The 288,358-nt window shown below is 40.5% G+C and overlaps 3 protein-coding genes across 8 annotated transcripts; 1 reads left to right on the top strand and 2 right to left on the bottom strand.

The window, feature by feature from the left end:
* Positions 1 to 49,435: 49,435 nt before the first annotated feature.
* Positions 49,436 to 102,467, bottom strand: QRSL1 (glutaminyl-tRNA amidotransferase subunit QRSL1). Of its 4 annotated transcripts, none has more exons than XM_042986903.1 (11): positions 102,343 to 102,467; positions 93,463 to 93,622; positions 93,043 to 93,141; positions 91,927 to 92,023; positions 89,024 to 89,200; positions 85,143 to 85,318; positions 84,940 to 85,052; positions 82,733 to 82,925; positions 82,084 to 82,201; positions 75,204 to 75,409; positions 49,436 to 49,488 (listed from the first exon to the last, which is right to left on the bottom strand). In XM_042986903.1, exons 1-11 carry the CDS (start codon positions 102,364 to 102,366, stop codon positions 49,478 to 49,480), a joined length of 1,374 nt encoding a protein of 457 aa, XP_042842837.1. In that variant the 5' UTR covers positions 102,367 to 102,467; the 3' UTR covers positions 49,436 to 49,477. The 4 variants fall into 4 exon arrangements, with proteins under 4 accessions (XP_042842837.1, XP_042842835.1, XP_042842836.1 ...); XM_042986901.1 differs by lacking the exon at positions 49,436 to 49,488 and adding an exon at positions 55,653 to 55,933; XM_042986902.1 differs by lacking the exon at positions 49,436 to 49,488 and adding an exon at positions 55,920 to 55,990.
* Positions 102,468 to 102,529: 62 nt separating this feature from the next.
* On the top strand, positions 102,530 to 151,242 carry RTN4IP1 (reticulon 4 interacting protein 1). 2 transcript variants are annotated; one of them, XM_042986900.1, is made up of 10 exons: positions 102,530 to 103,267; positions 113,290 to 113,441; positions 114,459 to 114,527; positions 115,415 to 115,539; positions 123,317 to 123,367; positions 126,212 to 126,260; positions 134,703 to 134,839; positions 138,524 to 138,707; positions 142,666 to 142,758; positions 151,115 to 151,242. In XM_042986900.1, the coding sequence occupies exons 1-10, from the start codon at positions 102,991 to 102,993 to the stop codon at positions 151,220 to 151,222; spliced, it is 1,245 nt and encodes a 414-aa protein (XP_042842834.1). In that variant the 5' UTR covers positions 102,530 to 102,990; the 3' UTR covers positions 151,223 to 151,242. The 2 variants fall into 2 exon arrangements, with proteins under 2 accessions (XP_042842834.1, XP_007085553.1); XM_007085491.2 differs by lacking the exon at positions 123,317 to 123,367 and having other exon boundaries at positions 102,532 to 103,267.
* Positions 151,243 to 152,519: 1,277 nt separating this feature from the next.
* Positions 152,520 to 207,231, bottom strand: CRYBG1 (crystallin beta-gamma domain containing 1). Of its 2 annotated transcripts, XM_015539014.2 has the most exons (20): positions 206,528 to 207,231; positions 198,883 to 201,214; positions 195,781 to 195,828; positions 195,577 to 195,695; positions 193,727 to 193,892; positions 190,580 to 190,719; positions 183,117 to 183,243; positions 179,131 to 179,166; positions 177,980 to 178,134; positions 176,938 to 177,064; positions 176,703 to 176,848; positions 166,935 to 167,061; positions 166,695 to 166,727; positions 165,554 to 165,666; positions 163,800 to 163,929; positions 161,320 to 161,459; positions 158,947 to 159,070; positions 158,355 to 158,513; positions 156,699 to 156,861; positions 152,520 to 154,296 (listed from the first exon to the last, which is right to left on the bottom strand). In XM_015539014.2, the coding sequence occupies exons 1-20, from the start codon at positions 207,214 to 207,216 to the stop codon at positions 154,208 to 154,210; spliced, it is 5,163 nt and encodes a 1,720-aa protein (XP_015394500.2). In that variant the 5' UTR covers positions 207,217 to 207,231; the 3' UTR covers positions 152,520 to 154,207. The 2 variants fall into 2 exon arrangements, 1 of the variants encoding a protein (XP_015394500.2); XR_006217775.1 differs by lacking the exons at positions 152,520 to 154,296; positions 156,699 to 156,861; positions 158,355 to 158,513; positions 158,947 to 159,070 and adding an exon at positions 161,918 to 162,022 and having other exon boundaries at positions 161,411 to 161,459.
* Between the last annotated feature and the right edge of the window lie 81,127 nt (positions 207,232 to 288,358).

The raw sequence follows: 288,358 nt of genomic DNA, 5'->3' as shown, positions 1-288,358 counted from the left end.
ACTCTCCATTCTCCCGGGTGAGTAGCTGGACGCATAGGAAATGGAAGGCAGTGCATTGTTTCCCACACCCTGCCTTCCTCTGCCCCTCAGCAAAAGTGATCTATCCCTTCTTCCTTTCTGTCCCCGACATCAGTGGAAAACTTGATCTGGTTGCCATGGAGACCAGCCACTGACTTCAGAGCGCCTGTTTATTAAAGATGAAAGTAATGTATGCCTGGCTGATCTGAACAGCTGTCAGAGATTCGGCTGTTAGCAAAGGAAGTCACTAATTTCGAGGTATAATCACTCATCTAAGAGAGAGACGGCCCGCCTTCATCTTCCCAGTGGAGCTGGGCTGTGCGGGTAAGGTCGGCCCGAGCAGGCATTTCCGGTTCTTTTTTTTTTTTTTTTTTTTTTTGGCTGTTTGTTTTATGACTAATATGGTAACTCTACTTCTTTTCTCCCTTATTTCCTACTGAAAATACATGGTCTTTCAGTCGTGTGATAGATTAATTCAGTTTCGTGGGCAGGCCCAGGAAACCCAAACCCTCTTATGACGTCGTTTCCTTTGGAAAATGTATTCTGGATTCCAAGCCACCTACTTACAGATGAGGTTGTCTGTTTATCCGTTCAACAGCCTCCACCAGGTGTGCAAGAGGAAAAGAGGCGGTGTTGAGCCACACAGAGAGCGGACTTGGTGTATCTTGGGTGTGCTTCGACAGGTGGGAGAAGCAGGCACCTTCCGAGGGAGGCAATATATTAGAAGAGAGGTGGGGTCTTCATCTTTCAGCCCAACGAGCTGTGTGATCTTCAGGAAATTAGCCCCTTTCTTTTTTCTTTTTGCTCTTTCCATTCTTTCAATGATAAACCCTGAGTGTTCTCCAAAACCGACTGAGAAAATGGGTTAATCCCTGCTGGGTTGTAAGGAGTGGCAGTGCCCACTGCAGCACTCCGGGAAGACCCAGCGAGCAGGGGGCCTGTGGTGCAGGGAAGAGGCTGCTGGTAGCTGATGCCTGCTGTCTCGTCACAGCGCAGATGACTCTCCATTCTTTTCTGCTCCCTTTCCTCATCTGAAAGAGAAGTGATGAGTAAGCTGATTCTTTCCAACCGTAACTTTTCTTTTGTTCCATAGAGACTTAAGTGTGGGTTTCCACGAACAGAGAGGCCTCCCAACAATGGACAGCTAAACAAGGGTTAACCCTGAGTCTAGGTCACCATTAACCAAGTACAACCTGTACCTCTGGTCCAAGTTGTCTCTGGCCAAGGCAGGGGCTTGTTTCCGTCTCTTGGCCTCAATGTGCAGGTACTTACGTAGTGGTCTGGGCAGGAGCTCCTGTCCTATTTCTCCTGAGCTGCCCGGTGTTTGGGAACAAAGATGAAATATGAAGTGGGGATCATTAGTGCCTTTAGAACATGGTGCACCCAGAGCCCAGATTAGCCTGGACTCCAGAAAGGCAGCTTCTGGACAGGCAAACCTCAGAACTGCCACCATCTATCCCCTGGGAGCTTTTATTTCTCATCAGCTCCATACCTAAGGTAGGCAAAACAGCCGTCTCCTTGTCACCATAATGCTTCCTCCTTTCCGAGTTCATCCTGAACCCATTTTTCTCCACAGGATGTGCACCTGTCTTAGGTTTACATGTTTCACTGAAGGAAATTCAAATCCCATTCATGGGATGCCAACGTAGGTCATAACACTTGTTATAAGCACATCTATTTGATTATTTTTTTTTAATTTTTATTTTGAGAGAGAGAGAGAGAGAGCACGTGTGCACAGGGGAGGGGCAGAGGGAGAGAGAGAGAATCTTAAGCAGGCTCCATGCCCCACATGGAGCCTGACTCACAACTGTGGGATCATGACCTGAGTAGAAATCAAGAGTTGGATGCTTGATCGACTAAGCCATCCAGGTGCCCCAGTACATCTATTTAAAAAATTTTTTATGCTAATTGTATAAAACAGTAGAGGAAAGGAAGAATACTCATTCATCCATCCATCCATTTAATAATTACTTATTGTAGGCACTTACTATGGGTCAGGTAGATTTATAAGGTAAATCTGGTCTCAAGGAATGTGCATTTATTTTTCTTAAAACCTGCCTTATTGAGGGACACCCGGGTGGCTCAGTTGGTTAACCATCTGACTTTGGCTCAGGTCAGAGCTCACAGTTTGTGAGTTTGAGCCCAAGTCAGACTCTGTGCTGACAGCGCAGAGCCTGCTTGGGATTCTTTCTCCCTCTCTCTCTGCCCCTCCCTGCTTCCCTCTCTCAAAAATAAATAAATAAGCATTAAAAAAAAACAAAAACAAAAACGGCTCAATAAACCAATTCTACAAGCAGATTGCACTGTCAAAGGAAAACCTTTTCTTTTCCAAACTTCTTTCCTTTTTCAAACTGAGAGTGATTAAGGAAACTCATTTCAATTTCTTGTTTGTTTTGTTTTGTTTTGCCTTGCTTTGTTAAAGGAAGACCGGAGGAACCTAATCCTAGGTACTGCTATTGTATGGGGGCTGGGAAACAAACACAGCACTATTTAGTGTGGGGCAGAGCCTATATGGAGGCAAAACCATTTTGTCCCTGTCTGAGGCCAAGGGAAGCCATGATCTTTTCAGAAACTCATAGAAATTCCACCTGAGAGAAAATTAGTATGGCGTTCTGTATGCAATTTCCTTACTTTCACAGAATTTACAATCTAAAATGCAAAAACCCTGGGGCCCCTGGCTGGCTCCGTTGATGGAGCCTGTGATTCTTGATCTCAGGGTTGTGGGTTTGAGCCCCATATTGGGTATAGAGATTACTTAAAAATAAAATCTTAAGGGGCACATGGGTGTCTGTCAGTTAAACCTCTGACTTGAGCTCAGGTCATGATCTAGGGGTTCGCGAGTTCCAGCCCCACATCAGGCACTGTGCTGACAGCTCAGAACCTGGAGCCTGCTTTGGATTCTTTGTCTCCCTCTCTCTCTGCCCCTTCCCTGCTCACAGTCTGTCTCTCTCTGTCAAAAATAAATAAACATTAAAAAAAATTAATAGAACATAAAATAAATCTTAAAAAAATAAAATAAAATGTAAAAGCCCATTCTTTGGCAGTTCTCACAGAGGTTTGGTGTGAGTGAGCTATAGATCCATAGCAGGCAGGCCAGGCTTGTCCTGGGGCCCTTTTCTTGCTGCAGAGGGAAGTGAATCATAGATCCACCACTCTCAAATGCAGATACTGTTTTCTCTCATCCCAAAAAGAATTCAGGCAACCGTGATTTCATCCACATATGTCATGAGTCAGCTTATCAAAGTCTGAAGTGGGACTACCCTTAAATGATCTGTGTTTAAAAACTACCTCCCCCCATCCCCATAAACAAGAAGATGTAAAGGACCACTCAATCACCTACATAAAAATCATGAATCATGAGCACTCATCTTGCCTGCCTGAGAACTCTGGCATCTTATACATTTGATTCTTTTTTTCTCTGTTCTCCTTTGGGTTGACACTCAGAGCCAGGCCTTATGGTTGTTTATCAGCTGTCTAAGGCTATTTTAAAAGATTTTTGCTTTCATTTATAACATACGTCACATTCTTCTTGCATCCGCTACTGTATTTTCCAAAGGGGTTATGTTAAAGGAAATTCAACACCCACTTTTCTCATTATTTGCTCCTCAGTTTGCTCACTCATCAAAAGGCCAGTGCTATTTGATACTTCAGAAGATTATTTTCCCTGTTAGGTGATGTGTCAAGGCCAGGGGAGCTGGCCCCAGTGTCAGGTGACTGAGTTTTGTTCCCATTTCTACTGTTGACTCAATAAATGTCCTTGGGCAAGTCATTGAGCCTTTTTGTGCTGCAGTCTCTGGGGATTAAATCTGCCAACTGTATCATATGGATTTGAACCATAATGTCCTCCGGGATAAAAATAGGAGGGGGCCAGGTGTCCATGGGGCCCCAAACTGATGGGAGGAGGGTGACCATGGGAGCTCAAAAATGTCCTTGAGCTGCAAACCCTGTAACAGCTTCAGGTCACACCAGTGCCCTTGGGCATTTGTCCAGTTGCCTGTAAGGTCGATTCCAGCACTTGAATTTTTCCAGAAAAAAGAAGGTACTGCATTAATCACCCAGACTTGTATATTCTGTCTGCTCCATATCCCTATGCCTTTATACTTCCTTCCCCTGCTATGATACTTACCACTGATTGCTATTACTTGTTTGATTGCTTGCCTCCTGGGCTGGAAGCTTCTTAGCAGGGGATGGAGGGGAATCATGTCTGCCTCATGCAACATTGTACCCACAGTGTGGACCATGTGCCTGGCAAATAGAAATTATACTAGAAATATTTGCCAAATGGATGAATGAATGAGTGCTGCCTAGCCTCAATAACATCCCATTTTGTTATCACTGAGGTTGCCTATTCCTGGCCAAGAATGTCATGGGATCTGATTATCCCCATCTCCCCACAGCCCCACTACAGTATGACAACGAAAGCAGGTCTCAGACCAAATGGCTGTCATGCACACACATTTATTAGTAAGAAGATCCAAAAACATTCAAAAGCAGTTGGTTCCATAAGCTCAGCAAAGTCCCAGCCTTCTGAACTTTTAGGTGTTCTGTCCACATTTCACATGAAAAATTATATTGACAATGATAGGACAATATCCTAAAGACCAGATTTAGTTAACATTAGGCATCCAGAATTGTCCCTCTTCATGGCCGAACACAGGACAAGTTCCAAATCATGCCTTTGATTTCTGAAAGGTGACCATTGAAGAGCTGGTTACAGTGTGATACTCAGCATTCATAAAAGTGGGGAACGCCCCTAATGTTTTAGCCAACCCACCTGTCTTGAATACCACTTGGTTCAAAAGCCCAGCGCTAGCCTCCTTTATATTAATTAACAGATTGCTAATTTTGCCAACAGAAGTCACTTCTATCCATTTTGCTAATTAGTCAAATTTCTGCTGTTGACTCCAGATAAAGATGGTTAAAGCACTCGGAGTAACCACCTGAATAGTTTTGTCAAGATGAACTAATGGAAGCAATAGAAGCCACTCAGACTTTTAAAAAGCAATTAAAAAGGCCTATGAGGCCCCGCTCTTGGAAAATGAAGAGTTGCTTAGCTCCCCAGGGCTATCCTCCTCCAGTGTTCTTACTAACCATCCGGGGGGGTTTTGTCTACTGGTTGCCTTCCCCAGGTGGACCTCAACCTGTGCATTGTAATGGAGTATAATATATTCCAGGCTTGGCTGTGCACATAATTGTGGGTCCAAAGGAAAGTTGTCTGATGGGCCCCAGAACCTTTTGGTTCTACTGACCAAGGAAGTTTTCCTCACTTTCCTCTTGTTTCTGATAAATATTTATATCAAGGTCAGCTGAAAGGTCACCCTCACAAACTCCTCTTGGCTCCCAGCTTCTCCAGTCTCTCAGATCTGACATGGATGCCCTGCACTACTGACCCACTCCATAATGGTCAGGAGCCTAAGCCATGTCACAGAGAGAGGTCTCTGGGCTCCTGGGTGGCTTGGTTAAGCGTCTGACTTCGGCTCCGGTCATGATCTCGCTGTCCATGAGTTCAAGCCTTGCATCAGGCTCTGTGCTAACAGCTCAGAGCCTGGAGCCTGTTTCAGATTCTGTGTCTCCCTCTCTCTCTGCCCCTCCCCTGCTCTCTCTCAAAAATAAACGTTAAAAAAATAAAGAAAAACAAACAAAGAGGTCTCAAGCTATTTGTGCCACACTGACCCTTTGTGCTATTGTGGCTGATATGTTTCCCAGAGTTGTATCAATGTTCTCCCCTTACACACACACACACACACACACCTCATTCTATAGAGTGAAACTCTGTCTTGGGAGTCTGCTCTGAACCTCAGACAACGTGGAGATTCTGCCTAGCTTCTGTTGCTCTTCCCTGTAGAATTAGAATATACCCCAGGCAAGGTACAGGCAATCACGGGCTCTCAGGGCAACCATGGCCCAGAACCATGCCATCCTGCCACACTGGCTGTCAGGAACCCCTTGGAATACAATACACAGCCTGAAGCTGCTAACCCCATTGGATATTTTATCCTCCTGGCTACCCCTGGGATAACGAATCCTGCTGCCCTAATTCTACCTAGTTATAGGTTCTTTTCTATCCCACCATGTGTGATGCCAAACTTGCACAGTGTATTTGACTCATAGTGTTATCACAGCAATAGGGTTAATTTTATATGTGTCTCTCTCCATGGGAAACAAGTTACTCACATTATCTGTCATTCCCACTTACCCTGCTGGGGGCGGGGAGGGGCGGGAAAACCTAAAAGAGCAGCTTTAAGTGGTTGTGCTTTGCCCCTTATGACCCCGCTCCTAGAACTGATTGGTCCAGCGGGTGGGGGCGAGGGAGGGAGACACTAACCAACAGGCAGCTAATCAAAAGGCTGGTCAGCAATTCATTTCATAACCTGGAGCACACGCAGAAAAACTGGGTTAATCTCCGTTTCTCTGAAATTTAAATAGAAAAATGTCAAGAAAAAAAGATGCGGTAGGATGCTTAGAAACAGGAAGAGTGAGGCCCCAATGGGATCACAATGAGCCCAAAGTACAAAATATTGAAACTATGGGTGAGTGGTAGCAGTGGAAGAGAGGAGTTTCAAGCCAAGGGGAAGAAGCAGCTCAGAGGAAATTGAGCCAGGGCAATGGGTGTGACCCTCTAGCTCCTGCCAGGAAGCCCAGAAGTTTCCCGAAACTAGAGTAGCTCCCCAGTCCCAACGCTGTGAGCCTGCCCCGTCCAATGTCTGTTCCTGGCTGTCTGTGGAAGACCAACTCCGGTAATGTTCTGCATTTAGTTTTACAAAAAAATAAAAAATACCCCCCCCTCGCCCCCGCCAGGCTAGTCTGCCTGAATCTGCTCCTACGGCCAAGAAAATCGTCCATCTTTCTGGACGATTCTCAGTGTGTGCAAAGATGGTTGGCATGTATCTTTGTAGCTTTTGATCCCTAATACAACACATGGTAAGCAATAGGTTCTCTGTAATTGAAGCCTGAAGAAAAGAATATTTGAAAGCCCAGTGAACAGTCAAGTTCATGCAATTACTATCTTATGTTGCAATGTCTTCAGTTTGGCTCTCAAAGTTGAACAAAGGATGGTCACATTTCCTAGCTCCCACCCCTCAAGCCTTTCCTGCTCCATGAGATTCTAGACACACGGCTAATTTTTAAAAATATAATCCTTAATCGGATTCAAAATCTCCCTTGAGAAAGTAAATTGTCCTATTCCTGTTCTCATTCCAGTTTGTTGAACTAATCAACACACACACACACACACACACACACACACATCATTTTGATTTTGGACTGTCCTCACTATTTTTAGTACCCAAGTTTGTGGTTCTAATCAATTTATCTAAAAATTAACCAGAACTGGTTTGAGTTCCTCTTCCTGTTTGAAAGGTATTTATCAATTCACTCTTCTGTAACTTTGAAGATAAGTTAATTTATTACAGGAAAGCAGTAACTTTTTCTCCCAAAGGTATATAAACATCAGCTTGGTTATGAAGGGAAATTTTTAACTTGGGACTATTGAAAATTACCAGAGGAGGCATACGTATTGATCCCCTAACACAATGATGAAAGTCACGGTCCCCTCTCTGGTGGCTGTCCATCTAGAGGTGGAAGTTGGTCCATCTGTTTTCCCCCACTGTTCTAAGAGCAGTGGTGGCTTTTGCTACCTCAGCTGGCCCTGGCTGGACATCAGGATGGGGAGGGAGAGGGAGGTTCATGCTAGACCAGGGTCAGCAAATATTTACAGTAAAGGGCCAGATGGTAAATATTTTAGATTTTGTGGGCCTTACAGTCTCTATCACAACTACTCAAATATGCTGTTGGAGCACAAAAGCCACAGACAATATGTAAATGAGTGAGTATAGCTGTCTTCTAATAAAACTTTATGGTTACTGAAATTTAAATTTTGTTTTGAGAGAGAGAGAGAGAGAAAGCATGCACATGAGTGAGCAGGGGAAGGGCAGAGGGAGAGGCAGAGGAAGAGCAAGAGAGAGAATCTTCAGCAGTTTCCATGCCCACTGTGGAGCCTGATGCAAGGCTCGATCCCATGACCTGAGTGAAAATCAAGAGTCGAGCGTTTAACCAACTGAGCCACCCAGGCACCCCTGAAATTTGCATTTTATGTAATTTTGTATGTCACAAAATATTACTCTTTTGATTTATTTTCAGCCATTTAGAAATGTAAGAGCTATCTTTGCCTAGTGGGCTGTACCAAAACAGGATAAAAACATGGATGTAGGTATGAGGTCCCTGCTTCCTGCCCTACTTGAGCGCTGGGGGTTCAGGATATAGAATAGATGCCTCAGATAAATGTGGCGACTCCCAGGGTGGAAAGATTTGGGTCTCCCACCTAGGGTGAGTCCTGGGGAGACTTGAGCCTCCTATAGAAATTTCATGTCCCTCATGGTATAGGAGCATCAGAGCGACAGTGGTCAAGGGAGGAACCTAGAGAGAAAGGCCTGGAGCTGGCTCTGTGACAAGCACCCAGAATCATGAGGGCAAAGTAGTCAAAATTCCTGAGACCCTATTTGAAGGGAGTGTAGGGGAGGTTGACCGGCATACAGCAGATTGAGAGAAGAGGCTTGCTGGGAAGAGACACCGTCTGGACCTACGACCAGTGGCCCCTCAGCAGGGACAGCAGAGACAATGGCTGATGCCCAAAGATCTCATGGGATGTGGTTCTCTTCAGAGGAGAAGCAGCCTTCCCCCACTCCTTCAGGTTTCCTAGAGCGGATGAGAGGCTCCTCACCTGCCTGAACTAGAGGTCCCAGAGGACTGTGCAGAACATGCTCTGAGCTCTGCCAATGCCAGAGCCGAAAAGCAGAGTACCTTCTTAGTGGCCTTTCCTTAGAGAATATTGCTATCCACAAATGCGGAAGATCTGGACTCCCTGTGCCCCCCACCCCTTCTCCCTGGAGTTCTAAGGCAGATGGAGAGAAAGTGCTGCAGCACCTAGGCAATGTCGAGAGGAGTTTCAGCCTCACTACTACTCTCTGCCCTCCACTGGCATCTTCTTAGCCAGAAGCTGTCGCATCTTGTCCTCACAGTCACGGGCTGGCATCTACTATCCATGCCCCCAGTCTCACCATGGTCTCCAGTCAGCAAGTGCACGTGTTTGCATTCTTTTGATGTCAGTCTCACTTTCCTTTGGCTCCGCAAGCTTGTGATACTTGGAGAGTTAGGCACACCTGGCTGCTTTCTCTTCCCCTCACTAGAGAGTAGGCATCTTTGAGACACTCCCTCCACCTCTCACTCAGTCATTGCTGGTGCCATGCCAGGCAGGGCCAGCTCTCATATGCTTGCAGAGCTCCTGGTCCACATTCAGGGAAGTGAAACATAGCCCCCTCTGCTCCTGCTTCATCTTTGACCAACATGGTGTTTTTATTGCCCCACCTCCCAGACTCGAGTAAGGAGGCCGATGGTAAGGACAGTCAGGGGCCCTCTCAAAGACATGTATTCATATCTATCTAAAATTTATTCTCATAATTCTTTCACCTCAGACATATTAGGTCTTGGTCTGGATGACTTAAATTATAAAGATGTCAAATATCTCCAAATTGATGTATCAATTCAATGGCATCCCAATCAAAATCCTAGTTTTAATTTTTTTTTGAAACTTGATAGACTTATTCTAAAATGTTTGGGGAAAAAAAGAAGTTCCATAGACAGCTAAACCAATCTTGAAACAGAAGAATAAAGAGGGGGAAATTGCCTAACAGATATCGAGACACTTACGAAGTTGTTTTTAATGTGCCAGTGAAGCGGAATGTAGAGCTCATAGGTAGCCCTATGTTTACCTATGAACTTCACCTAACACAGAGTTGGCATCACAGACCAATAGGGAGAGAGGATGGATTGTTTAGTAGATGATGGTGGTGAAATAGGTAGCAAAAGGAAAATAAATTTGGATCCCCATCTAACCCCATATACAGAGATTTCCAATGGATTAGAGACCTAAATACGACAGGTGGAACTATAAAGTTAACAGGAAAAAAGTGTCGTAACCTGGAATGGGTAAAAATTTCTTAAACCAGACTTCAAAAGTGCAAACCATAAAGCAAAATGATAGATCTGATTACATCAAAATTAAGGGTTTCTTTTAACAAGTGACACCACACTTGAGCTGAATTTAAGAGATAGATGACAGATGGGGAGAAGAGATTTATGATGTCTAAAAGTGACAAAGGAAAGGCATCTAAAATACACAAAGCCCTGCGATTGAACAAGAAAAGAAAGTGGGCCAAAAGAAAAATACATTAATTATGCAAACAGATAACTTACAAAAGAGGAAACCCCAAAGCTTTAAAAGGATAGGAAAGAAACTGCTCATTAGTAATCAGAGAAATGCAAATTAAAGCAATGATAGAGATCACTTTACATTCTGAGGGTGTGTTAAATTGTAAGGTTAACAGCTATTAGATTGGCAAAGTTAGCTGGATAATGCCAAGTGCTGGCAGGGGTGTGGAAATAGAGAGTCCTCTTGCTGCTGGTAGGACCACAAGTTGGAGAATTATCTGGCACTAGCTAATCAAATTAAGTATGGATACTTAATGACCCAGCAATTCCACCAATGACATAGACCTTGAGAAATTCTCACACACACACACATTAAAGGGGCATGTGGAAGTAGGGGTCAATCCAAGATTTCTGGGGCTCGATGTTTATATTATTTGGGGAAGCCTGGCTACAAAAAAAATGAATATAAAATTAGGTACAGAGCTTTGGAAAACCCTTTGGGAAATGAGACCTTCAAAGCTTAGGCTTTATCAGCCTCTCTATGAACCTGTCTCTGTATCACTGTCATGTGTGCAGACTGGGGAGTTGAAAGCTTCTAAGCCAGTTTTGTTACTACACCTATTGGGCTCCTTGGGGGTAAATAATGGGTGGTATTAGCTCAGCATTCTCTTTAATAGTAAGATATCCACCTAAACTTAAAAAAAAATGTAATCTTCCAGTAGTGGAGATCCAGATCCCCAAACTGGCTCAATCCCTATCACTATAGCTGAGGACCACTGGGTATAAATATGCAAGAGGGCCCAGAGAGATATAGTCAGGAAATTCCCATGACTCTGGCTTGGCAGGAACACTCAGATGTACTTATGAGAGAGATAATATTTTGCAATACTTCCCAGTTTATTTATTTTTGGGAATGCCTTTCAACCAAGGAGAGTGCTTAGAAGAGGCACCATGCGAGTCCCTGGGGTATGCTGGCTTGTTCTATTCTGCATGCTGAGAGTCCAGGACATGGCCCTGGGCAGTGTGCTGAGTTCATCTGCCCCAGCCAGCATTTTTGGAAGGGCAGCAGAAGCTGGAAACACTGGGCTCTTCTGTGAAGCACAGTAGCCAGAGAAAAGGAAGAGGCTAGAGGAACGTGAGCCTCTCCTATGTGGAGCTAGATCTACAGATAGCTGGTGTGAGGCCTCTGGGAGGTGATGAGGTCATAAGGCTGAAGCTCTCATGAATGGGATTAGTGCCCTTATAAAAGAGGCCTGAGAAATCTACCTTGCCCCTTTTGTCACATGAAGATACAATGACAAGACAGCCATCTGCAACCCAGAAGAGGGCTCTCACCAGAATCTGACCATGTGGACACCCTGATTTTGGACTTGCAGCCCAAGCGGCAATAAATTTCTGCTATTTATAAGCTACCCAGTCTATGGTACTTTGCCATAGCAGTGCAAATGGACTAAGACACCTCTATAGAAAGGATCATTTGCAAAGGTTGCACGTGGTGGATCCATGACCTGAGGCTGATAGGGTTTGTGACAGAGCATGTAACAGAGCACCAAGGAGGCACTGCTGGACATACTAGATGGGGTTCAGGACAGAAGCCCAGTGACATGGAGGAATGGAGTGGTTGGCCGATGCTTAGGGCAGATTGGTCATCCTTTTTAAAGGGCCATCATGGTGTGTTGAGAGTCAGTGAGGTGTGTGTGTGTGTGTGTGTGTGTGTGTGTATTACAGAGAGAGAGAGAGAGAGAGAGAGAGAGGGAGGGAGAGATGTGTTGGGGAGTAACCACTGCTGCTTCAGCTCCCTAGGCTCACCTCAGGCTCAGAGCACAAGGTCAAAGACAACTCAACAAATTCCAGCTGCCACCTGCTGGTGCAGCTGAGGCTTCTAGTCAGGAGCTCAGCCTGCAATGATAGAGCAGCTGAGCAGAATGGGATTGAGGGAATTAACTGGTAACATTTCACCTACGATTTGCCTAGCAGTTATGGAGGAGGAAACCCCATGAGCCAAGGTAGAGGAGAGACATTTCATGGGCCCTCTGGGGCATCCCTGGCTGTGGCATGGACTATATGGCTTAAAATGGTGGAAGAAGACTGTAGAAGAGAAATTTGGGGTCCAAATGGCAAGGGCCTTGAATGATTGTGGCCTCAGAGTTCAGGCAATGATGAGCAACAGAAGATTTTTAGAGAGAAGAAAGGAGGAATTAAATGTTTTTAGACAGAACTCTGGAAGCGGGAAGGAGAGGAACGGGGGGGGGGAGGGAGGGGCTTGGACCTACTGTGCAAGACCTACTATGAAGGTGCCTGCAGAAGTCTCTGGAAAAGATAACAAGGACCTGAGCCAGGGGCACAAGGATGCAAGGCCCAGATCTCCACTAAACCTAGCATGGGAAAGATGAGAAAATGGATCAATACAATGTCAGACACAGCCCGTGAGGACTATGGCAAGGCATAGACAAGCACCTCATTGTGCATGGTGGCAGGAATATCATAAAGAGATGACGGTCAACTGTGTTCTGGAGGATGATCCAGAATGAGCCAGGCAGAAAAGCTGAGCAGAAGGTATTCCAGGCAGGAGGAACAGTACGTGTGAAGGCCCAGAGGCCCAAGAGAGCATGGGGCCTTTGGGGAAGTGCAAGGGATTTGCTGTGTGTAGCTGGTGTCTGGGGTGTGAGTAGGGGATTTCAAAGAGATTTACCTCCCCCGCCCCCCCCCCCCCCACATCAGGCTCATGGAAGGCAATTAAGAGCTACTGAAGGTCAGGGTTGAAATGCAGATCAGGAGCTGACAAGCCAGGTTAGTGCAAAAGACACAGATTAGAAGATCATTTTACACAAATACTGATTTAGAATAGCTGAAGGAAAACTCCCAGATTTCTTTTCTCTGTGCTCCGTTCTTAAATGTGGCAATCAGTTTAACTGGTACTTTTCTCCCAGTCTAGATAATTACCAAGCATATGGATTTTTCCAGTATGAAATTAATCTGCTCTGTGGAGTAAATTGCTTGGGCAGAGCTACCTTCATACTTTTTTTCTGCCCTGGCAGTCCCCACTCCCAGAGGGTCTCAGGATGTGCTGAATTTGACCATGGACTAAGTCCCAGGTGGGCTATTGAGCCAAGGCTGAGGTGAGAAGGTTCCAGCAGGAGGTACAGGCAGTGCAGCTCCTACTTGGGCCTCAAAGGACAAAGGCTTCCGCTGGGGACAAATGGTGGGGAAGCAGACAAGAGAGAGGAAGAGTAGAATGAGGCTCCTTTCCAGCTCGTCCTGCAGTGATGGTGTTACGTTTAGGAGTCAACAATTTTTCTAGCCAATAAGAAATTCAAATTTCCTGAAAGGGAAAACACCCTGGCATTGATGTAGCAAATTTCAAGTGGACTCCACATTCCACGGGAACAATCTAGAATGCATGTACTAGTTTCGTCTGTTATTGCAGGTTGCATTCCCTGGCAGGCCAGCTTCACTTGGCAATATCACATTTAAAGAGAAATGGACTTATCTCCAGGTTCTGTGTCCCAGGCTTACCAAAAAGAAGAATAAAATTAGAATCTGAAATTTTAAAAACACTAAAATTGGTGTCTCGGTTCAGATTGGCTTTTCTTAAAACACTGCTCTCTACTCACAGTTTCGCTGCTGAGGAACCCATAATAACTGTCTACAGCCTTTGGATTTGGTTATAACTTTCTTTGGTCTTTAAGGCTCTCCATAAGGAGCAATCTCTTCAGTTTTGTCTCCCACTCCTGTGAACTTCTATCATATATCCTAGTTCAGCCTATAATCTTACTGATCCCCCTGGACACCAGTCCCCAAGCTTGTTTCTATTTTTGCATTCTATTTTGCCTTCTGGTTTATACAGCTTTCCCTAACTGTCTCCTTCTTTTTCTACCTGCCCAAATATGTCAAGATTCAGATTTGGACCCAGTGCTTCCATAGCTGACCATATTTGGTGGCCTCTGCATATATCCATGTTTCCCTTGTCTCAGACCTGTTTAGGGGTCCAGCTGTCCCCCACTCAGAGGATGGTGACCTGACTGCAGCTCAGGGTAAGTTCTAATTGACTAAATCAATCATTATGGTCTCTTCCACGACTAGCTGGGGTGGACCATGAGTTGTAGGGGAAGAGGTCTGCCCAGACACCTCTGAAAAGTCTTCTTTCACTAATGGACGTGGCCATGTTTGGATGCTCCAACTGGACACTGTGTAGCCATCTTGTGCTCAGGCAGGAAACTACCACCTACACTGAAAATGGCTGAGTGGAAAGATGGAAAACTCCAGCGTTGAGATTCTAACACCTGCCCTGTCTCTATACTTGCCATTGAGTGAGATAATGCATTTCCATATTGTTTAAGCCTCTTTGAGTTAGAGTTTTTGGGGCAATGACAGCCAACAGCTTCCTAAGTGACCCAGGCCTTCTTAACCTGAGGTACACAGACTCCCAAGAGGTCTGAGGATAGAATTCAAGGGTCCATGAAAACTGTACGTTTAACATTAAAATATTTCCTTCCGTTATGAATGTAGGCAACAAGCTTCAGCAATATTAGTAGAACCTGTGACTTGGTCCTAAGAGAAATCATGGTTATTTTCATATCATATTTTGGTTGTTGGAAATATCTTGAACAGCACTTCATAATGATTTTCATAGGCCCTAGGCACCTTTGCCTTTGTGGATCTCTTGCTCCATGAAAACTATATTTTGCTACTGCAGTATAAATACAAATGTATAAGTATATATTAAAGCATTTTCTTTGGCCTCAAATTTACATTTTCTCTGGACTTTAAAAATGAAAACATTTTTAGGGCCCCTGTGGTCGCTTAGGCACTGTACCTACAGTGACTAATGAATAAGTCAGGTCTGATCTCAAATATCATTAATGTTTATCACTACTTCAAAATTTTGGTAGTTACCTGACCCATTGCTAGAGCTTCAATGCATTAACTCAGAAGTGCGTATTTATTACATTACAAATTAGGGTTTTTAAAAAAAAACTATTTTAATAGTTTTATCTCAACAAAACTGATATGTGATACATAACCATATATATTTATGATTATATTCTACATTTTAAAGTATTATTCTGGAAAAAAAAATTCTGTGAGGGCTCCACAGGCTTAACCAGACTGTCAAAGGGTCCATGGCATGAGATTGGTAAAGAATGACTATGATAGCATTCCCCATGATTGGAGGTGGCTTTGGCTTCTTTCCATCAAGACTCATAGTAGTGCCAGTCGTTTTAAGAAATGATTCTATTGAACTCAGGATTTTAAAGTATTTGCTTTCACCATGAGTGATGCTTCATGTTTTATTGTTTCTGTAAAGTATATCTCCTCCTCCTGTAAGCTCTTTGAGGGCAGACAATTTGCCATCCATTTCCTTCTACCAAATAGTACTGGCCCAGCCCCAGTCATCCAGTAGATGCTCAGTTAATGCTTGCTGACTCTCCCTGGCCTGAGAGCCACCTGAGAGAGGTGATGTGGAAGGTTGTGGTTGTCTTTTATAACATCAACCAGCAAAGTCCACAAACATTCTAGTTTCCCTTAATCTGAGCTGCAGGCTCAAAGCCCTTATAAATTTCCCCAGAGCAAAATGAATTCTAAATTGAACAAAAGTCCAGTGTTCAGGATTATAAATGTAGAAACACAGGGATGTGGGGGGGGGAGTAAGAAATCTCATTTCAGGGAGGCACAGAGAAAGAGGTCTTCCTTAGAGCTTATTTTCATACAGGTGTGTATGGGGATTTAGGGACCTCCAGGCCAAGTCCAGAGTCCAGCTCTATGCACTTTCAAATGCCAGCTTCCAGCTAGAAAAGTAGGGGGGTGCCTAGAAACCCTGGAAGAGGAGGCTGAACGCAAAATAAGAGGCTGAAAATGAAACTCTCTCTGCTTGTCCTCCATTTATCACCAGTAAAGGCCCCAGGAAGAGTGATGCACACTTCTGACTTGCACACACTGTCCTCAATTTAATCCTTACCACAAACCCTGTGAAGTAGATATTATAGTCCCTGCTCTGCAGACCAAGGAAATGAGCCCAGAGAGGTTGAAAGTTATAGACCTCCCAAAACTAAACTCTTGCTTTTTTTCAGTGTGTATCTCCTAAGAGATCCATGCTCCATATACTCCTATGTAACAATGGTACAATCAGTACTGTGTTAACTCAGAAAGGTCAGCATTGGTGAAATTCTATTATTTAATATACAGTTCAAGTTCAAATTTCCCCAATCATCTTAATAATGTCCTTTTTATCTTTTTTTCCCCTTGACCCAGTATCCAATGATTACACGTGGCATTTAGCTGTCACATCTCTCTTCTTTAATCCAGAACAGTTACCCAGACTTATTATTATTGTCTGTCTTAACAATGACATTTTTGAGGATTTCAAGCCAGTTGTTTTGTGGGACATCCTTCAATTTGGATCTGCCTGTTTTCTTTGTGATTAGATTCAAGTTAAACAATTTTTGGCAGGAATATGGATAATTTCTTCTTGATTAACTGGTGTTTATTGCCTGCTGGACCCTTTAAAGTGTGAGGGGGAGGCAAAGAATCCATATTCTTGGGATATCTTGTTTACAAGCAAGTTTCCCAGGTACATAGCAGTTTTGAAGACACTGTTATCTTTGTGTTTCTTGTCCAAATTAATGAAGCTTCTTCTGTCAAGACAGGCCTTTATTTCTCCAGACCCCTGGCCATCCTGCCCATCCAGACAGTGCCCGAGCCTGGGGCCCAGGGGCTCAGCTAAAATGGTTGTCAGGAGATCAGGTAGGTGAAAGAAGCAAGGGGCTGACAAATGCCTGCTGTTTCCACAACCTCCCTTCCAAGTTTCCCCAGGGATTCGGCAAAGGTTCAGCTTACAACCTCAAGGACTCTCTGGCTCTGTCTTCTTTCTGCCTGGTGGCTCCCAGCTCCAGCCCTAAAAGGCTGAATAGGGAAGGGAATGGGGCCAGGCACCATTATAACAGGTGCAGGATAAATGGCCTAAAAGTCAAGACTATGTAGAAACAGCCAGAAACCTGTAGATGGGAAAGAGTTTCAGCTGCTTTTCAGATCACTGCTGTGAGCCAATATAAACAATGAGTAAATTCAGTTGCTCAAACTTTATTTTGCTTACCAACGTTCGGAGGCTTTATGCAAAATTGCAAAGGAGCTATTTTATTCTTTAATATCTTCCAATCTCCCCTTTCCCATCCCTCACAGTTGTCCTCTCTCTGACCCCAAGGGCTCAATTACTCCTATCAGAACTTAGTTTCCCTATTTTTGTTCATGCGAAAATATAAGTGACTAACAATAACACTTTAAAGTATTATTTCTATGACAATATTGGCATTTTGCCAGGCTCAATGGCCAGTGGAAGAGATGGAGCTTAAAGTTTCGTGCATCTGGCGAGCCTGTGAGCCAGCTGCACCAAGGGCCTGAGGCTCGGGCAGGTGAAGCTGGTCAAGGATGGAAGAGGCCGAGGACCGGAAGCAGAACTTCACAGGAAGCCCAGAAGCAGGGAGCTGGGAAGGCCTGGGAGAGCATGGGCAGCTGCACGCAGCTCTGAGGGTGGCTATCATGATCGTGCAGCCCAGGTAAAAGCAGTGAGCTTGGGGCATGGACAGTGAAAGGTGAGAGTCGAGGGGGATACTGAGTCCTGTCAGCTTTACCAGAAGTCGCTTCCAGGGTCTTCTCAGCCGTCTCCCAATCTCCAAGGATTTTACAGAGAGGAAACAAGTTGAGTGTGAGCTGTGGCTGTGAACCTGAAGCAGGAAACAGGTAAGGGCCAGGAAACTAGAGCTGGCTGGGGCCGTGGAAGGTGAAGGGTCATTGCAAGAGCCAGACGTTTGGAGCACAAAGAGTGGGTTCATGGGAATCTGAGGACATGAGGACACTACAGTTCTGACAGTTGTAAGGAACGGGATTGGCCCCAAGCTTGGTTTTGGAAGCTCATGGCCTTGTGTGTGTTTTACTAAAATTCTGCCAGAACTTGTAGAAGACTAGGAATCTGGTAGAGATAGGGTGTGGTGGCTTCCAAAGTACCGAAAGGTTGCAGAACAGGCTTTGGAGGCAGGAGGAGTGGTTATCTGGAAAAGGATGGAGAGCCCTAGGGTGCATTAGATAAAGGTCGGCTATATGGAGCCAGCTTCCCGGTGAGTTTAGCAGAATCACAACATACTTTGACCACGTATTCTTGGTAAAAGCGATTTCACTTTTCTTTCAGCGAGTGGCTCATATCTGCTAAGATAAAGATATTTACCAAGCACTTGATGATTTTGTAATGTGGACTGTGGGTGATTTTGATCAAGCCTACTCAGATTCAAGGAAAAAAGACAAAAAGAAAACAAATTTTCTTGCATCTGCCATGTGGGGAAAGTATGAATTTGTGTGTGGAATACCCCTAAAATTATTATTTTTTGGTTCAATAAATATTTATTAATGCCTATTACAGTAAAATCTTAGGGAAATATAGGGATGAATATACAAGTGCACAGGAAAGAATTCATACAAATGGGAAAATGTGGCATGGAAAGTTAAGTAAATGTCTTGCCTGAGATTACCAAATTTACTTCTGCCAATCAATACATAAATCACTCAGATGTTTATTGATTATTTCAAGATGTACCTTTCTTGATACAAGAACTATCGGGGAATATTGGAGAAATGTAACTGAGTCTGTGACCTGAATTTACAATCTAGTTTGAGTTGCAAAAATAATATGCATGAAGCAATTAGCCAGTGAGGCAAAATAATGAGTAATTAGTTATTAAACTGTGTGGCATAAAAAAATAAGGGTGTTAGCAGAGAGGAAAAATAGGCTTCAGTATGGACATCCTTACCATCTCTGCTCACATATCACATGTTGGCTTGTTTTTGTGTTTTGAGGAGGGTGAATATTTTTTAAATTCTAGAAAGTACAAAGAATAATGTAACAAGCACCTGTGTTCCCTTTTCCCGGAATTAAAAAATGCTGGAATTTTTCACTTTTGTTTCAGACATGGTTTTATATAAAATGAAGAAAATTTCTTAGAGTTGATGTTCTTTGTTCCACTCCTCATCCTCTCACCTAAAGGCTTCTTTCGTTGAGCATTATACTTGTGGGATTTGTCAGTGGTTAATGTCATTTGTTCATTTTCAGTGCTGAATAATGTTCTATTGTGTGAATAGAACAACTTTATTCATTCTACTATTCATGGCCATGTGAGTTGTTTTCATTTTGTACACCTTTTTGGTGAGCAAATGCACTAATTTCTCTTGCTTGTATACCTTGGAGTGAAATTGCTGTATCACGGTGTAGGTGTCTCTTCAGCTTTAGTAGTTATTGCCAAACAATTTTCTAAAGCAGTTGTACCTATTGTTCCATATTGTCCATATTTTACATCTTTTTAAACTTTAGCTTTTTGGTTGGTTTAATAATATCTTATTTAATAATATCTTTTTTGTACTTCCCTGATGACTAATGAGGTTCAGCTCCTTTTCACGTATTTTCAGATATTTTCTCTTTTGTGAAGTGCTTGTTCAAGTGTTTTGCCCATTTTTTTTCTGTTGTCAGTTTTTACTTATGGATTTGTAGGTCTTTATATAGCTTGGATACAAGATCTTTTTATGTATTACAAATAATTTTTCCCTCTCTGTGATTTGTTCTCTTACTGGTATCTGGAGGAACAGACATTCCTAATTTTATTTATTTTTCAATATGAAATTTATTGTCAAATTTTTTCCATACAACACCCAGTGCTCATCCCAACAGGTGCCCTCCTCAATACATTCCTAATTTTAGATTGTCCATTTTTTTATTAAAAAAAATTTTTTTATAGTTAGTGCTTTACAATTCCTGATTTGGAAATCTTTGCCTACCCCCAAGGATATAAAATTATTCTTTTATACTAGCATATTGAATCTTATGTTGTTTTACCTGTCTACAATCCACTTGGAATTGATTTCTGAGTATGGTGTGACACAGGAGTCAAATTTTGCTTTTTCCCATCTGAATATCTTACTGTCCTGCATTTATTGAAATTACCATTCTTTTCTTACTCTTCAGTGCCATCTTTGTCACAATCAAGTATCCATTCAACTGTGTATTTGTTTCTGGACTTCCTCCTTTCTGTTCCTTTGGTCTATTTGTCCTTGGACTTTGACTACATATTCCAGACATCTCTTATCAAGGGCTGAGGAAGCTGGGATACTTGTTGACCAATTCCTATTATTCATTCGTTAAAGGTTGCTCCTGGAGCCATTAACTCCCTAGTATTTCTGTCCTCCTCTATGGGAAATCCAAGAATAGTTTTGCAACTAGGAAAAGCCTTGAGATCTACTTTCCTACTCACTTGGTTGTTGGCAGCATATAGTTCCTTGTGGTTGTGGGACTGAGAGTTTCAGTTTTTGGTTGGCTGCTGGTCAGAGGCCATTCTCATTTCCTAGAGGATGCCTAAATTATTCACTACTTTGGATTGCCCAACATGGTCACTTACTTTTTCATAAGGAATAAAGGCTTTAGCAAGATGGGCACTGCAATTTTATGAAACTGCATAATCATGTACACATAATCATATATCCTGCCACCTTTTCCTTATTCTATTCAAGTGATAGGTCTCACATTTACAGGGAAGGCATCCAACAAGAGCGAGAACACAGAGGAGCAGGAATCATGGGGGCTACTTTAGGAGTCTGTCTGCCACAGCAGGTATGGGAACTATCTACCAAGCTGAAGGTGACTGCCGAAGTGTGCCAAATAGATATTGGCAAGATATTGCCAGGGTCTCTTATATATCTCCATCCTAAACCTCTCTTGAATTTCAGACTTACAAATACAATGGGCTCCTTAATATCTCCTCTTGCACATCCAGTAGGCATCTTGTCCTTCACATGTCCCAAGCTAAACTTAATTCTCCTCTTCCACACCACCAATAACAAATAGAAAAAAATATTGCATTCTTCCAATTGTGAAAATCTTGGAGATATCTTTGATTATTCTCTTTCTTTTGTAACTTTGTTGGTTCTGTCCTTAAGTTATATCCAGAACCTGACCACTTTTTACCACCTCTATAGCTATCAAACTGGTCTGTTTCTAGACTTTGACCCCTGGAGTCAGCAGCTGAAGAGATCCTATTTCAATATAAGTTAGAAGTTGGCAGTTCTCAAATCAAAAATCTTCCAGTGGTTGCCCAAGTTCCACAGAGTACAAGCCAGAGATCTAGCGTGCCTACAAGCCCTACGTGCCCCCTAACCTGAGCCCCCTAATCCGTCCCCCACCATTCTCCTCTCTTCAATCTGTTCCAGTGACGCTGGCTACCTTGCTGTTCCTTGATTGTGTTCAGCACATTCCTGCCTTAGGGGCTTTGAACTTACTGTTGTCTCTACTAGAATACTTCTCACCCTGATAAACATATGGTTTATTCTCTCAGTTCCTTCTGGTCTCTGCTTAAATGCCCCTCTCACTAGGGAGGCATTCCCTTACCATTTGACATAAAACAACACCCTATCCTCCTTACCCCATTGCATTTCCCTCCATAGCAGTTTCACATAGTCTGATGTACTGTGTCACATTTCCTTATCTATTTATTATTTCTTGTCCCCCACTAAAATATAGATCCCGTTAGGTTAAGAACTTTGTCTTTATTCTCTATCATATCCTCTAGATATAGCCTAGAATAAGGCTTCACATGTGGGAGAAGCTCAATAAATTATTGTTAAAGGAATGAATGCTGTATCCCACAAGAGACCATAGATGTCACTTGGTCTGGTCTCAGTTCAGAGACAAGACCAGGCTACCACACATTTAGTGAGTGGTGGAGCTGGGGCAAGAGCCTAAGTGTCTTTTTTTCTGGTTTGTTGTTCTTCCCATTCCACTACTTTCTACTCATTGATGGAAGCCCAATCCTGATAACTGGTAATTAGGGAAAGTAATAGGGAATAGTACTGAACATGTTCCTAAATGTTTTGCCAAATAAAACTATGCTGTTCTTTCAGTCTACTAACTTAGCATCCAAAGCAAATATCAATGGTGAGTAGAAGGGGGCAAGACATGTTAAAACTGCTTTAGACTTATAGTTATATTTACTGATCAAGTGAGTCATTGTCCTGTCCAGGGAACAATGGTCTAAGTTGTCTGCAAAGATAAATGACTCTGGTAAAGAACTCAGTTTTCTCCTTTGATGAATAGGCAAGGAAAGGGTCTGTCTGCTCAATTCCCCCCTTTCACTCTGTTCTGTACCTGAGCAGTGCCTCCATAAACCACATCCAACAAGCTCAATGTCTACCTCACAAAGCTCAGAAAGGGAATCCCTCCTGTAGGAAGTAGTTTGGGCTTTTTGCAGAGAAGATTCATGTGGAGAAGAATACCTCCTCCCCCATCTTCCTCCCACTCTTTCCCCTGTCCCATCTGTCTCCACTTTTGTGAGCAAACGTTGTTGTTAAAACAACTTAATTAAGCTAAAACAACTTCCTAAGCCCCCAAGTTATTTCTTTCCCCACCTTTTCCCAGGTGCCTTTCTTTCTCTGTACTTTATTCAAATACCTTTTCTGTAATGGCTGGACGTGGAGCTGGGATGCAAACTCAAAAAGAATGGTATTATTTCATTTGCATATTTCCATAATTCCTCCAGCAATATGATGGATGGAAGTGGTGGAGGGATTTTAGATGTCAAATTTGCAGGTAGGATATGTCAGAAAGTTGTCTTTTTGCTAATTTAAAATAATTCATCATAAATACAATGATGCACATATGTGTAAATTAACTCTAATATTCACTCTGGGGGTCATGGATAACACGTGAAGAAAAGTAATCAGGAAGCCACCATCTAGAAGTGTTTATGTAAGCATTATAAATATTGTTATAGAAATATATTCCGGAGAGTGTGCCAATTAGCATAAATGATGTAAGGAAGACTTTCTATTTGACTAAATGAATAGTCTTTTTGAGCTATGAGCTTACATAGAAAACTATATTGGGTCTCTTTATCCTTGTGTGGGAATAATGTACCTTTCCAGCAACCCCATGAGCCTTACACCTTGGGGCAATGCTCCAGGTCCAGAAATCCATCTTGCCCTGCCTCTTCCACTGCATGTGAGGCAGGTTCTGCTGCTTGATCCTACCAGAAGCCCAACTTAGCTGCTGTCAGCATATTGGGGTGTCTGCCTGCTTCTTTGGTAAAATGCCCATTGGTATCTGAGTGTGGGGACTTGGCCAAGATTAAAGGAAGGGTTCAATGATGTGTTTTGTGCCTGCTTGCTAATGAAGTTTTGCATGTGTGGCAGAAATTGGCCGAAGACTAGCTTTCATCATAACAAACTGCCTGGGGGAAAGAGGGTAAGGTGGTGGGAGAAAGGGATGTAGAGGCTTTGCCCTCCTCTCATCCCAGGTATTTATTAGTATTTACCACAGGAACCCAATAATTACTGAATGGTTAAATTGGCTTAGGTCAATTTGCAGCCCACATCTTCAGCCATATTTTACAGTTGTTCTTGATGAAGATACAAAGTAAATAGGCCTAAGTGGCTAGTGGAGGATGACAAGAGGTAAGATTTTTCCTCAAAGTTGTCCATTGATCTCCTTAAAGATTCTGACGTTCTAGACTTCTTGGTACCTTTTATTTCCTTCATCTGGGAATATGGTGGACACAAAATGGTAGGGCTTACTTGGGTTTTCCAAGGTAAAAACTGTTATTGAAAAGGAGAATTCTCTTAATGGTAAGTGAAAGTCAGACCTGAGGAGTCCAGGGCAAAGTATCAAAATATCATATACAAAAATAATTTTTGGCATAAAGGCCATTGGTACCTAAGGCCAGGTACCTAAGGCGACAGAAGTAAGATAACAAGATGAATTTTCAAACTACAGCATCATCATAGAAAATGTTCCTCCTGGTCAAAATACCTCCTGAGTAGAGTGGCTGAAGTGTCCTCCTGTGCAATGGTTTGGGCTGATGAAGGGTGATTCTCAGAAAATAAGTAATGACCCTTTAGGAGAGATCAGGTTTCTAAGGGCCATATGTAGGAGGGCACTCTTAGTTATGGGACTAAGGAAGGTGTAGACTATGCAGAATGATTGACATATTTTTACTGATCCAGATGACTGTAGTCACAGAGAGATATTATCTCTGCCCTTATTTTATTGGGGGAGGGACCTTCCTCAAAACAGACACTCAGAGTCCAGTGGGGGCCTATGCCCCAGCAATTGTGCCTTCTGGCCTGGCAACTGTATGGAAGGAGAGGCAGCTACTTTGTTTTTCTCTTTTGCAGCTTGAAACATTTGAGGGCAGATGAGTTGGCATAAAGCAAACATAATTACATGTTAACTTCAAAGATGGAAAATACTATGTACATTAAATTCCATAACCTGCCAGGAAGGAAATTATTCATGTTGACCTAATTTTATTTGTGATCATCCTACCATTGTTTAGAATAAAAATATTGGTGGTTGACTTTATAATTCAATGCTTTTATTGGAAAACAATTTTTAAAATGGCAATATACTGCAGAATAGAATGTGCCTTGTCCCAATTACATATTTTACAAGAAACTGAAAATTATGGATAGTGGGTGGCCACCTAGTAGAGAATTTAGGATCTTTATTGAAAGAAAAACTATAGAATCAGCCATTTTGTCTTTATTTGATTTAGTGATCTTTTACCTTATCATGATTATTAATTTATCATTATTAATCATTATTTCTTTTACTTTCTTATTTTTATGCATCAACTCAACATAATTTGTGTTTAAATTTTTGCTTAGACACAACATTATTTCACAAAAACATTCTGGTTCATTTTATCTTAAGTACCAGGGAAGAAAAAAGTAGAGATCAAAGGAATATTAGTAATCACTCAATCCAATCCCCTCACTTTATTTTTATTTTATTTTATTATTTTTTTAATGTTTATTTATTTTTGAGAGAGAGAGAGCGTGAACAGGGGAGGAGCAGAGAAAGAGGGAGACACAGAATCCAAAGCAGGATCCAGGCTCTGAGCTGTCAGCATAGAGCCTGACATGGGCCTCGAATTCACAAACTGTGAGATCATGACCTGAGCCGAAGTCGGATGCTTAACCAACTGAGCCACCCAGGTGCCCCTTTTATTATTATTTTTTAAAGTAGGCTCCATGTCCAGCCCAACAGAGGGCTTAAACTCAAGACCCTGAGATCAAGAGTCACATACTCTACTGACTGAGCCAGCCAATAACCCCAATGCCCTCACCTGAAAGAAGAAGAAATTGGTATCAAGAAAAATTGTACTGCTTACCCAAGGTTGCATAGCTGGTTAGTGGCAAAGATGGATTCAGAACCCAAATCTCATGACTCATGGGCTAGGGATCCTTCCCCCACACCATACTGTTCCCAATTTCCCTGGCCATGCCATACTTTTAAATTCTGGTTCTTCCCCTTTGAGTGAATATAGACCTTTTAAATTTTTTTTTGTGTTAAGATGGAATTTTTCTGGTCTCTACCCCTTCCCCTTTTCCCTCTCCACATACCTTGTGGGATCTTTGGGAGGAATTAAAAGGAGATTTCGGGGAGAGTGGGGAGTAACATCTAATAGAAGTCAGGGGAAGGAGATAGTCGACACAAACAAGATTTGTTTGTCTTGTAGATGCTGCAGTTTGAGGAATCTGAAAGACACAAAGGTTTTAAGATCAGGTATAGGCTCCCAGGCTGGAGGACAGGGCAGAGAATAATAACAGCAATATAATGATGACAAGAGGATTCAAGAGGTGGAGTCAAGGAAGAGAAACTAGAGAGAAAGAAGGGAACCGGCGATGCACCCAAGGAGGACCCTATGTGGACTGATAGAAGGCTCGGCACCATCCCTTAGACTCCGTGTGGTTGAATGATTGGCTCTTGATAGGAGTCTCTCTTTTGATGATAGGTTATGGGCCTATTAAAGGTTACATTGAAAATTTGGGCATACTGGCAGGTTTGGGTTTTAATACAACCACTCTGCTATTTGGAATCGTGTTTCACGCCAGCTACTCTGGGCAATCCTAAAACAGCTCTTATTATTGATATGTCAAGTGGTCCCACAGGGCATCTGCTTAATAAGGGTTCAGAGGGCTGTACAGGATACATAACTGGAGTGATGCTTGGGGCGCTTCATTTCTCCAACAGCTGAATTCTAGACCAATTCACCTTATGTGAGCATATTGCAGTATAATGGTTATAGGCTTTAGCATTAGATCCAAATTCTAACCTCCCTTCCTAGTTGAGGACAAAATTTCTTTAACTGCCCAAGTCTCAAATTTCTTATAATAATATATACTTTGTAGTGTTGTTGTGAGAATTAAGTAATATGGATAACACACTTGGGGCTATGCTTGGCACAATTGTCAAAAAATGGTGACCTTTATTTTTCTGGCACTACTGAGAAGAGGAGGGAGAGAGATAAATGTCTGAGGAAAAAAGGGCAGGAGTTTCTTTATCCTTGGATGGAGGAGGTTTTGGAGTTGGTAGAGATGCCTGGTAGGAATAATGAGTTGGCTAAGAAGAAAGATGGATGGAGGGAGGAAAAGAAAGATAAGGTGGAGAAACCAGGCAAGGTCCCCAGAAAGAAAAGTAAGAAATGGCTGTGAGCAGTAATAGAAGGTGTTTTATAACCCCTCTCTACTGAAAATGTGGTCCTTGTACCAACAGCATTGGCCTCACCTAGGAATTTGTTAGAAATGCAAAGTCTCAGGCTCCTCCCCAGACCTTTTAAATCAGAATTCACAGTTTAACATGATCGCCAGGTCATTCCTATCTATATTCACTAAATCTGTCGATGTTGTTTTTATGAGCTAGGGGTTGGGGAGATTCAAATCGGCAGGAAAGCCCCCTGGGGCCTTGTTATCTCTGAATTTATCAGGACAGTTTCTCAACTAAATGGGTCCAGGATCCAATATGTATCACTTCCTTTGGCACTCTGACCTGGACAGGAGGTTTTCCAACCCAGTTAGGCTGAAGACTCTGAGGGATTCTTAGAACTTCTCACCTGGATCCAAAGTAACAGGCTTGGAGGAACTGAAAAGTGGAGTGATTAGCATTCTTTATCTATTGAGGAAACAAAAGGAGAGTTAGGGTTGTCCCTTAGACACACCTGGTAACCCAAGGATCCACCCTGCCTGACAGGCATTCTGCCACCTGCCCCTTCAGCTCCTGGTACCCTTCCTTGCCTCTGAACAACAGAAGCACCTTTGTGCCCAGCATTTAAGAAACCACAGGTGCTTTCTTCTTAGCCAATTCAACAGGACTATTGTCCTCAGGCAAGCCACATCACTTCCCTGTTCCCAGTTCCTGTTCCCTGTTCTATTTAGAAAGACTCCTGGGGTTTCCCAGTGCACTGAGGACAAGAACCATGATTCTGGTGGCTCTTCGTACTGAATTATACTCCTAAGTAAGCAGCCAAGCAGGTGATGAAAATGAGAGAAGTTGCTAGATATAATACAAGAAAGTGTTGGGTCTGGGGCCAACAAGACAGCATTTGCACCATCAAAAAAGGGTAGTCTCCATTCAATCCTGCCAGTTGTCAGGGCCCATGGTAGCCAATCTTTTTTCAAAGAAAAGCTAGAAGTCCAGGCTTTTATGTGAAGTTTTCTGATTTTAAAAGCTGACAATGAATTCATTTTTTTTAAAAACCCTGCTGCTCATACAAACCATATCTGAGGGCTAGATGCATCCCACGGACTGCCAGTGTGTGACCTCCTTCCTAAGTCTTTTAAAAGAGGAGGATTGAGGGGTACTTGGGTAGCTCAGTCGGTTAAGCACAGAATTCGGCTCAGGTCATGATCTCATCGTTCACGGGTTCAAGCCCCATGTCGAGATCTGTGCTGACAGCTCAGAGCCTGGAGCTTGCTTTGCAATCTGTTCTCCCTCTCTCTCTCTGCCCCTCCCCCACTTGCACTCTCAAAAATAAATAAACATTAAAAAAATTTAAAATAAATAAATAAAAGAAGAGGATTGAAATTTTCATCAGACTTCAAATAGACAAATGAGACAAAGACTCTTGAATTGGTGTTTGCTCAGCATGGTAGGCCCTGGGGATGGCTGCCCAAGGAAAACAAAGATGCTGACTTACTCTTCTAGCTGGACACAGTTTGAATGAAATATTGCTGTCATACCTTTCCATTGCAACTAAATACAAAAATACAAAAACATTCAATAACTCACATATTCTGGGATGAAAAGAGCCTATCATAATTAGTTGATTAATCATTGTCAGCCTCTTGTCATGTGCTGATACATGAGTAACGTATGTTCAGAGTATTGATTGCATTCAAGCTAGGATTCCTTTGAGGCTGTCACCTGAAGGACACTGTGACCACAGAGGTCCACCTCAGGTTACTGCCTTTTGCAAAGTGATAATGGGGTGCACAGCCAGGTGTAATTTAAGCACAGCTTCCTACAGGCAGTGGGCTGTTATGGCTGCACTGCTGTCGCTGTATTGCTTTCAGCTTTAATGGGAATCTTTATTGAAACAGAAACCTAATTCCATTTGGGTTAATAATATGCCCACTCAATCTTCCTTTCCAGAACCACCCTGATCTTTAAACTTTCTGAGGGGAGACTGGCAGTGATTTCTCATTGCAGGTGGATATCTCATCAGATAAAGCAGGGTCAGTAAAGACTTATGCAGAATCGTTTTGATTCCTTTTTTCATAGTGAAACTGCAGTAACTCTCTCTTATCTCTGAATATAGTGGTGCTAAAACTGTGGTGGAGGACCACAGGAGTTGGTATTTGTCTCCCAGATATATCAGCTTGAAATTCAGGAATGGGATGAGCTTGTATTCAGGTGCCAAACCAGGACTAGAGCTATTCATTCCAACTCTGCTCTTTTAATCCAGGCTTTCCCTGTGTGATTAATGGCTATGGAAATAATTTATGAGAACCAAATGGGGGTTCTGGGACTATGACAACCCAGATGCAATTTCCATCTTTCCTGCCGCCAAACCCCAAATTTCTTCTTCTCTGGAGCCAAACACCTGCTAACTCCCATGGGTGCTTGGGTGCAGGTGAGGCCTTCAGCTTTGGTGGGTTCCAAGCAGAGAGAATTGTGAGGCTCCTTCTTCAAGTGAGCTGGGCAAATGTTTAGAGAATAATGTCAAAGGCAGTAAAGAATGGAGGGCAGTAAATCCTGGGAAGGGTTGCATTGTCAGGTCTAAATTCACCAAAGGCCCAGTGTGACTGCACTGAGTTTTCCAACCCCAAGAGTCCATGGAGGAGTTGAATGGGGACTGAATCCTCTCCCCTTCAGCTGGGACAGTGTAGGAAGACTTGAGGAAGGAGGGTTTCCTACAGGTGCCTAATGGAGTGCAGGCAGCTTCTATAATTCAGCATGTGGGGCCTGAGATTTCTTCACCATCTTTGGGAGTCCCACCACTTGGAACATATAAGCCACCATACCCTAAGACCTAAAGATAAAATACCATACTATTTAAACGGGGCCAGGCAGCCAGAGAGAGGATAATCAGAAAAAGCAAAATACATTCCCAGCAAAATGAAGCTGGGAGAGGAGTGTCTGGGTGTGGGAGGGGCAGGGATAGGAACCTGAATGAAAAAATAGCAACTGTTGGTGAAAAGAGAGGGAGAAATAAACAAGATTCCAAAGGTTTATAGAAGGGAGGAGAGAAAGTAAAAGGATTCTAAAGCTCTTATCATATCAGAGTAAGTGAGCACCAGGAAGGAGCTAAAGCATCTCTGTGGGGAAACAATGCATACTGCTGAGGATAATAGTATCTTGTTTTTTTTCTGGGAAAAAAAATATATACAATATATATATATATATATATATATATATGTATATATATATATATATATATATATATATATATATATATATACACATACATATGCTATATAAGAAGCAGTTAGGCTCCCAGGTCACCTCTCTTGCTTTACACAGGATGAGTGGCACTCTACTGCCTCCTGGCAGGACTGTCTGAGAGGTTGAACCAGAGGGATTTGAGGCAAGGATATCACTGAAAATGGGGATGAGGAGGAAGATTAGTTACAGAAAGTTGGGATCCTCGTCTTCTTCTGTGCCTTACCTCCTAGAATACTAGCTACCTATGCTTAATCCTCCCACTAAGGGAATTAGAGATTTCCTCTTTGGGGACGTGACCAGCTCAGGAGAGACGACTTAAAGATACTGACAGTTAGAACCCCTCAGTGAAGCAGACAGTGCTGGAGAGAAGCCCACCAATCAACAGATTCCACTCACACCCTCTGAACTCTGGTTCAGTTAGCACATCACTCTTAAATATGAGCAGACAACCAAGGATTACAGACATGTAAGAAAATCTAACATGAAAGGCAGAGACCAAATAAAATAAAATAACAGAATAAAAAGTATTCTGGAAAAAAAGAAAAAAGGAAGAAGCTTGAAGAGCCCTCAATATCTCCAATGAGAAAAGAGAAGATATCATATGCAAGAAATGAAAAGAAGTGATTAAAAAGGAGAAATGAGAGAACAATTGAAAGAGATCTTGGAGATTAAAAACAGGATAGCCAAACGGAACAAGTCAAGAGATGAAAAAGTGTTGTCAAAGTTACCAAATAAAAATACAGGACTCCAGTTTAATTTGAATTTCAGATAAACAAGAAATGTTTAGTGTAAGTATGTCCCATGCAATGCTTAGTTTATCTGAAATTAACATTTACCCGGGTATCTTCTATTTTATCTAGTAACCCTAGACTGAAGACAAAATTGATGAAATCTCCAAGAAAATATAACCAAAGAAAGTGAGCGAGAGAGAGAGAGAAAGATGGATAGATAGGTAAAGTGAGGGAGAGGCACACAGAGAGAAACAGAGAGGATAAAATTCAAGGATTTGTTAAGTCTAGTATTTGAATGATAAGGAGTTCTAAAAAGGAGAACAAACAGAGAAAATACACTGTAAAAGAAATTTCCCACAACTGATAGAGTCTACCCAGAGTCAAGCACAGAGGACAAAAAATCCCTGACAAAGCACATCATTACAAACTTGCATAGCACCAATGACAAAACAATGAAAGATCAACCCATATACAGAGGATCAGGAATGAGAATGGCAAATCTTTCTGTAGAAAAAAGTAGAGCAATGCCTTCTGAATTGTCAGAGAAAATTTATTTTCAGTCTAGAATTCTATACCCAGCTAAATAGACCTTCAAATCTGAAGGCAGAATAAAATTTTTTTCCCAGAACCTTCAAGATATTAAAAAACTTACCCTCCAATACCCTTGCTTAGAAAGCTATTGGAGTATGTGCTGCATCAAAATGGGAGAGCTAACCAAGAAACAAGATAAGGACCCCCAGGAGAGAGGCACAAAATCTATGAGATGATAAAAAAGGGAGATTTTACGATGACAGCTATACAGCAAATCTGAAGAATGATCAGGCCTCATTGGAACAGAACAGAAGGCTCCAGATGGGCTATTTGAAAAAAAGATAAATTTTATAGAATATCTGATGTTTGGAAGTATTGAGATGAGATTTTAATTCTGTCAGAGAGTTTGATTAATTTAGACACAAGAAAATTAAAAAAGTGAAAAATTATGAACTCTAAAGAAAACCAAAAATTGTACAATAAGGAAATTTAATTATACTTCATTTCATGACTTAATGGGGAATATTATTTCATTATTATTTTAATATTAATAGCCATAATAATATAAACTCAATATTAATCAACAAGACTATGATATAACTACATGTAAGGAGAAAAGTATGCTTGTATGCATTAGCATGCCTGGGTGTGTGTGTGTCTGTGTGTGTGTGTGTAAAGTTTGTGAGGGTAAAGAAGCCAAGTCCTATAATATAGTAGTCAGGAGTCTCTACATGATAATCCAAAACTGAAATAACAAGAAATAGCTGTATAAGGGGCTCCTGGGTGGCTCAGTCAGTTGAGCGTCTGACTTCGGCTCAGGTCATGATCTTGCGGTCCATGAGTTCGAGCCCTGTGTCGGGCTCTGTGCTGACAGCTCAGAGCCTGGAGCCTGCTTTGGATTCTGTGTCTCCCTCTCTCTCTCGGCCTCTCCCCCACTCATGCTCTGTCTCTCTCTCTCTGTCAAAAATAAATAAATGTTAAAAAAATTTTTTTAATAAAAAAAAAAGAAATAGCCATATAAGCATGCCATTTGGAAATACAGAAGCAAATACCAGAAGATATAGATATAAAAGTTGTGGGTAGTTGTCTTCTAGATCATGGAAATTAACAGGTGGTGGGGGCAAAAGTGTAGACTACTATTTTGTATTATAAGTGTTATATAACTATTGACTCTAAAACGATTTACCTTAATAAAAATAAAGGTAAAGTTTTAAAGATTTAACACATTTTTATTTTATCTGGAATCCAGTAATCCATTCAAAGAACAGCATTCTCGACCACGTAAGAGTTAGTCTAGGAATTCAGTATCAGAAATTCAATATCAGAATTCTGGAAGTAATACCAGAAAATCTATCAAAACCTTCAAATATGAACAATATGAACAAACTGAAGTTTTTCACATGATCCTATCCATAAAAATTGTTTTTATAAAATTTAGCAGACACTCCTCAAAAGTTTCTAAATAATTAGAAATACAGAAGAATAGTTTATAAAAATGATAAGATGTGTTAAAGTCTACAAAGATAAAAGGATTAAATATCATCCTAAATGGCAGAAGGAAAATGGTAGGGGATTGTTCTTGAGAGGTAGCAGCCCCTACAGCATAAAGAACCTCTTTTCCTGTGATGTGAAGGCATTTAAACTGTATCTTTCTTGTAGTCCTTAAAATTTGAATGATCACCTGCATTAGAAACACTTGCTCCAGGCACCCCAGAGTCTACATATAAATAAGAGCCCCAGATAATTCTCTTTTGGATTAACTTTGGGAATGGCATCTTAGGCCAACAGAATTTACCACCAGAGGCTTCAAACTGAGAAGCAACAGAAACAGATTTTCAAAGACCTCCTTCTTCCTTTTCTTCCCCCAACCCACCCACCCATTCCTGCATCATTACAATAGAGGACTAATGGCTTGTTACTCAAAGTCAACCACACCATTTCCTATGGAAAAGTTGGGTCACATTGCCATTCGATGCTGGAAAAGTTACTGGAAGTGGCCTTGGTTCCCGGAGCATCCCTACTTCATCAGATTGTCGGCAAACAGCAAGATAGCATCTTCTTGGGGGGCAGGGAGAGAAATGCTGTGATGCTGTGTGTTGTCAGCAAATCTGAAGCTGGCCTGTCTTGGTTTTGAAGGTTTTGTTGTTTTTTTTGTTAATTCCATCATAATGAAACTTGAAATAGTTCTCTGGTCATTGCCACTTTTGCAAGTGCTGGAGGAAGTAACCGGGGCAGAAGAAATCCTCTGGGTAGGCCTCAGAGTCCAGCTGGAGCCATTTTCACTCAGAATTTGGTGACATCAAGGGCACCTGGGTGGTGCAGTTGGTTAAGTGTCCGGCTCTTGGTTTTGGTTCAGGTCATGATCTCATGGTTTGTGAGTTCAAGCCCCATATCAGACTCCACACTGACAGTGCAGAGCCTGCTTGGGATTCTCTCTCTCCCTCTCTCTCTGCCCCTCCCCCACTTTTCTTGTTTTCTCTCTCTCTAGCGCAAAAAAAAAAAAAAGAAAAGAAAAGAAAAAGAAAAGCATTTAGTGACATCAGACTACGAAGGCAGATGAGCTTGCTTTGGAGACCTGGAGAGTAGCAGCCATAGAGAGCCATGGGGATCTCAGGCAGTTTACACAACAGTGACAAGAACAAACTGTCTATGAGAGGTGGCTCCAGGGAGGAAATGACTGGAGCGACCTAGTGAAGCCTTCTCACCCGGGCGATCTGTTGAACAGAAACTCTAGGCAGCGGCTCTGGAGCTTTAGCATGCATCAGAATTACCTGGAGGGCCTGGGAAAACCACCAACCGCTGAGCCCCAGCCCACCATTTGTGATTCTGTGTATCTGGGTGCAGCTTGAGATCTGGCATTTCTAACACATTCCTGCTGCTGCTGCTGCTGTGGGGCCACTTAGAGAACTACTGCCTTGTGGTTGGCAAGGGAAATCTGCTCAGCGACATTTTTTTTTTTCTGGGGCAATGGCCTTGTGACTCGACTGAGGGAGAAAAGCTAGCGAGGCTGATGGCATGCACACTGGGGCCACTTCAAGGTCTGCGGGGCTGTAATTAAATGCTCCTCTTGAGGCCAAGAAAGAGACTTGGGCACCGTTGGCGAAATAAGTACTGCACCTGTTTACATTCATCAACCCACAAGCGTCTGATGACTGGCTATCATAGTTATAGCTATCATTTATTTATTCAAATTTTTTTTTAAATGTTTACTTCTTTTTGAGCAAGAGAGAGCGAGCGAGAGAGCGTGAGCAGGGGAGGGGCAGAGACAGAGACACAGAATCTGAAGCATCTCCAGGCTCTGAGCTGCCAGCACGGAGTCCCATGCGGGGCTCAAACCCACAAATCATGAGATCATGACCTGAGCTAAAGTCCTATGCTTAACTGACTGGGCCACCCAGGTGCCCCTATAGCTACAATTTATTAAGTGCTGTTTGTATGCCAGGCACTTCATAGACATTCAGACTTTATGGCAACCCCTGTGACCCCCTCCAGACTTGCCAAGCGTATCCCGCCCCAGGGACTTGGCACTGGCTGGACCCTTGGCCTAGAATGTGTTCCCCTCTTCACGCCCCCAGCTCTCCCCTACTCTCGGGTTTTGCACCAATACCATCTTGTCCAAGCAGCCTTCCCTGGCCACCCCCTAGAATCTCAACCCCCACCCCAGGGGAACCTCCATTCCCACCTTCAGGCTTCACTCTTCTCTCTTGAGCACTTAACCACTGACATTCTGTATATTTTGTTTATTATCTGCTGCCTGCATTAGCATGTAAGCACAGGGCAGGGCTTATGTCACCATTGTTTCCTTAGAGTCTAGAACTGTCTGGTACACAGTTAATAGTCCATACTTATGGGTAAAATGAACAAATGAAACCTTTGGAGAGCCAAGCCTTCCTTTGCAGGGATGTGCAGAATTTGGTAGCGTGATGATTAGAGCCTATCAACTAAAAAAGTATTCGTATCCGGCTTATTTCATTGGAACTGTTTACATGTGAAGAAATGGAAATTAAAACAAAGAGAAGATGGCTACAGGGGCTAGGAGGAGGGAGCAGGTAGTGACACCACGCATGTGGACCCTGGGGATAGTTAGTTGTCCCTCAAATCTCCTGGCAAGAGTAGCTCTAAGTGGGTGGGTGTGTCCCCTGGACTCTTACTGGGGGCAGAAAACGGCTGCCACAGTCAGCAAACACGGAAAACCTTGCCCAGCCCAGCTGCTGGGAAGCAGGTTTTCTGAAACCACAAGGAAGGGTTAGTTAGAAAGAGGAGCTGCCAGATAGCCAAACCAGCTGACCCTGGAGGGAACCAGAACTAGGCCGTCACCCAGAAGGAGCAGCAGGCACAGCAGCATGGCAGCACTGAAGATTCAGGGTCAAAGAGAGCCGGCCACAAGCCAGCCACCGGACAGACTCCCGAGGCAAAAGGAAGAACCTAGGCCTCTGATTTAACTGTATAAACAGACTCCGTCTGATTGGAAACACTGTCTGATAGAGTCCATGCCACATGGAAAATATTAAACATTTCCTCCCTTGGCACCTGTTGCTAACGGACAGGCTGCAGTGTTGATGATTTTGCAACAATATATAAATTCAGTCCATTAATGAACCCCAGGGAGAGTCTACATGCCCTGGCTTATCTCATATTTGAACATAAAAAAAAGAGAGTGCCTGAACGGTTGAGTTCACAGCGTTGTGCAAACAGGCAGGTGCTTCGGTCACGCTTCATAGCACAGCACCCAAGTGAAGAAAGAGGAAAAAGAACATAAATGTTAAAGCCAACAAACAGACTTCACCCACAGTGATCAAGTGACCAGCAACGAGATTCAATTCAATTTAATTCTATAAACAGTAATTATAGGAGTCAGCCTGGGGTGAAAAATCCTCTAAGCAGAAGCTGAAGTGTGGTCATCGTGACTGGTCCCCGACATTAAAAGCCCTCTAACGGAGAGTAATTCAGTGATTTGGCAAACCGTACTTCCTATCGCCATCAGGGGAGCATTGAAGACCTACCATGGGCTGTGTGTGTGTGTGACGACAATCACCATGCCAGGTTGCAGTGAGCCCAGTATAGTCAAAGGGAGTGGCCATAAGGCTAAGCTTGGTCTAGGGTAGTGGAACTGTTAATAGAGGTTAGTTAACAATAGGCCCCAGGGTCAATATGTGTGGGATCTATCCGGTTAAGCAGAGGTTAACCTTTAATGTATTCTTGTATAGGCTAATATGCAATGGAAATCTATGAGAGGACTATGGTAGAGTGTTTCTCAAATATCTGACTATAGAAGACTTTTTGCAAAGAAACCCACATTAGAAAAATCTAAGCCCATTTCTCTCTCTGCACCTATGTTGAGAAGACGGTTATGGGCTAAGTGTGACTGTTTATTTATTTATTTTGAGAGAGAGAGAGAGAGAGAGAGAGAGAGCGAGCAGGGGAGAAGCAGAGAGCGAGGGAGACAGAATTCCAGGCAGGCTCTGCACTGTCAGCACAGAGCCCAGTGTGGGGCTCGAACTCACTAACCGTGAGATCCTGTCCTGAGCTGAAATGAAGAGTCAGACGCTTAACTGACTGAGCCCTGCAGGTGCCCCAAAGTGTGACTGTTTATAAGCAGATTTTGTTATATTGGTAGGGAAAGATTTGGTCACTACTAAATTAGTGAGTTCTTGAAATGGATGTTAAACTTCCTCGAGCCTCTAAACCTGCCTGTGACAGTGACCTGGAGAGGATGCCTCTCTCCAGTAATGGGAACTCAAGGTGTCCTTTACTGGATATGATCTCACACTGCAAAGCTTCAGACGACACCTGCCATCAGAGTCAAGTGCTTTTTTTTTTTTTTTTAAAGTGGTGTTTACAGCTTACCAAATTGATTTTATTAATCTCCAAAAAGTTGGAAATTGCAGTTTGAAAAACACAAGTTGTATCCAAATGGAAGCCTATTAAAATTCTTATGCCTCTTCCCTCAAAGAATTCTGTGTTCATTGTCTCATGTGGCAAAAGAAAAGGCTGGGGACCAGGTGTCTCCTCCAGGAAAGGTGGTATTTAGCACCTTCTTCACGTGCTACAAACTCTTGACTAGGCCCCTGATTTGGAAAAGAACAGGGCAAGCTGTGGTTAAAACTGTTTTTAAAACAACACTTTCAAATTTTAAATGTTATTCGTATTTTAATCTTATTCTGTAAACAGTCCATGGCTATTGCCAATATTTGTTCTAATTGAGATCCCAGGTGAGCGCACAGATAACAAAATGATATGGCTCCAGCTGCCCCATGTCGGGAGGCTCCCAGGTAATCACGGGTTAGGAGCATTACCTACAATGCTCTTTCTTTCCCTTCGCCTCACCGTGTCTGCATGCCACATCAGGCCGGGCTTATCCTCTGAGGGTCAGTGGACCCAAAGTCTCCTGGTGCCCTGAGAAAGGTGAGAAAGATTAGTGACTTAAAAAAAAAAAAAAAAACGATTCTAGACCAGGGTGGCTCCGTCGGTTCAGCGTCCAACTTCGGCTCAGGTCATGATCTCACAGCTGGTGAGTTCGAGCCCCACGTCGGGCTCTGTGTTGACCACTTGAGCCTGGAGCCTACTTCGGATTCTGTGTCTTCCTCTCTCTCTGCTCCTCCCCTGCTCACACGCTGTCTCTGTCTCAAAAATAAATTTTAAAAATTAAAGAAAAAAAAAGATTCTTTAATACTTTCTACTCTAGCAAAAAGGCCTGAGCCTCAAGGCCCTGGCCTCAACCCCCGCCGTGTGGTTCCTGGGGCCAGCACGTACCGCTTCCCTACCTTTCAGGGCACCAAGGGTGCTTCCAGCATTTTTTTAAAAAACTAACAATTGAATGCGGTATTTTGCAATACACCGTGGTTTTTCAAGCTTTAATATTGAGGGTTCTAAAAAAATGTTTGTATTCTTAATTTTCTTTTCTCACTCTCTTTCTTCCCTTCTTGATTTCTTGATGTTTTTCTGAGCATTTTGGCTGTGGCGTTCTTCCACTATTGTCCCCTGGAGTAATATCTTAAATATAAAATACAATCTTGTTGCTTGGAAAATTAAAGAAAAATAGAAGTGCAGGTCATGGGGCCTGGGGCTCAGTAGGAGAGAACAGAGGTGGTGGTGGGGGCAGGGAAGGATTGTAGTTCAGTCCGAATGCCACATGATTCACTGTAATGTCAAGATTGAAAAAAAAAATGGATTTTACCGTGCTAACTCAATTTAACTGTTTAAATGATTATTGTTCCCCTGCTGTTTGCAAAAACATATGAGATGAAAGGAAACGGACTCATAAGGACTTGAAGAGTTTTCAGGAACCATTATGCCCACAAAATCTGTTTTGATTTTGCCAACATTATGTATCCTGACCTATCCATTTTAGTGTCTGTAGAACCAAGACAGTAGAGCATGGAGGTCAAGAGGGACCTCTGTCGCTGATTCACTGTGTGACCTTGGGCAAGTCACTTCACTCTTTTAAATGGGGATTATTCACAATCGTGCTTACCATTCAGGGTTGTTGGCAGGATTTAATGAAATAATGTGCGATAAGCACTTAACTGAAAGCTGTCATGGGATGCCCTATTGGCTCAACTGGTTAAGCATCTGATTCTTGATTTTGGCTCAGGTCATGAAGTCACGGGTCAGGAGTTCAAGCTCCACATCGGGCTCTGCGTTGACGGTGTGGAGTCTGCTTGGGATTCTCTCTCTCTCTCCCTCTCTCTCTGCCCCTCTCCTAAGCACATGATTTTTCTCTCTCTCTCTCTCTCTCTCAAAATAAATAAATAAACTTAAAAAAATGTCTGTCATATGGCGAGTGCTCAATAAATTTTATTATGAAACTCTGCATGCATAGGAGACCAGGGTTCCATCTTTGGCAGAGTTCCACAAAAGCCACCCAAGAGAAGTCTTGGAGGCCTTTTGCACCGGATATTAAGCACAACAGATTTCAATGGCAAGTGATTTGCCCTTCAGGGGGCATTTGCAATGCCTGGAGATATTTTTGGTTGTCATAGATGTGTGCATATGGGAATGCTACTGGCAAACAGTGGGTGGAAGCCAGGGATGCTACTTAACATTTACTTTGCACAGGGTAGCCCCACTACCAAGAATTATTTGGCCTCAAATGCCAATTGTGCCAAGGTTTAAAAAAAAAACGGTTGGGGCGCCTGGGTGGCTCAGTCGGTTGGGCTCCGACTTCGGCTCAGGTCATGGTCTCGCGGTCCGTGAGTTGGAGCCCTGCGTTGGGCTCTGTGCTGACAGCTCAGAGCCTGGAGCCCGTTTCGGATTCTGTGTCTCCCTCTCTCTCTGCCCCTCCCCTGTTCATGCTCTGTCTCTCTCTGTCTCAAAAATGAATAAACATTAAAAAAAAAAAATTAAAAAAAAAAAACAAAACAGGCTTAGCACAGCCCCTTTAACATCTTAGGTCCAAAGATTATACTTTTCTTCATGGCTATGAAAGGAGTTGTATTAATCTGTATGTGTACAGTTTTGTGATTTTTCTTTTTTTTTTTTTTTTGTGATCTGACTTTCAGAAGCTTGTGTGGAGACGAGATGGTGAATGACAAGAGTGTTCTGAAGTTGGCTATTTTTGTATAATTTTTATTTTTTAAAGTAAGCTCCACACCCAACATAGGGCTTGATCTCATCACTCTAAGATCAATTAAAAAGAGTTATAAATAAAGTCTTAAGAGAACAAAAGAAAAGTCTCAATTTCCTAAGGGTCAACCCATTGACAAAGAGTTTGGGGCAGAACTGGGAAATGCAGTTAATGCTGGAGACAGAACCCTGGTATTTATTCACCACTGTTCCAGACTTTCAATGTTGAGGTGAACTTGTGGGAGCACAGAGACCCACAGGGAGAGTTAGACAAATGAGAACATGGACTTATTTTAAAGAATTTACCTTGATGGCAAGAGAAAATTTTGATGTTAACCTAGGTCTTGAGATGAAAGCACAGATAAGCTGAATTCTTCACAGAGCTAGAACAAACAATTCTAAAATTTGTGTGGAACCAGAAAAAACCCCAAATAGCCAAAGTAATCTTGAAAAAGAAAACCAAACCTGGAGGCATCACAATTCCGGACTTCAAGCTGTACTGCAAAGCTGTAATCATCAAGACAGTATGGTACCGGCACAAAAACAGACCCGCAGATGGATGGAGCAGAACAGAGAACGCAGAACTGGACCCACAAATGTATGGCCGACTAATCTTTGACAGAGCAGGAAAGAATTTCCAAAGGAAAAAAAGACAGTCTCTTCACCAGATAACATTGGGAAAACTGGATGGCAACATACAAAAGAATGAACCTGGACCACTTTCTTAAACCATACACAAAATAAACTCAAAATGGATGAAAGACTTAAACATAACACAGGAAGACATAAAAATCCTAGAGGAGAAAACAGGCAAAAACTTCTCTGACCTCGGCCACAGCAACTTCTTACTTGACGTGTCTCCAGAGGCAAGGGAAACAAAAGCAAAAATGAACTATTGGGACCTCATCAAGATAAAAAGCTTCTGCACAGTGAAGGAAACAATCGGTAAACCTAAAAGGCAACCAATGGAATGGGAGAAGATATTTGCAAATGACATACCAAATAAAGGGTTAGTATCCATAGGAATGCAAGCTGGTGCAGCCACTCTGGAAAACAGTATGGAGGTTCCTCAAAAAACTAAAAATAGAACTACCCTACGACCCAGCAATTGCACTATTAGGCATTTATCCACAGGATACAGGTGTGCTGTTTCGAAGGGACACGTGCACTCCCATGTTTATAGCAACACTATCAACAATAGCCAAAGTATGGAAAGAGCCCAAATGTCCATCGATGGATGAATGGATAAAGAAGATGTGGTATACACACACACACACACACACACACACACACACACACACACACACACACTGGAGTATTACTCGGCCATCAAAAAGAATGAAATCTTGCCATTTGCAACTATGTGGTTGGAACTGGAGGGTTTTATGCTAAGTGAAATTAGTCAGAGAAAGACAAATATCATGACTTCACTTATATGAGGACTTTAAGAGACAAAACAGATGAACATAATGGAAGGGAAACAAAAATAATATAAAAACAGGACATAACATAAGAGACTCATAAATATGGAGAACAAACAGAGGGTTACTTAAGGGGGTATGGGAGGGGGGATGGGCTAAATGGGTAAGGGGCACTAAGGAATATACTCCTGAAATCATTGTTGCACTATATGCTAACTAATTTAGATGTAAATTTAAAAAATTAAATTAAAAGAAATAAAAGTAAAAAAAAAAATAAAAATAAAGGGTTAGTATCCAAAACCTATAAAGAACTTATAAAACTCAACATCCCAAAAAACAAATAATCCAGTGAAGAAATGGGCAAAAGACATGAATAGACATTTTTCCAGACAAGACATCCAGATGGCTAACAGACACATGAAAAGATGCTCTCAACATCACTCATCATCAGGGAAATACAAATGAAAACCATACGATTTACCATCTCACACCTGTCAGAAAGGCTAAAATTAACAACGCAGGAAACAACAGATGCTGGCGAGGATGTGGAGAAAGAGGAACGCTTTTGCACTGCTGGTGGGAATGCAAACTGGTGCAGCCACTCTGGAAAACAGTATGGAGTTTCCTCAAAAAATTAAAAGCACCTGTGGGGTGCTGGGGTGGCTCAGTCAGTTGAACCTGACAGCTTTGGGCTCTATGCTGACAGCTCAGAGACTAGAGCCTGCTTTGGATTCTGTGTCTCCCTCTTTCCCTCTCTGCCCCTCCCCTGCTTGCACCTGTCTCTCTCTCTCTCTGTCTCAAAAATAAACATGAAAAAAAAAAAAAGAACTACTGTATGACCCAGCAATTGCACTAGTAGGTATTTATCCAAAGGTTGCGGGAATGCTGATTCAAAGGGGTACATGCACCCCAATGTTCACAGCACCACTCTTGACAATAGCCAAAGTATGGAAAGAGCCCAAATGTCAATTGACTGGTGAATGGATAAAGAAGTTGTGGTATATATATACAATGGAAAATTTTTAAAACTTTTTAAATGTTTATTTTTGAGAGAGAGAGAGAGAGAGAGAGACAGAGCATGAGTAGGGGAGGGGCAGAGAGCAAGGGACACAGAATCTGAAGTAGGCTCCAGGCTCTGAGCTGTCAACACAGAGCCTGATGCAGGGCTCGAACCCACAAACTGTGAGATTGTGACCTGAGCTGAAGTCTGACGTTTAACTGACTGAGCCACCCAGGCGCCCCTATATACAATGAAATATTACTCAGTGATCAAAAAGAATGAAATCTTGCCATTTGCAAGAACACAGATGGAACTAGAGTGTATTATGCTAAGCGAAATAAGTCAGTCAGAGAAAGACAAATATATGATTTCACTCATATGTGAAATTTAAGAAACAAAACATATGAACATAAGGGAAAGGAAGCAAAAATAAGATAAAAACAGAGAGGGAGACAAACCATAAGAGGCTTTTAAATACAGAGAACAAACAGAGTTGCTGGTGGGGTGTTTCGTGGGGGGAATGGGCTAAATGGGTGATGGGCATTAAGGAGGATTTGTTGGGATGAACACTGGGTGTGTATGTAAGTGATGAATCACTACACCCTATTCCTGAAATCATTATTACACTATATATTAACTAACTTGGATTTGAATTAAAAAAAAAAAGCACAAAGAAGTTGAATCTAAGGGGAATATCTTTTTTTTTTTAATGTTTGTTTATTTTTGAGAAAGAGAGTGTGAGCAGGGGCCGGGCAGAGAGAGGGAGACACAGAATCTGAAGCAGGCTCCAGGCTCTGAGCTGTCAGCACAGAGCTCGAAGTGGGACTTGAACCCATGAACTGCGAGATCATGACCTAATCCAAAGTCAGATGCCGACTGAGCCACCCAGGTGCCCCTAAGGGGAGTATCTGAACGGATAATTCTTTAGACCTATTTAAAAGTAAATATTAAATCAGATTGGATCTTCCTTATAGGAAGGCTTTTTTCAATTCAAATAAATATACTAACGTGTGGATAATTCTCCCAAGTGTGCACAAATCAGATCTAAAGACTTTTTAGAATGTTGTTGACCATAGCCCCAAAGAAGAAAGTGTACCTTTATGTTTTGACAACATGCTACCTTCAATTTGTGATCAAACATAATAAGACAAATCAGAGAAAGAGGCTGAGAAATCAGCTGGCATCACGTGGTGTCACAGACTATCAGGTGTGGCCGTCTTTCCTGTCATCTCTCAAGGAGCAAGTTCAATGGAAAGTAGACAGTTCTGTCCTCATGAGATGCAAATCTATGTACTTCCGAGCCACTCCTTGCATGTATCTGGCAGAGAGAAGACCACACAGCAAGAGAACCTCTAGGATGCAGGTTGGCAGGCCCGGTGAGCCCAGCAGCCCTTCAGGCCACAGCCGCTTTGGCATTTGCCTGAGTTTTGTAGGCTCCAGTCGTGGGGATAGTGAAAGGTAGGTGGAAGGATGGCAGGCCTGACTGGAAGAAGCAGAGTTGGAAAAATCCCTGCAAAATGGCCATGACCTTCCCATGTTAAACTTGGAAGGTCAGTGCACCACTTGAACTGCCATTATGGCTCATTCCTCTTGAAATGTTCTCACATTCAAATTTCTATTGGAGCTGAACCAAGCGTACAAGTTCTCCAAAGGCAATTTAAAGTTGAAAACATTTCAAAGGAATGCAAAAATTGAATAAACCTCTTGGTTTTGTGAGGGGATGATGGCCCACTGACCTTGCCACTCTATGAGCAGAAGGCAGGTGTGACAGCTTACAAATTTATGTTCCAGAATGTCCACAGGAAGTGAATAAAGATTACCCTGTTGTCCCATTTGAATGCCGTGCCACTGTTAGCAGTGCCAAAAAGCTTGATTGTATGGTCACCTTTGTTGCAAGAACAGAAGTTCAAGTGATCTTCATAATATGGATAGAAGCAGTTCCAATAAAATATTTCAAAAGCAGAATGTTCCTCGGAGCCTGAAACTTTTGGTCATAGAAGGGAACATCTGCAAGTAAATGACTTTGTGATAAGCTTATATTTAAAGAGTTCCCTAACTGACCATGATATAATAACGACCTCTTACAAAACACTCAGCTCTGGAGAGGCTCTAATGGAACCTGGGGATCTGTATGGTTGGAAAGAAGTCTCCTTAATGCCTACATGAATGAAAAAGGCAGCATGGAAAAGTTCGCGGTGGTAAAAGAGCACTGGACCAGGAACCTGAAGACCAGGCCAGCTTCTTACTTCCTGCCCTTGTGATCTCAGACGTTGTCCAATCCTGTAGAGTTCAGCCCCATCAGTAAAATGAGTATGGATGCTGGCATCTGCTGTGTACCCTACTGGGCTATGAACATTTGAGAAAGCTTCATGAATTGTTTACCAAATAACCAGTGTCTTACTGTTCTTGTCCAAAGGTAATGAGAGTTAGAATCAAATTGTATCTTATTAAGGAAATATGTTTATAACCAAATTACTTCCTGAGAACTTCGTTTCCTGGCATGGTCTTGCATTTCTCTCCTAATATAAAATCGTCAGGAAACCTATGTTTCACTGAGTAGAAAATCGCATCGCCAATAAATAATATTTTCAGATGTCTTATTTTATGGCCATCTCCTTTGGTCATCTAGATGTGGTTTTTTGGAGGGGGTCTCAGCCAGAGACCTTCTCATTACGGAGGACAGAAACCCATCCAAGTTAGTTCAAATGAGAGGAAGCTTGTTACAGAAACAAAAGTGAAAAACAGCAGTCCAGCTCATGTGCATCCCAATCCAAATAGAATCACCCCTCATTCAACTGGGTTTGGGAAACATCCACAATCAAAGTAATGTTTTTTTTTTCTTCGACGGTTTCATGGCTTATTTTTCTCTTAAACACACCACAAACCCACATACCACAAAACTGGCCCAGTCAGTATCCCCAAGTCTATAAGACTGTGTTGGTGTAATGCCAAGTACCATAGTTTCTGTGTTTCTTAGTTTACTGTCCTACTGTTCTTCCTTCCTTTTGCCTAGAATGTAGGCGCAACACTATTCTCTCCACACCAGCTTCCTTTACAGCAGTTAAAGCTCAGAGTGCACATCACCAGAGCTATAAAATGACAAGCAAATCTGGAAGTATACTTTTACAAGACCACCTTTGGGCAAGTGATTTAACTTCTTTGTGTCTCAGTTTCTTCATCTGTAAAATGGGGACAATATTATTCCCAACCATAGTGCCTGGTTCATGATGCCCAGCATTAGCCATTATCATTATTAATTTTCAGGAGAAGCTAATTTATAAAACTGACCAAAAGCAGGCATAGGACTGTATAATCTAAACACTATATCAAGTTCCAAAATAAGAGGACTTAAACCCTGCATTGAATTTGTCCTGTAAGTTTCCAGAGAAGATGACTTGGCCTAGGTCCTAAAGGAACTGACTGAAATGACTTGGTGAAGAGAGATGGTTTGGTTTTCATCAGTGACTATAACAAACCACCCCCAAAACTTAGTGGTTTAAACAACAACAATTATTTATTTACTCACAGTTCTGCAATTTGGGCAGGGCTTGGCAGAAGCAGCCCATCACTGTTCCACATCTACTGGCTGGACCATCCAAGATGGCCTCTTTGCTTATGTGCCTGACACATCAGGTGGGGCTGGCCAGGCATCCTCTTTCGATGTGGCTTCTTCATGTGGTTAGCCTGATTTCCTCTCATCACGAAGGTCTCAAAGTAGTCAGACTCCTTACAGTGTGGCCAGCTTCCCTGAAATGCAAAAGCAGAAGCTTCCAGACCTTCTTCGTGCCTGGGCTCAGAAGTCCCAGAATGTCATTTCCATCATATTTTATTAGTCCAGGCAGTCACAGGACCAGCCCAGCTTCAAGGGGAGAGGATTTAAGAGGGCATGAATATCGGGAAGCTTGGTTCACTGGGACCACAGATGAAAGGGACTGCCAAGAGATTCAGGGTTCAAAGGTTCAAACTAGGAAGTAACAGAACAGCCCTCCACCCCACAAGGATCCCTGGAAGCTGTCATCTTTGGGGAATTTGATTCATGTCTTTCTTCCCACTCCAGGTCAAATCCATTGAACTTGTATCAAGCTTTCAAACCGGCATGCACACTAGCAGAACCCAACAGTGACAAAGGCTCTGGGTCAGACCTCTGATAAGTTTATTTCCATGGTCACTCTTCATCACTTACTATTAGCATTTTTTCCTCTCAATTTTTCCATCTATTTCTGTTTCCTGAAGCAGTAAAAACCTTTAATTTTCTGTGGGCTGATTATTTTCCATGCGGGTAGATCTGGAAAATTTCCCAAAGAACCAGTTTTTGGTTTGGTTGACCCTGGGTATTGTTTGGGGGATCTGCTTTCTGTCCCCATGGGTGGGGGTGGGGCGGGTTGCTACAAGGAAAGTCTGAGGTTAGTGTAGGGCGACTGCTAAGGCCTTCACCGTGGTTGCTCAGGTGGGGCTTGCAATTTTTACACCAGTGTTTCCCTCTCCTGCCCCAGAAATGGAGAGCTCAGGCCTTCCTTCTGGATACCTCTCTTCCCTTAGAGGGCTAGAGGAGCCCGTGAACAGCAAGGCATTCTCCCGTGGCAGAGGCATCAGCGTTTGTAGGGAGCTGGGGCCGGTCTTGAGGTTATAGCTGAGGGAATGTCAGGGCCCCTTCCATTCACAGAGGCTGCCTCTTCCTTAGCCCCCATCTGCCACCGCCTCTGCCTCTTCACCCTGCACCTGCTGCATAGGTCTCTGGAGATTAGAGCCCCTCTTCCCCTTTCTTCATTCTTATCTCCAGTGTTCTCTAGGGTACCTTCAGAAGGTAAGATTGTTAAGAAATGTACACAACTTCACTTGAAAGCAGCATTAGTCTCAGGGTTCATTAATTAAGACATCACACTTAACGAGAATGTTAATTCATTCTTGGAACAGCCCTCAGTGCTTGGCACAGAACACGGTGCAGAGTAGGAACTCAAACCATAGCTGCTGAATGATGCATGAATACCACCCTGCAAGGAATCACACCCAGCTTGGAATTTTCTATTTTGTTTCCTAAGTTTGTCCCTTTGGACTCTGCTTCCATCGCAGGCTGTATCAAGGGAAAACAAGAGATGAGTTTCTTAGAAACAGCTTGTGTCAACCGTCCATTTCCCTCCCTCCCCCTCCCCTGCCCAAAGTGGTGAGGCTGTAAACAGCTTTCATCAGAAAACTGGTACTTGGAAAGCAGAAACCAATTAGGGAGCTGCAGAATGACTCAGGAGAGTATTATCAGAGAACCAGGAGGGAGAACACACATGTATCGGACACCAACCTTTAAGATGTAACCTTTTGGAAGACAGCATTGATTGTAAATAGTCAGGCTCTAAGTTTAATCATTCAGCAGTTACTCAACTTCTCTAGATATATCTTGTTGGGCTTTGTAAGATTGCTGAACTGAGGGGATTTATCAAGGGGAAAGCCTGGATCGTTCTTCAGGGAAATGTTTTATGTGATATTCTTTTGCCTTGTATATTAATCTGCTGGGGCTGCCATAACAAAATACCACAGACTGAGTTGCTTCAACAACAGAAATGTCTTCTCTCACAGTGCTGGAGGCTGGAAGTCCAAGATCAGGGGGCTTGCAAGGTTGGGTCCTTCTGTGGCATCTCTCCTGGGCTTGTGGGTGACTGCCTTCTTGCCGTGTCCTCACATTGTTGTCGCTCTGTGTATGCTTGCCTGGTATCTCTTCCTTTTTATGAGGACACCAATCATATGGACTAGGGTTCACCCACATGATGTCATTTAGCCTTAATTAAATGACGCTATCTCCAAATACAGTTGGATTCAAGGAGGGGGGTGGGAAGGGAACACAGTTCAGTCCACAGCACCTTATATGCTTGTGGAGGTGAAGAGTACCAGGGTGTGCTACCCTAAAATATACCACCTTGGCATAAGGATTATTTTGAGGTAAGGGCACTTGAAAAACAACATATGTGAAAAGGATATTCCAACCTCTCCTTCTCTTCCTAAAAACATGAATGTACTCCCTATACCAGGAAGAAAGAAACATTCTTATCGCCAGAGATGGGAAGGAGAGGCTGAGAGAAATCTGTTCAAAACAGACCTTGTTAAAATAACCCTTATCTTCCTCTAGTCCCTCCATGCATTTTAGTTACTTTTTCACAACTACTTTTTGTTCACCTAGTACATACACACTTAGGCTAATTGCTTTTGGGGTCTTCGCTTTCCTGTGAAGGCTCCTATGTCCATGTAAAAATATTAAGTTGTATGCTTTTTCTCCTTTTACTCTGCCCTGTATCAACTTAATACTCAGGCCTGTAAGAGACTGGAGTCTGTAAGAGGATGGAGGAAAAGTTTTGCTTCCCCTTCAGGGGTTTGCTAAATACTTTGTGTTGGATGAATAATGACATCCTTTCTCCCCCTCACCCACTCTTTCTTCTAGTTCCTGGGATTATTGAAATACGAATAGGCTATAAACAGGTAAGGGGATTGTGCAGGGAGCTCCAAGAGGCACGTGTGAATATGGATGACTTACCAGGGGGCCTTGGCCCTACCTGCTTTGCCTCTGTTTCCCTTGAGATCATTTGACTCTTGCCTTGTTCTGTTTGTTACAGCAAAAGAAATTAGATTGCAGACTCATTGGATGGGGGGTGGGGGAGACAGCGCAAGAAAACAGTGACTGAACTACTAACAGTCTTTTCAGAAGTCCTGTAGATTTACCTCTGTGGAAATCCCATGGGGGGTCGCATTTCAGTATTTTCATTCACCTGTAGGGCAAGGAATCAGCTTGCTAGCTACAGTTTCTCCACAAGTCTTGGGATGCGTAACACTTCTCGTCTTTTGTCTTGAGAGGTGTCTTGTGTGGTCTTAGAAGTCAAAGCCGTGAATGTAGGAGAGACTACAGCAAGTTGTCATGTGATGCTGCTAACCTACTGCCATGGCTTTGCTGCTCATGAGTTCCCTCCCAGGACGACGTTCGGCAGAAAGGCTCCTCTTCCTGACATGCAGAAACCGGAAGACAGGCTTTGCTCTTCGATGATGCCATAGATTAGAATTTAATGATGTGTCTCAGATGGGACTCACTGAGAGGGATGACTTTGGCATAACCCTGGAAAGATGGAATTTTGGTGTGGTTGCAGTATGGCGGCTCTGGATTTCACTTCCAGGTTACAGCTACACTTGTTCATTTTTCAAAAGGGAGATGTTTCCTGATAGTTTGAAGACTGATCACGTCTTAGCCAACCAATGTCCTTGATTTGAAATGCTGTTGTTTTCACTTTCTTCCTGTATGAGAGTGGAAAATGGCATCAGAGAGAAATGATACAGATTTGCCTTCACTTGTATGTCAAGAACTACTAAAATAATTTATTTTAGAATCATTTATCTATAATGAACACTATGATGACCGAGTCTTACAATTCCTTTTCAGGCCACATAATCCCTCTCTTTTCAAATAATAGCAAATGGAATTATTTGCACAACCGAAGCAATTATTTACTATTGAGTATACAAATTTATGAAGGTTTACTTACTGAAATATTTGTCTTGTGTTTTTGAGAACCATGGAAAAGGACACATCCAGAAATGTCAGGGGATTGTGTGTATGATTGTCAACCCCAAACTTAACTTTTAAAAAGGGCAATTTTGATTAAGTCTTTAAAAACACTTAACTAAAAATAAGAAAAAGCTTAAATTATCGTTAAAAAAATATTTTAGAGAACAAATTTACAAACTGCTCCTTAACTCACTTTAACTTATATTTTATACATTTAATTCTATGAAAACTCATGAAGCTTACCTTGCAGAGGTGTGCAAAATTCATTCTTGTTACCACATTGTTTGAGTTTTTTACTTAACTTGATTTTTTTTTCCTTATAAGAATGTATTAATTTCCCAAAGTCCATTGGAAAAGTAACAATGATAAATCTATGTGTTTTTTAAAGCTGTTTTCTAGTCCAGAGCAACTTCTAATTAGACTCTGCAAAATCAGTTTTGAGTCTATGTGGATAAATAAATGGGCTTATTAATGGGTCAGGGACTTCATGCAGATGAGATACCTTTAAAGGAGATATGGAAGAAAAGGCAAAAATACATTAATATGCCCCAAAGCTTCTGTTGACACAGAACTTTTAGAGAATAGTGGGTTCATCCCTGTTGTGGGAACACTCTCTGAGGACAAACTGGAATCTCCATCCTGTATCCTGCGACTTAGTTCCTGAAAATTGTCTTCACTGCTGGCTTTCTGGGCTCGTCTTAAGATACAGAGTAAATGCAGTTAGTCGTATGGAATCCAGCTTCAGTGTAAGCAAACTCTACTGACCAGAGCTACTGCTGACAAATGTCAATAGCTCCTAGAAAAGCATTGTAAGTTTGTTTGTTTGTTTGTTTATTTAAAGTTATTTTATTTATTTGTTTATTTTTATTTTAGGGCAAGAGTGTGCAAAAATGGGGGTGAGGGAGTGTGAGAGTGAGAGAGAGAGAGAGAGAAAGAGAGAGAGAGAGAGAGAGAGAGAGAGAGCGAGCATCTTAAGCAGGCTCCATGCTCGGCAGGGAGCCCGACACAGGGCTCCATCCCACAACCCTGGAATCATGACCTGAGCAAAATAAAGAGTTAGACACTTAACCAAGTGAGCCACCCAGGCACCCAAGCACTGTAAGTTTAATAATGTATGAGGTGTCAGGGAATGCTAAATGTCCTTTACAAAAATTCTGGTCAACCTCTGTGAAGATTAAAAAGTATTTATATATTTCAACTGATAATGTGCCATTATGGTTCACTACAGCTTTTGTTCATTTCTCTATTAAAAAGAGAAATGTTGTTCTGTTACCTTCAGAACAACTGTATGGAATGTTCCATGAGACCCAAAGTCCATTCCTAGCTGAATCCACGTGCATTCTGTTTCACTCTTTGGTTGACACATTCTTCCTAACACTTCAAAAATATTCAAAGCTTCAAAAACATTCATCTATGTCAACACTTGAGACAGAAATTGAAATATTTTCAACAAATATAAATTCAAGTTCCACCAAGTGATTTCTGGTTAAATGTTTCAATTAAGCAATTATGTTTATCACTCCTGCTGGAAACAACTCCACATAAAAATCATAAAAACATAAAAACCACAAAAACAAAAAGAATGAAGGAAAAAATGAAGTAGCATCAAAAAACTAGAAGCTGGCAGTATTTGTACTAAACGATTTAGGACGGGGTTTTTCAACCTCAGTACTGTTGACCTTTGGGGCCAACTAATATTTTGTTGTGGGGGGCTGTCCTGTGCGTTGTAGGATATTTAGCAGCACTCCTGGCCTCTATCCACTAGATTCTAGTAATACCCCCTCCCCAGTTGTGAAAACCAAAAATGTTTCTACTTATTGTCAAATGCCTCCAGGGACAAAATTGCCACTGTTGAGAACCACTGACTTAGAGAGTGAGAAAAATGTAAAAGTGTCTCTAGGGAGAGTCCAAAAGCAGGCTCATTCTGGCCAGAGAACCTCCAAAAGACTTGGGGGTCTAGGGGCAGCAGGCAGAAAACAGGATTGGCTGACAATCTGTGTAAGAGGTAGATTAGCCACTCAATATCCTTTCTGCTAGAGATTCCTTCTTTGAAGAGGCTGAGTCTGGGGAGACTCCAGGCTTGGGACATCAGGCACAGCTGAAGATGAAGGTTCCATACTGAATGTGGGTATTGTGTATAAACCTAATAAAGTCAGTGCAATTCTAGCTCCTTTCTCAACTCAGTTCAAAGAACACTGGCGTCCAGGTATGTATTTTCCAGGTAGGAGACTGGAGCATTCTTCTGATGAAAAACTAATCATGCCACAAAAAGAAAAGAAAAATCTGTTGTTTTTCAGATTAGTAAATGGACCTGGTCAGACCACCCTCAACTCTAAAGTCTCCTGGTCAGTTACCTACCCCCAGCCCCCACTCCCATCGTTTCTACTCATAGGTTTTCAGTGCCCTGTTCACATGAAACAGCCAGCCAAGAAAAGCTAGGCATTTTAAGAAAACTTCAGTGTGAAAGAAAAAAAAAAAAAAAAGAAAAGAAGAAGAAGAAAGAAGGGACTTGGAGAAAACAGTAATATTGTGAGGAGCACATAAAAGCTTCAAAAACATCATATGTGAAGCTTCCCTTTCCAGATCTTGGTTTCTAAATACCATTCTCCACTGGGCTAGATGCAGAACAACATCCTCTTGTGCCAGAAAATAAAGAAATGCTTAAAGCATGCTGAGGTCTTGGAAAAGAAAACAGGAGCCAGCTTGAATGGGTGTCTTCTAGCCCAGTTGGGGGCAGTTTGAGCATAAAAATAATAAAAGTATAGGATTATGACCCTCAGTTAAAATAGGAATCCATGGGGGCACCTGGGTGGCTGAGTCGGTTAAGCATCAGACTTTGGCTCAGGTCATGATCTCACGGTTTGTGAGTTTGAGCCCCACATTGGGCTCTGTGCTGTCAGTGCAGAGCCTCCTTGGGATTCTCTTCCCTCCCTCTCTGCCCCTCCCTTGCTCATGCTTTCTCTCTCTCTCAGAAATAAATAAACTTAAAAAATAGCAATCCATGAATCCATACTGATACAGGCAAAAGAAGGAGAAGGGAAAGTTCTTCCTTCCAGTAGAATATTGGCTAATAATTGTAGAGGGAACAACAGCAACAGATAATCACCAGTTGGCCACCCAGTCAGTGGTAGCTGATACAGAGGAGGTCGTCAATGAATGCTAAGGCTGGCAGCAGAGCAGGATTGGCATACTCAGAATATCCCTGCATGAAACACCAGTCAAATACAGAGAGGGAACTGGCGACTTTACAGTGAGGAAAACTGGCAGACACCAAATGACAGGTGACCAGGGTTACTATCATCAGTAATAGAATGAGTTGGTATCCTATGTCTGATGTAAGGCTCCAAGAAAGAGCACAGCATCCTTTTCGGAGTATGTGTAAGTCTGTCTGTATGCATGTAGCAAGCCTGGTCATGGGGAAACATTGGACACACCCAGGGTGATGATCATCCTGCAAAATGGAAGGCCAGTCCTCTTGATGCAAGAAAGACTTGATGCAGGCGTGTTTTAGACGGTCATATAAATTCAGTATATGGTTCCATGGGGAGTCTAGACCCTAAAAGAAAAAGAGAGATTGTTTGGACTGTTGGCGACATTCAAATGGGGTCTAGCAAAGATACCACATCTGGTGCAGTAGCTGTAATTAGGGCCACTTCTTGTCTACATCGTCCACTGTTTCCCTTAAAATTCTGTTTCTATTTTTTTGCAAGAGACAGACTGGTGAATTAAATGGAAATATTGTAAGGTCCACTTACTACCCCTGCATTCTTTTAAGTTTTTCAGAGTGGCACTAATTTCTGTTAGACCCCCTGTGATGCAATATCGTTTTTGATTTACTATCTTGGCTGTGTGTGTGTGTGTGTGGTTGTGTGTGTGTGGTTGTGTGTGTGTGGGGGGCGGCAGAATGGCACATTCAGAGCTCCCTCCATCTGGCCATCTTCACTAGGATAGCTCTTACCCCACAGACCAAAGAGGCGGTGTGGGATTGTGTCAATTCCTGGGAATATCTATCCCAAGTGTATATTGGGAGAGCAGGAAAATACTACAGGTGGGTCTACAGGTTCAAAAGATACACTGTAAGCCACACCAGAGCCAGAACTTCATTTAGTATCAGGACACTCCTATTCCCCACACAGGCCAACCCAGCACAAACTGAAAGAAAAGACCCCTTGTTCAAAAAATTATTAATAATTTTAAAAGGGTACCACCCAGGCATTAAACCAAGAATTAAAGCAATCACAATTAGAACGTGTTGGGTTATTTGTTTTTCCCACAGTTAGAACTTTTTAAATGTAAAATCCTGTGTGACTGCACAGGTCACACACGTGTCTGTGACACTGGCCCTGGCCCTACTGTAACAGGGTACTGTGATGATATTCCAGGGCTCTGGGTATCAATGTCAACCTGGACCCTGTGTCCAACAGTCTTTGTGATGTTTGGATCTTCCCCTTTCCCCAGTGGACACTTACCCAAGTAAATGGCCATGGACCCCTCTGGGGAAGGACCAGTTAATCATTACTGTGAATATTTGTGTCTTCCTGGCCACCTAGCCTCTTTCAATTGATGGGTTCTGGGTCCCAAAACTGGCTCAGTCCTGGAAGATGGGCAGGGCATCCTGGCTTGACTGGGATAAATGCCTTCACCCTCCATCCTTGATTTCTTTTGTTTGTAAAGTTAACTAATAGCTTTTGTTTGTGAGGTTACCTAGTAGCTTTTTTGTTTTTGTTTTTGTTTTTTACCTACTCACGTCTTTGCCTCTAGGAACACTACATTTATTAACCATCTCCATAACTCTGTGTAGGTCAGGCCACTGCAAACCTACCATTCATTACAATAATTACATCCATCTGACTGATGGCCAAGTCCTACCAACTGGCCTCTTACAGGGGATGGGAAGTTGGGGGAGTGATGGAGGAAAGGGGTGAGTTGTCCTATCATTCTCATTGCTGTCACTGAGCCCAGGCGTGGAAAGACAGAGCTTAATCCCTGATGTCCAGAGGAGAGCTACCACTGAACTCTTGGAGCTCCCTAGCACATGCCTTATTGCCTTGGTCAATCATATATCCCCTGGATCTTCCCATGGAGCACAGTCATTTGGCTTCATATAGTATGTCCACCCTAGAATGCCCACTTTTCTGAGGCCTTTTACCCCCTCTTCCACCATCTGCAGGGCAATGCTGGCATTTCAACCTCCCTTAATGGGGACCATTGCTTTCTCCTTGCTTGTTGGGACCATCCTGTCATCATGCCTACACCATCTCGTGGTGTTCTTGTCAGAGTGTTGAATCCTATATTCCAGGACAGTGCTCCAAATAAACACTTCTTATCCAATGTAATGTATTGCCTGCTTTGATTCAACACCCCCTGAGTGCTGTCCCACGGATTTTCTCCTAGCTCCTGCTGGTTCCTGTTAGCTCAGTCCCACCACTCCTTTGGTGTGTAGCCGCTTTCCTCCTCAAGCTGAGTTATGTTTTGACTTCAAGCTAGTTATTGGCCTAGTGGCCAGCTAAAAACGTTGGGGCAGATCTGAGGGGGGTGCATGCTGTTTCTTAGGGGAATGGTCTTGTGTTGTCTTCAAGAAGAGGGAGTACTCGTCCGTGATGGGGAGGGATGGACCAGTTCTGTAGCTTTTTCAAAGCAGATGTCCCCATCCTACTGTTCTTTCTCAACCAGGTCCCTGACCTTGGCATAGCACACCTGCTGAGTCTGAGAACTTAACTGTTTTGGAGATCTGCTACCCTGTAATTAAATCCCGAGCTTGGTCCTTGGCTTTCTCTGCTGCAGAAGAGAGATTCTTTATATGCTACCAAGGAGGCCTTTTTGCTTTCACGCTCTCACACTTTTTAAAGTCCGTCAGTCACTCTCTCTCATTATCTTTCTCCAAAGCATGGTCTGAGTTTAGTAATAGCCAACTTTATTGTGCTTTTAGTTGCTATTTTTGCCATGTTGCTCAAATGCCTGATACAGCGCACGAGCTGGTGCATTTGCCACCACCAGTGAACGGTGAACAGCTGCATTGTTACCTTGTGCTGTGTGGGCCCCCCCTCCCACCAACAATGGGGCTCTGCCAACCAGATGGCAGGTGACCCCTCTCCAGAATCTCCTCTTGGCATCTGCTTTCTCAGACCATTTCTGGTATCAACTGTGGCAGGTTTGGTTCCTTGGAAGGCGACCCTGAAACAGAGATTGGCCAGCAGAAGCCTTATTGGGGAGAACTTTTGGGATCCATACCTGTGGGAAGGAAGAAAAGAGAGGAAGCAGGATTGCACAGAGGGAGAATCTGGCCGTGACAAAGACCCCATAGGGAGCTCTGAAGCTGGGCTGGCCCTTGAGAATTGTCCTAAGCTGCAGGGAGGGCCTTTTGCCACCATGTTGAACAGTCATTGAACGACAGCTGCTCAGGGAAGGGGTCGTAAGGCAACTCTCAGAAGTTGAACCACTTCCAAAGCAGGCTGCCAGTGGAAAGGTGTCTGCGAATAGCACTTCCAGCAGCTGGGGGCTAAATCCTTCCATCCTGAAGAAGGTGTCTCACCACAGCAACTTCTGCAGCTGTCTGGTAATCACGTGAAGTTATATCACTTTTGATGTAACTAAAAATTGTGCTATAATTGAGAAAAGAAACGCGTGTGGTTTTGTGTATGTGTGAGATTGAGGAATGCAAAAAAGAAAATCCTCTCTTTGCATGGTAGGAGGCCAACAGATTAGACCTCAAATCTTATTTAAAAAATAAGACAAAAAAAATCTATGAAATAGGCTTGCACAAGTTGCCTAATTTACTCAGGTATTTCCATCTTCTCTTGTTAAAGATGCTGTGCTGTCTACCCACCAGGATAGGTAATGGTATATTTCTAAAAAATTTTTCAATATTTTTCTAATGATAAAGGCCTTTTTGTGTCTAATCTTTAGATTTTCATTTTGCTGGACAGAAAACTAAATCACCAATTCAGAGGTAGACACACTGGGCAAACTTAGTGGCAGTGAAGACAGAACAGATTAAATCTGATATATTTGGAAAGGATTGGTCACCTCTTTCTTCTTTCTTAAAAAATTTTTTTAAACCGTTTATTTTTGAGAGAGACAGAGCGCAAGTTGAGGAGGGGCAGAGACAGAGAGAGAGATACACATAGAATTTGAAGCAAGTTCCAGGCTCCGAGCTGCCAGCACGAGCCTGATGCAGGGCTTGAACCCACCACAAACCATGAGATCATGACCCGAGCTGAAGTCGGACGCCTAACTGACTGAGCCACCCAGGTGCCCCGGTCACCTCTTAACAAAGAAAGATAATGGGCAATTTAAAGTTGTTTGACATCTTTCTTTTTTTTTTAATGTTTGTTTATTTTGAGAGAGAGAGAGCATGAATAGGGGAGGGGCAGAGAGAGAGGGAGAGAGAGAATTTCAAGCAGGCTCCACTTAGAGTCCGATGCAGGGCTCAATCTCACAAACTGTGAGATCATGACCTGAGCTGAAACCAAGAGTCAGACACATAACCAACTGAGCCACCCAGGTGCCCTGAAAAATTGTTTGACATTTTTCAGATTACTTTTACATCTTTAGTTCTTGCAGTAATCATCCAGTGTAAGTAGAGTAGATATTCTTGTCCCCATTTAACGGGTGAGGCAATTGAGGCTCAGAGGGACTTTGTTTTACCAATGAAATCTGTATATAAGTATTGGACAATAAATTTAATTAGAAATAGATTTACTTAGTTTCAATTGATTGTCTTGAATTTTAAAACAACTGCCGATAAAAAGAAATTGTTAAATGATAAACTATGTTCTACGGCTGATTTTTTTTCTGCCTATGGTTTTCTAGGGTAGTCTTCAACAGATAAACTTGTTCTAGAATAATTTCTTCGGGCTCGAAGAACATCATGTCAATACCCAGAAAAATTCACTCTGTCTTTTGAAAGATCTGAACTGTCTGAACTGTCAGACAGCAAATGGTGGGATTAGACAATTCCATTCCTAGTGGCAAATGATGTATCATTTGTGTTAAAGATTGCTGGGTGTAAGTGTAGACACTTTAGAGCGAGACAGAAGTGTTTGGGTAGGTGGAGGAGGGTAGGAGGTACAGTGGTAGTTGCATACAGTGGCATCCATGCCAGAGTGCTGGGGAGGGCGTTGGAAGATTGTAGCTCCACTCTATAAAGCATGGTTTTATTTAGGATGCTCTGAACTCATTCCGCTTCTCATCATTTAGCCCATTTGTATTTTTACATGGTGGAATGACTGCAGACTACTTTGGCTCTTCACTTTTGCTATAATTCAAAGTGCTCTCTCTCTTTATTTATTTATTTATTTATTTAAAAAATTTTTTATCTGGAGAGCAGAGTTGCGCAGCGGAAGCGTGCTGGGCCCATAAAAAATTTTTTATCTTTGTTTATTTTTGAGAGAGAGACAGAGCATGAGCGGGGGAGGGCAGAGAAAGAGGGAGACACAGAACCCAAAGCAGGCTCCAGGCTCTGAGCTGTCAGCACAGGGCCCAACGCGGGGCTCAAACTCACAAGCTATAAGATCATGACCTGAGCCAAAGTCAGACGCCTAACCGACTGAGCCACCCAGGCGCCCCTGTGCTCCCCTTTATAAAAAGTCTTCTTTAAATAATAGAAATTCCATCTGAACAAGTACCTACTGAGTGCATTGATAGGTCCTCATTGCTTACTAAATGCTTATGGAACAGCTTACTGAATTTTAACCTTCTAGACAAGAGTTCCTGCACTGAAGCCTAAAATCACTGCCCACAGACCTTTTGCAGCTCTTACATAAAAAATTGAAATAAATTTAGGACAAGGGTGGAAGCTACATAGGGGAGATGCAATACTTTTATACATCTTATGTTTGGGTTTTTATAATTATTTGATTTATTTTTAAAATAGTTAATTCATATATATTGTGCAAAATTCAGTAGTTCAAAAGAGGCATCAGTGAAAACAAAGTCTCTTCTTACCCCTGTCCTGAGCTCCCAGTTTCCCTGTCCAGAGGAAACCAATTTTCTTGTGTTCCCCTCCCAGAGATGCTCTCTACACACAAAAGTCTATACATAGATGCTACACAAATGGTAGCTTACTACATACTTTTTACACACACACTCTCTCTGCAGTCCACATCAAAACATAATAGGGGTGCCCGGGTGGCCAGTCGGATAAGCGCCAACTTCGGCTAAGGTCATGATCTTGCAGTTCGTGGGTTCGAGCCCCACATCGGGCTCCGTGCTGACAGCTCAGAGCCTGGAGCCTGCTTCGGATTCTGTGTCTCCCGCTCTCTCTGCCCCTCTTCCACTTGCACTCTGTCTGTCTCTCCAAATCAAAAATAAAAATAAACATAAAAAAATTTTTTTTTGAAAACATAATAGAGCTGCAGATTTTCTTTTCAAATGGTTAAATAGTATTAAATTGAGTACATACTATAATGTATTTAATCAGGTTGTTTCTGGTATTTTGCTATTATGAGCAATGCCGTAATATAGTTTTCTTTTAGGGGCGCCTGGGTGGCTTGGTTGGTTAAGCGTCTGACTTCGGCTCAGGTCACGATCTCACGGTCCGTGAGTTCAAGCCCCGCGTCGGGCTCTGTGCTGACCGCTCAGAGCCTGCAGCCTGTTTCAGATTCTGTGTCTCCCTCTCTCTCTGCCCCTCCCCTGTTCATGCTCTGTCTCTCTCTGTCTCAAAAATAAATATACATTAAAAAAAAATAAAAATAGGGGCGCCTGGGTGGCTCAGTTGGTTGAGCGGCCGACTTCGGCTCAGGTCACGATCTCGCAGTCCGTGAGTTCAAGCCCCGCGTCGGGCTCTGTGCTGACAGCTCAGAGCCTGAAGCCTGTTTCAGATTCTGTGTCTCCCTCTCTCTGACCCTCCCCCGTTCATGCTCTGTCTCTGTCTCAAAAATAAATAAACGTTAAAAAAAAAAAATTAAAAAAAAAAATAAAAAAAAAATAAATAAATAAAAATAAAAAATAATAAAAAAAATATATATATATAGTTTTCTTTTATGTTTACATTTTTACTAAATTTATTTTGGAGTAAGGGGTGAAGTAGGAATACAAATTTGTTTTTTTCTAGGTGGTTATCAAGTCCTAAAGCAATTTGCTGAATAATTCATGTTTACAATTGATTTGAAATGCCTCCTTTATCACATACAAACATTTTATAGGTGTTTGAGTAAGTTTCTGGAGTTTCTCTTCTGTTTTATGTATATCACTCTAGGGCTGTTCCTCTTATTATTATTTTTTTTCAGAGTTTTTGTGACCTTTATTTCTTGTTTATTTTTCATGTGGCCTATGGAAAAAAGTTCCAGATTGTCTGTTTCCCCCAAAGCTTCAAGTGACTATTGAAGACTTGGAGCATGGCTAATGTCACTAAAAAGCCAATTTAAATTTTTTTTTTATTTTAATTAAAACTTAGTTACATGTGACTAGTGGCTACTGTGTTGGACAGTGTGGTTCTAACAGATTCTTATTTGTATATAGAAAGATGACTGATTTCTGAACATTAATTCTGTACCCAGCCACCTTCCTTAATTCTTCTGTTCTTCTTTTTGTTATTGAAGTATAGTTAACACACAATGATTACATTAGTTTCAGATGTATAATAGTTCACCAAGTTTATATGTTATATCCTGCTCACCATAAGTGTGGCCACTGTCTGTCACCATAGAATGTTATTGCAATACCACTGACTGTATTCCCTACATTGTACCTTTCATCCTGTGGCTTATTCATTTCATAACTGGAAGCCTGTATCTCCCGCTTCCCTCCACCCATTCTCCTGACCCCCTCCCCTCCGGCAACAATCCACTCTCTGTATTTATGGGTCTGTTTCTGTTCTTTGTTTATTGCTGTACTCATTTTGTTTTTTTAGATTCCACATATAAGTGAAGCTACATGGTATTTGTCTTTCTCTGACTATTTCACTTAGCATAACACCTTCTCAGTCCATCTATGTTGCAGAAAACGGCAAGATTTCATCCTTTTTATGGCTGCGTAATATTCCATTGTATATATGTACTACATCTTTATCCATTTATCCATCGATGGACACGAGTTGCTTCCATATCTTGGCTATTGTAAGTAATGCTGCAATAAACATAGGGGTGCATATATCTTTTCAAATTAGTGTTTTCATTTTCTTGGGTAAATACCCAGTAGTGGGATTACTGGGTTGTATAGTATTTCTATTTTTAATTTTATGATGAACCTCCATATTGTTTCCCATGTTGGCTGCACTCAGTTATTCTATTATTTAGAATAATTTCTTGGTTGATTCTCTTGGGTTTTCCAAGCATGCAATTATGTAATCTGAAAGTGATAATTTTACCTCTTTCCTTCCAGTTATCTTGAGAAAGAGACCAAGCACAAGTGTGAGCAGGGGAGAGGCAGAGAGAGAGAGAGAGAGAGAGACAGAGACAGAGAGAGACAGAGAGAAACAGAGAGAGACAGAGAGAGGGAGAGAATCCCAGTCGGGCTCTGTGCTGTCAGCAGACGCTCAAACCCACGAACCGTGAGATCATGATTGAGCCAAAACCAAGAGTTGGATATTTACCTGACTGAGCCACCCAGGCACTCCATCTTTTAGTTTAAAGGAAACAGTGGTACACTGACAACTTCTTGGTATCAATTAATTCAGCAAACTTTAGTTGTCTTCTAAATGTTAGATACTGGAGAACACAAAATAATTAAGACGTATTCGTTGTCTTCAAGAATTTGTAGTATGGTGATAGGAATATCTCATAGAGAAGTATAATACAGTATAATAAAACCTATAATAGAGATCTACAAGATTTTTGACCAGTGCAATGGCATGAAAGTGCCTTAAGTGTGCGTGTGTTTATGTGTGTGTGCACAGGCACGAGCAAGGGAAGACTTTTGGAAAGAGCATGCTGAGGCCAAGTCTTAAAGAATTAGCTGGAATTAATCAGACGAAAGGTAGAAGAGGATCCAAAGAAGACATATAGATGGCAAACATACACATGAAAAGATGCTCAACATCGCTCATCTTCACTAATGCAAATCAAAACCACACTGAGGGATCACCTCACATCTGTTAGAATATGACAAGAAATAACAGGTGTTGGGGGGAATGTGGAGAAAAAGGAAGCCTCATACTCTTTTGACAGGAACGTAAGTTGGTTCAGCCACAGTAGAAAACAGTGTGAGGTTCCTCAAAAAATTAAAACTAGAAATATTGTACGATTCAGTAATTCCACTACTGGGTATTTACATAAAGAAAAAGAAAACACTAATTCGAAAAGATACATGCACCTCTGTTTATTGCAGCATTGTTTACAATAGCCAAGATATGGAAGCAACCTAAGTGTCCATCCATAAATGAATGGATAAAGAAGATACGGTGTATAGACACACACACACACACACACACACACACACACACACACACGAGGATATTACTCGGCCATAAAAAAGAATGAGATCTTGCCATTCACAACAACATGGATGGACTTAGAAGGTATTATGCTAAGTGAAATGAATCAGGTAGATAAAGACAAATACCACGTGATTTCACTTCATGTGGAATCTAAAACACAAGCAAAGAAAAAGCAGAACAGACCCATAAGTACAGAGAACAAACTGATGCCTACAAGAAGAGGGGAATGGGGGAACAGGCAAAATGAGTGAATGACAGTAGGAGATACAGGCTTTTAGTTATGAAATGAATAAGTCATGGGGTTGAATGCTACAACACAGGGAATATAGTCAATGCTATTGTAATAGTGTTATATGGTGACAGACAATAGCTACACTCGTGAGCAGAGCAAAACATATAAACTTCCTGAATTGCTGTGGTGGACACCTGAAACTAATGTAACATTGTGTGTCAACTATAATTAAAAAATATGGAAGAGGAGATATGAATTTCAGACAGAGAAGACAGTAACTTATCTATAAATATTTTAATATTGTTTTTCTTTTGACTTCTTAAAAACGTTTACTCTTTAGATATGGTTACAGGCGTTTGTTCACATATTTATACAACATATTAATCAAGCATATTTTGAAACTTCATTTATGTTTGGAAAGTGTGAGGGCTTTCATAAAAATAACACATGATAAAAGTTAAAATGTTACTTTCAACTAATGTTTAAGTTGCCTGCCTGTAATGGTAATAATACAATTTAGCTGTTAGACTAATTCCAAAGTTAATTCCAATTCCAAAGTTAATTCTATAGTAGTCTTAGTTTCTTTGCTAGTAAGTCTTTGATAGTGGCAGTTCATTAAGCCTCAAAATGTATAATCCTTTCCTAGTGGAAGTGCTCTTATACCAAGTGTTTTATGTCCCATACAGAGCCGGTGGGATAAGTTTAAATTCCCTTGGAAACTCTCGACTAAATTGTTTCTTCTAGAAATGTTGAAATTCTAATTAATCACTCACTGTCAAACAAAAAACAACAAACCAAAAATGGGTGTTGAAACTCTTTGATACATAATGGTACTTCCTTCTCTCCCCCAAACATTACCTGTATTATGATGACAAAATCTCCACTATTGTAAAGGTCTAAGTCAAGAGAGCAATTTGCCAAATGATCACTTTATCAAATTATATACACCCATTTTGTTTATACTAATTGCTCACAGTTTATACCAATTTATATTTTGCTGAGACCTCACTGTTTAATGCATTTAGAGAATGAGCACAACATCAGTGTCAAGCTTTGTAAACGTCCACTAAATAGAAGCACAAAAGGCCGTGGAATAGATTGAAAAATGGTAAATATGTATCAAATTTGGTGAGTTAATCTTATATTTCTTTATAGTGATCTTTCTGGGCGGCGTGGAAGGTTTTGCCTTTCCTGGGAACTAGTTTTTTTCCTCTGTAAATTATTACCTAATGTAACTTATATAAATGTTTCTTTTACTTTTTATGGAAATGCTAATTTAACAGGCATCTCATTTTTTGGACACTGGCACAGTTCTAGAACACTCAGCTTCCTTTTTTAGAAATGTTTATTTGCTTTTGGGGGGCAGGGGGAGAGAGAGAGACAGAGAGACAGAAAGAACAAGCTGGGGAGGGGCAGAGAGAGAGGGAGGCAGAGAATCTGAAGCAGGCTCCAGGCTCTGAGCTGTCAGCACAGAGCCCAACGTGGGGCTTGAACCCATGAACCACGAGATTATGACCTGAGCTGAAGTTGGACACTCAACCAACTGAGCCACCCAGGCGGTCCTAGAACACTCAGCTTACCCTAAGATGTAGCTGAAGTTGTTATGCATCTGAGAAGAGTGAATGAGGACACGAAATGTGAGAGCACTTCAGGCCCAATTGCTTCACGTACTGCCTGAAGCTCTTCCTTCAGCTCCCATTCAAAAAAGACCAGTGCACTAACAATATGTCAGTGACTGGTATATCCTGAAATAGGCTGCTATGCTCCATTAGCTTTCTACCCCAAATTTCAATGGCTTAAAACAACAAAAGTCTTAAAAGGTTTTTAATTTTTGCTCATGCTACCCGTCCACTGGGTTGACAGAGGAGCTCTACTAACCTTAGTCATTCAGGGACCCAGGCTGATAGAGCAGCCACCATTTTGGACATTGCTGGAGAGAAAAGAGAACTCTGGAGGGTACCAGGTGACAAACTCTGTCCCAGACACATGGTACTTCCAGTCACAGTGCATTTACTGAAACTAGGCATGTGGTCGCACTTAACCACAGGAGGGTCTGAGAGTAGAGAGAACTGGAAATATTTGGCAAACAACATTAATGATTACCACAATTGTATTGAAAAGGTATTGACTCGCTGGGTTGTGTACCTGAAGCTAGTATTGTACTGTATGTTGGCTAACTAGAATTAAAATAAAAACTTAAAAAAACAACAACAACAGAAAATGTGTTGAAGAGCAGTTTTGGCAAGAGCAGAGATGACCTCAGCAGAAATGGAAAAACAAGGTGAACAGTGCTGGGTCACAGTGTTGGCCATTCCATGATTATTGATACTTCTCTTTCCTAAAACTGTTTTCTAATTCAATTCGCTTCAACTCAGTTAGGTTCAATTCAATAAATATTTAATAAATGCCTTAGAGTGTGAGACACCTGGCTATACAAAGGTGGGCAGAAGCAAAACTGTAGGTATCACTATGTTTTTTGAACTCAGGCTATGTTGGGGGTTGCCTTAAGAGAAACTAACAAAGCTTTGACAACGAGGCTAAATCAGACCTAATTATATAGAGGCATTAGACTATAGTAATAGTGTGGACAGGTACTGAGTTAATTGGTATATTTTTAAAAGTTAGATGCCTTCTTCATACCATTTACTAAAATATATTACAGATACATTTGACATATGACACCAAAGGCAAAAGCCACAAAAGCAAAAATTGATAAATTAGACTTCATCAAAATAAAAAACTTCACTGCTTCTAAGAAAACCATCAAGAACATGAAAAGACAACTCACAGAATGGGAAAAGTTTTTTACAAGTCATATGATAAGGGATTTCTATCAAAAATATGTTTTAAAAAAACCCTCAAATTCAGCAATAAAAGGGCAACCTAATTTTAGAATGAGCAAAAGACAGGAACAGACTTTTGCAAACAACAAACAAATAAAATATATATAGTAAAACCTTGGACTGTGAGTAACTTGTTCTGTGAGTGTCCCACAAGACGAGCAAACATTTCTAATAAATTTTAACTTGATAAACGAGCGATGTCTTGCAATACAAGTAGTATGTGATGCCGAACGTCACATGATCACAAATGAGCAAATGGTCCTTGAAATTTGCCTTGATATCCAAGTGCTTTGGATTACAAACATGTTTCTGGAATGAATTATGCTCGCAAACCAAGGTTTCACTGTATATGAAATTGTCCAGTAAGCACATGAAAAGATACTCAATGTCATTAGTCATCAGAGAAATGCAAATCAAAACTACAGAGAGATACCAGTTCACACTCACTGGGTTGACTATGATAAAAAAGATAGACAATAACAAGCATTGACAAAGGCGTGGAGAAATTGGAACCCTTGTACATTGCTGGTGGGAATGTAAAATGATGCAGCCACTTTGGAAAACAGTTTGGCAGTTCCTCAAACTTACATACAGAGTTACCATATGACCCATCAATTCTACACTTAGGTATATATTCAAGCAAAACGAAAACACATTCACACAAATACTCATACATGAATGTTTATAGCAACATTCATCCCAAAAAATGGAAACAGTCCAAGTGTCCATCCAACTGATGAATAGACAAAATGTAATATGTTTTTACACATGGCATATTATTCAGCCATAAAAAGCAATGATAGTGATACATGTTTCAACACACATAAACCTTGAAAACATTATGTTAAATAAAAGCCTCACACAAAAGGTCACATATAGTACGATTCCATTGATACAAAATGTCTAGAAAAGACAAATCATAAAGACAGAAAATTAGTGGTTGCCAGGAGCTAGGGAGAGAATGGAATGGGATGTGACTACTTATGGGTGTGGGATTGATGAAACAGTTCTGGAACCTAGTGGTGATGGTGGCACAGCCATGTGAAATATGACACCAATTGTATTAATAAAATGCATATATCTACATCTGTATTTACATATACATACATCCTGATGGTGTAGATAACAAGTGATTTTTTACTCTTTTTGTGTCTTTTTCTGTTTTCTCTCTCGCCACCACCACGGAGAACATACATTACCTTCGTAACTTAAAAATGAAAACCTCCTAAAATCAGTTCAAATCAAATTCAAAAGCTGAGATCCTGCATTCTCCTAATAATCTTTTAAGTAACCCATGGCAGATTACATTCATATGAAATTCTAGAATAAACAAAACTAGGTTGTGTTGGGAAAAAAAAATCTGAAGAACAGTTGTCTCTGGAGGGGTGGGAGCAGGGACTAAGTAAAGTCATAATTTTCTGAGGTGACAATAAGGGTCTATATGTAGATGGGGATTGGGTTACGCAGGTGTATGCATTTTTCAAAAGTCAGGGCATCTACACTTAAGATTTGTGCATGTCATTGTAGAGTTTTACATTTAAAAAACCAATAAGCAAATACTGAACTCAAGTTAATGTTAGGTATGCTTAAGTATTCAGGGCAAAATGCAATTTGAGATATACATTTTAAAAATAAGGTAGATTAACGGATGAATAGAGAGAATAGCAGGATGGACACATGACAAAGGAAATATAGTAAAATCTCAATGGTAGAATCTAGGTGGTGGATGTGTGGGTGTTTGCTTTTATATTTGAAAGTTTTCATAATAAAACATGGAGGAAGAAGAGACCCGATATAAAGACGTCACTATTTAATATCCTTTTGACTCCCCATACTCCATTTTACTTGTCTCTCTTCCCACTGTTAGGTATTTCCACTTGGTTGTGGAATTAATCTTCAGCCCCACAGGTCATTCTTCCTTTCCTTGTTTTTAATAAGAGTGACAGCATCTCTTCTAGTCGTGGGCATTTCTCAGGATAAAAATCACATTTCTTTCCCTCCTTTCTCTCATACCCTCTAATCCAGGCAAACCTTACATTATAATTTTCATTTTATGGTATTTCACTTCTTTTCCCATTAGCACCACCTTAATTCTGCACCAATTACCTGCCATTTCCATGGAGAAATAGACTGGTATAGATAAGAAAATAATTTGCATGTAATTTGATGCTCTACTTTTATATGCAGCCTATAAAATGGTTCTGATAGAATACTGTATTAGACTTGGTTATTGTAAGTCTTAAAACTCCCACATTCTAGCCTCACTTCCTTTTAGTTTATATTCTAATGACTTGAAACCGGTTGGGGATGATTTACACACACATGTAAATCACAGAAATCAGAAAAATAAGACTTCTGTACTACGTTTGGCTTCTATAGACAACTCGTCCTGCTAAATAAACTATGCTAAAGCCATCAGTTACCATCTTGTCAGATATCTTACACCAGTTCTATCATGTTATTCTGCAGGTCCATTTTGCAAAATACTTATCTTGGAAAACACTTATCATTACATGCCCCATGGGTACTTCATTAACTTTTTTCCCCCTGATGGCTATACTAGCAGGCCGTTGGCAACATCAACCTTAAATTTTTCCCATTTTAAAATAATTGCAGTGAAGATGTAGCAATTTGGGGCCTCACTTATCTGTATCTATATATTGAAATGGAACAGAGTTTTAGTAGGAAGACTGTGGCTCTGTCAGAAGCATTCCCTGCCCTCCAACTGGAATATGTAACAGCCATATTTTTGAGAGACTTCATTGTTTTTTGTTTGCTTATTTTGAGAGAGAGAAAGCGTGAGGGGGGCAGGGACAAAGAGAGGGGAAGAGAGAGAATCCCAAGCTGGCTCTGCTTGGGCTCGAACTCACAAACCCTGAGATCATGACCTAAGCAGAAATCAAGAGTTGGACTCTTAACTGACTGAACCCTGCAACATATTCTTTTAACATTAGAGCTTTTCTGGGAGCTTGGGTGGCTCAGTCAGTTAAGTGTCCAACTCCTGATTTTGGCTCAGGTCATGATCTCATGGTTCGTGGGTTCAAGCCCAGAGTTGGGCTCTGCGCTGACAGTGGGGGGCAGGAGGACCTGCTTGGGATTCTCTCTCCCTCTCTGCCCCTCACCCACTTTTCTCTCCCTCTCTTTCTCAAAAATCAATAAACATTAAAAAGAAAAGAGTATGTTGGTACTGTTCTTCATTTGATTGGCAGAGCACAGGGGCCTTTTGAAGACCTTCAGTTCTTTGAACGTTGTTGGCCAATTCTCTATAAAAAAAAAAAAAAGCTCATGGAAATTGCTTTAAAAATATGCAGGCCATTGGTTCTTCCTGATATTTTAAAGTCCATCCTTAGGGGAGCCAGATCATCAGGGAGCTATAGAACTGGTCTCTAGTATAAGTTTCCAGCAAATTGTTATTTGGTCATGTGCCGTTAGTTTACCATGCATGCATTGATGTGTTGGTATTATCTACATGTATTGATAGTATCTACAATTGACCCTTGCACAATGTGGGGCATCGGGCACTGACCCCATGTGTAACTTTTGACTCCCTCAAAACTACTTACAGCCTTACTGATAACACAAAGTTAACATGTATTTTTTTAATGTTATATGCACTATATACTATATTCTTAACAATGAAGCTAGACAAAATTTTATTAAGAAAATCACATGGAATAGAAAATACATTGTACAGTACAGAGCTGTATTGTACTTATACAGAAAAAAATTCACACGTAAGTGGACCCATGCAGTTCAAACCTGTGTTGTTCAAGGGTCAACTGTATAAGAAAATGACTTAAATTCCTAATTGTACGCATTTACTTATAGCTACAAATTATTGAGTGCTTAGTCTATCAAGGCATCATGCGTCATTTAAATTTAATCCTTCCAAACATCCCTTGGAGTAAACATCATCTCTATTTTACAAGTCAGGATACTGAAGCTCAGACAGGTTACACATCTTGTAAATGGCAATAATAGGGTTCAAACCCAAGTTTATTTGATTTTTAAATCGGTGGTCTTATCCATTAGGTAGCCTACAGGAAAATTCCCCACTATGTCATACTATATACCTTTAAGCATCTGTGTAAGTATCTTGAGGAGAACTTTTATTTTTGATTTTATTCCTGGTTTTATTCTTTTTCATTACTTTCATTGTCATACTTATTTCCTCAACTATTTACTTTTATGCCATTGTAATAATGTTTTTAATAAATTGCCTAAAATCCTTTTGGACTTATATCCCACTGAGGTGTGAAGAAAAAGAAATGAAAAAAATAACCTACTGAGATCCTCCAATAATTACTTTTATTTAATGTTGGCTGGGTTTTTCTCATGTTATTTGACTTTATTAAATTTTCAGGTTTATGTTTTAGTGTACATGCTGCTTGAGTTATGAAATAACTGAGGAAAACCTGCTTTAAACTGTTCTCTGGCGCTTCTTACCACAATGAACAAATTTTAGCCTAGGCTTGCACAGTCAGTACCTATTTAGCCTCGGTATAGATAATCAGATGTTTGCGGAAAGAGAGGGAGTTAAAAGTAGTTAATGAATGAAAGTTATGGTGGAAATTCCATTAGCTTGCTCCTGTCCTTGACTGGAACAGGGTATGACACAGTCTGCAGGATCCCTGAGCTATACCAGCTCTCTTCACTGTCTTTCAGTCTAAAATCCTAAAGGTATTTCTTCTCTCCACTAGAAGGTACAGGTGATTTCCTAATGGGAGTCACCATTCTTTTTTTCTTTTTTGTCATTCTTAGAAGCTCCTCTTCGAAACCATGCTCTTTTCTAGCTGGCTCAAGGTCCTCTGTGTTCCTGATGACCTGGTAGCAAATGGCCAAAGAGAACATTCTGCCTCCCTGGTTTCAAGTGATTTTCTTGGGAATGCGACCTTCCCACTTGCTCCCTGGGCTCTTGGTGGCGTTGGGGTGCCAGGTTTTGTGATCTCATCACATTTTTTCACTCTACCGATGCTTCTGTTGTTGAATCTAACTGTTCTTTGTTTTGCTGTGTTTGATCAGGGAACTCATCTTATACTTGTAGCCACCTTTGCCTTTCGGAATTGCTTTGCTGCTAACAATTTCAGGGTTTAATTAGCTGGGATACAGAAACCATTTCCCACTTAAATTCCCAGACAGTGATTTGGTAAAATGAGATCTCCTAGATTTAGGGTAAAGATGGAGGAGAAAGAAAAACAAATTAGGTATTATTTCATGCTAGTTGGGTATAATTATGTGCGAACACTCAACGTTTCACTTCCTTATTTCAGGATTCACATCATTAGTGCAGCTCAAGCAGAGATACACGAATAAGAGAGATAGGAATAGGAGAAACTGTATAAATATTCTTTGAAAAAAAAGTTATTTCAAATTATACACACATTGAAAAAAGACTAGGGCAAGGATTTATTATTTGCTTGCTTTTTACATCATATTAGCTCCTTCAGCTAAGATGGATTTCCCTCTTATAAAATAATGCAGTTGTCTCTCGTGAATTTCTTCCTCTTTCAGGGATTCAGAGTCAAGATTTGTAAGAAAACTAGTGGGCCTGGCACCAAAGGCTTTTATATAAAGTTTGTCCAATTGAGTATTTGGAAATGGAAGGATCCTGGGAGGAGAGAAAACTATTAATGAAAAGGTAACGGGCAGGTTAACTTTCTACCATGCCAACACTCTAGTGACTCTGCAGAAAGTTCTGCCACTTACATTTCCCCCTCATATAATTCATATTTAGAAAAGATTTCTTCCTTACTAAACAAAGTGAATGTATTAAAAAATAATTCAGCTTCTGACATATATGTATAGTAACATACAAATGACAAATTAGAAGACCTGATCAACACGAGATGACAATGGTGTTCTGGCAAAGACAAATCCAATGATGAAACTATACCAGGTAAATCTATGATTTTCATGAATATTTTCCCAATTTTTGAATACAGATTCTCATTAATGTCTCTTTGGGTTCAAGGGACTCAAAATAGAGAACACCTGTAAAGAAAGCCAAGAGGGCAAGGAAACCATAAGGAACAGAGAATCTGGGGTAAAGGAGGAGGCTATGGGCCTCCTCTCTTTGGCATCCTCACCAAATTATCCACAAGTTTTTCATATTGGGTATTTCTTGTGTATTTTGAAAGTTTCCCACTAAAGTCATGATCCACGACCAAGTTTCAAGTCCAAGATGGTCTCTCAAAGTTACAACAAATATTTCTGTGACACCAATGAGCTCATTTGTGATTGGTTAAATAGAAAAATGAAGTCAGTACAACGTGGAGTTGTTCTGGTTCCTTGGCATGGGGTTCTGGGAGAGCAGAAGTAAAATTTTCACCTTCAGCAAAAAAGGAGAAAGTTCTCAGTCATTGCAGCTCTATTTTTAGAGAAATAAAGAGTGTCTGCACCTGTGGTTTTCCCCAGAGAGGCATGCCCCCAGTCCTGCATGACTCTGGGCCCCAGCAGGTTGCACTTCCTCCAGTGCTCAGAGCTCCTCTTGTACCTCCTTTGTTCAGAATTCAGAAGCAAATACTCCCATTTTATTGTTTTGTGCATTTTTAACATCTCCTGGGACAGCCTCCACCACATGTTCAACTACCTGTCTGCCTGGCTGTTCAGGTTGTCTCTGGAGGTACAAATTACAGTTTTTATCAGCACTTTGGTTACAAAGATGTACAAGTTTTGAGAGGTTTATCCCTAAGCTTACTTTTACTCTAAGCTCTGTTCTTATTAATGAACATTTTTTCAGAATGCATCATTTTTCAGGAACATGTATCTTGTGTTAATGTAGAAATCCTGTACTTTACACTTAGTGGATACTTAATAAATGCTGACAGATGATTTATAATTAATTAACTATATCACAAGAATTTTAAGAAGTGAGTCCAAGGAATGACTGTTGACAATGAACCAAATTATAGGAATTTAGCAAGATCATCTGACTTCTCTAGACTACAAAATTTTCAAGTTATTTTAATTTGTATGCTATATGTATCACTACTGTTTTAGAGAAACAGAAGCTAACTTTTCAATTTCAAAGACTGATGAGCAATCATCCATTAGCTCTTGAAGATGAATAACAGGAAACTGTACTTGTTTTTCAAACCACTTGGCAACTGTAAGAAGCTGCTGGTCACAAAATGCACGTCCGATAAACTGTAGTCCTACTGGCAACCCTTGGTTTGAGAGCGCCACAGGGACACTCACCGCTGGCAATCCTGAAGAAAACAAGGAAACCCACGAATTGATTAATTCTTCATTGTAAGAAGTGGAGACTTCTGCTTCCCAGTGCTCGTAGGTACAAGACAGATGAGGTTAAAAAAATAACAAAAATTGTATGATATACGTGCTTCTGTACCTTCCTTTGCTCACTTAACAATATATCTCAGAGGGGCGCCTGAGTGGCTCAGTTGGTTAAGCATCTGACTTCAGCTTGGGTCATGATCTTCTGGTTCGTGAGTTTGAGCCCCACATCAGGTTCTCTGCTGTCAATGCAGAGCTGGCTTTGGATCCTCAGTCCCCCTCTCTCTCTGCCCTTCCCCTGCTCACACACATGTGCTCTCTCTCTCAAAAATACACATTTAAAAGAAATATATATATGTATATACGTGTGTGAGTGAGTGTGTGTGTGTGTGTGTGTGTGTGTATCTTGGAAATCACTGTGCATCAGGTCACAAAGACTTCCTTCATTCCTTTTTATAGCTGCATAGCACTCCATTATGTGGTTTGTGCCATAATTTATTCACCTATCTTCAATGATTGGGCATCTGGGTTGTTTTCAGTATTCAGCTATTTCATACCATGCCCTAGTGAATTACCTTGTGTACATGTTTTTTAGTATTCTTGAAAGTTTCTCAGATGAAAAGGGATTGTTTCATCAAATGATAAATGCATATGTAATTAGACATTGCCAAATTCCCCTCCAAAAAAGTTGTATTATTTTGAACTCCCATTGGCAAAATGCTTTTTCCCTGACAGCCTTACCGATCGAGTATGTTGTTGAACTTTTGAATTTTGGCCAATTTGTTATATGAGAAATGGTAGCTCAGGGTAGTTTTAATTCCAGGTTTGGGGCAGAGAAAGTAAAAGATCCTGGGATATCTTGTTATGCCATAAAATAAGGAAGTTTTTAGAAATTAATGGGGATAGGTCTAAAGGATATATCCAATTTGAAAGGGCTCTTGTTGGCCAAATTTGGGACAATTTGAACATCAAAACCCATAATGACAGTAACTGTTTACAATATATTGAATTGAAAAAAAGGGAAAGCTATTCCTTAGAGAAGACTGCCAGCTAATATATATAGAAACAGAAAAATCAACATTTTGTAATTCTCTAAGAAATAATTTAGGCAAGGATCATCAACAGATCTAAAACTGGGTTCAACATTATTGGGGCACCTGGGTGGCTCAGTCGGTTAAGTGCTGACTCTTAATTTTGGCTCAGGTCATGAGTGGTTGGTGAGATTGAGGCCCCCATGGGGCTCCGTGCATTGAGCCTGCTTGGGATTCTCTCTCTCTCTGCCCCTCCCCTGCTCATGCTTGCTCGCTCTCTCTCTCAAAATAAATAAACTTAAAAAAAAAAAAAAAAGATTGTTGGGGAATAGGATGTTCACACAATCTCAAAGTATCAGCTCCCCAATTGGTTATAATTGATAAAAGGAACAATGTACTTTACAAGGAAAACATCTGGCAATTTTCTCCTTAACCAAGGGATCAACTTAAAGTCTCTAAAAGTGGAACAAACTGACATGAACTGTTTCCTGACATGAAGAGTATATAGTATTTCTGCAACAGTTGTTTGACTCAACCGAATCATGAGGAAGCAATCTGACAAAACCAGATTATGGATGGGACATACTATAGGGCAAGTGCACTAGACTCTTCAAAAACAGTCAATGTCAATTAAAAAAAAAAATTAGAAGGTGGGGGATTTCTTATCAGAAACTATGCAGACCAGAAGAAAGTAGCATAACATTTTTTAAGTGCTAAAGAAATGTCAACCCCAAATCCTATATCCAGTGAACATAACCTTTAAACATGAAAGGAAACCAAGACATTCTTAGAAAGAAAGTGAAGAGAATTAGTTGCCAGCAGACCTACCCTAGAAGAGCTAAAGGAATTTAAACAAAAAGGATATGATAAAATAAAGACTCTGTATGCCAGTGAGAAATGAACATAGTAGATAAAAGTATGGGGAAATAGAACAGGCTTTCCTTTTCTTGAGTTTTCTACATTATGTTTGATGACTAAAACAAAAATTATAACACTGTCTGATGTAGCCCTAAAAAACAACAACAACAACAAAAAAAACCCACCAAAAACATAGAGAACTAGGGGATTGTTCTAGATTGTTTTAGATTACATTTGCTAGATAAGCAAATGTAATATATCAAGGGAAAAAACAATTTTATAAAAGACATTTTTGGTACAATTGAGAAAATGTAAATATGGACTGTTTGGAACATTATTATATTCATGTTAGTTTTCCTAGATATGATAACGAAATTGTGGTTATGCAGGAGAATGTTTGTATTTTTAGAAGATTTATGCTAAAGTATTTAGGGGTGAAGTATCATGATGTTGAAACTTTCAAATTATTCAGCTAAAAAAAAGTGTGTGTGTGTGTGTCTGTGTGTGTACAGAGAGAAAGAGAGGAAGGAGAAATTAAATGAGGCAAAATGAATGAATCCAGGCAAAGGACATATGGGTACTCATTATACCATTCTTTCAACTTTTCCGCAGGTTTGAAAATTTCCAAAGTAAAGTTAAAATTATGCTATTAAGGGGACTGATTCTGAATATGCGTGTGCATGGTGGGTGCAAGTGCATGCATGCCTAAACATTACACACACCACACACATACACACATACATGCACCCCTAAACATTCTAGAAGGACAAGCTGTTGCCTTCAGAGAACAATGTAGTTAGAATCTAAGTTAAAGACCAGATGCCAGTCTAAAAACTTAAAGAAAACCAGAACATTCCTAAAGGATCCTCACCTGCCATATTTACAGCCTGTGTAAAAATATCATCCTGGGCGCTTCGTGTCCTGTTGTCCTCTTTAATGAACTCCAGGTATGGCACCGCCTCACTCAAGGTGGTGGGGGTCAGCAAGACATCCACTCCAGAGTTAAAAACATTCACAAAATCATTAGCAATGAGCCGTCTCACTTTCTGTGCTTTGATGAAATAATTTGCATAGTTTCTGTGGAAAAAGAATAGATGATATTTTAAGGATTTTTTTTTTGTTATTTCTTTGAATCAATTTTCATGTATAAGGTTCGTTAAACAGTGACTGGATTCTTGACCTTTATAAGCAGGCACCACTGAGATCCCTAACAACACACAAAAATGATTTTTGTTCAAGTGTGCTGTTATTCTAAAAATCTGTATCAGGAGCTTAATCAGAATTCACTGCTAGATACAATTCTACACATCTAATCACAAAATATTAACACTTCCATGGACATCATTAAACCAGAACATTTATTTTCAGGTGAAAAAAAAAAAAAAATCAAGTGCATAGCAGTCAGATGACTTTTCCAAAGATCACATGGATTGGTGGTGGTAAAGGAAAGACCAGAACTTAGGTCTTTGGAGGCTTATTTGAATTTTCCCTTCATTAAAATGTCTTATTTCACCTGTAGTATAATGATAACTGATTATTATAAGAATTTGAAATTTTTCAAAATTCTAATATGCCATCATAATTAGACACAAGGAGACAGGCTCTGGAAAGATAAACTGGAGTGTCTACAATTCTGTATTTTATGGATAGGAACACCCCCCAGAATGGGAATCTGAAATTCATGAAAAGATGCTTACTCTACTGAAAAGATTAAGAATTAGCCAGCTACAAAAGTGACTATTAGTCAATCATGCAAAGAAAGGGAAAAATAAAGCACTCTTTAGATCCTCCTGAAGTGAATTAAGAAAGGCTGGCAAAAGTACCATTTTTAAACTTCAGTTTTCTCACCTGTAAAAATGTATACAACTACTCCAGTCTTACTGAGGACCAAATACAATAAAGACAAAAATGTGCTATAAGAATCCTATAGGGGCACCTGGGTGGCTCAGTCAGTTGAGCATGCGACTTCAGCTCAGGTCATAATCTCACAGTTGGTGGGTTTGAGCCCCACGTTGGGCTCTGTACTGACAGCTCATAGCCTGGAGCCTGCTTCAGATTCTATGTCTCTCTCTCTCTCTCTCTCTCTCTCTCTGCCCCTCCCCTGCTCACACTCTGTCTCTCAAAAATAAATAAAAATGTTAAAAAAATTTTTAAAAAACCAATCCTATAGAAATATCAAATGCCCTTACTATCATTGGACCACAGGGTCTATAGGGAGATAAATGCAAGTATCACCTATAATTTGTACAATAATAACACTTGATGGCTTAAATAATGTCATTAATAGCATCCCCCAAACCTCAATTTTATAAAACATTTTTTGTTTTCTATTAAACTTTTTCCTACTTTAAATATGGTTCAAAAGCAGAACTTCTGCTTCCATTAATGATAGAGTAACAGGGATACAATTTACCCTGCCATAATAAACAATTAGAAAACTAGGCAAGGGGCACCTGGGTGGCTCAGTTGGTCAGCATCTGACTTCAGCTCACGTCATGATCTCACGGTCCATGAGTTCTAGCCCCGCGTCGGGCTCTGTGCTGACAGCTCAGAGCCTGGAGCCTGCTTCGGATTCTGTGTCTCACTCTCTCTCTGCCCCTCCCCCACTCATGCTCTGTCTCTGTCTCTCTCTCTCTCTCAAAAATAAATAAACATTAAAAAAAACCACAAGTTTTTAAAAATTGAGGATCCCAACATTTGTGGGGGGGAGATTATATTTATAAATATTAGGGTCTAGAAATAGACCCTAATCCACTTTCAACTCAGGTCATGATCTCACAGCTCATGAGTTTGAACCCTGTGTGGGGTTCTGTGCTGACAGCTCAGAGCCTGGAGCTGGCTTCGGATTCTGTGTCTCCCTCTCTCTCTCTGCCCCTCCCCTGCTCATGCTCTGTGTCTATCAAAAAATGAATAAATGTTAAAAAAAAATTAAAAAAGAAAACTAGGCAAAATAAAGCAACCATTTTCAGATACTACACAACAGGCATTCAAGAGAGGGAGTTCAGAACTGCCTGGAGGCAGTTTCCAGGCTTCAGCTCAAACGGGAGGAACCTATGCAAGTTTCAGGGGGCAGTTGTCAGAAAGTTAAAGAGACCAAGATTGGAAGTTCAGGGAGGCCAAGACAACTGGAACGTGTAGGGAAGAGTACTGAATAGGAAAAGTAGCACACAGAGAGGGCTCAAGAGATCTGCAGTGAGCCCTCCAGTCTTTGGCTGAGTACTGATCTGTGCTTGTAGGAGATGAAATTCTCAAGCTGGGGAAAGAACCACTGAAAAATCAAACAATTCCAAGAGCTCATATAGGGCTAGAAATAGTGTGTGTTCCTAAGAGCCAAAGTGGAAAGACTTCATAATACATGAGGCATCTGGCAGAAGCTTCAAGGGTATTGCCTACAGTAGAGGTAAATTAACCTAAACTAAAGGCCATTTTGGACTCATCCTAGCAAAGCATTTTTAAAAGGAAGTCCTGAAAGGATCCAACAGATTCGAAATAACTACATCCCAGAACAAAGCCCAACACTGTTTAAAGGAATACAACAAAAATCCAGCAAATGACAAGGTAAAAGTCACAATGCCCAGTCATGCTAAAAAGCAGAAAATAAGACCCAAAAACTAGGGGGTAAAAAGCAATCAATATAAAGACATCCAGAAATGACAGAAATGTTGGAATTAGCAGATGAGAACATTAAAGCAGCTACTGTAAATATGTTCATATGTTCAAGAAGATAGAAGAAAACATGAAATGATGAAGGAATTGAAGAAATAAAACCTACTTGGAAGTTCTAGGAATGAAAAATACAAAATATAAAAACAACACTGGATGTGACAGCAGATGATCAGTGATTCTGAACATATGAATAGAAACTATACAAAAAGAAGCATGCTGGGGTGCCTGGGTGGCTCAGTTGGTTAAACATCAGACTTCGGTTCAGGTCATGATCTCAGGGTTCGTGAGTTCAAGCCCTGTGTCAGGCTCTCTGCTGTCAGTGCAGAGCCAGCTTCAGATCCTCTGTCTCTGTCCCCCACCTCTGCCCTTCCAACACACACTCTCTCTCAAAATAAACACTTTTTAAAAAATAAAAAAAAAAACAAAACAAAAAGAAGCGCAAAGACTAAAAAAGAGAGAAAGAAACTAGGATGGAGCCATTAGTGCTCTTGGATGACGTCAAACAAATTAACACACATATAAATGGAGTCCCAGAAAAGGGGGAGAGCAGAAAAAATATTTTAACATATAATGGCCAAAATTTTTCCAAGTTTGATTAAAACTATAAACCCAAGAAGCTGATCCAAGAAGCTAAACAAACCCCTAAACAAGAAGAAATATGCAGAAAACCACACCAAGGGACATCACAGTCAAATTCTTGAAAACTAATGATAAAGTCACCCACAGGTGGGAGGGGAAAAGGTTATACACAAAGGAATAAAGATAAGACTGACTACAGACTTCTGAGAAACTATGCAAGTCAAGAGACAACAGAACAAGATCTTTTAGGTACTGAAAGAAAAACTATCAATCTAGAATTTTATACTCAGAGAAAATATCTATCAAAATTAAAGGTAAAGTAAAGACTTTTACATATAAACAAAAGCTGAAAGAACTCCTTGCTAGCAGGATTGTACTACAAGAAATATTAAGGTTCTTTAGGCAGAAAGAAAATTACATCAGATGGATATTTGGATCCACACAAAGGAATAAAAAACACCAGAAATAGTAAATATTTGGCAAATATCAATGACTCTTTTTTTCCTTGTTTTAAATCTCTTTGAGAAAAAAGTTATTACTTAAAGAAAAATAAAAGAAGGCAGGAAAAGAGGTTAAAAGAACAGGACAATTTGAAGACAAATAGAAAAGAAAAGCAGATTTAAATGGGGTTCAAATGTAAATAATTATTTTCATTAAAAATAAACCATGGATTCCTAATTCAATAAATGTGTGATTTTGAACACAAGGTAGTAGAAGAATGACAAAACTGTAAACTGAGTTACCACATGAAAAAAAAAAAATGTTAGGAATTGTTATAGTTCCTGGCACATAAACTGACTTTTAAAGATTAAAAAAAGTACACCCAAATTCCATTTTTCCTATCACTCATGTCCATCTTTCCCTCACAAAACAAATGAACAAGCAAACAAAACCCCTCAAAACAAAAAAGGTGACTTAAATGCCTGAACTCAAAAGACAGGGATACCAGCAGAAATTCTCATGTCTTTTTGTCCCAACTGGTGACCATGGAAGAAGCTTTCAGACTCCTCTCCATCAGTTTCTTTTCATGCTGTTACAGTGATCTATACAGTCTATCAACTTGTGCCCTGAGATTTACAATTTGAGTCTCATCAGTTAGTGCCAAATGTAACATCTTCAGCTTCATAAAAGTCTTTGCTTAGAAAATTTCTCAGCAGTATTTCACTTTCTTTTCCTACTCCCAAATCATTACAATCATCTGGTCAATATGGAAAAGAATCTTTTATTTTTGTGTTTTTTTTAAGTTTTTATTTTAATTCCAGTTAATTACCATACAGTATTATATTAATTTCAGGTGTACAATACAGTGATTCAACACTTACATAAATCACCTGATGCTCATCATGACAAGTGCACTCTTTAATCCCCATCACCTAATTTATCCATCACTCCACTTACCTCCCTCTGGTAACCATCAGTTCATTTTCTATAGTTAAGAATCTGTTTCTTGGTTTGTCTATCTTTCCCCCCACCCTTGCTCATTTGTTTTGTTTCTTAAATTCCACATAAGAGTGAAATCATAGGGTATTTGGCTTTCTCTGACTGATTTTCACATAACATTATACTCTCTAACTCCATCTATCTTGTGGCAAATGGCAAGATTTCATTCTTTTTTATGATTAAATAATATTCCATGGTGTGTGTGTGTGTGTGTGTGTGTGTGTATCACATCTTCTTTATCCATTTATCAACTGATGGAAACTTGAGCTGCTTCCATATCTTGGCTATTGTAAATAGCACTGCTGTAAACATAGGGGGATGTGTATCCTTTTGAATTAGTGTTTCAGTATTCTTTGGGTAAATACCTAGTAGTACAATTGCTGGATAGTAGGGTAGTTCTGTTTTTAACTTTTTGAGCAAACTGCATCAGAGTTTGGAATATTCTCTGTTTTCCAGAGTAGCTGCATCAGTTTGCACTCCCAGCAATGGGGTAAGAGGGTTCTTTTTTCTCTACATCCTCACCAACACCTGTTGTCTCTTATTTTATCCATTCTGATAACTGTGAGGTAATATCACATTGTAGTTTTGATTTGCAGGAAAAAGGTCTTTTAACATGGAACATAATCAAACATCTTTAGTTTTTTTTTGTTTTCAGCTTTATTTGAGATGTAGTTGACATATTAAAATTATATATTTTTAAGGTGTACAATATGATAATTGGACATATGTATATATTGTGAAATGATTTCCACAATAAGGTTAGTTAACACATCTATCACCTTACATAATTACAACGTGTGTGTGTGTGTGTGTGTGTGTGTGTGTGTGTGTCTGTGTGGTAATAACATCTAAGATCTATTCTCTTAGCAATTTTCAAAGACATAATACAGTACTGTTAACTATAATAACTACGCTGTGTATTATATCCCCGGAACTTATTCATCTTATCACTGCAAGTTTGTACCCTTGACTAACATCTCCCCATTTCCCCTAGGCCCAGACCCAGGCAACCACCATTCTACTTTCTGTTTCTAGGAGTTTGGCTTTTTTTTTTAGATTCTATGTATATGTGAGATCATATAGTATTTGTCTTTCTCTGACTTGTTTCACTTAGGATAATGACCTCACCATACACCCATGTTGTCACAAATGGCAAGTTTTCCTTCTTTTTAATGGCTAAATAATACTCCATTGGATATAAACACACCACATATTTTTTTTGTCCATCCTTCTGATGATGGACACTTAGGTTAGTTCCATGTCTTAGCTCTTGTGAATAATGCTCTGAGGCATTTCATTTCCTCTGAGTGATTTCATTTCCTTTGGATTCACACTCAGAAGTAGGATTGCTGAATCATCTGGTAGTTCTATTTTTAATTTTTTGGGAGACTTCCATACTGTTTTTCATCATGGCTGTTCAAATAATATTTTTGGAAAAAGTAATCCTAAGCATAGGCCCTGAAGGGATACATAGACAACAAAATGCTTTCTGTTCTTAAGGGCATGTAGAAAAACTCTAGAAGTATTTATTACAACAATCATTCTTGTTTTTTCACAAGAAAGTGTCCTCTTATAGACAGACTTGGTGGTATGCAAGATGAATCCTATTTATGAGATGATGAATAAACTTATATTGAAGACAATCTCAGTAGGAGCCCCAGTAATTTAGAATTCTTTCCTGGAGCAAAGAGATACATAATGTAAGGGAAAACCAAGTTGACTTACTCAATTTTTCGAGATATACCAATGTAACTTCCTGTTTAAGTGTCTGACAACAATAAGCCAAGGTGGCAATAATAGTCAGGGGACATTTAATGAAGCTAAAATTCTTTAGGGCTTCCTACCTAGTTTTGTACTAATCATTTAGCTAAAGTGTCAATGTTTTTTTTTTGCGTTTGAATAACCAGGAACCAAAAGTACTATAAGCAGGCCTTTAACTGTGATTTCTAATTCAAAGCATAAGAATTTTGCTTCTTTAGCGCATATCTCAACTTGTAATACCTGATAGACATATTATGAGTTTACTCCTGAGTTTTCAAGAATGGAGGAAATTCTTAATTACTTACTCTTTTAGTAAGAAAAAGTTTCCTGCAAGAATCCTTCCTCTCACCACATCATTAAACCCTTCTCGCCTGGTTGCAGCATACATGGCTTCAGTAGACACATCAATGTCACACCTGTGACCTGAAAACAAAACAGAGGTAAACATCACTTGAAAAGGAAGTCAAGTTCTGGCTGAAAAGCAAGCGTAGATTCACATTTGTGACCAATACTAAACTTTTGGAAGACTGTCCTTGGTGGCTCCTCTTCTTTATCTGCCTTGTGCCTAACCAGTCAGGGATCAAGTCGAGAGGAGAAAATAACCAACAGGGAAACATCATTTGTTCACTCCCTCATCCATCCATCCATCCATCCATCCATCCAACTACTGAACTCCTGCCATGTGCCAGGCACTACATTTGACAGACTGAGAATACAAAGATAAGATACTGTTTCTTTAAAATATCCACAGTTCAGAGAGGGAAGCCAAACATACAGAGACATGTACAAGGAATACGGTAAGCAGAAGGTTAAATGACAAAGGCAAGAGGATTCACTGGTTTACTTGTCTAAATCATTAACATTATCTCGGGGAATAAGTTTCTTATCCCTACAAGTAAAACTGTCAAATATTTGAGGCAACTATTTTAAAAAACCCAGACACAGCCATCTTACCATATTCTAGCCCGTCAAATCTTGCCATATTTGATGCCACTTCTGATGTACACAATACATGGTAGCAGACAATTGAATAACTGGTGTGGGGCAGGGACACTTCAATTACTTTCGCCCCCTCAGACTCAAAGAGGTTAGCAGCTTTGGACCAAAAAGATCGCACTTCACTTGATAATTCTGGTACAATATATTCCTTATTGGAAAAAGTCAAGATACAGAAATTAGAACATCTGTATACATGGTTTTATAAAAATATGTTCTTCAGGACCTTTGGCAATACATTAGAAAATCTGATTGAATTCCTGATAGGTAGCTAGAAAGACTGAACTAATTTAGGGGTGTTTATGGCATGGCAAGCACTGTACTAGTTACTTATAAGCTGGATATGACATTAAAGATTAGAGAACTAGTTGGAGAAGCTATATTTGCTAAATGTTCATTATCAGATACTCTGCTAGATGCCTTTCAAAGGTTCTCTCATTTGGGGCACCTGGGTGGCCCAGTCAGTTAAGCGTCTGCCTTCAGTTCAGGTCAGGATCTCACGGTTCATGAGTTCGAGCCCTGTGTCAGGCTTTGCGTTGACAGTGTGAGGCCTGCTTGGGATTTTTCTCTCTCTCCCTTTCTCTTTCTCTCTGCCCCTCCCCTGCTTGTGCTCTTTTTCTGTCAAAATAAATAAACATTAATAAAAAGTAAGTGGAAAGGTTCTCCCATTTAATGCTTTTAACAATCCCATGATATAGGTTATTATCACCCTTCATTTTATTAATGAAAAATAGTGAGACAAAACAACTTTCCTAAAGTTACATAGTGGGTAAGTAGAGGATATACGATTCTAAAATAGTTCTGTACTCTTTTCTAAATCTTTAAAAGAAGGCATAGCTATGATCTTAACTGAAAATTTTAAAGAAAGTATTTCTCTCAACTTGGTGTCAACTTGGGGACAATTTTATCCCCTTTCTCTCAACCAGGGGACATTTGGTAATGTCTGCGGACATTTTTGTTTGTAGGGTTATGCTGTGGTGGGAGTGGTACCTCTAAGGGTAAAGGCCAATAATGTTGCTAAACGTCTTACAATGCATAAGACAGTGTCCCACAACAAAAAATTATCCAAAAAATTATTGGTAAGCTTAAAATTAAAATATTTTTAAAGGTCAATAATTTAATGTATTTACTTTCATATATGAATTACTCAATTGCTACTGTAATAAAATAGTAAAGGAATAAATGTTACCTTCTTTACTATCATTATTAGTATTATATTTATTAAGATTTTACTATGTAAGGAATGGTTCTGGGCTATGTCCTTTACATTAGGAATTAGCAGACTATGGCCTATGAGCCAGCTATAACTTGCTAGATATATTTTTTTATGTTTTTTTTAAATTTTATTTTTGAGAGAGAAAAATAAGAGGGAAGGGCGGAGAGAGAGGGGGAAAGGGTGCAAAGTGGGTTCTGTGCTGAGAGCCCAATGCAGAGCTTGAACTCACAAACCATGAGATCACACCCGACCCGAAGTCAGATGCTTAACTGACTGAACCACACGAGCACCCTGCCAGGTATTTTTGAAAATAAAGTTTTATTAGAGCACAGCCACACTCTTTCATTTACATATGGTCTATGGCTGCTTTCACACTACAGTGGCAGAGTTAAATAGTTACAATACAGACTGCATGGACCACAAAGCCTCAAATATTTACTAACTGACCTTTCACAGAAAAAGTTTATAGACCCCTGCTTAGCATCATTAGTTTTTTTTTATTGAGGTATAACTGATACACAACATTATGAGAGTTTTAATGTTTGATTCAATATTTGTATATGTTGAGAAATGATAACCACAATAAGTCTAAGTTAATACCTGTCACAGTACAGTTAAAGAATTTTTTTCCCTTGTGATAAGAACCTTAAGATCTATTCGCATAGTAATTTTCAAAGAAGCAGTATGGTATTACTAACTATAGTCACCATGCTGTATATTATATCCCAATGATGTTACCAAATTGAAACCTTACTATTCTCTGAGATCAAAAATGTTATCCCCATTTTGTAGATCAGGAAATTGAACTTAGATTAAGTCACGTGCTCAGGTTCCATAGCTAATAAAAGTGGCATAAGCAGGATTCAACCCCAACCAGTCTGTTGCCTAGGCCTGGGCTTTGTATTTGACCTGACAGGATTTCTGTGAACTAACGAAAGGGAAGAGATACCTTCGGAATTCCAATACATAGTTTGCTCACATCTGTCAAGCTGGAAAGCATAAATGGTTTACCAGGATCTTGTATTGTGGTAGAATCTTTGGGGTCATGCCCAGCCAGCACACCTGTGAGGAAAAATACTTAGGAATGATAGACATATTGTTTTTACAGTGAAATTTATAATGTTTTGAAATTCTATGGAATCATATAAATACCCAACACAGTTGCTGCATCATCCACACATCTGGTTAAGATTCCAGGCACATCCATGGAATTCACCAGGGGAATGAGACCATGACGAGAAACTAAGCCATAGCTTGGTTTGAAACCAACAATCCCACAGTGGGCAGCTGGATTTCTGGTCGATCCTCCTGTATCTGATCCTAAAGCCCTGGAATTTAAATGGAATTTTCTTTAGAAAAATGATGTATCTCTAATTATATCTGGAATCTGTTTTTAAGTGTATACTTTTCAACTTTACTTGCCCCTGGTTACACAAAAGTAAGACACGACTGTCTCAGAGAATTTCTAAAACGTAGAAAAATATGAAGAAGAAACAAAATATTCTACCACCTGAGGCAAACACTGTTAACATTTTGGCATATTAACTTCAAGACTTTTTAAAAATGCATTTTTCTTTCATAGTTCAGGTCATTCTGTAATTACAAGTTGCCATCTCTTTTTTGCTTATCAGGAGCCTTTTGCTACATCACTAAAATTACTGACAAGTTAAGATATATATAATGTTCTATCCTATCAATTGGAGATTCCCAGGATTTTAAAGCCCATTCTCCTATAAATATATATACATATCTTTTACCTTCCTTTCATGGCAGTTATCCAGTATGTTTTCACAAACTAAACACACCACTTCCAGAAATTCATATACAGAACCTTCCGCTACCTCATTTAGAATCATAGATAGAAATGTACTTTAATTTAAACATTTATGTTGTTGCCAATTACGATAATAACTGCATAATAAATTACTTCGTAATAAACACCTTTAAACATAAATCTTTGCCTATACGTCTGAATATGTTTTAGGCTGGCTTCCAAGAAGTAGAGTTAATGAGCCATAGGGCCTGTTATTATTCTAAGTTTTTAATCTATATCGTCAAATGACTTGTCAGAGGGCTTCTGCCAATTTATATTCCCAACTGCAGTGAATCAGATTCGGTCTCATGTTTCATCATCATCACTGAGTACCAGAAGTTCTTAAAATGTGGTTAATTTGGAAAACCAAAAAGCTTTGTTAATGTGCATTTTTAAATAATTTTTCATATTTGTATTTGCATTACTGAACTATGAAGGGTCCATTTCTTTGGCCAGTTAGCTCCAGAGTACATGTTTTTCTTATGAAAAACAAAAGCAAAAACTAATCTTGAGAACATTATGCTAAGTGAAACAGATCAGTTATGAAAGTGCAAATACTGAATAATTTGACTTACATCAGGTACCTAGAGTCTTCAAGTTCATAGAGACAGAAAGTAAAACAGTGATTGCCAGGGGCTGGGAGGACGGGCACATGGGAAGCTGTTGTTTAATGGGTACTAAGGTTCAGTTCTGCAAATTAAACAAGGTCTGGAGACTGGCTGCACAATAATCTGAATGTATTTAATGCTAAACTGTACACTTAAAAATGGTTAAGATGGGGGCTAGGAGGAGTGCCTGGACGGCTCAGTCTGTTAAGCAACTGACTCTTGATCTCAGCTCAGGTCTTAATCTCAGGGTCATGAGTTCAAGCCCTGCATTAGGCTCCATGCTGGGTATGGAGCCTACTTAAAAAAAGGTTAAGATGGTAAATTTTATTTTTTTTTAATTTATAAAATTTTTTTTTAATGTTTATTTGATGTATTTTTGATGTAATGTTTATTTTAATGTATATTTGAGAGAGAGACAGAGTGTAAGTAAGGGAGGGGCACAGAGAAAGGGAGACACAGAATCTGAAGCAGGCTCTAGGCTCTGAGCTATCAGCACAGAGCCCGATGTGGGGCTCGAACCCATGAACCGCGAAATCATGACCTGAGCTAAAGTCGGATGTTTAACTGACTGAGCCATCAGGTGCCCCAGGATGATAAATTTTAGGTTATGTATGTTTTACCCTAATTAAACATTTTTTAAAACTTTATTTCAGGGGAAAAAAGTTTTTTCTGATTAGAAAAGTGTATGCGCCAACTACAAAAATTAAGTATTATATAAGTATATTGTATATAAAGTATATAAAATTTCTCTTATAATCACTGCCTCCATAATAATCCTGTTATCAATTTTAATATAGTCATCCAGACACTTCCATGCACATAACATATATACATATGTAATGACTGCTTTTAACAGAAAGGTCATACTATATATACTATTTTGCAACTTGTTTTGCACTTAACAGTGTATCTTTGATATCTTTCCATGACACTCTAGCTTATTCCTTTTAGTGGCTGTGTAATACACCAAGAACTTTCCTGTTTTTAAAACTATTATAAAAGAAGCAAATCAAAAGGGGGAAAAACAAAGCAGAACACTTGATAGTTTGGGACCCATTCAGTCTGGAGTTACTTTGGGTCTGTGCTTCTGCTGAATATACCCAGAAAAAAGCTTTGAGCTGCACAAGACTACTAGGCCCTTGAGCTCTACAGAAAATGCAGATGAGACTGTCTTTCTTAACAAGTCCATATGAGCTACAAAATCAGGCTGTTGCTTTAACAATTTCTAAAAGGACACGTTTTCTTATTAGGATTCACTGACGGCGGTGTAAAAGTAAAACCTACATTTCCATAGGAATTATGTGTCAAAATGCCATCTTCTCAGAGCACATTCAGAAAGATGAACATTAAGTAGGGTGATGAAGATAGAAAAAAAAAGCACCTAATCTTCCAGTCCTAACTTGTCAGAACTCTCATTAATATTAATGCAGTGCTCTAAAATTCCACAGAGATAAAATGAAATGGTTTTACTTGTAAATAAGATTTCAGAGAAACTAAAAACAAAACAAAACAAAACAAAAAAACCCTGAAGACTCTAAATCTCCATAGCTCTAAAAAAATATAAATAATTTACTGGTTGCAATGTCTGTGAAAGAGCTTCATTTCAGTGGATAATTAAGGAGAAATAAAATACACATAGTACTACTAAAGAAACACATTCCATTTTATACTGAAACAGATAAATAACAGTGAAATCTATTTAGTCTTCTTTAGGTGGTTAAAAAATGCTTTACAAATGAGACTTAAAACATAGAGCATGATGGGTGGATTCTTCCCAAATACAAACTATGACAGTTGAACAAATCAGCTCCTAACAAACTTGAAAAAAACTTTACTCAGTGATGCACATTTTTAGTGGTAGATTTATGAAAACACTATTTTAAATATCCTATTGATACATATTAGGAGCATTTCCCCCACCCCCCCTTTTTTAAACAAAAGCCAGATTTAGCTGAAGGATAAACCATAATTAACAGCTCAGCACCACTCAGCCAAAGCCACAGTATATTAGTCCCTAAATATTTGTACAATCAGTGAGCAGACACCCAAATAAATTATTTTAGAAGTGAAATTTAATTACACTAACTGGTTTATTCTGCAAGATCCATAAAAGCATGTTTTTAAGAGAACCAGATACTATAGAGGAAGAGTTTATTTTTTTTAACATTTATTTATTTTTGAGACAGGGAGAGACAGAGCATGAACAGGGGAGGGTCAGAGAGAGGGAGACACAGAATCTGAAGCAGGCTCCAGGCTCTGAGCTGTCAGCACAGAGCCCGATGCGGGGCTAGAACTCACAGACCGTGAGATCATGACCTGAGCCGAAGTTGGCCGCTTAACTGACTGAGCCACCCAGGCGCCCCATAGAGGAAGAGTTTAAATACCTAAAATTCAAGTTATATGTATAAAATACATGTTAAGTATACTGTACAGTTGAACGCATTTATGAGATATAATGTTGATATATCGATCATAAATAAGTCGAGCATAAATAAGTCACTAAAAAGAAATGAAAACGGCACGGTATGAACTACTCTGTTGTTGGACTGTAAGTATGGTTTATGACTGTGTTTTGATGGGCTCTACAATACAGACAGAAAAAAGCATCTTACGCGAAACACGTGAAGGCTGATACTGCCGCCGCACTCCCACCCGAGCTTCCTCCAGTTATAAGCCAATTCGAATCCTCATTCTCACCATGGGACTTCTGCTTCCTCTTTTCTCTATATTGTTTCGAGTAACTCCAGGGGTTTTTAACTGGGCCAAATACACCATCTGTGCTTCCAGATCTGAGATGAAGTGAAGCAAGATATCTTAATGAAACTTTGGTTCTTTATACGAAGATTTCACCTCCTGATCATATTGTTTACTTCTAACACTGTATAATCCACTGGAACTTGAATTGGAAAAGGCAAGAAGCCTGCTTAGATGTAGCTTTCATTAATTAGATGGTTGAGGAGGTGGACGATGGGAAGTAAGAGCGTGTGGGAGAGAGAAAACTAGTCTGTTAAGAAGATTTTTATCCCAGTTGATTATCCAATTCAGCTTCTGATGATTTCCCTTGTAAATCCAGGTGTTCCAGGTGAAGAAGGTCACAAACATTCAAAGAGTTAAACAGGAAGTCCTCTGAAGGATTCCCTCTATAACCAGACGTGTTAAGACAAGCATAGTTGAAAATTAATAACTTATTTAAAAAGTTTTGAAATAATTTCAATCTTACGGGCAAACTGCAAAAATAGAAATTATATGAAAATAACTTTATACCCTTTACCCAGCTTCACTTATTGTTAAAAAGCCACCCAATTTGATTTGTGTGATTGACACACGTTGTGTGTAACATGTACAAATCATTTCTTCCCCCACAAACCACATAAGGCTAAATTATATATATCATGGCCCTTTACTCCTAAATATTTTAGTTATGTATTCAGTATGCATTTCCTAACACTAGGGGTGTTCCCTTATGCGGTCACAGTAGCCAATCTCAGTAAATTTAACATCCACACAGTGCTTTTTATCTAACGTACTGTATGTAATCCAGTTTGGTCAGCTGATCCAGTAATGTCCTCTGCAGCATTTCCCCCTCCTAGTAAGGGATGGAGTCTAACATCAGGTACTGCATTTAGGTATCATTGTCTCATTAGCCTCTTTTTGTACTTTTTAAATCATTTGCTAGCCAATGGGCATGGAGTTATTTCTAGTTTTTGGCAATGATGAATAAAGCCACAATAAATACTGTACTGAAAGACCCTGGCCATTGCTTTCATGTCAATATACCTCTTCATCTCTTGACTAAATAGCAGGACTGAGATTGTTGGATCCTATGCTGTTTAACTTTAGGAGAAACTGCCAGACTATTTTCCAAAATGGCTATACCATTTTCCATTTCCTACCAGGATTGCATGAGAAACCCAATTGCGCTGCATCCTCGTCAGCACTTGATATTGTCATTTTTAAACCATTCTAAAAGATGTATGTATCTCCTTGTGGTTTTAATTTGCATTTCCTTAATGACTAACCATGTTCAGTATTGTTTTCATGTGTTTATTGCCAACTATATATCTGGTTTGATGAAATGTCTGCTTACATATTTTTACCCCCCCCCCTTTTAAATTGGGTTGTTTTCTGATTTTTGAGTTGGGAAAGCTTCTGTTTATACTGGATACCAGTTCTTTCTCAGATATATGTTTTGCAAATATTTTCTCCCAGGCTGTGGCTTATTTTTTCATGTGTTAACAGTGTGTTTCAAAGTATAGAAGTTCCTAATTTTAGAGAAGTACAGTCTATCAGTTTTTTATTTTATGGATTGTACTTATGTGTCCCATCTAAGAAATTTTTGCCTAACTCATGGTCACAAAGATTTTTCTCCTGCATTTTCTTCTATAAGGTTTAGGTTTTACTTTCTTTAGGCTCTTTTAATCTGGAATATTTTCACAGCATTTCTTTGTCTTTTATGATATTCATATTTTTATAGAATGTTTCTCATTTCAGACTTATCTTCTGATTCCCTGTGATTAGTTTCAGGTTTAACATTCTCAGCTGGAATACTGCATAGGTGATGGTGTGTTCTTCTCAGGCAATCACATCTAGAGGTACAATGATGTCCACTTACTCTCACTGACGATGTTCATTTTGATCAGCTGTTCAAGGCAATGTCCTAATGACCTATGTTCAAGTTTACTCCCATGGATTAATTCATTCAATATATATTTACTGAGTGCCAAGAGATAACACCGTAAATAAGAGAGTCAAAGACTCTGCGTCTATGAAACAATGCTTTGGTGAAACACTGAATGTTTTCACTCCAAAATCAGGAACAAAGAAAGGATATCTGCTCTTATCACTTCTACTCAGTATTGTACTGAAGTCTTAACCAACACAAAAAAGAAAGAGAAATAAGAAGAAATAAAACTGTATTTGCAGATGACATGATCATCCACATAAAATATACCAAAGAATCTACAAAGATCAACTAGAACTAATAAGAGAACTTAGCAAGGCAGTGGGATACAAGCTCAATACAGAGAAATCAATTATATTTCTATATAATAACAATAAACAATTAGAAATGGAAAAAATACCATTTTTCTATAGCATTAAAAAAATGAAATACTTGGGAATGAAACAAACACATTATGTACAAGATTTATATGCAGAAAATCATAAGAACACTGCTGAGAAAAATTAAAAATCTAATAAAGGGATAGAAATAAAGTGTTCAAGGATCAGAAGACACATATTAAGATGTCAATTCTCCCCATCTGACCTGGAAATTCAACACAATCATGATCAAAATCCAATTAAGCTTTACAGAAATCAGCAAACTGATTCTAAAACTTATATGGAAATGCAAAGCACCTAGCATATGTAAAATGATTTTGAAAAAGTTAAAGGACTCTTATTACCTAATTTCAAGGTTTACTATAAAGCTATAGTATCAAGATAATGTGATATGAAAGTAAACCGAGACAAAGATGAAAGAAATACAAGAGAAGAAAATTTCAATTTTACTTACCCCATTGCAAACTCATCTAAATTAGTTTTTCCCATCAGGACAGCTCCCTGATCCAACAACCTCTGAACTACTGTAGCATTATAAGGTGGTACATAACCTGAAAAAAATCAGTTATTTTTGTTGTAGGAGAAAAAAACATGAACATGTAAATCACATGCAAGAAACAAGATTTTAAATTGCAACTAAGCTGTCCATATTGACATGTGTTAATTATTTCTAATTTGAGTTGTAGGTGGTACTTTCTTCCCGAGGTTAGTTAATTTTAATTTTTCTACTGCTAATTTCTACATTTTCCAAAGACAGTCGGCATATTCACTATTTTTATCGTCTAAAAACATAGACTATAACAGTTCGTACTACTAAATACTGAATAATAGAGATGTACCCAATTCATCTGAAACTAACAGCACATCATTATTTTGCTCATTGTACTTGAAATGCTACATCACACAGTAATTTTCATCTATTTCCAGTCACACATAGATCTCTATTCTCATTTAAATTTCATCTAGTGTGTATTCCAGAACAATTAACAATAATATAGCTCTTAGAGGAACCTGTGGCATATTCCCCAGAGACTTTCTTTTAGGGTATAGCACTGTGAATAAGCTTTTTCTAGTTCTTTTTCTTTCTAGGATCCCCAAATCTTGATAAACATGTTTCCTTTTGACCTACTAAACTGTAAAGAACAAAATTAAGCATCACTATATGCAGATAAGTATAGTGACATAAAAGATGGAAGACTCAGGAAACACAAAACAACTAGACAATAGGTGCTAATCCTCACAGAGAGGGGTAATGACAGGCCCTTATTCCCATATTATCAATGAGTGGGAGTCAGAGGTCACTTAGTGTGTATTTGGTGGTCAGTTATTGAGTCTTCCTAAGTGGGATTTCTAAAATTTCCTAAATAGGATACATCCAATAAGCTGGCCTACCTCTAAGGAATAGTTGTGCATTCTGAAAGAGCCGATAGTAAAAATACACCAGCATAAGTATTTCTTTTGCAAATATAACTGGTCTCAGAATACCTTGGTGCTTTAGTATCTTACCTTTTATTTAAACTGAAAAACTAGTTTTATAAAACTACTAATGCTCTGGTCAATTAAACTTTACCTTTCAGCATGTTTGATGCACATGTTGTCTCAATGCCTGATGTGCTAAAGTTGTCTTTTACTGCAACAGGAATTCCATCTAAAGCCCCGAGGGAGTGACCTGCATCAAAAAGCCAAAAGAACAGGAGCTATACATCGAGTTCAGGATATAAAGACACATTAATACTAGTTATTATGGTAACTATTAGTTTTTGGTAAAGATACTTCTTCATAAATCAAGTTTATGTTAGAAACTATTCCAGTTGGGCATTATAAAGCATCACATATCCATTAGCCTTATTTTTATTATACCTCATGGCGAGTTCTTTAAATAAGGGTATGTTTTATGTTAAAAGCCTCGCTTGCCAAATGGAGACTGCTACATCCAATTAAATTGTTTCTCTAGGGATATACCAATTAAGTATAATTCACAGTAATTTACCTTTCTTGTATCTTTTCTCTGATTCTTCAGCTTGCTTTAAGGCCACCTCTTCTGATATAGTAATGTAAGCATTTAGAAACTTGGTCTTCTTGATAAGGGAGAGACATTTTTGACAGAGCTCTACTGGAGTAATTTGGCCTTGTTTCAGCGCTGCAGAAACCTATAATGTATACAATTCAAAAACCCTTTACCGAGCCTGCAGAAGTTTCAAGTATTATACTGAGTAGGCAGATAGAATGGGGAAGTATACAATTTTGAAGTGAAGCTTGGATTCAAAACCAAGAGAACGCTATACCTAGGTGGTGTACTGAATGAGGGTAACACATTGGTTAGCTTGGGTACGGGTTGGGGGACACGACGTTCATTGCCCTAGTGGAGGGCTGTTTCCAAGTCAGATCTGTACCAACAAGAGCAGTGGTTTAGGTAAGCCATCCTGTCTAGTAGCAGTGGAGGCCTGGGATGGGTGGAGCATGGGTTAGGGTAGATCGTGCAGAGAGTAGTTTAGCTGCAACACACACAACCCAGAGTGAAAAAAAAGAAAGAAAGAAAGAAACTGACTGGACAAGGCCCTGCAGGGGCTTATGGCTCTAGGTAAGATCTTTATAACTATTGTAGAATTCAAGTCAGAGCTACTACAAATGGAGAGAATGTTTATAAAATATGGGTTCAAAAGCAAACTGAGAGGAAACTTCTCTGAAATCCTGGCTGGGGTGCATTAGGAAGGCTAGTAAAAGAAGTGTTAAAATAAACTGCATTACAAATGAGCAGAATGTAGATGTTTACAGTAAAGCCTGAAGTGATGACTATTTAATACTTCCTGTAGGAAGTAGTAAGTACTTACTAATTAGATAAAAGGAATGAATTATAAGTCAAAGAAGACACCGCAGCTTTGGAGATTATATGAAAAGAGTTGGGATGGGAGCTCAGAGAGAAGGAAGATGGGCAAAGGAGTAATATTTACTATTAACCAAGAGCCAGACATAGGTGCTTTACATGCATTATTACTTCACTTAACCCTATAACCACCACATAAGTTATGTATTATTAACCTCATTTCACAAATGAAGACTGAAGCTCAGAGAGGTTAGTGATTTGTCCAAAGCCACATAGTAGTATAGGGGAGAAGTAACTTCATAATACAAGCTCCTTCACCATCTCTCTCTACATGACTGCAAGCTTAGTTTGTCTTCCAAGTTGACTGTATTTTCAGGTGTCCTACATCCATCAAGCAACAGGAGTTTGCATTTGAGGGGAAAATCTGCAAATCATCTGCTCTCATCTGTTGAATAAATCATCAAAGCAGCGGTATTCTTAGGGCTGAGCTTAAGATTAGAAATGCAGTGGGAACAGGCCACTGAGAGGACCCCTAAGGCAGATGCACAAGAGGAGGAAAGCACTGCCGACAGGTGGCTGAGGCAGTGACTCAGGGAGGGGCGGGGGCAGGTGGGCCAAATTGTAAGAATGACAAAAATTGTCTCACTGTCTTTCCTTCTTTGCCTCCCCTCAAGTCTCCTAATGCCTACTATCCTCAGATGCTCTGTGACTTGCCAACTGGTACAAGAATACAAGAGAAACCCGTTTCGGTTGTGGTTACAAGGGCAAGAAATGAGATTGTCTAGGAGCACTCATTTGAAATGCTGCTCATCTTCATTAGGACCATTTTTAGGAAATCCAGATTTGAGAAAATGAAAAAGAGAATTGGAGAAGAGAAATGAAAACAAAGATGCTAATTAACTAGAATGACCTGAGCATAAGGAGTGTGAAAATATAAACAGTGCAGCTTCCCTGGGACAAAACTGAAGGTGTCATATCTGAATATGAGATAAAATCGACCATAAAAGTTTTTGTTAAAAAAACCAAATTTGTTTTCCCTGGCACTTCTTTTCTCTAATAGAAAATAGGTGTTTCCTTGAGGCCACTGCTTTTCCTGCAGCTTTCTCAAGAGATGACTGTTTTATTAATTTTTTTCTTAAAAAAAATTTTTTTTAATGTTTATTTTTGATAGATCGCGAGCAGGGGAGGGGCAGAGAGAGAGGGAGACACAGAATCCGAAGCAGGCTCCAGGCTCCCGAGCTGTCAGGACAGAGCCCAACGTGGGGCTCGAACTCATGGACTGCTGGCTCATGATGTGAGCTGAAGTCAGATGCTCAACCCACTGAGCCACCCAGGTGCCCCAAGAGATGACTGTTTTAGCTTCTACCTACCGTGGACCAGAGTCCAGAGGGGGAGGGGAGAGTGTGCAGGCAAGTATCCTCCTCATTCTTCAATGCCTTCCTCTTCCCTCTTCACTCAAAAATCCCAGCTCATCTGAAGTACAGGACTTGGAGGAGTTTATATCACTCTTCCTGGGGTGTGAACCTACTGTCTGCCTGGTACCCCTTTTCATTCATCAAAGATTTTAGCACTTAGCTCCCTTTAGTCTACTTTACAGTGGCTCCTGTTGTTATTCTTGTTGACTTCAGGCTTCAAGTAATGTACACTGAAACCCGGCCTCTCAGTTCAACCTCATTTCTGGCAAACTGTTCCTTCACCTCGCTCAGTCATCAACTCGTCCCAGACGACGTCATTACCAAGATATGTATAACCTCCAAAACCTCAATTCTAGTTATCCTCCAACTCCTGTCCGCCCAGCTCATTCGCCCAACCATCCACACGGTCAGCCAAAAAACGGGGACCTCAGTCCTACAGCTGCAAAGAAATCGAGTCTGCCAACAACCAATGAGGTTGAAGGAGGATCCTGAGCTTCAGATGAAACCACAGTCCTGGCCCACCCCTTGATTTCAGCCTTGTGAGACTCTCGTGAGCAGAGAACCCAGCTACTCCATTCCTGGACTCCTGACCCACAAAACTGTGAGATGATAAGATTATTTTAACCCAAAAAGTTTATACTAATTTGTTAGGCAGCAATAAAAAACAATACACCTTCGGGGCACCTGGGTGGCTCAGTCGGTTAAGCGTCCAACTTCAGCTCAGGTCATGATCTCACGGTCTGTGAGTTCAAGCCCCGCGTCAGGCTCTGTGCTGATGCTGGCTCAGAGCCTGGAGCCTGCTTCGATTCTGTGTCTCCCTCTCTCTCTGCCCCTCCCTCATTCGTGCTCTGTCTCTCTCTGTCTCAAAAATAAATAAAAAAACATTAAAAAAAAAAAAACAAAAAAAACCAATACACCTTCTTAGAAAAAATAAGAGATCTTCCTCAAGAGTCACTCTTCTTAGAAACTAGGGGGAGAGAGAATTCTAAATACATATAATTTAGCAAATTTGTCACTGTAACAAAATTAATGTTAACAATAGCACTTAGTGCTAGGCATCATCCTAGATGCTTTATAGATGCTTTATATTTCTTTCTTTTTTTTTTTTAAGGTTTATTCTTTTAGGGGCACCTGGGAGGCTCAGTCAGTTAAACATCCAACTCAATTTCAGCTCAGGTCATGACCTCATGGTTTGGGAGACTGAACACTATGAGTGTGGAGATTCTGCTCGGGATTCTCTCTCTCTCTCTCTCTCTCTCTGCCCCTCCCTCCGGTCATGCTTGCCCCTTTTTCTGTCTCAAATAAATAAACATTAAAAAATATTTACTTTTTAAATTTTAATTTAATTTTTTAATGTTTATTTTTTGAGAAAGAGAAAGAGAGAGAGACAGCACGCAAGCAGGGGAGGGGCAGGGAGAGAGGGAGAAACAGATTCTGAAGCAGGCTCCAGGCTCTGAGCTATCAGCACAGAGCCTGACGCGGGGCTCAAACTCACAAACTGTGGGATCATGACTGGAGCTGAAGTCAGATGCTTAATTGACTGAGCCACCCAGGTGCCCCAGTTTTAAGTTAATTTTAATTCCAGTATAGTTAACACAGCGTTATATTAGTTCAGGTGTAAAATATAATGACTCAACAATTCCATACATCAGCGGGTGCTCATCACAGCAAGAGCATCACCTATTTCCCACATCCTCCCACCCACCAATGATTTATATTTCATTTAATCTTTATATCCACTCTGAGGGGCTGATATTATTGCCCCCATTTTACAGATAAAAAACTAAAGTTCCTGCCTGAGGTCACAAAGCTGGAAAGTAGAGCGGGGATTCAACCAAGGCCTGCTGTTGTTTCCAAAGCCCACACTCTGTACCACTATGCTACTAACTTTACAGACAGCATCAGAAGTTCACTTAGAAAAAGAACTGTCTTTCAAAAATAATTGTCTTAATAAATGCTGAAGGTATAGGAGAGTCCTTGAGGCCGGAGTGTCCAGTTGACTGGTACCCATTAATACATTCCATTCATGTTTTTGTCTCCAATGTTCCAAGAAATTGTATCAAGATCACTAGCAACCTCCACATTCCTAAATCCAGCAGTCACTGCTCAGTCCTAATCGTATACAGTATTTCTCAGCAGCATTCAACTTAAGAGAGCACTCTCTTCTTGAAGCTTTTTCACTTGTGTTTCAGGACACCAAGACTTGGTTTCCCTCTTGCCTTACCTACCATTCTTTCACATCTCTTTTGCTGGCTCTGCTTCCTATTGCTGACCTCTAAATGTTGGAAAGTTTTAGGCCTTCTTCTACTTTTGTGCTCAGCTCCCTGGGTGTTCTTACCTGTCTACATACTTTAATTATCTTCTATACTCTGGCCAATTTATATCGTCATACCTAGCTGCTTTCCTGATCTCCAAAGCTCCTATATCCGCCTGCTTAACCAACATCTCCACTTGCATATCCAGCAGGCATCTCCAAATTAACATGCCCAGAAGTCTTGATAACTTTCTCCTTCCAAATATGCTTCCTAAGAGTCTTTTCTGTATGGGGGTCCTCAAAAAACTAAAAACAGAAGTACCATATGATCCAGCAATTCCACTTCTGGGTGTTTATCCAAAGAAACGAAAACACTAATTTGAAAAGATATATGCACCCTTATGTTCATTGCACATTATGCACAATAGCCAAAATATGGAAGCAACCAAGGTGTCCATTGATGGATGAATGGATAAAGGAGATGTGGTGTGTGTGTATGTGTATATACACACACACACGCATATATATATGTGTGTGTGTATATATATGTATATGTATATATATATATATATATACACACTTCATTTAATATATACCTAATATATGGTTACCTAATAGTCCATTATATATATTCCACACCTAAGTGAAATCCTACGGTATTTGTCTTTCTATTGTCACAAATGGTAAGATAAAAAGAACAAAATCTTGCCATTTGTGACAACAGAGAAAAACAAATACCGTATGACTTCACTTATATGTGGAATCTAAAAAACAAAACTTGTAGATGCAGAAAAGAGACTGATGGATGCCAGGAGGGAGGGGTTAGGGCATGGGCAAAATGGGAGAAAGGGGTCAAGAGGTAAACTTCCAGTCATAAAATAAATGTCATGGGGATATAATGTACAGCATGGTGACTAATCAACAATATTGTACTCATATTATGTAACTTTATATGATGACAGGGAAAAACTAGACTTATTGTGATCAATTTGCAGTGTATACAAATACCAAATTATGTTGTACACCTGCAACAAATATAACATGATATGTCAACTATACCTCAAAAAAAAAGTGGGAAAAAATCTTTCCCATTTTTTTTTTAATGTTTATTTATTTTTGAGAGGGAGACAGAGCATGAGGGGAGGAGGGGCAAAAAGAGAGGGAGACAGAATCTGAAGCAGGTTCCAGACTCTGAGCTGTCAGCACAGAGCCTGACACAGGGCTCAAACTCATCAACCGCAAAATCATGACCTGAGCCCAAGTTGGACGCTTAACTGACTGAGCCACCCAGGCGCCAAGTCTTTCCGATCTTGCTGTTAACATCTTCCCAACTGCCCAGGCCAAAACTTTAAGCATCCTCCTTCATTCTTCTCTTTCCCTCAAACTCTGTATCCAATCCATCAGCAACTAACTTAAAGAAAAACACCCGTTTCACATTACCTCTACAGCCACCTCATCTGTGCTGCCATTATCTCTTGCCAATGCAACAGCCTTCTAACTGGTCTTTCTGCTTCCTCACTTGCTTTCTTGTAGACCATATCTTTAGGAATAGCCTTTAGGAGCTTTTCCTTACCATGGCCTAAGAAGTTGTCCATGATCTGGCTCCTACTTATCTCTCTAACCTCATCTCCCACTATTCTCCTCTTCATTCACATCTCTCCAGGCACACTGGCCTTCTTGCAATTCCTGAACATGTCAAGCTTGCTCTTGCTGCAGACTCTTTGCACTTACTGTTCCATCTGGTTGGAGTACTATTCCTCCAGACCCTCCCAGGGCTCACCCTTCATATCCTTCAGGTCTCTTTAAAATATACCCAGGCAGTCAGAGAAACCTTTCCTAACCACTCCAAGCCATCTGGCTCCACCCCCACCCCTACTACTTCTCACACTGTAGCCTGCTTAATCTTTCTTCATATTACTGAAATTATATTATTTACTTAAAAAAATAGAAACTTATTTAATGCCTGTTTCCCCATAAAAATGCAGGCTTCATGAGTGCAGGAACTTCTGTTTGCCTTCAATGCTAATCCCCAACGACTGGAACACAGAGGTGTTCACTAAATGTTAATTGAATGAATAACTGAGTTGTTTAAAATTTGGAATCTGTTTTCCCATAGAACAATTAAGGGTTCTTAGGCAGACCCCCAAGAAGCCTCTTGAATATATAATTAATAACTTTAGGATTAGTAATATTAGCCTGGTGTCTGGCTCCTAGAAACAGTGGGATCATGCCACAAAGGGGAAAGGTAAAAGTGAGACTCCTCTTTCCTGAATGTACCTGCATAAAACTTACAAATAGTTTTATCTCCTGTTTGGCATGTTACCTCCTTTGAGTGCCTCCTCTCAGGGCTCCTGTTACTCTAAGCCTTACGTAGGTCCCCAACATTGCCTCAAAACTCTATTATAGTTCCCAGCTCCTCCCCCGAATTTCCTCCCCAGCAAATTTTCCCTTTCTTCAATTGATTATAGCAACTATGTGAGGGAGAGAAATTTTATTGAACTATTGTAATTCACAACAATGGGTGAATAAATCATTCGACCCTCCCAGGCGTCTTTACATATTTAAAAGAGAATGTGTGGGGCGCCTGGGTGGCGCAGTCGGTTGGGCGTCCGACTTCAGCCAGGTCACGATCTCGCAGTCCGTGAGTTCGAGCCCCGCGTCAGGCTCTGGGCTGATGGCTCAGAGCCTGGAGCCTGTTTCCGATTCTGTGTCTCCCTCTCTCTCTGCCCCTCCCCCGTTCATGCTCTGTCTCTCTCTGTCCCAAAAATAAATAAATGTTGAAAAAAAAAAAAATTTAAAAAATAAAAAAAAGAGAATGTGTACTAAATTAATTAATTTCTAATTGGTAGAATTTGGGACATCAGTACAATGATGTAGAAAAAACATGGAGTGGACAGAAGATACTTTTGGGGGTGGGAAAATAACTACCAAATAATGTTTTGTTTTTATAATTTTATTTTTTTAAATTTTTAAATGTTTATTTATTTTTGAGGGGGGGGGGAGGGGCAGAGAGAGGGAGACAAAGGATCCAAAGCAGGCTCTGCCCTGAGAGTGGAAGCCCTATGCGAGGCTTGAACTCATAAGCTGCAGGATCACGACCTGAGCCAAAGTCAGATGCTTAACTGATTAAGCCACGAAGGCACCTCTGTACAGAAATATATAGTAGAGACCACGTGTAATATAAGATGGTAAAACACTAATGCACTTTGGGTAAGGGCTATTTATTATTTAATGCCTGTCATTTTTGTTATTGTAATTTACAGCTTTCTAAAAGGCTACCACATGGACAGATAAAAAGATTTCCCAGGTGAAAATACAACAGGAAAATGGAAGGCAGGGTAGGTCCTAAATCCCTACTTATTAGCAGATTCACCTGGAGCCCTGGTTAAACCATATACTCTGGGCCGCAAATCACAGAGCTCCCAAAGTGGGACACAGCTGTGGTTCTAACAAGAGCCTGACAGGATTCTTATATGAGTGGGCCTGCAGACAGTTCCCAAGTTTGAGAGATACTGGGCCAGAAAGCAAGGAGATCTGAAGTCTTAGCAGAGAGGAAGCAAAGAAAACAGATTCCAGAGGTAAATTCAAAATAGAATTAACAGGGCTTAGTGATTTATTGGATATGACAGATGAGGAAGAATGTTAAGGGCAACTGGGATAACAGCTGTGCCATTAAAAAGAGAATATTAAGAATTCAGAAATCAGGTTTTGATTTGTTTTTTAAGGTGGAGGTTGAGAAGAAGTGGTCCTATTACAATGATGAAGTCAACTTTCCTTAAAGTAAGTTGAGGTTGTTATGGGGCATTTTGAAGAGATGTCCAGAAGGCATTTACAAACATAGCCTAGAGTATAAAACTGAGCTCCAGGAAATGGAAGACACGGGTGAGAGAATCATTGCTATCTTACTGATAGTTGAAGCCTAAAGAATCTATCAAGGAAGTGGGGACGGGGCGGGGGGGGGGGGGGGACTAAAAATTACTCGTTTGTATTTTGCAAAGTACAGATTTCACGGGCTTCTTAAGCGATAACTGCATTAGATGAGTGTAGGGAACCGAAGAGGGACTAAAGTGGACCAGCAAAGCCCACCCACTAGGGGCCTGACCCAAGCTTTTAGCAAACGTCTAGTTGAAAGAAGCCAGGGTACACTTCCACCGCACCGTTCCGTGCTGCGTAAGCCTCCCCTGCTGAGGTCGTAACTCCAGAACGGGTATAGAGAGTACAGCTGAATGGCCCAAAGGTCGGAAGCCCCCACCCAGTTCCAGGAAAGGAGACGGCCGAGGCTGACCAAGATGCGTGGTCAGACCCCGGGGCTCCTTGTCCACGGATTCCGCGAATCTTTTTGACCTCCCTGGGCCCTCAACAGCCAGTTCCACTCACTTCTTGGAGGGTCCGGCCCAGCATGGTCCTCGTGCCCAGCCTGCCACCACAGGGACAAGGTGACAAGGAGGAATAAAAAAGGTCAACACCCGCGCCCGTATTACATGGGCGCAGCCATCTTTGGCCGTCACTGACCGTTTCAACATCGAGTACTTAGATTGGTCGAATTGCAGCCCGGGGAAATTATCTTTGCACGTGATTGGTTGGCGCCGCAAAGCAACTCCTGCTGCGAAGGAGAGAGGGTCGTAAGGAGACTCGGGGCTAGGGTCGCGGAGGGAGTCGGGGAGTCTCAGGTTCTTGGTAGCGTGTGGTAATTGAGCGGGGTTTGCTTGTCCTGCCGGGGGCTTCCGGGACAGGGCTGGCTTCTAGGGGTTTTGTATTTGTTTTTCAAAGGGGAGAAGGTGTAAGGAGGGAAGAGAATGACAGAATACTGACTGGAACGCTAATTGGAGATTTTCAAATGGGAAGAGCAGAATAATTCCATATTCTTCCTTCAGTTGCTCTATTAGGCAGGCTGACTTCTATTTTGAATTCTCAACTTTGAAATCAGCCAGTGTGTTTGGCAGATATTGACCTAATTTAGGGGTTAGAGTTTGAGCCAATTTAAATGCATTTTACTTAGGGCCCACAATACAACCACTGTTTACGATGGAACTTCTGCTGAAAACCTGTGTACTTAGAAGAAATGCATGTACTGCGGTTTGCTTCTGGAGAAGCCATGCTGTACAAAAGCCTTCAGTTAAAAAGATTAGTACTACCTCTCCAAGGAGCACCGTCATGCCCGCTTGGGTGATAGATAAATACGGAAAGAACGAGGTGCTTCGATTTACTCAGAACATGATGATACCTGTCATACACTATCCAAATGAAGTTATTATCAAAGTTCACGCCGCGAGTGTAAATCCTATAGATGTTAATATGAGAAGTAAGTTTTCGGAAGACATTCCACCTTCCCTTTTTCTTTCTTTCTTTCTTTCTTTCTTTCTTTCTTTCTTTTTTCTTCAGAATTTCATCAGGGGTCAGTTTTAAAAGATGTTATTTGACTACAGCTCTTTGGTTAATACAAAGGAATTATTTGGGTTTTTGACAGTATCTCAGCACATATTATTTCTCAGGTTTTTGAACTTGCAGTGTTCATGGTATACTTCAGTCTTCTACAAAATATAAGCAAATATATGTTTGAAATTTTTCCATGCCTCTTTACAGTGAGGATTGGGATTTGAGCTAATTTGGGGTCCACAGCTAACTTTTTGGTATATCATCCGGGGAACTTTGTGTATTCTGAGGGCCACTGTGGGTTTTGGAGGTATGATTACGTTTTCACATCAGTTCAAAATTTGCATTTTTATAATAATTCTCTGCTCTCTCACTATTCTTGTCTGTCTTTATTGGTCCAGTGGACAAAACAGAACAGGTTGCCAGGATTTGGACACAGTACTTCATTTCTGCTGTTGGATTTTTGCTCTCGCCCTTTAAAATACCCTTTCCTGTATGCTTCATCCTAAATGGGAATGTTACCATCTTAATTTCAGCTGAGGCATATTGCCAAAGTTTGGAAAGCACTATATTCCTTAAAATTATGTACGCTTTGCAATTATTATAGTGCCAAAAAGATTGATTACCCTTTGTGAATTTAACTTTTGGAAAATAATGACAAAAATATTGCTTGCGGGAACTCCTCCATGTCTTGTGAAAACATAAAAATCTCTTGAGATGATTAGTTAACCTCCATGTTCTAAATAAGCTGCCATATGCAGTTTATTTTAACCGTGAGTCTGTGTTTTGAAGGCCTTGTGTGCAACATAGATTGCCTCATAACAGTTACTGTATGGGAACTGTGCGTGATTAGTTCAATTTCTTGGTTCATAGAAACCAATTACAAAGTCAGCATTAATGATAGAATGAATCATTTTGTGGAATTTATAGAGAAATATGAAAGTGTTGAGACTGACATCTTTTCATTTCTTCCTCCTATTTTCCAGGAGCTGTGTGATAGATTAGGATGGCCATTCTCAAGCTTTTTGGTCTTGAGATCTCTTTAGCCTATTAATAATTAAAATGGGCTTTTGTTTATGTGAGTTATAGCTGTCAGTATTTACCTTATTAGAAATTAGAGAAAATTTTAAATTTTCATTTAAAAATGCAGTGAACTTTTGTGTTGACATTACAAAATTTAAATCAGGGCAGAAATATAAAATGACATAAAATGAGAGACGAGTCCATATGTGAAGCATTGGAAAAGGTGGTGGTTGACAGAGTGTAGGGTCTACTTCAAAGTGTTTACAATGAAAAATAACTAGTTTCCAAAATAAGGAAAAAAATTGAGTAAGAAGGATAGCATTGTTTAACACATTTGCTTATCTCTGTGCCTTCTGGTTTAATAAGACAGGTGGATTTTCATATGAACGGCTGTATTCAATCTGTTGCAATACATCATTTGAAGTTAGTGAAGAAAATCCAGCCTCCTGCAGGTAGTTGAAAGGAAAGGACTTAGACTCCACAGATCTTGGGGGTGTGAAAACTGCTGGATTCGGGAAATAAAGCACACTTTCACAGTCTAGGTTTTTTTGTTGTTTTTTAAAGATTTTATTTTTAAGTAATCTCCACACCCAACATGAGATTCAAACTCACAACTCTGAGGTCAAGGGTCACATGCTCTACTGACTGAGCCAGCCTGGTGCCCTCTTGGTCTTTAGATCTTTTGACTCCAATTTTTAAAGTTGATATTTTTAACTCAATGAATATATTTAGACCTGTGCTGTCCAGTATAGTAACCACTAGTCACAGGCGGGTGGTGAGCAGCTGAGGTGTGGCTAATCTGAATTCAGATGTGCAGTTAGTGTAAAACGCACACTGGTATCAAAGACTTAGAAAAAAAAGAATGTTGGGGTGCCTGCGTGGCTCAGTCGGTTAAGCCTCCAAGTTCAGCTCAGGTCACGCTCTCCCAGTTTGTGAGGTCAAGCCCTGCATCAGGCTCTGTGCTGACAGTTCACAGCCTGGAGCCTGCCTCTGCGATTCTCTCTGCTCCTCCCCTCTCCCCCCTTGAGCGCGCGCTCTCTCTCTCTCTCTCTCTCTCTCTCTCTCTCTCTCTTTCTCTTTTTCTCTCAAAAATAAACATTAAAAATTTTTTAAAAAAGAATGTGAAATGTCTCAACAATTTTATATTGATTACATATTGACCTGATAATATTTTGACTATATTAAGTAAAATATGAAAATCAATTTTATTTGTTCATTTTTAGTGCCTACTAGGAAATTTTGAATTAATGTGACTTGCATTGTATTTCTATCGGACAGTACCAATCTAGACAATGTGAGGAATAGCTATTACACATTTCTTTGTGGGCAGGGGGTTTGAGGAAATACTTAGATTCAAAAAGTGTTTGTAGCTAGAAACTCTGTTATGGGAGAATTGAAATGTCTTTACTATGATTGTCCCATGAAATCCACATCAGTATTCTTTTTGTTTGTTCTGAAGAGTTGCTACTAGTTGGAAATAGTGTTTCACCTTATTCATTTACATAGGGTATAAAGATAATAGTTTTTATAGGCTATGCCTTTAAGTGGAAGGTTTATACCCAATGATCAGTATGTTTTGCCATCCCCTTTGATTATAAATCCTTTGAAGGTAGATCTCATGTTCTGTGTCAACTACTACCTGTTTTAGTGCTTCACATATGTAGTTGTCATTCAGTCATTATTTTTGTGTCATTTTATATTTTCATTTTAACTTAAGGTTGTACACTAAAATTAGTGGTGTTCTAACCTTGAGTACTTTGTACATTTTGTCTTCATTTCAACCTGTTAACTTTTCATTTCTTTGAATGCACACGCACAATTTGTATTGTGTATGTTTTGATTTCAGTAGGTTGGTTAGATCGGGACTTTCTTGGCTGCTATTTAATAATGTAATGTTGTGACACATTTTACTTGTATATAGTATTCTTGAGACACCTTAGTTTTGTATAACTTAACCAGGTAATATTATTTGTAAGTTACCATGTTTCCTGCTCATGAATCCTTTTTTTTTTTTTTTTTTTTTTTTTTTTGTAGGGGGCAGGGGGCGCGGAATGTGTGATTGTTGTTGCAGAAGATTGCTGAAATGGTAGCTTGGGGAAATAAAATAATGAGTACTAGATTATAAACTGTAGGAAGCACTTGTTTCCCTTGACAAGAATGCAAGGACCTGTCTATTTTGAAAGATGAAGGCAGGCTGTTTTTCTGGAGATAGCCACTTTTATTGGACATAAAATCATAAATCCTGTAAATGGCTAAATAAATGCAAAAATATATATAGCCAACAGAATCATCCCAACAAAGCTTGATTTCCTTAGATGGGATTAAAGTCACTGAAACTGATGACAGATTAGGATTTTCCACATCATCCCAATTCTTTTTTTTTAATTTATTTTTTATTTTTTTAATTTACATCCAAATTAGTTAGCATCTAGTGCAACAATATTTCAGGGGTAGATTCCTTAATGCCCCTTACCCATTTAGCCCATCCCCCCTCCCATAACCCCTCCAGTAACTGTTCGTTCTCCATATTTAAGAGTCTCTTCTGTTTTGTCCCCCTCCCTGTTTTTATATTATTTTTGTTTCCCTTCCCTATGTTCATCTGTTTTGTCTCTTAAAGTCCTCATATGAGTGAAGCCATATGATTTTGTCTTTCTCTGACTAATTTCGCTTAGCATAATACCCTCTAGTTCCATCCATGCAGTTGCAAATGGCAAGATTTCATTCTTTTTGATTGCTGAGTAATACTCCATTGTATATACCACATCTTCTTTATTCATCCATTGATGGACATTTGTGCTCTTTCCATGCTTTGGCTATTGTTGATAGTGATGGTATGAATATTGGGGTGCATGTGTTCCTTTGAAACAGCATACCTGTATCCCTTGGACAAATGCCTAGTAATGCAATTGCTGGGTCGTAGGGTAGTTCTATTTTTAATTTTTTCAGGAACCTCCATCCTGTTCTCCAGAGTGGCTGCACCAGCTTGCATTCCCACCAGCGATGCAAAAGGGATCCTTTCTCTGCATCCTCGCCAACATCTGTTGTTGCCTGAGTTGTTAATGTTAGCCAGTCTGACAGGTGTGAGGTGGTATCTCATTGTGGTTCTGAGATGCATCATTTCCCTGATAATGAGTGATGTTGAGCATTTTTTCATGTGTCAGCCACCTGGATGTCTTCCTTGTAGAAGTGTCTATTCATGTCTTTTGCCCATTTCTTCACTGGATTATTTGTTTTTTGGGTGTTGAGTTTCATAAGTTCTTTATAGATTTTAGATACTAGCCCTTTATCTGATATGTCATTTGCAAATTTCTTCTCCCATTCTGTCGTTGCCTTTTAGTTTTGCTGATTGTTTCCTTCACTGTGCAGAAGCTTTTTATCTTGATAAGGTCCCAATAGTTCATTTTTGCTTTTGTTTCCCTTGCCTCTGGAGATGTGTTGAGTAAGAAGTTGCTGTGGCCAAGGCCAAAGAGGTTTTTGCCTGCTTTCTCCTCAAGGATTTTGATGGCTTCCTGTCTTACATTTAGGTCTTTCATCCATTTTGAGTTTATTTTGTGTGTGGTGTAAGAAAGTGGCCCAGGTTCATTTTTCTGCATGTGGCTGTCCAGTTTTCCCAACACCATTTGCTGAAAAGACCCGTCTTTTTTCCATTGGATATTCTTTCCTGCTTTGTCAAAGCTTAGTTGGCCATACATCTGTGGGCCCATTTCTGGGTTCTCTATTCTGTTCCATTGATCTGAGTGTCTGTTTTTGTGCCAGTACCATACTGTCTTGATTACAGCTTTGTAATACAGCTTGAAGTCCGGGATTGTGATGCCTCCTGCTTTGGTTTTCTTTTTCAAGATTGCTTTGGCTATTAGGGGTCTTTTCTGGTTCCATACAAATTGTAGGATTGTTTCTTCTAGCACTGTGAAGAATGCTGGTGTTATTTTGATAGGAATTGCATTGAATATGTAGATTGCTTTTGGGTAGTATTGACATTTTAACAATATTTGTTCTTCCTATCTGGGAGCGTGGAGTCTTTTTTTTCCATTTTTTTTTGTGTCTTCAATTTCTTTCATAAGCTTTCTGTAGTTTTCCGTGTATAGATGTTTCACCTCTTTGGTTAGATTTATTCCTAGGTATTTTATCATTTTTGGTGCAACTGTAAATGGGATCGATTCCTTGATTTCTCTTTCTGTTGCTTCATAGTTGGTGTATAGGAATGCAATCGATTTCTGTACATTGATTTTTAGCTCATTGGTTTTTCCATATAGAGTACCATGTCATCTGCGAAGAGTGAAAGTTTGACCTCCTCCTGGCCAGTTTGGATGCCTTTTATTTCTTTGTGTTGTCTGATTGCAGAGGCTAAGGCTTGCAATACTATGTTGAATAATAGTGGCAAGAGTGGACATCCCTGTGATATCTTGACCTTAGGGAGAAAGCTCTCAGTTTTTCCCCACTGAGGATGATCTTAGTGTTGGGTCTTTCATATATGGCTTTTATGATCTCGAGTTATGATCCTTCTATCCCTACTTTCTTGAGGGTTTTTATCGAGAAAGGATGCTGTATTGTGTCAAATGCTTTCTCTGCATCTATTGAGAGGGTCATATGGTTCTTGTCCTTTCTTTTATTGATGTGATGAATCACATTGATTGTTTTGTGGATATTGAGCCAGCCCTGCACCCCAGGTATAAGTCCCACTTGGTCGTGGTGAATAATTTTTTTAATGTATTGTTGGAGCCAGTTGGCTAATATCTTGTTGAGGATTTTTGCATCCATGTTCATCGGGGAAATTGGTCTATAGTTCTCCTTTTTAGTGGGGTCTCTGTTTGGTTTTGAATCCAAGGTAATGCTGGCCTCATAGAAAGAGTTGGAAGTTTTCCTTCCATTTCGATTTTTTGGAACACCTTCAAGAGAATAGGTGCTAACTTTTAAATGTTTGGTAGAATTCCCTTGGAAAGCCATCTGGCCCTGGACTCTTATTTTTTGGGAGATTTTTTATTACTGATTTGATTTCTTTACGGGTTATGGGTCTGTTCAAATTTTCTATTTCTTCCTGTTTCAGTTTTGGTAGTGTATATGTTTCTAGGAATTTGTCCATTTCTTCCAGATTGCCCATTTTATTGGCGTATAATTGCTCATAATATTCTTAATGTTTTTATTTCTGCTGTGTTGGTTGTGATCTCTCCTCTTTCATTCTTGATTTTATTTATTTGGGTCCTTTCCTTTTTCTTTTTGATCAAACTGGCTAGTGGTTTGTCAATTTTGTTAATTCTTTCAAAGAACCAGTTTCTGGTTTCATTGATCTGTTTTGTTTTTTGGTTTCGATAGCATTAATTTCTGCCCTAATCTTTATTATTTCCTGTTTTCTGCTGGTTTGGGGTTTTATTTGCTGTTCTTTTTCCAGCTCCTTAAGGTGTAAGGTTAGGTTGTGTATCTGAGACCTTTCTTCCTTCTTTAGGAAGGCTTGGATTGCTATATACTTTCCTCTTATGACCACCTTTGCTGCATCCCAGAGGTTTTTGGTTGTGGTGTTATTATTTTCATTGGCTTCCATGAACTTTTTAATTTCCTCTGTAACTTCTTGGTTAGCCCATTCATTCTTTAGTAGGATGTTCTTTAGTCTCCAAGTATTTGTTACCTTTCCAAACTTTTTCTTGTGTTTTGATTTCGAGTTTCATAGCATTGTGGTCTGAAAATATGCACGGTATGATCTCAGTCTTTTTGTACTTGTTGAGGGCTGGTTTGTGTTCCAGTATGTGGTCTATTCTGGAGAATGTTCCATGTGCACTGGAGAAGAATGTATATTCTGATGCTTTAGGATGAAATGTCCTGAATATATCTGTTAAGTCCATCTGGTCCAGTGTGTCATTCAAAGCCATTGTTTCCTTGTTGATTTTTTGATTAGATGATCTGTCCATTGTTGTGAGTGGGGTGTTGAAGTCCCCTACTCTTATGGTGTTATTATCAATGAGTTTCTTTGTTTGTGATTAATTGATTTATATATTTGGGTGTTGCCACATTTGGCACATACATGTTTACAATTGTTAGGTCTTCTTGGTGGATAGACCCGTTAATTATGATGTAATGCCTTTTTGCATCTCTTGATACATCAGACAATCTAGACTTTAAAATAAAGACTGTAAGTATGGCTACTCCGTCTGTCTTTTGTTGACCATTAGCATGATAGATGGTTCTCCATACTCTTAATTTCAATCCGAAGGTGTCTTTAGGTCTAAAGTGGGTCTCTTGTAAACAGCATATAGATGGATCTTGTTTTCTTATCCATTCTGTTACCCTGTGTCTTTTGATTAGAACATTTAGTCTATTGACATTTAGAGTGAGTACTGAAAGATATGAATTTATTGCCGTGATGTTGCTTGTAGACTTGGAGTTTCTGGTGGTGTTCTTTGGTCCTTTCTAGTCTTTGTTGCTTTTGGTCTTTGTTTGTTTGTTTGTTTTCATCTTTTCTCCCCTCAGAGAGTCCCCCTTAAAATTTCTTGCAGGGCTGGTTTAGTGGTCACAAACTCCTTTAGTTTTTGTTTGGGAAACTTCTTATCTCTCCTATTTTGAATGAAATTGCCACATCATCCCAATTCCTGAGCCTTATTGACAATCTCTAACAATGGGCCTCCGAAGGGCCCCCATTCCTTTGTGTCACCTAGCAGGTTTTCACTTGCTACCGGCTGCATTCTGGATTTGGGGCTTGTTTAGCTAGTAGTAGCAGTGAGCCAGTGCTACTCAGCTGATGCATCAGCATGTCAGGGTGACCAAGAAACCTGAGCAGCCTTGTCCTGCAGCCTCTGTACCTCAGAAGGGACCGAAGAATTTTGGCAGCTTTGCAACAGCAGCTACACCCTGACATGGCTAAATACCCACTTTTGTTGCCCAGACCACATAGGACTTTCAGAGAATAATTGTTTAATTGTGTTTTAGGCATGGAAAAGGGATGTAAGACAGGAAAAGTGAAACATGACTTCCATAAATATTACATGTGAAGTTGCTTTTTTTTCCCCCCTGACAGCGTGCACCCCTAATTAGCCAGATGGCAAATGTGTAATATTGGCATGATCGCCATCAGCTTAGGTTTTCTGGGACTATCCCAACCTTGAAACACTCTCTCCCATAGTCTTGATTTTTTGTTCATTAGAAAAACAACTTCTACAGGCCACCCACCTGTCATCTCCCCCCTGGATCTTCTACCATCCCTCCCACTGTATGGATTAACTGTCATTGCTCTTATCTGATGCCAGTCTTCCTCTAGATTCCATCCCCTTTCATCATCTCAGGAGCACGGTTTCAAAAATTCGTAACTGTATCATCAGTCTTTGCCTTTCCATTGAATCATTCTGATTAGCACAGTCTTGCTGTTATGTCTCCCCTCTTAAAGAGGAAAAAAATACACACTCAAAAATCCTCTCTCCATCTCACTTGCATCCCTCCAACCACTGTTTCATTTCTAGCTCCCCTTAGAGCAAAACTATTTGAAAGAGTTGAATGGTCTCAGGTCTCTGGTTCTTCACCGCCCGTTCTCTTTTGAGCACTCCATGCCACAGCAACTGCTGTCAAGGTCACCAAAGACTGCTATGTTGTTGGATCCAGTTGTTTGGTTTTTTTGAAAAACCTCTTGGCAACTTTTTATTTGAAAAACCGTCTTCCCTGTCAGCATTTGACTTCTTGAAATGACCCTCTTCCCTTGTTCTTCAGGACCCCTCTTCACCAGTCAAGCCTTCTTAGTCTCTGTTGCTAGTTTCTTCTCATCCTTAGGATCTAATGTGCTACCACTGAGGGTGGGTGGATGGGGAAGAAAGAGGAGTCTTACGGAGAGGTTTAGTGGTTTGGGAGCGTAAATGTGGTACATGACACTGGAAAGGCAGAAAGAGTGCTTATCCTGAAGAAACTCACCTAGCAGAAATGTTCTCAGAAATGTCAAGCAATAGGGGCAATAACAGATACTTTCGTGTCTTAGAAAAGTCATTTTATATGTTGAAATTTTGTAATAAACTACTTTGGGTTATTATAGATAGAGTAGCCAATTTGTTTAAAACAAAAAAGTTACTAGAATGTTTTCAGCTCTAGTTAGCTGATATTTATGTCAATATTAAAAAAATAAATAAAACCATGTATAATAAAGCAGTTAACTTGACTCGTATCAGAATAGATGCAGTCAAATGGCTTTTTTCAACTCCTGAATCTATGTACTTATTTCAAAGATGTTCTGGAAACATTTTTTGGGACATGGGGAACATTACTCCTAGACAATGTCCGTATCAAATACTAGACCCATGCCTATTTGTTAACTTCAAACAGCTTTAACATTTATCTTCTTCACCAGACTTGGCACCAAATGACTTTGTTGTTTAAAAAGATCACGAATGATTTGGGGTGCCTGGGTGGCTCAGTCGGTTGAGCTTTGGCTTAGGTCATGGTCTTGGGCATCGTGGGTTTGAGCCCTGTGTTGGGCTCTGTGCTGACAGCTCAGAGCCTGGAGCCTGCTTCGGATTCTGTGTCTCCCTGTCTCTCTGCACCTCCCCCGCTCATGTGCGCACACGTGTGCATGCTCGCTCTCTCTCTCAAAAATAAGCATTAAAACCAATTTTTTTTAACTTAACGAATGAATAAAAGAAACCATCTTCAAAGAACAGAGTAAAAGTGTAAAAGAAAATTCCCTAAGTTCTGAAGACCACTTCAAAATTGGAATTTCAAAAACATTTTGAGCACTGGTACCTTTAACTTAACGAGTGGTTATAACTTTCCAAGTATATAATTTTCTTTGAAAAGATCATTCATTGTTTTTGTGCTTTTGCATGTGATGATAAAAAAATTGTAAGGTTGATTATTTTATAGTCTACATCTTGAGGATCTAGAATTGTATGTGGCCTGTAACCCTGTAGTAGTTTTTAAATCCTTCCATTCTTTTGGAGGCAACGGATACATTGTATTTCATAGGTGGTTATGGAGCTACGGCTTTAAATATGAAACGTGATCCTCTACATATTAAAACCAAAGGAGAAGAATTTCCCCTGACTCTGGGCCGGGACGTCTCTGGGGTGGTGATGGAATGCGGACTTGATGTGAGGTACTTCAAGCCTGGAGATGAGGTGAGATCTGCGTGGTCACTCTTCTTTTTCTAAATATAGTTCCAAAAGAAGCAAAATGAAATTCGCATATCTGTGTCCTTGACCTTTTTTCTTCTTTTCAACAAGTATACTGAACTTTGGCCAGAACCTTCATGTTCTTGGTTCTGTTGTTACATTTTTCACAAACAATTAAAAAATAGCTTGACTGATAGGTGTCTGGGTGGCTCAGCCAATAAGTGTCTGACTCTTGATTTTGGCTCAGGTCATGATCTCCAGGTTTGTGAGATCGAGCCCCACATTGGACTTCACACTGGGCATGGAGCCTCCTAGAGATTCTCCCTTTCCCTCTACTGCTCATGCTCTCTCTCTCTCTAAAAAAAAAAACTAAAAAAAGCCAAAAAATAGCTTGACTGTACCTGAACTTTCTAAATCTAGTGCTTAAGAATTACATACTTTAAAATATGTAGGATTGGGCTTTTTTTTTTTTTTTTTTTTTTTTTTTTTTTGCCCTGGAAGAAGTCTTTAAATGACAGTTTCTACCCTATGGGTTAGGTGGTTTTAAAATAGCTAAAGTTTGGTATAATAACCTGTCATTTGTCACTTTGAACTTTTATACCAAGAAGTTAACATGAGCTCATAATAATAGCTAACACTGTTCTAGTTGCTTTTCATAAAATAACACATTTAATCCTAATGAAGTAGGTAGTTAGGCACCATTTACACGATGGGGAAACCAAGCTATAAAGAGGCCCCACGGCTGGTAAGCACGGGAGCCAGAATTCAAGCCCCAGAGACTGTGCTCTTACTAGTACTCCAAGTAGTCAGTAAATACACTAGGATTTACTGGCGTCTGCTTCCAATGTGGTTGGACTTGATAAATCCAGAATCGTACTACATTTATATTATGTGAAAATAACTCTTTTGCTTGGTATATTGCTGATTTGTGCTTTTTTCACAGGATGGGGTCTGTTACTGGGGAAAACCCTCATGCTGAGCTCTGGTCAGAAAATATGTTTCTAATGAAGTTGTGTGTTTCAGGTCTGGGCTGCAGTTCCTCCCTGGAAACAAGGCACTCTGTCAGAGTTTGTTGTAGTCAGTGGGAATGAGGTAACTCACCAACTCTGTGCTGAAATGCCATTAGAAAGTATAAACAAAGACTGACAAATATCTCTGAAATAACTGGTTGTTTTTCAGATCAGGTTTTTGTTTTATGGGTAGTTTTGAAGATAGAGAAGAGGAACTTTTGAAAGAGTAAAAAAGAATTTCATGTCATTAGTAACACTGCCTGCCAAAGCGGTTCTTTGTCTCCCGTGGAGCAGGGATTTGGAGTGAGATTGAGAAGCCCTGCTGTGTTTCTCAGTTTTACCCAGTTTGAGCAGTTGAAACCAAATATACCAAATGGAGCATACCGATTAATCATCAACAGAAGCATGGGAGTATCAGGCTGTTTTAAATAACTTTAAAAACAGTCTAATAGAATACAGTCAGGTGAGCTTGATGATTTGAATAGAAAGGGGTTAACATTGAGCAAATTGGCTACAGAAGGCAGGGCAGGAAGGGAAAAGGGGGTATTACTGAGATCAGAGAAAGTCTGGAAAGATTATCTTCCACTAAATGGGAGTAAAGGAAACAGCTGATCTCAGAAACAAATTAGAATGTGTTTATGAGGGCTCAAGGTTTATTTGGATTTATTTCTGGGTATACTCAGGACTAATGGGATTATTGAATGTGGTCTCTTTATGAAGAATTAAGCTGCTTTATCTGATAATGTAGCCTATAAAATATTACTGAACCTCTGTGAGGTAGATTGAGTCATTAGGAGAATATTCCTTAGGGATAATCTTGGAGGAGGGCATGCAGTAAACACTGAACCTGGTAGAATGTTACAGACTTATCTATGAAAGTAGTTGGATTCCTACACAGGTAAATGTGTTTACTTGTGTTTATAGGTTTGCAAGTCATTGCTTATTTTTAACTGCTCTCTTCGAATTTAGGTCTCTCTGAAGCCCAAATCACTCACTCATACTCAAGCTGCCTCTTTGCCGTATGTGGCTCTCACAGCCTGGTCTGCCATACACAAGGTTGGCGGCCTGAATGACAAGAATTGCACAGGAAAACGGTAAGTATCAACTGTGACATCTAAACCTCCCTTCAACTCTATTTGTGTCAGGTTCCACTTTGTGTTGATTCTTAGCCCGAGCAAATGGGAATTAAAAATTTTTAAATGGAAACATGTAGGTGAACTTTAGTTGTGTGCATCGCCTAAATAGTGTGATTTCGTATGTGAATCTCTGCAAAGAAGATCCTAGCTTTTATTAGATTCCTTAAAAGTTTTAAGGATCATCTTATACATTTTCTGAAGAATGCTGTGAAGGTGCAGGTGTTTTTGTTTTGTTTTGTTTTCCTACCTCTACTAGGATTTACTCTCTCACTTGCATATTGTATTCCAAAGACCAGATATAAAGGGACTGCAAAACACTGTTGATTATTCTTAAGTTCTCTTAGGCTCAGTGCCTGGCATCCGTTAGGTCAATTCTTGTGCTTCAAAGTGTTTATTGTTTGAGTTAGCAACAGCAGTGAGTAGAAATGTCTTCGGTGTACTTGAGTCCGTATCCAGACCCTGCTACTTTCTAGCTGGGTGGCGCCCTCCGTCACTTCTCTTCTGTGAGTTTTGTTTTAATGGTTCAATGAGATAACACAAGTAAAACTAGTGGCCCAGATTGTGGCCCATGGAAGGCACTCAGTAAATAGTGGCTGCTGTTAGGAGCAATGAGATTGTATTTTTTTGTATTTTAGAAAGTTGGCCCGATAGGGGATACTGATTTTATTTTTTGGTGAGAAAAGGAGAGACTAAGAACCATTTAATGATGGTGATAAAGGAGAGAGCTATAGGTCAATTTTTAATAAGTTAAAATGAGTTTTTTGATTACTAAGAATTGTGCAGGTAAAATAACTATACTTTTCTGAAACCTTACCCTTTACATTTAATGTGTTGGGTTATAAAGGATTGAATTTAATGAAAGCTTAATAGCTGTATTTCTGAAAGCAGTGTGAAGATGATTCATCTAATGAAGTGCTACCCTTTGTTGTAGAATTCATGGCAGGTGTTTACTCTAAAGGTCAATCCTGTTTATTTTTTAAGCTTTTGAAGTTACCATTTAGGTCAACTACTTTGTTTAAAGTAAATTAGTCTGGCCACAAAGATTTTTCTAATGGTTTGTTTTCATTAATAACCTTGCAAAATTCAGGGTTTTTAGATCTTTATTATTACTGTAGGCTCTGCATTGACATTGATGCTTTATTATTTTGTTCTGTTCTTCCTTAAAAACATTAGACTTTCTGTGCCTGCGTGACCATAAGTGCACTATGGTTAGAGAGCTCTCATTCCTTTTGCCAGTTCAGGGTTCTCCACACATACTTGTTTTTAGTATCTTGAAGACAATTTAGAAACAACTCTAGTTGCCTCTTCTCAGGTACATGGATCTGTGCCCCATTTTATTACAAGCCTTGTGGGTAATTCCTTGGTACTGCGTTGCCTTGTGTTTAAGCAGTAATGGCTTGGAACTGGGGAAATAGAGCCCCAGGTCCTGTTCTCCAACTCTGCTGCCGACTAATGAGGTGACCATGTGCGTGCCATTTCCGGTCTTGCGCAGTTTCCTCCAACGCACTGGGTGTAGGACGGGGCAGGTTGTTAGGGAAGCTCTGAGAAGTGGGAAGTTTTATACCTTCTAAGGCCATTATATTGTATATTCAGTTGGGTGTGTTCGTTGATTTAGCCACATATTAACCACACTGGAGTGAAATCTGTAAAGAGCCTTCCTAGCTCATCTCCTGAATTTCCTGCATCCCCGCATACTTGGTGACCTGACCTGTAGCATGCCTTTGTTCCAAGTGATAATGAGACCTGGCCCCTGGGTGCTCTAGGAAAGTTGTCTACTGAAGTGGTCATAATGGCCCACTTCTTCCACTCCTTATTTGTGGGAATTGAATGAGTGATGTGAGCATCTTAAGGCACTATAAAAAATTTTATGTGAAGAAATTCTGACGAGAGTGGGATTTTACTGTACATCAATTCAGAGGTTCCAGTGTCCAGAGTGGCTTTTTTCAGTTTGACTATTCATTGTGAATGGGGGAGCATATTTTAGTGTCTCTAAGCCATAATTATTCTCTATTAGCTGTTGGCATTGAGGCATGTTTTAGTCTGCAGTAAAGCAGGTCAGTGTTTGTTAACGGGGTCTTAATAGTCTGTTTTTCTAACTGGTTAATTAAAAAAAAAAAAAAAAACACTCATCAGCACCCTGGAAGATTTTATAGGATTTCTTTATAACAAACAGCTTTTTGAAATTAAGACCAAGCTTTCTAAGAGTTCAATGTGTTTACTTTTTCCTTTTTTGTTATATAATTGTATTTCTGCAACAACTGAGCATCAGTTAACCAAGGTAATAGTTTAATATTGATGTCACAAAATGTCATTTATGCCTACACTTTGATAGCACTAGAAAATGTCAGGTGAAGTGATTTTTTTGTTACCAGCCCATCCATAGTTTCTTCATGATTTATTAAGTTGGAAAACATAGATAACCTAGGGCTCTCAAGATGATAGACAGGTTTTAAAAAGTGGTTACACCAGGTATATTTTGAAAGCAGTTCAGTCTGATGTTCTATTTATTGGTAGTGTCATGGTACATCTTGCGTATTTCATGCTCTACCTGAAATTCATCTTTTACAGGGAAAGTTGTACTTCACTCTGTTTGACAGAAGTATTAGAAAGTCTTAGAAATTGAACCATTCCTCTTCTACAAAATAAATTTCACTTTTAAATTGTGTATACAATGCAATGAATTTAGGAATGCTTTTCGCTGTTTCTTACCTGATTAGGCTTTTTGACAGTAAAATTTTGTCCTATGATTGTAAATTGTGTGTCTGATTAGTTCTGTTACAGAATTACAAAGGTGCAACTTGAAAAACATCGGGTTTATCCCCCACCATCACTACCACCACTGTGCTTATATCGGTAATAACACAGTTTCCTTCTTTCAGAAGCCTTCTGCCTGTTCTTCACTGGACCACCCACCTATTTCTCCCCGTCTCCGCTCCCGCCACCCCTGTGGAGTTCGGGTTTTCATTTGCACTTGACTGGGTGGTAGGGTTAGAGGGGTAGGGGGAAGAAGAAAGAAACCCCGGCCCTTTACTTGCTCCTTTGTGAAGAAATCTTGGGGCTGGGAGGAAGAGGAGAGGGAGGGTGGAGACTCTGGCTGGTGTGATGCAAATGGATCTTGCCTCTGCTTCTGGACCCCCTGGAGCCCCTGGAGGGCTCAATTAAAGAAATAGTAGAAAATTCTCTCCTGGCAATTTGTGTTTTGCAGACGAGTTTTCTGGGTGACTAGGATAATATCTTGGGAAGTTGAGAAGTCATTTGCTCCTCAGTGACCGTAATTTAGCTTCCAGCATTGCCATTCAGCTGCAGCTGTTCTCACCGGGGTCATAGCTGACTAAGTGGCCAACCAGGTGATCTTTCTCAGTTCTTCTTATCATTTGATCTTCGTGAAGTATATGGCACTGTTAACCACTTCCTTAATACTCACTTTTTTCATGGTTTCAGGACACTGGACTCCTTTAGTTTTCTTGCCTTTTTGACCATTTCTTGTAATTTTTAGAGGACCCTTTCTTTCTCCAGTCCTTAACTGTTACTGTGTTCCCAGTGTCCACTCCATCATTACTCTCTGTCTCTCGGAGATCTCTCACCTACTCCCAGCTTCTGTGTATATTATGGAAGCTTGCAGATCTGTTTCTAATCCCAAACTCTCTGCTGAGTTTCAGTTAGATGGCTTCTTCATATTTGAAGCTCACCTGGTACAAAACAAGACCTCCTGACCGCCATCCTGGCTCTTCTCTACATTCCTAATGTCCATTAACTGGCATTTCCCTTAAGCCAAAACCTGATACTGTTTCTGAACTCTGCTGTCTCCCCGTCCACGGCACAACTCATTGTTCATGTCCTGTAAAATTTAGGATGGTTATCAAACTGGGAAAAATGTCTTCCGAGTTTCGTTAATGTGGGAGCTGTAAGATTTCTAGGGAGTCCAAGTTTTCTCATGCAGTGAGTAAGCCTCAAATGCTTTTGCATTTTAATTGACAGCCCTCACTTGTTAGTTTGGTGTTGATGTCTTCCTGGTACCAGTGTTAAATGACAAAAATAATACAGTGTGCTAGTGCGTTTATCCTGTGTTCAAGGGGAAACAAGCCATAGATTGGGGAGCACAGTGCCTCTCAAGCAGGGGAGCATTCTTCCTGAAGGATTTTGGGCAAGAGCGAGTTTCATAGAGCATTGGAAGAGGCAGCACGGAAATGGCATGGTTGGCCAGGAGGTCAGTGATTTCCTGATAAAGCTAGCAGGGCCTATTTCTTAGTAAGGTCAGCTAGCTAAAGCTGAGTTGGAGGATTGTGATCAGTGTTTGGTTTCCTTGACAGTGATGCATTCTTTTTAAGGGCAGACTTACTTAGGTTTAGATTTGACGTGGACCAGGCCTTGGGGGAGCCTCCATTTTGTGGGTCCTGATCTAAGAATTAATGTATTAGTGGTGTGTTGTAAGTTTTTACATGTCTTTTAATTGGAGGAACTTTCTACAGACTAGCTTCTGGTTCTGCACATCTCAAACCTTCTTTAACCATTTTTCTCCTTCACTACTTGCATAATCCAGTGCCAGCTACTGTGATACGTCCCTCTTATCATAATAAGACAACAGGTTCTTGATGCTTTGTTGTGCTAAATTGGTGGGAAGTAGGAGTATTCCTGGAAGGCATTCCTTAAGCAGGAAACAGCCTGCCATAACTTAACTCTACTCAGAAAGGACTTTAAACTGCATCGCAAAATGTATTTCCAAATGCACTTCCCTTCCCTTTGGGCTAGCATGTCCTGAACCCTGTTAGTTCCCTGGTTCCCTTCAGCCAAATCTCGTGTTACCGGTCAAGAGGGGAAGTGTAAAGGAGGGTGTAGAAATGGAAAGAGACAGAAATTTTAACGTATTGTAGTTAATACAGGAGGAAAAATCATTTCCCTCTACCTGAGTTCTCTGCTGAGACCTCTGTAATAAAACATTAACAAGAGAAACACAGTTTATTAATGTGTATACCACATATTAATGAGGTATAATTAGAGGAAAATGAGGAACTCAAATGGGTAGCTTAGAATTCAGACTAAAAAAACCTCTTCAGCTAAAGACGGAAGAGAGAAACGTGGGGGAAGGCCGTTGTGAGGAGGTTACCAGGAAAAGCAAGGTAAAATTTGTTGTACAGATTGAAGTTGGTGCCTCCTCCGTGGTTAAGAGTCTAAAGTTATCTCTAGGGATTAACCTGTGTCCTTCCTGGTAGCTAGAAGAGGAGGTATGCCTTTGTAAATTTATGTCCTTAGGAAAACAGAGGAAGGGCAGAGAGCTTTCTTGGATCTGCTGTTTCTTAACTGCCTTCAGCTCAAAACAATCCTTATGCCAAAGGTGGTATATTTGGGGGCAACATATTCTGCCTCTTCGTTAGCATATATCGTTTGCAAATTTTACAAAAATCTGTGTCCACGCAGATATTTTGCTAGGGATTCATCTCAGGGCCTTTGTAAGGAAAGGGCCTGGAGCTAAAGCTTCATTGGTTCTGCTAAGAAGGAAAATAGGGTTTTCTTCTAGTCTAAGTTCTTGCCTGGGGCCCCCTGTAAACAAAAGACAGATTAAAAAGGGAAAAAGCACACACATTTGAGCTTTACATGACCTGAGACCTTCATAAGGAAATGAAGATCTCAAGAAATTGTTAAACCTGAGTGTTTTTATGCTACATTTGATGAGGAGTGAAGAGTCTTTTAAAAAAAAAAAAAAAAAGTGACAGGACAAATGGTATGAGCTAAGCATAATCAACTTGGAAATTTTAGCAAGGCCTACCCGTTGGGATTCCTCTCTGTACCTTTCTGTCTTGGAGATAAGGATGTCCCTTTCCTCCAGGTATAGGAGCACACCTCTCAAATGAGGGTCTTGTGACCTGCTTCAGGGAAGAAGGTCAGGGAGTCCTTCCTGTATATGCTATTTCTCAACTTCCATTAACTTAAAATATTCAACATGCCAACGTGCCATTTTTGGGGGTGATGTATCCTGAACCCTGTCAGCTCTGTGGTAAATTTTTCTCTGACCAACCATGCTCCTTTTGTCTCTTATCCGTCGTATTGTTGCCATCATAAACATTCCTTCATCCCATCTTCCTTTTTTCTCTCTGTTCTACACCAGATTGAAGGAACCAGTGATTTGGGATGGTTTCCACTGCCTGTCCCATTTGGGGAGATGTGTTCCTGGTACCTCTGGTTGAACTTCTGAATTTCATTACCCACAGAATCATTGTTATAATATCGTATGAGGTTCTTGGTCCATTATGGGTTAGCTAAGCCTTAATAAATGGCTACCCTTGGCACCTTGCTAACATATATAAATAGCTTTGTTTTCATGGGAAAATGTGTTTAAAGTTCCAAACAACTAATTCACACATGAACTCTTCTGCAAATTGGGGAATGTCTACATGAATTACAGAGGCTTAGAAGGGGACACAAAAATCTAGGCTATCTTGGCTGAGTGTGGTTAATTTGTTTTGTAGTTCTACTTATTTAAATTAAGTTTCTCACTTTAGGAAGTAAATTTAGCATGTTTTGCTATATAACCCTTTTTCCCCTAGATTTAAAAGCATGAGAAATAAATGAGATTATAACCTTTTTAGCATCATCCCTAGTTTTTATATTAATTTAATCAAAAAGTTTTTTAATGTTTATTTATTTTTGAGACACAGAGGGACAGACTGCGAGTGGGGGAGGGTAGAAAGAAGGAGACACAGAATTGAAGCAGGCTCCAGGCTCCAAGCTGTCAGCACAGAGCCTGACACAGGGCTCGAACTCACAAACTGCAAGATCATGACCTGAACCAAAGTTGGACACTTAACCAACTGAGCCACCCAGGCGCCCCTATATTAATTTAATTTTATCTGATTTGATTTAATTTAATTTTAGAGTGCGAGTCGGGAAGAGGGGCAGAGGGAGAAAGAGAATCTCAAGCTGAGCTTGAAACCTGATGTTGGACTCAGTCCCACAACCCTGAGATCATGAGCTGAACTGAAATCAAGAGTCAGACATTCAACTGACTGAGCCACCCAGGCGCCCCATCATCATCCTTAGTTTTTAAAGACCATTTGTTTCTGCTTATGGAAGAGTTAGACATATTTAAGTCATCTTTGTTCCTGAGCCATTAGGACTTTAAATAGAGGGCACTGTAATCTTGCAGCGTGGCTTCTCCCCCCCACAAGCACATTGTCTAGGGAGAATCATGAAGGTCCTATACTTCTATGTTAGAAAAATGGGGAAAGTAAATATAAGCTTAAATAAGATGGAAAAAGCCAGTTTTTCTTTTTTGTGGACTCCTAGGGTGATCATCATTTCCCAGATGAATCTGAGGCATGCAGGTTCAATTAGTGAGAATTAGGACTAGAACCCAGGTCTCTAGATCCCCAGTCCTGGCCTTTTGATTTCTGGGGCTAAGCCAGGATATAGAAATTTGAAAGCTTATTCCTTGTTTCTGGATCTCTGACTGTTTTGTTTCATATATTTTTTATTTGCAAGGCAGTTTGGGTGTTGATGCCTTACCTCATCAGGCTGTAATACTGAAAATGTGATTGTAGATGACTTAGATGCCCAAATACAGTAAAAAGTGACTCAGTCATGGAAAAGAAGCCAACATTGACTTAGTACCTTAATGTATGTTTAGGCGGAATTCAGAAATTAGGCAGAGGTGACAGGGAAAATCAGGTTGTAGGGCTTAAGAATGCATATGCAGTGTAATAATTATTCATACTTTCTCCTGTATTTTTATCTCTGCCAGAGTGCAAATCCCACTGACTTCAAAGAAGAGCTCCACATGTGAACTTAGGAAGTAAGAGAGGAACGTGATTAAAAATCTTGGCCATTTTGAATTATAGTGCTTTTTCCAAATAGAGTATTTCCTGGGTACTTGCTCTATACAATAAGCAATATTCTTCACTCGGCAAATAGACTTCTACTTCAGCGAGGCTTGAATATATAGTGTGACCATTATAGCAAGCTGGGTAGAAAGTGTTTCTGCTGTATAGCATTTCAGTGAAGGGCCACTGGGGGTAAGCAACAGCGGTGCTTTTCCCTTTGTATTGAAAGTGCTTTGAAGAGTACAAGAATAGTTAGTTCAGCCACAGGACTTCAAACCATGGAGGACTAACCGACCTATTGCTGGCCTTGAAAATTCATTTTGCCTACTGTCCTTTTCTGAGACTTTGAAGAAAAGTGCAGGCCCTGATTGAATCTGCACAAAACATGGAGTTTGCAGGACCAGAGAATGCTGTGTCCCTAGGTCTTCTTTGCAAGCTGATTGTATGTGGCATTCCAACGGGCTTGCGCCTTGCCTGTTTTGCACTTGGAGGTGCCATCAAGTGGCAATATCAGGAACTGAAGCTGCTGTTGTAGAACCACTCCCTCTTCTGCCAAGCAGTGCTGTGAAACAACATTTTTGCTTTTTAATTTGGAGGAATGAGGCTGCTGTGGATCAAGAGTTATGGGGAGGCGATCAGCTGACAATAATAAGGTTGGAGATGTATCTGGCAGTTGGATCCTTAAGCAGCCATTATATTTGGTATCCTCTTTTGTTTGTTTATTTACTTTGAGAGAGAGCGAGAGTAGGGGAGGGGCAGAGAGAGAGGAGAGGGAGTGAGTCCCAAGCAAGCTCCACACTGCCAGAGCAGAGCCCAAGTGGGGCTCAAACTCATGAACCATGAGATCATTATCTGAGCCAAAATCAAGAGTCTGATGCTTTATTGACTGAGCCACCCAGGTGTCCCTGGTATCCTCTTAATACAGCATTCCCAGGGAGAGAAGTAGAAATGAATTTCAAACTTTTCTTTACTAGAAGAAATTTTAATGCAGTCTTCCAAATATCAGAGTGATTCCCTCACTTGAGGTAGTAGCAATTGTTGCCTTGATTGTAGGATAAACTGCTGATTTGGATGATATTTGACGTCAAGAAACATCAGGCATCTGTTATGTCCAGGGTAGTATGCCCAGTGCTGCATAATACGTGCTCTCTGCCCTCAAAGCCTTCCAGAATAGCTTGGGAAGCAAGCATATGGGTGAAAGTTAACATCATGGCAAATGCCAAATGCATAACATTGGGGCTTTTTTTTTTTAGGGGTGTAGGAAAACGGATTTGGCTGCAAGGGCAGGGACACTTCAGCAAGCAGTAAAGGCATTTGAGAGTTTGAGGAATGGGCCAGTATGCATAGGACTTGAGCATAAGAGTGAGGGGACCAGGGTAGCTGAGAGAGTTCTATTTAGGAAATAGAAGTCAGAGTTGAGATAAAGATTAGACTGTGAAGAATTTACATGAATGTTTGACTTACCACATTTCCATAAAAATGGGCCAGAATAACAAGAGAATATTTCATGGATGAATTAATTTTTGGATATGTCTGTGAGGCAGTTTTAATGCTTCTCATTCTTCCTCCGTTTAGGAAGTACTCAAGCTATTAAATGTATGAAGTGTAGGATTTTAGAGGAGTTTGTCTTTGAAGGTTTTTTTCCCTTCTGTGCACTTTATAATTCTTTGAAAATTAAAAGTAATTTCTCTAGAAGGAACACAATTAACAAGGAGACTGATTTTAATTACATTTAATAGTATTGCTTTCAAAGGGAATAGCTGGCTCAGAAATTTTAGTAGTAACTTTTAAGATCTAAAGGGTGATGAACAGCCTTCTGTGATTTGGGTAAGAGAGGAAAACATAAAATGAAACTCGGGTTAGGATTATAGACAGAGTCCATGTCCCGAGATCCTGTGTACTTGCTAGAGGCAGGTGGCAAAATCCTCTGCACTTTCTAGCTACCAAGTCAAAGAGGGACTGACATAGTTTGGGCAACCGGAGGTGAGAGAGAGGAAGTCCTTTTGGGTTGAGACCAAACTGATAGGAACCCAGGATTGGCATGTTAAGGGCAGTGAGAGAGGTGCAGAATCCAAACCCCAAAATAGCAAAATGATCTGGGATGTTAGATGGTATCCGTGGCCATAAAATGAAACCGAAGGTAGGATAGGAGCGAGACAGGGCGAGGGAGAGAGCCTGGAGGAGGTAAACTCCAAACTGAACACCCTTGGTCTAGAAGGACAAGAGGGCTACACTAAGCAAATGTAGTAAAAACCTGGAGCCCAAGGTTGTTTGTGCTGATAGGACAGATTCATCTGCTTTAATAGGAAGCCAAATTGAGGATAAGATTGATTTCTATTTATGAAAGTTGATGAGCTTGTCGGGACATGTCTGAACAAAAGACATTCTACTTTGGCAGGAATGTGGTCAGGAATGTGATTTTGTTCTTAGAGAGCTACTGAATCTAACACACTGAAAGGATCCCATAGCTCCCTCTTATAGAGAAAGTTATGATAATTTTAGCCTGGAAAAATTGTAAGGCATATGTTACCAAGAACTGTTTGAGACACTTAAAAAAAAAAATACAATATGTGGGTATTTTTGGTGTTTGATATTTTTGGTATTTGGTATTCTTAGTAGAGAGTTCATAGAATGTTTAGCTTTAAGCATTTATAGATTCTTGGTGAGCCTAAAATGAAAATCCTTATGTGATATAACCTTGGGAAGCTGAGTGACTTTATTTGCTTTGAGCCAGTTCATATTGAAAACCTCTTGTTTATTTATCCCATTATGTTGACCTAATATTTTCATTAATTGTAGTTTCTTTTGCGTTACAGTGTTTTAATCTTGGGTGCTTCAGGTGGAGTTGGTACTTTTGCTATACAGGTAAGACAGTTTTTTTAGTTTTGTGAATAGGAAGATTATTTTCATGAATTTATAAGTTCACACGTTATAAATTAGTTTTTTAAGGCTGAGAGAAAGATAGGTTCAGTAAATTCATTGTAATTTCAGCTTGCTTTTCTAAGAAGGAAATTTCCTAATGTAGAAGGAAGCATTAACCTCTCTAGTGATTTAATACATGAGTTAGTTTATTGATGTCCTCTATAACAAATGTAGGAAAGCCTTTTGGAAGGAAGACTGGGGACAATGCAGGTGGATGGAAGTTTGCAATTTGGTAGAAACTGATAAGCTGATTCTAAAATGTATATAAAAATGAAGTAGCCAAAATACTGTAAAGATGGCATTATTTCCCCAAAGTGATCTATAGATTCAATGCAGTCCTATCAAAATGGCAACTGCCTTTTTTGCATACGTGAACAAGCTGATCCTACAATGCGTATGGAATTTTAAGAGACCCCAAATTGACAATCTTGACAAAAGACAAAGTTGGAGGATGTACATTTCTCAATCTTAACACTTGCTACACAACTACAGTAATCAAAACAATGTGATACTGGCATAAAGATAAACATACGGATCAATGGAATAGAATTGAACGTCCAGAAATAAAACCATACATCTATTGTCAATTGATTTTTTTTTTTTTTTTTTTTTTTTTTTTTTTTTTTTTTACTAGGGTGGCAATACGGTTAAATAGGGAAAAGAATAGTCTTTTCAGTTAATGGTTCTGAAACAACTAGATATCCACATGCAAAAGAATGAAGGTGGACCCCTACCTTACATCATATGTGAAAACTAACTCAGCCCGGGTCAAAGACCTAAGCATAAGAGCTAAAACTATTGAACTTTAGAAGTAAACAAGAGTAAATCTTCATGACCTTGGATTTGGCAACAGATTTTTTGGTATGACACTAAAAGCATAAGCACCAGAAGAAAAAAAAAAAAAACAGATAAATTGGACTTCATCAAAATTAATGGTTTTTGTGACTCAAAGACAACATTAAGAAAGGAATAAGTCAACACACGGGGAGCAAATATTTGTAAATCATTTCTCTAATAAGGGTATAATATCCAGAATATATAAAGAATTCTTACAACTCAACAAAAGACATCCCAGTTAACAAATTAGCAAAGGACTTGAATAGCCTTTTTTTTTTTTTTCCAGAGAAGATCTACAAATGGCCAGTAAGCCCATGGAAGGATAGTCAGCATCATTAGTCATTAGGGAAATGCAAATGGAAACCATAGTGAGGTACTACTTCACACCTACTAGGATGGCTATTGAAAAAAGAAAACAGAAAATGGCCATGTTGATCAGGATGTAGAGAAACTGAAACCCTTGTACACGCTAAGGGAAATGTAAAATGCTGCAGCTGCTATGGAAGACAGTTTGGCAGTTCTTTAAAATGTTAAACATATAATTGCCATAAGACTTAGTAGTTCCGGGGGTGCCTGGGTGGCTCAGGTGGTTAAGCTTCTAACTCATGGATCTTAGCTCAGGTCATGATCTCATGGTTCATAAGATTGAGCCCATAGTTAGGCTCTGTGTTGACAGTGCAGAGCCTGCTTGGGATTCTCTCTCTCTCCCTCTGTCTCTGCCCCTGCCCTGCTTGCACACACATGTGCACGCTCGTTCTCTCTCTCAAAATAAACATGAAAAAAAAAAAGACTTAGTAGTTCCATTCCTAGGTATATGCCTGAGAGAAATGAAAACATATGTTCAGACAAAACCTTGTACACAGATGTTCATAGCAGCATCCATATTCATAGTAGCCAAAGAGTGGAAACAACCCTAATGTCTATCAATTGATGGATAAAGAAAATGTGGTAGATACATACACAGTGAAATATTCTTCAGCCATAAAAAAGGATGAAGTTCTGCTGCATTATACAACGTTGATCAGCCTTCAAAACATTATGCTAAGCGAAAGAATCCAGACACAAAAGGTCACATTTTGTATTGTTCCATTTATATCTTATCCAGAAGCAGCAAATCCATAGAGACAGCAGATTAGTGATGCCAAGCGTTGGGGAAGGAAGGAATGGGGAATGACTGCTTAATGGGCATGGGGTTTATTTTTGAGGTAAGGAAAATGTTCTAGAAGTAGACAGTGGTGATGGTTGTTCAATGTTGTGAACATACATAATGAATTGTACACTTTAAAATTGCTAACATGTTGAATTTTATGTTTCTATCTGAACTTTACCTCAAACAGAAGAAAACAAAACAGTGCCCTGAGCTTCCAGGAACAGTTGGCACCTAGTGGCTGCTCCCATTATGGTTGAATGTGTAACTGACTGGCTCCTGAGGGAGGGGGCTTGATTATTGAGCCTCCCTCAATGTGCAGGGAGAGGCCCTTTCTGCAATATGAGGCTAGTGAGCATATTCAGAGGATTGGCCACATCACTTTCCAGAAGGGAGACTTCGGGTGCTATGCTCTCCCACCCAGACCCCACCTGAGATCTTTTGAAGACCCAGATAGTGGTGGAAGGTTTCATCTACGTGCTAACTAAATTAGGGAAAGGGGAGAGGACTGCTAGGAGATGCAAACCTTGACTTCTTTTTAAGTCGGATGTAGGTTAATGAATAACTAAATGGAAGAAAGGAAAAGGAGAGAGGGTGGGAGGAAAAGAGAAATACCATATTCTGCTGGTTAGCGTGTAAATTGGTACAGGGACTTGGGAAATCACTGGGTACCATCTAATAAATCTGAATGTACGTGGCCTTATGGCAACCCAAAATATCCACTTTTATGAATATACTCTGCAATTATATGCACTGTTAATATCTATAATTCTGGTACATGCATGTTATCTCCCACTGGAAACAACTCAAATGTTCATCAACAGTAAAATGGATAATTTGTGGTATAGTCTTACATTGGAATATTATATAATCATGAAAACTATAGTTGCACACAGAGAAGTACATGAATCTTATGAACAGCATATTAATGAAAGAAGTCAGAGACAGCCAATTCGATTCTGTTTAATGACCTTCAAGAACAGGTTAAACTAAAGAGTGTTAGGGAGTAAGACTCAAAAAAAAAAAAAAGGTAAAAGGGTCATGTAATAGTCTGGATGGTAGTATTACTTTTGAGGGAGTGAGGGGGCTTTGATTGGGAGGGAGAAAGTTAGGAGGCTCATAAGCATGATGTGTGATCCAGGTCTTAATATGGAGTGATGCTTACAGTATTGTTTGCTTTGTAATAATTTGTTAAGCTATGCATTTAAATTCCATACACTTTTCGGGGTTATATTTTACAACAAAAATACTTTTTAAAATTTCTTTTAAATGTTTTTTTTTTGAAAGAGGGAGGGAGACAGAGTGTGCATGGGAGAGGGGCAGAGAGAGAGGGTGACACAGAATCCGAAGCAGGCTCCAGGCTCTGAGCTGTCAGCACAGAATCTGACACGGGGCTTGAACCCACAAACCACGAAGTCATGACCTGAGCTGAAATAGCATGCTTAACCAACTGAGCCACCTAGGCGCCCCATAACAAAAATATTTTAATTAAATAAAAACAGTAATAGGAAAGTATCAAGGTTTGATCTCATACAAAGTTATTATGAGAATAAGGAATAGAAGAACATATCTGCAGACGATAACAGCACATCAGAAAATATGCCCACAGGACAGATCAAATGTAACCTATGACTTCTAATTTTTTTTTTTTTTTTTAAGTAGACTCCACATCTAATGTGGGACTTGAACTCACAACCCTGACATTAAGAGTCCTATGCTCTATCAAACTGTGCCAGCCAAGTGCCCCCAAATATAGCCTACAATTTCAAAACAGGTTTAAAAAATTGAAAATATACAAGACATGAACAAACAAACAAACAAAACAGACTTGGAAAAACTTGGGGAAAAATGTAAAAATAAACCAAAAAATTATTTAGCAATGAAGACTAAACTAGAAGGAATTCAGTAGCATCAAACACAATCCATAATGCTGCCATAAATAGAAATAAAATGTGCAAAATAGGAAAAAGTTTAAAACCCAAAAGAAAACAAGTAAAACAAATTCAAGAGATAGTGTCAAATATTGAAGAGAGGAAAGGTGACTGATATGTGGACAGTAGGAATCTGTGAAGAGGAAAACCAAAACAAGGGAATCGAACAAATACTAAAATCTGTAATTCAAGAAACTTCTTTATTTTCCTGAAATTAGATTATTTGAAACTATATATTATATGACCACAGCACTTCTCTAAGGACAGGGTCCTAGAATGAGCAATATCAAGGAAAATCCTAGTAGAATTACTGGCTTCTAAAGAAAAAAAACAAAAAACCTTGGGACAGGGACACCTTTAAAAAAAAAGTCACTTCTGTGAAATTTTTTACTTCTGAGAAGTAAAAATTAGATTAACATCAGACTTTTTGACAGCAATGTTGTAGTGCCAGGGGGAAGGATGGAATAACGTGTTTATAGTATACCCTTGCTTGCGTGTCTTCAGACTATACTAACTTTATTTTTTTTTAATGTTTATTTTTAAGACAGAGAAAATGAACATGAGTGGGGGAGGGGCAGAGAGAGAGGGAGACAGAATCGGAAGCAGGCTCCAGGCTCTGAGCTGTCAGCACAGAGCCCGATGTGGGGCTCAAACTCATGAAGCGTGAGATCATGACCTGAGCCGAAACTGGACACTTGACTGGCTGAGCCACCGGGCGCCCCAGACTATAGTAACTTTATATACAGCCAAACTGGCCTTCATGTAAAAAGATCACATAGGAACTATTAATAACTTGTAAGAACTTGGAGAATATGTTCTTACCCCTTTCGGAGAAATCTAGAGCATGAACTTCTGACAACTGAAATGACTGGTGAGACGTCAAATTAAGGACTGGTGGGAAATGTTAAATGTAAATGTATCTGTAGAACTAAAACTAAGGGCTTAGACTGCATTGTGTAAAAGCCATATGCTCTGATGAGGCAAATACAGCACAACTCTTTTTTAAAAGAGGGGGAAAACTGGAAGAGCATATATTAAAATTGTAATGCTTTCATTAATCAGGTCATTAGTGTTAGTAATAATAAATAATGTTAGTACTCAAAGACTGTTATGCATATAATGTACAGTAAAAAAAAAAACCAAACCAGGTATTTATGGTATATTTTAATTGTTGCTCCTGTGTCTTTGACAGCCAGGATTTTATGTGTGGAAAAAAGGAGATACAGGTAAAACAGGAAAGCAGTTAAGTAGGAGCTTTGTAGTCCTGAAGTTGAATTGGAGATCTCAATAGGAACTCAAGAGATACTTTGTGTATGTAAAGCTATCTCTTGATAGATCATTGCTCATGAAAATAATGCAGGACTTCTTGGAGAAACGCAGATTCTAGATCTAGGACACGAAATGTACAATAATGAGTCTAGAATATATGAAATAGCAGAGAAACTATCAAAAACTACTTGAGTCGTGTCAAAAAAGACTTGGGAGCTGAGGTGCCTGGAGGGCTCAGTTGGTTAAGCTGAGGTCGGTTAAACTTCGGCTCAGGTCATGATCATGCGGTTCACGCATTCAAGTTCCGCATCAGATTCTCTCCTGTCAGTGGGGAGACCGCTTTGGATCATCTGTCCCCCTCTCACTTTGCCCCTCCCCCGCTTGTGTGTGTGCTCTTTCTCAAAAATAAACATTAAAAAAAAAGACATAGGAGCCAACTTGAAGACACTAAGATGTGACAGTTTTAGCTTCAACAATAGTTATACAGTGGATTAAAATCCTTCAGATACATGGCTTAATATATATTTTTTAAATGGTCACCTTTGGGAAATGATAGGAAAGCAATTTATTTTATAAACTGGTAAAGGAGAAACAATTATTTGTCTTACCTTTCCTATATGAACTGTATACCTGAATAAGCAAAATTTATATATGAGGGGAGATGTTTCTTTATGATAGTATTCCAACTACTAAATGAAAAAAGAATTAGAATATCACTATTTTACAACCACCATTAAATAACTAAGATCTTCAGAAGAGCAATAACCAGACATTATGTGCCTCTTAAGATTTTGCTAGCCTCTATCCATAGTCTTGTAAGGAGATTGAAAGAGAACACAGACACAAAGCAGCATGTGGAATTGCCCCGTGAGTGTGCAATAAGAAGTTCCAGACTGTGGGAAACTCTACAGGTCAGATGGCCTGGATTCTTCCACAAATAAATTATAAGAAAGTGAAGGGCTAAAAGAGGAGCCCATAGTTTAAAAAGAGACTTAAAAGACCTCCTGTTTTTAAAATGCATAAGACTGAACTGAAGTGTCTAGGGAATGCATATTTGGGTGACAAAACTATTTAAAAAAATTTTTTTTAACATTTTTTTAAATTTATTTTTGAGACAGGGAGAGACAGAGCATTAACAGGGGAGGGTCAGAGAGAGGGCGACACAGAATCTGAAACAGGCTCCAGGCTCTGAGCTGTCAGCACAGAGCCTGACGCGGGCTCGAACTCACGGACCGCGAGATCATGACCTGAGCTGAAGTTGGCTGCCTAATTGACTGAGCCACCCAGGCGCCCCTAAAACTATTTTTTATAATGGAAGGAGATGATTACTTTAAATACCATGATAATGGTGGCTTCTTAGAAGGGAGGCCAGGCACCTGAAAGAGGTTGTAGAATGCTTGCCACATCCTCCCTCTTTATCTGAGTGGGGTCTACCTTCTAGGCATTTTCTACACATGTGTTTTATTTGACATAATCCTTTTTTAAAGCTAAAACTGTTTTTAAAAGTCTTTAATAGTGTTCAAAGATACTAGATAGTTCTAAGTGGGAGAGGAAAAACTAGGAATTTGAGAAAAAAAAATCATTGAACTGTTTCAACATGAGACATATTCTTCCTGAGGATTTAATACACATATTAAATGCTTAGAACATAATTTCATTTTTCCTTAACATTTTTTTAAGATGGATACTGGATATTCATCTTGGATTATGTTTTGCACATACTTTAGTTTGGGGCTTTCTGCTGACAGCAACATATCCTTATGCTCAAGTATTTCTGTTTATAGCCCATGAACATCGTAAAATTGTATATGAGATCACTCCTAAATGTTTTAATTCCCCTCAGATTTCCAGGGCATATAAACCCTTGGTCAATATTGCTTTGGAAAAGTGAGAAGTTAGATAAGATTATGGATGGCCTTAAAATTCTTTGTTTAGTTTTTGTATTTAACAGGTATTTATTAGTACCTGTGTATGTCACAGAGTAGGGATTCAGTGGTGAACTCAATAAACACAGATCTCTTATCTTCTAATGAACCTTTGCAACTCATAAGGAAAGCTCAGGAAGTTGATACTTGGGACAGGATTGAGAAAACAGCTGATCTGTTATGACCTATGATCATCAGCACAAAAATTACTCCATGAACTTCAAACAACTATTCTTAGGCTGCTAATGACCCCCCTTTTAATTCTGTGAAATTGTCATTGTAGAAAAGAACAGCAATTTCAGAGCAGGATGCTTTCTGTATACTTAAATAACATTAAAATTCAGTTCTTTTTACTTAAGTCTGCTTGCTCCTTATTTTAAAATATAAGGCATCTTCATTTAAATCCTGAGAACCATTTTTACTCCAAAAGAGAGGACATGACCCATGTTTTGAAGATAAAATGGCCATATATTTTTTTTAACTTTTATTTATTTTTGAGAGACAGAGGGAGACAGAGCATGAACAGGGGGAGGGGCAGAGAGAGAAGGAGACACAGAATCTGAAGCAGGCTACAGGCTCTGAGCTGTCAGCACAGAGCCAGATACGGGGCTAGAACTCACTTAACTGTGAGATCATGACCTGAACCAAAGTCGAATGCTTAACTGACTGAGCCACCCAGGTGCCCCTAAATGACCATATTTTCTTCCACCTCTATTCAAGAGTACTTTTCATTAATTATCTAGTACCTGATAGCTGGTTGCTGTTTCGGTACCGCTGTCTGACTCAAGACTATACCAGCACTTACTAGAGATGCAGATGAAGAGATGTTGCATTTTTATGTTCTGGACATATTTAAAATTGTCATTTTCTAAGGACATGTGATTTTTGTTGTTTTTGCCAGCTGCCTTTGTCATCATTGAAGGGCTAAACCTGAGACTGTCAACTCATATCTTTTGGTACTGGTGAGGTACTGAGTTCTTCTCTAAGTGGATTGATTATGATTTAATGACAACAAGATGACTGGTTGTCCTGTCCAGGAAAAGGAGATCTATTTCTTGAAATTTTCTTGGTGGATAAAAGTTTAATCATTTTTACTAAGTCTTTGACAAGTGGCTTCCTGTAGTTCTTGTGAAGATGAAACACTTAGAGTTCTCTAGGGATTAGTCTGAAAAATGCACATATGTGTGCCAACTATTTTTTCAAAAACTGCAGTCATTTTTTCTACCCCCCACTTTTTTTTTTTTTTTTTTTTTTTTTTTTTTTTTTTTTTGGACAGGTAATGAAAGCATGGGCTGCTCATGTGACAGCAGTTTGCTCTCAGGATGCCAGTGAACTTGTAAGGAAGCTCGGCGCAGATGACGTAATTGATTACAGATCTGGAAATATGGAAGAGCAGTTGAAATCTTTAAAACCGTATGTATTATTAGAACAATGTTCACACTGGGAAGTAGGAACGAAGACAATTGATCATGCAGGGCTGAATGGTTTGGCGACTTCGCAGTCACGTTGGAATCTCAGAAAAGAATCGATAACAATTCTTGCTCCGTAAGAAGTCATTTGGGTGGCTTCTGTTCTAATTCCAGATGTGATACATATGAGGACAATATTTTGCTTGCATGGCCTTTTGCTAATTTTTTTAAGTTACCTTTTATTGTTGGTTTGTAAGAGGTCTAAAGACAAAATTGGAAGGGTATTCCATTTGGTGGCATCTATCACCACAGGAAAAACGTAGAGAGGTATGGGGAAAATACACGTTTAATGCTAATCATGCTTGCAGTGTTTTGGCTTAGTAAAGGCTTCAGAGAAGCAAAGGCAGTAGAAAGTTGGTAGAGTACTGTGGATGTTCTCAGTGCATCTAAATGCCAGGCTGTGGCTTGGTTTAATGTAGCAAACAGGAGCAGATTCAGTGATCCGTTCACACACTGTTGTTCTTGCCTGTCGCTTGGGCAGACGTAGAGAGGGTGCTGATGACTCTGGTCTTCATCTGGCCAAGACAGAACTGCAGCTGAGAACACAGCTAAGGAGCATTTAGAAAGATGTTTTATTGCTTCTTTTTCAAAGGGTTTCCTTCCCTTTTTCTATTAGTTTTTGAAAGCCAGTTATTCTTGTCCACTTTGAGTCGAAGTGCACAGTTGATCCTCGAACAGCACGGGGGCTAGGGGCTACTACATGGCCCCCATGTAGTAGAAAACCTGCGTCTAACTTTTGACTTCCCCAAAACTTAATTATTAAATAGCCTACTGTTGACCAGAAGCCTTACCAGTGACATAGTCAATTACACATTTTGTATATTATGTGTGTGTGTGTGTATATATATATATATATATTCATATATTTATTTATATATTTATATATGTTTATATAATATACTGTATTCTTAGAATAAAGTAAGATAAAAGAAAATGTTACTAAGAAAATTATAAGAGAAAATAAATTTATGATATGTACTGTATTTATTGAAAAAAAATCTGGGTTCAGCTGGACCTGTGCACCTATTCAAGGGTCAACTGTATTTTCATGGGTTTAAAAAAAAGGGGGGCGCCCTATTGGACACTAGCCTTTCTCAGCTAGCAGTGCCCACTCCCAGCATTCGTGTGGCAGTACGGCCCCGAGGAGCCAGCCAACTCCCTATGCCTTCAACCCTACAGTACCTGCTGTGCCGGGCAGGGTTAAAGCATGTGATAGAGATACAGTGGAGAACAAGACAGGCCCCCACCACTTCCAGGGGGCTCCCGCTCTAGTCGGGGGGTGGGTTTCAATGGCACGTGCTCCTGAGAACACTGATGTAGGGAAAGGAGGGGAAAAACTGAGGGGAAGGAAGCCCTTTTAGGGAGGGGGTTGGGGGGAGTTAAGAAAACCTCTGAGGCATTGGAGCAGAGGCTTTTCAGAGCAAGCCAGGAAAATGGGATTTTTTTTTTTTTTTTTTTTTTTTTTTTTTTTTTTTTTTTTTGGTCCCCTGCTATGTCCCTCTACCTGGAACAGAGTAGTAACATATGGTAGGTGCTCACTAAAAATTTGTGTAATGAATTTTTGAGGGAATCTAGGAGAAGAGCACTTGTTCAGGTAGAGATAACAGCAAATATAAAGGCCCCGTGTCAGGAACACACTTGGCATATTTGAGGAATCACACCGTTCCTTGCAGAGATCTTATCAGCTACTTCCTGCCAGTGTGTCAGGACCTAGGTCTCCCTGGGCCTCCAACAGCTGGCTTCTAGACAGTGGAGTTTCAATTGATCTCATGTCTTCTACTGCTCTAGTAATAGCACCATGAGACTGAGTCCAAGGACAGTCCATTCCCCCTATCTACCTTACGTTTTATATACATTGGAATTTGTCACCAGAGAACGGAGAACCTGACAGATGGAAAGCTGGAGCATGCCCAGCCTGGCCCCCAAAAGTACACCATGGTTTGTCCCTCTGCGTTTTTTCACAGTGGTCTTGCTCCTTTTTGGTAAGGAGATCTCTCTAGCTTGCAGATGCCAGACTGTTACTTTGACTTATTTATTTTTTGACAGCTTCAGTTTCAGTTGATCTTTGTGACCTTTGCCAGGAGTTTGGCCTTCGAATCCACCAAGAATGAAATTATTTCTCCTTTCAAATAGCAACTTTTTAGATCAAATCTTAGAATTTTGCAGTTGGACTTGAAATCCTTCAGTCCAACTCTGTCATGTTATAGTTGAGAAACTAGGGGGCAGAGGACTTTGGAGTTTTTGCATGCTCAAGGTTATACCACTTGAGCAATAATGGGAGAGCTGAGTCCACAGCCTGTCTCTGGACTCCTTTTTCAGGCAGTGCCTATTCTATAATACCAGGCTGCCTTTAAATTTTATTTAAAATAAGTATCATTATGTTTGTCTATTCAAAATTTGGGAATGAAGTAGAAACTTAAACTCATAAAAATAATTTTCTGTTCTTTTCTAATGAGAAGAGTAGTTATCTAGGAAGGTCATTCTCCTATCCTTCGGTTTTTATTTGTCCTTCTTTAATTTGGTTCCATTTGAAAGGCAGGCTCAAGATCCACAAATTTGGCCAAAGCTGGTTTTAGAAGCTTTGATGTTTTATTTCATCCAGATGAATTTAAAAGGGAAAAGGGATTTAAAACGGAATTCATTTATTAACTTGCTTAACTTCTAAGCATGCATTTTCTAAATAGATATCTGTTTATGCAGTATTTAAAAGCGTTATTGGGTTTTATCCCCTGTAAGTGGAATGCAGTGATTATAGCAGGTTTAGATCAGCTTTAAGAAGTTGAATATCTATCAGTTCCTAGAGATGCCATAGGACTGGGCTTGGGGGGCATGCTAGAGCACAGTTGAAGACTGAGAGCAGATTGTTGATTTCTCCATACATTGTCCTGATGCTGTGCATGAAGCCAAAACATAACAGTAAATTCCAGAAGATGAAGAGATGGTACACAAGCAGTTTTGATATGGAGGGAATAAAAGCAAATCATTCTATGGGTGAAAACCTTTGCATGCTTTTCTTTCAAGTATTCAAATGCACTAATAAATACTTTGACTTATATTGGATAGATTGCTTTGCAGTTTCCCATAAAGCTTAGGTCAGGGTTTCTCAACCTTGGCAACCTTAGTTTCTGAACTACTGACATTTGGGACTGGATAATTTGTTGTTGTGAGCAGCTATTCTCTGCATTCTGTGTATATACATCATTCTGGGCCTCTAGGTGCCAGTAGCCCTTCCCACCACTTCCCCTAATTGTGACAACTAAAAATGTCTCTAGACGTTGCCTAGTATGTCCTCTGAGGACCAAAATTGCCTTTGGTTGAGAACCACTTATTTAAGTCATTCTTAAAGTATTAGAAAAATGATATGATTTTATGACAAAGAATTAGCCACATTTGACTTATCTTGGTGGGGGGGGGGGCGGGAGTCAGAGCAGATTAGTGGGTGTGCCCTTTTCTCCTTTGTCAAAGCAGCCCCGCCTCTGCTGGATGGCATGCTGCAGTGAGGTTTGTGCGCTGTCGCTGAAATAGACCCTATAGCTGATTGGCAGTGGGAATGAAGGGGAATGGAGCTGTAGGTAAAGACTAACAAGGATGTTTTTATTTTATTTTATTTTATTTTTTTTCTGTCCAGGTTTGATTTCATTCTTGATAATGTTGGTGGATCCACTGAAACGTGGGCTCTAAATTTTCTCAAGAAATGGTCAGGAGCCACATATGTGACTTTGGTGACTCCTTTTCTCCTGAACATGGACCGATTGGGCATAGCAGACGGCATGTTGCAGACAGGAGTCACCATGGGTTCTAAGACGTTAAAGGTAGGGAGGACAGTCTTGGTTGATGTGAGCAAGCAGGCGCCTCATGCTTCTGGGAATTGGCTTCCACCTAGCCTTTTTTTTTTTTTTTTTTTTTCCCGTCTTGGAGGCAGCATGGCACAGCAGCTGATCAGATTCACATTCTGGACTCCACTCAATAGCTGTGTAACCTGCAAGTTACTTATGTCACTAAGCCCCAATGTCTTTACCTGTAAGATTAAACTAATAGGGTAAGGTATCTACCTTACCACGTGTTGTAAGGAGTAAGTGAGATAATCCATGTAAAGAACTTGGCAAAATGCCTAGTATATACAACACTCTTATTAAATGTTAACCTTTGTTATTGCTATTATTACCTTCTGTGATTCCATCTGATATACCCTCTGCTCACTGTTATTAAACGTTAACCTTTATTATTAGCTATTATTACCTTTCGTCATTCCATCTGATATACCCTCTGCTTCCTTCTTGCCTATACGTGTTGGCCTTCTGTCTGTTTCACCAGTCTTAATCCATGCAGGCTCTTGTATATGAGGGGGGAAGCTTCATTAAGACTGTGTAGAGCTGGTTGTGTCCAGGGTAGTAGCACTGGGTTATGCCGGTGATTTCTAGACTGGAGCTTTCAGACCTGTAGAGGTCTGTGGGCATTTTTTTGAATTTCAAAAACCTGAAGGAAGTTGTGTTCTTACTTTAGTGAGACCACAAAGGCAAATAGAACCATGATGCTTTTTCTGAATTATATCAGCTTGTCCTAACACTGCACATCCCATGTGAATCAGGTAACTCTAGCTATTGATTACATTCTGGTCATTTCTGAGACTTGATTAGTCAGCCTGGCTCTGTCACTGAGGCCACTGTTATCAGAGCCATAAGAAGCTTTCTCACCCAATGGAACAAATCCAGTGTGTGGTGGGCCTTGAGGTTTAGTGCCCAGCAACCCTAGCTGCAGGACTGATGGCCGAGCTTGAGAGGGTGCTCCCTACTTAACATGATAGCATGTTGTCCTCACAGTGGGGACAGGCCTATATAGTGTCATGGTACCCGTTCTTGGTAATTCTAGATCAATGGCTTAAGGCTTAAAATCTGAATTAATATTGACATGGTGTAAGTGATAGGAGAAAAAAAGATAAATTCTATTTTTATTAATCAGACAAAATACTTCAGACTCAGGAAAAAGGCAGTAGAAGGCTGTGAGTCGTCATGCCAGGCTAACAAACACCGACCCATATTTAAGGAATGAGTGGCTCAAGGACCATCTTTAGCTTCTTCTTTATTCTTGAAATTAATTTGGGACATTTTAAGAGTGAACTTCAGGACTTTGGCCTCTTGAATTCTGTGTAGTAACTAAATAGGTAGAGGTATTAACTAAGGGCTGTGACCATGGAGTAGGAGGCCTGTGTGTGTGTAGTGTGAACAAATGAGGCTCTGGACTCAGGCTCCTTCATTTTCACCTGATTCAGGCGGTGGCCGGAAACGGCGTCCGTGCACTACTTTGGTACATGGAGAAAAGAATCTTAGCTGTCGTCATCTCTTCTTTCTCCTTTCACAAAACCCAGGCTTTCCAAGTGGTTTCAAGATAGAAGTTAAACTTTTCTGTAAGATTTCACAGTTTGTACTTGAGTGAGACCTCTTACAAGCTAGCCTTCTGAGTGGTCCTCTGAGAGTAACACAAGCACTTTCTCTTTCCTCCTACTTGAAAGAGGATAGTGGTGATCTCCTGTGAAAACCTTTTAAGTAGTTTCTGATGTCCTCCTGAGAATGTGCACGGTTAAAGCCTCATTGTAATGCTCCAGACTCCTGCCTGCTTTGGTTTACTTTCTCCTATAATGGCCTGGAAAAAATACACAGACCCCTTAGAGCACAGTATAAAAATTCTGCTGTTGCAGACCAAAAAGTTTCACTTTACAGGCCAACGTGCTAGAAAGAATTATAGACATGAATTTTTGACCGCTGTAGTTCTTCTTTAAAACCCTCAACAGTTACCAGAATGTTTTAATTGTCTGAGGCCAGGCCTTAGGGAGAAGTACAGGAACGGGTCTTTTGTGATTGTAGTTAACTGGGCCTTCTGTAAATTTGGGATGGTCTCAGTGCCTTCAAATGGTACTTTTTTTTTCCTTCTCTTTAACTACATTTGCCTAGACCAGTGCCTCACAACTTCTTTCATGCTGTGACACCTGTAGAAAATTATTAGTGTTTGAATAGATATTGCGTTTGTTCTGGGCCAAGAGCAAACTACCTGGAGACGTGTGCCAGCCTGGGCTCTGCCTTGCAACCTTGAGGGCTGAGGTGACTCAATCTCGTCATGCCTATTTTAGGGTAAGATTGGCTTTGTTTGCATCCTGTGGTCCTGGGATAATTATTATTGATGACTCATTGAACTCTCAGAATTGTTCCAGGTTAGGTAATAAATTACAGGGTCATTCATCCAAACCAGTAAGCCATTCCGGGTACAACCATTGCAAAGCTCTGCCCAGACAGCAGCTTGCTTTTATCTGTCTTTCTATAATCTTTTTTTAAATTTTATTTTTTAAAATTTACATCCAAATTCGTTAGCATATAGTGCAACAATGATTTCAGGAGTATAATCCTTCGTGCCCCTTACCCATTTAGCCCATCCCCCCTCCCACAAGCCCTCCAGTAACCCTCAGTTTGTTCTCCATATTTATGAGTCTCTTCTGTTTTGTCCCCCTCCGTATTTTTATATTATTTTTGTTTCTCTTCCCTTATGTTCATCTGTTTTGTTGTCTTTCTATAATCTTAAACTCTGATTTGTTATTGCCGCAATCTTTCCTCAATAAAGTTTGCTTTCAGCACTAGATAAGTATTTATTGAATAATAAATATAAATATTTATGCATATGATACCTTCTGCGTATCAGGCACTTTACATTCATTCTCATTTAATCCTTCCAACAACCATGTGAGCAAGGTATCGCCATTCTTTAGTCCAGGAAACTGGCTGACCTGTGTTTAGCTTGACCTAAATAACACAACTGTTAAGTGCCTGAGCTAAAGGAGCAGGGGAGTCCCATTGCACTTGACAATCTCATGCCATGGTAGTAGCTTCTGGCATGCTGAGGAAATGTGAGACAGAGGCCGTTGCGGGGAGGGAGATAGCATGGTGCTGGCTAATCCTGTAAGTACCTCTGGATGGCTCTCATCTAATGAAGTTGAATTGGGCAGGTCATTGAGGTATGTATCATAGAGAACCTCAGTTCACTTGTTATTTTGATAATGGCCTACCTTACCTTTGACATAAAGAATAACAATTAAAAGTGGGGGTTTGGCACTAAAGTGATCACAAACCCTCTGGGTAGAAGAATTTTCCTTATTTTTATCTGGGGATGTATTGTCCCATAATCGATTAGGTGGCTTGGGACTTGTTATAACTGTAGGGGGAGACCCAACCGTGATGTATAATGAACTTTATGCTTTGTTTTGCCCTTACAGCTGTCCTGTTCCTCTCAGAGCCAGAAAACTATCTGTGATTGGATTTCTTGTCTAAGATTATATTTTGGTGCCTTATTGCCCCTTAAGCATTCTTGAATTAGGTTTAAAAGCTCTTCTCTGTTGCCTCTGGGCTTTATTTAAACCCTAGTAGGGAAAGCGTAGAGGTCTTAGGCCCTAATTTCTCCTAAGGAAAAAATTGAGTGTGTAAGATTATTTAGACTATCATTTTAAGGACAGCTTTCCTGTGCTTACTTGCTTGTCATTCACAGTTTAGCAAAAAAGCCTATGTTCACGTGGATACAGTTTGTTCATTCATTAATTTATTAAACATTAATGGAGCATCCATTCTCCATCAGTCACTGTGCTGTGGTGTTGGGCACACAGCTCACTGATTCAAAATGAATAGGAAATCAGTCTGTCTTAGTCATCCAGAAAATACTCTTCCCTAAATTTGCATTTAGTCAGATTGTATCCTTTCCTATATTTGACGTGTTTGCTTTTCTCCTTTTCAGCATTTTTGGCAAGGAGTCCATTATCGCTGGGCTTTTTTCATGGCCAGCGGTCTATATCTAGATGACATCGCAAAACTGGTGGATGAGGGAAAGGTACGTATTGCTAGAGCATCCCCTGGCATCTCCGTGACCTGCCCGCCAAGCCTGGTCACTGGGAATGCTCCAGGGGTAGGCATGGTCTGTGCACATTCTGCTTTTACGTGGCCACGTGTAAGTGCCATATTTTTGGTTCTGTCTCCATGGGAATTACAGATCTAGACTGCTACATTTAAAAAACAGCGACACAATCTGGTTCAGCCCCCTTAGTTTACAGGTGAAGAGGCAGGCCCAGAGAGGATATGTGATTTTCTCAGAGACACTTAGTTAGATGGTTAGGAGAGCTGGAATCTACAGCGAGGCTAATAGTATTTTGGTAATGGTCCTGAAAAGATGGCACCACACAGGTCATCTGTGCACACACTTGGGAGTTGACAGTAGCACTGCTCTGGAGCTTCTATAGTCCAAGGGTGAGGCTGCTCTGGAGGTAAGCAGATTCCCAGATGAGCCAGGTGAACAAATACTGTGGAATCTCCACCCTAAGAGAACTGGACCAGAAGTCAGGTCCCAGGTCTCCTGTTCCCCAGCTAGTGTCACATGCTCAAAGGGCAAATAGCGGTATGTCTGAGGGTCAGTGGGCAGGACATCTGTGAGGACTGGTGGGGATTTTGGTGGGGACCACCGGTTGATGGTTCTGACTGCTTGCGTCTGTCCTGCATGGACTCTGGTGAAAGACTCCTGCTTCTAGTCAGATCATCCCTGTTTGGGTGTCTGAGGCCTTTTAGGACAGCTGTGGGTTCAAAGGTTCCTCATCTACCACTGTTTATTTTGAGTTTTCACATGATCTTAACAGCTCTGACATTCTCTCTCTGGAAGAATAACCTGGAAGGAAAATTCATATTCTGGTGCTGATGTTTATGATTTTATTGAGAGACTATATGAAATTATAGGGTAGAGACCTTTATATACCCTAGACGGTTGCGTGAGGTCATAGGTAAAATGATTTTCATTTTACAGATGAGAAAACTGGCTCAGAGAGATAAAGGCACATGTTTAAGTTTGCAGAAGTGGGACCAGAAGGCACACTTCCTGACTCCCAGTCCTGTGCTTTTCCTTCTCCGTCATTCAGCTGCATCCTTAGTGCTTGAGGCTGATCTGGGACCTTAGCTTAAGTTGTCTCGTTCTTGTAACTTTAAAATGGGCAGGGAAAAATGATGGAGCAGGACCAGCTTTACACTGTATGATCCATGCTGGGCCATTTGGAAAGAGCCCCTCAAGATGGGCTTTCTTGTGCTGGTACCTGCACACCACTTTGATTTTGGAAAAGAATGATTTTAGGACCTACTGGTTACTTTTTGTGCATTTAGTTTTTTTATTCTGTTATAGCCATGGAACTATATGATAGAAAATGCTACTGTTTCCTGCTACTGTTTCCCAGATTCTGTGGTTTCAAGATTACTTGCCTTTTCTCGGACTTCTAAGTCTTTGTGTGTCCTGGGTGGATGGTCTCAGCCTTATGACTGTATGTAAGTGCCTCTTGGTAGGGTTCTTCCCATATCCCCAAGGATGCTTATTGCTAGGAAGAAGGAAATGAACAGTCATTAAATAATGTGGCCCATAGTTTTACACAGTCTTTCATGTGATTGGAGCCCCATTATTAGAGGGGTCCCCGTCCTCCAAAAGTGTACTGTACAGTTGTGCTTGTCCCAGTATCTGCGCCAGGCTGTCCACGTGCTTACCATTGCTTTTTTGTATTCAAAATATTGTGGCTCCCCCTTTTTCTCTCTACCTGGAAATTACTATTTATGCAACAGAGAAGAGAGGTGATTTGTGTATATGTAACTATTCAATTTGGCAGATAACTGGTAGAATGGCTAAAAGAGGACAAGGTAGAAATAAAGATGCCCTTGATGTGTCCTCAAACGGGGGTGAGTGAGGAAATATTCTTTTGGCTTTTGATTCTTCTCTCTCCTGACCAGCGTTATTTGGGCTCAGGAGTCATTTCTGACAGTGAAGGACTCTGGGACTGTGGAAGTTGGTTTGTGATGTTGGGTGCCGTGACGGGGTCAGCTGTGTTCTTGTGCATCCTGCATCACTCTGGGTGTGAGAGGGTGCCTGTCCATGCCGGGAAATTGGAGCAGGTAACAGAGCACACCTACTTCTGTATTGTGTGGTTAGTGGAGAGTATTAAATTGAATGAGGACATTGAAGTTCTTCCAAGCTTTGGCTGAGCGTTTGGTGAATCTCATTGGCAGGTATCTGATAGAGGGACTGTAATTATTTTTTGACACTGTGAAGCCATGAACCAAAAGAACCTGTCTTTTTAAAATACTTTTAAGTGTTTGAATACATAATACATTTACAAGGTTCAAAATCCGAAAGGTAGGAAAAGTTACTTCATGAAATCTTCCTTTGACTGCTTTTCCTCAGTCACTGAGATTGTCCTTGTCAGATACAGCCATTGTTACCAGTTTCTTGGGTATTCCAAAGATGTACCGTGTATCGACAGAGTGATAGAAAAGAATGATTTGTAATTACCACACTGAGCGTAACAGACTGCTACTGAAATTGTGCTTTATGCCTTACAGTTATTTTGCATATTTTTCCTAAATACAATAAACATTTCTTGTTTTATATTATCCAGCGAGCTTTTTTGGGTTAGCATGCTCAAAGATTAGAAGTAGGAAAACCTAGCACGTGTCTAGTTTATTGTCTTCACCCCACCCCCTCATCCTGCCACTGTGTCTCATTGAAGAGAGAGGCCCCAAGAGATTATGTGACATGTTCAAGGGCCCAAGTCTCTTGACCTCCAGGACCATTCCTTCAACCACCCTTTGCTGTCAGTAATAGTTAAAAATCAATCAATCAATTTCTCATATAGTCTTCGTTGTTTTCTGCTCGTTCAAATAGTCATCTAAACACTTAGATAGGTGGAGTTTGAATTGTATCAACAAAGTCTTTCTGTATTTTTCAGTGTCTTTCAGGCCAGCAAGGAGGTTTTAAGGCAGATTTTTTAGACTGTAGTCAGCTATTGATAAGAATGACTGTGCTTTCAGGAAATATATATATATGTATGTATGTATGTATTTGCTTGTGTATGCATTTATTCATTTCCTATTTGCTGCTGTAACAAATTGCTATAAATGTAGTGGCTTGAAACCACACGAACTTACTATCTTGTTGTTCTAGAGACCAGAAGTCTAAAATGGGTCAGCAGGGCAGTGTTTCTTTTGGAGGCAGGCTGCAGGGGAGAATCTGTTCCCTTGCCTTCTTCAGCTTCTAGAGGCCACCTGTATTTCTTGGCTCAGTCTTGCATCACTTTGACTTCCACTTCCGTCATCCTGTCTCCCTCTGACTAACTGTCCTGCCTCCCTTTTCTAATGGCCCTTGTGATTACATTTGGCTCATCCAGATAATCCTGCCCATCTCAAGATCCTGAACTTAATCATGTCCTTGAAGCCCCTTTTGTCCTGTAAGTGATGATATTCACAGGTTTAGGGGCTTAGAATGTGGACATCTTTGGAAACCACTATTCTACCTACAGTGCATAAAGTATCTCAAAAGATATGAAAAAAACTTGAAATATTGGTTGCCTTGGAGGAGGAGAACTAGATGGCTGGGGCTGAAGTGTGGAAGGGAGATTTTTCTTTGTACACTTTGATCTTTTTAACTATGTTTATTTGCACACATGTAGTTATTAAAGTTCTTTGATGTCATGTACTTAACATTCACAGATTTGTTTAAGATCCTAGGTGACCAGCCAAGCTTCTTGACTGAGCAGTGAAAGAGATATCTCAGTTTATTTCTTTATTTTAGTTAGCATTAGAATAGTTCCTATATAACTTATTAGAACTTAATTCAGAACATTTACTGAGGGCCCACTAGTTTCACCTAGTAGGGTATGGAAATATGTGTTGGCCATGTTGAGTTACCTTCTGAACAATGATGTCCACTGGAACTTTCTGCAGTAATTGAAATGTTCTCTGCCTGCACTGTCCAATATGGTAGCCAGTAGCCACATGTGGCAATTGAACACTTGAAATGTGGCTAATCCTTCTGAGGGACTGGATTTTTCATTTTATTTACCTTTGATTACTTTACATAGCCACATGCAGCTAGATGTTACCATGTTGGACGGTGCAGCTTTAGAGAAAAATGTAATAAGTTCTGAGGCAAGCAATTTCCCAGACCTTTCTTGAGATCTGTGGCCTTAGTTTAGCAAGGAATTACATTTTAAAACTTTAAGCTTCTTGTTTGCAACTGGATTTTTTTCCCTCCATGGAGAGGATGTCATGATTAGGGATGGAATCCCGAGGACGGCTAGGAGAGAGTTCTCTTGCTGGAGAGGACAGGTACCTCATGGATCCCATCACCCTGCTGTTATTGCAGTCTTTCTAATGCAGCTGATTGTTTCTGTGGAGAAACGTAGGCCAAGTTTCTCCTCCTCTGGCTGAAAGGAGTGCCTTTTCCAGGGGGACCTAGGGACAAGTCCTGGATACTTTCCAACACGGGAGCATTCACTCCTTTGGAGTGCACCCTCCATTAACCCTCCCCCACCCCCTTCTTACCACCTTTCTTCCTGCTTTGAGTTTTCTGGGACCCGAAAGTTCCAGAAATAGCCAGTCCAAGCAAAGCCCACTTCTTCCTTTTGTCTTCTTCATGTCTCCTTAGTTCAAGTCCCCTTCTACCTGGGAATATGGAATTTATCTAGAGGTCGCAGGGGCATACCTGTCTAAGAGTAGTGCTGGAACTGTGGCCCTGCTGCCCCTGCCTCCGGTCCCTGGTGCCGCACAGGTGTGTGGACTTGGATTTAGGCCAGGAGCCCTTAGGTCTCCCTTGTGTCTGTCATCTGTTCGTCTCTCTTCACACACCTCGCCCTCTGAGATCTGCAGTTTCTGTGCCCAGTGGAGGCTGAGGTCGAGGGCTCAGGAAGAGGTGGCTGGACTGTGGCTCACGCCCCCCTCCCCAGACTGCACCCGTGCCATGCAGGATGCAGGACCCTCACTTTGGCTCCTGTGCTAAAAGCTCTGACCTGCATTAGCACTTAACCACTTGCACTCCGCTTTCCTAATCTATCCAACAGGCTCGCTCAGATATTTAGGTCCCTTTTAAGCTCTACCGTTGTGTATTTTAAGCTCTACTGTTGTGAAAATGGGGATTGAGGGGATACCTCTCTGCCTACTGTTCTGCCTGCAGAGATGGTGTCCTCCCTCCACCAGCTCTCCTGCAAAGGGTTTCTCTTTCCTCTTCCCCTCAAGGGGCGGAGAGTTTCTGCCTCGGAGACAAGGAGGCTTGCCCGGCAGCTGCAAGCAACAATATTCCGAGGCCACGCCAGGCAGTTGAGGTTCCCATCGTCCCTGTGTTCTCACAGAAGGGATGTCAGGCAGCAGGTGCCAAGTCCTGGGGTCTGGCTTTTACAGCCTTTGTGTAAGAAAGGTAAGGCACAACCAGGAGGGCCTGACTTTGGGTCCAAGACCGAATGAACGCTGCTGCCATGAGCGTCTCCCAGTCAGCTGCCAGCCCCGTGCATCTGCGTAGCGGGAAGTGTGGTGTGAACCCACCCGCTTTATAACAGGGCTCCCTGTGCCGGCTGGACTATAGCAGTGTCATCACATAAATGTCCCCACCTCACTGGGAGTAACCTTTCTTTCCCCTCTCTGGATTTTGACTCTGATCTCTTTGTCCGTAACAAACAAGCATTCTAGGTCTGATGTGAGGCTATATGTAGACACTGCTCCATTATCCAGTTAATCTCCATTTGCTGTCACCTATTCAGCCAACAGTGGCATCTGCCTGCCTGTTGATCGAAAGCCTTTTTTTTCATTGTCACTTACGGGAACAGCTGAATGACTCATTATGGCCCAGTCAGCCCTCTGGGGTTATTCGGCACAATAGGCCTGACCAGCCAGATTAAAGTGTGCGGTCACTGCAGGCCGGCTGTGTCATCAGTTCGGGGTATGTGTCTCCGGTCAGAGTTCTAAAGTGAGCATAGCTAGCCGAGCCTGGGCAGTTCGCTCTAGAGTTGAGCAGGTGGCTTCACGGTTCTCCCTGACTGACTGTAACACTGTGGCTGTGTTGCGTTTGTTGCCGGTGTTCAAAGCTCAGTGAAAAGCTGATGTTATTGCCTCCTTTCTTTCCTTGGTTTACCCTCAGGAGCCTGTTTTGTCTAGCTGCTCTGGGTTAGTGCCTAACATTTAGAGGGTAGACACTTGGTCAATCTTTGTGTGATTCTGAATGAATGTGTCTGACACAAGTCAGGGACCCTAAGATTAACACAAAAGGCTGCGGGGATTCCCACTCCAGTGGGCACTAAACTCACCTGGAAAGCTTACTGAAAATGCATGGTCTCCACCCCACCCCACCCCCTAGAGATTCTGGCTTAGTTGTTCTAACTGGAGACCAAGGACTCTGAATTTTAAAGAATTTTTTTTAACGTTTATTTATTTTTGAGAGAGAGAGAGACAGACAGAATGTGAGAGGGGGAGGGCAGAGAGAGAGGGAGACACAAAATCAGGAGGAGGCTCCAGGCTCTGAGCTGTCAGCACAGAGCCCGGTGCGGGGCTGAACTCACAAACCGTGAGATCGTGACCTGAGCCGAAGTCAGATGCTCAACCCACTAAGCCACCCAGGCGCCCCAAGGACACTGCAGTTTAAGCCTGCATTCAGGTGGTTCCTTTTTAGGTAATTAGCACTCAAAAAACAATGTCCCAGGGGCTTTAAAGAGAGTGATAGGTTCAGGAAGTTTCACGTGCGATATGCAGGAAACAACTTCAGTGCCTTCCATTTTTATTTACCAGAGGAGGCAGATAGGTTTCATTTGGGGAGCCAGCTCATGTCTGTTCCTAGTGACTGTGGAGTTGAAAAAGATTCCGAGATCATGCTTAGCTTGCTGGGGAGGACTGTGGTTGTTAATCAGTAATGTCCCCAGGTGTGGATGGGAGTGTACATGTGTACACGTGAAGTTGGACAACTCATTTAACTCTAGGTCTTGATTTCCTCATCTGTAAATGGAAATAATACTGCTACCTACCTCATAATGTGGCCTTAGGGATTAAATGGGGTAAAATCCATAGAGCGCTTAAAAGAGGACAATACATGCTGTTACTTCTGTCATGAGCTTATCGTGATTTGTGGGTACAAAAGAATTTTAAACTCTTTGGAGAGGGGAACTTCTGGAGCCCGAGATACTCTCCTGGTGACAGGGCTGTAAAGTTCACATGAGAGGAAACTACTTCAGATGCCTCTGAACCCCACGAGAACACATCTTTCTAGTAAAGTGTATGCACTGGCTTATGCCTTCTGACCCCTCCTCCCTGTCTATGGAGCTGTGGGAGGCAGTCCTCTGAAATACCCAGTGGACAATTATTGCTTTCTGCAGGAAGTTTGGAAAAGGAAGAGTTCGGTTGGATTTTTGCATCAGGAGAGAGGGTACTAAGTGGGACGTCCGTTCGGAAGGAGGTTGCTGGCAGTACTAACAATACAGTAAACAGAACCAGCAGCATTCCAGCACTTCTGAGCTGGCCGAGGTGGCTTTCCTGAACATTCTAACCAGCTGCTCTGCCATTTGGCAAACCCTCTCAGGACGGTTCCACCCCAGACAGTTCTCCTGAAACCCAAAGAACCCACGTAAGATTCTTGCTTCCCAGTTATCTTAGTGGTTTTCACCTAGGTGACATTTATTAAGCGCCTGTCCTGTGCCTTACATTGCGCTGAGTGTGGGGGCTGGTGTGCAAAAGAGGTGGCCTGTGCCACAAGTACTGTAAGCTTGGGCTGATAGGCCATACATTTAACACATTATAAAAAAGAATCTGCCCTTATTCTGTACACTGCCTAAAAGGGGGCCACAGAGATACATACAGCAAAACCTTGGGATGCCCCGTTGGGTGTTTACCCTACCCAACAGAGTGGCTGAGACAAATACGCAGCTGTGACGGGCAGTCTGTGTGGAGGGCCATCCAAGTCCCATAGCAGTTCCGAGAGAATGTACTGCAAACTGGGGGGTCGGGAAGGGTAGTGTGAGACCTGGGCTGGGACGGTGGTAGAACTGACAGAGGGGCACAAATTCCCATTGTTCAGACGGTGATGAGTCGGCCATTTTGGTAAAGTGTGGAGTCTGTATGCGGGCCGAGGTTGGGATGGTGGTGGCCTTTGAATGCGTGGCTGGGAGCTGTGGAAGGGCTCTGCATAGGAGAGTGACGCGACCCAGCACAGCTACCTTCCAAGGACGCAGTGAGGCAGGAGAAGAGACAGGAGTGGGGCCGCCGTCGTGGCGTGGTGGTCAGCTCCTCATCTAGGTGCGAGATAGAACCGGGAGACTGGCCTCAAGGGACATGGTGAGGACACCGTTGACCCATCTGCCTTGAAAACCTACATCTTTCCTCCCCTCCAATCAACTTCTTCTTGTGTCTTACAGATTCAGCCAGTTATTGAAAAAACCTTCCCTTTCTCTAAAGTTCCAGAAGCCTTCCTGAAGGTAGAAAGAGGACATGCGAGAGGAAAGACTGTAATTAATGTCATTTAAATAAACTCTCAGTTTGGTGATTGTTGGCTCTTATTCGGTGAGTGCCTCTCAGCCCCAAATTTCTAGTAGCCATCACTTTCCAGATTAGATGATGAGTTCCGTGATACAAGTTTAAAAATACAGACACCTATTTGCCAGTATTTTCTTGTTCTTTGAACTGAGCACAGAGAGTCATTTTCTAGCCATACCACCACCCTCTGCACGTCACCCTGCTCGACATCCGTGCATTCTTGTTTGCCGAGAGGTCCTCTGACCCAAGCACCAGGGACACACAAGTAAGGAAGACATTACACGAAAATATCCACACTTGGACTTGTCTATAAAGTCAGCGAAAATTGCATTGTTTTTTTCAAGCTGTTTTTCACACCAGATTTGCACAGTTGTGGCATCTTCTGTTCTAGTAGCTCAAAGTCTTTTATTAATGTTTGTGAGATACTAAAACTTTTGGCATATGGGTGGAGGGCGGCATGAAGAACTTAAAGCTACTTCTTAAAAAAGTGCTCACTGATGAATCCAACTGGACAAGGCTTCCTTTGCTTTACTGTGGTCGTAACCACCCTCAAAGTTGTAAATCTCTTAGGGTCACATATAAAAATCTAGCTGATTTGGTTGTTTAGTCTCAAGGAAATGGAAGGTGATGGTAAAGTTTCTAACTTTTTAAAACCCTTACATTTAGCATGAGGGCTAGGCCTCTTTTACCAACTAAAACATGCTCCTCTGAGGACTTGTCCGTGGAAATTGCAACCCTTCTCCAGTTTCTCACCTTAAATGCCTGTACTTAGTTATCTCGCCAGTAAGCCCATTGCAGCTTTTGAATCTCTAGTCTGTGACCTTCATTCAAGGTAAGTGTTTATTTCCTGTGGCATTCCTCCTCGCTCCTGCACCTTAGATACTAAGCTTTTAGCTTTGGACATGGACTTGAGTAACCTGATACTCAGTCTGTGCCTATTACACACTCATTTGGTAACCCTGGATGAGGGCTTTTCTCTGGAATTGCTGGTCTCACCGGCACAAATACATTTTAAGAGAAAGAAAGTGGTGTTCTCGTCAGTACCGGCCACTTCTGACTTCCGTGTGAACAGTCCCAGCACTTTTCTTGAGGGCGCCGGGGTGGTATAGCGAGGGGAGGGAAGGCCTCACTTACCCTCATGTCCTCTGTCTTCACCAAGGAGTCTGGAAAGAAACTTTTCCCCGCCGTTATTCCAGCACTGCCTCCTCCCCCGCAGTCATCTGTGTCTAATCTGCCCCGGTGAAGCGTTGGAAGGGCTACTGCAAGGACGCTCGCACATCTCCTCAATACAGTTAACCAGAAACCAGTTTATTCGAAATAAATTCAAAACAGGCTACTGCAACATGACCCCAGCACACTGTAGTGATCCGCACAGAGGCCTAAAATCGGAACTCCACATCATCTAAGAACAAGACCTGTTGGCAGCCGTTGGACACGTGCAGGTGTTCCTTTAAAACCCAAGATAAGCTACTGACCACAACTGCCTATCCAAGCCTCCAGGGAGGAGCAATGGTTAGGAAGTGGAAACACTGGAACAGATAAAAAGGAAATGAGATTTGTTCTTCCTGTGACCAGAGCACCAGTATTATTAACAAGGATAATGAAATATGGACAAAAGGGGGAAGAGTCTATCCAAAGAATGTTTAGCAGTTTTGTTCAAACGAGAATACACTGTTTGAACTTATGGGTCCGTGTATTGTCAGCAGTTAAACTATTTCATTTTTCATTGAGATGCTGCATTTTAGGGTTTTCAGAGTTCTAAAATTTGACCAGCATTGCTTAAGGCCTCCTTTCGTTCGCGTTCTGGAGAGAATTGCTGGTCGTCATCTTGAACCTTCCACCTCTTTTTACCGCTACCAGAAGGCAGTGGCTGCACTCCATGCAGGCCTTGTGCCAATGCAGCGGGATAGGAAGGCAGGAAATTAGGCTAAAGACCTGAGTTTAGCGAAGGATTATATAACATTTACTTCAGAACTAATCGTAGATGAGAGGATAGGCTAGTAAATTAGGTCACGGTAACACTGTTCCGTAGCATCTGTAAGAAAAGCATTAAACACCACTTATTTGTGACATTCTAGGCCAGCCCACAAGTGGGTTAAAATAATCCAAATCCTGCTAATGTTAGCAGACCTGACAAGAAATCTTATAAATTTATTAACTTTTAGTACTAAGAAAATACTATTTTGTTTACTTAGTTCCTTAAAGTGTCATATAAGCCTTTCCCCACTTTGCTACAGAGCATAATTGATTACAGAAAACAGTAGGACCAAAATTATTGGCCTGATATTTCTTCTCAGATGCTAAAGTCTTCTGCCTTACAAACTTGAGCTTTTTTCATTCCCTTTACTTTTTTTGAATTTTTTTGTTTTTTTTGTTTTTTTGTTTTTTTTTTGACAGCATGTGAGCAGTGGAGTCTGGGAGACAAAGTATCAAAGTGGGCTGTGTCCTGACAGCAGCAAGCCCGATGCGGGGTTCCAGCTCATGAACCGTGAGATCATGTCCTGAGCTGAGGTTGGATGCTCAACCAACAGAACCATCCAGGTGCCCCTTATCCTTCCCTTTGAAGTGTAAGAGATTTGTAGGCCCACAAAGTATATTCAAGTCTGTTCCTGTTCTCTCCTGTCACTATCTTTGGAAATAATTTAAAATGTACAGAGTCTTGATATAACATTTTCTAAAAACACCCAAAAGCTGCTCTTGAGGCAACCTTTTTAAGCAGCTGCAGAAAGGAAATGAAAGAAGGACAAATTATTGGTTTAAAACTCATTATATAGTCTTTTGAAAAGATGAGACATAGTCCAGGTCATGGCAGTGTCATTCAAGCGTGGATTTAGAGTTACTGAAGAAGGAGCAAGTCCACTTTCCTCTTGGCTTGTCTGTTACCAGTCATTTTTTTTTTTTTTTTTTTTTTTTTTTTTTTTAACACGTAGCTGGAAGACCTCCAGAAATATTCCTCCTGCATTCTTTATTCAGGTTTATAGGACCATGGCTTCCCAGACTTGTGTTAACTTCTCTTTGCTGACAGTGTTGAGGATGATGTGATTTTGGTCATACTGTGTACCCCCTGAAAGAAAGAAAAGGCACATAATAAAACGAAATGTTGTCTCTAGGAAAAAAAGCAGGGAGGAAAGCCCTGGAACACATCCCTGGGCAAAGAGGGTGAATCTACTGTTGGGTGTGTTAAAATCCCATCATAGGAGCACCAACAGCTCCTTCTCCTACTTGAGTCTTAAAAGCTAGTCCACAGTTACTCTTTAGATGTCTGAAACGGGGGTGTATGTGTGGGCATGTGTGGAATGGAAGAATCTAGAGAAGGGAAAAGGAAGAAAGAGATTGTGAAATATATTCAATGGTGGAATCATGGGTTTGAGATACCAGTGAGGAAAAAAGGCAGGCTGGAAACTAGTGGAATTGTCAGATGGAACAGGTTTTACATGAACAATGAAAAATGGCTTCATGAGGGCAGAGGGGAAGTGGGACCAACAGCCAGATACAGGGACAGGGCAACACTCCTACCACTGGGAACTCACTTGGTGTATGAAGATTCATAGCACTTGAGATGCTGTGTTCAGTACTGTAAAATTTGCATGGTCTCTGTAAACTCCCTTTCACCAGAATGTAAGAATATTTTCCAAGGGTGCCTACTAGATATTTAGATACTTCCCCATTGAAAGAAGAGGCCATTTTTTAACATGAAAGTGTTGTCTGATTTTTTTTTTTTCCCCAGTGTGGAATAAATACCTTCAAATACCTTATCCCTTTTTAGCGTAAGTCTCTGCAGCAAGGTCCTATCACCATGGACTCCATCGAAATAAAAATCTGTTCATGTAGATGTGAGGTAGTATGACTGGTATTGAAATCTATTGCATCCTCAGGCCAAGAGGAATTAAATGTTCTTATTCTCTTTTAAGCATTTACAAAATATCAGTCTAAATTTTCAGACCTTCTGGATCTCTTGTAAGAGGAGTATATCATCGATATCCAGAGCCTCTGCACATCGAGGTGTTGCACAGAATACAAGAACAAGGTGCCTGGGGCCTTTATGTGTAAGTTTGTAGTGGGGAAAAAGAAGTTACCACCACCACCAAATCCCACTGTCTCCATTAAGACACACACATACTATATATTCCTTTGAGATTTGGGGATGTATGAAGATCACAGTGTCGTCTTGTTTCATTAAGATTATGGTATCTTAACATTCTTTTTGTGTACATTACCTAATTAGAATCAGTCCTTGAGAAAGCACATAGGAAGAACTGAGATCATACCAGACTTTCGATATTTTTAAAGCAAGGAGGAATCCTCTTCCAATAATAATACTTGCTGTCTACCAAACGACTCCCTCCCCAGATATCAGGAGATATAGGTTACAAGAAAGACGCTTGGTCTGATAAGTCTTAGGGCAATGTTAGCAGGTAACAAATGGCTCCACAGCTGTAGCTAATGAAAATCCTAGTCTATTCGTGTACCAGAGAGGTATTTGTATCTCCCTTGCACAGGACGTGGGCCGTGCGGTTCTACTTCTTCATGTCCACAAGATGGCACCACTCTCCCATATTCTGAGAGATTTAAATTTAGTTTAACGAGGCAAGTGACTACTGCATCTGGCTACCTTAAGTAGATATACTGAGAGTTCACAAACATACTCAAGAGACACTGGACTTATTTATACTGCATTTTAGGAAGGGACCTTGGAGCTTTAAAGCAAAGACCTACGGAGGAAGCTCCTAGAGTCCCACATTTCTTGTCAAGACTAGAAGCCAGGCATCCTTATTCCTTGTTGACTGCCACTGTAGCAAGTGGGAAAACAAATCCTATGGAGCTTCTAGAATGTACGCTCTCTGAAGCCAAGCATTTTTCTCCCCTACTTTGGTACCCATATCTAGCAAAGAGTCTGCCACATACTGGGTACCCAATAAAAATACAGGTTAAGAGAATAAAAAATGCTCGATGAGACTAACTCATAAAGATTACAAAACTGATCACATTCATAACAAACATGGTTCTATATTTTTCAAAAAAATGTTTCCAATTTAGTCACAGTTCTTTGATTTTGAAACTATCTTGTAAAGTTGATACGTGCATGTGCATGAGAATCCTCCACTCTACTCGTGGAATCAGGGCTTTTTGTGATTTTTAATCTAACACTGTTACAAGAAAACAAAACAAAAAAAGACAAATAGTTTGAAGTCAGCCTAGGTCTGCATTCCACCAAAGCACTTCTGGGTATGAGATGATTAACCTCTCTGACCCTCACTTTTTGGACTGTAAAATGGGACAGGAGGGCATACCACGGGGCTCGCAGGGTTGCTCTAGAGATGCCCTGAGCTCAGGTAAGTAAAGTGTTCAGCATTCAGCACAGTGGCTGGTGCACAGTATGGGATCTCTCACTATGCTCATTTTCAAAAGTAAAAACTAGATCTTTAGTTGAGTACAGACACAACAGAGAAAATAAATGATTCTTACCTTTGACATCTAAAACTAAATTTGGTTTCAACTTGCTGTAGATTCTGCCATCCGACTTCATGCTCCAGAACTGACTGTCGACATTCTGGTCAAGGGCCAGGCCCAGTTTGGAGCCCGAGGTCACGAGGCTCCCCACGATTGTCAGGCAGCAGTCTTCTGCTATCTGCTTACAGACAGATAAGACTGCTTAGAGGTGAGACACATTCAAGGATCGTGATCAGTTCTTGGCTCAAAGTGATTTTTAAAGTTGTCTTAGTTGTAGTTTCATTTACCCCACACGAGACATTTTCGCCAGAGGAACTGGGATCAAACAACAAATACTTATACCCTCATTTCAGATGACACGAGTGCCGGAAAGTTCAAGATTTCTGCCCTTTGTAAGGGAAACCTTAGAACATTTTTCCCGTTCAGAAATGACAATGATGTGAGGCTGGGTCTGTGGCTCTATCTCCCCTGGCCTAACCATCTCTGCTTAGCCTGACCCTTCTGGAATGTGACTGCATTTCTAATTTGAAAGGCTGCTATAACACTGAAGTGGCTAAAAAGGGCATTTTTATCATTTTAAAACCTGAAATCCCAGTTATTCTCTTCTCTTTCCTTCATGAGAAATGTCCAATAAACATTTCTAAGAAGGCATGTTATCCAACTATAAAAAGAGAGAAAGAATAAAATACAAATACAGTGAAGTATGTTTTCACGCAAATATTTTAAGGGTCCTTTTCAAAAACAAATCTATCCTTTATATATAAACAGTGTGTGGCAATCATGTTCATCTGACATGAACACATACTGCTACAGAAAATGCTTATGAAAACTATATATTGAGATTAAAAGTGTAATCTAGGATACTTTATCTCAAAGTTAAATAACATCACTAAAATGTTTCTTAGAAATAACTGCTGAAAGGCAGTTTTCTTGAATTGTTTAAGATAATTCAAAAGCAGAAGTTGGCTTTTTAAAAATGCCTTCTAAATTCCAGCTACTTCTGTTTCTCAGGCTATTTCTTCTGTGCCTGTCTAAATATGACTTCCGCTTGCTGAAAGGATGATTCTCCCTCCAGCACAACAGACTCAATTAACAAGTGGTCCTTCTGCTGACTCATGGGGCACTGAGTTAAAAAATTGGGAGCAAACAGTCAAGCCCATAAAATCAAGGAGTTAAAGAGGATCTACAACAGAAGCATAAGCTTCTCTAATAAAGTCTTACTACATTCAACTTTTTAACATCTAGTATGGCAGGAGTGATGCAAGAGGGAGATGGGCCATTATCTACTTCACAAGGTGTGATAATTAGGAAATGGACTGTCTTGTACACAGGGCATTATCTCTTCACCCTAGTCTGCGGGGTCCTCCAAAATCAACCAATCAAGAATGATTTGCCGTAGTGCTAGGGCTTATTGAAAAAAAACTATAAAAGATCAAGGAAATAGGGGAGAATAACCCAGACACTTCCTTTTATTACTATATAAAAATCAAGTATAAATACAAATACTCCATCTAGGATAAGTGCTAGATTTACCTCCCATTTTAAGTTCCTTGATTGGTTCTATCAGCTAAAAAATACTTTCATGAAAACCCTTCTAATTTATTTACGAAAGTGCTCCAGGAAGCATCTACTTGAAGAAAGATGCTATTACAAACACTTGTCTAAGCTCACCCTGCATTTGATGCATCCTTCTTGGTAAATCCAAATCTGATCATCAGCACCAACATCTTCCATGACCTGTATTCTGAGAAGCTTCAGATCCTCTAAGTTTCCATTGGTGGACATGAATAACCCTGTTGCTTTGTTTCGAAGTCTGAAATAAATTCGTTTCTGGAAGACAGAGACCCCAGCGATAGTCATCTATAAGTTGTACTGTTAGAAGCACAGAATAAGCATTAATAGAGGCAGAAACCAAAGTGAGGTTGGATTAGGGATAACTACTCTCCGCAAGAGTCTCAGAGGGTTTAGGATCTTCTCAATGCGGAGTCTGTCAGAATTTCAAAATGCCGGGGGCAGGGAGCCTGCCTGTGGACAGCCCAGGGCGTGGGACCCGCCATGTTTTGATGTTGGATGTGGTAGCATTTCTGAAAGCCGTCACAACCTTTCAGCACCAGAAACAGAGCCCAAATTTAAAGGAGTGGGGGCGCAGAGACCAAGGTTATACTTCAGTTTTATACCGAAACTAAAAGGTTGAATTATGTTTACGATGAAAGGTAAAGATTGCAGAGAAGAGTACTCAAAGTCTAGAAAAGGAATAAAGTACCTGAGCAAAAGGTCGTAGAGAACCTATTTGGCGGCAGCCACTGAATTCATACCAATTTGGGACTTCTGCTGGTGACAGTAGGAACTGCCGACCCCTGTAATTGCCATATTCATAAGTAACCCATCTGGGAAAAAAAAGTGGAAAACCACAGTAAGTGGCAGTATCCCTTTAACAGTTGCCCCTGATTATATTTTTATAGTGCTTCCAAGTTTTACACGGAGCTTTATACTTTAAATATACATTGGGAGAGAAAAAGAAACTATTTCCTAAAACACTTAAAGCACCCATTTATTGACAAATAGCAAATTCTTGGTACATGAGTATGCCACAAAGATCCATTTTTTTTTTTAATATTTATTTTTGAGAGAGAGAGAGACCATGAGTGGGGAAGGGCAGAGAGAGAGAGGGAGACACAGAAGCGAAAGCAGGCTCCAGGCTCTGAGGTGTCAGCACAGAGCCCGACACGGGGCTGGAACTCACGAACTGTGATATCATGATCTGAGCCCAAGTCAGATGCTTGACCTACTGAGCCATCCAGGATCCTATCTTGAAGAGAAATAGGTAAGTTTTTCCTCTAATAGGGCAATGAAATTCAGTCCTTTTTGCAAGATTGCCCTGTACCTCCTATGAGGTTTTTGTAAAACCTTTTCAGTTGTAATAATCTTATATTTAAATAGTTACTATTTGTAAAGTTCTTATTAGTGTGTGGCACATGATAAGTATTACATAAGGTTAAGTAAAAATAATAAAGCTTTGTTTAAAATGGGTATGAGGTGCTGGGAGCTCGGTTGGTGGAGCATCCGACTTTTGATTTCGGCTTGTGTCGTGATCCTAAGGTTGTTGGATCAAGTCCCGCATGGGGCCTGTTTGAGACTCTCTCTTCTCTCTTGCCCCGCCCCCAGTCATGCTCTTGCTTTCTCTCAAAAAAAAAAAAAAAAAAAAAAAAAAAAAAAAAAAAATATATATATATATATATATATATATATATATATATATGTAAAATAAAATAAAAATAAAACGGGTGTAATCTTCCTCAATCCAGAAAACTGAAGATTCTCCGGTCTCTTCCATCTGAAGATGCTAGTGCCCACCCCCGAAGAAGTTAAGGTCATGGCACACGGCATGCAAGCAACCCAGCAACCCTCTTCTCTGGCTGATCTATTACATCAAGGAAGAATGTTCTCTACTTTTAGTCCTGGAACTTTAAAATGTCATCGTCTTAGTCATTTTATCATAAAAACAAATAATTAAAACCATTTGGGGAAAAAAAAATCACCCATAATTCTACCACAGTAATAATCTACAACTGTTTTGTAAATAACTGTTGGCCCTTCCAACACTGATGCATACAGGGAGGCCATACCTATTGTTTTTATGAGGGAAAGAAATTTACTTTCTTATAAACATTATGTTGGTAGTCCTTGCTCACTTTTATATCTTAATTTCAAAATTCTTGTAACGTGAGAAAAATCTTCCCATGTCGGCCTTTAATCATTGTACACAGCATCTGCTATCAATTTCTGGGTAAAGAAAATCCAAACCCTTACTCTAAAACAAAAGGACTTGGTCTTTCAAAGGGAGAAGAAAAATCAGCTTCCTTTCTTACTTGCTTAAAAAAAAAAAAAGTGCTTAATGTGTTTACTGAGCACTGGTTTGCAAAGCATTCCTCTAGGAATTTGAGAGGACCCAAAGACAAAGTCCTTACCTTAAGTAAATTACAAATGTGGATGAAAAGATGAAATCTTCCTGACACATGGCTTTTCTCAATAGGAAAAATATATTATGAAGGTACATAATTATTAACCCTTACAGAAAATAGGAGGATAAGAGGTTATATTTCAATTTGTTTAAGGTAGCACAGGATAGAAAGAAATGTGATCAAACCTAATTAAAATTTTTTTTTGAACAATTTTTTTAATGTTTATTTTGGAGACAGAGCATGACTGGGGGAGGGGCAGAGAGAGAGAGAGACACAATCCAAAGCAGGCTCCAGGCTCTGAGCTGCAGTATAGAGCCTGACATGGGGCTCGAACCCATGAACCTGAGTGAAATTGGACACTTAACCGACCGAGCCACCCAGGCACCCCTTAAAAAAAATTTTTTTTAATGCTTTATTTATTTTTGAGAGCGAGAGAGACAAAGCACAAGCAGGGGAGGGACGGGGAGAGAGGGAGACAGAATCTACGAAGCAGGCTCCAGGCTCAGAGCTGTCAGCACAGAGCCTGACATGGGGCTCGAACCCCGTGAACCACGAGATCATGACCTTAGCTGAAGTCGGACGCTTAACCGACTGAGCTACCCAGGTGACTCTGATCACACCTAATTTTAAAAATCAAATATCTTATTGAATAAACAAGTAGGTAACTCACTTACATGCCACCAATCACCTGAACAGAGCGTATCTGTGTGTTGAATCCTAGGGATCGGAGATTAACTATTTCTGAATTAAGTTCGATCTTTTTTCCTTTGAAGCCTTCTCTTTCAAAAAGAATAATTGTTGGTTCAGAAAATTCCTGTATAGGAACAAACACAAGTGTTCCATTACTCATCTTTGATAATAATTCAAACTTACATGGAAATATCTTGTTAAAGGACAAATCACAAGCTCTGGCCAGGCTTGGCCTTTCCCTGGAGGTCTGGGTGTTCATGCATTCCGAAGCTAAGGAGAGGACAGGCAGGAAGTTTTCTACTACATGGAAAGGTGGGTAAATATAACAGTGTTTTAAAGCAGTTATGGATATGTGTTTTAGCTGTTATGGCTAACAGTGTTTTAAAGCTGATATGGAGGGGACCATATCCTAGGCACAAAGGAATGGGTATATGTATTGAATCAACACTTGTAATGAAATTTATTTTCAATTTTGCCATTGTTTATTAGGGAAAAGGAGGGGCTGGAAAGCCATGGACATAAATGGTGAGGGTCAGAGGACTATGGCTGTCTTTGGGGTCTAGTGGTAACAGTGGTAATTACCTAATCAAAGAAACTTCCCCTTGTATGCATTTTCAAATGTCTTTTTTGTTGTTGTTGTTTTGTCAATAAGACAACGATTCTGTATACTCATGCTCCCAAACTTTCCTATAGGAGTAATTGTTAAAAGAGAGAAAAAAACCAGTGTGGAAGCTGCATGTTCAAGCCATCAGTCATTTTAAAGAGGACAAGGGCACAGAAGTCCATTCATTTTCAGAAAATAAAAAGCAGATTATGCTTGTTTTTCAAATCACAGTTTGAAACTGACCCTAGTCTAAGCTCTAATGATAATAATCCTAAGATCATAAATAATACATCAAAAATTACCTACCTGCTTAAAGTTTTGTGGTTAAGGTGTGGTAACTTACTGCTTCACTGATGTGGATGTGCCCTGACACGTACAAAGATTTCTGCCGACCAGTAAACAGAGCAGATTAGTGTGTAGAGGTGGTTTGTATAGTGTAGGAATTAGGTTATATAAAATATACTAGAAAGAAATGACGTAAGTATCACAAGTGGCTGAGCATATCCACCAAGTACTAGGTGAAGGAGCATATCCACCAAGTACTAGGTGAAGGAAGGCATTTGGAAACTGCAACGGCAGTGGGTTTGGTTTTTTTGTTTTTTGAAAATATATTTGGAGATAGCTGTTAGAATTCTAGGTGGTTAAATACCGAAGTTTTAGATATTTCACTGTAAGTTAGTGAATCTTAAACACCATACCATGTTTCACTGATACTATTTTCACATCTAAAGAAACGGTCAACATTTTAGTTATTTGAACAGGCAGGGAGGAGATAAAGCCATCTCATGTATGTTCTTTCTACCTGTAAAACTGAAGTCACCGATGACATATGTTTTAAGCTTTTTATAAGAGATCAGCTACAAAAAAACACTAACAAATATTTCCAAAACTACAGACACACCCAGAGTTGAACAATCGGAACATTATCTTGCTGTTTTATTGTATGAATATTGCTTTAGCTACATCAAAAATTAAAGGTTTCTATGCAAAAAGGGGCACCATAATCTGAAGTAGCACATATGTGATAAACTGGGAGAAGACGTGATTGCAAATTTCTAAGACAACAAAGCCATAGATTTAAAAACTGTGAAGAATTTCTGCAACCCAGTGACAACAAAAGATACAGAAAACTTTATAAAGAGTTTGGCAAAGGATATAAAAACGGACTATTCACCGAATAGAAAATCCAAATAACTAATGCAGGAGATACTGGTGAAACATAACACAATGAGAAAATACTTTCTACCCAATTTCTTCAAATTGACAAAAGTCAGAAAATACTCAGTAATGGCAATGATGGAGAAAATGAATCCACATGCTCTGCCAGCAAAGATCCCAAGTAGTGGAATCTGGCATTACTTAGAGAAGCTGAATATCCATGCACGTGGAATCCTGCAAATCTACTTTTTAAATATATATCTCGAAGGGATTCCCACACAGGTCAACGGGGATACGTGTGCATGTGAGGATAAAGTAAGTAAAATAAAAAACATTTTATAAGAATATCTAAGCTGTATCCCAAACACACTAGAACGGGTACCTGTAAAGGAGAGAGGAATAAAAATAGGGATCAGGTATGCAATGGAAGACAGGAGAGGGGCCTTGAACGAACCCCTGATGACTATACCACGACTGACTGAACACCCTTGACCTGAAGTCTGAGAAAACAGCAAAGAAAGTCAACTTCTATGTTAAAGCTCTAAAAAGAGACCAAAAAGTTATAGGCTAGAACGTTCTATTGCAACTGTTTTCTGTGCCTCTGACTTTAAGTCCTGAGGAAGCCTCCCTGCTGGTTTCCGTCAGCTGCGTGAACCACACATCTCTGTGACGCCATATTCACACTGACATTTTTATACTTACAACATCTATAAAACGAAGAGACTTGAAAGCTGCTTCAGGCAGGCATCCCATCGCAGAGACACAAGGATAGTGGCCTTCTTCCAACACGTACTGATTACCAGAGAAATTTTCTCCATCATATGCAACCCAGCTATGACAGGAAAAAAACATAGACGTGTACAATATGTAATTTGAATATTCCTATTCAAGAATAGGTAGCCTGCTATATATAAAACACAATGCCGGTGGCTAACTGTTCTGTCTTCAAAAATATCTAGACCTGTTTATTTTTTTCCATTGTGTTGCAAATGAATATTCATAAGTCAGTTGTTAATTTTGCATTTGGGAAACAAAATTTTTCTCCCCAAAATCTTCAGTTTCTATCTCTGCACCTTCCAGTAGTACTCCTTCCTCCCCTCGTGGGTGCCACCATCCTCTAGCCCTTGAGTCCTCTCTGAATAATCCTTCAACCTTCACAGCTAATCAGTCACCTTGGGTCTACCAACATCCTTCCCAAACGTCTTCCCTTTATCCTCATTTCCAGCGCCTCGGTACTGGGCCATGAGTCAAACTACCATAGTGACTTAGACAAGTCATTTAGCCCCTCAGGGCCCCAGCATTACTAGTAAGATGGTGATTTTCCATGCTTCCTTAGAAGAGGTGGGGCTTTTTGTTTGTTATTTTAATCCAAGGAAGCTTACTGAGGACTAATTGTAGATCAGGTACTTTTCCATTGCTGGGGATAGGACAGAGGACAAAACGAAGTCCCTGCTATCATAAAATCTACACTCTGGTGAGCTGAGACAGACAACAAATGCACAACAACAAAAGTAGCTGTCTGGTAGTAAGAAGTGAAGCAGGGCAGGGGATAAAGAGGAACTAGGACAGAGACGGAGGTGTGTGCTAATAAACAAGATCTTTACTGTAAATCTGTGCACTTGAATGCAAAGCCAGTGGTGTTCCCACTGTGCAGTGCTAACCGATATGATGGTGCTATTTACACCATAAAGAACTGTATGATTAAAGACACTATTACTATTACTATTATTATTATTAGACTTGATTCCTCATCACCTTCTGCACAGTTTGCTCCAAGTGTTTCCTAGCCAACTTTCCCTGACCTTGGGCTCTCCCCTCCCTGTAAAGCTTTTATGAAACTATTTTCAGCACGGCACTTTGGGCTCATGCCTTTCTTTCCCTTCTTATGATTACACTGTTGTCATGCAGAATGCCTATCTACCGGGGCGCCTGGGTGGCTCAGTCGGTTCAGTGTCCAACTTCGGCTCAGGTTATGATCTCACAGTCCGTGAGTTTGAGGCCCACATCGGGCTCTGTGCTGACAGCTCAGAGCCTGGAGCCTGTCTCCGTCTCTCTCTCTGCCCCTCCCCTGCTCGTGCTGTCTCAAAAATAAACATAAAAAACCTTTTTTTAAAGAATGCCTATCTACCTGTAAAAAAAAAAAAAAAATCCACCTTGGGAGGCACCTGAGGGATTATCTAGAGTCCCGTTATGGTGACAGGACAGGCTAGAGAGTAGAGAACCTGGTCTGAATCCCATTGCACAGTGACATGGTGATTTTCAACTTCTCCATCCAAAGTGATCCCATGTCCTCTGCCCAGTGCTCAGATGCTACAAGGTGCACCTCAGTACTAACATGGTCTTGTACCGTTGGTGGTTTCAAGTGCCAAACACCTAGGGATGTCCCTAAAGATTTGCTGATTCATGCATTCTACTCTCCCGGGGATTAGGCCCTGCCAGTCCACCGTTTTACTTACCTGCCTCCTAAAACTCTGCAAGACTTGGTAGAAAACGAATCATCAATTTGACTTGTTGTTTCTTCGAAACCTAGACTGCGACCTTGAAACTGTGGTTCTGAAAACAACTGAATCTTTGAAAAAGTAAACAAATATGTAAGCTTATTTTCCTAAACATATTAACTCATTCAGCCTTTGAGATGATGCAAACATGACCTGTTAATAAACTGCTATGAATTTTATAAATCCTTTAATTTTCCACTTCTACATTAATGATCAATTAGAAATACTCTGGCCACACCATTCATGATTATTTGATTCAAAGACATCAAAGGACAATCCGACAGTTGAGGCAGCTTTCTATAGAACACCCTGTCGCAACAAGCTGTGAGGCATTTTAAAGCTTTATTGTGGCCAAAAGTAATTGTTCATCAGTTCTAACATTTACAAGAAACTGTATTTTAGAAATATAGTTTTCCTCCCTCTCAATGGAAGATACTTGCTGACTTATTAGAATCTTGTGTATGCCAATAAAGGAGGCTACAGTGGTGTTTGTGCCTCTGTAATTACGGCTGTCTGAATTCTGAACACTTCCATTAAAAAGCCTAAATAACAAATGTAACACTTCAGTTGATGCAGACAGCATACAAAGGCTTGAGAGAGAGACCATATAAAATGTTTGTCTAATGTAGACACAGCAAATATGAAAATTCATTTTACTGTTTACCACAATAACTGTATGTATTGTTTGAGATATTAATCTTAGCGTATTAAGCAAATTGATTCTATGTAATGATATTAAATTCAACTTTACATAAGAAGAACATTTTATGTATGTATGTCCATGTCCAGAATGGAGCTTAATGCAGGGCTTGAACTCACGACCCTGAGATCAAGACCTGAGCTGAGATCAAGAGCCTAACCAACTGAGCCACCCAGGCACCCCGAGAAGAGCATTTTATAAGAAATATCTAGATATGAGTAAATGCTCTCAAGCATTTATAAAGTAAACCTAAATCTAACTTAGAAATACAATTATGGTTTGAGGTATAAAAATAAGTAAAACTAACAAAATATCCCAAATGTCTGACATTTTACACATAAGGTCAGCTTTTCAATGGAAGGCCCCTAATTATAAAAAATAGATTATTTTTTAAATTACCTGATTTCGTCTCCTTGGGCCAGTGAAAGAATCCTAAAAAAATTTAAGGGGAAGAGAGAAGGAAATGAGTAGAGCAGACATCTTGAAAACATTTTTTTTTCTTCTAGATCATTAGCAATTACTGTTAAAAATAACCTCAGAATAGTTTCTGTACTGTTAAGTATTACATGAACCCGAAGTACACATTAAGGAAATCCAGAATTCAGTTAAATATTCTCATACAAAAGTAGAATTCCTTACCAAATATATGGGTTGAACAGAAGAGATCTTACAATTTTTGCCTCCCCAGTCCTCAAAACTGGTATAGAAACCTTTATCCAGTATATATTGTTCTCCTGTGAAGTCAGGATTTTCATAGGCTACCCATCTAAAGAAACACAAACATCTACTTGTCATAGTTGATAGTTGACATGTATAATAAAACTATCAAACACATTTAAGTAAATATGTATCATACAGAAATTTTCATTTGTTTTAATAATCAGTAATCTTAATAATTTTTCTGATTCTCTATTAATCTTTTGGGAGATCTGTCTGTATGACAAGTCAAAGTGACAAGTGAAAGAATATCTTTACACGAACCTTTTGGTGTAAGAGTATCTTTACATGAACTTTTTGGTGTTCTCACTTGTCAAATCCTATTCCCTGAGAAAGCTCCCATGGGGATATTTTTTTCGAATTCTTATTCATTTTTTAGAGAGTGTGCAAATGAGCAAGGGGGCAGAGAGAGACAGAGAATCCCATGAGGTACAGAGAGAGAGGGAGAGAGAGTGCAGAGCCCTGAGTGGGGGTCGAGCTCACAAACTGGTAAGATCATGACCTGAGCCAGAGTCAGACACTGGCTCAGGTGGCCTAAGCCACCCAGGTGCCCCTCTAATTCTATTCTAAGGAAACAATGTGGACTTCCGAGAAGTATCTGTAAAGTTTTTCTTTTAAACTGCTCTTAAAAATTTTTTTAGATTGCGTCCTCGGGCACCTTGGGGTCAGGGGGCTGGAAGTTCCAATTATTGCATCTGGGACAATTCAACTTCAAGCTGAGATGCGAAGGAGGGCTTGTAGAGCAAGGGAGTTAACCTGATTGCACGAGTCACTGTAAGTAAGAAACTTGAGCCAGAAGTCTGGAACAGACACTTCTAGTAAACTTTGTTAAAGTTAAATCGATAGATAGATAGATAGATAGCAAGCGCGTTAACAATCATCTGAAAAAAATTACTGCAACTATTCCTTGTTTTTCTTCAAAGCACTCTCAAAAAGAGCAGTAATAGTTGACGGAATGTTGCTGCTTGTTGATGTTATGGTGAGATCTATATTGTAGTTGATGCCACTTAATAGAAAGGGTAGGATGGGACTAAAATGAACAAACTTAGCATGGAAAACTGTTTAGATCATAAAGAAGGTAAGCAAAAATTTCTTAGGATTGAGGCAGAGATCGGAATTCGATGGTATCTTTTTCAAAAAAAATTTTTAATGTTTATTTGAGAGTGTGAGTGGGGGAGGGGCAGAGAGACTCTCTAGCAGGCTCTGCTCAGAGCCCGGTATGCGGCTCCAAGCCACAAACCGTGAGATCATGACCTGAGCCAAAATCAAGAGTCGCACACTTAACTGACTGAGCCACCCAGGCTTCTCTATAGTTATCTTTTTAGGACTTAAGTTTAATGTATCAGCTCTTCAGGAATAATAAATAATAATCATTGTTACCATTTAGTAAGCATGCATATGTGCCAAGGACTGTGCTAAAGATTTGTCAGTTTTTTTACTGAGAATATGTCCTGTGCACACCACATTAGCAGACCTTCACAGAAACGTAAGAGTAATACATCGTATCCGATCTTAAGGAGCTTATAATGTAATTGAAGTAAAAAGGTCAATGCCCAGAAGATAACTAGAAAAACATTTGAAATGTGAAATGCAGGATGCAAATTCAGCAGTCATAAGAAGTTCAGTAAGACTGGTAGGCTGTATCATGGATAACCTCCAAAGACAAGCAGGAATTTAAGCTTGAGATACCACTCATGAATGCAATAACTAAAGTTTAGTTTTCCCAGCTAAATAGACCTGTGTTCAAATCTCAGCCCTACCATTTCCTTATTGGTGTAATAGTAACCTGGAGGCTCCTGGATGGCTCGGTTGATTTTGGCTCAGGTTATGATCTCACAGTTTGTGAGTTTGAGCTCCACATCACTGTCAGCATGGGCCTGCTTGGGATCCTCTCTCTCTCTTGCTCTCTTTCTGCCCCTTCACACTTGTGCTCTCTCCTTCTCTCTCATTCAAAATAAATAAATAAACTTAAAAAAAAAAAAAAGTAACCTTAAGCAGGTAGCCTGACATACCAAAATCTCATTTTCCTTACCTATAAAATGGAGATAAAAATACTATCTCATATAGTTCATGTGAGCACTAATTAAGGATTTATACAAGAAAATGCCACATATCAAACACACATTAGTGTGAAAAATGGTTGATAAATAGAACAATGAACAAACTTATGAATAAAATGACACTTCAGCGACAATGATCTTGCAGAGATATGTGGTATCAATGTGAAAAGAGAAGAAATTTAAGTCAGAATGTCCTAGCCAGATAAAAGTCTGTTGGATGGTTCCAGGTTAAATAATGAAAGTCTGAACCAGTGCTAGAGTCAATGAAGTAAAGAAAATTCCCAGTATCAGAAGAATCAAAGTATTCTAAAATTTCTAATTTTTTTCAGTGTTTATTTGTTTTTCAGAGAGAGAGGGAGACAGAGCATGAGCAGGGGAGGGGCAGAGAGAGACAGAGACACAGAATCTGAAGCGGACTCCAGGCTCTGAGCTGTCAGCACAGAGCCCAAAACAAGGTCGAACCCACGAGCTGAGAGATCATGACCTGAGCTGAAGTTGGACCCTAAACAGACTGAGCCACCCAGGTGCCCCAGTACTCTAACATTTCTGAGGAAACTAGAAAGAAGTTGATATTAACCAATAAATATGGAGAAGTTGGAATGAAATAATGAGTTTGTAGTTGAACTTGAGGAAAAAAAAAATTGGACAGTTAATTGAAAATGCCAGTAGCATTTGCAAGTATGAGACCAGAATTTAATAGAAAGGTTACAACCAGGAGTAGAGGTTTATGAACAAATAAAATACCCATTTGTTCATTCAGTAATCATTTACTTAGCACTACCATATATTATGCACTGCACTATGAACTGGGCATACAAGAAGGTGGATAAATCGATACAGTCCCTGCTCTTAAGGAGCTAACAGTTTAGTAGAAAAGACATGTTGGAAATAAGTGATAAGTAACGTTAGTGAAGAAATGTATTACAGAAGCATGTACTATGGTAGTGGAATGTACAGATGGAAATGCTGAAGAGAGAAATTACAAGTAATTTTCTGTTAAAAACTCTAAATATTTGCAGTCACCCTTAGAATGAAATCCATACTCCCTGCTCTGCTTTATCTGGCTGTTGCTTATCTCTCTCATTTCCATTCTTCTTTTGCTTTTTCCTCCCTTGTGCCCATCATCTCACTGGTCTTAATCTCCCTTCCACACACCAAGCTTACTCTTGGTATATGGCAGTTCCACTCTGCTCTTATCTTTTCTTATTAATATGGCTCATGTCTTGGGGCGCCTGGGTGGCCCAGTCAGTTGAGTGTCTGACTTCGGCTCGGGTCACGATCTCACAGTTTGTGGGTTCAAGCCCCGCCATCGGGCTCTGTGCTGACAGCGTAGAGCCTGGAGCCTGCTTCTGATTCTGTGTCTCCCTCTTTCTCTGACCCTCCCCTGTTCATATGCTCTGTCTCTGTCTCAAAAATAAATAAACGTCAAAAAAAAAGTTAAAAAAATAAAAAATAAATAAAAAATAAATTTTTTTTTAAAGATTATTTATTTATTTTGAGAGAGTGAGCAAGCAGGGGAGGGGCAGAGAGAGAGAGAGATGGAATCCCAAGCAGGCTCCACACTATCAGATAGGCTCCACTCTGATAGTGTGGAGCCTGATGCAGGGCTTGAACTCATGAACTGTGAGATCATGACCTGAGCCAAAGTCTGACACTCAAACAACTGAGCCACCCTGGCGCCCCTCTAATCCTATTCTAAGGAAACAACTTGGACTTCCAAGAAATATCTGTAAAGTTCTCTTAAAAAGCAAGTGAGAGTTCTTTTTATTTTTGACATTAATAGTTTTCCAGAAAGAGTACAAGAAACTATGTCTCTATCACACAATAAAGCATAGTGGAAAAAGGTAACAGAAGAGAGGCTTTAAAAAAATACAGCTAAGTAAAATTTTATTTGGAACAGGATTTCCAATGTGACATGACTATGTAGTAAGCAAAACTGAACAGATGCTCAGAAACACTAAAATCTCTTTTGGGAGGTTTTCTTTTGTCACCTTTCAAGTGATCCACACTCAGGATAATTAAACCAGGATAACAAAACCAACTTATTGATGCTACTTCCTAGCCAAAGATAGTCTCTGAAGGGAATTTTTTCAATTCCATTATATTCAACAGATAATTCTGCACCTCCTGAGTTAATTCACTGCCCTACTGATCTGCTCACAGATGAAAGGAATAATACCTAGGTGCTTGTATACATACAACTTTCCAAAATGCTTTCACATCTATGACCACATCTATGACCACATCTATTTAATCTAGGGAGGTACTGGTTTTCCCATTTTACAGAAAGGAAAACCTAAAGACACAGAAAAGTTAATTCCCTGATTCTTTCAACAAACCTTGACTGGCCATTTATCATATGCCAGAAACTAAATGACGCTAGGCGTGTGAGGAGGAAAAGTATCACACGTAATTACTTATTGGTGTTTGTTTTGAACGGGAAGGTGACACAATCAGTTAGTGGCCAGGGATGACTGAGTCCATGATGGAGTCTCCTGGGGCTCCCCCCACGCTCTCTTCACTTCATGACCCAAGCTGCCACCGGCCCTGTTAAGTTTCCTTTCATTTACTCTTCCATTACACCAGACTTAAAATAGTCCACACGCTTCATAATTATGACAGATTATGATTTTACTACCAAAAGGGCTTGACTTTATACAAAAACTCAGATACAGTCGTTACTAGGAAATGAACAGCAATCAAGGAGAAAAAAAGAACACTGTAAAAATCTCCAGTGTTACGTAGCTTATGACAGCTAATGTCTGTACACACACTTCTGCCCAAATGAACAGAGTAACTGCTAGAAGGCCAGTCCCATCATATTTCAGAAAACACTACTCCATTTCAGAACCTCATTAGCAATTTTTAAAACCTGTTCTTTAACATGGTGAGGTCAGGAATTAGGAGACCTAGTTCCAGCTATGGTCGGGACATTAACTTTCAGATAACTTTGAAGGGCTCACTTAACCTTTGTGAAAGTTCGTATTCTCATTTGTAAGTAGAGGGCTTGGCCAGGATCCCAGGGCTGACATCATGTGAGGTTCTATGGCTCCTGGGAACCTGAGTGTGTGGCTTCTGCTCACACGGCCTTTGCCTCATGAAGAGAAGCAAAAGCCAAGCAAGAACATGGAATTCTGCTATGTGGGGAGGAGTAGGTGCACGGCAAGAAAAATCTATTTCACAAAACCCAGGACTTAAAAAAAAAAAAAAAAAAAAAGAAAAGAAAGAAAAAAGAGGTCATAGCCGTATCACAAAAAAAGTATTTCTGGCAGGCTCTGTAACAAGTTAAAGAACAGAGTTAAGGTTAAAAGGCCTTTTTGCTTGATTGACTGACCTCAAGGTTTGGAAGGGAAAGGGCTGTGAGTGGGGAAAGACCAAATATAGGGGGGAAGAACAACCGAGTGAACCTTGAAAGTAGGTTTATCCAGCACGTTTTTGTTTGTTTTTTTTTTTAACCAAGTGTGAATGCTCTATTTCCCGATAAAACTAAAACAAATCACTTGTAAGCAAACACCCAACACCACATAAGCCTAATTCACTGAGGCTGAAACAAACCAACCACTTATTAAGACGTTACTTGAATTGACAGTAGTGTTGTTTTCCTTCCAAGATGCGGCCCCAGATGAATCACTGATGCATATGAGCATAAAAAAAAAAAAAAGAAACAACCCTAAAACTCAGGTCTGAGATTCTCTGGTAGATCTATAACTTCTACTTGAGACTCTTACGAAGAAAATTCCTTACTGTCCTTGTTTAAACAGATTCTGTACACATGAATCAACACTTCTCTGTTTATGAGGTTGGTGGGGTGGCGGGGAGGGGGGCTGCTGCAAGCACGTGCAGGTCCCAGCCTCGTGGAAGTGGAATCCCTGCTCAGAACGTAGGGGCAGTGGGGCAAACCAGCCCTTCCATGGAAGAGAAAAGGAAAAAGAATTTAAAGCAACAGCAGTTTTAATTTTTTCAGGTGGACTCTAGAAATATTTCATTTTGTTCTCAGTTTCAAAACAACGAGCCCAGTTGCCCCCATGTGAACAAGAGCACAGTGTAGAACCTGACGCTGATCAGCAGGGCGGTGAAAGGGAGTTTCTTCTGTTTCAGTAAGAAACGGAATGCAGTTCCCAAAACCTCAACGGTCGGATTCATGAGCATCCCTTCCTGAAGGCTGGTCTCTGTTTCTGAGCTAAAAATGAATTTACCTCCCAGGGACTTTATTACCCATGTGAGAGTGAACCTCCTGCAAGACACTTCCAGAACAAGAATCTCAAAAAAGTTTTTCTGAAAAGCTTTCGAGTTCCATACTGAGAAATAAAGAACCAAACTAAAATGCTTATTTACTAATAAGAATAAAGTCATTACAATCATTTTTCTTTGAAACTATTACAAACGAATAGGCTAGTCTTCCTCCCTCATGTTGGCACACCTCAGCCTACCTGCCTCACAAGGCTCAGCTGCAATGCTACCTCTCCGGCCAAAGTCTTCCCTGTGTCCGCACTGGAAATTAATCTCTCTCTGCTCAGTAGACTCCCAGAGCCCTTAATCTCTAGGTCTTTCGTAGCAATGATTGTTTTATACAAATGCTGTGACCTCTGTGAGGACATAATATAATGCTTTGCACATAACAGACCTCAACAAATATTTGTCAGATAACCAACTAAATGACCTGTGAGGAAGCAGCTGGCCCTGGTACACACAGCCCTTCCACAACCACAGAATTTGAAAGGAAGTGGTGATGTGTACACACCTCCCTTCAACTTCCCCCAAGACCACAACTCAACTGCTATTAAAAAAAAAAAAAGAAAAGGAAAAAAAAAAAAACAACTAAACCAGGAAATACAACTAGAAATGACTAAAAATAGAAACTTATAAAAGCAACATTTTATAAAGGAATCTAATTTCAAGCAAACAAAGACTGGGCTAAAAAAAAGAAAAAAAAAAAAAAAGATTGGCTCTGGGTACAATTCTACCTGTGCTAACAGTACCGTGCACATAAATGCCCTAAGAGAATTCTAGCCAGCTTCCTGTTGCTTCCTCTGCTGGGAAGCATGACTGGACTCTGACTAATGGAACCAACACACCTGGTGAGTACCAAAATGTACAACTATTTGTCCAGACTGAACTGGTCACTGTTTTCCTTCTAAATAATTAGCTTTAAATAAAGGCATCTAAAATACTGTAGAACCACAGCATTATCTCAGAGAACTGCCGTACTAATACCTTTGGTCTATGGCAGATGGTAAGATGTTAGGGTTCCAGAGCAGGACACAGAAGGCACTTCCTGCTAAGAAGGAAGACCCAGAAATCCCAGATGTCACCCTATCAAGAGGGCACCACAAGCAGCAACCTACACAAGGATTTGGTGAACATGACTAACAGTAAAGCATATTACATTGTACACACATCTCAGATATCCAGGGACACTACAGGAGGGCTCCATGAAATACAAATGGGTTGAGGTTAGAATGATCCAAATAGCCTAGGTTACTCATGACGTAAAAAAACCTAACATCAGGGTGCCTGGGTGGCTCAGTTGGTCAAGTGTCCAACTCTTGGTTTGGGCTCAGGTCATGATCACAGGGTCGTGAGATTGAGCCTCGCATCGGGCTCCATGCAGAGTGTGGAGCCTGCTTAAGATTCTTTCTCTCTCTGCCCCTCACACCTGCTTGCATATGCTCTAAAATAAAATTTAAAAACAAAAAACCTAACAACCTTTTCAACAGAACCAATGTCAAATAAATTCATATGATTATTTAAGAATACTCTCATTTATACCCAACTATAACTGACATCAACCTGGATCATAAGAATAATTGTATAACTTATTTTAATAGACACCTGTTTTGCCCATCCAGTATCTGTCCTCATTATTTCTGATGTTCCTGGGGAACAACTCACCCCGATCATATAAAAGTGGCTTCTATGGGACTGACCCTACACTACTCCAGAGTTGGGCACATAACATAGGCACGATCATCTCCTTGACTACAGTGATTGGCTCAGGCACATACACATGTCCCAAGCCTACAGAATCAAACCGAAACCTGGAGCTTTTGTGGGAAAGAGAAGTCCTTTCCACTGGATACAGTGAGATGGAAGAACAATAAGTAGCTAATGTACCAGATGGAAGTGGTCTGCCTAAAATGAAGCCAGCACAGAAAAAAAGCCTAGTCAAGAGACAGAGAGCAAGTTCTAATGCCATTGTCTAAACCCTATATCCAGCCATGAATGAGGCAAAATCTTGTCCAGGACTTTTTTTTTTTTTAAGTTTATTTATTTTAAGGGGAGCGGGGCAGGAGGAAGAACACAAGTGGGGAAGGGGCAGAGAGAGAGAGAGAAATTGAGCGAGAATCCCAAGCAGGCTCCATGCTCCACTCTGAGCCCAATGCAGGGCTCCATCGCACAATCCTGAGACCATGACAAAAGCCGAGATCAAGAGTCAGACGCTTAACCGACTAAGCCACCCATACCCCCTTTCCAGGACTTTTAAGTTATGTAGGCCAATAAATTCCATTTTTATCACTTATTCCAATTTAGTTTGGCTTGCAGTCATATGCATCCCCAAGAGTCTTTTCTGACCATCTTTCAATAAAAGCTTACGTTAATAAAGCATTCAATTGCTAACTCCAGGTATGTGGAAACAATTATTTTTAGGTCAAAATAATAGTGAAGAACGAAACGGTGCAGGTGTAGATATAGGTGCTCAGGGCAGGCCACCCTAAAATCTGCCACAATGGCATAATCAGTATTATTTCAAAGTAAAGCCTGTGCAATAAAGACACTCAGACCCTCCTCTGTCTCCCTGAAAGCAGAGATAATAAATAATAAATAATAATAAACAAATCTCCAATGTGAAAAGTGTCCTCCCTGTACCAGGAGGTAGAGACACGCCTTCATCACAAGAGATAGGGACTTTAGAGCTGAGAAGACTGTATAAACAAACCTTGTTACTTTTTATCAATTTACTACATTAGACAAATTCTGTTTACAATTCCATACTAATTAAAGCTCCCAAACAAGTTTTATCCTGCCAATTCCTCACAAATGTATTGTCTTTCTGTCTAAAATATTTAAAACTCACCTGCCTCGGTCATTTCTTTGGGTCTCAGTTTCATTATTGGGCCTCCCTGAACATGTAATTAAACTTTGGTGATTTTTTTCTCCTGTTAATCTGTCTTGTGTCAATTTAATTAACAGAAGAATCTCGATGGGTAGAATAAAATTTTTCCTCCCCTACAAGGACTGTAGGAAAATCGAATGGGACTTTATCCCAACCTCAGGTTTCTAGTGTTAAGATTATTTTTTATTTGATTCCCATCATAAGAAATCCAGGGAATCTTTCCATGCAGAATGGTAAGAGAAGTGGACCGGTGAATTTCTATCCTGAAACCCAAAAGTCTACTGCAATGTTACATGACACATGAAAAAAAGATTATATGAGAAAGATGTTAAAAAGCAGTTATGAAAGTATTGTGGCAGTACACATTAAATGACTGACTTAATGTTCAGTCATTGATATGTTTATTTCCTGAGTGCCTACTCTGTCAGAGACGCTCTGTCTCTGTCAGAGACGCTATTAGTTTAATACAACGCAAAGTAAAAATGGTTAAAACCCCGGTTGGGTTATTTCACTTACACTCCACTCAGTACATTAATAGACTGGGTCTTCAATCCATATCCGGTCTCCTTTAAGTTAGCAACAATTCCTAATACGTCAATACTGGAACCTTTGGATCCAAAGTTTTTTTCACTGTACATGATCATGTGAGCATTTGAAAAATCCTATTACGAAAAAAAAATCAAAATTCAAAGGTTAGCCATTCATATTCAAAAAAGATCAAGTATTAGCCATTAGCTTTTATTTAACTTACACCTAATATAGGTCGTAATGACTGAAGTTCTCCATTGTAACCTCCCCAATCTTTCCAGTCCTTGTACTCTCCTTCTTCGAGCAAATACTGATGACCTGTAAATCCAGGCTTCTCATAAGCAACCCAACTGCAAGAGAAAAAACACGAAGGAGCAGTAATCTTCGTCAGTGTTGAAATTTTTCCCATGTATATATCAGTTTCATTCACAAATACTAACAGTTATGAAGCTAGACATAGACTCATGCATTATGACAATTGGAATTCTCCTCTAAAATTTTTTTTTTTTTAATTTTTTTTTTTCAACGTTTTTTATTTATTTTTGGGACAGAGAGAGAGACAGAGCATGAACGGGGGAGGGGCAGAGAGAGAGGGAGACACAGAATCGGAAGCAGGCTCCAGGCTCCGAGCCATCAGCCCAGAGTCCGACGCGGGGCTCGAACTCACGGACCGCGAGATCGTGACCTGGCTGAAGTCGGACGCTCAACCGACTGCGCCACCCAGGCGCCCCAAAAATTTAAGTGACTAATAGAATGGCCTCCTAAAGAATAACCTAAGAAACATACATCAATGTTCTGTAAAGGAGTGTAGGGAGTGTGTGTGTGTGTGTGTGTTTAATAAGAAGACTCCAAAGAACTTCAGCAAAAAAACTGGCTAAACTTTCATCAAAGCATAATTAAAATATTATATATTTTTGGCTATGTACAAGACTTTTAAGTATACACTTCTAAAGGAAATATGTAAGATACATAAACTGCAAAATATCATAAAAAATAGAAAGCAAACTAACAGTTCAACAGTTTGGAGAATAATATTAATAAGATGTAGATTTGATCAATCTGGGCCAATTTATCAGCCTCGTTCAGCTGACTGACCCCAAACCACCACCTCGATCTGCTGTGTCAACTCCAGGTCAGAGTGGACTGAGAAGAACATGTCTGAAGTTCACTCTACCACACTATCTGTAATGGTTGGGGGTGGAGCATGTATATTACTCACTAAAACGATAAAAAAGAAACTCCTCAGGTTACTCCCATCTACTTACATTCCTCTCAGAACCTTCATCGACCCCACTGACATAAATGGCAAACTGTCATCGGTTGTTCCTTCTGTTTCACCTGCTTCCGCCATAAACCTGCACATCTCTGTTTCTAGTTCCATACATTTTCCTTCAAAGAAAGGCTTTTCATAAATAACTACCTATAATAGAAGATATACCGGTAAGTATAATAAAGGTTAAAGGTTTCAACAGCTAAACTGAACGTTCAGTCATTTAATATCACTAAGCCCTAGAACACAAAATGTTCTGATATTTTTTAAACTAAATAACAGTATCTTGTAATTTTAAAACTATGTTTTTAATGTTTATTTATTTTTGAAAGAGAGAGACAGAGCATGAGCAGGGGACTGGCAGAGAGAGGGAGACATAGCATCCAAAGCAGGCTCCAGTCTCTGAGCTGTCAGCACAGAGCCGACGTGGAACTTGAACTCATCAACCAGGAGATCATGATCTGAGCTGAAGTCAAACATTTAACTGACTGAGCCACCCAGACAGCCCTAAATTTTTATCCTGATGTGGTGCAGCCCAAAGACAAGGTTCAAAAGACAGTTAATAAATAATTGGCCTAAAAAATTGGTTTTTGTTCAATGTCTAGAACTGATATTTAGAATTTCGCTTAGGCCAAACTAAGGAACCAAGGATCCCACGTTGCTTTAAAAATGAAACAGGGGTGCCTGGCTGACTCAGTCTGTACAGCATGCGACATCTGATCTCAAGATCATGAGTTCAAGCCCCACAGTGGGCATGGAGGCTACTTAGAAAAAAAAAAACAAGAAATATAAATGTGTCATAAATGTGCAAAGTAGAAATAGCAGAAAGAGCATGTTAGAGTAGCAGAAGGGGAGAACTTGTCTTGAAAACAAAGTTTATTCCTGAGTAACTGGCAAGCTGCAGCAGGCCCCACAACTAGTAAACACAAACACAAATTATAAACTTAACACAACAATCAACCTTTTAAGCCATGGCTACACGTACTGTTAGCCAGTGTAAGTGCTCTAGGCTGAGGGACGGCATGTAAGCTGGGACAACTTCCTTTAGCTGCGGTTATGTTTATGGAGGTGGATGTGTAAAACCACACAAGCATCACCTTCATAGAGATGGAATGGGAATAAAATGTAAAATACATATATTTTTACCTTTGGATCTGTAGGGAATTCGACTTTACGTCCACCCTGAAAAGAAAAATAATACAGTAAGAAAACCGGTTTTTCATTGATAGATTACCATATATTACCCACGGTAGTTTATGGTAAGCCATGGAACCTCCCAGTGTGAGTGCATCTGGTTTAATTTTTGTTGCGACAGTTCTGATGTCACCAACCATGCAGATGAAGAATGAGGAAGACAGTGTAGAGCAGAGGTGGTCTATAAGCTGAATTTGTGAGTTAGGTTATGTTTTTGTTATACTAATAAGCTGTGTTTGTTTGTTTGTAATTCAGAAAATGTCTCATAAAAATAGATATTTCTCATTTCTCTTAAAAAGCAGTCCTGGGGCGCCTGGGTGGTTTGGTTGGCTAAAGCATCTGACTCCTGATTTCAGCTCAGGTCAAGGTCTCACAGTTTGTGAGATTGGGCCCCCGCTTGGGATTCTCTCCCTTTTCTCAAAATAAATAAACAAACAAACAAACAAACAAAAAAAGATCGGGGCACCTGGGTGGCTCAGTCAGTCGAGCATCTGACTTCGGCTCAGGTCATGATCTCAGTTTGTGGGTTCAAGCCCTGCATTGGGCTCTGTGCTAACAGTTCAGAGCCTGGAGCCTGCTTTGGATTCTGTGTCTCCCTCGCTCTCTGCCCCTCCCCCGCTTACACTCTGTCTCTCTCTCGAAAATAAATAAAACATTTTTAGAAAGTTAAAAAAATAAATAAAATAAAGATCAAGAATCTTGGAAAATGAAAAAAAAAAAAAAAAAAAAAAAAAAAAAGCAGTCCTAAGACCTGACATGTCTGGACGCAAATTCTCACAGGCAGCAACCCTCACCTTGTGCACTTACTAATTCTCCACTGGGCTTTTCCTCTAGCCAGGACTTGAGCCTGGTTTGTCTGTCTCTACCACTCAACTCAGCTCAACTCCCAGCCACCCTCACTCATGTCTAGTTGCTGCCTGGCCCCTGGAGGCGTTTGATTTTGCAACCCATGGCTTACAAAACTGTTGAGTTCACACAAGTTCACAACAGGCTCTGCAGGCCTCTTGAAATAATTAGGTGAACTGCAGATAGAATTTAAAATAGCCCAAAGGACGGGTCTGAGGGGAGTTGTTATACTTTTATAATAAACAGTTGTTGTAAGTAACCAAAAACTCACTAAAAATAAGCCACAGGAAAAGGTATTACACAGAAATAACAAACAGGGTAGGGGTTAAAATCAGCAGCGGGAAAGTCAGGAGAATATTTTCCATGAATATAGAACAGCTTTTTTTGCATTTATTTTTTAAGTTTTTATTTATTTTGAAAGAGAGTGGTGGAGGGGCACAGAATGCAAGAGAGACAGAGAGACAGAATATGAATGAATGAATCCCAAGCAGGGATCCTGCACTGTCAGTACAGAGCCCAATGCATGGCTTGAACTCACAAACCATGAGATCATGACCTGAGTCCAAGTCAGACACTTAATCGACTGACCACCCAGGTGCCCCTAGGACAGCTTTTTTGAAAGTGCAGCGAAAGATGCTCAAATGCACCAAACGAACTGTAATTTTAAGGAAATGTTGCTGATTTTATCACCAAACCAGAGCTTAAAGAACCTCGTGCAGTAAATAGTCCCTCGTTATCTGCATTTTCACTTTGCACAGTTACCCGCTGTCAATCGAGGTTTTAGAAGCAGATGATCTGTGGGGAATAAGCTTAGGAATTCCCTGAGCGTGCACTGATGGGTTAACAAGGCATAAAGAATTAGAAAGCCATAGGATGAACACACCCAAGTTTGAGTACACAAGATTAGGTAAACGGGGCAAAAGCCCCCAGTATAGGACAAAGGTATAGGAATAGGAAATCTCAGGATGAAAACATCCAAGATGAGGTAAACAAGATTAGGTATTCAGGGTGGAAATGCCCCCTAACTTAGTACAATAGCAGAAAGCTGCTTTACAGGAAGGCAGGACCAAATTAGGTAAACAGGTAAATAGGGCTATAGACTGCTGTGGGGTGAAGTCGCCCTGAGAGGAGCTAATTAGCAAAAGAAAGGCGCCTTGTTGACCCTGAGGTAGCAGGTTCTGTCTTTCTGGTCCCTTAGGCCAGTTTAGGTAAACAGAGGTGGGGCCTCACAGTGCTGTCAACAACCTTCTGCCCAACCACGGCCAGGATTTTGTTTGGTATTGACCCAAACCCCCAACACGGCATATCTTCAAACCCCCTTTCCCTCCAGCCCACGAGTTAATGTTCACGATTTCATTGTTTCTTTGTGCACGTCCATCACCATGTTTGTAAGCCTTCTGATCCTAATAAAAATGGAGTAAGGACCCACACTCAGGGCTCTTGTCTTCTCCCAGACATTAGCCTCTCTTGCATTTTTAATCCTGTGTTCTGCTTTCTTGCTGTACAAGAAAGAACTCCAGACCCAGGATCTACGACAATGATCCTCCTCCTGACATACTGTGTCACAGTGCCACCTATGTCACTCATCTCACTTCATCTCATTCATCACACAGGCAATGCCTCATTGTGCCTTGTCACCAGAAGGGCGATCATAGTACAATAAGATATTTTGAGAGAGAGACCACACTCACATAACCTTTGTTGCAGTAGATTATTATACTTGTTCTACTTTATTATTAGTTACTGTTAATATTAGTTAAATTAGTTACTGTGCCTAATTTACAAATTATAATTTATATTTATATTATAAATTATATGTATAAATCATATAAATTATAATTTACAAGTTAAACTTTATCATATATACATAGGAAAAAGACATAGTTTATATAGGGTCTGGTACTATCCAAGGTTTCAGGCATCCACCAGGGGTCTTGGAAAGTATCCCCTGTGGATAAGGGGGGAGGGGGAAATACCGTAAGCACCCTCTTCAAAAGTATCTCTTTCTAATTCCATAAACTTCACAGTTTTGTAAATTATTTAAAACAGCCTTCAAAGCCTGGGACAATTCTTTCATATCTTCACGAAACTAAACTTTGTTCTTTGAAAGTGAATTTTACAAACAAATCATTTATAATGTAAAAGCATCTATAATTCAAATGAGTTTTGCGTGGAGACCAACAAACATGAGGTAATTAAACCACAGGTTTCGGCAGGAGGGGTAAAATTAACATAAAAATGATCTTCATTGGCTTCCTAATTTGTTTCAAACTGACTCAAGACAGCTGCAAATTGCAGCTTCAAAACCTTGTTCTTAACGAGAGCCTCACTCCTATGGGTAGTTGGGGAGTGCCTACTGCCGATGAGCACACACCGTGCTCGGCGTGGGGACAAGACAGGTGCAGCCTGGATCCTCCCAAGGCTTAGAGTCTAGCCGAAGAGACCAAAAGAACAAGACAAATACAGGGGGAGGCCGGAGGAAGCACAGGCTCCTTTCTAAGGCAGATGCTTGGGAGGACAACGTTCAGACATCCAGCCCCAGGGCCCCCAAAGCTGCCACCCAGCCTAGCCTCTGGTGGCTACAATGGGGGTGGTCCCCAACATGCCCTGGCCTCCCCCAGTTCCACCCTGGCTCACGCAGAGCATCCTCTGACATCTCCATTGGACACCGTCCTGCTTGGTTGTTAAGAGCCAACTTGATTTAGCACAAAGTGCTAATTATCCCCCTTCTCTGTCACATCACCCACAAGTTGGACTTCATCTGTCCTTCCTGTTTTTCCACAAACGTTTGATCCTACATTTTCTTCACTTCTGAAACCTACCCTGGGCTGAAGCCTTGTACACACACCCGCGGCTCTGCACGGCTGAGAATGCCTTGAAGGCAAAGAACATGGGCTTAGCCACATTTTTTTTCATCTACAGCGACCAGCAGGTTATCCTTTCTATTATTTCTATCAAGCAATAGGTTCCCTCTACTATAGATTTGTGTTTTTAAAAGTCTGTTTATTGCTTCAAAGTCACAGCCTGTGAACCATCAATGTCAGGCTGACAAAAAAATCACGGACTCCAAGAACATTTTGTTAGATTTTTACCATTTTCAGAGGCCGCATGGATCCAATGTATGCTTCTTCTGTATCCCAGAAGGATAAGTCGGGGTACTCGCCAGGTTCCAGGATAAAAGGCACACCCTGAAATCCAGGGTCTTCATAAATCAGCCACCTAAGCAAGTATCAAGGAGGAAAAGAGAGGACTTGTCATTTGTTTCAGTGGCACACAGGACCCCACCGAGAAGAAGGGAAAAGAACAGGACGATGTATATCCAGACCATGTACAGTTCCACTCAGATATGAGAGCAACGTTAGATTCAAGGAGGAGTATGCCATTACATGCGCCTGTCCTTGATCTTTTACTGGTCTCCTGGTGGTTTTGTCCACTTATTTTAATTTATATTATGAATTGCTTCAGTGCAGATCTATATCACTTCAAGTAATAAAAGTAGTGATTTTGTAACACTGTATGTATTTAGAGGGGCCCAACATAGGAATCCCAAGCTTTGTTTTAAAAGGCAACATCTCGGGGCGCCTGGGTGGCGCAGTCAGTTAAGCGTCCGACTTCAGCCAGGTCACGATCTCGCGGTCTGTGAGTTCGAGCCCCGCGTCAGGCTCTGGGCTGATGGCTCGGAGCCTGGAGCCTGTTTCCGATTCTGTGTCTCCCTCTCTCTCTGCCCCTCCCCCGTTCATGCTCTGTCTCTCTCTGTCCCAAAAATAAATAAAAAACGTTGAAAAAAAAAATTTAAAAAAAAAAAATAAAAGGCAACATCTCAGGGCGCCTGGGTGGCTCAGTCGGGTGAGTGTCCGACTTCGGCTCAGGGCATGATCTCAGGGTTTGTGGGTTCGAGCCCCGCATCGGGCTGTGTGCTGACAGCTCAGAGCCTGGAGCCTACTTCGGATTCTGTCTCCCTCTCTCTCTCTACCCCTCTCCCACTCATTCTGTCTCTCTAAAAAAATAAATAAAACACTTAATAAAAAATATAAAATAAAAGGCAACGTCTCATTTGTAACCAAAGAATCGGATGTCCCACCTACTCATTTGTCACAGTACCCAAAACTAACAACAGGTAACATCTACCTAGAGCTTGCAAGAAATGCCACCTGGAATATCATCCAATCCGCACAACAATGCCGTGACGGAGGAACACTCCTGTCCCCATTTTACAGAAGAGGTGAAGTAAACTGTCCAGGGCCACACAGCTGCAAGTATCAGATGCAGGGCTGATCCAAGCCAGGCTCCTAGTCATTTTTTGGTAGCAATTTTTCTCATTCCAGAAAGTGCACATAATTCATGTGTTTTACAAGGACTCAGGATCATCACTGTGAGCAGGACAGTGCACGGTGGTACCCTGGGGGCTTTGAAGGTCTGTAAGCCTGCTTGTTCCCAGGCCCAAAAGCTTTCTGAGTTCTTGAATCTGATTTTTATGGCTTGTCAATACCACACCCTCTTATCAGGCTTGTCAGCTGTCACTTCTGCTGGGTCAGGGAAGAAGCAGCCCCACCCTCCCCTAATGTGCTAGAAACCAAGAAACCAGGAAACCAGGAAACCAGAAAACCATGCCTGTTAGCACTGCCCCTAAAGGCTGTGCAGTCTTAACACTTTCCTAGTCCCTGGGAGGTTCTGGGAAGATGAGATAGTAGAGAAGTGACTTTTACCTAAGAGAGTTATTAATACGCCCCCTTTATACACAAATACAGAACTCTTGGTGACCACTTATCCTCTCCTAATCTTTATTAGTCTCACTAAAAGAGTCCTAGCTGGGGTATTCCAGGTACCCCAGAACACCATACCAAGGAGAAAATGGCTGCAAATAAAATCTTTTACCAGCAAAATGGGCCTCATTCACCCTCTTTGCTTTCTTCTGGCCCAAGGCACATTTTAGATGACGGGTTTTGTTAAAGATTCCCTTGGATAAATCAGTAACTTCTCTAGACTCACTAATCATACAGGGATTTACAATCAAAATCCTACTGAAGACCTGTCAATACACACACACACACACACACACACACACACACACACACACACACACGTTGACAGACTGAGTGGTGTATGTGTGGGGATGAAAACTAATCCACATTGTTAGAAGTCAGGATGGTAGTTATACTGGGGGTATGTTCTAGAAATCCACAAATACTGGTTCTATTTCTTGATCTACATGATGTTTATACTTTGAAAATTCACTCAGGTTATACACTTATGATTTATTGTGCATTTTTTGGTACAAATCTTGTTACATACACATCAATAAAAAATTAAGAGGAAAAAAGGCTTATCTTTTAAAAAATTAGCACTGCAAGGACCCTAACCCATAAGAAAGCAGAGGCTAAGACTGGGGTCCTTTACAGCTCCCTACATTTGAAGCATGACAGGTAAGGATGCATTACATATTTTTTAGAGCTCAAACCTCACACATGCACACCACACACTGATTTCACGCCCTAACTAAATAATGGTGGTTCATCAGAAATGTTGCTATTAGGCTAATGACTCCTCCCGACTGAATGGTGGAATTTTCTGTAAACTCCATGGATGGCTCACAAACAAGTGATGGTGAGATCCTGAAATACTGCTGACCACGGTACCCTATCACGAAGCCTTTCCTTCTGTAGTTGGAGTGAGGGGTTTTATTCATCTGATACTAAACATTTCACTTTTCTTGAAGCATGTGATTTAGTTACAGAATATGTATAGAAGGAAGGTAATTTTGGGTAAAGGGGAATTTGTAAGAAAAAAAAAAAAACTGAACACAAACTGATACACTTGAAAAGACTTCCTCAGTGAGCACGAAGGGCCTGTTAAGAAACTTAAACCCACACTTATGAATTTTGGGCAGACTCTGAAATCTGAAAACTCATACACAGAGCATGATTCATTTTTCCTAAATTCTATTCCAACAAGATATGTTATTCATGAGGCCATCGGGAGAGGGGGAAACTATCTTCAGGCAGTGTCAGTGTTATTTCAGTTTCTAAAGGCACTCTTGTTTTCCCATGTACTTAGGTAATGAGCTTTTACCTACATTATGAACAAGGAGTATAACTATAAAGTAGGAGCTTTTTAAAAAACCATAAATGTTATTATGTCAACAATATCCATTTGTATGTTTACAATGACTATGTATATATTGATTAAAAACATGTAATTATTCTTTTAGAAATACCCTTTAAAAAAATACCCTTTAGCCACACAAGAAAAAATAGGTCTTCTCAGGGCACCTGGGTGGCTCAGCTGGTTGAACATCCAACTTTGGCTCAGGTCATGATCTCCCAGTTCATGGGTTTGAGTTCCGTGTTGGGCTCTGTGCTGACAGCTCACAGCCTGGAGCCTGTTTCAGAGTCTGTGTCCCCCTCTCTTTCTGCCCCTCCCCTGCTCACACTGTCTCTGTCTCTCTCAAAAATAAATAAACATTAGAAAATTTTAACAATTAAAAAAATTGGTCTTCTCTTGCTCACCTTTTTTTTTTTTAAGTTTATTTATTTTGAGAGAGAGAGAGAGAGAGAGAGAGAAAATCTTAAGCAGGCTCCATGCTCAGCGTGGAGCCCAACACAGGGCTTGATCCCCTGAACTGTGAGGTCATGACCTGACCGGAAATCAAGAATTGGATGCTTAATCGACTGAGCCACCCAGGCACTGGCTTGTTCACTCATCCTTAAGCCAAAAAACAGTATTTCCATCCAGATCCTAAGTCTTATCTCCAGACATGGCTACACATGAACGTTGGCTATTTACAGAAACCAACTGGAAACTCAAAAGATTAAACACGAATGTGCCGAATTTGAGATTTTTCTAAAGAGGGTGAGCTATGGCTCTCAAAGGGAAAAAGGTCCCTTTACAGTCGAGAGTTGTAGGAGGCACCAACCTAACCAGACAAACAAACTCAGCATCGTTAATGGGAAGCTGGGTAGCACCGCCTCCTTTTGTGAGGTAACAGGCAGATGTGGCACCACCTTTGTGAAGGACCCTTTCCGAATCCGCATGTGACCATACCTCTAGACCCAACCCCTACTATGCAGAAAACTCAGGCAATACAGCAACAAGTCAAATGATTTGAGGAAACGCTCAGAGACGAAACCAGATTGTGGCATATTTCCTATGACAGCAGACCTAAATACTGCAGGGACTGATACTATAGGGTAAAACTGTAAAATGAGGGTATGAGAAAAACGCAAAATTCCAGAGCGAGGTTACATGTATGGAGGAGTCAGGCGGATGGGACCAGGGCTGGGGACGGTGAGTGGACACCATGCTAGGTCGGTGGTAGGCACACAGGGATCGGTCTTATTACTAGGCTTCATAATTCACACATATATATCTTCTTCTGTATATAGCAAATATTTCATAATAAAATTCATCAAAGAATATCTGGCCGTTAAAAACTGTCTCTTGAGTTCAGAACAGCAGCATTTTAGTGCCAGTTATGCTAAAAATTAATCCTAAATTTGAGGAAATGACTAAAGCCAGTCTTCCTTAGTTAAACAAGGAAACAAAGAGCATTGTGGAATACATGCTCTTTATGCTCCTGATAAAGTTCCAAAATTCTTTATTAGGACTATACCCCCTCAAAAGAAATGTACCCCCTGCCAAGAAGATATACCCTCACCTCTGGGAGGATGGGTACTAGCATTAGCCAGGTATTAAAACAAAGGTTTAAAAACAAATTCTACTCAACAGAATCTGAAAGAAGATTTTAGAAATTATTCAATTTTCCAGGTAAGAATTTGGCAAGCAAAACCCTTATTTTGTGTAGGTGTAGAAGAGTTTAACCCACAGTAAATAGGTTCTGGGATAAATCTCCCAACGGAATCTAAGGAAACACTTCTCTTACGTCAGTTCAGGGGACCAGTGCACCAACAGAAGCAAAATGAGCTCAGGTACTTATTATCAGTTGAATTCTCCCAACCCATCAAGACTCCCCCTGGAGATCTATAAAAGTACTAATGACCTGTTCCCAAAGCCAGCCAACCAAGTTCAACGACCCCAACTTTGAACTGACATCCAAAGTAGCTTTCTATTATCCTAACGGCAATAGAAATGAACAGCCAAAAAAAAGAGGTCTGTCCCCACACAAGCCATCGTAAACTGGATGCTACAGCAGGTTTGGGACTCCCCCTCTGTGAGACAAGTTAAACTTACTGTGAAGTAAGAGACATTACTTAGATGTAGCTCATTATGCTTCAACAGAGCCCAAGCCTGAGTCATGAAACCGTCCAGACACAGAGATTAAAATATTATGGCAGACGCCTATTTCATTCTTTTCTAAGGAAAGTGGTTGCTCTCAATTTCACATTAATACTTTGAGAAAAAAGATCTACAGATCTCTTTGATGTAGGAAAAAAAATTAAAGGCGGTGAAGATGAAGACCTTTTCTTTTGTTTAGCTTCCTCCTTTTCTTCCCAACCACTAAATATAAACAAGCCCAAGGCTCAGATGGCTTCTCTACTCCCTTTGAGATCTATCCAGTGCATGACTGAAGTACCTTCTCTGTGCTGAGGACTCTTGAATTTCTATCTCCAGCCTCCCTCTGGAACCCCAGTCCCCTGTATCCAGTCACCTTCCTGTCCTCTTACTTGGATGTACAGTTGGCACGACCAGCTTCACCTCTTTACAACTGAACTCCTGTTTTCTCCATCCCAATAAATGCTGGCGTCCCAAAGCCTAGATATTTCTCAGCCCCTCACACCCCACATACAATCTGTCTGTAAATGCTGACAGTTCTACCATGAAAATGTATCCAGAATCTGACCACTTCTCACCAGCACTAAGCCACCAAAACCTCTTGCCTAAATAATTGCAACTGCCTCCTAATTGGTTTCTTTGTTTCCACTCGTCTCTATTTCTTTTTTTTCATTTGAGAGAGAGAGAGAGAGAGAGAGAGAGAGAGAGAGAGAGAGAGAGAGGGAGAGAGGAAGAAAGAGCACTAGCGTGCATGCATGAGAGGGGTAGGGGTAGAGACAGAGGGAGAGAAAGAATTTTAAGCAGTCTCTGCACTGAGCACAAAGCCTGACAGAACTCCATCTCATGATCCTGAGATCGTGACCTGAGCTGAAATCAAGAGTTGGGATGCTTACCTGACTGAGCCACCAGGTGCCCTCCACTCTTGCCTCTTTACAGTTTATTTTCTACATAGTGGCTAGAGTGAGCTTTCTAAAGAACAAGTTAGATCAAAATGATCACCATGTCACTTGGAGTAATCTAAAATCCCTCCCCAAACCAGACAGGACATGAGGCCTCTCTCCCATCCCAGTCCTCCTAGCTCACTCGTCTCTAGCCACCTTGACCCCCTAAGTAGTTCCCCAAACACACCCAGCAGGGTTTCACAATGGCTTCCTGCCTGGGACACGCCCCCAGAGCCTCCCCTCTCAGACATCCCAAGGGCTGACTCCGTCCCTTCCTTGAAATGTCACCAGAGATCTTAACTGACCATCCTTCTAAAACAGCATTACTGCTGTTTCTCGGATTCGTGTTTCTTGTAGTATTTCCTATCTGACCCGTTACACAGGTATTGTTTTTTGCATATGCCATTGACAAAAACTTTTGAGCCTTCTCTGAATATACGAATATTTATAAATTATATATGTTATCACTGAATACATTATGAATAGAAAACATACATAACAATAAAATCTTAAAAGGAGGAGATTTTAAATGAAATGGAGGGCACCTGGGTGGCTTGGCTGGTTGACCATCTGACTCTTGATTTCGGCTCAGGTCATGAGCTCACAGATCGTGGGTTTGAGCCCCGTGTCCACTAATAGTGCAGAGCCTGCTTGGGATTCTCTCTCTCCTTCTCTCTCCACCCCTCCCCTGCTTGCTTTCTCTCTCTCAAAAATAAGGTAACATCAAAAAATGAATGCATGAAAGAAATATAGAGAAGCTTCAGCGTGTTTTCTTGCATCTCAGTGGATGTCTTTCCCATGCCCTGGGCTGTTTGCTCCACTTCAGAGACCACGACACTCGATACTCGGGACTGCCGCCTGCACTTTCTGTCCTAATTCCCCCCATCTGAGATATTCCCCACTTCCTTCAAAACACTCTTGCAGTTTCCTGCAATTTGTGAAACCAACCTCGTAAGGGCTCTGGACAGCATTGTGTGAAAATGTTCAAGGAAGTCAAGTACCATGTGTGTTGGCCTTGGAGGGCCTCCTGAAGTATCAGGAGCACATGCTTTGAATTACCTCCTTTGAATTACCATGAAGGCAAAATCTGTTACACAGCTCGGAATGAATCAGGTTCCTCTGTGATAAGGAAATCCCAACATTAAAAACGCAGTTTTTTCCTCCCCTGCACTTCCTCCAAGAAATCGTTATTGTTTAGAAGAGAGCTGAACCATAGTGACATAGGTACAAAAGAAGCAGAATTTTATGTGCCATCTGGAAAAAAAAAAACCCTTTTAGTCGATCATCACTTAACAGGACAACAAATCAGAGAGTAACTTAAGTCCTTCCAGTAGTACACTCACAAAAAAGCTTCATTAAAATTGCATCTGAAATAAAATACTCACGTGCCCCTGTGTACTTTAATGGAACAAGTCTTCTGCATGATACCGAACCCCTGCATCTCTTCAGTGTCGTCAAAGTAGGAATTTAGGAGTCCTAACCCTTCTGGTTCAGTAAATAAGTCAATCTGACTAACTCTGTAATCCTGAAGGAAGAAAAAGAAGTATGCGTATATGATAATAATTACAGCATGTACTTAACTCTACAATAAGCTCGTTATTTTTTTTTAATAATTAAAATAAACTTTAAATATACACATACATTTCACAGAGCACCTGCCATTTATCCCTTCCCTGTTTTCACCCATGACTTAATAATATGTGGTCTTTTGGGGCAGCCATGTTGCTTTGGCCATATACCTCAGCAAAGATCCCCATAAATGTTCTGGAACATATTTATTCCTCTCATCCTCACTGAAAACACTGCTTAGCTTTCCTTGGTGACAGGAGTTTTAGTTGCTCTCCTCAGAAGTGACCATCCAACTCCAGAGGCTCTAGAGTCCATAGAGGGGCTGCATTTGGAGCCTTCCTCAACTGCCGTTTTGTGCCTATGAACAAACCCCTTATGGTAACTCTCCTTGACTATGATCAAAGCTCTACGATGGTGGTTTGGTCTAAGTTGTTAAAACAAAGGTACACATTTATGACTGTGGTCACTGTTCCATGTCCTGCCCAGCAAACATACTTCAAAAGGCCTCTCTTGGCTGAGTGCCTAAGTGCTAATCAAACATTTATTGAACTCTAATCTTGCTGAGCTAGGTGAACTGAGATACAGAAGAATGACACTTAGGTTGGCTCAGGGGAGGCTCTTTTAAACATAACCAAAAGGAACAAATTTAATGCACTAAAAAGGTGACCCTCTTAACTATGCAGTGACTTATGTTCATGTTTAAGCAACCACAATCCGTTGAAAAAAAAAAAAAAATCGTAACGTATCAGGAGTCATAAGTGTCCCTACCCTTTAACATGACACCATTCAGAAAAATTCACCCTAATTAAATAAATCAGAAATTTATAAATGATTAAATGCACAAAAATGTTCATACAGCATTGTTTAAAATAGTAAAAAACTAAAAACAACCAATTCCCACAAAAAGAAAGTAAAATAAATGATGGTACATCATTTCATGGAAACCTCAAACCATATAATACGTAACATGAAAAGCATTAAGTGCATTAAGTTAGCTCTTACCAGGCAAGATAGGAGGCGCCTCTTTACCAATATGCTTCACTGCCTTTATTTACCCTCCGGCTCTGGAGAGCACCTGAACCCTCACCCACCAGATTCTGACACCGTTGCACCTCACTAAGAGAGGTCACCAAAGGGAGTGTGATCTTCAGGAAAATTATTTATAGAGAGAAAAAGGATTGCCAACCACAGTTTTAAGTAAAAAAAGGAAAACAGCACTGTACCTGTATCATGATTATAACTACAGAAAATGGAATATGGCCAAGATGGAGCAGGGGATTTAGAATAATTACGAGAAAATATCTCATGATGGTGGGATTGGGGTGATAGGTTGAAACATTGCTTTATTACCAGTATTATTTGAGCAATAAATAAAAAGGGCAGGTTAATTATCCCATGACTATAACATTTGATTTTTAATTTTTAAGAATATTTATTTTTGAGAGAGACAGAATGTGAGCGGGGGAGGGGCAGAGAGAAAGGGAGACGCAGAATCCGAAGCAGGTTCCAGGCTCTGAGCTATCAGCACACAGTGGGGCTCGAACTCACAAACTGTGCGATCATGACCTGAGCAGAAGTCAGACGGCTCAACCGACTGAGACACCCAGGCGCCCCTGTCTATCACATTTTAAAATGGGGTTCCTCAATGTTTTAAGGTTTATCACATTACATTCTTAAAACTATTAAAAGATAAATCACTTAGAATACCAATGATCATTGAAGTCACTCAGAAATGTTGATTTAAGAAACAAGTGATATTTCCCTCTGCCAAAAGCTGTTACTCATTCTTACTCATTCTCATTTTGTAACATTCCTTAACTCCCTACTGCACCCTAATGCCCATCTGTTACACAAATGGGGTTTTAATTTTCCACTTGGAAGATACCATTAACTATATTTTTAAAGGTAAAGAATCATCAAATTCCAACCGCCACAAAGACAGACAGATACAACTTCCTCATCAACAGATAAGGAACCAAGACATTTTACCCAGTCCCTAAAGTGACTTTAAGTACCTACTGTTCTTAAACCCACATGAAATCCCAGAGTTGAACTATCAACTGAATTATTTGGGGATTATTTATTTTTCCAAAATAAAATTCCTGTAAGCCACTCAAGGTAATCAGAACTCACACAGCAACTGGGGCACCTGGGTCGCTCACTCAGTTAAGCATCTGACTTCAGCTCAGGTCATGATCTCACGGTTTGAGGGTTCGAGCCCCACATCGGGCTCTGTGCTGACAGCTCGGAGCCTGGAGCCTGCTTCGGATTCTGTGTCTCCCTCTCTCTCTGCTCCTCCCCCACTCACGCTTTCTCTCTCTCAAAAATAAATAAGCATTAAAAAATAATAACAAAAAATAACTCACACAGCAACCAAAACACTAAGTAAAAGAAAAACTTATTCATATAGAATTCATCAAAATCAGGTTATTAAGTAAAATACATTTGGAGATGGGGATGGGGGACAGGAGTAAGAAATCAATCTTCCAAATTCATCATGGAAAAAAAAAAGACTAATCAATTAGAATGTTTCTTTTCTAATTCATTTCAAGTGTACAAATGTATGGAAAATATATCCATGGAGCACCAATCAACTGTTTTTCCCATTCACTTATGTCATAAAGCGAATTTTTCTCTCAAAGTAAGTATCATCCTTGGCATTCAATAAATATTTGCTGAATCAGGGGCGCCTGGGTTGCTGAGTCGGTTAAACATCTGTTAACCAGTTCAGGTGGGTTTAGCTGAGATCATGACCTCATGGTTCGTGAGTTTGAGCCCCGAGTAGGTCTCTGTCCTGACAGCTCAGAGCCTGGAGCCTGCTTTGGATTCTGTGTCTCCCTCTCTCTCTGCTCCTCCCCCACTCATGTCTATGTCTCAAAAATGAATAAACAAAATAGATAGATAGATAGATAGATAGATAGATATTGGCTGAATCAGTGGATTCTGGTTTTCCCATAACCTACCTGGACTACATGTCTGAGTGAACCAATCACCACAGGCTTAGCAGACTCTGCCTCCTCGTTTCCTTCCAAAGTATCTTCTATACACCAGAGACCAGAGAGTTCCAATTCTCCTTCTTCTAAGGGAATGGAGTGCCCTTCAAAATTTGGTTTCTCATACAAAATCCAACTAAGAGTAAAACACAGCAAAACTATTAGCTACACTTGATGAGGTTTTGATAACTCAAATATTCTAGCTAATAGCCTCTCTCCCCATCCACCCTGCTCTTGTCTCCCTCTCCTCCCCTTCTCTTCTCTCTCTCACAATACACACCGCAGCCAGTTATTATATATATATTTTGTGGAAATTCTCCGGCAGTTAAGATGTATAAACTCTCCCTAAAACTAAACTTATTGGGCATAATTAAGCCTCTGATAATTGAAAAACCATATCAGGATCTAAAAGAACTTTTGACTGTCAATACGAACATTGTAGAGCCACTAATGTGCTACAGAATTGTCAGTTAGTGAACAGTTGTAAATGGTACTACATCAGATAAATGGACTTTTCTTATAATGCTTTTTTCTCCTTATACATGTAGAAGATATTGCTCAGAGGGATTTTTACTTATATTTTAGAGCCATATCAATGGGTATATTGATATAAAGTAATATATGTTAATGGAAAGCATTTTAAAATTCCCCTTCCAAACAACAAACATCCAAACACTAAGGAAAATCTCATTTAATATAGGACAGTGCTGCTCTTAGATGCTTATACTTTTAAAAGAGAAGCCAACAAAAGTTGGGGAAAAAAAAGCACTAGCATATTAAAAATAAAATTGTTAGAAAATTTGTCTTTAGCCGTATTTTTAGTCGTCAAATTTAAGAACAACAGCTAATTGTAGTTTTGTAATGAATGCGTTGAATATATAGAAAAATATTAAAATATTTAAAACCTAACAGGAAAGATGTTGCATATTTAATCAAAGAGAAAACAAACAAAAACCCTAACTAGTTTTTTAGACCACAATTGTCTAAAGCCCAACCACATTTCAAAAAAGTTTATAGATAGGTACCAAAGATAAGTATTTATGCCAGATAAGTGATTTATTAAAAATGCCTTTTCTTAATTCAACTTCCTGTGTATTTCCTAGAAGCCATCAAGCTGGTAAATAATTTTTTCACCAGTTCCTTTAATCAAAACCACCTGTTGCTGAAAAGTTGAAAAATAAATTTTAGGTTAGTCATCCAAAATGTCTTTTCTTATAGGATATTTAATATTATACCCACATGACTACTGAAGTTCTTACCAATGTCTCTGAAAATTCATAAACCAGAAGTGTTAGTGTGGACTCTGATGTGCATTAGTCCCAGCAGTGTGAAATGAGGATATATGGGAAAAGAAAGCTGTACATAAATAAGGCATCACCTCTATAAATCAGAAACGTGGTTAAAAACCGTAATATCTTAGGGGCACCTGGGTGGCTCAGTCAGTTAAGCGTCCAATTTCAGCTTAGGTCATGATCTCACAGTTGGTGAGTTCAAGCCCCCACATTGGGCTCTGTGCTGACAGCTCAGAGCCTGGAGCCTGCTTCGGATTCTGCGTCTCCCTTTCTCTCTGCCCCTCCCTGGCTTGTGCTCTGTCTCTCTCTGTCTCTCAAAAATAAATAAATGTAAAAATAAAAAATAAATAAAAAATATTTAAAAACCGTAATTTCTTACATATGAATTTCTTTTACTACTAAGACTAGTATTTTCTGCCCTTTACATTGCTAAAGGCATAATTTTAAATGAGTACTGAAGACCAAAAAGGTAATTAAAAATGTAAAACACAAACCCTCTAAGTCAGGAACCCAAAGTGCCCTTCTTACCATCCTCTGACGACCTTGACGATTACCACCGGAGAGAGGCTCCAAGAGGTACAATCCTCAATGTCACCGAAAACTTCAATGCACTCCTCAGAGACATCTGGGTCCCTGTAGATCACTACCTATAAGAAAAGGAGAGTGGCAGCACAGGATTGGACGTTATCAGACTAAAATAAAATCTAGGCTAGAAACGGAACATCGTCTTACCTTTCCAGGCCGGGGATTGATTTTATTAGGAACACTTCCTCTAAGTGTCTGTAATCAGATGAACAAAAACACAAGAAATTAAACTTTGTGTAAAAGTCTTCAGAGTTTCTCCACCCATGATCCTTTAAGTAAGATCATATTTTTGCCTCACAATTTATCAGTTTTGAAGCAGTGCACCTTGATCTGTGCCAAAGCTGTACTGAAGTGCTCTTTGAGTCTACACTATTAAATTAAGAGATCTTTTTCTCCTCTAACTGAATGTGCCATTTCAATTTCTCATTTAAACAGGTAGAATATTTCTACCAATTTAGAAAATTCAGGGCCCAAGAGCCAGACCTTATATTAGTCCACAGAATAAGAATTCAGCTAAGAAATTATAATTCAGATGATCTCTGCACAATCTCAAGAGAAATTATAAAGTATTAATTATGTATCTAGAAGAAGCTGCATCAGTTTTAAGTGTTTATATACTTACTTATCCAAATCTATAAGTACTGTCTTTTCACAGTAACATCTTATCACATAACAAGTATTAGTCTACATAAAAGGGGGTTTATGGTATATACCACAAAGTATATTACACACAGTATACTGAATCCTCCCTTTTTGATGGACAAAATACATTTTTTATGACTCTAAAATTAATCATTTTCAAGACGAGCTGACAAGACCAGTAAAACCAGAAATGCATAATAAAAATAGTAATTACACATGAAAAAATATTATAAAACATGAACTACTTTCAATGCTGACCAGGATATTATTTTAAGGACTGCCTTTGATCTGATCACTCTTGCACCATGGCACAGGAAAGCATGCCAAAGACCACAAGAAGGCCTCAGGAGAGCATTATTAGAAATCCAAACGGCATATACTTATTTATATATACACATTAGAAGTAGATAAGCTGAAGACAAAGCCTGAAATTTAAAACAAAATTCAGGTAAGACAATAAAGACAGAATAGTTATAGAATAAACAAAGCCCAAGACCTACGGAAAAACAAAAAATAAAATTTTTTAATCATAAAAAGACCTAGAGAAAGTATAAAGCACTTTGTCTGCTTCTCCTTTTTACTTGATTTGGCGTGATTTTTCAAGAGATTCCAGAGGGAAACTGTGTATTCTGTTGTCAGACTCACCAGACTGCTGTCAGATAAGAGAAGTGATCAAAGAATGATTAAAAAGAGAAAATAAGGCTGGAATGAATGGGAAGTAGACCAGTGGAAATTTTGCGCTTGAGAGAAACACTCAAAAATCTTATGATTTCTGAGCGCTATGTGCTGATTCAATTTTGTTTGTTTACAGCAGTGGTTCTCAAAGCGTGGTCCCGGGGCCCTTGAAGGATCCCCAAAAACCTTTCAGGAAGTCACTGAGGTCAAAAGTGTTCTCATATTATGAGAACACTTCTTATTAAGAAGGGGGGATTTTCCTTTTCAGTCTCTTTCTCTCACAAGAGCATGGTAGAATTTTCCAGATGGTCCAGGACATGTGATGGTATAACTTCTCTGATGCCTTAATAGAAGGTGCTTGTGTGTTCTCATGACTTAAACTCTTCTTAGTATTAATTTCTTTTCTTTTTTTTTTTCTTTTAATATTATCGTCAATTTGGCTAAAATACAGTATAAACAGTGTGCTCCTGGTTTGGGGGTAGATTCCTGTGATTCATCATCCACACACAACATCCAGTGCTCATCCCAACAAGTGCCCTCTTCAATGCTCATCACCCATTTTCCCCTCTCCCCTATGCACCCCCCCCCATCAACCCTCAGGTTGTTCTGTGTATTTAAGAGTCTGTATTTAAGGTTTGCCTCCCTCTCTGTTTGAAACTATTTCTTCCCCTTCCCTTCCCCCATGGTCTTCTGTTAAGTTTCTCAACTTCTATATACGAGTGAAAACATATCTGTCTCTCTCCGACTTATTTCACTCAGCATAATACCCTCCCAGTTCCACCACGTTGCTGCAAATGGCAGGATTTAATTTCTAATGTAATAAATTCCAATAAGCAGAACCCATATGGACAAAAGCTCTTTGGTGTCCTCAACAATTTTTAAATAGGAAAGTGTCCTGAGACCAAAAAGTTTGCAAATTTTTGAAAAGAGGGATCTGAACTTCCACAGGATACCCAACCGTACATTTTGAAAGAGCTTCCAAAATTATATTCTATGACAGGCTCGAGCCGAAGGCCATGCAGCAAACAGAAACGTGCCGTACTCCCTGTAAAATGAGGAAGGGGGCACAGGATCGGAATTGACTGGCTGTGCGAGGCGGCCGGAACAGAGGTCCGCTCCAGTTTTGGGGCTAGCACAGCCGCCCTCTGGAACTTACATTCTGCCTTCCTCATTCATGGTCTTCCCTCCACTGGAGCATTAAGTGAGGTAACAGAAAGACACATTCGCACCAAAAACTCAGTAAAGAAAACAACTTCTGGAAATCAGGTAAAGGAAGATGGAGAAATCATAATTGTTCCTCAAAATCCTGTTCCGCTGCCCTCTCTATCACATTGAGGGAAAGACTCAGTGCAGACCAAAAGCCTTTATGCTTCCACACCTTTGTAGGAAAAAATGTTTCCCTGATGAAACTTCCAAATAAAGAGAAATTAGTTCCTGGATTATACGGGATAATCATCTATTGCTACTTATGGGAAGAAAGAGTGAATCTTACACCGCAAGAGAAGGGATTAGGAAGATTTCTTGGTGGGGGCTTTTTTCAATAAATGAAACAGCTTTACAAATATTCAAAATTCTAAGTACAACACGGAGCATTTTTACGCAGAACCAGGTAAGAGAGAACATCTGGTCTGTCTCTGAACTCTCAAGGTACCTTACCTACACCTTTCAGAATACAACATATAAATTCATTAGCTTTAAAACATTTGTAGCTCATTTTTCCTGCTACACTACTAAAACCTTGAAGACAGAATCTAAGTACCCTTCTTCCTCCCTAGCAGTCTCTTCTACACATAGTAGGTTTTCAATGTGATAAATGAACAGCAAACTCTCATTCACACGCATACCCATTTGAAAGAACACGAATGGCTTGTCATCTCTCTCTCCTCTCATTTCATAAACACCCCCAATAAATGGTAATATGTTGCTACTTACGGTTGGATCTGATAATGACATTGCAGAAAAAGACACGCTTGGGTCAAACCGGCCAGATTTGAAAAGACCCATCAAGTCTGTGTCGCTATTTCCATAGTTTGGCAAGTTTGACTTAAGAACACTTTCGACATGATTAGCTTTTTCCAGATCATCGCTGTTCTTCAGTTTAGAAAATTCAGAAAATTTCATTTCTGGCAAGTGTGGATTGCTTCGTGAGCCCAGATCTTCATTGGCTTCCTCTTTTGGCAGGTATTTCTCCATGTAGCCTGGACTTTTCAAACCCAAAGGAGACGGATTTGTGGTGTTGAAGTTGAAGACCTTTACGCTGTTGGCTGGAAGGTTTGGCTGTTCTTTGTCTGAACCGCAGGGCGGGGCACCCTCGGCCCCGGGCTGCAACGGCAAAGACCGAGAAAGAGAACTGTTCTGAGAAGCACCGAAAGATGTGGTCATAGTACTGACTGATGTCACAGAGGGAGAAAAGATTTTGTCGTGTGGTAAAGAAGATAACATGCTTGAGAAGAGTGCACTTTTTTCTAGCCTAGATCTCTTAACGCCCCCATTTGTAATCTCTTTGTTCTCTTTGTCATTTGTTTCTGGAGCCAGCAGAGGTTCGTCTTTCCCATTAGTGTGAGTGTACAAGGACTTGAAAAGAATACTCTGCTCGGTGGATGTACGTTTGGACCTCAGTTTGGATTTTGTGTCAAGGTTCTGCATCAGCTGTAAGGCCGGTGACATTTCTGGCTGGTTTTCCCTTTTCTTCCCCAAACCAAAGGTAAACACGTTGGGATCTAACACCTTTTCCAAATTGTCCTCGTGAATAGGAGGCATGACAAAGTGAGGGGCAGGAGAGTTTGGCACCCTGGACTTCTTTTTCTTCTGAGGCACACAGACCGTGCTGTCCATCTTTTTGATAATTTCAGTGAATTTTTCCATATCGGAAGAAGAATCAAATACACTATCATCGCTACCAGCAGAAATGTTCAAAAGACTGGCAGGGCTGTCCTGGCCATTCGCAACATTCCGATGTGGACTTTGAGGAGCTTCTGAAGGATTTCGGTCACCAGAGGAGCTGACAGGGCTGGATTCAGTCTTCAGGGCTCTTCTGTCGCCCTGACTTTGAGCCTGGATAGGCAGAGTTTTCTCTGGTTCTGGCGGCATAACTTGTGGGCCAGATTTCGCTGCGTGTTCCTCTTTGCAGTGAGTGTGTTTGGGTGATGTGCTCTCGTTGCCCAGAACTTCCTCTTTCTGGGGAGCACAGCTTGCAACAGAAACCACTTCAAGTTCATCGTTGTGGCAACTTGGCAACTGTGCTTCTCTAACTGCAGAGATCTCTGAGAGGACCTGGGGGCCTACATCCTGGGTGTTCTCCACGGGGAGCATGAAGGATTGGACCTGGACAAGGACCTTGGACGGACCCTCAGTGCCCACGGCTCCCGGGCTGTGCTCTGTGGACAAAGGAGGGCTTGCTTCTCCTCCTTCTCCTGCAAGTTTGGAGGGGGGCACGTTCTCATCATTCTTTTGTGACAGAACACATCCATTATGGTTTTCTGACACTTTTAGATCAGTGCATGGAAAATTGCTGGTGGTAGCTTCAACACATGTGTCTTTGGGTGCAGGCTGTGAAAGAGAAAGCCCGTTAGATGACTCAGCTGGAGGCTGTGAGTCAGAAAACGTATCCTGGGGCTTTGGTCCGGCTGTTGGAGGGGACTCTTTGGTATCAAGAAGGGCGGGAATGTCTTCTGCTGGATCAGTCATATTTTTGAGTACAAGTCTTTTGCTGTCTGCAGGCTTTGAGTCATCCTCTCCTAAGAGCTTGTGGTCCTTAACAGGAATCAGAGCAGTAACCACTGCTTCGGAAGGGCAGCCAGCATCTGTTTGCACATCTGCTCTATCACCTTGGGTAAGCGGACAACCAAGAGCTTGACCCTCGGCGGGCTCGCCTTCTGATCCTCCTGCACCGGGGCTCCCGGCTGCTGGTACAATCTCCTCTTCAGTAACTTTGGATTCTGCAGAGGTTTCCTTCACCCGCATACCATTCTGGTGACTACTTGGCATTACTTTCTTTTCGGATTGCTCCATTTCCTTGGCTTTTTTGGCTAAGTTCAGCTTCGCCCTCCCGACAAATGTTTTATTAGAGGCAGGAGTGTTCCTTGTGCCTCGAATGTCAGCATGTCTTGGACTACTGTTTGCCCGTTTGTTTTCAAACAAGGAGATTTTGTTGGCAGTGTTTCCTTTATGAACTGGCTGGCTAAATGGATTATGCTCATTTCCCAAGCTGTCAGGATTCTTAGGGGTTTTAAGATTTAGTTCCACATGTTTGGGCTTGGCAGGGCTGCAAAAATAAAGCAGGAAGATAAAGTTATTGGCCTAGTTTTAAAAAGTGAACATACCAATTTATTCCAAAACCAACATCTTTCTGGTATACAACATTTGTTTTTTCATGAGACTATTTTTTTTAATGCTTATTTAATTTTGAGACACAGAGAAATAGAGCACAAGTGGGGGAGGGGCAGAGAGACAGAGACACAGAATCTGAAGCAGGCTCCAGGTTCTGAGCTGTCAGCACAGAGGCCGATGCGGGCCTCGAACTCACAAACCGTGAGATCATGACCTGAGCTGAAGTCGGACGCTTAACCGACTGAGCCACCCAGGCGCCCCTCATGAGACTTTTTTTATTATTATTATTATTATTATAACCTCATGAGACTATTTTTAAACAATCCTAAAGACTCTATCAACTACTTTTATTCTTTTTTTTTTTTTTTTTAACGTTTTTATTTATTTTTGAGACAGAGAGAGACAGAGCATGAACGGGGAGGGGCAGAGAGAGAGGGAGACACAGAATCGGAAGCAGGCTCCAGGCTCTGAGCCATCAGCCCAGAGCCCAATGCGGGGCTGGAACTCACGGACTGCGAGATCGTGACCTGAGCCGAAGTCAGACGCTTAACCGACTGAGCCACCCAGGCTCCCCTTTTTATTCTCTTTTAAAGTTTATTTTTGAGAGAGACAGAGACAGTGTGAGTTGGGGAGGGGCAGAGAGAGAGGGAGAGTGAGAATCCCAAGCAGGCTCTGCACTGTCAGCATAGAGCCCAACGTGGAGCTTGAACTCAAGAACCATGAGATCACGACCTGAACCGAAACCAAGAGTCGGAGGCTTAACTGTCTGAGCCACCCAGGTGCCTCACACTATCAACTATTTTTAACAGATGTTTTGCTTCTGTATGATTTAACTAAGAAAGTCTGGAGGTAGGAGGTTAGCAAGTTTATCAAGTACCTAATAATGTGAGCACAGTGCTCAACACTAGAGTCTGAAGACATCTTATGGCCTGAAGAACATTAGAATGAATTTAAATATTTAATGTACTCCCTTATTTTAAATATGTAAATGATTTTTACATATCATTGTAAACATCAGTTGAATATTTTCATTTCATCATAACTTTTTAAACATTATTTCACAAAGCTAGATTATAAAAATATTTATTATTTACCTCTTTGGCTATTTTATTCCCTCCATCTTCTTTCATGTAACTTTATTCTGATTATATAAGTGTGTTCACTACAGAACGTTTGGAAAATATAAAAATGAAAAATCACTCACAATCCTACCACTCAATCTCCCTGTTAACATTTTAGTATAATTCAGAATCTGTATGTATAGTAAAATATTTTTTAACAGAATTGGGATTATTCTGTTCATAGAGCTTCAGATCTCATCTTTCAGAAAAAGATTAATCTTATATTTCATATTTTTAACACTTTTTAAGTTACTAAAAATTTGAAAAGTTTTTTATAACTCTACATAAAAGTTTCATCATATAGATGTACCATACTTTACTTTCATTACTCAATTGTTGGTTTTGTCATCATTTTTTGGGCAAAGGGAGTTTCCCCTTGCTCTATAAATTATTACTTTTCTTGGTTGTAATTACCCTCTCGTGGAAATCAAAAATCTTTGAATGTACATACTGTCTTCTTTCTGAGAAACAACATGTTCTCTGCATGACATTAGCCACCTCTGGTCCTAGCTCATAACACTAATTATCTGTGTGAGCTTGGTCAAGTTAACTCACTGGACTGGCTACCTTCTCTATCTGCAAAGCACAAACGAACTAGATAGTTTAGAACAGAGTTCCTCCCTGTACCCCACACACCCCAAGTTATGGCTGAAGGAATTCTTGGAGTTCTCTTCAACGGCTACAGTAGGGACCATAGAGACTGATGAAAGGGGTTGCTGGCCAGCCTCACTCCTTTCAACCAGAATCATTTCTACTTATCTGCTTCATACAGCACTTTTATATAAGCTTTCCTAGAAAAATGGACTCCAAAGCTAAAAACAAAAAAATGTCTAAACCACGGGTCTCGTGGTTTATAAAACGAAGAGATACTAACCACTAACAATCACTGACACAACTTGAGAAACACTGTGCTTGCCTAATGTACAATTTTATACATTCTCTTTTAAGACGAGGAAATTAAAGCCTAGAGAAGGTAGGTATTTTGCCAGAAGTCACACAGCTAGTGAGTGACAGGGTCATAATTTGAAACCAGGTGTTCTGGTTTCAGATGCCATGCTCCTGACCACTCAACTCTTCTGCTTCTTCAGACCTCAGGGACCAAATCTGGTCCTTCCCAGCTTTACATATTCAAGAAGTTAATGAATTATCACGAGATCTATAAAATTAAGCCATCATATTTTGGAGGCCACCTTGATAATGGGAATACAAAGTAGAGAAGCACTGAAATCTCATGGTGCCTCCACATGGATTCACTGGCCTTCAGGAAGGAGGAGCCTTTTGAAGGAACAGGCAGTAGGACTTTGGGAGAGATTCCTTATCCTTTGGGACAAAATGAGAAGACTGAGGGGCGCCTGTGTGGCTCAATCAGTTAAGCATCTGACTTTTGATTTTGGCTCAGGTCATGACCTCATGTCAGGCTCTGAGCCGCTGACAATGCGGAGCCTGCTTGGGATTCTCGGTCTCCCTCTCTCTCTGCCCTCCCCCGTCCCCTCTCAAAAATAAATAAATAAACATTACAAAAAAAAAAAAAAAAAAAGAGAGAAGACTTGAGAAGTTCTTCCCAAATACAGCATTAAGAATTTAGGCTTTATTTTTAGGAATTTTATTTAAATACTAAATTTGATATATTCTTTTAGGCATTGCTTTCCCCTATATCTATCTCCATAAGATAGCCAGGCTCCCTCATGGTGGGCCCAGATCTTAAATTGAAAAGGAAAATTAACTTATAAGCACTGCCTCGAAGATTAAATTCTAAAGCCAGTGGATTAGAAAAGCAGAGTTTACAGATGTCACCAGTTAGTGAGGGATGTTCACATACCAGGAAATACACATTTTAAAAATTCTCACAAATCAGCTCAAGGAACAAACATCAAAGTAGATCTTGTGATGTAAATGGAAAATGCTGCAGGTTAGACAACTAACTACCTTAAGGACAGGAAACACATCTACATATTAAAGATTTACACCAAGATCAAAATATATTTTACAACCAAACTTTCTGTGCTATTAAGTTCTGCTACCACGAGTCACTACAATTAACCTAGCTCAAACTGATTAAAAGGAAGGCTTCTGTAATTCATGTTGTAATGCCTTTATTATAACGTGAGAGGGGAAAATCTGGTGTCTAAAAGCTGTGGTTAGCAGAGGAAAATTCTCCATATTCTAAACATACCACTGTTAAGAATCACAACATTTCACACTTGGTAGAGACTTGAAGATGCAAATTTTCTAAAAGCATCAAGAAACATGCTGCTGCATAGTCATCTTTCAGGGAATATAAAATAATTTTAACACTTCAGATGCAAATTGTTTTTAAAAATAATCTGAGTAACATCTCTTCTTGAAATACAATCAGAGGAAAAAAACTGGAAAAAAATCCATCAAAGAGAAAAAAAAACTAGAAGGAATTAATTTCCCATTTCAATAGTTTGTCGATTCACCAAGTGCAACGCCCTGTGGAAAACACAAATAAGCCAAATGCCTGACAAAGGGAAAGTTTTAGGTAGAAAATAATCTGCATGGAGAAAAAGACATGTGGTTTAGTTCTTGTACAGTAAACATCACTTTTATAAGAGTTTCATTATAAGATCTGTGAGTTTCATTATAAGATCGCTTCCCAGGTTTGTTTACTCCCGAGCAGTGTAACATTTCTGGTTTTTCCACTGGTGTTTTCTGATTGGAAGACCAGTAAGGGTAAGAAACAGCTACACATACAGCAACTCTTCTCAGGCTCACCCTTAGGAGGTCTGAATGTCCGTCACACTGGCCTTCTACAAATAATCGGCATCATTCACTCTGGTTATTTCTCTGACACAGCCGTTACAGAATAAATAGCTGACTTTATCAAAGGTCTCCAGGGTGGCAGCTGGTGAGGTAGCTCAAATTACTCATTAAGCAGGTTGTCCCTCCAGTGTTTACCAAACAGACCTCCTACTCTAAAGCTTATGTATCCAACAGTTCAAATGGAATGAAACCCATTCGGTTTAAGCATCAAAATGCTGTGAAAACACAAGCTCTTTTAATAAATGTGTAAATGCAGGAAAAACTTGAGGAGTTTAGATGTTTATTTTTCACAGGTGCGAACTGGGAGGTGAGGAAGTGAGAGTATGGCAAGGGGAGAATCTTGAGTTCTAAAAAGAGCCCTCCCTACCCCATCCACCTATACAAACCACATTTAGCATCAAGGCGCAACAAGCCCATCTCCAGAAAGCCAAGAGTGATTTCTTCGGGCTTTATACCTCCCCGGCCTTTACAGCCAGCACCCCACTTCGCAGTTCCAACAGCTATCACCTCATAGAGATATTTATCTGTGTCTTGCCCTGCCAGAGTGGGCCATAAACTTCTCAAGGGCAATATACTGAATCATAGTATCAGTTTTTCCCCATAGTCCCTGGCACCATACCATGCACAGAAGGTACTCAATAAATATTTGGGGGGGGGGGGCGGAAATCAATGAACTTAACAGCAGGTAGCCAAACTGTTGTTGAGCTTGATCCTTCCCATGTGTCATTTTAACAGTCTCCCAGTAAGAACCTGGTCCTTTCTCCATTTCAATAACTAAGAATTACTTGTCAACCTGGGGGCAAAAACACCTCTCTCAACTCCCGAATATTCTAAGAAGAGGACTTAGAAAAAAAATTTTTTTTTCTTTCAAGCTGCACTAAATTCCAGAAAAAGTTATGTGAATTATCTTAAACTCACCCACGTCAAAGCTCCTGGGTCATAGTGAACATAAGAGTGTTTGCTCCATGTTTTCAAATTCACTGCATAGGCGTCAAGAGTGCCCTATCCAAGAATGCTGGTGTACATTTTGAATAAAGATTTAGCTCCGGTCAGGCCAAGCAGTCTTCTTTCAGTTAATTATGTAAACATCCAGCCTCAAGAGATTTTTACATTCATTCAGCTTAAATCTACCAAAACAGTTAATGAACAACCCAGGAGGCTCCCAAAGTGCCATCTTAAACTTCGTTAACTAGCCCTTCACTTCTTTCCAACACAGAGGGGAAAGTTCAGTGCAGAGAGAGAGCTCTTCCACAAACGCAAAGACCCCGAGGCCCCCGGAAACGCCCCTCGGCACGTGAGCTGAGACCCACAGCTCCACCAGGCCCCAACCCGCCGCTACTTACAGGGTCACTTTAGTGGTCACCGTCGACCTGCCCACACCGAAATGGTTCCTGGGCTTCAAGCTCTCGGCGTCAGAACCACCGGCCGACCTGCCCAGCTCTTTGCTTCGACTTGCTTCTCCCCGGCCGTCGAAGTGGTTGGGGAGCAAGCCCCTCTTGTGCTCGGGCTTGATCTCCGGCAGCAGCGAGCTGCTCTTGACCGTGAGCTCGCGGGGGATGACACGGGCCGCCTCCTCCCCGTTGTCCCCCGCGGCACCCTTGGCGGCCGGGTCGGGCGCCGGCGCCCTCTTGGGGGGGGACTCCTTGGCGGGAGCCCGAGGGCCGCCTGCAGGCGAGGTGGGCGCGGCCTCGGGGACCCGGCTCTTGCCCCTCCTCTTGGTGGGAGACGAGGCCTGCGGCGGCTGCTTGCCGCGCTCCGACTCCCCGCGGAGCTGCCCTCTGGAACCGGGGCTGGGCTTGGACTCCGCGCTCGCAGCAGAGGCAACGCCCCCGTCGGGGGCCGCCCGCGGAGATTTCACTTTCTTTTCCGCGGAGCCGTTCTCGGTGGCCGCGTTTGGCGCCACCTCGTAGTCGAACACCGCGTCGTCCCTGCCCGCGCTGTCGGGCGGCGCCGTGTCGGCCCCGGGGGAGTCGGTGGATTTCTGCGACCTTCTCCGCCTGCCCGACCTGCGGCCGCCGGGCCTCTTCTCCATGTCGTCGGAATCGCCGAAATCTTCTGCCCCCGGAGTAATCGCCACCGGCTCGTCCACCTGTGCCACTTCTGTCTTGCTCAAGTAGATGTCCAAAGTTAACACTGTGGCGGGATGGGTGCGCTCGCCAGGCCGGCAATGTTGTCCTTGGGTCCCGGCTTTGCCGTCTGCCTGAGCTGAGCCAGCGCGGTTCCCCTCGCCCTCCGCCGGTGGGTCACCTGGAGGAGCGGCCGCGTCCTCGGGGGAGCGGCTGCGCGTGTCTTGGGGCCCCACAGGGACTGCCCCGGCACACACACGGGGGGCTGTGTCGGTGGCCTCCCTTAGTCCAGCCCCGGAACTCTCCCTGGTGGGCGACCCCGGCACACTCTTCGCACCCTGGGCTGTCTCCTGCTGGAAGCCAGTGCCCGGTGAAGCGTCCTCCGCCGGGCTGCGGGCCAGCGTCTCTGCGTTCTCTTGCCTGGAGGAATTCTCTGGTGAGGAATGCAGCTGCTTGGCAGCGGTGGTGGCACCTGGGAAAGACTCTCCCTCTGCCTCCAGAGGTTCTAATTGGAGTGAATCACATTCATGGCACTGCTGCCCAGCCGCCGCCGCTGCCTGGCTGCTCGTGCAAGGTGACAGCTTGGCGTCAGGGGGGTCCACCTGTATACAGGTCTCCGGGTGCTCCTCCGACCCCTGGGGCTTCTCCTGCGGGGAACCCTCCTCACACGTGTCAGTTTGCTTTGGTTGGTTGCCCAGAGGTTTACTCTTCTCATTCTCTCTTTCTGGGGGGTTGGAAGAGGCTACATCTTTGGGAGACAGTGATTTGGCACTGGAGCTGGTGGGACTCTGTAACCCGTTTCTGCTGGTCCTTCTCCTTCCTGCCGTGAACAGATTGCCAAGTTTCCCCAAAACTGGCTTCCTTTTGTTTTCTTCTGGTGGTTGTGCTCTGGACTGGAAAATAAAAGGGATTGGGGGAGAGAAACTATAAAAAATCTGGGTTTTCCCCTCTTTAATAGTAAGTACATAGCAGAACTACAAGCCAAAATGGTAACAGACCAGTCTCTGATTGAAAATTAAAGAGTTATGTTTTTGTTACATTTATTCCAACAAAATAAACCCAGATTTTACTTTTTTAATTTTTCTTAAGCCCCATGATGTGTTTGGCACTACTTAGAATAACATGTTCTTCAACTAGGTCTTGTGTTTTAAATAAAAATTGGGGGCGGGGGGCGGCCCTTGGGTGGCTCAGTCCCTTTAGTATCCGACTTCGGCTTAGGTCATGATCTCACAGTTCCTGGGTTCGAGCCCTGCGTCAGGCTCTGTGCTACAGCTCAGAGCCTGAGGCTCCTTCAGATTCTGTGTCTCCCTCTCTCCCTCTCTGCCCCTCCCCCGTTCACACTCTGTTTCTCAAAAATAAATAAACGTTAAAAAAAATTTAGAGAAAAATTCGTAAGGTCCAAATAATCACCTACACAAAATAAACAATTGACTCTAGCTTTTGCTTTTTACCTCCTTCCTCAATAAAGCTGCAATTTCAAAACTGACATGCGTGACTACAGGGCATCAGTAAAGACACCAAAGTATCTTAAGGGGGTGTTTTTTTGTTTTTGAAACACCTCCTTTCTTTTTGTAGTAAGGAAGGAAAACCAGGAAAAAGCTCTAGCAGTCCTTTCTAGAACAGAAGGGTTCAATAGAACTGCAAATGAAAGCTCTTAGGAAAACCAGGATTCTGGCACCTGGGCCCGCCCATAGCCACACCTGAGGTTCCCGGAGGGGCGGGCCTGCACTCCTCCAATGGGAGAAACAGGCGGGCATTCAAACGCCTGCTGGTTTCCCCCACTCCCCCCAAAGCCATCGGGCCGCTCTGGCCCTCACCCGAAAGGCCTTTCCCCCGCCGGAAGTTCCTAAGAGTGCAAATACGGGGTGTACCTGGGGAAGGAGGACGACCACTTTCGCATACCCTCCCGTCTGGGTCCGGGAGGCGCCGGCGGACAGGAGCGCACCTGGCTCTGTCCGCGCGGACTTCGGCCGGGGGCCGGGCCCTCACTGCGGCCCAGGGCTTCAGACGCGAGTCCCGGAAGCCGAGCCACCCGTGGGAAGGGGTCTGGGCCACCCGCAAAAATCGCCGCGGGTTCCGGGAAGCGAAAACACGGGCGCCTCTTACATAGCCTGGAGCCAAAGGGCGCTCACCTGGCGCCTGCGCTGGAAGGGGAGGGCGCTCGGGACAAATCAATAAAAGGAAACCTGCCAGTAGGCGCCGCGGTGGGGTTTGCCCCACGCGGAGAGGGGGTCCGTGGGGCACCAGGCGGGCAGGAAGAGAAGGAGGCCTCCCTAGGAAAGGGAGGGAGCTCCGGACGCTAGCACCGGCCTTGGCTCGTAGGGGAGGGTGGTGTGCTCCGCGTAAGGATCCCACTGAAACCAAAACCACACGTGTGGCTACAAGAACTTAGGAATTACCCCTTCCTTTAAAAACCCAAGAGCTTAGCTTGAGCCCCACCCACCAAGGCGAACATTCAGGGCAGTTTTTACAATATTGACTGTTTACCGAGAGGTTCCGGAATACCTCTTCAGCTCCATTTCCTTTGCCAGTGAACTTTGGAAGTGGTAGGAAATAGGAAAGACATCAAGATAAACCATGGATATTAACATGGTCGACAAGTACGTATTGAGACAGCCGCGGCAGAGTAACATGTAATTCTGCAACAGCCTAGTTAGGTGCTGGTACCCCACGGTAGAAATGAGGTAAGCAAAGCTCGACAGCAAAGAGACAAAGAGCGGCGAGGGGGGTACTCCTTCAGCTTCACCACCCAGACCCATTTCAGAGGACGCGGAGGTGCAGAGGGCACTCCCGAGGTAGAGTCAGCCCAGAGAAAGGGATTGAATGCAGGCCATACACCTCCTGAGGAAGTGCTCATGAGTCACATTTACTGACCAGCCCTGAGCAGTTCTTTGGTTTGAGAAGCACCTGGCGGGAGCTTTGGAACGAGCTAGCTGCTGCAGGAGGAAATGGGTCCTTGTTGCAGCTTGTGTGACTGAATTGATACGCTTCTAAAATCTAACCAGATTTTTATTAATAATTCAATCCTACAATGGTTATATAAATAATATAAGAAGGATTCACTGTGTAATTTAAGAAGAAAATAAACATCCCGGCTACCTAAGGAATATATTTGGATTCTTACTACAAGTCAAAAGAATTGCATGATATTTATTTATTTTTATTTTTGAGAGAGAGTGCGAGCTGGTGCGAGCGGGGAGGGGCAGAGAGAGGGAGAGAGAATCCCAAGCAGGCTCCATGCTGTCAGCACAGAGCCCGGTGTGGGGCTCGAACTCTTCAATGGTGAGATCATGAGCCAAAATCAAGAGTCAGACTCTCAACCAATTGAGCCACCCAGGCGCCCCGCCCCTTTATTTATTTATTTATTTGTTTATTTATTTACTTATTAATTATTTGAGAGGGAGAGAGAGCAGGAGAAAGGGAGAAAGAATCTTAAGCAGGCTCCACGCTCAGCATGAAGCACCACATGGGGCTCAACTCCACAACCCTGGGACTGTGACCTGAGCTGAAATCAAGAGTCAGATGTTCAACGGGCTAAGGCACCCAGGCGGCACCTCAGTATTACATGATTTTTAAACATAATTCATGCTTACTAAGCCCTTCTTAGGCACTAGACACTTAAAAGGAGATTTACATAAAGTCCCATCTAATCTTCCTAACAGCCCTTGAGGTAGGTACTCTTTTTATGCCCATTTACCAAGGTTACTTTTCGCTGCCCAAAGGTCAACAGCCAGTAGTCTTTCTGACTCTGGAGATGGAGTGCTTTGTCACTGTTGCCTGAAGAGACCTTCAAATGTATCCTAAAGACGTACCCAGGAAAAAAGGTTTGAGTCTGTGGGCTCACTGTTAGCCTGTCTCAAAAGAAAACCGTTAGGTTTATGTATTACTCTGTCCTGCCAATCATGTTGTAATCCATCTTTCCCATGGAGTTGAAAGATGCCTGATCAGCAGTCCTCTCTGCCCAGTGCAGGCATTTTTCATTTTTTGGCTATAGCTGCTTTTTTACAAAACCGGTTGTTCTCTATAACTCAGCCTCAACAACTACTTGACTCCTCTTCCCCTCAGAAGGGCAGCCAATTTATCACCTGCCAGGCTGTTGTTTTGTGTATTGAACTTCCTAGAACTGTAGAGTTTTGTTTGTTTATACATGAAGGTTCACAGAAGTTTAATTCATAATTGTCAAAAACTGGAAACAAATATCCATCAACTGTGAATGGAGAAACAAATTGTGGTACATCATACACCAGAATACTACTCAACAATAAAAAGGACTGAACTTCTGAAGTGTGTAATGACACGGATAAAGCTTAAAAATGTTATGTTCAGTGAAAGAAGCCAGACTCAAAACATTACCTACTGTATGGTTCCATGTATATGCTATTCTAGGCAATGCAAATCTAATATATAATCATAGAAAATAGATCAATAGTTGCCGGAGGGTAGGGAAGGGGTGGAGGGGTGCAATGTGACTACAAAGAGACACAAAGGAACTGTGGGGGTAATGGTGATGTTCTATATCTTAAATGTGCTAATGGGTACACATATGTACATAACTTTCAAAACTCCTGGAATGATACACTTAAAATGGGTACAATTTTTTATATATAAATTATATCTTAATAAAGATGGTTTAAAAATAAAACTTTCTGGGGTACCTGGGTGGCTCAGTTGGTTAAGCATCTGACTCTTGATTTCAGCTCAGGTCATGATCTCATGGTTTGTGAGTTTGAGTCCCAAGTTGGGCTCTGTGCTGACAGTGCAGAGCCTGCTTGGGATTCTCTCTCTTTCCCTCTCCCTCTGATTTTCCCCTGCTCACTTTCTCTTTCTCTCTCAAAAATAAATAAATAAACTTAAAAAAAAAAAACAACTACAAATTAAACTTCCCCATGAGAAACAATCCATCTGGCTCAGGAACACATTTCATAGTTCTTGGTCAACAGGAGCCTCAAGTCATTTCAAGAGCTAGATCCTTGTTTACAGCAGAATGCAGCCTTGCTCCAGGAGCCAAGCCCCTCAGTATCTCCAGCATATGTCTATGCAAGGCACTGAGCAGAGTTCAGAATGAACTGTTCATCCTAAGTAAAGTTCACAGTCTTTGAGAAAATCTTTGAGAAAAACCCCTTCTTAAAATAGGACATACATTTCTTCTCAGCCAGGGATTTTTCTTTCCTCATGGAGGAGAATATAAGCATGGCAGATGGAAGGTGAAAAGCTAGACGGCCTTCGAATTGTCCAGAGAATAGTTACCTTCTCACGTAGGAGTCTGCACCTGGAGTAGTAAAGGTAGGATGGGACCTAGCACTTACTCGCTCAACCTCCATAATAATCTGTTGGGGAGGGGTGTTTTGCAAAGAGGCCATGAGGGCCAATCAGTTTTCATCCTGCTCTCCTCGGCTGCTCCCCAGGCTCTCCTCCCTGCAAGGTCAGGTTGCTGAGGGTTCTTGGGCTGGGTGTTCACAGACACAGCAGAGCCCTGCAATCCCAAGACCTCCTTGGTGGTTAGCTCTCTCTTGTGCACTCCTGTACACCTTATTTAAGGCAGCGTGCACACCTCACTGTACAGAACCTGCATTTGGAATCCACACCTGATAAGGACGAGAGCTGTCCACAACAGGACTACCTCAGAGATGGCCCATGGGTTGTGTGCTAAGACTTGTCTTACAGTGCTCCTGTTGGCTAATGTTAAATGTGGCTCATTAGCGACATGTGTAAGCATCTAGGACAAGCCCATACTCCAGCAGTGAGTAGAGGCCCAGGCAGCACTGGCTGCAGGGCTGTTTTGTGATCCCCAGCCTTGGTGTGGCAGCGCCTGCTATCAGCAGCTGCTCCTTCGTAACGCCACCCTGTGTTATTACCTGTAATTTCAGAGATCTTGGCAATCTCAACTAGTGGGGGACAAAAGGCCAGGGAATACAGGATAAATTGTTAATATACTACAAATTGTTAACGTACCAAAATGTCTGGACATACAAACAAAACAGTGTGCTTATCCCCCACCCCTCACCAGCCACCTGATTGCCTATTGGAGTCACTGCTTTAAATTTAGAAGTAAGTACTTTACCTGAAATTATGTTTGGAGTTTGAAGAAAAATATGTTGAGCATATTTTGTTATTATTATTTTTATGTTTTGATTTTATTTTTGAGAGAGACAGAGTGGGAGCAGGGGAGGAGCAGAGAGAGAGGGAGACACAGAATCCGAAGCAGGCTCCAGGCTCCAGGCTGTCAGCACTGAGCCCGACGCAAGGCTCAAACCCACGAACTGTGAGATCGTGGCCTGAGCTGAAGTCGAATGCTTAACTGACTGAGCCATCCAGGTGCCCCACCCAATATGTTGAGCATATTATTTGAAAATGTAACTAACATACTGTTTAAAAATAAGTCTTTCAGCAGTGTGGAGGTTCCTCAGAAAATTAAAAATAGACCTACCCTATGACCCAGCAATAGCACTGCTAGGAATTTACCCAAGGGATACAGGAGTACTGATGCATAGGGGCACTTGTACCCCAATGTTTATAGCAGCACTCTCAACAATAGCCAGATTATGGAAAGAGCCTAAATGTCCATCAACTGATGAATGGATAAAGAAATTGTGGTTTATATACATAATGGAGTACTACATGGCAATGAGAAAGAACGAAATATGGCCCTTTGTAGCAACGTGGATGGAACTGGAGAGTGTGATGCTAAGTGAAATAAGCCATACAGAGAAAGACAGATACCATATGGTTTCACTCTTATGTGGATCCTGAGAAACTTAACAGAAACCCATGGGGGAAGGGAAGGAAAAAAAAAAAAAGAGGTTAGAGTGGGAGAAAGCCAAAGCATAAGAGACTGTTAAAAACTGAGAACAAACTGAGGGTTGATGGGGGATGGGAGGGAGGGGAGGGTGGGGGATGGGTATTGAGGAGGGCACCTTTTGGGATGAGCACTGGGTGTTGTATGGAAACCAATTTGACAATAAACTTCATATATTGAAAAAAAAAAAGAGGAAACATTCAATAAAAAAAAATACATACAACAAAAAAAATAAAAATAAAAATAAGTCTTTCATATGTTTCCCACCTTTTTGTTGCCCAGTGGAATATAGGCCCCTTAAGAGCAGGAAAAATGTCCCGTCTTTATTCCCATGGCTTAGCACAGGGACTTATAGCTAGAGGTGGACATAATGTATTTGCTGCTACTAGAATTAGGAACATTCCTTCTCCTTTCCAAAACAGAGTTACCAAAATTCTTGTAGATAAAGTAGAAGCATGATTAGATCTAAACAAAACCAAAACAGAATAGAAATCTTTTTTGCACAAGACTTAGTGTGGTCAACAATTTGCGGCTCTATTCTGCCCAAGTGAAGATTCCACAGGGCGATGTAGCTGCTGGCACACAAACTTCCATTTCTTCAGCTTTACTGCTGGCTGCCAGCCCAAATCTGACTTGAGAAGGCAGATCAAGATCTTTTACATGTACTCACCTGTGCCTCCTACCAGAGCATGGTCACTGATGTAGAAAAGTAACTCTTTTTTGGAACACTTGTGACTCCCTAAGCACTCACTTTGATTTCTGAAAATATGCCTTAAAGTAGCTCCTTTAGTTCAGCCACAATGAGGAATGAGTCTAATGGACAGTATTGTAAATGATAGGATGACATGTTACTTTGATAATACCTTAAGTTCTCAACACATGTGTACATGTGTTTGCATTGGTGAGGAACTTTTTTCTGCATAGGTTAAAAAAATAGTTTCAGTTGTGAGGCTTAAAAATATAGGGACTTAAGGGGCACCTGGATGGCTCAGTCAGTTGAATGTCCAACGGTTGATTTTGGCTCAGGTCATGATCCCAGGTTGTGGGACTGAGCCCTGCGTCAGGCTCCGCACTGAGCATTGAGCATGGAACCTGTTTAAGATTCTCTCTCTCTCTGCCCTTCCCCGTGTCATGCTCCTTCTCTCTCTCTCAAATTAAAAAATATATATATGGGGATTTAAGCTACTTCAACTTTTAAAAACCCTTCAACTTTTTTTTTTTTTAAGTAGGCTCTGTGTCCAATGTGAGGCTCGAGCTCACAACCCTGAGTTTAAGAGTCACATGCTCCACTGACTGAGCCAGTCAGGCGCCCCACCCTTCAACTTTTAAAAGTAAAAGCAAGGATCAGAAAATTCCATCCCATAAGCAAGAAATACTTTGAAGATGTGGAACAACTAAAGAACAAAGATGGAGAGTGGGGAAGGGGAGGGAGGTGAAAAAACAGAGAAACGGTCAAATTTGGAGGGACAATCTGAGGTAGAGTTAGGATGCAAGAAAGAGAAACACACAAAAAGCAAGAAAGACTTTCATGAGGAGATATTACTGAGGAGATATTCATGGGGAGATATTATATTCAATGAGGAGATATTACTCTCTTTTCTTACAACTTCCAGGATGTTCATGCTAAAGAGTTTTAAAAGTAAAATGAAAATCATGTTTTCCCACGATATATGTGCATATATCTGAGCAACATACATACATATATGTGTGCACGCGCGTGCGCGCATGTGTGTGTGTGTGCGTGTGATATCTGCACATATCATCTGAGCCTCAGAACCTCAGACAGATGAAGTTACATAAAGGGAGGATCTAGATATGGGTCCCTGATAGTACAGACCTAGATTGCAACAGGCATTTCAAATGACCTACTCTCCTCTATCTCCCCATTTTGTGTTTTTCTTTTCCCTATTCCTTGTGCTAATAAATATGGCCCACTCCAAACACACACACACAATGTAAAAGAAGAAATGTTCACATAAATAAACTTTGACCTATTGAGCACTGAAACTTTTCATTTTAACTTTTAAATAAATATTTTTCTTTTATGTGTTATACAGTTCCCTCCCTCAGAGTATACTAAATATAATCTACTACGTAATGATTCTGGAGACAGAACTATGGACCCAGGTTATCCCATTTGTGCTATTACAATGATTTCTTCCAGGGCTGTCATAATGAGTGAAGGCTAAGGCTTGTGCTAAATGACCCACAGACTGTGACAGATTTAGTAATAAGCAAGCCTTTTGCCAAAAGACATGTGAAATTACTGTATCCGACCACTTTTGATCTACAGTAAGACTTCATACAGTGCAACCCGTAATACTTTACATTAGGCCTCAGAGTCTGTCTCCATTGTCACTGATCCCCTGTCTCTCAGGGAGGATGCTTGCTCACCCTGCACAGTTTCCAGTATTTGTCAGCACTCCCAGTGCCCACCCACCCTATCTCTATGGCTCATTCTTGTTCTCCTTGTGTGTGTGTGTGTGTGTGTGTGTGTGTGTGTGTGTGTGTGTGTGTGTGTGTGTTTTATATCTCTTCTCTGTCCATTCAACTTCCAGTGGTATGTACTTCTCTACTTTCTACTTTTCCTACTGTGCCATTTTGAGTCACACAATGACCACATCCTGTTGTATAAAGTCATAGATCTATCACTGGGTCAGTGAAGTGACAGCATGGCTTTTTTCTACCTTTCAAGTGTAACAATGTCCTGAAACGGAGGCATTATTGAACATGAAAGCCATCATTAATGAAACAATTAAATGTTCATTATTCCAAAAGCATTTTAAATTCTTCCAGAGGGTTTTATGAAGAAGTGAAGAGTTTCTTTTGAAAAGGAGATTCCCAGTTCCAGTTAAGAATTGACCTTAGGGCATTCACTGTTTGACAGAAGCAGAGTGAAACCTAATTGTTTAAAACTACAGGTATTCGATCAATGAGAAAGAAGGATAAAATCATGGAATGTTTAAATTCTAGGATCATTTAACTCATTCATTCCACTAACCGTTATTGAGAGTCCACTTTGTGCCAGAATTTTCTCCTTACCTTAAAGAAGCAAACCACAATCCAAAGATCCTAAGTAATTTTCTTAAGACATAAGTCAGGCTTTCTAAAGTTAGCTCAGTAATTTTTCCCATTTGAGGTTATAATATATCATTAGAAAAATAAGATTTTATTTACTAGAATATGATGTATATACCACTTTTAGGAATGTCTGACTGCATACAGTATGTTACACCTGTATGATGTGCTTAGTTCTAGGCTTTGCAATAGCCAGTGGAAGGCAGTGATGGGAAAATCAAGGGGAGGGACCGGGGTGAGGTCACGTATTTTTCTTTTCCCCATCTCTCCCTCTCCTATTGTGCTCTGGGCAGGTGTGGCCAGGTTTGGCCATGGATTCTGTCAGCAGCCTTCCCTGCAGCCATACTTCTCTGCAGTTCCCAGTCAGTGACTGCTTCCTCGTCTTGCCCCTTCAGGCCTAGGATGGGAAGGATCTCAACTGGTGCTGCAGGGGAGTGCTTCACTATCCTCTGCTTAAGGTAAAAACAGGTTTTATGGGGCAGAAAAATTTTGAGAGATTTCTAAAGAAATCTGGGTGCCTGGGTGGCTCAGTTGCTTAAGCGTCCGACTTTGGCTCAGGTCATGATCTCATGTCATGAGTTCGAGCCCCGTGTCAGGCTCTGTGCTGACAGCTCAGAGCCTGGAGCCTGCTTTGGATTCTGTGTCTCCCTTTCTCTCTGCCCCTCCCCTGCTTGGGTGTGAGCTCACGCGCATGCTCTCTCTCTCAAAAATAAATAGAACATTGAAAGAAAGAAAGAAAGAAAAAAAGAAAGAAAGAAAGCAAGAAAGCAAGCAAGCAAGCAAGCCAGCCCCAAATTCTGGATTACAGATTTAGGGACAGGATTTTAGAAGAGGCCAAGTGAGCAAAGAACTCGGAAGCTTAAGCTTCTTTCACTTCTCTTGGTTTCCTTAACACCTTTCCCACTCTTTGCGAACAGGCCTTCATTATTTTCCTCAATTACCCAAGTGCTCTGTTCCTGGGCTGGGGTCTTCACTAACACTGTGTGCCCAACCATGGGTAACAACTCACAATGTTTCTTTATGTGTAAATTTGATCAAGTTTTTCTTTTTCTCTCAAATGCGAAGATAATGATAATGCTGAATTAATTTGCTTTGTAGTAGAGATATTTAATCCTAATTTGGTGAATTTTTTTCCTATGCATAACATGTAACTAAGAAGAGACTGAAGAATTTGAAATTTATCGTACAGTATTTCTTACTATCTCTTGGACTGTATGTATATCTTGATTAGCACAAACCACCGATTAGTCAGTTCCTAATTGGAGTAAAGAAGCTTAGCCAGACTGGAAAATGGAAATATGCTCATTGTGAAGTAGTCGAATTAGTTCCTTTTTAATTGACCCAGAACCAACCAACCAAACAAACAAACAAACAAAAAAACCCAAACATGTTCTTTATGCAATCTAACAAGAATGACTTGCACAATTGCTCAGGTCAAAGATCAAGAATAAGTACTTTAATACAGAGAACAGATTGGTGGTTACCAGAGGAGAAGGGGGTGAGGGAGGGCCGAATGAGTGAAGGGTCACAACTGTATGGTGATGTGTAGTAACTAGACATACGGTGGTGGCCACTTTGTGGTGTATACAAATAGCAAATTATAATGTACACCTGTAAGTTATGCAATATATACCGATTTTACCTCAGTTAAAAAAAAAGCACTTTAAACACTAGAAAACTATCACTGAGTCTCAGGATCTAAGTACTCAAATCCCAAGGAATAACCTTCAGTTAGCCCATCCATATCTGAATGATGTGATGAGGGTACAGGGAATAAGTTGGAGAGAAGAGGGGGTAACAGCCCTGGAGAGGTCTGACACAGCATGCCTGCCCCCCTCCACCAGGCACAGCTAACAGTCAAGTCCACTGTAAGGTGAGGGAGATCAGGAAGCAAGAAGGAACTTGGAGGTGCGAGGTCTATGAAGAATGAAGCCTCTCCAACACAGCACTATGACTCTAGGCTGTCTATGAGACTTCTAGTGACCTTGAGACTTGAGATTAGTTTAACCACATTTAAAAGTATGGCAGAAAATACTGGAGTTATTTCTAGAAAATGGAACAATCTCAGTTTTTCCAGTTAATAATCATTTCTCCCCAAATTTCTCAGTTTTCCATAATTTCTAGTGAGAATTATTGACTTCCTGGGCATTACATTCCAAGTTAAGAACCAGAATGCATGCTTTCATGAAAAGAACTCAGTTACTATATAGGGATCGAATCATTTATCCTCTCAAAAAATTCCTCTTCTGTCATACAGGATTACTGAGAAATTCACATGAAATGATATATGTGAACATGCTTTGAAAAGCACAAAGTGCCCTAAGACAGTGGTGGCTGGCATAATTGATATTTTGCTGATGTTTCATGACCCAAGTTTAAATTATGGAAACTAAGTAAGTAATGAGATCACTTTATGGTTCTCAGGTGGTGAGACAGAGATGAGAAAAGAGACCAGATGCAGTTCCTAAAAGAGCTAGCGTGTCTCCAGAACTGGGCACACCATTCATGGCTTATGAGTGCTCATCTTCGTTGTGCCATGACCAGAATAAAGAAAACAAACAGAAGTCTACTCCCCCCACCCTTTTTTTTTTTTAAACTTTTCTCCCCAGATCACAATGTATAGAAGAAGACACACACCTAGGTAGAGTGGACAGCTTTGGGTCACCCGATGTAAAACTGAACCTCACTTTCGGGGCACCTGGGTGGCTCAGTCGGTTAAGCGTCCGACTTCAGCTCAGGTCACGATCTCGCGGTCCGTGGGTTCGAGCCCCGTGTCAGGCTCTGGGCTGATGGCTCAGAGCCTGGAGCCTGCTTCCGATTCTGTGTCTCCCTCTCTCTCTGCCCCTCCCCCGTTCATGCTCTGTCTCTCTCTGTCTCAAAAATAAATAAACGTTAAAAAAAAAAATTTTTTTAAAAACTGAACCTCACTTTCTATAACCTTATCCTTTCTTTTTCTTCATAGCACTTATCATTACTTGAACTTCACTTCATGTTTATTTGTATAGTTTATCATCTGCTTTCTTTATGGAACATAAGCTGCACGAGTACAAGAATGTAGTTTTGTTTGCCACTGTGTCCCTAATCCTTTCTCAATGCATGGTACCAATAGGCACTCAATAAATATTTGTCAAACGAATGCATCAACCTTATTTTCCAGAAATCCCTTACTTACCCACCGATCAATCAGAGAGAGCCAGACTAGAGTGAGTAGTGGAATGATAAGTAGTTGGAGGGCAATGAGTTATTCCTGAAGTCCTCAGCAAGCAATCCTCAGACAAGAGCAAAGCCCTGTCTCTAGCTTCAGTCCCCTTCTCAAATGATTCCTCCCAAAATCCAGGTTCTGAAATACCCATCCTCTGGATTTTTTTTGAGGATCAATTGAAATGTTTGTAAAACATCTAGCATAATCTCTGGGGAAGAAATGGATGGAAAAGGGAACCTTAGAAAATAAAATTTAAAAAAAAGAAATACATATTCATATTTGAAAGTCAGACTATACAAGCAAGTACAATGAAGAAAATATAAATTAGCTTTCATTTTCCCATCCCAAGATACTATTATTATTATTTTCCTTTCCTGGCTTTTTTTTTTAATTCATTCACTTCTTTTTTAAGTTTAATTTACTTATTTTGAGAGAGAGAGATGGTGTGCACGAGTGGAGGAGAAGCAGAGAGAGAGGGAGAGAGATAAATCCCAAGCATCCCAAGAGAATCGACAAGAGAGAAATCCCAAAAGAGTCGACGTGGGGCTCAAACTCACAAACAGAACTGAGAGATCATGACCCGAGTCCAAATCAAGAGTCAGATGCTTAACTGACTGAGCTACCCAGGCACCCCTCTTCCTGGCCTTTTTTCAGGGCATTATACAGTATCACTTGATAAAAAGCTTTTTCATATATTGTTTTTTTCACTGAATTCATGCCAATAAATATACATCTAAAATAGTATTTTTAATGGTTACATTCAATTCCATCATGTTAATGTACTACAATTCCTGCAGTTGTTCATTTATGTTATTTTCAATGCATTGCAGGCTGCAGAAAGCATATCTGTAGCTTATCTCTACACATATTCTTAATTATTACCTAGGATACGTTCCTATTCAGTAATCAAGGGAATGAAAAGACCATAATGAGACATATTTACACACCCATCAGATTGGAAAATAATTACAAAGTGATACATCCAAACATAAGAGAGGCTGTGGAACAATGGGAACTCTTCTACACTGGTGATTGGAATATAATTGGTGCCACTACTTTGGAAAACACTGTGGCATTATCTGATAGAACTGAAGATACACAGGTCCTGTGAACAAGCAAGCAATTCCTCTCCTTAGCACACTCTAGAGTAGCAGTTCTCAGAATTTTGGTTTCCGAACCCCTTGACACTCCTAAAAGTTAAGGCCCCCAAGAGCCTTTGTTTATGTAGGTTATATCTATCAATACTGATAAGGGACACCTGGGTGGCTCAGCAGGTTAAACACCCGACTCTTGATTTCCCCTCAGGTTATGATCTAACAGTTTCACGAGTTCAAGCCCCACACTGGGCTCTGCGCTGATAGTGTGAAGCCTGGTTGGGATTATCTCTTTCCCTCTCTGTCTGCCCCTCCCCTTCTCTCCCTATCTGCCCCTCTCCCGCTCACACTGTCTCTGTCTCTCTCAAATAAATAAACTTTAAAAAAAAATCAAAACAGGGGCGCCTGGGTGGCGCAGTCGGTTAAGCGTCCGACTTCAGCCAGGTCACGATCTCGCGGTCCGTGAGTTCGAGCCCCGCGTCAGGCTCTGGGCTGATGGCTCGGAGCCTGGAGCCTGTTTCTGATTCTGTGTCTCCCTCTCTCTCTGCCCCTCCCCCGTTCATGCTCTGTCTCTCTCTGTCCCAAAAATAAATAAAAAACGTTGAAAAAAAAATCAAAACAAAGACTAAAACTGAGTAGTGAAATCCAGCAATACTCAGGACACCTTCTATTAGCTGGCAGAACAAGACATCCTTGCACATCATGTCACCTCTGGATCTCCTCTGTGGACTTGTGAGAGCATGAGAGTGAAAGGCAAATGACATCTCAGCATTGTTATGAAAATAGTTTTGACATTACAGTCTCCCTCAGAAGATGTCGGGGACCCCCGAAGATCCTCACACTTTACTTTGAGAACTTCTGTTGTCCAGAAGCTTGTGAACATTGTTCCAGAACAAGTGCAAAGAATGTTGATAGTAGCATTGCTTGTAATAGCCCCCAACAAAAAACAGACCCAGATCCCACGGACGGTAAGATGAGTAAGTTAACTGCAGTACCTTAATACAATAGAATAGTCTACAGCAATATAAACGAGCCAACTTTAGTTGCACACAACCAATGGATGAATTTTATAAATATAAGTTGATCAAAAGAATCTAGACACAAATGAGAACACAGTACATGATTCCATGTATATGAAAGTCAAGAAGAGGAAAACTGATTTGCATTGTCTTGGGATATAGTCATAGGTGGTAAAAGTATACAGGAAAGAGATGTGATGGCTATAACAGTTAAGGTAGTGGTTATTGCTTATGGTAGAGGTCCTGTATTTAAAATTTTGATATTTTGGGGTGCCTGGGTGGCTCAGTCAGCTAAGCATCCAACTTCAGCTCAGGTCATGATCTCACAGTCTGTGAGTTCAAGCCCTGCATCAGACTCAGTATTAACTTTTATTTTTCAAAATATTGTAATAAAATATTATGTTAAAATATTATTTGACTGTTGAGTTTTTTGGCAGCCCTTAAACTTTGCTTCTGAAGTGAGTGCCCCATTCCCCTCAACTTAGTACTGGCCCTGGTGGTGGGGTGGGGAGTATGACCAGAGACACCCAGGGAAGACTTAAGATGAGGCAGCAATGGGTTACATCGTGACCTGCACTTACTTTTACAGGTGCTTGTTTTATAATTATTCATTATACTCTACATTTGTACTTTCTACATTTTTCTGACACATGCTGTGTTTTACAATAACTAGATAAATATGCATGTCTTTGCTAATGGCACTGAACATGTTTCATATACTTATTCTTTGGGGCTTATTTCAGCTAACATTTCTTAAGATTGCTTAAGAATCTGCCACATGCCATAACAGTCTTGTGAGGTGGTAATTGTCATCCTCATTTTCAATTTGAAAAAACCATGGTGTGGAAAGTGATTTGCTCAAGGTCACATGTAGCTGGTGGGATCAGAAGATGACTGACAATGCCTGCACTATTTCTCTCCTTCCGTTTCCTGCTCTGTTCCTTTTGGCTGCATTTGACTACCACACACACACACACACACACACACACACACACACCCTTAAACAAGACCAGGGAGAAACCAGGAAGGTCACTTTAGACAGAGAAAGAGCTGGGAAGCAAAGCGTGCTGCTAAGGAAGGTGGGGAGGAGGAGCAGGTGAAGAACAGGAAGTGGACCTTGAAGACCCAGGAGTCAGGGCTGGGTGGAGCAGCCCCAGGGGAGCCCAGAAAACAGCATCAGAAGTACCAAACTGGGGAGGAGTTCACGCTTTAACTCACTGGGGCCTATAAAATAATGGGTTTTCATTTGGCGTCTACTATCTTTTTCCACTCTCTGGATCTTCTGGTCCTTCCACTCCTTCTCTATCCTCAGAGAGATCCCCCTGATTTCTACTCCCACAGAATCTGCTTTTATTCTCCACTCCCTCTACTAGACTTGGTTTTGGAGGATTGGGACTCTGTGCATGCTGGGAATGGGAAGTCTGTGAGAAGGTTGTTGCTCCTTTCGGTTTGAAAAGTAAAGCATTTCATCACCTCTCACCACTCTGTTCCTGGCAGGCAGCATGAGCCTCAGATACCTTCTCTCTGCCTCAGCTTGCACATTTGGATTGTGTTTTGCAAACACTACTCCTGTACAGGCTTGAGGAGGACAAGTCTGTGCACCTAGGTTGAGCACTGCCCTAGTCCTGATTACGCCTGGAGACACAGGCAGCAGGTTCCTGCCCATTTCAACATTTGAATCAACATCTGAATTTAAGTGTTGTCTCATTAGCCACGACACCATTAGTACCTGCAGTGTCTCCCATGTACCTTTATCTCATATCAGAGAAACCCAAGGGAGAAACAACCTTCAGGATCGTCAGCCTGGCCAATATACCTCTTCCCCAAGCTCTCCACCATCCCACCCAAGCTTACTTACCAAGGTACATTGGCTATGTTTAAATTCATTTGCTTAGTACATTTTTAGAAGGTTCATAGTCATACTGCTCTTAAGCCAAGATGTTTAAATTTTTTAATTTGGCAAATTTTTGAAAAGCATTTCTTATGAAACATGGGTATTTATTCTAAAGATTTAGAGAGGAGGATTAGGAGCTCATATTTTAATGTAAAGACACTTGTCAGTGTAGTTATTAAGCTATTGTGTCTAACATATCAAAAGATGAAGGAAAGTATGAAATATTAACAAATAAAATGGCAATAATGTCCAACACTTACTTGGGGTTTTATATTTATGCCTCCACGATCAAACTAGTGAAGCAAAGTCTAATAGACATTATATAAACTTCTTTTTCTTAAAAATTTACAAGATTGCTTTTTACTCATAATTTATTTTAAGCCATAGTATTGCTCGAGTGATTAGGGTTGTAAGAAGCTGAGTCTGTCCCATAAATTTCTGTGTCCTAATAAAATCTCGTTTGGGGAAAGTATGTGCAATACATAATAACTTGTTATGGGGACAGGCCAGTAAGAGCAGCGGCCAACGCCCACTGGAGAACACATTTGAAAGATAACCTACATTTTAAAAGAATGTATAATTGACTTCTTCCATCTCCTGCCATGAAGAAAAATAAAAATGAGTCCTTACTCTCAGCCTAATGTTTCCCAAACAGTTTCTTCCAAGGGGCTGAACATCAGTTTCCCTTTGAAATCTGGGAAAGGGGTGCAGGGTGGGGAGATGTGTTGAATTCAGGGGATAGAAAGGATGAAATGAGAGTAGCTTTGTCACTGATGACCTGTGATATTTTCAAGAACCTAGGAAAAGGCAGAGCCAGCAGATCACATACTAGGCATTTTCATTTCTACTTCTAACAAAGCCTCTAAGATAGTCTCCCACTATATCCTTTCTACTCACAATGCTTTATGATTTTTGAGCCCAGAGAATTTGCCAGCTCTAGACAATATACCCATTGTGAAGTTAATTATATCGTGAATAATACTACTATACAAATTAAAAACAAAGTCTTAGTCAATAAAAAGATAACAAAATTTCGGTTAGTTTCTTACCATGATGTTGCTCCTTTTTTGCTTTCTATAGAAACACCAAGAGAGTACGGGAGGTAAAATGTTGTTGTGCGGGCATTGCCAATATCAATCTTCTTACTTCTCGGAATAGCTTTGTCTAGTCCTCCTCCTCCTCCTAGTCTACCCTGGATAACTCTCACCAGCTCACCTTCGGGCACTGCTGCTCTCTCCCAGGGCCAGAACTGAATGACAGATGCTGACTGTTTACGTGAAAAGCACAGCTAATAAGGGTGTGTTTGATTTAAGAGTTGAAAGGGTTAAAGAGGTGCGCCTTTTTTTGGGTGTGACACTGAACCAAAACTGCTGAAAAGACAACAGAGGAAGTAGTAGGTAGTTCAGGGAAAGTTACCCTGCATGCCGGAAGTTCTATGGAAAACCTGACTTTAGGAGATAGGAAGTGGATAGAGCACAAAGGATCCCTTAGTTTTCTTTCTCTGGTGAAGGAGGTCAGTTTTCTCTAATGCTGAGTTTTTGTTATGTCTTCGGTTAATTCCAGGTTTTATTTATTTATGCTTTTTTAAGAAGATATAAATTACATCCCATAAGCCACATACCATGTAGCATTACAAAAAACGTAAGCATGCAACATAATAGAAAAGGCAAAAAGCATGTTCATTTTATTAAAACCCACCAATACATATAATTCAATCATTATAAATTACCATAACATTTGCTCCAGTAGTTTCTAGTTTGTGTAAGTCTTATCAGAAGTTTTCAGTATTTGGTAACCAGTTCCATTCTTCAATGGATCACTGTTATTAGACCTCTGAAGTCTTTATTATTAAGGTGCTATAAATCAGGACAAAAAATGCTCTCCTATTTTTTTCATCATGACCATCAGTACTGGAAACATTTATTAAGCATCTACTGGCTTATGTCAATGTGCAAGCATATATTGATGATGGTGTGTACATGTGTGAGGTGCTATTCTTTTTAATATTTTAAATTATGGTTAAAAGCACATAATGTAGGGGTGCTTGGGTGGTTCAGTCGGTTAAGCATTCACCTCTTGATCTCAACTCAGGTCTTGATCTCAGGGTAGTGAGTTCAAGCCCCACATTGGGCTCCATACTAGCCTATTTTATTTATTTATTTTTTAATGTTTATTTATTTTTGAGAGAGACAGAGACAGAGCATGAACAGGGAAGGGGCAGAGAGAGAGGGAGACACAGAATCCGAAGCAGGTTTCAGGCTCTGAGCTGTCAGCACAGAGCCTGACGCGGGGCTCAAACTCACGAGCCATAAGATCATGACCTGAGCCAAAGTCAGATGCTTAACTGACTGAGCCACCCAGGCGCCCCCATGCTAGCCTACTTTAAAAAAAAAAAGCACATAACAATTACCATCTTAACCATTTTTAAGTGTATGGTTCAGTAGTGTTAAGTGTATTCACATTGTTGTGCCACAGAGCTCTAGAACTTTTTCATCTTGTAAAAATTAAAACTCCATGCCTGTTGAACAACAACTCTCTAGTTCCCTTCTCCCTGTAGCCCTGTGAAACCAGTATTCTTTCTGTCTCTAAGAGTTAGACTACTTTAGATACCTCCTTAAGTGGAAACTTACAGTATTTGTCATTTTATGACTGGCTTATCGCACTTAGCTCATAACATCCTCAAGGTTTGCCCATGTTGGAGCATATGACAAGATTTCCTTCTTTTTAAAGGTGAATAATACTCCATTATATGTATATACTGCATTTTTTATCCATTCTTCTATTAATGAACATGTGCAATGCTTCCACCTCTTAACTATTGTGCATAATGCTGCAATGAACATGAGTGTGCAAATCTGTCTTCAAGATTCTGTCTTCAATTCTCTTGGATATATATATACCCAGAAGTGGGATTTCTGGACCATATTTTTAATTTAGCTTTTTTAATTTAAAATTTGATTTAGTTTTTTAATTTAACATTTTTAATTTTTTTAGGAATTTTCATTTTCCACAGCAGCTGCACCATTTTACATTCCCACCAACAGCGCACAAATCCACATCCTCAATAAAGCTTTTTATTTTGTGTGTGTGTGTGTGTGTGTGTGTGTGTGTGTGTGTGTGTGTGTGTTATAGTGGTCATCCTAACATGTCTGAGGTGGTATCTCTCTGTGGTTTTGATTTGCATTTCTCTAATGACAAGTGCTATCAAGCATCTTTTCATATGTTGGTCATTTAAACATTTTCTACGGAGAAATGTCTACTTAAGTCCTTTGCCCATTTTTGAAATCAGATGATTTGTTTTTTTGTTTTTGAGTAAGAATGCTACTTTTAAGAAAAGTTGAAAGAAGTAGATAGCTACACCTATTCTTAATTATATAGTATATGTGCTGCCGAAGGGAGCATGCTACACCTATTTTTAAAATATTACAAATTTCTCTAGGCTTGGCAAGCTCTTAGTGTAAACGCAGCTGTAACTTCCTGTATAATTTTCTATGTAAAAAAGATAAATTTTGAATGATTGAGAGTTAAGTTCTCCTAAGAATTAAAAATATATATATCTTAAATTACCACTTAAAAATATAAAAAGGTTCGGGGCACCTGGGTGACTCAGTCACCGACTTTGGCTAAGTGTCCGACTTTGGCTCAGGTCATGATGTTGTGGTTCATGGGTTCAAGCCCGGTATCAGGCTCAGTGTTGACAGCTCAGAGCCTGGAGCCTACTTCAGATTCTGTGTCTCCCTCTCTCTCTGCCTCTCTCCTGCTTGCACTCTGTTTTTCTCTCTCTCAAAAATAAATAAACATTAAAATGTTTTTAAATATATAAAAAGGTTCAAGGGCACCTGGGTGGCTCAGTCAGTTGAGCGTGCAACTCTTGATTTCAGCTCAGGTCATGATTTCATGGTTTCTGAGTTTGAGCCCCCCCCATTGGTCTTTGCACTGACAGCACAGAGCCTGCTTGGGATTCTCTCTCTCCCTCTCTCTGCCTCTCCCCCACTCATGCATGTGTGTTCTCTGTCTTTCAAAATAAATAAACATTTAATAAAATCAAATTATATATATATATATATATATATATATATATATATATATATATATATAAAAGCTTGTTTACGAAAAAACTTAATAATCACTTGCCAACCATAACTCACACTCATGGTTACATCAGGGCTCTTATAATTCATTTATTCATTCAACAAGTATGTATTGATTACCAGCTCTTTGTCAGTTTCTGCAGATTCAGGAATTAAAAGACAGTCTCTGTCATCAAGGAACTCAGTTTGGGGAAAAGGGAAAGAAGGAAGACAGATGTTTGAAGACAATGCAAGGCAATATTGCTTAGAGGTATGTATAGGATGCAGCAGGCATATGATGATAACTATCATTATGAATGGCCCATGTATAAAAAAGTAGTGTTTTATTGAAGGGGTGGTATTTGAATAATACTTAAAATTCATGCATCCTAGCTTTGGGCTTTTTCTTTCTTCCTTTCTGTCTTTCTAAAGAAATATTATGGCTGGTAGCAGATAAAAACCTTAGATCCAATATTAATCAACTCTGTAGCAATCATTCATATTAAAATAATTTATCTGATACTATAGCTATACATTTACTTGACACCATATTGTGAAAATAAGAATTATTCTACTGGTTCAATCTGGACACAGAAACTATGAAATAATATCTTCAATATAGTACTTACCATATACTCAACTATGTGAAGGTTAGGGAATATAAGGCTTATTTTGACTTCTAGAAGCTTGTGGACCTGTCTATAAAACAACCACCAATGGGAAGGTAGGCATATAATTAAATGCTATAATGCATAGAAGAGACATTTGTAATGCTTTAAGAGTTCAAAGAGGAAGAGATCAGTGAGGTGTACCAGAAAATGCAGAAAGGACATAGTTTAATGAGGTAAGGGTTGAGGAATGGCATTCTAGGCAAGGGGAATAACCTGAAGAAAAGCAGTGAGGTGATAATGGGCACAGGGGGCTCACTGAAGTGACTGAGCATGACTGATGGTCAGTGGAATAAGTAAGTTGAAAGTTGAGTAAGTCAGATTAATTTAGTTTGAGGAGGGCCTTGAAAGGCAAGTCAGGAAGTGTAGGTGTGATGTTGTGGGAAATAGGAGATCTTTGCATGTTTCTGAGCAAGGAGTTGACATGATCCAAAGCTGTGCTGGAGAAGGATAAGCATGGCAGCCTTTGGTGGGCCCAACTTGATGGAGACCTGGAGTTAGCAGTGCTATGTGCTATGGGGCTGAAGTGACCACCAATTATAGAAACAGAGGGAAGAAAAGAAAGGACTGAAGGAAAAGTAGAAAGTGAGAGATGAGTCCAAAGAACTCCATGATGCAGTCTCGAGGCCTAGAACACTGGAGACTTCCATTGGAGGGCCAGGGCTAGGGGTCAATTAATATTTCCAAGTGGAAATGTCCACAAACCAGGTAGAGTGGACCAAGAACCCATTTTCATTCTCAAAGCTAAATGTTTATACTCTATCTGAACCCGAAATCCATCACATATTAGATCACAATTGGTATGAAAAATATAAGTGACAGATTATAACTGGCATCACCGGCTCCATTCTAGGGCAATAAGTGCTATTACCCTCTGTAAAACAGACAAAAGACACATTTATCTGTCTTCAGTCGCCATCAGCATTTTATAGTTTTTGATCAGGAGTCAGTGCTGTGCCTGCAGCCTCTGCACAGTGGCTCATAGAGCCACCTTTGTAGTGAGAAGTTCATTAGTAAGCGTAAGTAATAACTACTCTGACATGACTTGTGGGTATTTCATCATTTTGTTTGAAAAAAGTTATGCTTTGTGATTATCATAACGAATGAAATAAAAATAGCAAGCCTGTAGTTTTGTTTTTAAACAAACCAATGAAATCCTCTTGCGAGAGGAGATGTCTTTAACATCATACAGAGAGATTAACATCCTACAGAGATGAGAGGAAGAGCTGCCACTTTTATTTACTTTCTGGCCTTGTTCAAGGTATTGTACTATTTCATTAGTACACATTTTTTTAAAAACACAAATTGAAAACTGACCCAGTGCTCAGCCCTAGCAACAGGACTTTTCAAAGGGTGTGGGGAAAGGTATGAGAATTTGGCACACCTTCTCCCTCTTCTTGCCTCAGCCAAATTCCCCAGGGGTCATTCCAGCTTTGGGGACTTTCCCCACATACTCATTCTTTCCCTGCCTGTGTGAATCTGTACTCTGGAGCACAAAAGCAGGAATAGGGTGAAAAATTTCTGCCCCTGACACTATGACTGGGTCTCTGCAGAGCACAGACGCAGGGCCTGGTGCAAAAGTAAGCAAAATTGCCAATGCCTGACTTCCCTCCCACATTCATTGGCCCTGCCCTTCCATATCATGTTGGAAAAAATTTGTATAAACATATTTCAGCTACTAGTCATAGACAACATGCATATGAATAAATATACAGCATGTGTTCACAGGGTCCAACAAATGTTCAAAAATTCAATATTTAAACTTCAAAATTTTTCCCAAAAAAATCATCTGTAGGGGCCAAGGACAGGCTGCCCCAAGATGGGCCACTTTGGTATGAACGTTAATTTGAGGTAAAAGTAATCAAAACCCAGAAGATGCAGGAAGAAGTCTTTTCTTGGTTGTCAATTGCCTAAATTTATATTGGAAAGGAGAGCCTGTACAAGGAAGAGAACTATTAAGAGAGATTCCCCTTTATCTAAGAAACTTATCTGCATAACAGGGCAACCTTGTTTTCCAAACATCTCCTTTCACCTTCTTTCTCCCCTTTGTATCCTCAGACCCTACCCTTCTCCTTAGCTCAAATAAGCATGTCATTGTCTCACTGTCTTTGGAATTTCATGTCTGTGGATTCCTCGTTACATTCATTATTAAGTTTGATTTTCTCCTGTTAATCTGTCTCATGTCAAGTTGATTGTAAGTCCACCAGAAGGATCTCCCCAACATGTCCTTAAATTGCCATTCTCTTTGTTTAATCTACCCAATCAATTGCACTAAATTTTGACCATCACAATCCCACTGGGGAGATATTTCCCTCATAAACTGAACTATAGATTTTTCTTTCTGTCCTTATTCCTTTAGCAAACCTCAGGCCAGGCACAAATCTGATTTAAAGATGGTCATGTTATGGTTGATGCCCACCCCCACCAAATCTCATGCCAGGATAAATGAGGAATTCTCCTGGCTGTATTAAGAAACCCAAATTTGTGGATATATTTGAACTTGAAAACTCAGTAGGGTTCTGAGTGGAAAATCACACTATAGAGCTCATTAGATTAAGGACTCACCTGTGCTTGACTTTTGTGCCTTGCTGGAGGAATTAGTCTGTTAGTTCTTTACATATTCTTTCTGTAGTTCTTTACATGTTCCTTGATCTATATAATTTTTAGGCAGACATTTCATCTGTTTGCCCAGTTATTAATTAACAAACTCAGCTCTGTCACTTATATAGAATAATTTTGTGTTCTTGTTTCCAGATTGAACACGAACTGAAACCAACTCTGAACAATATAAACTACAACCAAACTAAAATGATTGTTTTTATTTACAATGTACAAAAAAAACCCAAATAAACACAAACAAACAAACAAAAAACCAATGGGGGAATTGTCTTCTATCACAGACATTATTTAAAGACCTTTCCATCTAAAATAGTAACTAAAGTTTTTTTCTTCTATTTTGAAGCAATTTGGTGTCTTGTGACACAATCAAATAAAAAATACTCTTTTAAGACCATTGCCCCAAAAATATTTGTGATAGGAAGAATTCTAAGATAATTCCCCAAATTCCCACCCCTGGTGTACACTCACTCTGTAATCCCTTCCCGTTGAGTGTAGTGGGTGGGACCTGTGACTATGATGGATGTCACTCCATCACATAGGATGTCACCTATATTATGGAGTAAAGAAGAGATTTTGCAGATGGAATTAAATTCCCTAAGAGTTGATTTAGTTGGCCCAATCAGGTGAGCCCTTTAAAAGAGCTTAGAGAGGGGCACCTGGGTGGCTCAGTCGGTTAAGCGTCTGACTTCAGCTCAGGTCATGATCTCGCAGTCTGTGAGTTCAAGCCCCATGTTGGGCTCCTTGCTGACGCTCAGAGCCTGGAGCCTGCCTTGGATTCTGTGTCTCCCTCTCTCTCTGCCCTTCCCCCACTCGTGCTCTCTCTCGCTCTCTTAAAAGTAAATAAACATTAAAAGAGCATATAGAGCATAAAAGAGCATAGTCCTTGAAACATCAAGGACTCTCTCCTGATGGCCTTAACATTTGCAAGGAAATGGATTCTTCCAACAACCACAGAACCTTGGAAGGAGACCCTGAACCGCGGATGAAACTGCAGCCCCAGCTGACAACTTGATTGTAGGTTATCAGGCTCTGAGCAGAGAACACAGCTAAGCCTTGTCTAGACTACTGACCCACCCAATAGAAAACTAATTAAATATTCAACAAATATTTATTGGCCACTTTTCATGCACTGAGCACTGGGGTACATTGTGCCATGGATTTGAAAAAAGTGTGAGGATTAATTCATGAATTTGAGGAACTTTAATCCACTGGGGGCCATAACTGAGGCACTTATTTGAGGACAAAATAAAGCAGCATGTATTTGTATTAGTTGTAGCAATGAAGAGTTAGCCACGGGGAGGGAGAGAGCAATCAGGGAAGGCTTCATGAAAGTGGTAGCACAAGCTAGGGTTTGAATAGTTTTGTTAGGTAGAAATGTGGTGGAACAACATCCCAGGCAAAAGGAAGAACATGAGCAAAGCAGAGATGGAAAAGTGTTAATGTCTATTTGGAGAAGTGCCAATAGAACACTCTGGCTGAGACATAGGGTTCCCATAGGGGCTGCCTGGGACCTTATTTGGTGGCCAATAGGTAGCCAATGAAGGTGTGGAGGTCAAGAGCAGGGCCTCCCAAGACAGGCTACAATGGCAGGTAGATTATTTTGAACTGAAAACAATCAAGGCCCAAAAGATTCAGGAAGAAACTTTGACATCTCTTGAACTCTTTAGATAGAGGACCTAATCCAGGAAGAGAGCAATCACATAGAAAACTACATTATAATATGAACAGAGTGGGGGTGGGGGAAGGGGGACAAAGTCCATTTGTTAAAATCCATCTCTATGTCCCACTGTTTCTGTGTGGCCCAGCAACATTTATTTATCAAATATTTATTCTTTTTCATCTTCCCGTGAATTGCATTCCTTCTCTTTGAAGTCCCAGACCCCTACCCTCTTCTCTTAGTTTGAAAGGACAGACTTACCTCCTTTTGCCTGACTATGTTTGCACTTTCATGTCTGTGTGGATACCTCGTACATACAAAATTAAATTTGACTTTCTCCTGTTAATCTGTCTCATATATTTCATTCTTTGTCCAGCTAGAAGAACCTTGGACAGAGGAAAATTTCTTCCTCCCTGACAAAGGGATCAAGAGGAAGAGCAAATTTGTATGTTAACAAAGACAGCAAGTATTGGGCTCTCCTTCTGGGTTGAAAAGTGGGCTACTTTCTCAGTATAGAGGAGGATAAGGGGAGACTCTTTGCTTTCTCCTGCCACTTCTGCTTGTTGATACTGTTATCTCCCTTCTTCCTGCTTATTCTATTCAGTAAACACTAGGGCTATTTCCCCCTATGACATCCCAGGTGCTTTGTTTACTAATAGAAAGGAAATTTCCACTCTTTGTAAGAAAAAACTGTCTCCATTTCTTCAAGGAGTGGGGGTTGGGGGGTGGCACAATCCATACATCTGTTCTGCTCTCCTCCATCTAAGAGTTTCCTTTGATTTGATTATGCAAAAAAGAGAATAATTTCAAAATCTGTGCATTTTAGTGGATAGATATCTAAAATAAGATAACTCTTGGTTTAACAGAGAAATTTTAAAATATTTATATATCAAAAAATAGGCTCGGAGTAGGAAGTACAGATCTTCATGGAGAAAAAAAAAAAAAGGAGGGGGGTGGATTTTGAGGACCTAAGACTGGCCTCTAGAAATAGTGAGAGGTTGATACTTCAAGAAAAAAAGGCCAATGAAACATTCCCAGTTTGTGGAATGGCTGAGGAAATTTTATCAACAGCAGAGACCAATATGTGATTTTTAATTGTTTGCCATACTATGCCAAGCCCTCAGTAAAAGTTTGCTGTATGTAACTGCATGAGATTATGATGCTTTGGGGAAATCAAAAAGAATGGGTCTGGGTTCCATGAATAGGCTGATTTGTGGCAGAAGGAACCATGGGAGGAGAGGTGAAAGAGAGAGTGGTCATTCAGAGAAGGATCAGAGCCAGAATTGATGGAGATGGGCAGGAAGGATGTATAGGATTTGTCTCCATCTTTTTATCTGAATGTTCAAGAACAGGAGCCCTCCTCTGGCTAGAAGTCTTAAGGGACACCAGATAGCAGATATTTGTGTTATATTTTTAAGAGCTTTGACCATAAGGTTAACTATGCCCCATACAATTTGTTAAGCATATTATATACATAATCTCACTGAATCTGAAGAGGTTATTGTTTCCATTTTCCATTGAGGAAACAAGTTCAGAGAAGGTGGATAACCTATCCAAGGGCATGGAACTAATCAACAGTGCCCAGTTTCAAATCCAAGGCTGCTAGTCTCCAAATCACATGTTCTTAACTACCTATCTCTATACCAGCTTCCACAACACTCTACCATGAACTACTCTGTTTCTCTGGTTCCCTCTCATCTTCTCTCACAACCTTCTTGCTTATCTTTCTCTTATCAACTTCCTTTTTTTTTTTAAATCTCCACTTCCATTCCCAATGTAATTTTTGCTATCTCTTGGGGGTATCTAGCCACCTTCTCTCTTGATACACTCCCATGCCATAGATGCCATGTCACATTCATTATATAGATTAGTTTCTCATCCTCCTGGAACATATTAGGGGATGTGGTTGAGTCCACATGGGATAAGGTGAGACCAGTTGCCAACAAAGGTAATTTATATATGGGGACCCACAAAATGGAGGCAATCCACATCACAAATCTAAACCTAAGTCTACCTGCATTTACAGGAAACACTTGTTAAGGAAAGCTAACAGGCACCAATCACAATCCTCCAACTCATCTTCAGTTAGCTAACCTTACCCTGGAAAATAGGACCTGTTAACCTTACAGGGAATTCCCCACCTTCCTATCCTTGTTTCTGTGCTGCCTCTCTATATAACTTGCTCTATAGTACTCAGTCTTACCCAAAATCTCTTGGGAAGAATGCTCCAGTGTTTGTGAGGCACTGTACTCCCCCAATGCATGGATTGCTTTCTCTTGAATAAAGGACATAAAACTTGTTATTAAATTGTATTATTTTTGTCATCTGACAGCACTACCTAGGGACCCTTTCTCCCTGTCACACCAAATGGTGATCCTTTTAAATGTCATATCATGTCACCCCTCCCTGCCACCACCCCCCCCCCCCCGCCCTTAAAATCCTCCAGTGGCTTCCATTACATTGAGAATGCTCTTACAATGGCCCCCAAGCTCCTGCATGATCTGGCCCCTGCCTGCCTCTGCCTAGTCTCTGCTTCATTTGCTTCCCTCCAGCCCCATGGTCTCTTTACCACTCCTCAATCTGGCACAAAGAATCTTTGTGCATGCTGTTCTTCTAGAATGCCCTTCTCCCAGGTAGCCACACAGGCATTCTTCATTAATTCAAGTCTTTTCATAGAGGCTTTCTGTGACCGCACATTCTACCTAAAATAGCACCCCTTGCCATCATTTCTATTCCCTTTGCCTGTTTTACTCCCGGCCCCAGCACCTATCACTAGCTATTGATATAATGTATATCAATTTGTCTGTCTCCCTGTCAGAGTGTAAACTCCTCAAGAGCAGGGATTTTATGATCTCATTTACCCAAAACCCCTAGTGCCTAAAGAGCTGGCTCATAATAGGCACCTCACATACATAATAGATACTTCAAATAGATACTTTTTATCTTGATGGAGTCCCAATAGTTTGTTTTTGCTTTTGCTTCCCTTGCCTCAGGAGAAATATCTAGTAAGAAGTTGCTATGGCTAATGTCAAAGAGGTTCTCCTCTAGGATTTTTATGGTTTCCTGTCTCGTATTTAGATCTTTACATCCAGTTTGAATTTATTTTTGTGCGTGGTATAAGAAAGTGGTCTAGTACTCCCTTTGATTGAACACAACAGGAAGCCGGAAGGCCAAAGCCAGACACAGAGCAAGGTGGAGAGTGACCTGGAGGGACAAACGGAGGGTTTCCAGTGGGGAAGGCAAAGGAGTCAGTAGGGGCAAGAGTAAGCTGTGTTTCTGCCTCTTGCAGTTTCCTAAGGAGATGCAGACGAGATTAGACAAGGGAGGTTTGGAAGCCTCATGACAATGGACACCAGCATGGTATATTGTAGACAGGCAATTCATGATTTAATTCTACTGGCTGGTGAATAGAATTACCAGCTGGTAAGGTTTGCTAATTATTCTCTTCATAAATTTAGTTTGTCAGGGGTTCCTGGGTGGATCAGTTGGTTAAGTGCCTGACTCTTGATTTTGGCTCAGGTCATGATCTCACAATTCGTTATTTCAACCCCCAAGTCTGGCTCTGCACTGTCAAGCCTGTTTGGGATTCTCTTTCTCTCCCTCTCTCTCTGCCCCTCCCCTGCTCTCTTTCTCTAAGTAAATAAATAAACTAAAAAAAAATTTTTTTAATTTGTCAGAGTGACAGAGTTCTTCTAAGCTGAGCTCTCACTCTCATTGCGACAGCCATATATATTTCTTTTGATACCCAACTGTCCTGATAACTCTAGGCTGAGGTGAGCAATCCTACCTTGGTCATAGGGTTAGCCAGGCCTTCCTATGGCCTGCACCACCTTTGCCTGCCATACTGAACCTAATCAGAACCTCAGCCCTTACGAGCTTTGTACTTCATTTAAGTCCTGGCCATCAGTTCTGCAATTATGTTTTCTTTGGCATCATGCCGCAGACTGTATTTATAGCAAAAAAGAAAAAAGGGGTGCCTGGGCGGCTCAGTCGGTTGAGCGTCCGACTTCAGCTCAAGTCACGATCTTGCGGTCTGTGAGTTCGAGCCCCGCATCAGGCTCTGGGCTGATGGCCCAGAGCCTGGAGCCTGCTTCCGATTCTGTCTCCCTCTCTCTCTGCCCCTCCCCCGTTCATGCTCTGTCTCTCTCTGTCTCAAAAATAAATAAATGTTAAAAAAAATTTTTTTTAAAGAAAAAAAAAAGAGAGGGGTGGTGATGACCCTTACCTCACTCCAAGCAACCAAAAAATTTTTAAAAAGATAAATTGGGGGTACCTGGGTGGCTCAGTCGGTTAAACATTTGACTCTTGATTTCGGCTCAGGTCATGATCTCATGGTTTTTGAGTTCAAAGCCCAAGTCAGCTTCTTCACTGATAGCACAGAGCCTGCTTGGGATTCTCTCTCTCTCTCTCTCTCTCTCTCTCTCTCTCTCTCTCTCCCCCCACCGCCCCTCCCCTACTTGTGCGTGCGTGCTCTGTCGCGCTCTCTCTCAAAATAAATAAATAAACTTAAAAAAAGATAAATTGGACTTCATCAAAAACTTTTGCGCTTCTAAAAACACTATCAAGAAAGTGAAAAGGTAACTCCCACAGAATAAGAGAAAATATTTGCAAAATCATATACCTGACAGGGATTTAGTACCCAGAACTTTTACAATTTAACAATAAAATACAAATAGCCCAATTTAAAAATGGGCAAAGCAATAGAATAGACATTTGTATATCCAAAGAGGATATACAAATGGCAAATGAGCATGTGAAAAGATAATGAACATTGTCTGTCATTATGAAAACACATATCAAAACCATAATGAGATGTCACTTCCCTCCATTACAATGGCTATAACCAAAATGATGACAATAAGTATTGGTATAGATATGGATTCGTTATAACCCTAGTACATTATTGGTGGGATTGTAAAATTGCAGCCACTCTGGAAAACAGTTTGGTAGTTTCTCAAAATATTGAACATATGACCCAACAATTTCACTCTTAGTTATATACCTAAGAGAACTGAAAACACATATCCGCAGAAAAATTTGCACACCAATGTTTATAGCAACACTATTCATAATAGCCCCAAAGTGGAAACAACCCAAATGTATATCAACTGATAAATGGATAAATAAAATATGGCATATCCATATAAGGGAATATTATTTGGCAATAGAAAGGAATGAAGCATTCATACATGCCACAACATGGTAGAACCTTGAGAACATTGTGCAAAGTGAAAGAAGCAAGACATACAGTATATGATTCCATTTATATCTTATGTCCAGAATGGGCAAATCCACAGAGAGACAGAAAGTAGATTAATGGTTACTAGGGACTGGGGGAAAGAGGGTATGGGGAGAGACTATGGAGTTTCTTTTTGCAGTGATGAAAATGTTCTGGAAAATACTAACGTATAGCTTGGAAATATACTAAAAAGCACGGAACCATGGTATACTTTAAAAGAATGAATTTTATAGTATGTGATTATTTCTCAATTTTTTAAAAATGATGATGAACAATCACGAACTGAGACTATTTCTAGTCTCCTTATTGCACCATCCCAAGGAAAGTAATGAAAATAATAAAAATCTGAAGTTGCAAGAAGAAATGTTGTGGGGCTCGAACAATGCCCAAACCAAATCAATTAAAGTCCCATGTGAGTCCTTTTCACCCTTGTTCTAGTGGCTGCTGTAGAAAGGGAAATGGAAAGAGGGGAGGACGGGAATCAAGGTCCATGCATGCCTCCTATGAACCTCCTATAGCAAAGCCTGAGGCCTCCAACCAGGAGCCAGAGGAGAGCATGCAGCCCAGGCCTCACATTCCTGAGGGGCTTCAGATACAAACCTGTACTGCATTTCTATGCGATGCTAAAGACTCAGGTACATTGAGACAATGATAGGAATTTCTGTCTTTTATAAAACTGCATCTTAAATTTTTTTTTAACGTTTATTTATTTTTGAGACAGAGAGAGACAGAGCATGAATGGGGGAGGGTCAGAGAGAGAGGGAGACACAGAATCTGAAACAAGCTCCAGGCTCTGAGCTGTCAGCACAGAGCCCGACACGGGGCTCGAACTCATGGACTGCAAGATCATGACCTGAGCCGAAGTCGGACGCTTAACCGACCGCGCCACCCAGGCGCCCCTATAAAACTGCATCTTAAAAAAAAATACAAAAATTACATCTTGCGAAATACAAACTGACATTTTTTAGTATAGGTCCTTATCTTGCGAATTACATAATTATATTTGTGATATGCTAAGAATATTAATTTGTTAAAAGTAAACATTTAGAACATATTATTTTTAATACCTATTTTTGATATTTGTTCCTTTTTGTTGTTGTTGCTTTAAGGTATCAGGAGTTTTTAAAATGGAAGTGATCTGGGCCTCTCTTAATTTCTGAGGAGCCTGATCATACTTAATGCCCACAACCATCCTAAAAGGTGAATATTATTGTCCCGTTTAATAAATGGGAAAACTGAGGCTCAGCAAGGCTATAATAATCAGCCAGTTTTGCAAATCTATTAAGTGATATAAATGGGGTTGGAACTGCATTTGATATTGAGACTCACGGTGCCACTTTTACATGCTAAAGAAAACAAAAGGTGAAAGCGTGGATTCTTCTCCACTTAACTGCACCACAGCACCCTCTATGCCAAGGTCCCAGTACCACAAGGTGCCCCTGTGTACCGTGTTGCTTGCAGCCAGGCTACTGGCAGAACTACTTGTATCCAAAGCTCTCATGCTCTTACAAAAGATCTCACTCTTAGTCATCCCTGTTGATCCGAGCTGCAACCAAATAATCAGAAAAGAAAAGAAGAGGGATAAATGTGGACAATGAGTCTTTTGTGGCCCCATTCTTTCCTTTGACTCTTTCCCCATTGGTGAATGGTTTTCTGCCAAAGTTTTCTGGCAGTTTCTCTCTGTTCCTCAGCTCAGAAGGAACCATTTTTTATGGGGCTCATCAGAAGTGGGTGTGAAGGGTTTTTTTTCTATCTGAAGGATTCAAGCCGTGAAAAGGTCTTTTCATTCTCCCTTTAGTTGATTCAGATCAGGCACTGGACCGTTTGGAAAGGGTGTGCCAAGGCACTGGTTCCTTCCCCTTAGGGCAAGAGAAACTTCACAGAGTTCCTGTCCCTATGCAAAGGAGGGCACAGCAATTCTCCCTGGCAAGGAGCCTGTCAGTGGCCCAAGTGCTAGGCCTGTGTCCCTACACTGGGATGCGGCTGTCCACTGTGTGAGGCAAGCTGCTGAGTGGTGTCGATAGGTTCCTCTCCTCCTCCTCCCGCAGGTTTAGAAGATTTCAGATAAACCTTTATATGCTGCCCTTCTAAGGCTAGATCTGCACACCATGAAAGAGCTCCTCAATAATGAGGGTGCACAAAAATGAAAAAGAAAATAATGAGTGTGTGTATGTTTTCTTTTATGTTAGAAGATTAGATCTATCTTATCTCTCCTTCTAAGCCTTAATTCCAATCATGTTTGTAACCAAATAAAGCCAGTGCAACTGTGGTTTGGGCTGAGGCTGATGACAGCTACAATCTAGAGACTGATGCACACGCTGAATTGTAAAATCTTGTGCGAAAAGTAATTGCCATGTGACACAGTGCCCGAAGGTCTGGGTAGTGCCTCTCTCGGGTCTGCTAAGGGCCATTCAACTTTTGGCAGAGCACAAATCAGTGTGGAGTATGCTTATATCAAATGTATTTTCTATCCCAAACCTACCATTTTTACAGGACCCACGTAACCATCGCATACCTTCTACTCTGAACACTGACCACAGCTTTATTTTTGAACCCTTTGTGGCTGAGGAGACCATGCCTTTGCCAGTTTAGCGTTAAGGGAGACTTTTCCTAATTGGTATGCACCTCTAATTAGACATAAACGCGTGGCAAGAGAAACCTTGCCAGGTAATACTTGATGCTCAGTAACTGAATGAACAAATGAACACAATTCTCAAGGGCTTTAACATCAAGAGCATAGAGTTGAATTGAAAATCATTTCCACCAATCCAACATGCATATCCTTCACAGTATTTCATACCTATTCTGTGATTGCACATTCTTTTCTTCTTTCCGTTTTCAGAAAGCAAGAAGGCAGCATAGCAGTTGCTGTAACATGTTGCACAGATTTCACTTTGTTCTGGGTGGATCTCATACTTTCTCCCCTTATAACCGAGGAAACACCTCTTCTATCATTTGTGTGTTTCTCGTGTCCAGCTAACCCTCTCCAGCTGGACCCCCAACTCAGTGCAACTTTCTATATTTTGAGGAAGGTTTCTTACCCTAGTGACACTTTGGTGGAGCTCAGTATATGGGAGCAGAAAACAATCTGATTCTTTGTCATCACTCTCCTTTTAAACACATTCTATGGGGTTTTTTTTCACCCCTTGAATTTATCATTCACTCTTAGAAAGTAAAAAGGCTTTATTTTAGTGATGAAAATGTGTAGCCCAAAGTAATAACCAAGACTCTAAATCGCACTTCAGTGACTATTTTCCCCCTTGCCCAGCACTTGGGTGGGTTTTAGGTGGGCATCCTGCAGTGGGGGAGAGACACAGTCATTTCTGTTCCATTCCTCCTTTTCCCCAATTTTGCCTTTTTTCTCTTCAATTCCAGTTCACACTATTCATTCTTTGTGGGTTAGGCCCGGAAGGAGTGGGGATTCAGGGGCAAAAAGGGGCACTTAGGCTCAAGGTGTTCTCTGGAGTAAGCATATATTTACAGCTGCTTCTTTCTCTCCAGGAGACTTTGTGGATTTCTCTGGGGCTCTTCTGTTGGACATGGATCTTATACGTGATTCCCAGGATGGCCAATGCCTTGGCCTGTTTATAATTTGACCCTCACGCCTCAGGCATTTGGTAAAAATAAATTGGGCTACTTCTCAGTAGTACCACTCAATACTACTCAGGCATTGAGCTCACTGAGATTTGGTAGCTCTGCTTTGATGGCTCTCATAATTAAGTATTAGACTTGTGTAAGAACTGGACTACTTTCTTACGCCATATGCAAAAACGAATGAAAAATGGATGAAAGACCTAAAATGTGAGACAGGAAGCCTTCAAAATCCTAGAGGAGAAAATAGGCAGTAACCTGTTTGACATCCATCAGCTGTAGCAACTTCTTACTAGATATGTCTCCTGAGGCAAAAGAAACAAAAGCAAAAATAAACTATTGGGACTTTATTAAAATAAAAAGCTTCTGCACAGCAAAGGAAACAATCGACAAAACGAAAAGGCAACTTATGGAATGGGAGAAGATATTTGCAAATGACATATGTGATAAAGGGTTAGTATCCAAAATATATAAAGAACTGATACAGCTCAATAACCACCCCCCCCCCAATAATCCAATTTAAAAATGGGCAGAAGACATGAACAGACATTTCTCCAAAGAAGACATATAGGTCGCCAACAGACACATGAAAAGATGTTCAACATCGCTCATCATCAGGGAAATGCAAGTCAAAACTACAATGAGCTACCACCTCACACCTGTCAGAATGGCTAAAATTAGGGGCGCCTGTGTGGCTCACTTGGTTAAGCACCTGACTTCAGCTCAGGTCGTGATCTCACAGTTTGTGAGTTCGAGCCCCATGTTGGGCTCTGTGCTGACAGCCCAGAACCTGGAACCTGCTTCGAATTCTGTGTCTCCCTTTCTCTCTGCCCCTCCCCTGCTTGCGCTCTGTCTCTCTCTCTCTAAAAAATAAGTAAACATCAAAAAATTTTTTAAAAGAATGGCTAAAATCAAAAACATAACAAACAATAAGTGATGGAGAGGATGTGGAGATAAAGGAACCCTCCTGCACTGTTGGTGGGAACACAAACTGGTGCAGCCACTGTGGAAAACAGTATGGAAGTTCCTCAAAAAGTTAAAAATAGAACTACCCTTCAACCCAGTAATTGCACTACTATTTACCCAAAGAATATGAAAACACTAATTCAAAGGGATACACTCACCCTGATGTTTCTATCAGCATTATTTACATTAGCCAAATTATGGAAGCAGCCCAAGTGTCCACCAATAGATGAATGGATAAAGAAGATGTGGTGTGTGTGTGTGTGTATACATGTATATCAACATATATACAATGGAATAGTATTTAGCCATAAAAAAGAATAAAATATTGCCATTTGCAACAACATGGATAGAGCTAGAGAGTATAATGCTAAACAAAATAAGTCAGTCAGATAAAGACAAATACCATATGATCTTACTCATATATGGAATTTAAAAAACAAAAGAAACAAGCAAAAGGAAAAAAGAGAGAGAGAGAAACCAAGAAATAGGCTCTTAACTACAGAGAACAAACTGATGATTACCAGAGAAGTGGGTGGGAGGATGGGTAAAATAGGTGATGGAGGTTAAAGAGGCACTTACCATGGTAAGAAAAAAAAAGTAGAAGTTTTCAGCTAAAAAAAGAAAAATAAAAAATAAAACATTATCTTGTCTAATAATCATAATTATAATAATACTTAACCAAATATAAAACACTACTGCTACTTCACCAAATTTTCTTGTGGTGAGTGGTGTTTAAGTACTTCACATGTAACACACTCCCTTCATCCCCATAACCCAACGAGGCAGATGGGTAAATTGAACCACAAAGCTAGTAACTTGCCCAAGATCATACAGGTACAAGCGGCAGAGCTTGGATTTGAACCCAAGTTGAACTGACTCCAGAATGTACTCTTTTAATCAATTCACCACACTGTCTGTCAGCTTTTGCAAAGGTGCTTGTGGTTCTACATAGGGAACTGCTCTCACTTCATGTCCCTCATGAGCAGTCCCTGAAAAGTTCACAGAAGGAATATTATCCATTTAATTACATCTACAAGATAACCCACTTTTAATAGTGATTCAGTGGGGGGCGGGGGATATAGTTTTACATAATAAAAAACCTGATAACCTTGATACACAATCAGCACTTAAAAAAAAATCTCCGCCTCAACTTTCCCAAAAATTAATCATAGATAAATCCATAGCTGAGTCATCAGTTGGTGTCAGAGCCACCACGAAACTCCACCAGAGAGTCCAACTCAAAGCGCATTAGAAATTCATTTTATGAGGGGCACCTGAGTGGCTCAGTTGATTAAGGGACCAACTCTTGGTTTCGGCTCAGGTCAGAATCTCACAGTTCATGAGTTCAAGCCCCACATCAGGCTCTGTGCTGACAGTGCGATGTCTGCTTGGGATTCTCTGCCTCCTTCTCTTTCTGCCCCTTCCCCACTCACATTGTCTCTGCCTCAAAAATACATAAATAAACATAAAAAAAAAAAAGAAATTCATTTTACAAAATCTTTTGGTGTTAGATGTAACTTACATAATTATAGAACATTAGAGTTGGAAAGGGCCTTGGAGTTTATAGAATTTAATCTCCTTAAGTGAGGCTGTCCAAGATGGATAAATGAATTGCCCCAGGGCTAGAGCCATTCCATGGAAGGAATATGATGAGAACAAGCTCACAGACTTTCCAAGGTCCAATGTCTTTCTCCACTTTACCAGGCTGCTTGCCCCATCCCATGTGATAGTTTTATATATAAAAAGTAACATGTTCTCATTACTTGGGGCTAAAGACACTTTCCTATGCTCTGTACAAACAAGGTTAGCATAATTATATTCCACTGGTTGAATTTTGGAAATATCCTTGATCTACTTCAAACACAAGTTAGGTGGTGTTTGCCCTTTCTTCATTTAGAGAAGCAGACAGGTAAACATGTGAAAACACTAGAAGGACATAAAACATGAGTGTGGTGAGTATCCTATGTACATGGGTACTCATTTTGTTTATTCCATTATATTTCATCAGCAATCACTTATTCCCAGTGGAAATTGTTGGTGATATATCTGAAAACCCTAAGGAAATGTTTTAAGTTCTGTGATAGAAAACATGTCTTTTTGCAAAATGCCAGACCCTTGTCCTCTTCTTGGGTCCATGAGCCCAGGACCTCTATGGTCTGCCTGCCTCTTGTCTCCCTCTGCCAGTCCATCTGAACACAGTAATTTGTTTATTGAAATCACAGATTTCATCTTACTATCTGTATGTCAAAAACCTTCAGCAACTATCTTTTGTCTTCAGGCTAAAGCCCAAACTTTCAGAGCCCTAAACAGACAGCACCATATACCTTTCAAATCCCTCTGCCTTTGTGTACCAACACAAGCCATCCACTCTAACCAAATTAGTATGTCCCTGTTTCCCAAACATACATGGTGCTTACCCGTCTCTGTACTTCTGCCTGCGTGGCTTTTCCCACCCAGGATATCACCTCATCTACCTGCACCGATACGCTTCTGAGTCACAAGGCAAGGCCCAGCCTGGAGGCCTCCCTGACTACCCAAGCTTCCTGAAATCCTCTGAAAGCATTTATTACTGGTAACACTGATTTCATATTTGCTGCTCTGTTTTATTTTCATTTTCCATGTACGTTTCTCTTGCTTCCCATCCAGTTTATAAGCTCCTTTAGATCAGGGAACAATTTTCAGACTAAAAACATTTTCCCTATGCCTTAAACACATCTGAGTAAATATCAATAGCTGATAGTCAATTGCTTTTTCCACTTTCTTCCTTCTCCCCCAATATTCTCCTTGAAAAGCTGGCAATTTAAAACATTTGGGATGATTTTATATACTTATTCTAAAAACCTAAAAACTATGGACTATATCTTTAGGTAGAGCCATTTACCTATAATTCATGGATGAATTCAATGATACCTGTTCGAACATTTAATAGGTTAACAGAATTAAGAACATAAGAACAGATGAGTTCAATCTTTTTTGTTTGTGTTTTAAAAACCTACCCAAGTTTGCCCTAACATTGGTGGCAAAGGGGGAACAAGAATATAAATGGAAGGTCATAAATTCTGTATTTAAATGTTTTAAAGTTATAAGTGAAGCTAATGAACTGTTAAAGTATATTCTAATTTCTTGCCTTTAAAAATACACCTTCAAAATGACCTGAAGCCCAGGTTTGCCTCCTACTCTTCCCTCCCCTGTCTCCATTCTACACTATGAGTGGCTCCCATGTCTGCCAGTGGACAGCGCATACATCCAAGCTCTGCACATACTCCCTGACACCTGTTGGGCCTGGAAATACACACCCTGGCAGCAGGGCCTGCCCTCCAGGATAGGCAAAGAGCAAAGAACAGGTCCTTTTTAAAGAGGGTCCTCTTGGGGCGCCAGGGTGGCTCAGTGGGTCTATGAGTTAAGCGTCCAATTTCAGCTAAGGTCATGATCTCACTGTTTGTGAGTTCAACCCCTCGCCCACCCCGTTGGGCTCTCAGAGCCTGGAGCCTACTTCAGATTCTGTGTCTCCCTCTCTCTCTCTGCCCCTCCCCAACTCATACTCGGTTCTCTCTGTCTCTCAAAAAATAAATAAATGTTAAAAAAAAAAATAAAGGCCCAAGTCAAGGGGAGATTCTAAATCTACTCTTTTTTTTTTTTTACTTCTTAACATAAATCATTCAGAATTTTTTAGCTTCATTCAAAATACCAGATAAAAAGTAAAAACCCTCATGACTTAAAAAAATCAGTCAAAAATTTTTAAAGTTTTATCTTCTTAAATGTAAAAGCACATAAAAAGAGAATCACAGTACAATTATAAAAATCTGCATATTACTATACAGTATTAATTATTCCTAGTAACATACCAATAGTTTAATAGCAAGATAGTTTATACTAAAACTCATTGGCAAAGGTATAACAGCCACAGTTGATAATATATGAACATATCCTTTTTAAAAAATTACCACAGATATATTACTTAATGAGCAGCAAGATAATTTCTTCTGTGTTTTTCAACCCTCCAAATTAGTTTCTGAGTCATGGTGTAGTTTGGCAAATGTAAACCACATTGTGTATCTTTTCTAAGCTCTTCTTATCAAGATAGAATCATGTGTAAACTTCTCATGAATCGGATTCCTCAGTGAAAAAGCAAATACATGTTTATCTCAGTTTATTTGGACAGGTCTATTTCCTGCTTGGTGCATAAGATTACAACAGACCAACACGTGTTTTGAAATTATATGTCCAAAAGATCATCTTATATACTAGATAAGTAAAGGGAAGAAGTCAAGAAAGAGGGTTCAATCTTATTCTGCTAATTTATAGTTAGCTTTCAGATTACATAAGGAATTCAAGAAAGAGATGGCAAACCAGAGATTGTCTAGGTCAGCAATTAAGCATTACTGGAGCACAGAATACTTGCTAAGGACATTCTCTCCAGTGTTCATCTCCTCCCCCTTTCTGTTTTTTCCTCTTTTATTCACTTCTGCTGTATATATCACCTGGTTTTCTCCTTCTTTCTTCTCTCTTGCTTGTGCTTTAAATCTGCCAGTGACAATCACCCTTGCTGGAAATGGAATTCTCTTCCTGCTACTTCCCTCTTCTGGAATTGACTTGCTTAACCATATTACAAATCTACACTTTCAATGATAAAAAGTCCACCAGTGTCTTATAAGCCTAATAAGTCAGTGTTTTTAACTTTTTCTTTTCCCTTAATAATTACTATATAGTTGAAATCACAGCACAGACAGCAGAAAACTAACAGGCCACATTTGGAAGTTTCTAAAAGCAATAAATCATTGTCTGAAAACTGGTAAATAAAGAGGGAAAAATCAAGCATTTATTCTGCCTTTTCTAAATTAAGTTTATTTATTTTGAGAGAGAGACAGACAGAGTGAATAGGGGAGGGGCAGAAAGAGAGGAAGAAACAGAATCTCAAGCAGGCTCTCCACTGTCAGCCCCAATGCAGGTCTCGATCTCATGAACAGTGAGATCATGACCTACACTGAAACCAAGTCAGACACTTAACTGGCTGAGTCACCCAGGTGCCCCTATCCTGCCTTTCTTATGAACTGTTTCTCAGAATAACAAAATAGTTGATGTGGGAAAGTTTTTTTAGAAAAATCCCAGCAAGGGGCACCTGGGTGGCTCAGTCGGTTAAGTGTCCGATTTCGGCTCAGGTCATGATCTCACAGTCCGTGAGTTCAAGCCCTGTGTCGGGCTCTGTGCTGACAGCTCAGAGCCTGGAGCCTGCTTCAGATTCTGTGTCTCCCTCTCTCTCTGCCTCTCCCCCGCTCATGCTGTCTCTCTGTCTCAAAAATAAATAAAAACATTAAAAAAAAAAGAAAGAAAAATCCCAGCCAATAAATGTGGATGAAATGAATTAATAGATCTAGGCAATAGTCATCAATGGCTGCTAATGGCTGTTTGGCAAAAGGCTTTGCAAAAGATGGATCAGGATGATGACACCAATCTGTACATCATGGAAAAAGAAAGATCACCTGTGCTATAATTCAATAGTATACACAAAACATCACCTGTGAAATATTTCTGCAAAATTAATCTAATCAAGTTTTAATTACTGAATTATTATTTACTGTGAAGTAGTAGGGATGGAGGAAAGTGTTAAGTGACACCATGAGAATAAAACCAGTCTTCTGCATGGGAGATTCATCTCTTCTCCTTTATTTATTTATTTATTCATTCATTCATTAATTCATTCAATTATTTATTTCTATCCAATACCCTTGAATGTGGACTCAAAAATATTTACTCTATACTTTGAGTTCTGATACAATACTTATTTATTTTCTTGCTCAAATTGTTCCAGTTTGAGCTACTGGGAGCTCTTTCAGCTGGCTCCTATGTCCGTTTCACATATCTCTATCAGTGTGTGTGTGTGTGTGTGTGTGTGTGTGTGTGTGTGTGTGTGTTTGGCACTTTTTACATTCTGGCACTACAAGACACTCCAGGCTCATCTTGTATATTTTGGGCTCCAGTTGTACAATCAGCAATTTTTCTAAGGAGCCCTGGTACATTTTATTGGAGAATGGCATTAGAAACCAAGATCTGAGTTCTAGGTGTGTTTGTTACTACTGGGGTATCATTGATTCTAGGCCCTCTGAGATGACAGAGCAAGGAAATAAATATGTATACTAACCGGTATATATACAGATATATCTAAATATTTCTATATGTAACCATTTGTATCTATTTTAAACTAAACATGATGTTGGGATTCATACTGATGTTGGGATTGGCTTTTAATCCAGTTGTGGGATGGTAGGGGAGGTATAAAGGGAACAAGGTGGCCCAGAGAATGATAAATGTTGAAACTGGATGATGTATACATAGAAGTGGAATGGTGTGGTGATCCATTATGATATTCTCTCTACTTTTGAATATGTTTTTAAATTCATATAACAAGAAAAACTTTTATTAATACAACAGTTAAGCTTGGAGAAGGCACTTTTGGCCTCACTTCAAGCCCATTTAGTCTTCCCTTACACAACATTGTGAGCATTGCTAGTTAATTTCCAAACACATATCTAATTGAAACACTATGAGCATTTTATTTTTTAATAAATGTTTATTTATTTGAGAGAGAGAGAGTGAGAATAGGGGAGCGGCAGAGAGGGGGGGGGAGAGAGAGAGAGAGAGAGAGAGAAAGAGAGAGAATTCCAAGTAGGCTCCACGATGTCAGCACAGACAGAGCTTAATGCGGAGCTCAAACTCACAAATTGTGAGATCATGACCTGAGCCGAAATCAAGAGTTGGACACTTAACCAACTGAACCACAAGGCACCTCACAGTTAAAACATTTTAAAGGACTTTTTAAAAATTTAATTTAATTTAATTTTTATTTTTTTTAATTTTTATTTATTTTTGAGACAGAGAGAGACAGAGCATGAACAGGGGAGGGGCAGAGAGAGAGGGAGACACAGAATCTGAAGCAGGTTCCAGGCTCTGAGTTGTCAGCACAGAGCCTGACGCGGGGCTTGAACCCACAGACCGCGAGATCATGACCTGAGCTGAAGTCGGACGCTTAACCGACTGAGCCACCCAGGCGCCCCAAGGACTTTTTTTTTAAAGTACACAGCGACAAAAGAAATTATAACAAGAAGGAAACATCTAGACAAAACTATTTAACACAGAAATGAAAATTTACTGCAATTGCAGATAGAACATGCACTTCAATAAGTTCTGAGAACATTACTGTATATCCATAAAAAAGCTGTTATCCATAATAATCATTCTTTAAAAAAGTTTTTTTAATGTTTATTTATTTTTGAGACAGAGAGAGACAGAGCATGAGCACGGGAGGGGCAGAGAGAGAGGGAGACACAGAATCTGAAGCAGGCTCCAGGCTCCAAGCTGTCAGCACAGAGCCCGATGCGGGGCTCGAACTCACAAACCGCGAGATCATGACCTGAGCCGAAGTCAGACACTTAACCGACTGAGCCACCCAGGCGCCCCTATAATAATCATTCTTTATCAAGAAAAGTCTAAGTAATGTTTAGTATATTCTGTTTAAGAAAAAAAACAAAAATAAATGTAGCTTTAGTTTTTATTCAAAGCAGTAAAAAATTTTAAGTTTCTAACCTACAAAGATAGACACTAAGTTATCTATAATAGTCAGTTGTCTAGAACAACTTATTCCCCAAGGATCCAGACATCCTAGTATTGCAACTCAGCTCTAGACATCCAGTTCCCCAAAATATCTAAGTAATTTATATTTTCACAAAACATACATTTTGTGTTCATGGGAGTCTGATTTAACTTAAACAGAAATTCAACAAAACCTATTCTTACCCTAGTAATTCAGTGAAGGAAAATATTACATGAAAGAATTTTTTCCTTCAAATTCCATTTCTGATTAAAAATGTAAAGCAGGTATCAGCTTACGTCCACAAAAATTTTCATAGAGTACTATGCTATTTTTCTCCCCCTACAAAAGAGAAGCTAAGCCATGTCGATATGCCTAGGTTCAGAGTAAATATGTTTGCTTTAAAATATCCTGAATCAGTGAATTTTTTATTGGTCAGCTCAATCTGTTGAAAGAAATGTTTGGGATGCCTGGCTGGCTCAGTCAGTAGAGCATGGGATTCTTGATCTTTGGGTTGTGAGTTGAAGCCCCACATTAGGCACAAAGCTTACTGAATTAAAAAAAAAATGTTTTGACACTTACTATTAAACTTCTCTCCCTAAATTTGACCAAAGATCAGAGACAGGGGGTGAAAGATTCCTTTTTATCTATTCTATTGTCTATTATGTATTTTTTATTTCTATCCTTTTTGCCTAATGTCTGCAAATCAACAGGACTCTCTTTCTATTTTTAGTGCCTGGCATAAGCAGGGCACTCTAGGGATAAAACATGCTTTGGGAAGAGGAGAAGCTTGGAAAACTGAAATCACCCAGAGGCTGCCTCCTCACTTCCTGCTGAGACACCCCACACACCCCACACGTCACCTGGCTATTAGTGCTGTAGACTTCTTGGGATAATAATTTGCATTCAAGAGATTGTGCCAAGCACTTCCCCAAGATGACTCTTGTTGGGGTGTGATGTTCCTGAAATTAACCCCATACTTCTTTACTGATCTGGTGCACAAAAGCTTCTTGGTTCCTTTGAATAATTTCTACAGAAGACTAAAATAGATATGATCCTGTAGAAGTATGAAAGCAGAAACCAAGGTCCACCTGGGTGGCTCAGTTGGTTAAGTGTCCAACTCTTGATTTCAGCTCAGGTCATGATCTCACAGCTCATGGGATGGAACCCCAAGTTGAGTTACATGCTGATAGTGCAGAGCCTGCTTGGGATTCTCTCTCTCCATCTCTCTGTCCCTCCCCTGTGCTCGCTCTCTCTCTCTCTCTCTCTCTCTCTCTCAGAATGAATAAGCAAATAAACATTAAACAACAACAACAAGAAAGAAACCAGGCTAGCATTACCTATCAGCAGACAAGGCAGGTACCTATAAAATGCCTGCAAAGAAGACCCACACACCGATGTTCTGTCATTCCTGGTGTTAGGATGATACTTCCTTTAAGGACAAGATTTGTCTGCTCTTTGTTTATAGGATTTACCAGAAACTTAGGAAGGGGAGGCCAAGTTGCAGGATTAGCCCTGCTCCCTGACTACCAATGTATCTTTCAGACTTCATAGACTTCCTTAAGAAGGAAAGGTTCAGGTAACTTCTCTCTAAAGACCAGAAATCACATGATGCATTTTCCTTCCACGTCACCGTGCCATACCCCCCTTTCTTGCTAGTCCCTCTCATCCAGCCTTCAACCATGCCAGGAGAGAGTAGTGTCCTTTCATGTGAAAAACCACAATGATGGAACCAAAATACTGCAAGAACAACATGTATTTGGGGCATTTCCATTTGGCTGTCTTCAGTAGTACAGTATATTGATTCCACCATGCAGAAACCCAAGTTCAGTCTGAGAACGAGGAATTACAAGATTCTTTTTTTAAAAAATTTTTTAAAAATTTAAAAATTTAAACATTTTAAAAATTTTAAATGTTTTATTTATTTTTGAGAGAGAGAGACAGAGCATGAGTGGGGGAGGGGCATAGAGAGAGGGAGATACAGAATCCAAAGAAGGCTCCAGGCTCTGAGCTGTCAGTGCAGACCCCAACTCAGGGCTCAAACCAGCAAACTGCGAGATCCTGACTTGAGCTGAAGTTGGATGCTTAACCAACTGAGCCACCCAGTTGTCCCCCAAGGTTCTTTATTGAGCCCAGCAACACACTCTTTGGAGTCTAAGCACCAACACCCTTGCTTTTCCTTGTTTGCAAAGCAGAGATAATGACACCAACTCAGGGACTCGTGCATGAGCTAATTAATGATTGCACAGTGCTAAATAGAAGGAGGCTTCATAGTATAGGCAGGTAATATGTTCTTTTAGGAGTGACACATGTTAATTATACTGTGTGAGAGCCCAGCAAAGCTGCCATCAATTACTTTAAGAAAGGTGGTCTATGTAGATCCACCCTATTTCATTTTATGGCGATATCCTTGATTTTTGGTTTTCTGCTCCTAGATTCATCTTTGTAATAGTGCAGAATTATTTTATTTCTATTTCTTATTTAACTCCTTACCTGTGGCTGGCTAGCAATCAGTTCAATTTCTCCGGGTGTGTTACAGAGAGTTGTGTTTACCAGGCTGTTGATGGACAGACTGAAGCTCCCTGTCACCAAGGAGAAGTCCAGGAGTGGCCTGGCAGCCTAAGTGCTCCACAGAGGGGCTGTGTCCTCCCCTGTCAGCACAAGGGAGGGCTTGCTGCCCCCGCATGGGTAGACTCTGGGGGCTGTGAGGCAGAGTTGCCAAAGCTGTTTGCTACCAAACTGGTTCCTAACCAAAAGTATTGACTTTCTGTACATGAAATAGCTATAAAGAAAGATTGGGTTATTTTTTTTTTTCTTTTAATGCCATTAATTGGGGCAGTGGATGAGAAGGCTGTATAACAAGGGAACAAAACAGGTTTTGGACTCAGCTACCTAGGAAACATCACAGGGATATTAATCCCAACAGTTACAAATTGTAGGAAAGAGACACAATGTGCTGTACTTACTGTGTCAAATTAAAATTAATCAATCAAATCAAATTAAGGAAATTGAGCTGCAGAATACCTACTAAGCATTAAGCAGACATTGTGAAATAAAATAACTAAGGAAATTAAGTTGAAAAGGGTACAGAGAAAAATTTATTTATTCATTCAACATTTATTGATCACCTAGTATATATCAGCCATTGTGCTAGGAATGGGGATACAGTGGTGAACAAGAAACAAAAATCTCTGTTTACATCGTGAGGGAGAAAGACAATAAATGAGCAAAGAGAGGAGCAGGAAAATATAGTAATATGAACTATGCAGATAACTGATGTAGGATGAGGTGATCATAACCGAATGTCTTTTCTTCAGAGATGACATTTAAGCTAAGTTATGAAGGACAAGATGGAACCGTCCCGTGAGTACAGGGGGAAGTGTGTTCCAGGACAAATAAGCAGGGAGAGTCAAAAGCTCAAGGCAAGGGGCGCCTGGGTTGCTCAGTTGGTTAAACGTCCAACTCTTGATTTTGGCTCAAGTCATGATCTCAAGGCTTCATGGATTCAAGCCCCACATCAGGCTCTGAGCTGTCAGCACAGAGCCGGCTTGCGATTGTCTCTCCCTCTCTCTGCCCCTCCCCAGCTCGCGCTGTGTCTCTCTCAAAATAAATAAACTTAAAAGAAAAAATCTCAAGGCAAGATAGAGTCCTGCAAGCCAAGTAGCTGCTCCAGTGTGGCTTGAGCACAACAAGGGGGTGAATTTAAGTTACTCAGGGGCAGGAGACGGTTCACGAAAGGCCTGTAAGCCCGCTTGACCACTGGAGAGCTCTCTTCCAAGTGTGATGGGAAGTCATTGGAGATTTGCAAGCAAAGACATAGTAGTATCTGATTCATGCCTTTTAGATGATCTGGTGCTCTGTACGGAGAGATTTGTAGGTATTAGAGTACAGGAGACAGATCCAGGGGACCAGTGAGGAGACTTGCAGTTATGATGTTAGACAGCCCTGCGAGAGTTACTACTTGCTTGTTATTTGGGAAAGCTAATGACAAAGGATCATGTTGTGTGCATCTATAAGTCTGCTGGGAGAATCAAAATATTCTTTTTTTTTGTGGATTAGGAAATTTCAGACTGCATTGAACAGCAAAAGAGCCATGGCCAAACACTTCTTTATGCACATGTGGACTGTAGAGTTATGATGTTTAAGTCATCCTGGCCCTTTTGACAGTCATCATTTCCCTGTTGATTTCCTGTCACACTTTGTCAGTGGCTACTCCAAACTCTTCCCCACACTCCCAAACCACCCTCTTCTCAATCATCACTTTTTCCCCAGACCCATTTCTGGAGGTAGTAACTATTTTGTTCTCTACAAAAAAAAGTAAAACTCCTCAGTGTGAGTTTTTTCTTGTGTCAATTTCACATTCGGATACTTCCTTAGTTTGGGAAGATGTGTCTTCGCTCCCTTCCAAAGCTTCTCCCCTCCACTTGTCTGAAAATCTGCTTGTCAACCAGTTTGCCCCTCTGAAATGATTGCCTCATTCTGAAGCATTTTTAGTATTATCTCTTCTCCTTTGTTCTCTTCTCTGCTTCTAAAACTGCCTAGTTTGTCTTATCTTGATGGGCAGTCCTGCCCTCTGTGCTGCTACCCTTTTGTGAGTCTGCAACATTCCCCTTTCTGGTCTCTGCCTCTCCTCCAACTTGTAAATAAACATCAGCCTCCCTCTCCAGTTCCCAGTGCCCACACCGCTCTACTCCCATAACCTTCAAGAACTGTATGGATTCAACCATATCTTTCTTTTTGCCAAATCCTTTATCTGCTTCAACTTACCTATTTCTTGATTTCCCTCCTTTAGTTTCTCTTTGTGCAAACTTTATGTTTCTCTTTTTAAGTTTATTTTTTTTGATGTTTATTGATTTTGGAGAGAGAGAGAGAGACAGAGAGACAGCAAGAGAGACAGAGCATGAGCAGGGGAGGGACAGAGAAAGAGGGAGACACAGAATCTGAAGCAGGCTCCAGGCTCTGAGCTGTCAGCACAGAGCCTGATGTGGTGCTTGAACTCACAAACCCTGAGATCATGACCTGAGCTGAAGTTGGACACTTAACCAACTGAGCCACCCAGGCTCTACCACCTTCCCCACCCCCTTTTTAAGTTTAAACATTCATTAAATCTCTCATCATTTATTCAACACTTACAGATGACTCCCAGTTATGTAGGATTCTGTAAAGTCCCTCACTGGCATTCTGTCTCTAAACTTACTACAGGTCCACAGTCCCTTATGCAAAGCCCCTATCGGGGCTAGAAATATTTTAAAAGTAAAAATCTTCAGATTTTGGAAAAGTAAATATATACCATAATGCATTAATATGTGCAGCAAAACTGTATGACAATTCACGCCAAGTGGGATAATTAAAGACAATGAATTGCCTCATAAGAGTTTAGGTCAGATTTTGCTGACAAATGAGTTTAGATATCAATATACAAAAGGAAGGAAGGAAGGAAGGAAGGAAGGAAGGACGGAAGGAAGGAGGGAAGGGAGGAAGGGAGGAAGGGATAAGGAAAGAAAGAAAGAAAGAAAGAAAGAAAGAAAGAAAGAAAGAAAGAAAAGAAAAGAAAAGAAAAGAAAAAAGAAAGAGACTAGAAGAAAATGTGGAAGGTTTTGAGTTTCTAATTTGTTCTGAGACTATCTCAGGTCTATTTTCTCTATACTGTTTTTTCTGTTACTTTAAAACTTTCTAACTGGTTTCCAAGTTACTACTTCAAAGTCAACATTTTCTAAAAAGAAACAATCCATTTTTCTTACTAGCTGTTTTCCTTTCTGAAGAATTTCACTTTCTACTAGAAACATCATTTCTTAAAGCCTCCTAAACTAAAAACCTTAGATTCTTTTTGTTCCATCCACTTTTTCTCCTATATATTATCTGTCATCAAATCTCTTGACCTCAGCCCATTCAACAGCCTCTATCTTAATACAAGCCTATGCTGGTTTAACAGTCTTTTGGGCAGTTTCTGAGATTCTAGTCTCCATCTGTGATCCTTAAACCCCCCCTTTCCATCGCACCAGGAATATCAATGACACTACCTCTGAAATATTTCATTCATCATGAATGCTTCTTTGCTCAAGAACTTATAGCACTTTCTCTGTCTATATTTAAAGATTGGCCCCAGGGCACCTGGGTGGCTCCATCAGTTAAGTGTCTGACTCTTGGTTTTAGCTCAGGTCATGATCTCACAGTTTGTGAGTTCAAGCCCCATATGGGGCTCCACACTGTCACTCCACACTATGACAGTGTGGAGCCTACTTGGGATTCTCTCTCTCTGCACCCTCCCCTCCTCAAAAAAAATAAATAAATAAACTTTGAAAAGAAAAAGATTGGGCCCCACTCCACATTTATTCCTGAATAAAGTTCTACTTCCTAAGGTTCCTTTCTGTACCATTCTAACCAAACACATGGTACTTTGATTTATCTTCTTATGAGATCAACTACCACCTTAATTCTGATGCCTTTCCTAATTGTAAGATAGAACAACTTGATATCAAATGTAACTGACATACTGCATTTTATTTTTTTGTCTTAAATAAAATTTGTCATTCCTTTTAGGCTTGTTTTAGGGTAAGTTGTTGGCAGTTTGTGACTGAGTTAGTTGGGCACTCCCAACAATTCCTTTTTCATTCCCTTCCATTTTCACTGTAAGGAGAAACTCCCAAGGTACCTCATTAACAAGCATGAAATGAATAAGTAAATAGCACATGTATCAAACATAAGGAACAAAGCTTAAGCCACTGGCAGAATGTTAACATTAAAATTGCAGAAGTACTAGGGAATTTAGTGAGCTCTGAATGAATGCTGAGTACATGGGTATTGAATCTCTTTCTTGATTTTGTATACTTTGACCTTCTAGTGCTTGTTTCCTCCTGTAATCTACCTACTAATTCTTTCATTACTAATTATGCTGTGAAAATAGCTGTTCCATTTAGTACTTGGGGTAACAGTCAGTGAATATTTACTCACAAACTTGAAAATATTTGCTATCTCAAATATCATTAAAAAAAATTTTAAGTACAAGGGACCTAGCTGGCTCAGTTGGAAGATCATGTGACTCTTGAATTTGGGGTCATGAGTTTGAGCCCCATGTTGGGCACAGAGGTTACTTAAATTAAAAAAAAAAAACTTAAAAAAAGAGTGATTCTATAAACTACAGAAAACAACAGTATCGGCAAGCAGCTTATTCTGTTTTAAAAGGTAACTACAAGATACAGTTGGGCTAGGTAAAATACAGAGCAGAAAAGATCTGTATGGGGGACATATAAATAAGGAGCATATAAATAAGGAGTTAATGAGATCAATGTGATGTAAAGTTGTTTTAAAAGGCAATATGAGGGGCACTTGGGTGGCTCAGTCAGTTAAGCTTTTGACTCTTGGTTTCTGCTCAGGTCATGATCTCACGGTTCATTGGTTTGAGCTCCACATGGTGCCCCACATAGAGTTTTGCACTGGGCTCTGTGCTGACAGCATGGAACCTGCTTGGGATTCTTTTTCTCCCTCTCTCTCTGTCCCTCCCTCATGGGAGCATGCTCTCTCTCTTTCTCTCTCAAAATAAATAAACTTAAAAAATAAATAAAAGGCAGTATGATGAGATGAGTTAATAAAATTGTTACATAAAATGACAGATACTAGAGGCGGAAGAACATGATATGTAATCTAGTCAAATTGTTATGATTTTTCCAGGGGTAAAACATTTTATTCAAAAGAAATTGTACAGAGATTCAGCCATATATAGAAAACAGATATAAGGGAACTTCCCTGAGTGAGGACATGGCATGAATCTTGCGAGCCTGAGTTCATCTCCCATCTACCTCTCCATCCATCCTTTCTCCCTGTTGTACCCCCTGAGGCACCTCAGAGGATCCCTAGGGTTGTGCAGAGCACTATCTAATCCAGCACCCATCACCTAATTTACAAATATAAAAGCTGGTGCCCAGGAAGCATAATAACCTACCGAGGCTAATGCAGCTGGCCTAAAGAAGGGCTGGAGTCAGAGCTCTGGTCTTTTGGCTACATTCAGGGCTGTCTAATTCACTTTCCTGGTCATTGCATTTCCATGTATTGAGTGTCTTTTATATGCCAGACACCGCATTAGGTGTAAATGAGAGGGGAATGCCCTGCCCAGGAGGGCTAGTGAAGAAGAGATATGTTTCTGAAAATTACTTGGGATATTACAAAATTCGATGAGGACATGAGAGATGTCAGACAACATCAGCTGAGAATTCAGGGAAACTTCACAAATAAGATACTATTTAATCAGTTTTAGAGATGGATGGATGTTGATCAGGCATAATTTTTTACATTCACAGATACTTAATAGATTACCAGAGCCAGTTCAGACTATTACAGTTTTAAAATAAAAAATCAGGGGCACCTGGGTAGCTCAGTTGGTTAAGTGTCCAAGTTTGGCTCAGGTCACGATCTCACAGTCTGTGAGTTCAAGTCCTGCATTGGGCTCTGTACTGACAGCTCAGAGCCCGGAGCTTGCTTTGGAGTGTGTGTCTCCTTCTCTCTCTGCCCCTCCCCTGCTCACACTGTCTGTCTGTCTCTCTCTTTTTCTCTCAAAAATAAACATTTAAAAAAAATAAAATAAAACAGAAAATCAAAGAGGGGTTTTTTAAAGGCATTTATCATTGTTATAACATATAACATTTATCATTTTATAAAATACCAGGAAAAAATTGAATATTTTGAATTAACATGTATCTTTTGGTGGAACTTCACTTAGTTGCTAAACTCATAGAAGTTAATATATCCTAGAAGTATTCTGATATTCTGTCTAGTCATTTTAGGCAAAGGTTATGAGAGAACTCACAGGGCAAAGTCCCCTGTGCTGGTTTGAATGATACCACCACGAACAGGGGGATGCTTTAAATGAGTTTTAGCATCAATGCCAAAAACGGCCCCTACTTCCCTCATTCTCTAAGTTAGCCATTCTTCATTTTAAGATTCTAATAAAACAAAATCAAATGGTGAAAATGTCCTCATTATTTAGGGTTCTTATTTGGACCATCATGGTGAATTGTATGTTCAGGTTTCTAAGACCCTCATCCTAAGTCAGCAGGCAATTAGGTTCGATGATACAACATGATGATGCCAGTTGCCTTGGAGAGATTCCTTTTTTTTTTTTTGCCATATTTGTCATAATCACAGAGATCTCTCAGAATCACATGGTACCTAAGTACTCTAAGCATATAAGGTAGCATTATCTGTTTGTCCTCCACTCACAACTCTTTGTTTTTCCCTATGTTCTTCCATGATGCCGGTTAGAAGTCATTAAAAATATTCCCTGGTAGCTGATCATTACTGATTAGTAATTATCAAAGGACATAAATCTATGCACAGTGAATTTTTTACCTTTCTACACATGGTTTTTGACTAAAGCTTCCAAAAGAGAAAGTCATCAGGTGCAATAGCAGAGAGATACCAAAGCTTTGCAAAGAAGAAATAACAGTAAAATCAATAGACATGGGAATAAACACAGAATAATTAATATACTAGTCCCTTCCCTCTAGTCTTGAAATAAGAAACAGCTATGAGGGTCCATCTGAGTGATGTGGTCAGCAAACTGCCAACTTCAAATGTTTTACTCTACTTTCTTTTTATTATTTTTTTTAAAATTTTTATTTATTTTTGAGAGAGAGAGAGAGAGAGAGAGAGAGGGAGAGAGAGAGAGAATGTGTGTGTGTGTGTGTGTGTGTGTGTGTGTGTGTGTGAGCAGGGGAGGGGCAGAGAGAGAGGGAGACACAGAATATGAAGCAGGCTCCAGGCTCTGAGCTGTCAGCACAGAGCCAGACATGGGGCTCGAACTCACGAACTACGAGATCATGACCTGAGTTGAAGTCAGACAGTTAACAAAATGAGCCACCCAGGTGCCCCTGTTTTACTCTACTTTGGACTGTCACTTCAGCATTTAAATATTCTTCAAAAGTATATGTGTGTAACACACAAACATATCTATCTATGTACCTGTCTCTCTCTCTCCCTCTCTCTCTCTCATATATATATATATATATATATATATATATATATATATATATCTCACACAAACACACACACATATATATTTAAATCTAATACCTATTTCATTAAATTATGGGTTTTAGTGTAATCAGTACCCTGGAGAAAAACAATAGATTAGAAGTGTGCGGGGCATGCTTTTCTTAGAGCACATTACAAAACTCGTCTGACATATACATTCTGCACATTCCATTCCAAAAGCTTCAAAGCCATCATGTGAGAACAAAACAAATATATATCATAGGTGAACAAGAGAGGGATAAATAAGCATCAAAGGTGAGCACGGGTTGGTAGGGATGGCCACCCCACATTTTACAAAGTAACACAACAGATTTAATACTAAAACAGCACACTGACTTTTAGAAACAGGGACTGGGGATAACAAGTAACCATCAGGGTTGGCCTTGATTCACCTCTCAATCTTATGGCAACATCATCTGTCAAAGCAGGTACACAAAAGGCAATTCTGAGCTGTTGATCTGGAATCTTAAGCTAATCATTCTACTTCTTAAAGCACCTTTATGTGATTTATTAATATCCGATTCAAATAAGAACTTGGCATACTGCAAAGAAACCCAGCCCAAAGCAAAGCAGCTTTTGAGAGAGAATAAAGTAGCTTGGTTCTTTCCCATCATTGAAGTTCTGAAAAGCCTAGAGAAGAGACAACTAAGTCTCAGAGAACAGTCCCCAGCAGGAGCTACCTTCACAGGCATTTACTTTGCTGGTTAAGCTCTAACCAATTGCAAGATCACCATTTGACACCCAGAAAAAAATAAAAGGTATCTAAGTGAATATGTTAATAAATAGCACCCAGGATACCTGCAAATATATGAAACTAGAATGGCCTTAGCCCTGCATGATAGTAATAGATACTGATTCACAATCACAACCTCATTCTCAAACATTATAAAAGACACATTGGACAAGTCAGTGACCCAGAAGGATTCCCTCAGCAAGGACTTACCTCAAGATCCCGGTCATAGTCCATGTTTCTGGTATTTTCACATCTATTCCGGGAGTCAGGATACCTATTCCGATACTCAATGCTCCTGCTGCGATTATTAGCACACCCATTGCACCTGCCACAGCCACAACCACAGCAGGTTCGAGCCCCCATCGAGGTTCTGGATGGGACCAGTCTTCAGATTTTTCTCAAGAGAGAATAAGAAGTGGAGTGGAGAAGTGGAGTCCAGAACTACCTCTAGAATTTACGGCCCAAATGCTGTCAGAGTGCAACCAGAGGCCTTTGTTCTCAACAAAAGAAGGGATCCCCAGTGAGGGATTTCTGACCTACTATGACATGAAAAACTCTTCATCAATTCCAAAGTGACAAACCCCCGATTTTTCACCTCTCCATCCAAAATGATGATATGATCCTCTCTCAAAGTCCTCATGAAAACAAATGAGCATCACTGGCCAGTGACTCCTCTTTATTATGGGTATGATGTCACAAGAGCTTTAATTTCCCCTTGTACTGCATTAGCTGTAGGAATTCAGTTTGAAATTTAAGGATGTCAGAGAACAATAACAGTAATTATTACTTATAGAGAGCTTTGTATATGCCCCAGGCTTTCCAATCATTAGTGATTCCTTATAGCAAGCCAGGCATGTTGGTCAGGATGATCACCACCCAGGGTTCTGGAAGGAAATGGATCTGTCTTGACTAGAGTTGAAAACAGAATCCCAAAGGACTTTAATTTAAATGTTTTCAGTTTAAATGTTTGATGCTTTGAGTCTAAGATTGTTGTAAATATTTTTAATAGCAAGTGCAAGAAACTTATTTGAAGAAAGGGACTGAAAGATATGCAGGAGCAGAACAGGAATGAATGAGAGGAAAGAGCGTTTCAATTACTCTTCTGAGACCTTCATTTAATTCCATTGCATGCAGGACCAGAAAACAATTCAGGAGTCCCCCTCTTGATATCCCCTCTCCAGTAATGGCAGAGAAGCATTCAGGGTTTTCACTACTTAATAGCTCCTCCCACGCAAAACCCCCACCATTTACATCCCCACAAATGTAACAAACTTAAACCCTAGTTGGATAACAGAACAAAGTTATTTAAACAGAAGAAGAAGCACACAAAAAGATTAAAATGTCTCATACAAGAACACGGTTTTTATCAATTATGAATACCAATGATAATTAATTTATCACGGTATCTTCAGCAAGATAAACAATCCAATACAAAAATGAGCAAAGAACATGAAAAGACAATTCACTGAAAGAATATAAGTGGCCAAAAAACAACAACAAACAAGAGCTTAACTTAACGTAATGTAACTTAAGAACTGCAAATCTAAACAACGATGACAACAGACTGGCAAGAGAAAAAGATTGACTATATATAACATTTACAGGGTGGTAGAAAAATAGGCACATTCATTCACTTTGGTTGGGAGCTTGGGTTGATAAAATCTTTTATCAAGTCATAGTTATATGTTACAGTATCTATAACATTTAAAAATAAGTGTGTTTTCGAATCAGTAATTCTGTTTCTAGGGAATTTGTCCCACAGAAATACTGTCAACCCCCCCCCCCATAGAGACAGCATTGTTGATTGAAGAAAAAAAGTGGAAATAGGGGTACCTGGCTGGATTAGTTGGTAAAGCATGCAACTCTTTTTTTCTTTTAATGTTTATTGATTTTTGACAGAGAGAGAGAGAGAGAGAGAGAGCACGAGCAGGGGAGGGACAGAGAGAGAGAGAGGAACCAGGATTTGGAGCAGGCTCTGTGCTGACAGCAGAGAGCCTGACAGGGGGCTTGAACTCACGAACTGAACCGTGAGATCATGACCTGAGCCAAAGTCAGACGCTTAACCGACTGAGCCACCCAGGCACCCCTAGCATGCAACTCTTGATCTCAGGGTCATGAGTTTGAGCCCCACATTGGGGGTAGAGTTTACTTTAAAAAAAAAGTGTAAATAACTTAAATGTCCATAAATAGAGATTGGTAAACTATAGAACACTACACCCATTCATTATATTATATATATGAAATACTCTGTAGCGATTCAGAAGAGGCATATTTATAGTGACTTGGGAAGATGATCATAGAGATTGATAAACAAAAAAAAGTCAGAGAACCGTATGCAGCATATGATCCCTTTTGGTAGGAAGAGTACAAATGGACTAACTCTGTTTATATAAATGCATAAGAAAAAATTATGAAAAGATACACACCAAACTCGTTATCCTCAAAGGTGATGCGAGAATTTAAGTCTTTATTTTGTATGTTTCAGAGTTGGAAATTTTTGCGACAAGCAAATATAATATATAGAAGAAAAATAATAAATGCATTATTACGCTTTAAAAAAAAAAAAACCCTGAAAACCCTGCCACAGTCAAAACCTTCTAATTTGGATTAATACAGGAAATGGACCGGCTAATATATATTTATATGTTTATTTATACATATGTAAATAACAGCACCCACAGTCATTACCTCAAAGGAAGACAACACATATACTTAGAGTGGAAAGAAAAACAAGCCACTCACATTTCCTGCTACATCCTAGTGACCACAGTACCTTCAAATGCATGGTACCACAAATTGATACGGATAGACTGGATTTTTCCAAGGCTGGTTGTACATAGGAAATCAATCTTTTTCTTATAGATCCAGATATTTAGCTTTGGTGGGAAAACGAGTATATCATATCCTGTTTATAATGCTATACCTAGGATATTAAAGCAACATCCTCCAAGCTATATAACGCCCCAGCTGTGAAACCTATATAGCAAAGGCAGCTCTGGCTGCACCCAATAATTCCAGGCTTTTTCAGAGACAAAGAAGTGCTCCCTATGCCACCAAGCTCTACCTTGATCTCTGTAATTCCACAGCACAAATGTAGAGAAGGTGGAGGCGTGCTCTCGAAACAGCCGCATTCTCTTTCTGCTGCCCACACATGGCTTATTTATGTATATACGCATACATATATTTGGTGAGCTTTCCTGCTCTACTTTTAAAAGCCCAAATAAAAATGAAATTTGTACTAGAGCTGAAACACTGCACATTTGCAACAACGTTGTTTTCTCTTTATTTTTCTTTCTTTCTTTCTTTTTTTTTTTTTTTCTTTTTTTTTTTTTACTGTGAGTATACAGCGTTTCATTCATGCAAAATGTATAGCTAATGTTCCAGCCACACGAATGCAGTCTGACCCTGGGGCCTCCTAGTTCAGTAAGGAAGGAGACTTGTAAATCAATATGGTAAGTGCTGAGTTTGGAGTACGTCCAAGGTAAATGGCAGCACAAAGAGGAAAATAAGCAATTTTCTGGGGCAGACATCACAAAGGAAGAGCTGTTTGAGCAGGATCTTAAAGGATGAGTAGACAAAACATGGACAGACTTTGCAGGCGTGGGGAGGAATGTTTGCAAAGGCAGTAGAGTGGCCCACTATGCATGCTTGGGAATAGTAGCGGCCCCCTCAGATAACGTCAGGACCGGTACAGATTACAGCAAATCGAAGAATCATAAAAAAGTACACATGCATACCTCAACCATTTCAACTGAACTTTAATCACACTGTAACTTAAATCATATTTATTCATTCCTCCATCTTCGAAAGTTTCCTGAATATGCAGTATCTTCACATTCAAATTCAAAATATAAAAAAGTATACAGCAAAAAGTCTCTCTCCTGCCCGTGTCTCCTATCTGCTCATTGTCCTCTACCCCATCACAGGTAATTATTGGTTTTCCATGTACCCTTCCATAGTTTCCTAATGCATCTACAAGCGAATACACTTATTCCAATCCTCTACCTTTTGCACAAAATGTAACATGCTACACACATTGTTCTCTATCTTTATTTTTTTTTCTAACAGTATATCCAGACTTTTAGATCAGTACTGATAGAACACAGAGGGACTCCTGCCATGCAGATGGTCTGAGAAAGGTGAGAGATTGAAGTTGGGTAGTAGACCTACCCGTGTGGATAGGGCAGGTCCTGGGTGAGGTGGGGTGGAATAGTGGTGAGATCTGGCTGGTGATGAAAGCAGACATTTGGGACAAGGAAGATCCAAGGGCTCAGCAGTCTCTAATCACAACACCAGATGGCACAGGCGATTGGAGGTGCAGTGCCAATCGGAAGGTGAAATGTAGCATTGGAATGGATGAATGATACTCACAAGTCTATTAAGAAAGTCACTATTGGGAAGGTCTAACCTTAGTAAATACCTCAGTCTCAGGGTGAGGGTTGGAGGTTAGACTTCAGGAGTTGGAAAGTCCTACTTTTTGTACAATGATTTTAGAACAGTCCTTGGTAAGATTAGCAGCCTGGGCATCTTGAGACAAAATGAGGGAGCCCAGTGATCAATGTTCATGTAATGTGTCCTAGGCCAACCCAACAGTGGACAAGATACAATATGATGTTCCCTGGGATGGAGCATGGTGGGGGTGGAGTGAATAAGTCTGAAGCCTCTTAAGTACTTCATATTTTGAACCTGGTCTAGTCTAAGAAATGAGGCAAGGCTAGGATTGAGCAGAGAAATTTTTCCAGAGAAAAATTAGTGGACCCATGCGGAACAGCTGGAGAGAGAGAGAAAGGAGAAATAATGGGGTGGGCAGAGAAATGGGGCATCACCTCTCCAAGTGCGCAACCACCATGGAAAATGAAAGTGTTAGAAAATGTTTTTTTCTTCTTTGCTACCTCCATAAATGCTTGTTGAACTGGACTGCTATACTTCTTGACTAAACTAGAATAACCAGGCTGGAAACTGGAAAATGTTCCACCTTTATTTATTTATTTTTTTAATTTATTAATGTTTATTTATTTTTGACAGAGAGAGAGAGAGAGACAGAGCATGAGCGGGGGAGGGAAAGAGAGAGAGGGAGACAGAATCTGAAGCAGGCTCCAGGCTCTGAGCTGTCAGCACAGAGCCCGACACGGGGCTCGAACTCACAGACTGAGAGATCATGACCTGAGCGGCAGTCGGATGCTCAACCGACTGAGCCACCCAGGCGCCCCTGTTCCACCTTTAATTAGAAGATGAATTAGGCAATAAAAAAGCTGTCAAAAGTGATTATGGTAGAACCATTTCTGAGATAGTCGAGACTAGAGCAGACACCTGTCTGTTTTAATGACTTGAGAGCATCCCAATCTCAAGAGTGAGATTAGAGAGTCACAGATATTTCCTGAATGGTGGGGCAGAGAAACACTGACAGGAAGCAAAATCTGTATATGTGACTTCTGAAGGCACAACACTGATGTGACAAAATTTTTTCTCCTCTATAGATCATAGTTACCTTTTATTTTGGAAGGGGGCAGGGGCTTATTTTTTCTTTTAAAAAATATACGTGTACACATACTTATGGACAGTATGGTATGCACAGCGGCTTTATCCAGGTCACCAAGAATGAAAGAATCCAAATGGTTAAAGCAAAAGAGTTTTTTGCTTGAATTAATCAAATAATTGCTATACCTGTTTATTCCATTTTGCTTGTTTGAACTAGGCTCTAGAATGATTAAAATTTTACTCATAATCACTATAGTCACATACAATCTTCTAGATCAAAATAAGTGACTATAATTGAAGACAAATAATTTTTATACTAGAAATCATACAAATTCTCATTAAGGTAATTGCCTTCTTTGAAGATGCTGATTTAAAAATTTTTTTAAGTTTATTTATTTATTTTGAGAGAGAGAGTAAGCATGAGCCGGGGGTGGGGGGCAGAGAGAGAGAGAGAGAGAGAGAATCAGAAGCAGGCTCTGTGTACTGTCAGTACAGAGCCCTTCGTGGGCCTTGATCCTATGAGCCGTGAGATCATGACCTGAGCTGAAATCAAGATTCGGATGCTCAACCGACTGAGCCACCCAGGTGCCCCTGATGAGGCTGATTTTAATTAAACAATGCATTGCTCAGTCTTCTTGTTCTATTCTTTTTTAAAGAAATATTTTCATTAAGAAAGGGTGTTCCTTCATGTCCTAGAAATACCTCCATGTAGTGTATATGTTTTCATTTAGTGATGCCACTTCCTTATGCTTTTCTCTAATATGAAAAAATGGTCTGCTAGAAATATAAACATTTTACATAGACATATCTTCTGCTTTGAAATGGACTAAAGATTTTATGCAGCCATTTAAAGGAAAGATAGTTTTGTACAAATAAATATAAAATCCCTGGTGATTTTTCTCATCTCAGATTTAAATTCTGGTAACATTCTATCTTGATTTTTGTTGCACTTTTCCCCCTACTTAATGTATATATGCATTTGAGAGGCAATACCATCCTTGTAATTATAAATCCGTATTTCTGTTTACATAAGCAGGTACAGTAAATGTCTTCTTATTTTAATTGAAGGATTCAATATAGCATTGTCAGCTTTAAGGAATGTCTTAGGAATTTTAATAGCGTTTTAAATAAATAAATACAATAACAAAATGTACAGAACAAATATAGAGAATGAATAAATTCTGGTTGAGTGGGGAAAGGAAAATTGCTTAACTTTAGTGCAAATAAAAATGTAAACACTCATCTGAATAAATAGATATAACCAAGAGGGTTGGATCAACCCAGGAATCTTAACAAGAATTTATGGCTTTCTGCTTGGGAAAGGTGCCGAGGGTGGTCCTGATGCACCAGCCTAGTAAATCTGCTGATCCTCGAAGGAAGTAACAAGGCTCACTGCAGAGCAGACTAAGAGAAGGGTACTTTGGAAAGCATGGGAAGTGCCCTAGCACACAGGCACTCACAGTAGGTATAAACTACCCAGAATCCAAGTTGAGTTAACTTCGTTTCCCAATGATACTGGCCAGGCCACTGTGGGGAGATGTCTTGCCCTTTTGAGAATGGCCCACTTACTCCTCTCAGCCAGGATCTCAAGAGACAAAGTTGAGAACACATTAGCAGGAAAAATAAAGTCTGCTCCACTGCTTTTCTCTTTCTCCGGGGCTGGTAGAATACGCAGATGAGAAAGATCAAGATAGCCAGAGCTCAGAAAGAGCAAAGAATAAGAAAAGAGGGATGGTGGATGGGGAGAAGAAAGGAAAGGGGCAGAGAGACAGAGACAATAGAAAGACCCAGAAGCAGACCTCAGAGGCAGTCCTTCCTACTATGGGTATTTGGCCATCTCTGAGGGGGAAGGTGTGGTACAAGTAGAGAGTACAGGTGGTGCCTGGCTGACTCCATCCCAGGTGATGCTAGGAGACAGTACAGCCAGAATGACAGTCTGCTGCCGCTTGCTTGCTTCTCCAGCTTCTTGCCCTTCTTCTATCTGTTCTGGTTCCCTCCTACACTGGGTTCCCAGTTCACCTGTTTCTGGCTGCAAGCCTCCCTGCCGATGGGTCTCCTACCCCCTGCCTGCCGTCGCAGTACTGAACTCTCTTGGGTTGGCCTTGGAGCCTCTCTGTGAGGGCTGCCCAGTACCCAGAGCTCCTTGACTGCAGCCTGGGAGAGCAAGCAAGGCTTGAGAAACCATGTCCAGATGGCATATCAGTGCTGGGAAGCAGACAGGACTGCTGTTGGGCTGCAAACCAAGGGAGAAGGGCACTCCCCACATACCCTCCTTGGCCATTCCTCTTGGAGGATTTGTTTTGTGCCCCAGCTCTGAATGCTGCCACCAATTGTTTCCTGGACTTGAGTAAACCTACAGAGTTACTTTTATTCTAAGTTATTAAAAAAAATTTGTTTTAACATTTATTTATTATTGAGAGACAGAGAGACAGAGCATGAGCAGGGGAGGGGCAGAGAGAGGAGGAGACACAGAATCCAAAGCAGGCTCCAGGTTCCAAACTGTCAGCACAGAGCCCGACGTGGGGCTCAAACTCACAAACTGTGAGATCACGACCTGAGCCGAAGTCAGACGCTCAACCGACTGAGCCACCCAGGCGCCCCACTTTTATTTTAAGTTATTAAAGGACAAATGTAGGAAACAACTTGAAACTCTAGCTAGCTCTAGTCCTCTAGCTAGGACCTAGTGACTAGATTTATCAGGTTTTGTTTACAGTTATACACTATTTTTCATAAAGAAAAACTAAATGTAAAACCAATTTGAATATAAGTATAAATTATGTGAACTAGGTTTTTTAATTTTTTAATTTAAATTTGATTTTTTATTTTAACATTTTATCAAAATTAATTTTATATTTCTGGTACTCTGATTTTTTTTTAATTTTTTTAACGTTTATTCATTTTTGAGAGACAGAGAGAGACAGAGCATGAGCAGGGAAGGGGCAGAGAAAGAGAAGACACAGAATCTGAAGCAGGCTCCAGGCTCTGAGCTGTCAGCACAGAGCCCGATGCAGGGCTCGAACTCACGAATTGTGAGATCATGACCTGAGCCGAAGTTGGATGCTCAACTGACTGAGCCACCCAGGCGCCTCAGAACTAATAATCTTATGTCCCTCCCCCCTTTTTTTAGTGCTTTCCATTACTAAGTAATTAAAAAATTGCATTCTAAATACATTTTTTAAGTTTATTTATTTATTTTGAGAGGGAGATAGAGAGCACACAAGGGAGGAGCAGAGAAAGAGAGACAGAGAGAGAGAGACAATCCCAAGCAGGCCCACATGGTCAGCATGGAGCCCGACACAGGGCTTGAACCCACAAACAGTGAGATCCTGACCTGAGCTGAAGCCAAGAGTTGGACACTCAACCAACAGAGCCACCCAGGCACCCCTAAATTTTTTATTCCAAACTGTGGTAAAATACACATAAGATAACATTTACTGTTTTAATCATTTTAAGTACACAGTTCAGTAGCGTTATGTATATTCTTATTGTTGCACACCCAATCTCTAAGACTTTTCATCTTGCACTAATTATTAATTTTTAGGACATAACATTACTAAAGCAAATTTCTTTTTGGTGGGGGGGGGGTTTCTTTCATGACACAATATGGCAACCCTCACTGATCTCATAGTAGTAGGTTGTAACAAGAAGTGTACTTTCCAACCTTCAAAGCATGGCAGCTAAACCAGCTCTCACACTATGAGTAAAGACATTATTGAACTTTCCTACTGCAGACAGGTGCGTGAGTAATATAATTTTATGAGTGAATGAATGTGTTTAACATGCATATGCTTCTCTGTCTCCCACTTTGGGGAAAGCTCTTTTTCTAAGGCAATACAATTGAGTCAGAACTTTCTGTGCAAACATTTAGATATTAAGAAGTGATTGCTGATTTAATGATAACAACTCTAATATTGTTGCAGTAGGAAGTAGAATAAATGCTTTTTATGGGAATTCCAAATATTGATGTTCTACTTCTTTGTATACCTTTGAGTTAAATCAATCTGTGTAAAAAGAAAAAAAGCAGGTGAAAGGGACCTATGGCAATGAGGAAGGACATCTGAAGCTAGCACAGAGCAAAGATTCACGCTCATCCCTTGAGACTCATTATTTATTATCATGGTGCTTTGATATGTAATGCCCTTTCTATAATTCATATTCCTTTTAAGTATGTGGTTTTCAATCAGACAGGGGCTATTTTACCATTTTTAAAAATGTTTATTTATTCTGAGAGACAGAGAACAGGGGAGGGGCAGAGAGAAAAAGAGAGAGAGAGAATCCCAAGTAGGCTCCACGCTCTCAGCACAAAGCCCGATGCAGGGCTGTCTCATGAACTGTGAGTTCATGATCTGAACCAAAATCAAGAGTTGGATGCTTAACCAACTGAGCCACCCAGGCACCCCTATTTTACCATGTTTTAACTCATGGAAGTGTTTGTTGGTGGGAGCCAAATATTGGAAATGAAGCATTACCTTTTTAAACATTCCAGGTTCCATAGGTAAAGGACCAGGCACCTCACTCGTGATGTGAAGGAAATGGGATTCTCCACGGTGCAATGCAACTCTCTGGCACTCTGGAGCCACATGGCCTCTGTCCACTACCTCCAAAGCTCTGGAAAGAATGAATACATAGTTATGTCAATAACCTATCAAGAACTCTGGAAACTCAAAAAACCCAAAGACACATCTCTCTCTCTACATTTCCAATTAGCCAAAATAAGGAATTATTCTTCAAAACCTACACAAGATTGTAGATAATTGGTACTCTCATACACATTCAGCAATAAACCTTGATGACTTCACCATGTGGCCAACAGAACTCTTGTAAACCCTATGCAGAAACAACTTAGAGCTAGATGGTAGGTAAATAGTAGTTATAGACAGGTTTAGGCATAAAAGCAACCCAATTTCACTTTATGATTTCTTGGTGCTCTACTATCAATGCTTTTAAGAAAAGAAAGCAAGAAATTTTTAAATTTCCTGAACATTGGAAAGAAAGTAGGAACTGAATCCGTTAGGAGAGGGATCTAGACAATGCCAAGGAAAGGGAATCATTCCCAGGATTTTATTAGACTTAAAAGAAATGGAAACAAATGAAGGCAGAGTGTTCTGGAAAACTCTGGTGGTTGCCTACCCAAACCATTTCCTTTATCCAAACACCCAGACAACCTCCCACCAACACACACACATGTACTTTTTCTTTGCTAATAACCCTGATTTTGTTCAGATATCCATCCTCCATGTGCCTCAAAGAAAGCCGCTTCTGGCTCAGTAGTCAAATATGATTGGTCTGATCCTGGTGTCCCATTCCCCTCACCAGTAACTGTTTTAGGTATATACCCACACATATCTCTGTTGCTGATATTACCCCATTGATTTATGTCTCTCTGACCCTCTAAACAGATTGCACTTTGCCTGACTTATCTGGTTCAAGTCTGGCCAATGAGATGTAAGGGAGTCTGCTGAAAGAATCAGTCGAAGGTCTTTCTCTGAAAAGAAGGTTTACAGAAAAAAATAGCTCTTCTTCCCTGCAGACCAGTGTCATGCCTGCACATGATGAATGTGACAGCCACTTTAGGACCATGAGTGGCATTAGCCTATGGAGAATAGATGGAGGAGAAAGCGGGACAAAAATATAAGAGCTTGAGTCTTCAAATATATTGCTGAGCAATTGAATTAACCAATCTTAGACCTGTCCTGGCTCTAGAGTTCTTGTTATGGTACATAATAAAATCTCTATCGTTTAAGCCATTTTGAGTTAGGTGCTCTCTATTATCTGCAATTGAGCATCCTAAGTGATACAAGGGTTAATATATTTCTTAACCGTATTATTAAGACTAGATAAAGATCCTGGAGCAGGATAAGGGCTTTGCATGAAGAATGCTAATGAAGGGAAATCCAAGGCTTTAATAATTCACAGGAGAAATCGAAGGTAGGTCTAGTTTCTCAATCGCTGGAAGAAGGGGAGGCTATTACAGATAGTCCAGGGAAGGTGGTTGCTTCACCTGTATTTCTGAAACAGGAAATGCTGAGTGTTTGTAGCACAGCCAATAACCCCCAACCTTCCTTTGAGGGGAGGAGGATGAGGATGTATTGGCTGACTTCTCTTTCCTCCTGACCCAGATACAGGCAGTATGGCTGTGCACCTGATCACAGGTGCCATTATTTCAAACTTGGCTAAAGGACTCGGTTGGGAGATAAAGAAGGCCACAGGATGTGTGGGCTGGGAGGGCTTCACAAGCAGAGCTCAACTTCAGGACAGCTTCTCACCTAACCCCAGATGCTCAGGCTACCCCACAAGCATTTCTAGTTCCTCTCAAGAGTGTCAGACACAGACCTTGTACTCATAGGAAATTTATTGTACAAGTGTGTCTGCTGAAACCAATCTTCACGATATAGTACACAGAAATAGTAGACTTAGAATCATGCCAGAAGGTTCCTAAGACCTTTTTTCATTTTTATTTTTTTTTTAATGTTTTTATTTATGCTTTGAGAGAGAGAGCATGTGTGGCACGCACAAGTGGGGGAGGGGCAGGGAGCAAGGGAGACACAGAATCCAAAGCAGGCTCTAGGCTCTGAGCGGTCAGCACAGAGCCTGATGCGGGGCTCGAACCCACAAACTGTGAGATCACGACCTGAGCTGAAGTCTGATGCTTAACTGACTGAGCCACCCAGGTGCCCTCCTATGGTAACTTCTTAACAGCATCTAGCATTCATTCTTTCAGCAAGCATTTGTACATCTTTTGCTTTGTGTCACGTGTCAAAGTGCATAAGATGAACAAAGTGACATTCTGCCCTCAAGGATATTAAGACCTGGTAGACAAGATGCTCATTAAAGGGACGCTATTGGGGCGCCTGGGTGGCGCAGTCGGTTAAGCGTCCGACTTCAGCCAGGTCACGATCTCGCGGTCCGTGAGTTCGAGCCCCGCGTCAGGCTCTGGGCTGATGGCTCAGAGCCTGGAGCCTGTTTCCGATTCTGTGTCTCCCTCTCTCTCTGCCCCTCCCCCGTTCATGCTCTGTCTCTCTCTGTCCCAAAAATAAATAAAAAACGTTGAAAAAAAAAAATTAAAAAAAAAAAAAAAAAAGGGACGCTATTAATTCTAAATAATAGTTGCAAATGGAGCTAGATGCAGATAAATCTCCCTAACCTAAAAGCCAACCTTAGTAAGTGTTTGCAACACAAAAGGTCAATCGGAAAGGTTATTTTTTTTCTTTCCTAAAGGGTAAATTTTAGTTTAACTCCTGAGTAGGCTATGGCTAGTCATAGGAAAGGCTAAGCTTGGCTCTTTGGTGAGAAATTTAAGATTTGTAAATGAAGTACAATTTTCTTTGTGAATAGTCACTACTGGTCTCTTATTAAGGACAACATCTCTTGGGTTAAAAAAAAAAATAAGACAAAATAAAATAAAATCCCCTAAACACTGTCATACCGGTCTGGAGGTTTAGCAGAAAATAATTTATTACTTTGCTAATTATAATCTGTACTTTCCTTATTTTAGCTAAGATATGTTGCCAGAAATTAAAGAGTTTCAGTGTTAAGTCTTTCATTTTACTGAGACTCATAAATAGGTGGAATATGTGCCAGCTCATCCAGTTACTCTCTCTGTTTCCTTTTTATTTGGCTTGGTTTTAAAAACCAGAGTGCCCTTTTCCCTGGAGATTAAGTTGGTATAAAATTAATAATGGCAAGACTGTCTACCCTTTCCTACGTTGAAAACCACATGGCTATTTCCAGACAAATCCAAGCTTTGTGAGGCTTGAAGCTTATATAATTTGAGAGACCCTCTTTAAGAGAAAGGTAACAAGGCATCTTACTTTTTCAAAATTTATAACATTAGGGCCTCTCCTGAAGCCTTGGGAGTGGCCCATGAAGTGTAAGTCTCATTTGCTTCCTAGAACTCTGCTTCATGTTTTCCTAATTTCGTCTACTCCATCAAGTTGTTGCTCAAGCATTTTAATACATGTATCCCAATAAAAAGCAAGTTAAATGAGTTTCTTTATCTAATAATTCTTGCTTCAAAGATAATGTACATGAAAAATAATAAAATGTGACACAAAACTAAAGGTTTAGGTTTAACTACAGGGTATAAGTTGATGCTGTACTGCCATCTATTGTCTACTCAAAGAATTCTTACTGTGTTCTGGTAGGCCTTGGAGCCATGATTTCAAAGTTACTGAAGGGATTTCCAGCTGCACTGAATTATTTCCTCATGAGAGTTTAAAACACCAGATATTAGAATCATTCTTCTGAATCAAGGCTGTGGTTGTATGGCTACATAAGTTTTCTGGCCATGAACAAAGAGAGAAAACTTTTAATTCATGAACAAGCTAATAGTATGTGTAGCTTTTGGGTTTTTTTGTTGTTGTTGTTTTGTTTTGGTTTTGGTTTTTTTTTTTGCTGCAATTGCTAAATGGTAGAGAGCTACCATTTCCTGAGCAACTCAGATTATGGACACATACCACCAGATCATTCTAGACTTGAAAAGGCCCTAAAGATTACCCGGTGCAGTCCCGCATTGCAGATTTGAAGAGACAATGGCTCTGAGAAACCATGAGGCTGACAGAACAGTGGGCCTGCTGATTACCCATGTGCATGGAACCGGAAGTCTGACTTCTATGCCAAGGCTCACAAAGAGGCAAATGACAGTGTCAGCATAAGGCTATGTAAATCTGTCCTATCTTCAAAACAAACAGACAAACGTATATATTTACCTTGGAAACGGAGTGTTTTAAATTTACAGAATGGGTTTTTCTTTCGGAAGCAATGCTGTATGCAGACTTCTATTTTTCTCAGCTGAAGAGGAGATGAAATATAGCTATGGCATACACTCAGATTTCAAGTCATACCAGGCTAGCGATTGGTTATGTGACCTTGGCTAGTTACTTGACTTCTCTAAGCCTCTGCTTCCTCATCTGCAAAATGGGCATAATAACCAGACTGTCATGAGAATTAAATCAGCTAATGCTCATAAAAATTAGCTACTGCTCATTAGCTTAGTACTGGCACATACTAGGTGCTCAGTAAGTACCAGTTATTTTAATCATGCATATGAATGCCAGTTAACATTTCCTGCATAATACCTCACTGGGTATCATATGGATGTTACGCTGGAGCTAGCATATTTATCAGTCTCAACTGTGTAATGATATAGAAACAAGAATGGCAAAAATGGGAGTACATAACCCACTTGACTCCCAGTTCAGAGACTAATCTCAAATTCTCTGCAGATGAGTTTCATGATCACAAAATCCCCAGCTGGATGGAGAAATAAATATAATTTTCTATGTTCATTCAAGTTTTAAAAATCCAAAACATCCTCAGTGTTAGCAATACAAAGAATACTCCAACATTAATGTAGGTATTGAGCTCAGCAAATGGTTAATAGCTTTTAATGCGGAAACTCTGCCATCTACTGGTTGCACAAGAGCAGTCTTCTCTCTCTCTCTCTCTCTCTCTCTCTCTCTCTCTCTCTCTCTCTCTCTTTAATAAAAAGTAACATTTTAGTCCAATCAGCCTTTACCCCCCTGGGCCCCTCAATGTTTTAAATGGCAGCTTGAAAGCTTGGGGCCATCTACCAATATGCTGTGTGGGGCAGAATGTCCAAGTTCCCCTCCTATCTGACGACTGGAATGCAGATCATCTCTCCAACAAAGGCTGGGGACCTTTGCCATAATAATTTCATTTTGTGAAATCTAGACTTTGGATACTACAGGGTATGTGAAATTTAACCAAGCTATCTCAGAACTAATAATATGTACATTTTGGTCATTTGGAATCACTCTCCATGATTAATAAACTATGAAGCCACCCAGAACCAGGCTGGGCTCAGCAAGGTTTAGCTTTATTGTTGATGTTCCCAGAGGAAGGAAATATCTCATTCTGGGCAAGAGCCAAGAGGACAGGGGACCAAAAAAACCTGGGGGAACAACTGTCCCAAACCCCAGGAGAACTGAGGAACTGAGGTCTGTGTCTCAAGGAAGGGCTCAGGTTCATTAGGAGACTCATGTTTCATGCATGATTGCACATGCTCTCATTTAGAGGAGCTGAAGATCATGGTATTTTTTTCAACTTCTCTTTATAACATTCAAGTTGGACAAGTTTTGTTGTTAAAATATGAAAGAAGGTTTCTTGATTGCTGGTATTTTCCTCCTAAGGCTACCTGAGTTCCTATAATCTAATGGCAGAGAAGAGCAAATGTAGCTTTTCTTTTGAGGGCATATATAATCCCCAAAGAAAGACTGTCTAATGACCTTCCTAAGCTTATAAATAACAAATGAATAATGCAAGAGAGAGTTTTTAAAATTGCTATCCTTTGCAACACAAAACAAAGCTAGTGGTGATTATATTACCACGGGGAAGGCAAGGAGCAGGAAGCCTGGCAGAATATGATTATATGTTACAAGTGTAGAAAACCAACCCTAAATCATCAGAGGCAACACTGGGGAGTCATCCCTGGGCTCTCCTCTCCCATCACCCCATCTCTGATTACTGGTCAAGGGGCCCTTTGTCACCACACCTGACTTGCTTTGAGAGACACTAAAGACACAAGCACGTAAGAGCCTCTGTTGGATGCACTGCAGGGAAGCTGAGAAGGGTGTTAGCCAACATCCTACTTAATAGTTTCTCTATGGGGCCTGAAGGGAGAAATTTCTCTCATTCTTAAATGCCAAAATACCTTTTCTTTTCCTTGCTTGCTGCCTTTCAGACAATGTAGACTGTGCATCTGATCATGAGTCAATTTTAGTAATGATATAGAACTTCATGAATGTACACTTCTGTAAAGTAATGATCTCTCAGGTCTTATCACATTATTATTCCTTTAGTTTTCTCATCTTCACCTACTTACATCGCTAATTGGATAGAAACTACCACAAATCCCTTGGAGGAGGAAGTGGTGGGGTATAAATATATGAAACGTGTTGCTTCCACGTCACCAGAATGACAGCCATCTACCCTTGTCCATTCAATTGACCATTCATTATCCTAGTCCCCAACTTCATTATGTCTTCAATTTAGAAAGTTTTCTAGTTATCTTCTGCTACCTTCTCTCCTGTATCCCCTAACCTGCTCTAATACTATAGATTGATCTTTCTGATGTATTCTCTTATTTCAAAACTATTAGATGGGTCAGCACTATGTTCACAATAGCCCCATATTCAAGCTCTTCCATCTTCTGGATGCAGTCCATCTTTCCAAACATAGCTCCCTTACACACCCTACATTACAGGCAGCTTTGCCATCTTGTAGTTTCATTCTAATCATCGATGCCTCTCTCACAGAGTAAGTTCTTTTATCTCAGAGAGTAAGTTCCTCATGGAGTTCAAGTGTCTGGTTCTCTCTGTTTCTGCCATGGCATATAACCACATCTGTCACATCACAGATGTTCAGCTAGGGTTTACTGGGTGAGTCAATACGAAGCCCCTTCTGCAAAGATGGTTTGACTCATAACTACAGCAGCTGCTTGCAGAGCCTGTGCTGTCATGACTATTTCAAATAATGTCTGTATAAAGCTTTGGTTCAAAAGCACCTCTTCCTAACCACAATAGTTGCAGCTAGGCTGGTCCATCTGTTGTTATTTTCCAGAAGTCTATGGTGATGTCACACACTTTGAAGTTGACTTTATAGCACCTTTATATGTATCATCTGCTTCCTTTATTTACCTTCGCCCCACCTAGCTCAATAGTCCAAAAATGACTCTGGTGCCAACTATGATTAGTAAGAGTCTAGGAAACTCTAGGGTCCCTAAAGAACCTGGCACCAAACTTGTCTGATTTCGTTAGTCCTTCCAGGCACTCAGAGAAAATTATCTTTACCAAGCTTGAGCTTTGATAATGCTTATATTGCTACAAGCATTATTACTTTATAGCAACTTTAGAAGCAAAAAGTTTCAAAATAATTGTGTAATTGTTCCTTGTATCAAAAGTTTTTACCATTTACTGTATTTCCTGAACTCACAAATAATCTCCTTTTCCTACAAATCAAGTACTCTCAAAATTCTCACAGCCATAATTCCAAGATTTAAAGGCTCTACTCAATAGATTCTTACTATACACTGTTCTATACATCTTATAAACCTAGAAGTGAGGATTTAGTCTTTGAATATTACTTATGAGACATATTAAACATTCTCACACACAATATGGTGCTTCTAGTAAAAGCCCTTTGATGATAATATGAAACTAAAGAGATTATTTTATTTTATTAAAAAAATTTTTTTAATGTTTATTTTTGACAGAGAGAGAGAGACAAAGCATGAGTGGGGAGGGGCAGAGACAGAGGGAGACACAGAATCCAAAGCAGGTTCCAGGCTCTGAGCTGTCAGCACAGAGCCCAACGCAGGGCTCGAACTCACGGACTGCGAGATCATGGCCTGAGCCGAAGTCAGACGCTCAACCGACTGAGCCACCCAGACGCCCCTAAAGAGATTATTTTAAAATATGAGAATGAGTTTCTTCCTTCCTTCCTTCCTTTCTTTCTTTTTTTCTTTATTTTTCTTTCACTTTTTCAAGATAATTCTTATGGATGTTAGTTTTTACATTAGTTTCCAATTTCAACTGTCAATTTCATCATGTTTGATTTATTCAGTTTCCAAATACCTGGCAGTTATTCAATGATTAATGCAAAATGATTGGTAATTAGTACATAATTGTCTGAATTACATCTTTGGCTTCCCCCATCCATCTGCACCAGTCATGTAAACTCTATAAGAGACCAAAGTTGCTCAAGGGCCTCCTAAATCCGTCCTTTGGTAGTGACTAGAATTGTCATCATTTATTTAATGATGAGTTCAATCAGTGTCTTTAACTCGTGCTAATGTTACAAAAGAAAACTCTAACTAAAAATCATTTCTGGGGTGCCTGTGTGGCTCAGTTGGTTAGGCATCTGTCTTTTGACTTTGGCTCAGGTCATGATCTCATAGTTCGTGAGTTGGAGCCCCATGTTGGGCTCTGTGCTGGTGGTGCAGAGCCTGCTTAGGACTCTCTCTCCTCTCCTTCTCTCTCTGCACCTCCCCTACTCGCTCTCTCTCTCTCTCAAAATAAATACGTAAACTTAAAAAATCATTTCTGGGGCATCTGGGTGGCTCAGCAGGTTAAGCTGGGGCATCTGGGTGGCTCAGGTCTTGATTTCACACTCGTAAGTTCGAGCCTTACATCAGGCTCCACACTGGGCATGAGGCCTGCTCAATATTCTCTCTCTGCGTCTCCCCCCAAAAATCATTTCTAACAAGAAGTAATAATGCAAAACATATTACAGACACATCAGGAATATAGATTTGCTGACTGAAGACAATGACAAGCCGAATCTGAGAATAGACTTATGTTTCTACTCTTGGCTCCCATGAACTGAAATCCTCTAAGGTGTATGAGGCAAAAAGAGGTCATCACTACTCTCCATCTAGTTTGATAAAGTAATCCTTACAGAGATGCTAGCAACAAACTCCAAATTCCCCATGAAGGGTACTCCACTGCCACTCCAAGCCCTTTCTTCCCTCAGTTGTGGTCAGAGAGATTTGTCTGCTCTTCCCTTAGGCACAACTTGCTTCATGATTTATTCTTTGCTTGGTTTTCCTATTAATTCTTTCCCCTGACTTCCTTGCAATCTCTGGCTATCAAATTCTATTAAGTCTAATTTCAAAATTCATTTATTCCACAACACCACTGATTGTAATGAATCTTGTGTTTCTTTCCCCCTTAGGTATCCACTTTATACTAAAGGAAATCCCAACTAACCAAAGAGCTGTGTTCCAAAAAATTTTTTTAAGGTAACTGCCTTTTATCCAGTAAGTACAATATTATAAATGATGGTAAGATTTCCGGATAAGCTACATGAAAACCTGATTTCATGTGGCTAAAATAGTACACTATAGCAAAAAAACAAAACAAAACAAAACCCAAAAAAACAAAAACAAAACCAAGAAAGTAATAAAACAGCCTTAGAAATAGTATTTCTTTTTCTCAACGACAGATTATTTTCTTTTTGGAATAGGGATTACTGAGAAAAAGCATATTCAATTAAGAAGAGATAATGGTCAGATCATTTTTCAGAGATTATAAAGTGACTTTATAGGCCTTTTATTGTTACCAGATCTAGATTACTGTTGTTTCACAGCAACACTTAAGGTTTTCTCTTCTCTACAAATGTATCACTAGCTTTTGCTCTTGGGCCTTACATCCACCAACTACATGATCATGATTCACAACAGAATGGAAAGTGACACAAAGAATAGAAAGAAAAAAAGGAAGGAAAGGAAGTGAAGGAGAAGGGAGAGATTTTCTTTGGCTAAGAGTGGAAAGAAAGAGGAAGAGAGCAAAGTATTACAAATAAGGTGAGGATAATATGCTTAGGAGGAAAGGAAATTCCCACATGTGGAAGTAATGTAGCTGAAAAGAAACAAGAGAAGGCAGAAGAGGCAGCACAGCATATGTAAAATATGCAGAGTTCTCGAAGGGAAACAACACTGGCCCCACACTTCCCTAGGCTGAGTGCCGAGGTGCTGGACAGGCCTTTGTGCACAACTGCTCTCAATACATAAAGGACTAAAGGACATGCAAAAATCAGGTGAGTGACAGTAACTGGTTGTGAACTTTCAGGCTGAATGTTAGGAAGTAACATTTTTATAGGTCAAAACCAGTCAAATAAGGTTCAACCTAGCATTATTTGTTAAGTGTTCATATTAGGTGAACATATATCTTTTCCTCAATTCAGTTTTGGGCTTTTTAGGAGTGAAAAACCATATTGTCTTCTATCCCTATAATCTGTACTCAGTGGGTATAAAAATAAATGATTTTTTTTTTGATCAGGGATGATATAAAACAAGTTTTTTCATGTGGCACTGTCTGATTCAGAATCCAGGCTTCTAGCACTGACAGAGAGCTGAGTCACTAAACCACAACACAGTCTACTCCAAGAAACTATTTATTTTGTTTAATAGAATTTTTAAAAAATTTTTTTTACATTTATTTATTTTTGAGACAGAGAGAGACGGAGCATGAACGGAGGAGGGTCAGAGAGAGAGGGAGACACAGAATCTGAAACAGGCTCCAGGCTCTGAGCTGTCAGCACAGAGCCCGATGCGGGGCTCGAACTCACGGACTGAGAGATCATGACCTGAGCCGAAGTCGGTTGCCCAACTGACTGAGCCACCCAGGCGCCCCTGTTTAATAGAATTTTAAATTAGGGAGTGTCATCTCATCAGGTAGAATGAGGACTTGGGAGTGAATGAGCTCTGTGTGTACACAGGAGATCTTTATTTCTGCCCTCAAGATGAAGGTAGCAACATTCATAGTACTCGTGGATATCAGGCACAAGCCAACAGAAAAAAAAGAACAACTATATTCATTTTCTTCACTTAAATATATCTTCATGCTGCTTTTAATAAAAATTTTTAAATATTGCCAATATTTCCAAAAGGAATTAAACTTGTGTTTTATAAGCCAGATAATAGTGGGACATATCACACATTTCTCAAAAATGAGCAATTCATAAAATTAAACAGTAGATATATAAATTTCATTAAAATTTTTATTTGCCATATTTATAATGGAAGAAAAAGGCTATTGGCATTTCCCCAGCTTCTGCAATTGCATTTTACTAAAGAGAATCAAAATGATGTTATTAGCAAAATTAATTCCCCAATCTGTCATCCTCTCTTCTCGTTAAGATAATAGAATCTTAGGGTTTCTCCATATTTCGGAAATAATCAAAATGAAGTATATTCTCTCCCTCTAAAATTTAGCAGTTACAACTCATTCACTGGACTTCAAAAATGAGAAAATCATATAATTGCAATTACTATTAATTTATATAATACGTTTTTTTGAAAATCAAAAAGATTTGATATCAAACCATTACCTGAATCATTCTAATGGATTACTCATTTTGTCCTTTCACTTAACCATCCAGTAGTTTATGTGTTACTAATAGGAAAAGAAGATATTGATCAACCTAACTAAACACTTGGATTCGCCACTTCAACCACAAGCAAGTTACTGTGAAAGCAAAACACGTGTGGATTTACTATTTACCTGGTTACAGGACCAGCCATAGGCAAAGGGGTAGGATCGGACATTTGCCACCCCTCCCTTGGCTCTCTCTGCTGGTTTCTCCCTTTGCCTCCTCACTACAGATCCCAGGATTTTCTAGTGGTTCCATATCAACTGTTAAACAGAAAAAGTGATCTAATAAAGCTAAATAACAGGAAAGAACTATTCGCTTACTATCTGTACTGGGATGAATAACGTTCTCTGAAAATTCCTGTGCCCCTAGAACCTCAGAATGTGACCGTATTTGAAATAGAGTCTTTGCAGATGTAATTAGTTCAATTCAGGTGAAGTCGTACTGGATTGTGGTAGGCCCTAATCCAATGACTGGTGTCCTTATTAAAAGAGAGAATTCTGGACACAAGGACTCAGACACACGCAGATACAGAGGGAAGAGGGCTATGCAACAGCAGAGGCAGGGCCTGGAGAGATGTAGCTGCCAACCAACAAACACAAGGGTTGCTGGCAGCAATTAGAAGCACAGAAGAGGCAAGGAAAGACCTTCCCTGGAGCCATCAGAGGAAGGATGGACTTCAAGCCTCCAGAACGGCGAGAGAATACGTTTGTGTTGTTTCAAGCCACCAACTTGGTGGTAATTTGGTACGGCAGCCACAGGACACTAATACGGTACGCTACTCTGCTGAGGTGAATGTGCGTTTTTTAGCAAGGCTTTTGGGAGAGGGTGTTTAATGCAAAGAGAAGAAATAACAGGTATATCTGACATCAATAAAAACTCAGAGAAGAAATTTCTAGGGAACTGAGTCTTTGAGTAAGTTTTATTTATTTCATTTTTTAAAATTTCTTTAAAAAAATTTTTTTTTAATGTTTATTCATTTTTGAGACAGAGAGAGACAGAGCATGGATGGGGAAGGGTCAGAGAGAGAGGGAGACACAGAATCTGAAGCAGGCTCCAGGCTCTGCACTGTCAGCACAGAGCCCGACACAGGGCTCAAACTCACGGACCGTGAGATCATGACCTGAGCCGAAGTCGGATGCTTAACCAACTGAGCCAGCCAGGCGCCCCTAAAATTTCTTTTTAAAGTTTATTTATTTTGTGGGGGGAGGAGGAGCAGAGAGAGTAGGCGACAGAACCTGAAGCAGGCTCTGGGCTCCAAGCTGTCAGCACAGAGCCTGCTGTAGGGCTTGAACTCAAGAGCCGTGAGATCATGACCTGAGCAGAAATCAGAGGCTTAACCGACTGAGCCACCCAGGCACCCCTCCTTTGAGTAGCTTTTAAATGAAACATAATAGGTGCCAGCCTCCTGTAAAGACATATGGGACTGGGCTGGTCTGAGTAGAGTGATTTATTAAGCCTTGTGGAGGAAAGAAAGAGAAATGAAAAGAATGCATGCACTTTGCCACACAGAACACTCCAAAGTCCTAAGATGACACCAAAAGTCCTAAGATGAAAAATGCTGCTTCATGGAGGAAGAAACCCTGAAGTAAAGGCAAGAACAACAGGAGACTTAAGGAGGAATCCCTGAGTTAGAGAGGACCGTATGTGTCTATACCATACATTGGCCTAGATCCTGGCAAAGTTACACTCTATATCAAAGTTAATTCCAGGTAGCTGAAAGAATTAAATGTAAAAACATCAAGTCACCAAGAAGTTAGAAGGCCTAATATGGCATGTTAGAAGATAACATAGGTTAAGAAACAACTTCTTAAGATTAAAAGCAATGGAAGAAATAAAAAAGAAAAATACTGGTAATAGTGTTACTAAGTAAAAATTTTAATTTTTCATACTTTTTTTTTTTTAAATGAAAAGCAATAACAAGCCAAGAAAATATTTTCAACAAAAACATCCAACAATTGCATAAGGGTCATACTGGATAAAGAAACCATACAATCATATAAGAAAAATATTAGCAAACCCAGTAAAATGGGAAAGGAAAATAAATAATTTTTAAAGGAAGAAAAGGTTGGGGCGCCTGGGTGGCTCAGTCGGTTAAGCGTCCGACTTCGGCTCAGGTCATGATCTCGCAGTCCGTGAGTTCGAGCCCCGCGTCAGGCTCTGGGCTGATGTCTCAGAGCCTGGAGCCTGCTTCCGATTCTGTGTCTTCCTCTCTCTCTCTGCCCCTCCCCCGTTCATGCTCTGTCTCTCTCTGTCCCAAAAATAAATAAACGTTAAAAAAAAATTTTTAAAGGAAGAAAATGTTAATGAATATATTTTCCCAACCTCACTAGTAACCAAAATATACAAATTAAAGTAACAAAAGGCACAATTTTAATTTTTTAAAATGTTTATCTGGTTTTGAGAAAGAGAGAGAGAGAGAGAGAGAGAGAGAGAGGCAGAATGAGTTGGGGAGAGGCAGAGAGAGAGGGAGACACAGAATCTGAAGCAGGCTACAGGCTCTGAGCTGTCAGCACTGAGCTTGATGCGGGGCTCGAACCCACAAGCCATGAGATCATCACCTGAGCTGAAGTTGGATGCTTAACTGACTGAGCCACCCAGGTGCCCCCAAAAGGTACAATTTTAAATTAATAATGCTCAATGCTTTTACATACTACTGGGGGATATAGCAACTGCTTTAGTCTTTCAGTAAGCTATTTATTAGTACTTATCAAGAGACTTAAAAATGTAAATATATTTATAACCTGTGATTCTACTTCTAGGAAATGTTTATAAGGAAATAATCAAATAAGTCTTCAATGAGTTATTTACAAAGATGTGTATGCCAGTGCTATTTATGACAACAAAATGTGCAAACAACTAATTCAGGTAAGGATTTACTAAGTTATGAAACATCCATATTATAAGAATGCCATTTATCCTCTACATCATTGGGTAAAGCTTGTGATATAATGGCAAGTTGAAAAGTAGGATAAAAAATTGTATATCAACTATGTTAAATATCCAAGAACGTACGGAAAGGAAATACATTAAAATCTTAATATTGGTCATTTCTGGCTAGTTGAATTATGAGTACATTCTTTTCTGTATTTTCCACAACTGTTATATATTGTCTTATAATGAAAAAAAATTAACAAAAGTTGTAAAACTCCCAATAGGCTCCTTGGGGAAGTCTAAATAATAAGGATTTTGAATGGCAGTAGCAGAAGGTAAAACCCAGATGACGGAACAGATCTTTTAACATAATCGAATAAAATATTAATGTACAGATTTTACCTGCCAGTCTCAATTTCTTTTTCCCAATTCCTTAGGACAATAATTCCCAACCTAGATTTTGGAACACCTCATGTTATTGTCAATTATCTCATGAGGGGCACAAAGTTTTTCTTGGATATTTTCCAAGATATCACTTGTTTTAAAAATTTGCAGGGAAAAAAAATACTAACAGGGAACTTCACCCTGTTTAAAGCAATCAACATCTATTTTGACGTTCGTCAGAGAATTAAAAAGTAATCATTGAAAGGTAATTTTGCAGGAGTGGTAGCTAGATTGGGATGGGGGCAGAGAGAGTACAGAAGTTAACAAGAGAATGATTTTCTCTTGTTTCCTACTGTGCATAATTTCAAAATCACTTATTCCACTTCAACAGGGGCTAGGGTGTAAATATCCAAAGGGTATCCTGATGCCATTCACTGCTTCATTCTTCAGTGTTCTGTATCTTTTTATACTTCCTGTGGCTCCTTTTTATTATCTACACACGTTTTATAGAACAGATCAGTAAACCCATAAAATGAAACTGGGAGAGAAAAGTAAACCTTTTATCTTTCACTGTGATTCTAGATAAAAGCTTCTGATTTAGTATTCTATAGTTTTCTTTTAGATCAAGGGTTAGCAAGCTATGGCCTACAGGCCAACTCTGGCCCACCAGTTGTTTTTGTAAATAAAGTTTTATTGGAATAACCACATAGTGACCCTAATACAGAAGTCCCTATGGCTGCTTTCGTGCTACAGGGGCAGAACTAAACAGCTGCAACAGAGACTGGATGGTTGATGGTTCCTAAAATATTTACTATCTGGCCCTTTACAGACAAAATCTGCTGACCCCTAGTTTGGATTATAAATTCCTACAAGCTTGTTTGGCAGAATGTCTTCTTTCTGTACTTTTATAACCATCATTGAAGAGGAATAATACTCCCAAAACTCTAATATATATTATCAGACAATTATAATATAACACAAGCTCAGGTTTACCCAAGCCTAGATAAATTTAAAGACAGGAAAAATTCACCCACAATCTTATATATAGGCCTAAATCTGAAAATCTCTTTGATTTATTTAATTTTAATTATGAAAATACACACACACACACACACACACACATATATGTATATATTTTTAATCTTATTTTAAAGGAATAGAACAGTAGGCAAGGACAAATAGAATGTTCTCCAAGATGTTTCCTGTTATCCTCTCCCCATCTGAGCCATCTCCCCATCTGACTGAGCCATCCAGGTGCTCCTATAATCCACACCTTTCAGAGATGTCTCAGATATAATTTCCAAGATGATTTGGAATCTGTATGTTTCCAGTTTAGAAAGACTGTGTGGAGTAAGTATCTGGATTAAATGAAAAACTAACATGTTCACCTAAGAATGTGTGTACGTGTCACTGTGGAAGGTTGCAGACTATTTAGAGAGAGGTTTGTTCCAAAGCCGAGATTAGGAGACTAACTGGCAGGAGGCTGGATGAACATATTCATTGGAGGCTGAGGGAACTGGTCTCCAAAGGCGGCCCCAGCAAATGCCCTTCTCGGGATACTGCATGCTGCTTCTCACGTGCACGCGTGCAATTCTTTTCCCCTTTTGAGCTGCCTCATAAGAGGTGCAGCTGTCCTGGGGGAGAGGCCACCTGGGGAGGGGATGTGGGGTAGGACCTTGGAGCATAATCAACAGCAAGAACTGAGTTCCTGGCTATAGGCCCCAGTAAAACTGTTCTCACCAGCGCCCAGATGTTTTAGTGAGCTGTCGCGCATGTGACTGAAGAAGTCACCTCAGAAGTCCCAGCCTCAGTGGGACCCATAGAGCCCATAGAGCAGGCACAAGCTGATCCCACACGCCCTGTCCAAATTCCAAATATCAGAACAAAGAAAATGATTGTTAGTTTAGGTCAGGATAGCTGGTATGCAGTGATTGATAACCGAAACAGGATAAAGTCACATAGCCTTCTGCTAAAATCTATTTTTAGGGGCACCTGGGTGGCTCAGTCGGTTAAGTGTCCGACTTCGGCTCAGGTCATGATCTCTCGGTTTGTGGGTTCGAGCCCCACATCAGGCTCTGTGCTGATAGCCAGGAACCTGCTTTGGATTCTGTGTCCTCCACTCTCTCTGCCCCTCCCCCTCTTTCACTTTGTCTCTGTTTCTCAAAAATAAATAAATGTTAAAGAAAAAATATTTTTAAACAGATTTTTTTTTAATTTTTTTTTTAATGTTTTTATTTATTTTTG

This window comes from Panthera tigris, chromosome B2 (genome assembly GCF_018350195.1).
Source record: "Panthera tigris isolate Pti1 chromosome B2, P.tigris_Pti1_mat1.1, whole genome shotgun sequence".
Taxonomy (NCBI): Eukaryota; Metazoa; Chordata; class Mammalia; order Carnivora; family Felidae; genus Panthera; species Panthera tigris.
The sequence above is the reverse complement of the archived record's forward strand: the minus strand, read 5'-3'. Positions and strand labels throughout refer to the sequence as shown.

What these genes read in the sequence shown, in the direction of transcription:
- RTN4IP1 (XM_042986900.1), top strand. Translation starts at nt 102,991, where the DNA reads ATGGAACTTCTGCTGAAAACCTGTGTACTTAGAAGAAATGCATGTACT. An exon ending in TTGTAGTCAGTGGGAATGAG is followed by an intron (nt 114,528 to 115,414) that starts GTAACTCACCAA and finishes CTTCGAATTTAG; the next exon opens with GTCTCTCTGAAGCCCAAATC. An exon ending in TCCACATGTGAACTTAGGAA is followed by an intron (nt 123,368 to 126,211) that starts GTAAGAGAGGAA and finishes TTTGCGTTACAG; the next exon opens with TGTTTTAATCTTGGGTGCTT.
- QRSL1 (XM_007085488.3), bottom strand. Translation starts at nt 102,366, where the DNA reads ATGCTGGGCCGGACCCTCCAAGAA. An exon ending in AGAGAAAAGATACAAGAAAG is followed by an intron (nt 93,142 to 93,462) that starts GTAAATTACTGT and finishes TTTTTGATGCAG; the next exon opens with GTCACTCCCTCGGGGCTTTA. An exon ending in TGCATCAAACATGCTGAAAG is followed by an intron (nt 92,024 to 93,042) that starts GTAAAGTTTAAT and finishes GATTTTTTTCAG; the next exon opens with GTTATGTACCACCTTATAAT.
- CRYBG1 (XM_015539014.2), bottom strand. Translation starts at nt 207,216, where the DNA reads ATGGAGAAGAGGCCCGGCGGCCGCAGGTCGGGCAGGCGGAGAAGGTCG. An exon ending in TCAATCCCCGGCCTGGAAAG is followed by an intron (nt 195,696 to 195,780) that starts GTAAGACGATGT and finishes CTTTTCTTATAG; the next exon opens with GTAGTGATCTACAGGGACCC. An exon ending in CATTACGACCTATATTAGGT is followed by an intron (nt 176,849 to 176,937) that starts GTAAGTTAAATA and finishes TTTTCGTAATAG; the next exon opens with GATTTTTCAAATGCTCACAT.